This window comes from Rana temporaria, chromosome 3 (assembly GCF_905171775.1).
Source record: "Rana temporaria chromosome 3, aRanTem1.1, whole genome shotgun sequence".
In the NCBI taxonomy this organism is placed as follows: Eukaryota; Metazoa; Chordata; class Amphibia; order Anura; family Ranidae; genus Rana; species Rana temporaria.
The window spans coordinates 211,981,138-212,269,495 of record NC_053491.1 but is presented as its reverse complement, the minus strand read 5'-3'; the positions used below and the strand labels follow the sequence as shown (position 1 = coordinate 212,269,495).

At 43.5% G+C, this 288,358-nt stretch overlaps 1 protein-coding gene and 1 long non-coding RNA gene across 5 annotated transcripts; both read right to left on the bottom strand.

The window, feature by feature from the left end:
- Positions 1-32,694: 32,694 nt before the first annotated feature.
- On the bottom strand, positions 32,695-36,185 carry LOC120932086. The gene is made up of 2 exons (XR_005747924.1): positions 36,039-36,185; positions 32,695-34,474 (listed from the first exon to the last, which is right to left on the bottom strand). It is a non-coding gene; the product is annotated as an uncharacterized LOC120932086 (long non-coding RNA).
- A 33,377-nt stretch (positions 36,186-69,562) lies between these two features.
- Positions 69,563-279,538, bottom strand: MON2 (MON2 homolog, regulator of endosome-to-Golgi trafficking). Of its 4 annotated transcripts, XM_040344211.1 has the most exons (36): positions 279,203-279,538; positions 248,463-248,526; positions 246,751-246,878; positions 244,963-245,094; positions 242,161-242,290; positions 239,598-239,695; positions 222,951-223,076; positions 217,309-217,503; positions 211,086-211,210; positions 208,862-209,001; positions 206,972-207,125; positions 206,196-206,422; positions 201,907-201,988; positions 184,590-184,771; positions 183,204-183,316; positions 182,985-183,089; positions 179,601-179,681; positions 177,514-177,587; positions 176,614-176,704; positions 161,428-161,529; positions 157,076-157,078; positions 155,137-155,247; positions 153,347-153,522; positions 153,102-153,264; positions 149,128-149,421; positions 148,835-149,033; positions 146,265-146,884; positions 139,898-140,041; positions 135,464-135,481; positions 135,059-135,187; positions 123,746-123,936; positions 118,069-118,129; positions 112,624-112,747; positions 95,995-96,202; positions 92,425-92,507; positions 69,563-70,243 (listed from the first exon to the last, which is right to left on the bottom strand). In XM_040344211.1, exons 1-36 carry the CDS (start codon positions 279,314-279,316, stop codon positions 70,080-70,082), a joined length of 5,151 nt encoding a protein of 1,716 aa, XP_040200145.1. In that variant the 5' UTR covers positions 279,317-279,538; the 3' UTR covers positions 69,563-70,079. The 4 variants fall into 4 exon arrangements, with proteins under 4 accessions (XP_040200145.1, XP_040200147.1, XP_040200146.1 ...); XM_040344213.1 differs by lacking the exon at positions 135,464-135,481 and having other exon boundaries at positions 279,203-279,537; XM_040344212.1 differs by lacking the exon at positions 157,076-157,078 and having other exon boundaries at positions 279,203-279,537.
- Positions 279,539-288,358: the final 8,820 nt, after the last annotated feature.

The following is a 288,358-nucleotide window of genomic DNA, read 5'->3' as shown; positions in this document are numbered from 1 at the left end:
ATGGGGCGACAGTGGAGTCCTCCCGACGCGTTTCGTGGTCAAAAGCACATCGTCTGGGGTCAGACGATGTGCTTTTGACCACGAAACGCGTCGGGAGGACTCCACTGTCGCCCCATTTACATGCAAGAGCTCTTTTACTTCCAGCCAAATTATAGCTTCCGGCTTACTCCTGGGGACCTATTCCATATAAGGACCTACCCACCAGTTGGACCTACGCTTCCTGCCAAGGATTGCTGTTTGACAACCGTCATATAAAGCCTTGACTGACCTCTTTTGGCATATGCCACCAGTGGTCAACAAGTTCCGGTAAGCCTGCACTTTTTCCGGTGATGGGATTGTCACGTTAAAGGAGTCACGCTTTTTCTATTTATTCACCTTTTCACTTGAATGACTTGTGGATGTTGATGAACTTTGCTACATACCTCGGATCATCACACTTAGGAGTTTTTGTTGGACTTTGTTTTTATGTTTGATACCACCTTAGGTGTATCAGTTCACGTGCCAGTTGGCACTGTTGTCACCCCTCGCTACAGAGGAATCTCACATGTTTCACAATTTGTGTCTAACATTTATTAATGTTATATGTGTTTTATTTTTTACTATACACATTTTTTGGTATTTTGATATTCATTTATTAATTTTAGCGCTACACATACGTATTTTTTTGGTTGTTTTGCTTTTTTGAATAAGCCGTGTCAGCAGCTACCATTTACGCACACCTGGCAGCGCAGGGTATCCACTCTCCTCCAAGCAAAATATGACTTGGTACTTGGTGGAGAAACCCTTTTTGGCAAGCACTGAGGTAAGACGTTATTTGGTCTGAAGTTGGTTACCAGGTTTGCACACATCTCAGGAGGGATTTTGGTCCAATCTTCTTTCCTGGTGCCTTCATCGCAGCATACATATGGTTGGTTACTCCGCCCCCAACCAATCCACAGGACCAATTTTAACTCTATAAAAGAAAGGGACAGCCCCCCATACGACATTCTTTCTTCTGTCCTCAAACCTACAGGATCATGGATCGCCTGGATACAGCCCTATCGAGATTTCCAATGGAAAAAGAGAGACGGACTTTTTCCATCGGATATTCCTATCGTGTGTAGCCCCATCTGAGTTTTTCATCGAAAATTCTGATGAATTCCAACGGAGTTTAGATATAGAACATGTTCTATATTTGTCCAATGGAATTCCGTCGGAATTCCGATGTGATTTGGCCGGGCAGAAGCCTGATCATGTGTACGCAGCTTTACTATGCCTCTTTGGCTTAACCATTACAGGTTCATGCTCCCCTCCTGTATATGGAGTCCCATAACTTAGGCTGCTTAAGGCGCCAAAAAGTTTGGGAACCCATTTTTTCGGTGGGTCTTTTTTGGGGGTATGGAGTTTAGGCATTATTTCCTCCCCCTTACACTGGGACTATCTCCCACCTGCACCAGTCTCGCTGGGTCTGGATACTCTATCGCTCCTCCTGTTAGTGTTCTTCGGGGAAGCAGGCAGTAGGTATGCTGCAGAGCTGGCCGCATGTCCTCTCACTTCGTTTCTGGCATCTGCGGCACTTCGTGCTTGATTTATCCCTTTTATAGGGAGTCCCGGGTCGCACGAGGATGATGTCATTGGCACATGCACGATAGTCTAGTGAGGCTGTCGGCAGCCATCTTGGTACACCATGGATAGCTGGCTGTATATAAGAGTCTGTGTGCCTTCATTATGGCAGCAGCTCTCATCACAGGAACATCTCCTACAAACTGGGAGAGTGTTTCCCCTTATATCAAGAGACTCGTGCATCCCATTATGGAACCAGCCCAAGGTAGGGCGAATCTTTTTAAAATGTATAAATTTAAAAAAACTATCCAAAGAGTCAATTTCTCCCAGCACAAAAGATTATATACATTGGGGCATTATTCGATACCCCGAAAAGAGCAGTATCTCTCCACCTGCAGAAAGTCCCTTTAATCATAGCCAAAGTAGGGAGCGCTATGGCGAGCAGAACCATGTCAGCAGCAGAGTATCTGAGTCTCCTGGGGTAATTTTCCTCCTGTATACCAATGGTGAAGTGGGCCCGGTGGCATCTCCGCACTTTCCAATGTGGGTTTCTCTCCCAGTGGAGGAGAGGATCCTTATCTCAGGATTCTGATTAAGGGGTAGATCCATGTACAGCGGCGCATTATTGTGCCGGGCGTAGCGTATCTAAGATACACTACGCCGCCGTAACTTACCTTTTTTTTCGAATCCTCAAAGAATTTGCGGCGTAAGTTACAGCGGCATAGTGTATCTTTGGCGGCGTAATGGTGCTGCAGTCAAATCTCTGTGATGGGGGCGTGTTTTATGTTAATACGTTGTGACCCGACGTAAACAACGTTTTTTTTAACTGCGCATGCGCCGTCTGTGGGGGCATCCCAGTGCGCATGCTCGAAATTAACCCGGAACAAGCCAAGGCTTCCGACGGTGACGTCATTCTACGCAAATCCCTATTCACGAACGACTTACGCAAAACAACGTAAAAATTTCTACGCAGGAACAACGGCCATACTTAACATTGAGTACGCCTCATAACAGTAGCTTTAACTATACACCAGAAAAAGCCGAACGCAAACGACGTAAAAAAAATGCGCTGGCCGGACGTACGTTCGTGGATCGCCGTAACTAGCTAATTTGCATACTCGACGCGGAATTCGACGGAAACGCCACCTAGCGGCCGCCGAAAAATTGCATCTTAGATCCGACGGCGTACTAAGATGTACGCCTGTCGGATCGACCCGAGATGCCGTCGTATCTTGTTTTGAAGATACAAAACAAAGATACGATGCAGGAAATTTTAAACTACGCCGGCGTATCAATAGATACGCCGGCGTAATTCTTTTGTGGATCTGCCCCTAAGTGTCCAATGAGATCCAGTCTATGGTGGTGGACAAAACCCCAAAACCTGTTGAATCACTGCCACCTTGGCCCCATCTCCTGGATCTCTCTTACATCAGATGCAAGACATCACGGTTGTTGCGCCCACTTCAAAAATCAGTTGGTTTAGGGGAGGTGACAGTTCAACACGAAAGGCATAGTATCCAACGTTCTAGAGTTGAGAGCGGCTTGGATGGTGATATCTCATCTATAGGGATGAGCTCCGGCGTGTTCGCACAGTCCACGTGCAGAGCCCACCAGGAAGTCTGCGCGGGGCTGCGCTAATCACAGGCAGGGAGACATATTCCCGATGCTCGGCTGTAGAGATCAGGAAATGTCTCCCTGCCTGTGGTTAGGGGCAGCGTTGTGCAGACTTCCTGGCGGGCTCTGCACGTGGACTGTGCAAACACGCCAGAGCTCATCCTCCCTACTCATCTAGCATCCTCTCTGAGAGGCAAGTCCATCCTACTACACATGGACAACAAGTCGGCTGTAGCCTATGTCCAGAACCAAGGAGGGACGCACAGCAGGTCATTGTCCAACAAGGTAGCCCTGATATTACTCTGGGCTAAGGAGAATCTCACCAACCTCAGAGCATCTTACATCCCAGCTCTCAAGAATCACCTGGCAGATCGCCTGTCAAGGGAATTCATCAACAACTACGAATGGTCCTTGAACCCCATTGGATCTGTCACCAATGGGGCAATCCTCAAATAGACCTTTTTGCGATTCCTCTCAATGCCAAAACCCCTTGCTTCTTTACAAGATTTCAAGCCCAGGGTTCGGCGGGAGTGGATGCCCTTGTCCAGCCATGGAGCTTCCAAGTAGGATATGCATTCCCTCCAATCCCTCTGATACTGAGATTTCTTCAACGCCTAATGAAGGAACAAGTAACCATCTTAACCGTAATCCCTTACTGGCTGAGAAGACCCTGGTTCACTCTACTGACAGAATCTTTTCGAAAAGACCAGCGTCTCTTTATAATCCGTAAAGGTACAAGAAGAGGATTAGCAGCATCAAATACAACTTTGGCAAGTTGGATTGTATGTCTCATTCAGAGAACGTATCGAGCTAGTGGCCTTTCAGTTCCAAGATCAATAAATGCTCACTCTGAGAGGAATGGCATCTTCCTGGGCGGCTTTAGCACAAGTCTTTCCAGAAACTATCTGTCGTGCAGCAAGTTGGTCATCTTTCACCACATTCCTGTTTGTTGCTTAGCAACTCAACGTTTTAGCTCCCTCCTTAAATGTTCTATAGGATTAAGGTCTGGAGACTGACTAGGCACTCCATGACCTTAATGCACTTCTTCTTGAGCCACTCCTTTGTTGCCTTGGTAGTATGTTTTGCATCATTGTCATGCTGGAAATCCCATCCACGACCCATCTTCAGTGTTCTGGCTGAGGGAAGAAGGTTCTCATCCAAGATTTTACAAAACATGGCCCCATCCACAATCGGCCTGTACATTAAGCAGAGAAACAGCGCCAAAGCATAATGTTTCCACCTCCGTGCTTGACTGTAGGGATGGTGTTCTTATGCCGCGTACACACGATCATTTTTCGGGTTAAAAAAAACGTTGTTTTTTAAAAATGTCATTTAAAATTATCGTGTGTGGGCTTCAGAGCATTTTTCGGGTTCTGAAAAACGGGCAAATTTTTTTTTCGAACATGCTCTATTTTTTAACAACGTTTTAAACTATGTAGTTTTTCGGGTTGTAAAAAATGATCGGGTGTGGGCTTTAATGATGTGAAAAACCCGCGCATGCTCAGAAGCAAGTTATGTAAAACTACCATTCGTAATGGAGTAAGCACATTCATCACACTGTAACAGACAGAAAAGCGTGAATCGTCTTTTACAAACACGAAATCAGCAAAAGCAGCCCCAAGGGTGGCGTCATACGCATGGAACTTCCCCTTTATAGTGCCATCGTACATGTTGTACGTCACCGCGCTTTGCTAGAGCATTTATTTTTTACTATCGTGTGTAGGCAACGTTGTTTTAATGATGAAGTTGAAAAAAACGTTTTTTCTAGAGGCTGATCACTAGAGACACTGGACATCTATCATTGTCCTTCACTGGATATAAGATCCTACTATCACCTCACCGGACAAGCACTTTTATAATGAGCAGCACTTCAGGTACTATGGAGATATACGGAAGGATGGTTTGGCTGCAGACCCTTTGAGCAAACGTGTGATTATAGACTGGATGGAATAGCTACGATCTCGAGCTATCATTTGACAGCAAACGGTGAGTAAATCTTGTGTTACACTGTTGTGAAACATCGCTGCTAATACTGTCACTTACAACCATCACACCATTTGTCTAATCACTAATTGCCAAACCTGTAAGCTGCAAAAGCAACACAAGGAACCACTTCAAGGACATGCTTGACTAAGCAACCCAATGGACTATATCCACACTTTATGGGAATCAGTTCAGATATCTATCAGTGGTAACATTGTTGCATTCTCATTAAGTGCATCTCAGGTGAAATTGATTGTGAAGAAAAACTATAACTACAGTGCCTCTGCCATCTCTTCAATGTCTCCCTAATAACTTTCAATTAATGAAACCAGATTCACATGGAAGCTACATATGTTTCTAAATGGTGATCTCCATGAGAGACTTTCTCAGCTATTTCAGGCTCACGGTCTCTCTGGTTTTGTTAGTATTGATTACTTTGTCGGTCACTAGTCCTAGTGGAGGGGTATATTACCACTACCATTATACAGGATACTTTTTCATGTCCTTCCTTTGGTTTCCCTCTTTGCTGCGTTCCCTCACATAGATAGTGGTAACTTTTACCTGTCATTTCAGGAAACCACTGTCCTGTGTGGGAACTATTAGGGATATATTGTATTAGCAATTGGGCTTTTTTATGTGGGGGGGGGGGATATCTGTGTATTGTGTGAAGGGTGGGTGTGCTATTTATTTACTCTGACCCTCCTTCGGGAGGATCGAGTATTCCCTCATTCTAGTTACCAGTATATGCCGGTTTCGGGGGGCTTGTCCATTAGGGAATTATCTGGGTAGGTCCACCTATTTTTAGGGGACCCATTTTTTATGCCTGATACATGTGTGTTCTTTTTTATATATTTTTTTCAATAAACTTGTAGTTAACTCTTTAGGGTGTGCAGCAGTCTGTCTCTCTTTTATTTTATTTTTGTTATATTGTACTTTTTGATTGCACCCCCCGATAATATCGGTGAGTACTGCACTATTCTTTATTAGGTGGGATTCCCATATTCTCCCCTTTTTTCCTAAAGGCACCTGGCTGCCATATACAATTCACTCATAAAAGAAAAGCAGAGCAGACTGTGGTGTAGTATAAAAAAAACATTTATTAAAACCAAATAATACACTCATATGGTAGTAGAATGGATATGCATATTGTATAGTCCAAGGCAAATCACCAACAAGATGGCTGCAGTCCTTTAACATGATGATGTTATGTAACTTCACCCTATGCATTTCGTCGTATGGTGCCGTTGTTAGGGGCATGATGTAGAACCTCTATCGATTAACTTCAGTACAACTTGTTTTTATGCGATCATTGCCAGCAGCTATAGCTGCCAGCAGTGGTCATTGTATTCTAATAGGGGGAACCTCCCACTGTCAAAATACAATAGCTCAGTCAGTGTTAATGGGGGATCAAGCAATTTTCATTCTTTAAACCCGTGGTTGAGAGACAGAATATTGCATATTCTAGGGCCTGCCTCAAGCCAGCCATAGATGGATGGAATCTCGGCCAGATCCACCTATGGGCAGGCTGGTTGTACTGAAGTTGATCCATCAATCAATCTTAGTATACCCCCTGTGTCAGATATAGTCACCATTGTGTTCTGCTGGCAATGCAAGTTTCCCATGGCAGAACACAATAGCGCTGCAGGGGATGACTGTTGATGCGAGAATCAAGCAATTGCAAAGACATACTTGGGGGGCACACCCAAAAAATGCTATACATCTAAGATGGTGCTGCTATAAGACAAAAGACAGTAAAAAACAGATTATAGTGCACACATGCAAAAATGACATTTATCCTGCAAGGCTAGTTAAAAATACTTGAACATATTCAAAAATACGGGGGTTTGGTCACTGTAATGGAATGACCCGTGACACCCAAAGACTTTGTGAGGATGGAGGATACTCCTGTGTCAGCGTCACTGATAACTCTTGGGTCTGAGTCCACTCTGTGCCCTTTGGGCATGGAGTGGCAAGTGAATCATAATTCATGTATTACATGAGATTTGACATCACGGACAGTTCATATTGCAGGATCTTGAGAGACTACAAGATGTTGGTTAATTGTGACCCCAACCAGTCAATATTCTATGACTCATTTCTAGTGACATGCTAATTGCGTCAGGGCCTGGGAGACAGTCCATTGTCCTTGTGTAAAGGTGTTGTAGCGGACAGGTGTTAATCCCAGGTCTGCTTCCAGACCTATAATTATGCATGCTACAAACTGTTTATGTGTGATAACCCTGTCTACAGCTTATTGATACTCAGAGGTGTCAAACTGTATGCGGAGACGGAGTGGGTGAAGGTGGTTTGTTGTTATTAATTAAGGAATGTTTAGTAATTAGCCTTAGTGTGTGATGAGGGGGGGACAGTTTGATTGTTCCTGTAAATTCTGTGACCTGTTGTACTATATATATAAGACTGAAAGAAACCATTAAAGTTGTATTACATTTGGAACAAGTACAGAGCTGCGTGTCTCGTCTTGATTCTGGGCAAATGAAATGGGATCGGGTCCTGTCGGTTGGAGTGTCGATAAGCTGTCGTGACTGGGATGGAAGGTCGTAAACGGTGGTGACCGTTACAGTCACAATATATGGTCATATAGTGCTAAGCCCACTTACTGCGACATAGTACCCCAAATTAGTGGGTCCTAACCTGTTAATAGAATTAAAGAGCCTGTGTCTCAACCTTGGGAGATAAACTCCTCTATATGGGAGAACTGAAGGGATTCCTCCTATGCACTGGTGGCCACAAATGTGAGGTAATGAAGAAGGGGAGGGGTGCTCCAGCCCAAGAGACCTGGTCAAGGTCTATATAAAATACAAAGACATACTTGGGGGGCACACCCAAAAAATGCTATACATCTAAGATGGTGTTGCTATAAGACCAAAGACAGTACTAGTTAAAAACAACTGAACATATTCAAAAATACAGGGGTTCTTTCATTCTATTAACAGGTTAGGACCCACTAATTCGGGGTACTTTGCGCAGTAAGTGGGCTTAGCACTATATGACCATATAGTGTGACCAAACCCCCGTATTTTTGAATATGTTAAGGTGTTTTTAACCACCTAACCCCCGGACCATATTGCTGCCCAAAGACCAGAGCACTTTTTGCGATTCGGGACTGCGCCGCTTTAACTGACAATTGCGCGGTCGTGCGACGTGGCTCCCAAACAAAATTGGCGTCCTTTTTTTCCCACAAATAGAGCTTCCTTTTGGTGGTATTTGATCACCTCTGCGGTTTTTATTTTTTGCGCTATAAACAAAAATAGAGCGACAATTTTGAAAAAAAATAATATTTTTTACTTTTTGCTATAATAAATATCCCCCAAAAATATATAAAAAAACATTTTTTTCCTCAGTTTATGCCGATACGTATTCGTCTACATATTTTTCGTAAAAAAAAATCGCAATAAGCGTTTATTGATTGGTTTGCGCAAAAGTTATAGCGTTTACAAAATAGGGGGTATTTTTATGGTATTTTTATTAATATATTTTTTTACTAGTAATGGCGGCGATCAGCGATTTTTTTTCGGTACTGCGACATTATGGCGGACACTTTTGACACATTTTTGGGACCATTGGCATTTTTATAGCGATCCGTGCTATAAAAATGCATTGGATTACTATAAAAATGCCACTGGCAGTGAAGGGGTTAACACTAGGGGGCGGGGAAGGGGTTAAGTATGTCCCTGTGTGTTATCTTACTGTGGGGGGGTGGCCTCACTAGGGGAAACACTGATCCTCTGTTCATACATTGTATGAACAGAAGATCAGCATTTCCCCCGCTGACAGGACCGAGAGCTGTGTGTTTACACACACAGCTCCCGGTCCCCGCTCTGTAACGAGCGATCGCGTGTGCCTTGGCGGCGATCGAGCCCGCCGGGCACACGCACGGGAGTCGGCGGCGCGCGCGCCCCCTAGTGGCGGCTCAAAGAGCCGCCGTATAGCTACGGGCTCTCGCCCAGGAGAGCCGACCTGCCGCCGTATAATGACGGTGCGCGGTCGGCTAGTGGTTAACTAGCCTTAAAGGATAAATGTTATTTTTGCATGTGTGTGCTATAATCTGTTTTGTACTGTCTTTGGTCTTATAGCAGCACCATCTTAGATGTCTAGCATTTTTTGGGTGTGCCCCCCAAGTATGTATTTGTATAGACCCTAACCAGGTCTCTTGGGCTGGAGCACCCCTCCCCTTCTTCATTACCTCACATTAGTGGCCACCAGTGCATAGAAGGAATCCCTTCAGTTCTCCCATCTGGAGGAGTTTACCTCCCAAGGTTGAGACACAGGCTCTTTCATTCTATTAACAGGTTAGGACCCACTAATTTGGGTACTTTGTCGCAGTAAGTGGGCTTAGCACTATATGACCATATAGTGTGACCAAACCCCCGTATTTTTGAATATGTTCAGGTGTTTTTAACTAGCCTTGAAGGATAAATGTCATTTTTGCATGTGTGCGCTATAATCAAGCAATTGCATCGCATAATGTATGGCCTCCTTTAGACATAGTGCCTGATATCAATGTTCTCCCTTGTGTCTACTGGTAACTTTTACTTTGTATGCAGAACTAAAAAAGTAAAAGTAGAGTTTAAGCTTTTTACTGGAAAGCAAATTGCTTACTAACTTCTAAAAGATACATCTCACAAGACAGAGCAGCGATTCGCCCATCAGATGAATTGGAATACAAATGTATTACTTTTCTATAGTTAGTAAATGAGCTCATAAGGTTGATTTATCCTGATAGCTGTTCTCGTAACGCTTGAAGGGATAGTTAAAGTAAGTCATTGTTCAAGATAATGCCATCTGAATACCATTACAGATACCTGCAAATTCCCACCATTGATTTGCTCTTAATCCATTTGGTAGGGGATGAAATATTAAAAATAGTTTTAATAGATTGTAAGGACAAAGAAGCTGTGGGTGAGAGCCTACATAAGATGTTAACTATTATTGTCCCAAAATGCATTGCTTAAATACATTATGCATGTTCTGTTGTAAAAGCACTGATGGGACGCCTATCATTTAGATTGTGTGATCGAGGTTTGACCATTAGTATATAAAAGCAGTAGACAAATTTTTGTTTAGGGTCCATTAAGATGTGCGTATTGCAAGTAATACATGGGTTAATGGAACACATATTGCATGCTTTGTGATGCTATTCATTTGCAATGGAACCTCAATGCACAGTGTGTTGCATTACAAATTGTGTGGTACATCTGATTTTTGTTTTAGCACACTGGTAGTCCATGGATTTATTGCTTTAGGGTGCATTTATACATGCACATACACCCTGTCTGCAAAAATCCCCAGTGAGGGTTCACTCAGTTAGCTGCAAGTAGGCAGCTCCAAAAGTAAAGGGAAGCTGTTGGCTCTCACAGCTAATCATGCCAACTTGCATGTAATCTCTCAAGCAGCGATCATATGCAAGTGATCGGCCCTGGATGCAGGCGATCTTTGTCCAGGACTGATCACTCACATGTGATCACTGCATGAGTGATTACATGCAAGTAGGCAGAATTAGCTGTGAGAAATGGAAGCTTCCCATTGCTTTCAATGGGGCTGCCTACTTGTAGCTAATAGAGAGGAACCCCTGCTGGGGTTCTCACAGCTGATTGTAAACAGTGTGCATTTGCAAGTGTGAATGAAGCCTTAATGCAACACGTGTTATCCCACACAAAAATATAAATGGACCTTAAGCCTGCATTCTGGGCATGAAAATGAAATATATTCTTCTATAGCCACAGAGGTTAGAAATCTACTTTGTGTGCACCAAACATAGCAACTACAGAGAGAACAGCTGTGGGTGCAACCAAGCATCTGGTGCCACTACATCCTGACTGCAAAAAATTACAGGGGGCGGAAGACCCCACACTAGTGCATTAGTGATCAGATTTTATTATAGGAAATTCCTGCTCAGGGGAAAATTGCATGATTAGTTTCCTGCTGGATTACGGTACAGAGCTGAAGAAATTCACAAAGGACATCAAGATTCAAGTAAGAATAAACCTAGCTCTTGTATTTAGACAATTTTTGAAATATGTGAATATAAAGAGGTACGGAATGACTTCTTAACGCTGTAAGAAAGTTCAATAGGAAGGGCCTGCAGCCAGGTTGGGACATGGAGGAGAAAGGAAAAAGAAAACAGGGGCCATATTCACAAAAGAGATACGACGGCGTATCTCCTGGTACGCCGTCGTATCTCTGAGATCCGTCCGTTGTAACTTAGGTTAGGCATAGATCTCCCAAAGATCCGACAGGTGTAATTGACTTACACCGTCGGATCTTAGGCTGCAATTCTAGGCCGGCCGCTAGGTGGCGATTCCATTGCGGTCGGCATAGAATATGCAAATGACTAGTTACGCCGATTCACGAACGTATACTTTGCCCGTCGCTGTAAATTTACGTAGTTTCCGTAGAGATACGCGGCGTAAAACTAAACCTGCCCTCTAGGTGGTCTAGCCAATGTTAAGTATGGCCGTCGTTCCCGCGTCGAAATTTGAAATTTCACGTAGTTTGCGTAAGTCATCCGTGAATGGCGCTGGACGCCATTTACATTAACGTCGAAACCAATGACGTCCTTGCGACGTCATTTAGCACAATGCACGTCGGGACATTTTAGGGACGGAGCATGCGCAGTACGTTCGGCGCGGGAACACGCCTAATTTAAATGGTCCCCGCCCCATTTGAATTAGGTGGGCTTGCACCGGGCGGATTTACGCTACGCCACCGCAACTTTACAGGCAAGTGCTTTGTGAATCAAGCACTTGCTTGTAAAACTTGCGGCGGTGTAACGTAAATGGGATACGTTACGCCGCGGCTAAGTTACGCGGAAATACGTGAATCTGGCCCCAGGAGTTTATGTAGTTGGGCAATGTGGTATGAGCAGCAAGAAATGGTGGAATACTCTCAAGTGTGCTTCCCTTGCAGTGTGAGTGTACAGCAAAGCAGGGACGTGCGGTGAGGTCAGTGGCAGGTGGCTAGTATCAGAGCCAGATATACACAGGTTACATACGCCATGATCGTTGGAGCGAGAACAATAATTCTAGCACTAGATCTCCCCTGCAACTCTAAACATGTAACCTGTAAAAAAAAAATATAAGCGTTGCCTATGGAGATTTTGAAGTACTGACCTTTGGCGCTATTCCACAAGTGTGCGCAATTATAAAGTGTGACATGTTAGGTATCTATTTTCTCAGCATAACATCATGTTTCATAGCATGCAAAAACACAACAAAAATGCAGTTGAAAAATTGCTGCGCAAACACAGTGTAACATAGAAAGTTGGAATGACCACCATTTTATTCCCTAGAGGGTGTCTGCTAGAACAATATATATAATGTTTGGGGGTTCCAAGTAGTTTTATGTTTTCATACACTTGTGATCCCAGACGTTTTTACATGTAGGATACAAGTTTTAGAATTGGCCTGGGTGGCAAGGGGTTAATTACCATAAGTAAGTAATATAAGAATAATTATTATATATTATTTTTAAAGGGGTTGTAAAGGAGCAATTTTATTTTCCTAAATAGCTTCCTTTACCTTAGTGCAGTCCTCCTTCACTTACCTCATCCTTCCATTTTGCTTTTAAATGTCCTTATTTCGTCTGAGAAATCCTCACTTTCTGTTCTTCTGTCTGTGAATCCACACAGTAATGCAAGGCTTTCTCCCTGGTGTGGAGTGTCGTGCTCGCCCCCTCCCTTGGACTACAGGAGAGTCAGGACGCTCTCTACATTGCAGATAGAGAAAGGAGCTGTGTGTTAGTGGACTCTCCTGTAGTCCAATGGAGGGGTCGAGCACGACACTCCACACCAGGGAGAAGGCCTTGCATTACTGTGTGGAGTTACAGACAGAAGAACAGGAAGTGAGGATTTCTCAGAAGAAATAAGGACATTTAAAAGCAAAATGGAAGGATGAGGTAAGTTAAGGAGGACTGCACTAAGGTAAAGGAAGTTATTTAGGAAAATAAAATTGTATCTTTACAACCCCTTTAAGGTCATTTACTATATTTTCAAAAACTGCACTCAAGCAGGTGGCCTAACAGACGCATTACTGAAGTTAATAAATGTATTATTTTATAACATATAGCATAATAATGTAGCGCCCCCCTTACTTTCAGTGCAGGCGCTACACTAAATTTGGTTGGGAATGGAAGGGTTAGTTTTACTCCCATTCGTGATTTATGGAAATATATGTGAAGATAGGGGGCGCTAGATACTAAACACAATTAACAATTAATTAGTGCAAAGTGCCAAACCAAATAATCAGCCGCCTGATTAAAGAATGGATAATAATTATACAAACATATGTGAAAAATATGTAGAAATAAAATTAACTAAAAATATAAATTAAAGTCCCAAAATATTGCAGACAGCGCTGCACATTTAGTGATAAATGTGATTCAATGTGATCAGATATAGAGAGTCTTTATAGTCCCAATAATATAAAGAAAGAAAATTTTCCAAAACTCTTCAGTTAAAGTGATCTTCTTAGAAGGAAAAAAGTGCCACCACCACACTTATAATCTTCAATTCCACCCAAGGGTGCTTTGTATATATTATGCTCTTACCAGAGCTTGTAGACCACTTTAGTGAAAAAGATGGTCACACAAGCTTATGCAGGATTGTGCCTGCGCACATGAGGATATGGAGAAACCGATAATAGATCCAGGAGCTCCAAAAAAAGGGAAACCAGGAAGATGCCAATAGCGTGATAACGTTTTAATTAAAAAATCATTAAAAACATGGAAAACAGCCAAATGGCCTCTTACTTCAAAGGGTGCCCACCCGACACTGAGGCTGTAGACTTGCTACCGCCAATATGCGGTTCAAATTATGGGCTCGAGGGGAGGAAGCTGCCGCCGTCACACCACCTTAGGAACCTCGCTGTGGACACCACAGAGCGGGGGGACGTCACGTGACCAGGACCGCCTCCGACGTACGTTTCGTTGTTAGAACGTCTTCAGGGGGAAACTCAGGCTGCTGCCCACTTCAGAATCGGTCCTGTAGGTCAGTCTGCGCTCCAGGGGTATGTTATCACATAGAGGGGTTCTGACGGATCCACCTTCTCCCAGCAGCCAATCAGAGGAGTTCTTCCCTCTTTGGGCATGCTGGGAGGGGGGTATATCTGGGGCAGCCGTTTTTGGCGGGTTCTATGCGGGGCCCGAGTTCCAGGTGCGGTACCCACCTTCAGGGTACGCGCATCCATGGGCCACGCCATCGCGGCCTGCTTCGCTAAGGTTGTGCACCATGCAGAGCCTCATCCTGACAATGAGAGGGGCCCCAGCGACTTGCTGGGTCCCAACCTTCTGTTGAGAGGATCCTAAGCTGGAGGCTGTGCGATGGGGGATCGGCTCGGGGGAACCTAGAACTAGAGGTTGTCCAGGAGGCCCAGACGAACCATCGGGGATCCGGTCACCACACCATATGACAGGTATGCTCAAGCTGTCAGTGGGTGACACTGATTGAACTAACTGGGAGGATTTGCTCAAATTGATCTTACAAATCCCAAGTTGTCCGGCCTGTGGCAGAGGCCCTGAGTCAGGCCTGTGGCAGAGGTCGGTTTCCTCCCAGTGATCCGCAAGTGACGCTCCGGCTGCCAGGCCTGAGATAACCGCCTGTCCGGGGGCACTTTACCCACCCTGATTGGGGTGGCGACGTATTGAGCTATATCATTGCTGAGAGCAAGCTTGCTCTCTCTTCATATCCAAGGCCTGATACTAAAGTTTTCTCTACGCTCATCAACCTTTCTCTGTCGTGTGCCATGTTGATGTTGGCCGTGTTGGGCCTTGGAATAAAGCATTGAAAACCAAATTGATGTCCGGACACTTGCTCTTTATTCACACTCACAGAAATCACCCCTAGACCAAGTCAAGAAGGTAACTCATTAAGCCGATCCCAAACTAATCAGCGGCTCCTTCGGGGGTGAGCGCTACAATAATATATGATTTAGCTTGTACCTTTTCAACAGCAGCAGATTCTCATACTCCCTCTTAACTGTGTGAGAAAAACATGGGATTATGGGAAAATCTTATGCACATAAACACATAAACACATAAATATATAGTTAAAGTGTTTGTAAAGGTTTGAATTTTTTATTTTTTTTTAAATAACAAACATGTCGTACTTACCTCCACTGTGCAGCTTGTTTTGCACAGAGTGGCCCCAAACTGCGTTTTCTGGGGTCAAACAGCGGCTGTCTCGGCTCCTCCCCGCCTCAGATAACCCCATCTGGGAAGAGCTCTCCCAGGCGAGTACAGGTCATAGGATTTAATTGACAGCAGCGCAAGCCAATGGCTGCACTGCTATCAATCTATAAATCGGTAATCGTAAGTGGTATTTTCACCTTAACCACTTAAGCCCCGAACCATTTTGTTGCTAAAAGACCAGGCCCCTTTTTGCGATTCGACACTGCATCGCTTTAACTGACAATTGTGCAGTCGTGCGACGTCGCTCCCAAACAAAACTGACGTCTTATTTTTTTCACACAAATAGAGCTTTGATCTTTTGGTGGTATTTCATCACCTCTGCGGTTTTTATTTTTTGCACTATAAACAGAAATAGAGCGACAATTTTGAAAAAAATGCAATATGTTTTACTTTTTGCTATAATAAATATCCCCAAAAAATATATAAAAAAAAATGTTTTCCTCAGTTTAGGCCGATACGTATTTTACATATTTTTGGTAACAAAAAAAAATCACAATAAGCGATTGGTTTGCGCAAAAGTTATAGGGGATAGGGGATAGTTTTATGGCATTTTTAATAATAATAATATATATATTTTTTTACTAGTATTGGTGGCGATCAGCGATTTTTATCGTGACTGCGACATTATGGCGGAAACATCGGACACTATTTTGAGACCATTGTCATTTTTACAGCGATCAGTGCTATAAAAATGCACTGATTACTGTGAAAATGACACTGGCAGTGAAGGGGTTAACCTGTAGGTGGTGTTGTGGAAATTTTATGAATATGTATTGTCATAGTGTCACCCATTGTTGGTTCTTCAGCAGCCCGCTCTAAAGAGCGGACTGAGACTGGTTGAGATTAACTTCCTGATTTGGAGAAGGGTGTTTGTGAAGTGGGGATGTCCGCCGGCGGAAGGGCCCCTGTGTCATGCACAGATATGTCTGTGGGATGCGTCCACTCTGCAAACGCATTGTCGGTTTAGCGGATATATGCTCTTGTCATCTTTCGGTGCCTGATCAACACTGTATTGTGACGTGAGCATACATCTTCAGATAAGCTCCCCTCATTAGGAACTGTGTTCATTGGTTATTGAATTATTACTGTATCACTATTGTATCGTATCATGTTGTATTATATTGTATTCATGTATTGTATGTATCTAAATATCCCTGATGGAAGGGTTATCATATATTGTCACATCCATATATGGGCATTTGCTGTGTGGAGCCCCCATCCTGTGTCCTGACTTGCCATGGAGGAGGTCACATGCTGTGACATCACTTCCTATGGTAACACGCTGTGACCTCCTCCAATCAGCTGTGGTTTGTGAAGGCTTTTGTTATAATAAAAGGACACTGTATGGGTGTCGGCAGACCAGTGATGGCTGGGAGCTATGATGGCTGTGATGGCGAACTGAGAACAAGATGGTGATGTTTGGTTATTGAATGAATGGCAGACCGAATGCATGGTGAATGAACCTTTTAGCTTAAAGATGGATTATTTCAATAAGATGAAGTGTGTGCTTAAAGCACAAGGCAAAATGGCTGTGCTCTGCATACAACCAATTTTGCCACGTCGGGGGCGCTGAAGGGGTTACGTGTGACCTAATAAGTGATTCTTACTGTGTGGGGGCGTGGCACATCACTGATCGTCGTTCCCTATGACAGGGAACAGATGATCAGTGACAGTCTGACTAGGAAGCACGGGGAGAGGTTTGTTTACACTTGCCTCTCCCCGTTCTTGAGCTCTGTGACCTGATCGCGGGACACCAGCTGCAATCGGGTCTGTGGGTCCCGCAGGCGCGGTCACGCCTGTGCATATTAAAGGAGACGTACCTGTACACCAATATGCGCAGCCGTGCCATTCTACTGACATACATCGGCGTGCGGCAGTTGGCAAGCGGTTAATGCATAGAATGCATTAAAGTGGAGGTTCACCCTCCAAAAAAATTCTGACATCACATGGAGTCGAGCCATCCTACCGACTGAATGCCTGTGTTTTTTTTTTTTCTCAGCACATACCTCGTTATCACGATTTTCACCCCCTGGCAATCCCGCGGGACTGGGCGTTCCCAAGCACTGCCTGTGATTGACAGGCTTCCGAACGGCGCATACTGCGCGTCACAGGTTGCCGAAAAAACCTGAACGTCGGTGCGGCTCTATACGGCACCTGTGCACCGACGTTCGGGTTCTGTCGGCAACCTGTGACACGCAGTATGCGCCGTTTGAAAGCCTGTCAATTACAGGCAGAGCTTGGGAACGCCCAGTCCCGCGTGATTGCCGGGGGGTGAAAATCGTGATAACGAGGTATGTGCTGAGAAAAAAAAAAAACACCGACATTCTGTCGGTAGGATGGCTCGACTCCATGTGATGTCAGAAATTTTTTTGAGGGTGAACCTCCACTTTAAGGTGAAAAAACATGAACCTTTACAACCCCTTTAAGAGGACTGGGCTGGAAGGGAGTAGTTATCTTTTAGACACATGCCCCCCTTTTATGACACTGCAGTGAGAGGCCAGCCTCCACTGCAGCATTTTTATTAGACAGCTTGTGCCAATGGTACTTAACCATTGGTCAAAGACTCCAAGCTGTCCATTGAGCTCAGTGCCTCTGACAAGAAGTGATGAGAGGCACTGTGAGCTTATACTCTGTCTGTTGGAAACAGTGTGTCAGCATGCATTTAAACTAGCTGCTCTGTATTTAGCTTCTGACAGGCTGCCATGAAGCCCCGTATCTCCGGAACCATAGATGACAGGAGCCCCAAATTTTGACCAGTGGTGGGGTAGGACTTCTCTGTGACCCCTGGTTGCCGAGCTACAACCCTTGAAGTCGATCCTATTCAACAGTCAGCCTAATGGTCGTCTTCTGTTGAACAGGAACAAGGATCAAAATTTTGCCGGTCCCTATTAAAACTAAAATTTTGATCCATCGATGGCCAGCTTTATTTAAACTGTGCATCAGTAAAGAAATACCTTAAAGTGGATGTAAACCCCAAATTTTTTTTGATGTCACAATGTAGAGTATAAGATTTCCTATCATCTGTGCCCAGTCTTGCCACACAGAGTTAATCCAGCTCTGAGCAATCCTTTCTATTGTTCAGTGAAAATAACAGACTTCCAGATAAAACCCTGTCTAAATAAAAAGTCCGTCCCTTTCTCCTTGCTTTGAGTGACAGGTTATTTGAATATCTAGCTTGGACATGTTTATCATATGTTTTGTTATGTTTATCATAATATGAGTTGATCTACAGTATAAAAAGTGAGAAATCCACCCTCCCCCACATAACACATCATGGTAATATACAATGAACTGTGAATAACCTCATATTATGATAAACATAACATAACATATGATAAACATGTCCAAGCTAGATATGTATATAACCTGTCACTCAAAGCAAGGAGAGAGGAACAGACTTTTTATTTATCTGGAAGTCTGTTAATTTTCACTGAACAATAAAAGAGGATTGCTCAGAGCTGAATTAACTCTGTGTGGCAAGACTGGGCACAGATGATAGGAAATATTATACTCTACATTGTGACATCAAATAAAAAAAAATTGGGTTTACATCCACTTTAAGGAAGGAATACATGTTAACAGATATTAAATTGTCCAGGCAGTGGGCATCAGGTAGTCTTGTGTACAGAAAAACAACTCACCAGCTAGTATCTAAACAGTCAAGATAGCCTTTGATTAGAGCCATATGCATAGATAACTAAGTTTTACTGTAATCTCCAAGTCACTTTACAGAGAAAGTGATCATTCTACTTTGCTTTCAGCACTTAAAGTGATTTGCATATATTGATTCCCAGCAAAATGCAGAATCCATTACTTAAATACACTCAGGAAGACTTAGAGGGGGAACTGCATAACGTATCTGATTAATACAAATTGTTATTCTACCCTTTACGATGTCAAAACCATTGTCTGAGAAAAAAAGGTTGGATCGGTGAAATGTTTAAATATATGAATAGTTTATTTATCTACATTTGCACTTTGTTTTGGTATCAGCAACTTATAAAATATTATTTCTCTAAGATTTTATTTCATTCAATATTATTTTAATTTTATTTAGATAGTGCTCGTGGCTGTCTGAATGCCCAAACAGCAGCTGCATCAATGTTTGGCCAACAATTTTGTACCCAGCTCCTTTAATTTATTATTTTTTTAAAGGTGTGTATGGCCAGCCTAAATAACAAAAAAAAACTCCACAGTCCACTAATCTGACATCAGTAAAAAAAAAATAATTCACAACAGTAATTTGTCTCTTTTCTAGAGCAGTAATAAATGACACAGATAAATACATACTTCTCTGTAAATGGTTAAAGCACACCTTGAGACAAAAATAGCCCCCTTCCCAGCCAGCACATTTTTTTAACCTTCTGAAGTCATGTTTTAGTCACCTCAGTTTGCAACCTGGTCCCTTTGCTGGTGCTGTTTCCGGGGGACCAGTGATCCAGCAATGTAGATGTTCCAGTGCCTTCCGGTCCCTGAAGGTTTCCTTTTGCTGGTGTCACCTCTGAGATTCCTTCTGTAGACACTGAGAGGACCCCAACCCTGCACAACCAATAGGAAGTGTCTTGTCAAGCAAGAGCGCCAGCCTTTTTAGCCATACTCCTTCAATGGATCACAAGACTGCAGTTCACTCTGCACTCCTATGACCTGTTTTCAGTTTTAGCCTGCTGTTTCCTAATATCACTTAGCCAGTCCAGGATCAGGAAAGATATCAACAGTCATGGCTCTCTGCTCAGAGCAGAGGGGGAGAAATTAGTGATCAGTGGTGTTTGATCGCGCAGATCTCACTGCAGAGCTGGCAGGAGACAGATGCAGCCTCAGATTGCATCTACCTAGGTAAGAATAATTGTTTTTTTAGACCCCAAATGTGATAGAACAGCTTGGGTACCCCGCATAGGTGCTTCCGTCCGCCAACCAGCACCTCATGCTCTCCAAACCGTTTGGAGCAGATCGAGAACTAATACCAGCCCTTTTTACCTCAAACAGCAGACACAGACAAGATGTGAGGTAAACTCCACTGGTATGTATGGCTTTTATTGAAACTCAAGACACATACTTCAAACCTCACAGTAGGACACCCCCCCTGTAACGGAATGGCCCGTGATACCCAGAGACTTTTGAAGGATGCGGGGTACTCCTGTGCCAGCTTCACTAATGACTCTTGGGTCATCCTATGTCCAATAGGGGCATAGGATGACTGAGAAATGATATCATGAATTACATGAGATGGGACAATAATGATAATTCATGTATTGCAGGATATCTTGAAATATTACAAGTGGTTTATTCTGACCCCAACAGATCAATAGCAGAGGGACTCATTCATGTGGGGACACATAGACTGTTGAGGTGCTAATTAAGTCTACCTGGCTGTAGTGATAAAACCTTGCTGTGTTTGCATTATTTTGTCAAGTCTGGCTCCTAAGATATTTCATTGTGATATGCTAACTAACCCTGCATTGTGTGAAAGTTCTATTGATGATAGATATGTGTTGGCAGTCTGAAAGGTCAGATGTCTGACCTTTCAGGTGTAGTGGATTAGCATATCAATTATGTTTACTAAAGGAATGTGTTTTATGTAGCAGTTGAGAATAACTTATCGCAGAATCAGAACGTCTGGGTAATGAGTAGTAATTAGCTCATCTGAATGTCATTATCTAACGGAATGTGTATTGAAGTTCCTTGTGTCATGTGTGGGTGGAGTTGAGTCATTGTCCAGATTAGGTTTCTAACTGTATATAACCAGCCTGAGTTTACCATTAAAGTGTTCATCCGTTTGGAACCAGAGAACAGAGCTGTGTGTCTCATTATTCTGGGGAATGGAATGGATCATGTCTGCTGGATTGTGGAGTGTCGATAAGCTGTCGTGGGTTGGTGGAATGGAATATCGTAAACGGTGTTGACCCCTGACCGTTACAATTGTTGGCTAGCAGTGGGATGATTCCATCACCAGAAGAACAGCTACAAGGACACAGGACAATGGAGACACAGTATGAACGGCTGAAGCTCTTATCCCTCAAGGACTTGCTGGAGAGCCGGGGCAGACCGGCCAGCAACCGTAAGAAAAGGGACATCATTGCAGAACTTGTCGAAATGGATAGAGCTGAAAGGCCCAGCATAACAGACAAAACACCAGAGGAAGCAAGTTTTGATCCGGCTGTCAAACGAGGACTGGCACAGTATGGTCCTAATCCTCTACCGGAGACCATAGACCTGGTTATAGCGGCTGTGGATGCAACTTGGCTACATCAAAGAGGTGCTGCAGCAGCAGAAGTCACAGCAGCACCAACTGAAGAGAGAGGAGAGGTACATATACCAGTCGCCAGGGAAGAGGAATTCAGAAGGAGGTTACAAGAGATGCACATACAGCACAGAGGACCAGTATCAGCGGAGGTCCTGCTGGGATGGTCAGATTTGATCCGTTGCCAACTCTGGAAGGAAGCGCTAGCTCTTGAGCAGCAACACCAGGAAAAGGTCCTCCCTTCCATCCATGTAAGGTACTGGCCAGAGTATGACGTACGAATGCCGTTGTTGCGGGGAACAACCGAAGCAGGAGTGGACAGCCGAGTTAAGCAGGCTGGTTCAGGCAGAGATGCGGTTGGATGAGAGCTACAGAGCCCTCTGGTGGTATGTAGCCCAAGAGTGCCCGTGGTCAGCGGATGACAACCCCGCGGAAGGCTATGACTATGATGGCCTGGGATTGTTCTGTTGGAGGATGTCCAGTGACCCTGACGTCGGGGATGATCGGGAGTGGCGCTTGGAGGAAATATTGGAGCACAGAGAGCAAAAATTGAATGTCTCGGAAGGGCACTGGTTACAGGAATATTTGGAGTTTCTGGCCATTCAGGAATGGGAGCTGGAGATCGCCTACAGCCAGCTGCTAGACTCTGCTCAGCAGCAGGGTGGGGCTCCCCCTTGCCTGGGACTATGAGGAAATTTCAGATGACAACTGTGAAATCCTGGCTGATGAATCGGCAGTGGAAAATATGGAGATTGCCATCCCTAAAGCCGAAGCGGATGATGTGGAGTACCAGGGAGCCGGGCAGTTGGCCCCTCTCTCCAGCAACAGGCTGAGGTTGTAAAGCTTTTACTCCCAGCTGAATCACTGGCAGCAGGGCAGGATGCTGCTAACCGCTGCAGCTGGAGCTGATATCGGGGAATGGAACTGTGGTCTCCACTCACAGCAACCCAGCAGCAGAGCTGGCAACGGGGCAGAGTGCCACGGGCCTCTGCTCCCAACTAACAGAAGAGGGAGTTCCTGTGGTAGTGGATGGGACTGCGATCTTCACTGACACAACCCCAGAAAATGGTGCGGCACTAAGACAGGAGTATGACAGCTTTGCTTTGCAAGCACTGGGGGATTTTCACCTACCACAAGTGGATGGGACTTCCGTCTCCACTGGTATACCCCAGGGATGGGGGGCAGTTGGCCCAGATCCCCAACGGCATGATGAACTGAGCCCAGTCACCCTGTCTTCTCTCCAGCGGCTGAAAGGACTCCAGGGAAAAGGGCCAGTCCAGGCCTCTCCCCAGCGGCAGGCATGTTCTCTGAGAGGGGCAGAGGTTGGCTGGGTGAGTAACGCTCTGTTTGGAGCAATTTATTTGGGGTACTGTATGGACACCAGCATTGGAGGAATGGAACTATGGACTAACTTCGGAAGTCAACCCGTCTGGGGTCGCCTCCTGTGTTAGTCTCCTACCGAAAGGGGAGAGATGTAATGGAATGGCCTGTGATACCCAGAGACTTTTTGAAGGGTGCATGGTACTCCTGTGCCAGCTTCACTAATGACTCTTGGGTCTAGGGTCATCATATGTCCAATAGGGGCATAGGATGAAATTATATGCAATGGGACAATAATGATAATTCATGTATTGCAAGATATCTTGAAATATTACAAGTGGTTTATTCTGATCCCAACAGGTCAATAGCAGAGTGACTCATTCATGTGGGGACACATAGAGCCAGATTCACGTAGAGCGGCGTATGTTTAAGCGGGCATAGCGCAGCTCATATGCGCTACGCCGACGTAACATAGAGAGGCAAGTACAGTATTCACAAAGCACTTGCTCCCTAAGTTACGGCGGCGTATCGTAAATGGGCCGGCGTAAGCCCGCCTAATTCAAAGTAGGCAGGTAGTGGGCGTGTTGTATTTATGAATCGTGACCCCATGTAAATGAAGCGCCGAACGGCGCATGCTCAGAATCACGTTGAATTTACGCCCTAAGATACGACGGCTCAATGGCAACGATGTGAACGTAACCTACGCCCAGCCCCATTCACTTACGACTTACGTAAAATCCGACGGCTGTTCCGTCGTCCATACCTTTGCATTGGCTGCGCCTCCCATTTGGTGGTTTATCTTTACGCCGGACGTACGCCTTGCGTAAACGGCATATACTCATGCGACGGGCGCAAGTACGTTCGTGAATCGGCGTATCTAGCTCATTTACATAGTCGACACGTAAATCAATGGAAGCGCCCCTAGCGGCCAGCGTAAATATGCACCTAAGATACGACGGCATAGGAGACTTACATCGGTCGTAGGAAGCCAAAATTCAGGCGTATCTTATTTGCTGAATACGGCGCATAGATACGACGGCGCATCCATGGACTTACGCGGCGTATCATTAGATACGCCGGAGTAAGTCTTTCTGAATCCGGCTAATAGACTGTTGAGGTGCTAATTAAGTCTACCTGCCTGTAGTGATAAAAGCTTGCTGTGTTTGCATTCTTTTGTCTATTGTGTTAATTAAGTCTGGCTCCTAAGATATTTCATCGTGCTATGCTAACTAACCCTGCATTGTGTGAAAGTTCTATTGATGATAGATATGTGTTGGCAGTCTGAAAGGTCAGATATCTGACCTTTCAGGTGTAGTGGATTAGCATGTCAATTATGTTTACTAAAGGAATGTGTTTTTATGTAGCAGGTGAGAATAACTTATCATAGAGTCAGAACGTCTGGGTAATTAGTAATTAGCTCATCTGAATGTCATTATCTAACGTAATGTGTATTAAAGTTCCTTGTGTCATGTGTGGGTGGAGTTGAGTCATTGTCCAGATTTGGTTTCTAACTGTATATAACCAGCCTGAGTTTACCATTAAAGTGTTCATCCGTTTGGAACCAGAGAACAGAGCTGTGTGTCTCTATTTCTGGGGAATGGAATGGATCGTGTCTGCTGGATTGTGGAGTGTCGATAAGCAGTCGTGGGTTGGTGGAATGGAATATCGTAAACGGTGTTAACCCCTGACCATTTCACACCCCTCTTCAATCAAATTACCCTCAAATTACCCTAACAATGCAAAGTGTACACAGGAATATAATTATCATAGCTTAACAACCAACATGTACTACAAACATTAAATTAATGAAATAACTAGCCACTTGGACAATGTTGTGATTAATCAGATATCCCCACTTCAGGTCAGACTTTTCGGCCCCAAGCTCACAAGGTACACTACACATTATCATAAGTTCAACATCCCCATAGTACTTTGCTAGACTAGTAGGCAACAGACTAAAGCAGGAGATTTACTTACAGTAAACATTATGACAGGGGACCCCAGTAGTTTGAGCGGATTACATTAACACCTACAGCCATTGCTGGTTTGAGGCATAGAGGCCTCAAATATGGATATGGAACCTCAAGTTCCCAGAGTCTGTGTTTCGAGGTGAACTTGAATCGGAAACAAGACCACCCCATGGATCCCCCAGGAATACAACTCCCAAAGGGTAGCGTTCCCTTAAATGTTAGGAGCCCATAGTCAGTGGTTTGCTCCTTGTCCTCTCCAAAAGCCCCTGTCCCGGTTAGGTCTGTCTCACCAAACTTCTATTTTAAGTACACCTTACTGTAAATTACTGGGGACTGTAGCAGATTCATGGATGTTGCTGTGCAGAATAAGCAATTGCCAAAACAACAATCTTGAAATGTAAGTGCAAGTTTAATGGCACCAAGTTGATAGACCAAGTTTCAGGTCCATTTGTGAAGGGATACAGATGTAAAAACATGCATTAGTTAGATTCCACTTACTATATTCCATATAGTTTAACAAAGTTTGAATATAGTTTTTCCATGCACTGCTTGAAAATAAAACTGGTTGGTGTCTTTTTTTAATAATGCTTTTGCATGTACTCACATCTGGGGATAATGTCAACACACACCACTGAATATGAGTGGCTTATTTACACTGGCAGTGCCAAACCTGCATTTGGAGGACATTTCTAAATGCATATAAATGTGTGTAATGATTATTTGATGGTGCCAGTCGCACTGTTTTTTTACCTACCTTTAAGAGTAGCCAGTTTAACTGCGCTTGGAGAAAATCTAATTCCAGGATCCAGTTAGATACTCCAAAAACGGCTAAACGCATATTTAACCCTTTTGCTGTCAAAGCTGTTTTTGCTCACATGCTTGAAATAACATTTAAAGCGGATCTCCACTCTAAAGTGGAGTCCCGCTGATCGGCACCCTCCCCCCCTCCGGTGTCACATTTGACACCTTTCAGGGGGGAGGGGGGTGCAGATACCTGTCTACAGACAGGTATCTGCACCCACTTCCGGCCCTACGATACGGGCAAAGGACGGGTTTTTTCTCCGCTTCCCGTCGCCCCCCCGTTGTATGCTGGGAACACTCGGCTCCCAGCACACAGCGGGAGCCAATCGGCGGGCGCAGCGCGACTCGCGCATGCGCCGTAGGGAACCGGGCAGTGAAGCCGGAGCGCTTCACTTCCTGGTTCCCTCACCGTGGATGGAGGGGGGAGCAGCAGGGTGACGAGCGATCGGCTCGTCATCTGCTGCGATCACCGCTGGACTCCAGGACAGGTAAGTGTCCTTATATTAAAAGTCAGCAGCTGCAGTATTTGTAGCTGCTTGCTTTTAATATAGTTTTTTAGTGGCACATCCGCTTTAAGCCCTGAGGATTACATAAACCCCCAAAACATAACATTTTTTCCGAAAGCAGACACCCTAAAAAATAAAATAGTGATAGTTCCAATTTTTTATGTCACACGATATTACCGCAAAGTTCTAAAGAAAAGCAACATTTCAGTAAAAATATATATACTAAAGGTCATTTTAGGGCATTCAAACATAATAAATTACCAAATTTTTTGGGTAAATTCTAAACAATGAGGTTGCACAGAGTAAATTGATACCCAACATGTCAAACCATAAATTAGCATGCACCCGTGAAATGGCAACAAAATTTGGTACCCTACAGTGCCTTGCAAAAGTAGTCACACCCTTGGCATTTTTCTTGTTTTGTTGCCTCACAACCTGAAATTAACATGGATTGTTTGAGGATTTGCATAATTTAATTTACAGAACATACCCACAACTTTAACCACTTCAATACAGGGCTTTTATACACCCTTCCTTCCCAGACCAATTTTTAGCTTTCAGCGCTCTCACACTTTGAATGACAATTACTCATGCTACACTGTACCAAAACCACATTTTTATAATTTCCTTCTCATAAACAGAGCTTTCTTTTGGTGGTATTTAATCACCGCCGGGCTTAGTTTTTTGCAATATAAGCGAAAAAAGAGAGAAATTTTGGGGGGAAAAACACTTTTTTTTTAGTTTCTAGTCTAAAATTTTGCAAATAAGTAATGTTTCTTCATACATTTGGGCCAAAATGTATACTGCAACATATCTTTAGTAAAAATAATAAAAAAAAGTGTATATTATTTGGTCTCTGTGAAAGTTATAGAGTCTACAAGCTATGGTGCAAATCATTGAAAAATTATCACATCTGATCACACCTAAAGTACTGACGGCCTATCTCATTTCTTGAGACCCTAACAAGCCAGGAAAGTACAAATACCCCCCAAATTACCCCTTTTTTGAAAGCAGACATTCCAAGGTATTTAGTAAGAGGCATGGTGAATTTTTTGAACGTGTAATTTTTTCACACAATTCTTGGGGGAAAACATTTTATTTATTTTTTTCACAAAACTCATTCTTTTTCTTACACAGCACATGCATACTTGCAATGACACCCCAAAATACATTCTGCTACTCCTCCCGAGTATGGCGATACATGTGTGAGACTTTTACACAGCCTGGCCACATACATTGAAGTAGCACCGTCAGGCGTTCTACAATTACACATCTCATTTCTCAACCAGGTACTGGTTTCTGGCAGGTACTCTGGTGAGGTGGCGGGTACTCTGGTGGCAGCAGGTACTCTTCTGGTGGTGGGTACTCTTCTGGTGGCAGGTACTCTGGTGGTGAGGTGGCGGGTACTCTGGTGGCAAGTGGTGAGGTGGCAGGTACTCTGGTGGTGAGGTGGCAGGTACTCTGGTGGCGGGTACTCTTGTGGCAAGTGGTGAGGTGGCGGGTACTCTGGTGGCGGGTGGTGAGGTTGCAGGTACTCTGGTGGCAGGTGGTGGGTACTCTGGTGGCAAGTGGTGAGGTGGCGGGTACTCTGGCGTGGTGGCAGGTGGTGAGGTGGCGGGTACTCTGGTGGCAAGTGGTGAGGGGGCGGGTACTCTGGTGGTGGGTACTCTGGTGAGGTGGCAGGTACTAGATGACAGGTACTCTTTATTTAGGGGGGGCAATCTGGGCACAGTAGTAAGTTGCATTTGTGTAACTCACTATTAGCCGATTTCCTCCTCGCACTGGATCAGTGTGTGTGGAGAACAGCAATAGTAAGTTACACAGTGTTGTGTTTACATTTAGTGACCGGCTGTGATTGGACACAGCCGGTCACATGGTAAAAAGCCAATTTCATTGGCTCTTTACCCTGATCGGGGCTGGGCTGTATCCAAAGGAAAAGCCTCAGCCCCGATCACCACACTTCGCGCCCCCAGGGGCGCGCGCGCGATTGCCATCCACGCTGCTGCGCCGCTCTGCATCAGATCCGGTAAGCGATACCGGAAAGTTCCGCCGCTGCTACGTTACACCGATCTGGGATCAGCTGTGTACTCGGACACACAGGATCACCGATCGCCATTCTGCGTGCCCGGGCTCCATGCACGCCGCTGCCCAGCTCTGCATAATGCTGGCTGGTCAGCAGCACATGATGCTCCGCCGCTCCATTACCCCTCATCCGAGTGGTGGAAAGTCATTTAGAACAGCTTACCGAGGATGAACAGGAAGTGAGAAATTCAGACCAAAAAAAAAACATTTAGAAGAGAAATGGAAGGAAAGGGTAAGTGAACCAACAATGCACTAGCTTAAAGGAACCTATTTAGAAAATAAAAAACAAACCTTTACAACCCCTTTAAGTCTGACCACAGATTTTATATTGGATTGAGTTCTGGGCTTTGACTAGGCCATTCCAACACATTTACATGTTTCCCCTTAAACCACTCAAGTGTTGCTTTAGCAGTGTGTTTGGGGTCATTGTCCTGCTGGATGGTGAACCTCCGTCCTAGCCTCAAATCACACAGAGTGGTACAGGATTTGCTCAAGAATATCCCTGTATTTAGCACCATCCGTCTTTCCCTCAACCCAGACCAGTTTCGCAGTACAGACTTCTGAAAAAGATCACCACAGCATGATGCTGCTACCATCATGGTGTTCTTTGGGTGATGTGATGGGTTTGCGCCAAACATAGCGTTTTCTTTGATGGCCAAAAAGTTCAATTTTAGTCTTATCAGACCAGAGCACCTTCCTGCATACATTTTGGGAGTCTCCCACATGCCTTTTCGCAAACTCAAAACGTGCCATTTTGTTTTTTGCTGAAAGTAATGGCTTTCTTCTGGCCACTCTGCCCAACTCTATGGAGCAAAGGCTTATTGTCATCCTATGTACAGATATATATAGAAAAGTTCAGCTCACAACTGTAGCACAGTCATGATCCTGGTATAATTACTTGACCTCCAGATTTACCCCCCTTCATGACCAGGCCACTTTTTGCGATACGGCACTTGGTTTCTTTAGCAGACAATTGTGAGGTTATGCAATGCTGTACGTACATTACATTTGTCATTTTTTTCGAATTTCTCCATAAATTTAGGCCAAAATGTATTCTGCTGCATATTTTTGGGGGGAAAAAAAATCCTAGTAAGGTATATATTATTTGGTTTGCGCAGAAATTATAACGTCTAGAAACTATGGTATATACTGGAATTTTTATTTATTTCCATTTATACTACTACTAGAGGCGATTAAGTGACTTATAGCGGGACAGCGATATTGCGTCAAACAGTCTGACACTAATTGACACTTTGTGGGAACCATTGACACTAATACAATATTCAGTGCTAAAAATATGCACTGTCACTGTACTAAAGACACTGGCCAGGAAGGGGTTAAACATTTAGGGCATTCATAGGGTTAAATGTGTGCTTAACCAGTGTTTTTGGGTACACTGTGTGCTGCTTTCACAAAGGGATGTGATCGAGTTTATTCCCTTTGCAGGGAAACAAAATCCATCATATCCCCGTTAGTCAGAGCGCTGCCCAGCCTCTCTCGTCCCCGATCAGCGGGTGCCAGCGGACATCCATTGGCTGGCACTCACTGATCAGCATCTGCTGTGACTAATCACGCCCCCTACCCGGAAGTGCAGTCACGTGTATTTTTATGTGATTTTGCACAGAACAGTCGTCTTGTAGCAGTAAATCTGCTATATGGTGGCCATTAATGGGTTAACCACTTCAACTCCCTGCTGTTTATAAACAATGGACAGGAAGTGGTTAAAGGTGTATAAAGCAACAGCAATGATTTTAACCACTTCCCATCCCAGCCTTAGAGTCCTTTCACACTGGGGCGGACGGGCATTGATGGTAAAACGCCACTAGTTTTAAATGCGTTTTTCAGCTGCTAGCGGGGCGCTTTTAACCCCCACTAAAAAATGGGCTAACTTTACTGTTGTCTTATTTACTAAAAAAAAAAAGTGAATTTTTGCCTCAAAAAAAAAAAAAAAAAAAAAAAGTGTGCGTAATATATATATATCATATATGTTTGGGGACTCCAAGTAATTTTCGAGCAAAAAAATACAATTATTTTAACTTGTAAACAAATCTCAAAAAGAGTCTCGGGGCTATAGTGCTTGTGAACTCTGCAAAACCAAAAAACAACCTGCAAGACAAATGCATTATGAGCTAGTATGCATCTCATAATGAAATACCTACCCTGGAACAATGATGTTTCAGCGGTCCCCGTATGTCACTGCGATGAGCGACATGTCTCTGGAATGCTACTTCTGGGTTTGCAGGCCCCCGGGGCTGTGATTGGTCAGAGACGCGATGATGTCACTCGTATGTGCAAGGGAGCTGCCAGTTATGGCACAGCAGCTGAAGAAACAGCACGCAAGAGCAGTCTCTTCAGTGCACATGTGCCGATGACGTTGAGTCACATTCGTATAGTGAATATCTCTTAAACTGTCCAAGTTTAGGGAAAAATTCATGGTACCTACAGGCAAATGTAGTTGTAAAGGGTTTACAACCACTTTAATGTGACAGTCAGCACTCTCACAAAGATATTTTTAACTAGAAATGAACAGTTCTTTAAAAATGTTGCTTGAAGCTTGTTGTACACATTCCAAAATATGGGCCATGTGTTATTGACCAATTGCTTCCTAAGGTCCCTTTCACATGGTCTACCACCTGTTAGTTTTTCAGGCAGCCCTGATCAGACCCTCCAGTTGTATGGAGGATGTCAGCAGATGCATGACCCGCCACCATCCGATCCTATCCGCCAAAAACCAACAGATAGTGGCCCTATTCCCCAACAGTCCAGCGGATCGGATAGAAACATACATGCAGTTGATTTCCATCCCAATGCCCCATAGAAGAGAGTGGGACTGTGGCCATTCTACATAGCGGAGCGGACACGGACTTGTCATCTGCTTGCACAGCGGGGACCAGCGAAGAGATCCCCCGCAAAGCAATCCACTTCTGCTTAGCAAAGGCATTTGTGTGAAAGGAGCCTCAGAATAAATTGGTCTCCTAGGCCTAGATCATCTTAACCCCTTCACAACTAGAAGTCATTATAGCCTCAGTGCCCAGGCCAAAACATACACATCTGTAACTTAATAAAAATAATGTTGTGAATTTCTTTATTAAAAAAGGACAAAAGACATTTCTATTTGAAAAATTGTTTTAATAGTCAGTTCTTGTTTTTATTATAAGCCAACAAGTGGAAAAAAAATATTTTTGGGTTATTTTATCCATATATTTGATCACATTTAAATAATGATTTCTAAACAATGTACTAAGACTCAGTGTAGGGGTGCAACGGATCGTCACCGATCCGTGATCCGAACGGGCCACCCCGTTCGGATCGGCACACCCCGCGATCCGCGGAGCGCTCCGGAGCCTAGGCCTAGGAAAGTCCCCGGCTTCGGCCTAGCTCCGGAGCGGCGGCCAGTCTGCTTGCCAGAGCCCAGCGTGACACGCCTCCCCGGGGAGGCGTGTCACGCTGTGCACTGGGCTCTGGCAAGCCGACATGGAGAGGGAATATTAGCAGAGAAGCACTAGTGTGAGAGGAGGGGGGGAAGAGCACATTTCAGGGGTGGATTAAAGAGGAAGCAGGTGAGGCTGTTTGGGACTTGTTAAAAGTACAATCTTGATGTTTTTACAGATATATATATATCTGTAAAAACATCAAGATTGTACTTTTAACAAGTCCCAAACAGCCTCACCTGCTTCCTCTTTAATCCACCCCTGAAATGTGTGTGTGTGTGTGTATATATATATATATTAAAATATGACTTGAGTCACAATCATATATATATATATATATATATATATATACATATATACATATATATATATACATATACATATACACACACACACACATATACATTATTATTTTTTGGACCAATGAAAACACCCTTTTTTTTTTTTGCGCTGATCCGAAAATGATCCGATCCGTGACTCCTGATCCGAGGATCGATCCGATCCGTGAGTTTTTTGATCCGTTGCACCCCTAGTGCAGTGCCATCTTGAGGCTGGAGAATGACTTAAAGTGATTACAAAGACTGGCTTGTAAATCAATGCCTAAAACTGTAGACTTTGCCCTGGTCAAAGACAAAATGATCTCAGAAGCATGTACATATTCACGCTCCTAGGTCACATTAATCTACAGGTTGTGGTCAACTGTCCCACTTTCATGTAATCAGTGTTCAGTCTTTTGCTTTTATAATGACCACAAGAAAGGAAAAACAATGTGGCATCAGAAATCCTGCTCCATGTAATGCAGTTGAGGAAAGACAGTTTTTCTTTTCACTAGAGTGCCAACATTGCACCTCCATAGATACAGTACCGTGAGTGTTGTCACCCTAGCACAGAAAGTGCATTACTCACAGGATCACCAAGTGAAGGGGAGGACGTGTAACGAATGCAACCACCACATCTAAGGACCAGTAAACTGTAGCATATTACATTTTGTTTTTGGGTATAGATTAATGTTAATTTGTAAGTATAATACTTACTTCTCACAGATCCCACTGCTCCCCTGACAACACTTTCATTTGCCTTTCTCTCCAGAAGGATGGTGCTGTCTTTGCTCAGGTATCATCTAGAATCAGTATCTACTACTACCTGGACTGAAACGATTCATGAAAATTCTGGTGCATGATTCACAGGTTGCTAACAAATCAGCCCCACAGCATATGACTTTACCTTGTGACCAATGGGAAGAAGAGACAGAGTGCATTCTCCTACACAAAACAGGACTGATATCTCAAACAGGTAAAAGTAACTTTTTCCACTCAAAGAGGAAGTAAATTCTGGGATTTCTCCCCCCCCCCCCCCTGCAAAGTAAAGGCATAATGTGACACTTACCTGCAAACGAAGCATGCGTCATCCCGCTGCAGGCCGCATCCATCTTCTATCCGGGGCTTTGGCTGTGTGACTGGCTAGAGCCGCCGGTCACAGCATACTCTCCCGAAGAAATAGCATGGGCAGCCGTTCCTTCAAATCGCATGCGCCCATTATTATGTGTACAGTATACTCAAAATATCTCCTAAACGACACATGTTTAGAAGATATTTACAGTACCTATAGCTAAGCCTTATTCTGGGCTTACCTATAGGTACGAATCATAAAGGAAGGTATACAAACTACCTGTATTTTGGCAAAGCTAACAAACTAAATCCAGAGCAAAATTTAATATATTGCAGCTTAGCAGACCAGAAATGTGGTGGCTGCATTTACATGCAGGCTAAAAATATTTTTTAGCAGATACATAAAATACACGTCGATCTGGCCAGAAATGCAATGGCCTTTACACTTCCTGTAAAAAGAAGTTAGGAGATAACTTCTAGTGGCATTGTCTTACCCAATTTTCAAATTTGTTGACATACCAGTAAATAGATGTAAACTGTACAACTGCATGTTATAAAAACAGTCAGTCTATTTGCACATTAATTTGCCATCTGCTGCAGAAAAATGTTAGATACAAATGAAATGACAATGCATGCTGTGTGACAAATGTGCACCAAGGAATCACGCCAGTGCATTGTAAATATTTAATGTACCGCATGTCCTGCTTGGCTGATCAACATATTGAAATGCCTGTCTGATAAACAAGAATTACATATGATTAACCACACAAAATACTGAGAAAAAAAAACCACAACTTTACCTAATAGTATTAAAAAAATTCAATTTTGGCTTTGTAATAGCGGTTACTATGCGCAACACCACATTAACAAAAAATGTAATCACACACACACACCACATTAATACTCACATGCAGGCTGCAATAAAAAAGACTTAGTGGCAACCTGATATCATCTTACAAAACCTTTATTGTATTTAATATAAAAGTGAAAGGAACACAGAACAGTAGAAAAAGAATGCATGTTGGGGGAGGGCAATAAAGGTAACGAGGGCCTCATCTCCATGAGCAGCTCATCCCCAGCACTAGCAAGGCAGTAGCTTGCGCAGTTATCTCCACAGCGGGCAGTGTCACAACCCGACCAACAGCACAAACTACTACCTCAGCCAGGACTAGAGTAAACGGTAGCCTCTCTCTGTGAAACAGAACCAAGCAAATGACCAAAGAACAAAAAAAAAAAAAAGGGGGTCTGATTAGTGTCTAGTACAGCCATCAAGAGACAAACATATGCCGCCAGTGACAGCCTTGGTCTTTTATCTAGATCAGCCAGACTTCGCTCTTCGGCTGTGCAACACTGCCCCTCCCTTCTTTTTCTTGCTTCTGCACTTTCCTTGTATGACCTGAAATTGACATGACAGCCATCATAAATAAATGTTAGTGCCTACTGCAACAGACTGTCAATGATCCATACACAATAATAAAACATCAGCCGTTCTCAGCTGGCCAGATAATGCATGTGGTTTATCTTTTAGGCAATTGGTATACCGGATGTCCATTTCATACTACTTTGCACTAGAATAAAAGTTATATATATATATATATATATCTATCCGTCAACTATAGCCGATCCTAAAACCAATGCACTCTTAATGCAGAAGGTTGTATGATCTGGAACACACTGCAGAATGAATGTGGATTAATCGTGAAGAGAAGCAGCCCGCGTGCAACACCCCTTAAAAAAGGGGGGCTTTCAGGGACTGGTTTAACTAATCGAAGGTTATCCCTAGTACAGTAGCATTCTGTTACTCTTAATACTGACAAGTCCTCCAGATGAGAGCAAGGCATGCACAAAGTCTCACCCTAGCACCCTCCACCTCCCCTAGAAGGGCCACGTGCAGTGACGGTGGCCCCACCCCTAGATCCTGCTGACCCCCTCCTCCCCAGGAGAGCAACGTGCGCTCACCCAGAGCCCAGCTTCCACCTATTGCCCTGTGTCAGCAACGCATGCACATGGATTCACACTTACCCTGTGCTTCAAGATCACCACCCCAAAGCCCAGAACAATGTATGAAATGACTGCTGATATCCATCATACCAAAGGACTGATGATCTAAACTGTAACCATGTGAAAGATGACCACTGATCTCCTTTGTAACAATGAAAATACATTACACACACACACTACTGATCTCCATTAAAACAAATGTATAGTGTGCTTCCTCCATATAAGGTGATGATAGCCCTACACTAGAACAAGGTATAAATGCCCACTAATCTCCCATTGTAACAATGTATGAAGTAACGATAGATCTACACTGAAACAATATATAAAATAAATTACAGATCCCCATTGAAAAAAAATGTATAACGTGGTGATAGATCTACACTGAAACAATATATAAAATAAATTACAGATACCCATTGAAAAAATGTATAAACGTGGTGATAGATCTACACTGTATAACATGACCACTAATCTCCCACTGAAATAATGTGATGATAGATCTGTACAGAAAACATGTATAAAATAACTACAGATCCTCATTGAAACAATGTATAAAATGTGATGATAAATCTACAGTGAAGATAGATCCTAGAGTGTAGTCATGTATGAGATGACTCCGGATCCCCCATGCGATATAATGCAGCCCAGTACTCACACACACACACAGTACAGATGGAGGGCGCCCCCCGCCCCATGATAATTCGGTGTATAAAGACCTCTATGCAGTGTACAGGTCTCCCCTGGTACTGTCATAGAAGCCCAGTCCAGCACTGTACAGGCAGACATTCCCCACCCCCCCAAGTCTCTGCTCCAGGTCTGGGGGATTCCAGGCAGACACGTGCGAGGCATGCCCTGCGAACACGGCTCGTCCGCTTCTTTCCCGGTACACACGTCCTTCTTCTCCTCCCTTCCCGTCAGCCGCTGACAAAGGGCGGCCGCCGCCTCCTCCTCCCCCGTACCTGTGCCGCAGTGTATTTGGAGCGCGGAGCTCATTCCCGCCAGCGAGAGTCGTGTCTGCCTCACTCCTCTCCTGCAGTCCGCATGAAATTCGCGGGAAGCGTCAGTGTGGGCGGAACACAGGGAGGGCGAGGGCAAACCCTGCGCCGGGGCATGACGGGAAATGTAGTGCACACCCTCACCACAGCTGTGTGCAGACAAAGAAATGTCCTAATATGTTCTTACTGCACTTGTTCAAGCCAGGAAATGGAAGAGTGAGTAAGAAATAAGTCCAGGATTGCTGCACTTCAAATGTATCAAAGAAATAAAATAATGTACAAAGAAAAATCCCCCAAAAATAGGTAATTTGTTCCATTTAGATCTGCAACATTTTTTTTTTTAGGCTATATTGTGAACACCCTTCCTCAGGACGATACAAGCATGACCGAGAGGATAGGACATTCACAATATGGCACAAAAACCGTTGCGCATATCAATGAATCAAATTTTATATTTTTTGCATAGGTTTCTATATCATTTTATTTCTTTAAAGCGGATCTCCCATGCAATTACGTTTTTTTTTTATAGTCTAGTTACATAGCAAATTGCAGGGCTTAAATAAACGTACTTCTCTCCGCTCTAACGTCCGCTCCGCTGTCTTTGTGTGATGAAAAAACACTTATATTCCTTCCGTTGCCATTTCTAGTGTGGGCATTACAATCTGGCAGGGACTTCCTGGTTGCGGTGATGCTGTGTTCCCAGCATCCACCGCTCGTTCTCGCGCATGCGCACACGCAGCGCGGACCAGCGTCGTCAGCGTCTGTGTTGCCATAGCAATGGTCCCCGAAATCGCGCGATGTTTCGTCTAGGCCAGAATAGGATCACAAGGGAGCTATGACAGAAGCTCCCAGAAGACACTGCGCGGGACAGGAAATAAGAATAACCCGAGGAAAACCCGAAGGCTCCAGCCCGGAAGGCAAACGAAGAACTCTACTCAACTGTACATTTTTATTAAACATAAATATCCATTTCGGCATTGTTTTTTAGTATTAGTATTATTAGAATTGACTTAAAAATCGTGTGGAACTCCGCTTTAGTACATTTAAAGTGGTTGTAAACCCTTACAACCACTTAATGCTACAGGTAAGCCTATAATAAGGCTTATCAGGCTGTAGCTACCCAGGATATCTCCTAAACCTGAATGGTTTAGGAGATATCCCTCGTCATCGGCACATGCGCACTAGAGCAAACTGAAGCAATGGCTCGGGAGCGACGTCATCACGGCTCCGGCCAATCACAGCGCCGGAGCCGTGATACCTGGAAGTAACCCCCGGGAGAGATGTCGCCAGCCGGAGGGGGGTAGGAGGACCACTGCAGGGGCTTCGATGTGAGGTAAGTAATTCATAATGAGCTAGTATGCTATGAATACTAGCTCATTATGCCTTTGTGTTGCAGGTTTTTTTTGATAGGGTTTACAACCACTTTAAGTGCAGCAATCTCGCACTGATTTTTTTTTCTTTATGTGGCTTGTGGGAGGGCCTGATTGTATGCAGTTAAAAAAATTAGTGCTTGTCCTGATATACACACTGGAGATCAAAATTAGAGAACAACATAGAATTTCCAAAATTTCAAGGTCACTGCTTAGTCCTATTTGATATGATCTATACAGGAGTAAAAGCAGTTTTGTTAGGCATATTTCATGAGTTACATATATACTTCTCAACAAAAATTAAAGGAACACTTTTGTATTAGAACTCCTGGGATATTGATCTGGTCAGTTAAAGCGGAGGTTCACCCTCAAATTGAACTTTCTACCTAACCTGTCTCCAGCCTTAGTAAATCACTGCTGCGTTGTCATTTGTTTACACTTACCTGTATTCTTGCTGTCTTCCGGGTCTTCTTCCTTGCGGGGAGTGGGCGTGTCGCTCCTTTTCCCTGACGGGGAGCTCTGCGCAATGTCTCCTGGGAGTGTTGATCCTCCCAGGAGAAGCGCTGTGTGCGTCATGCCTTCCGAAAATAGACGACGTGAGACTCGGCTGTTTACGGCGCCTGCGCCTGCCGTGTAGAGCTGACTGCTCAGGCACCGTAAAAAGCAGAGTCCCACTTCGTGTATTTTTGGAAGGCGTGACGTGCTTTACCAGCACGTCAATCATCTTTGCCTTGTCTTAGGAACGCCTACTCCCCGGGGCAGAGAGAACCCAGAAGTCGGGTGAAAACTACGATTACACCGTAAGCACAGCGGGGGGGGGGGGGGGGAACCCCAGCATACTGCAGATGTCAGCAGTATGCTGGATCTAATAGTATATAGATTTTTTGGGGTGAACCCCCGCTTTAAGTAGCAGTGGGGGAAGTGTGTCTACAGAGGGGGTTGTTCATTTCAATCAACAGCAAAGCAGCTGAAACTGATTAACAACAGGTGCACTAAATGGGCAATGATGAGACAACCTCCAAAACAGGAATGTTTTTTCAGGTGGAGGTGTCTGACATTTTTTCTGACTGTTTTTCACTAGTTTTGCATTTGGCTAGGGTCAGTCTCACTACTGATAGCACAAGATGATACTTGGACCCTATAAAGTTTGCACAGGCAGTCCAACTCCTCCAGGATAGCACATCAATACGCGCCATTGCCAGAAGGTTTGCCGTGTCTCCCAGCACAGTCCCAAGAGCATGGAGGAGATTCCAGGAGACAGGCAGTTACTCTAGGAGAGCTGGACAGAGCCGTACAAGGTCCTTAACCCATCAACAGGACCGGTATCTGCTCCTTTGTGCAAGGAGGAACAGGATGAGCACTGCCAGAGCCCTACAAAATGACCTCCAGCAGAACACTGGTGTGAATGTCTCTGACCAAACAATCAGAAACAGACTTCATGGGGGTGGCCTGAGGGCCCAACGTCCTCTAGTGTGCTCTGTGCTCACTGCCGGACACTGTGGAGCTCGATTGGCATTTTCCATTGAACACCAGAATTGGCAGGTCCACCACTGGTGCCCCATGCTTTTCACAGATGAGAGCAGGTTCACCCTGAGCATATGTGACAGACGTGAAAGGGTCTGGAGAAGCCACAAATAACTTTATGCTGCCTGTAACATCATTCAGCATGACTGGTTTGGTGGTGGGTCAGTGATGGTCTGGGGAGGCATATCCATGGAGGCATGCACAGACCTCTACAGGCTACACAATGGCACCCTGACCGCCATTAAGTATCGGGATGAAATCCTAGGACCCATTGTCAGACCTTAGGCTGGTGCAGTGGGTCCTGGGTTCCTCCTGTTGCACGACAATGCCCGGCCTTGTGGCAATAACATGCAGCCAGTTCCTGGAGGATGAAGAAATTAATACCATTGAATGGCCCCCACACTCACCTGACCAAAATCCAAAAGAACACCTCTGGGACATTATGTTTCGGTCCATCCAGTGCTGCCAGGTTGCACCTCAGTCTGTTTAGGAGCTCAGTGATCCTCTGGTCCAGATCTGGGAAGAAAAAACCCCAGGACACCATCCATCGTCTCATTAGGCGCATGCCCTGATGTTGTCAGGTATGCATACAAGCACTTGGGGGCCATACAAACTACTGAGGACCATTTTGAGTTGTTGCAATGAAATTTCAGTAAAATGGACTAGCTTGCTGCATAATTTTTTCACTTTGATTTTCCGGGTGTCTTTGAATTCAGCCCTCTGTAGGTGGGTAATTTTCATTTCCATCAAAGGATGTGCCATCCTTTCATTCCTAACACATTACCCAGTCCATATTGGTATAGATATCCAGCATGAGATTTTTGCCCGTTGAGATCTGATATGTTTTCAAAGTGTTCCTCAAATTTTTTTGAGCAGTGTATTTTAAAGCACAGAATAAAAACGTCAGGCTGGGTTCACATCTCTGTGCAGAGCGACTCACAGCAGGGGCCCATTTTGGGCTAAATTCAGAGCTGAAACGGACCAGAAGACGCACTGGACTCCTGTGCAATTCGTTCTGCAGCCACCCCAGAAACCATAGAGAGCCGGTCACAATTTCCTTCTGTGCGAATTGGATGCAGTAGAAACCACATCCAATTCGGAATAGTGTGACCCCAGCCTCAATGAGATTTGATGAAAATTAGAGAACACTTTCAGATACCTTCAAATTATTGGTGTTACTTTCTATAATTATCTAACAAACCTTATTTAACCGGCAGCCAGATGGTGAGCCGTTCTAAAGTGACTGAAACCCTCTGGCAGGAGGTTGTCCAGATGGGATGATCATTTCAGCCATAGCAAGAGAAGTTTGTCGTTCCAAACCTGTGATTTCCAGAATATTGCATCTTTACAACATCACAAGCTCATTCAAGTCCCCCAAGTAGGCTGGTCGTCCATGAAGACAAATGCAAGAGAGGACAGGAAAATGCTAAGCAGTGGTGGCTGGAGCTCATCATTTTTGTGGGGGTGTAAACAAACTGAAACATTTCCAGTGATCCCCTGTCCTGGTGCGGGTCTGCACCTCTAGCCGTGAGCCTGGTTGACAATGTTTGGTTTGTTTGGTCACTGTACCCAGCTGCCTAGCTGGCTGTGCTTGTTACTGGGACCAATTATGCCTCCTTCCTTTTTCTGCTTCTACGTTTCTATTAGTTCTTTCTCCTCCCCTTGTCGGGTGTACGTCTGTACCGCCTCCCCTATGCCCTGTGTTGTCCGCTGGATGCACCGGTCACGGGGCATTATGGGGATTGTAGACGCTTGACACGCACGCGCGGCCCATCTCCCCGGCGCGCTCGTGGCGTGATGACGCCATTCATTGGCGTTTCAGTGGGGCTATAAGAAGTCTCCCCCTCAAAGCCTTAGCGCTGTTGGCAGGGACGCTGATGCACCTTGTTTAGACCTCTCGGTAAGCTCCTTCCCTATGAATCTCTCCACACTTTGTGTCATTTACGGCACTACATTTTACCAACTAATTTAATTTAGTTTTTTCTCAAACTTTTTTCCTGTAGAACTGGGCAATTTACTTGCCGACTGCCGCAGTTGCCTTGAATCTATACCTGGGCTTCTCTATGTAGCCATTTCACCAGGAACTACTCTGTAAGTCCCTTCCATTATCTTTCAGCTCTTAATACAAGGTGTGAAGGATGTCAGTGTAAATCTCCCTGCTTTGTTTAAATTGTGGGTTAGATGGATTCATGTGTCACAAGCTATTGACATGTTAATGACCCTTCCTCAGCCAGCTCCCTAGTTCAAATGGTAATTGATTTATTGTGTGTGGGAAGGAGACCGGCCTTACTGTTTACAGTGATTAGAAGTGGCTCATGTTAATTATTCTGATTGCTTCATTGTGGTCAGGCTGTTACACCTAGTAATTAACTCCGCTGATGTCTTTATCTAAAGAAACGTGTCTGCATGGTCGGCTCCGACTTGTCTCCTATAATCTGTATGGGAAACCCCACTGTGTGAGGGGGGCGTTCCTAACAGGCTGTAACCACATATAAGCTGAGTTTTTGTGTCAATAAAGTGTCTTGTTCTAGCAGTAAGCTTGTCTCATGTGTGGCTTTCTGGGCGATTCCAGGGATATCCCTCCTCGTGGAATATTGGGGTGATTGTCGTTATGGGAAGAAGGGAACGTTGACGGGGATATCATACCGATACCGTCACAATTGGTTGGTAGCAGCGGGATCTTCCCTTCTATTCCCCTTCACACCCGGATTCCAAGCAGACACTGGAAGAACTACTGGAAGTTCGTGGAAGGATTGCTAGCAACAAAACCAAGCGGGTCATCATAGCAGAATTAATGGAGCTAGACCAGGAGGACGGGATTGCAGCAACGCCAGCAGTACAAGAGATGGAGACACCAGTGATTCAGGAGGAGTCACCAACCAACAAGCTAATGAGAGAGAAGCTAGCGTGGTTCGGCCCGAACCCAACGCCGGATGTGGTTCTGAAAGTGATGGACCTGTTAGCGGAGGAGGCTAAACAAATAAGGGACACAGAACTACAGAAGGATAAACAAATAAGGGACGCAGAACTACAGGAGGCTAAACAAATAAGGGACGCAGAGCTACAGAAGGCTAAAGAAATAAGGGACGCAGAACTCCAGAAGGCTAAAGAAATAAGGGACGCAGAGCTACAGGAGGCTAAACAAATAAGGGACGCAGAGCTACAGAAGGATAAACAAATAAGGGACGCAGAGCTACAGTTAAAACTGGCAGCAGTCCAACAAGCAGCCGCACCTTCTACGAACAGTGAGTACAGCACAGCAGACGCAAGGAAGATTCCGTTTAGCGCTTTTAAAGCTTTTGATGAAAAGGACTGTGAGATTGATAACTACCTGGCGGATTTTGAGCGACAATGTAACCTGCACCGAATTGCTAGAAGAGAGTGGGTTGCAATATTGTCAGGCAAACTGTCAGGCAAAGCTTCTGATGCTTTCCGGACCGTGCCAGATCAGGATATCCATAGCTACGCCCGGGTTAAAGAAGCGCTCCTGGCTCGTTATGCAGTAACCCCAGAGTCCCACCGACAGAAGTTCAGGGACTCACGCAAAACCACGAAAGACTCTTACGCAGAATGGGCATGCCAGCTGTCCCTGTCGGCCTCTAACTGGGTTAACAGCAGCCAGGCCACCACCGCAGAGGACATTTTGCAACTAATGCTCCTGGAGCAATTTTACAATCACATCCAGACGGATGTCAAAGATTGGGTGAGAGATCGCAGGCCCATGACTCTACCAGAGGCCGCGAAGTTGGCGGATGAATATGCGGATACTCGCAAGACAAACCAGGTCACACCACGGGTACAACCTCCACAACCAACGGCGCCCTCACACCCACCAGCCGCTAGATACCAACCGCCTAACAGACCGATGACATCTAGCCCTCGCTACCCACGCCAGGAGGACAACGAACAACGCTGCTTCCGGTGCAAACAGTTGGGTCACTTCAAGCAGAATTGCCCCATGAACGACAACACCAGGTCAAATTGGTCTCAACCGGGGTACCGCCCACCAGCAGCAGCCCATTGTGTAGACTCGGCTTGGGATCCCCAGGAGCTGGGTCAGGAAGAACCATTGGGCACCCCTTACGAAGCCCTCATGGTACAATCTGTTATTACGGACAACAGGGAACACCATTGTCAGCTGGTCATGGGCGACCGCCATGAGCCGGAGGGGCCTTGGAGGGAGCTGGGCAGAAAGAGGCACCGCCAGCTACCCTCCAAGAAGAAGAGGTCCTGGAAGTCATATAACCAGCGGACCTGGGAGGAGAAGAAGCGACTGGAGGAGATGGAATCGCAGCGGGCGCCCCAGATGCGGGCCGAGATGTTCGCCAAGGGCCCACCGGTGGCCCCTTACACCACCACCCAGTTCTTGATGATGAAGGACCACGTGGAGAGCCTGCAGGACATGAGCAAGCAGGATCTGATCCGTGAGTACATAGAGCTGGAGGAGTGCATAAGCCGCATGGAGGAGGAGAACAACCACCTGAGGTCACAGCGGGCTGACCCCCCCAGGCTCCATGAACTGGAGATGGAGCTGGAGAAGCTCAAAGAGGAGAACCGGCGGCTGCGGAGGGAGCAGGGGGTGGCTGACCTTATGGGGCTCTGAGTCCCCTCTCCCCCCCCCCCGGACTCTGAGCACCAGTGCTACAGCATTTCAACAAATATAACGTTTTCTTTTTATGAATCTCCTGTGATTGTCACTTCAGAGCCATAACCTGCCCCCTCCCATAGCGGGACACCTAGCCGGCGGCGCACAGACCCATTCGCTGTCTTCACACTGACTTCTGGTGACTTTGCAGATCGCACAAAGACTTGGGGACTGACCGGCGTGTGATCTGACGACCCGGTGGCATACCTGAGTCCGAAGCAGTTACCAATGGAGGTCAGTCACGCCAAACGGAGTTAACCTCGGACTAAAAGCTCTGAACCCGTCAACCCTACTGGACCAGGGAAGGTCCAACCGGGTTTGCCGGAGCAGGGAGAAAAAGGGGGGCCATTGTGAAGGATGTCAGTGTAAATCTCCCTGCTTTGTTTAAATTGTGGGTTAGATGGATTCATGTGTCACAAGCTATTGACATGTTAATGACCCTTCCTCAGCCAGCTCCCTAGTTCAAATGGTAATTGATTTATTGTGTGTGGGAAGGAGACCGGCCTTACTGTTTACAATGATTAGAAGTGGCTCATGTTAATTATTCTGATTGCTTCATTGTGGTCAGGCTGTTACACCTAGTAATTAACTCCGCTGATGTCTTTATCTAAAGAAACGTGTCTGCATGGTCGGCTCCGACTTGTCTCCTATAATCTGTATGGGAAACCCCACTGTGTGAGGGGGGCGTTCCTAACAGGCTGTAACCACATATAAGCTGAGTTTTTGTGTCAATAAAGTGTCTTGTTCTAGCAGTAAGCTTGTCTCATGTGTGGCTTTCTGGGCGATTCCAGGGATATCCCTCCTCGTGGAATATTGGGGTGATTGTCGTTATGGGAAGAAGGGAACGTTGACGGGGATATCATACCGATACCGTCACACAAGGGCTCCCTTTTTTGGCCATATACTTGTATTAATAAGTGCCTCACTTACATTCTCATTACATTTATTGAGCTTGATATATTTTTTATTTTATTTCTTATTTTTAGAGATACTATAATTGCAATTAGCGCAGCGTCCCTGCATTTTCCATTTTCCTTTAATTGCCAGTCCCTCAAGGTAGGTCTTTACCAATTATCTGTGTCATGTTATATATTATATTGAATACTATGATTATCAAATATTTTTATGATTATTGGTATGGGGCTTCCCCTTAATGTGACTTTTTTCATTGTCCTCAAACAGCCATGGCTTGGGGTCTCTGGATCCATACCCACCTTCAGGTGATTTCCTGCCTGGTTCGCATGGGGAGCTTAGGGTAGGTTTCCATTACTTTTCTGCCCTACAGGGACCTTAGTGCTAGCTTGCACTACATGTGGGGGTTTCTATTTTGGTAGCTTGGCCATATGTCCTAGCCAAACTATATATGTTTACAAATGATGAATAAAGTATGTATGTGTATTCATTGGATTTGATTCAATTGTTAAATAATTCTTGTTCTATCCCTTCAGAGTCACTCACTGAGACAGTCTTGTCACAAATCCCCTGACGAAGCCAACGATTGGCAAAACTAGTTAGAGATACAGGCCATTGGTCGGGTCTACCCATGTCTTGCTCCCACGTTTCCATTGCTTTTTTTTACATGTTTGAACCAATTTTTATCTTCCTGTAACCAATAAATATTTTTTAATTTTATATATCTACTGTGTTTTGGTTTCTATTTGCTGGCACCGCAATAATCCCCATACCCCTCCATTCCCTTCTTCAATTCTAATTAAGGGATGAGGTGCCGTATCTTTATTAGGACCATCGACCACTAATCACCCACTAAACTTACCTTTCGACTGTCATTGTTTCCTGTTACTTGTCAGTATGTCAATAAAAAGAAAAAAACTTTTACTGTAAAAAATCACCCACTAAACTGAAAAATACTGAAACAAAAACATCAATTGCAGCCACTGTGCCATCAAATGCAGCCAACTGTGCCCATCATATGCAGCCTATGTGCCCAGCAAATGCAGCCAACTGTGCCCCATTAAATGCAGCCTGTATGCCCAGAATATGCAGCCACTGTGCCCACCAATTGCAGCCTCATGCCCATAATATGCAGTCTCTATGCCCAGCAAATGCAGCCAACTGTGCCCCATCAATTGCAGCCTCTGTGCCAATAATATGCAGCTACTGTGCCCCCTCTCGCCTGCCTGCTGTCTGCCTGGCACTTACCCCATTGTGGTGGCAGGACAGGCAGTGAGCTGTGGGACAGATAGTGTGGCGATGGCTCCTGTGTCCTCCGTGCGGGTCTTCTTCCCGCTCTGCTAGATGGCCAATGGGATCGCCTCTGCCTTCAGCCAATCATGTGAACGGTATTACATCCGCGCCTCCTGATTGGCTGAGAGGTGGTTCTGTGTTAGCAAATACCAATACACCTGGGTGGACCTTTTTTGAAGTCTATTAAAACCTACAGCTCTAATCAGGTGCTTCAAACCCCCCCCCCCCCACCACCGCTGTAATTCAGGTGCCCGGCGTCCGAAGAGGGGCCCGACACCTGAATAGGGGTTTGATACAGCGTCCATGGATAGATTAATGCAATGCATGCATGAATCTATCCATACTACGCAGAGGGGGTGGCTGGAGAGAGTGAGCGGCGCCCATGCACCCTTAATGGATGCCCCGCCACTGATGCAGAGAATCTTAATTGGGAATCGGTTCAACGCTACAGCTGTGATTGCTTGCCAGTTCAGCGCTGAACATAGTAAGGATCTGTCTCATCATACAGTGTCTCACCTTTTAGGAGAATGTGGACTGAAAGCTCACTCTGCAGTGACCAAACCTCTCATTGGCAGAAAGAATCAAAAGACTAGTCTAACCTTTGCTGAGGAGCATGTGTGGACAGAGGAGAGCTGGTCCAAAGTTCACTGATGAAAGCAAGTTTAATTTATTTGGGTCCGATGGGAAACATTATGTTCCTCGTCAAACTGGGGAAAGACTGAACCCAAACTGTGTAACAAAGTCAGTGAAAGGTGGAGGGGGCAGTGTCATGGTTTCGGGGATGTTTTCTGCATGAGTTGAGCCCCTTATACAGCTACGTGGCAGAGTGAATGCAAATGATTTCAGAACCTTCTTCGACAACATGTGGCACCTTCCCTGCGTTCATCACCCAATCAGCCAGCAATTTGCACGACAATGCCCCGTCACACAGCAACACAGGTAAAGCCGTTCTTTGAATCTGAAATAATGAAATGGCCTGCCTAGAGTCATGATATAAACCCAATAGAAAACCTCTGGAAAATCCTTGGTGACAAAGGTATGGCCAAGAAACCCACTACAGTAACCAAACTTTGGAAGAGACTGGAAGAAGAGTGGAACAAAATCACACCATAGCAGTGTGAGAGACTAGTGATGTCCTGTGCAAAGCAGATGTGCTGAGTCATTAAAAGCAAGCCCCCCCCCCCCCCACTTCCTACCAATTGTAGTATTTAGGTGCAATTTAATATGGCCCCCATAATGGTTTACTTACAAAAGGTAGGCATTATGCAGGCTCTTCAATAGAGTACACTAAGGGGTCTATCCATCTATTCCTCGTGCGCTGAGCAGCTGTGTGTCTCACGATGTGGGGAAGATAGGAGCTGTAACGGGATGATAGCCACAGAAGCCCTCAAGTGGTTTCCCGGGATCCAGGATGGACCGCAGCTTGGAGAAAATGATGAAGAGGGTGCTGACATCACAGGTCCCAGGATGCTATGCAACGCATTTCAGAGCATGCGCCGTGCTGAGTTGGAGCTACAGTTAGAATGGGGAGCCTAGTATTGATAGACCAGAAGTGAAAGCCATACACGATCAAGTTATATCATTCAACTCGGATTAAGCAGCAATTTAGAAACAGCATTTACAAAAGCAATAGACAATGAATAACGAATAAAAACACTATAATTCTTAAGTGAGTATATGTTAAAATCTATGTATGCACGGGTTCTCATAGTATAAGACATCCTTATACTGTCTGATAGATATTAAAGGTCACAATGAGGATATATATATATATATTTATATATATATATTACACATACATACACACACAAATACAGTTGTGCTGATGTTATCCGATGTTATTATACCCTGGCAGCATTTATAATTTCTTGGCCATTTTGTCTGAGAATATGAATGATAACATAAAAACATTTTTTTCACTCACGTGTTTGACTGAAGCCATTATCAATCAACTGTGTTTATTCTTTTTAAATCATAATGGCAACAGAAACTACCCAAATGACCCTGATCAAAAGTTTACATACCCCAGTTCTTAATACCGTGTGTAACGGCTACCCCCTGGTAGTGAGGGGGTATCAGCCATTGGAGACGTCCTTTTCCCTGGCAAGTTGCGATATGCAGGTACAGCCGGTATATCCAATCCACGAGATCCAGAGAGAGAGAGTCCGGTTCAGCTATAAAATGAGCAGAATAACAATCCCATCGAACGCTCTTTCAAGAACGAGATGGTGCTACGTTTTGAAGGGTCAAGTAGGACTGATTTTTAATGGTTCACTCTGAGATTTTATACAGTCTTCAAGGCACATGAACAATCAAACTGTCCCCACCCACACATCACACCGTGGGGAAGCTTCAATCACATTCTTTGAGCTAATTACTAAACATTCCTTCATTAACAGAACTCAAACAAGACACCATCACACAATGATCTCCTTCCAATCCACATCTCTAGACAGACGTTCTGTCTCCGACAAGTCTATTCCACACATAAACAGTATTTAGCATACACAACATCTTTACACAAGGGATAATGAAATGTCTAGGAGTCTAAGCAATTAACACCCTTCAAAAGAATGTGTCCCCACATTGAATAGCCAACAACTTGTGATATCTCCAGACATCCTGCAAACATGGATTATGATATCTCAAGACATCCTGCAAACATGGATTATGATTCACTTGCCACCCCATCTCCTGGCTCAATCTGTGCCCAAAAGTCACTCTACAATTAACCCTTTGTATGCCTCACTGCATGATGATTATAGATGTCCAGGCAGAATACATAGTTCCATTACACCGTGTATTGCCCCCTTTAACATCAATGACAGCTTGATGTCTTTTGTGGTATCTGTGGATGAGGCTCTTTATCTTCTCAGATGGTAAAGCTGCCCATTTCTCTTGGCAAAAAGCATCCAGTTCCTGTAAATTCTTGGGCTGTCTTGCATGAACTGCATGTTTGAGGTCTCCCCAGAGTGGCTCAATAATATTGAGGTCAGGAGACTGAGATGGCCACTCCAGAACCTTCACTTAATTCTGCTGTAGCCAATGACAGATCAACTTGGCCTTGTGTTTTGGATCATTGTCATGTTTCCTGTGCCTTTGTAGCTCACACATCCCTAAAACATCAGCGATCCACCTCTGTGTTTCATAGTAGGAATGGTGAACCTTTCATCATAGGCCTTGTTGACTCCTCTCCAAATGTAGCATTTATGGTTGTGGCCAAAAAGCTACATTTTGGTCTCTCACTCAGTAGTAATGGCTTTCTTCTGGCGACTCGACCATGCACAGCCCATCTTTCTTCAACTGCCACCTTATTGTGCATCTTGAAACAGCCACACCATGTTTTCAGAGAGTCCTGTATTTCACCTGAAGTTATTTGTGGGTTTTTCTTTGCATCACAAACAATTTTCCTGGCAGTTGTGGCTGAAATTTTAGTTGGTCTACCTGACCGTGGTTTGGTTTCAACAAAACCCCTCATCTTCCACTTCTTGATTAGCAATAGAACACTGATGATGGGCATTCTCAATTACTTAGATATCCTTTTAAATCCCTTTCCTCTTTTATACAGTTCAACTACCTTTTACCGCAGATCCTTTGACAATTCTTTTGCTTTCCTCATGACTCAGAATACAGAAACATCAGTGCAGCACTGGATGAAAGCTGCAAGGGTCTGTCAGGAGTCCAGAAACAAATTGACCTTTTATACACACACACTAATTATAAGCAAACAGATCACAGGTGAGGATGGTTGGTTACCTTTAATAGCCATTCAAACCCCTTTGTGTCAACTTGTGTGCATCATACCAAAATATATAAACTTTTGATCAGGGTCATTTGGGTAGTTTCTGGTGCAATTATGATGTAAAAAGAGTAAACACAGTTGATTGATAATAAATGGCTTCAGTCAAACACTAACCATGAGTGAAAGAAATGTTTTATGTTATTGTTCATATTCTCTTAAAAATGGCCAAGAAATCATAGATTCTGCCAAGGTATGTAAACTTATGAGCACAACTGTATATGCCTCTTTTGCACTTTGAGGTACAAAATGTTCTATTAACCACTTAAGACCCGGACCATTATGCAGGTAAAGGACCTGGCCAGTTTTTGCGATTCAGCACTGCGTCCCTTTAACTGACAATTGCACGGTCGTGCAATGTGGCTCCCAAACAAAATTGGCGTCCTTTTTTTCCCACAGATAAAAAGAGTAAACACAGTTGATTGATAATAAATGGCTTCAGTCAAACACTAACCATGAGTGAAAGAAATGTTTTATGTTATTGTTCATATTCTCTTAAAAATGGCCAAGAAATCATAGATTCTGCCAAGGTATGTAAACTTATGAGCACAACTGTATATGCCTCTTTTGCACTTTGAGGTACAAAATGTTCTATTAACCACTTAAGACCCGGACCTTTAGGCAGCTAAAGGACCCGGCCAGGTTTTGCGATTCGGCACTGCGTCGCTTTAACAGACAATTGCGCGGTCGTGCGAAGTGGCTCCCAAACAAAATTGGCGTCCTTTTTTTCCCACAAATAGAGCTTTCTTTTGGTGGTATTTGATCACCTCTGCGTTTTTTATTTTTTGCGCTATAAATAAAAATAGAGCGACAATTTTGAAAAAAATTCAATATTTTTTACTTTTTGCTATAATAAATATCCCCCAAAAATATATAAAAAAAACAATTTTTTCCTCAGTTTAGGCCGATACATATTCTTCTACCTATTTTTGGTAAAAAAAAATCGCAATAAGCGTTTATCGGTTGGTTTGCGCAAAATGTATAGCGTTTACAAAATAGGGGATAGTTTTATTGCATTTTTATTTAAAAAAATTTTTTTACTACTAATGGCGGCGATCAGCGATTTTTTTCGTGACTGCGACATTATGGCGGACACTTCGGACAATTTTGACACATTTTTGGGACCATTGTCATTTTCACAGCAAAAAATGCATTTAAAATGCATTGATTATTGTGAAAATGATAATTGCAGTTTGGGAGTTAACCACAAGGGGGCGCTGAAGGGGTTATGTATGACCTAATATGTGTTTCTAACTGTAGGGGTGTGTGGCTGTAGGTGTGACGTCATCGATTGTGTATCCCTATTAAAGGGATCACACGATTGATGACGCCGCCACAGTGAAGAACGGGGAGGCTGTGTTTACACACAGCTCTCCCCGTTCTTCAGCTCCGGGGACCGATTGCGGGACTCCAGCGGCGATCGGGTCCGCGGGTCCCGCGGTCCTGGTCACAGAGCTTCGGACTGGGTCGCGGGTGGGCGCGCGCCCGCGACTGGGCACTAGCACAGGATGTACCTGTACGTGTATGTGCCCAGCCGTGCCATTCTGCCGACGTAAATGTGCAGGAGGCGGTCCTTAAGTGGTTAATGTAAATTGCAAAAAGAAGGCTTGATTCATACATGTACAGAACCTTTCATTAGTTTAACCAGCCTTCTTCAACCTTTGTACCTGTTGAGGAATTATTAAATAAACATTCAGGTTTTGGGGAACCCCAGCTAAAAATGATTAAGCCTACAGCTCATAGTACATTAGCATGATTGGTAAATTGTAAAAAAGTTTTAAATACAAGATTAAAAGTATAGGACATTGGGGACATTATTTACTAAAGCTGGAAAGTGCTAAATCAGGCTCACTTCTGCAGAGAAACAAATCAGCTTCCAGGTTTTATAGCCAAAGCCTAATTTAAGAAGCTGAGATTAAAAGCTGATTGGCTACCATGCACAGCTGCACCAGATTCTTAGTGCACCAGCTTTAGTAAATCTACCCCATTGTATATTTGACACCCAGGACTGATCCCTACTTCATATAACAAAAGTATTTTCAGTAATAATGCTGAAATTAATAAAATGTGGTGTGCTCTTACATTAGTGGCCAGTGCGAAACTACCCCTTTGCATTGATGGTCATCATAGAGATCAATTAACCAGTGTTCACTGCTCAAGGAACCCCTAGCAACCTCAAGAAAAACCATAAGGTTCTATGAAACTCTGGTTGAGAAAGGTTGGTATAGACCAGTGTTTCTCAACAAGGGTGTCTTGAGGAGTCCTTTGGGGTACCGTGGCAACAGCCTGATCTGAACAATCCTCAATTAGCTCCTGTGCTACAGGGGGAAAGCACACAGTTAAGTCGTGTGTACAGAGGAAGCAGAGAGCTATGCCCATACCTCCTCCTGCTCTCTGCTCCTCTCTGTACTCTTGCTGGCAAAAGAGAAAGCCGAGCTGGTCATCCGAGCGCATCCTACCCAAACGATGAATGCATTAGTTGCTAAGGACTTGCCAGCAAGAGTACAAAGAAGAGTAGAGAGCAGAGGGGAGACTCAGGCACAGCTCTCTGCCTCCTCTGTACACAGGAGTTAACAGGAGGGAGAGCGCCCGGTTAACAGTAAACAGAGGATTGCTCAGATATGAGGAAGGATAGCAGCTGGGGAAGGGGGAATAGAAAGCACAACCCACACCTCCTCCTGGCTCTCTACCCTCTTGGCTGCTGTCACTACTGTAGGGACAGAATTTGTGCTAGGAAGAGGGGGGATTTGGAGAGTAATTGTGCTACGTGGGGCATTTGGAGAGAAGGTGGGGGGGGGGGGGTCTGTGCTAGGAGGGAGGATCTTGGGGGGCGTAATTGTGCTATGTGGGGGATTTGGGAGCAGGTGGGGGGTTGTGCTAGGGGGGTAGAATTTGTGTGTGTGTGTGGGCGGGGGGGTTGGGTTGTGCTAGAAAGGTGATTCAGGTGGGGGGGCTTATGCTAGAAGGGGGGGGTTTGTTCTGGGAGGATGATTTGGGTGGGGGGGTTGTGCTAGGAGGGGGAATTTGGCAGCATTGTGCTTGGAGGGGAACACAAGATGCACCTCCTGCTGCAAATGAGCCCTCAGACTGGTGTGCCCTGGGATTCTTTGCGATTCTAAGGGGTGCCTTGGCTGAAAAGGGGTTGAAAAACACTGGTATAGACTGTAGAGTGAAGTATTCCACAAGTCATGCTCTATTTGATCCAGAATGATAATAAAACATTTTGCATCTACACCTCATAAGAGCACCTTGCTCAGTATTTTGGGAGATGCTCCAATGTATAACACGCACAGCAGTGTTTGTGATCCTTAGTATTGAATGCATAATGGGATTAGAACTGCATATGTGGTAATTTGTATAAACGGTTGCATATGGACTATTCCACATATAAGGCTTTATTGAACTAAACTGCAAATGGAAAATCTTGCATAACCACCCCATGAGAGTATATTACTCGATGTTATGAGCCGTACTTCAACATATAATACACACAGCAGTATTTATAATCTGGAATTCTGTAATGAATTTTTCCCAAGAATAAAATTATTTTCTGTTCTCCAACAGTTCAACTATAATGTTTTCTTTGTGAAGAATTCTGTAAGTTAAAGGCCAAGTTCATCTTTAAAAAAATTTATAAATGCATGTTTTTGCAGGTAAAAGAATGTGCATTTAATATTTTTCATAGAAGATTGCAGAGCATTGCATACATGATTAGTAAATCACAGTTGCAATCTCAGGTTCCTGTAGACACTGCCTAGAACTTTATACCCTTACCTCTGGATGGCTGTTTCAAAGCTGTAAAGAAGTGTCAATGAACTATGAGAGCACTCTCGCAGTTCATTGAGAACTGAAAGCCATCTGCTGCAATGGCATTTATTCACTCAAATTCCTGAAAATGCATGAAGAAGACCAGTATCATAATTCTTGTCTTAGGGTGGCGACACTCTGTGGAGAAGCAATAAAGCCACCCTTGAACAGCAGCATTGTTAACCTGTGAAGATGGTAGTGTTATGTTAGAGGCACTAGTAAAGTTAGATGGACTTGATTAACAAATTAAAGCCAGACTCCAGCTAACACCCTTTTAAGCAGTTACAGCAACAATTTTTTTCCCTTTTGAAATAAAAGTTCACCCAAAATTCCGAAACACCTAAAGAACTATCACCATGAGATATCAACAGCTGCTTTGATTCTGCCAGAAGAAGGACATCATCCAGATAATAAAACGTTTCTAAACCTTCTAACTGGAGGAAGACAATCACAAATAGATGTTTTGAGAAAGTACATGGAGCAGAACTGAGGCCTAGCGAAAGGCGCACAAACTGGTAATGAGCCTCTAGGATCGCAAACCTAAGAAAACGGAACACTGGATGGATGGGGACATGCATGTATGCCTTGGCCAGGCCTATTAACAGCAACCAACCTAAACGCTGCATGACAGAAATGTCAACAATGATTCCATCCAAAATCTTGCTAGCTTGATTAAAGGGTTTGAAAACTTCAGATCCAACAGTGGTGTGAATTTTCCTGAAGACTTCCTGACCAGAAAAATTGGCGAGTGAACCACCTTGTCCCTTTGTATTTTTCCCTTGAACAGGGTATGTGGGTCTAGGCAAAGTGGTCAATAGGAGAATTCTTAATCCACTCCAGATAATATCCTCTCATTACCACAGAAATAATCCATGGGTCTTGGATTTGCTCCACCTAGACTTCCGAAAGGGGAACAATCTGGTTTTCAGTGGGTTTGGGTCCCTGAGTTGGCTTCGAGTTATGGCCCTTACCAGAGGACTAAGAACACTTCCAGTGCTTCCAAAGATATTACCTTCTTGGCCTATAATATCCGGATTCTCAGATTGATATCTGGCCTTCATTGTTGTTTACACCTGGTCATTGGTGGAAAATCTGGATTAGTTTCACAAAAGAGGAGAAAAGTCTTCTCCAATGTCTTGCCACATTAAACCTTGCTGACTTAGATTACTGAAAATAGCTCTTGTTTTGCATCAGCCATCCATTGTTGAGCCATAGGGCTCATTTGGCTGCAACCAATTCCACCATTATTCTAGCTGACATTTGGATGAAGTGCATTACTGCCTCCACTACGACATCTGTTACTGATTTCAGCTCCCCAATGCTGGTAAGAAGGCCTCCTGCTGATCTTTCACATTTCCCTCAAACTCACTGGACAGAACCCAAGTTCTCATCACTCTGGTCACAAATGTCAAGGTTACTGCAATTGTACAATTTGAGCCAACCACCAGGGTAGAACCTCCAACTCTATCCACCCTCATGTCCATTACATCATCGAAAAAAACATGGAGTCATGCAAGGGCAAAGTTATGCTTGGAATCAGCCTTTAAAAGGACACTTTGACCTCTGGTGCATTATCCCACATCTTGGGGTCCTCAGGAAGAAGGGTGGGGAGGGGGGTACAGCTACATTTTGGAAAGGCTAGCTTTCTTGTCCAGATATGTCCATTCCTCCATCATTCTCCTAATTTCTAACATCAATGGAAAGATGTGAAATATTTCTTCAAGATAGGGAAATATTTTCACACTTTCTGCAGAGGCTGAGAATGATCCTTCTCTCAACCAATAACTTGCTTTACTGCAGTAAAAAAAAAAAAAAAGATACCATGACAAGATTAAAAGGCACCCCACTTGCTCATCTACATTTGAAAAAGAATAATGCACCCTTTTCCCATACACGTTGACACCACCTGGCAGATGTGTCAGCATGCTTGTCTCAAGAAGTTTCTTTAAAGCAACATTCACAGACTAGTTTGAAAGGCATGGCAGGAGATCCAGAAGCCCAGCAAGTGCCCACTGCAGGTTTTGGGGAGGAATGTCTATAAGATCTATAATACTGTCAAGGACAGTGTGAACATTATCTTCTACATTGGTCCAACCTCTAAGATCATGCACGACACGAGGTGGAGTGATTGCCTTACAGCCCCCCCCCCCCCAAGCACACCAAAACCCCACACAGCACGAGAACGCCCTAAAGAGCACGCCCACCACAGTAATGTCAGCTGGTATTTTAAGCTACCATCTTATAGACCCAGGAACTGAGGCACTCCTGGAACAGAGGATTTACCTCTGCACAGGGAGTCTTCCACCTGAAGAGTCTGAACAAGGGTCAGAAGAAAAGGGAGCATCTTCATACATAATAGAGCAGTCCCAGAGTGAGGACGAAAAGTGAATGCTGTGGAGAGGGAGACCTCACAATTTATGTATTTAAAGGGGATTGTGCTTGGGGGTGGAGCTGACCCTAAGGTAGGCTGACTTACTGACCTACTAACCAGATCACAGGGTGAAAATAAAGGGGGACAATATCCTAAAAAGAAAGCAAAGGCAGCCACCACATTAAAGGATTACTAAATTACAATATATTACAATTTTGCTTTTGGGTTTAAATATGCTTCAACCCTCTGCACCCTGGTATAGACCATTACATGTATGGCAAAGTCTTGTATAAAAACAGGGATTTCTTGGTTTGCTTAAATTGCAATACATGTTCACATTAAATAACTGCATCAAAGTGACCTCTCTCTGGCCAGTACCTACTCTACTATACAAAATGTCAAATAGTAATTGCTCACAGGATACATTAATGGACATGTGGGGTTAAAGCGGGAGTTCACCCGAAAAACTATTTTTAACATTAGATTGAGGCTCATTTTGTGAAGCAGAATCGGGTGTTTTTTTTTAAATCGAAGCAGTACTTACCGTTGTAGAGATAGATCTTCTCCGCCGCTTCCGGGTATGGTCTTCGGGACTGGGCGTTCCTATTTGATTGACAGGCTTCCGACAGTCGCATACATCGCGTCACGAGTAGCCGAAAGAAGCCGAACGTCAATGCGGCTCTATACGGCGCCTGCGCACCAACGTTCGGCTACTTTTGGAAAATCGTGACGCGCTGTATGCGACCGTCGGAAGCCTGTCAATCAAATAGGAACGACCCAGTCCCGCAGCCCATACCCGGAAGCGGCGGAGAAGATCTCTCTCTAAAACGGTAAGTACTGCTTCGATTTAAAAAAAAAAACACCTGATTCTGCTTCACAAAATGAGCCTCAATCTAATGTTAAAAATTGAGTTTTTGGGTGAACCTCCACTTTAAGCTGACACAGTTGAAGAAACAAGGAGGGACGGTGTCATAATGCAAACAACATATATGTATATTATATAAATCTCTCAGGAGGGTATGAATCAGAATTCTGAAAGTATGACAGTAACATATCTATGCGTTACTTATCCATAATATCTATCAAGTTAAATGTGTTTTAACCAGCAGTGCAAAATGCATTTAAGGTATTTCCACTTATCCAAACCTTTCATGCTTGTTAGACTTCCTTTCAGAATAAAACAAATTAATCACCAGTGTGGATTGTGACAGTAGAGACATTTCTTTGAAGTGAGAGGCATTCTGCCATCAACACAATGCATTAAAATGGTTTACAATGTTAGAATAATGTAGTACTTAAAGCCATATAAGGTAAAACTAAGCACAATATTAATTCCATTTTCACCACGGTTGTCATCACAGCAGTTTAAAAAACAGTCAATTATTTTTTCATACAATGAGCAGTTAATTTCTGTATGAATAACCTCATTTGTTCTGACTAAATACATATACACAGTTACAGTTCAGTGGCAATCCACATCAGAATGTACATAAACAAAAACAATAGTAATTAAAAATTTGCAGAGCATGAATTGAATTTTTGATTTACATGTAAAAACCCTTTTTCTGTATCATACATTCCAGGACACAGGGAATATTCATATACATTAGGGTAGGGATGTCCTTTAAGTACTGAACATGAGAGGAGAACAACATGGCAGCAAGCCAACAGGACCCAAATGCCCAAACTGAAACAGGTTAGAACCTCACACAGCCGACTGCAGAAATTGTTGACCAAAAGTCACGTCTTCAGGAGCTCAAACATCCACCTGGTAAAACTTTATAAAGTTATGAACTGAAGGCCAGGTAACAGCCTTACAAGTTTGAACTACTGAAGCCTTATCCCGAGTAGCCCTGGAAGTACCAACCCTCCTGGTAGAATGAAACTTTGCCCTTTATACCATAAGCTTGAAAAATAAGTTGATCCATTGAGAAACAGTAAATTTGAAAGATGCACAACCCTTCCTTGGGCCCTCAGAATAAACAGAAAGGACATCAGACTGACCAATTGCAAAAGTCGACTTCAGCTACATTTTAAATACACAAACCACATCCAAGGTATGAAGAGTCTTGTCCCCCAGCGTCTGAGGCTTAGGACAGAAAGAATGGAACACAAATACACAATTAACCTCCCGAGTCAGAAGGACTAAGAGAACATCCCAGAACGGAAAATATCAAATTGAGGTCCCACTGAGTCAAAAGAGTCTTAACCTGTGAATTAATACACATGTCCCCTTATACAAAGCCATGCAACCAAAGAATGCACAGTAATAGGACTTTGAAAGAGAACAGCCAAGGCTGAAATTTCACCCTCGATACTAGCCAAGGCCAATCCCTGGTCGACTCCAGGTTGGAGAAATGCCAGAACACAGTCTACTGCATACTTATGAGGAAGGAGTCCTCTAGTCCAGTGTTTCTCAATTCCAGTCCTCAAGGCGCCCCAACAGGTCATGTTTTCAGGATTTCCCTCAGATGAAACATCTGTGGTAATTAATAAGTCAGTGAAACTGATCAAATCCCCTGTGCAAAATAAGGGAAAGCCTGAAAACATGACCTGTTGGGGCGCCTTGAGGACTGGAGTTGAGAAACACTGCTCTAGTCTCATCCCAAGCAAAATAAGACTTCCAGGTCTTGTGGTAAATATTTCTTGAAGTCGTCGTCCTAGACACACCTGGCTTCAAAAGCCATACTGCTAAAACAAATGACTGTAAAGAACAACTTATGTGACAGGAGGTCAGGTTGATCCAGGAGGGTTCATGGTTTATCCATCAACAAGTTTAAGATGTTGGAATATCCACATTTTTCTGGGACAGGCCAGGGCAATCAGAATCACCAGAATGACTTCCCCCTGAATCCTTCAAAACAGATGAGGTAGGAGCTGCAATGATGAAAAAGCATAAATTAAGGAAAACTTATCTTCTGATGTCACTATTGCATCCACTGCAAACACTCAGGGTTCCCTAGTCCTGGATATGAATCCATCCAGCTTCACACTGAATGTGGATGCATCCACATCCAAGGGTCCCTACCGGTTTCAAAAGTTCCCCAAACACTTCTGTGTGAAGTGCTCCATCCCCCAAAATCAGTTGTTGGTGGATGAGAAAATCAGCCTGCCTATTTTCCACACCAGGAATGTGGAAGGCAGACAGGGCAAAGACATGAAGTTCCCTCCAAAGCAGTATATGGTCCACTTACTCCTGAGCAACTCAGCTTCTCAGGTCTCTCTGATGATTAAGTACACCACCCATGTGGGATTAAACCCTTACAGGAAGGACATTTAGTTGCACTAACCAATGCAGCAGAGCAAAACAATTTGCCCTCATTACTAGGTCGTTGATGGGCAAGGACCTCTAATACAATGAGCATGTCCCCTGGACCAAGAGATTGTCCAGAACTCCTCCCCAGCTCACTGCTGGCATCCATTGTCAGGACTCCCCAGGGCAGAGGTAGGAACAAGTTTCCCATCTCCAGCATTTGCAAAGAGATCTACCAGTCCAGAGATGTCTCATTCTGGGGTGTACATACATTGGTGAGTCCAAGGGCTATGTCCTCCTGTTCCATGTCAACAAGACATTCAGATGAAATGGCCTGGAATAAAACGGGGCAAAGGGAGGCCACCATCTTTTCCAGGACCCAGATGCAAAGATGAATTGAGGGATTTGTCAGAGAAAGGCACTTGTCCTGGGGTAGAATTACTCTTGATTGTACCATATCCAGCACCAGGACTAAAATATTGCAATCTTCAGGTTGGGACAAAAGCCGACTTCTAAAAGTTCAGAACCCATCCAAATCTTTACAGAGATTGCAACATTCAAGTCATATTGATTTCCAGAATCAAAACATTTTGTTCAGGTAACCTATCACAGGAAAACCCCAAGTACATAAGAGCACTGTTTCATTGCAAGGATGACTTGTCACTTGGATTGGAGAGCTGTGGAGTCCAAGACGTATTTCAGAACAGGGATTGGGACTTGGGCTTTGAGCCCAAGTCTGGCACCACTGGTCAGGTGACATTGTGCTACTTTGGCAGTGATCATCTACAATGACTGGTTGCTCTGATATCACTGTATGTCAGTGCCACCAGTCATGGCTTCTGATCACCACCAAAGTAGCACAATGTCACCAGACCAGTGCTGCCATGCCATGACCCTAATCACTGCCGCCTACTCTATGTCCCTGATCACAGCCACACCAGTCAAAGTGTCACCATAAGGACTTGTTCAAAAATGTAATGCTCACTAAGGCACCATCTATGTTTAGATGGCTCTTCAGATTTTTGACAGGCAGTGAGAAGGAATTGCATCACCTCCTCACCACCTGTTTTACTCCATGGAACCAGCACAAGCTCCTCCATTCCTTTGAATGGGTCGGTATTGGTGCGTATACTTGGGGTATAATTCCTGCGACAGCTGTAAAACCAAGCATCACAGCCACTGCCTATGCAGCTAGACGGTAGTGGTTGAGAAGCAGTAAAACTATGACTTAACCTCAAGATTTTACCCTCGCCACTAAGTGTGAAAGAGCCCTATTAGTACAGCCATTCACAATTCTCGAATCACCACCACAGAAGCCACAATGTTGACAGACCAGTGTAGCTGGAATCAGTGTTCCTGATTGCCACTGCACCAGACCAGTGCAGCAAGCAAGTTTTCCTCACCACCACACCACAGTGTCACCAGAACAGTGTATGCCAGCAACAGTGTTCATTATTGCCACACCAGTCCCTGTGTCACCCCACCAGCATAAGTCAGCAACAGTGTCCCTGATTGTCGCAACACCAGTTCCAGTGTAAGCCAGCAACAGTCTAGTGTAGACTCTGCCTGCCACATGTACCATATATGGCCTGTTTATTAACCACCTTTCTGCCTGCTTGCTGACCATGTCCCTGCATGCCGCTTAAACTGACCCATCTGCATGTCTGACTATGTTCCCATGAGACACCAGTCCCAGCTATTCCCTGCAGACAACTGCACTCCACAGGAAATCATTTGTTTTTTTCGTCAGCCTCCTGTACTTCCCGGTCGGTGAACATGGTATTCCTGAAGACAGCCATGTACCAGTAGGCCAGACTTACTTGGCTTATAGAAACTTGGACCAATTTAGGCGACACTATACTAAGCTACATTCCCTGACCATTTGTATAGAGATGACTGTAACGGTCACCACCGTTTATGACCTTCCATCAACCCACGACAGCTTATCGACACTCCAACCAACAGGCAGACCTGATCCATTCCATAAGAATTCCCTCAATAACGAGATTGACAAGCTCTGTTACTGCGTCAAAATATGAACTATCAGTGATGTCCCCCTGTCCTGTAATTTAGGACATAATTTCTCAGTCACCCTATGGCCCTATCGGACATAAGGTGACCCTAGACATAAGACTCCTTGGTGACGCCGGTATAGGAGTACCCCTCATCCTTACAAAGTCTCTGGGTGTCCCGGGTCATTCCGTTACAATGACCTTTACAGTACATAGGTTTTGATGCAATTGGTTGATTTGTGTGATACACAGGATACAATGAATGGCATATAATCAGTCCAAAAAGTCTCACACAAGGTATCTTCATACTCAGAAGTAGAATGTGTTCTGGGTTGTAATTCTAAGTATAGCCATGCTGTGTGTGAGCAATACCTTATTACATTGAAAACTTTGTGTGAAAAAATAATTTTTACCTTTTTCTGCATTTTCAGAAAACTTGAGGCAAAAAATGAAGTCTTCAAGAGACTCACCACACCTCTAAAAAATACTTTGGGGTGTTTACTATCCAAAATTTGTGGGTGTTTCTACTGTCCTGGTCCTCCAGGGCTTTCAACAATGTGATGAAAATTAGATAGTTAGTACAGCGGCTACCCCGGACCTGTCAGTTTTTTCTTATTGCAACCCGCATGGTTGCGCGAAAAAAACAACATGTTAGTGTGTACCCAGCTTTAGGACCTCTGTTAATAGGCTTTTATTTGTTTCAAAGAGATTTTGCATTTCCTACAAAGGGAATGAAAAACGCACTTGAAACAGGTGAAATTCTGAAGGTCAACTGCAGGTCATATGCACCTGTCAATGAATTTTGAAGTATCTCAGAAGTCAGAAACTTGAGCCCTGTTGATACAGGCGCTTCAGTTTAATGCTTACCAAGAACACATGGATGATCCTGAAGTGAAGGACTGAGATGTAACATGATGTACATAGAAATGTTTAAATAACTACCGAACCTGAACTGCACTACCATCCATGGGAAACCCTCTCCACTTTCTGTACCCCTCCAGTCTTTTCCTCCAAGGTCCATCCTATATGTAAGTAAGCCGGAATTAGCTATATCCAAACATACACCTTCCCCATAAGCCAGACTCGATTGCTCTCACCTTTACTATCCCCCCCCCTTTCCTTTCTTCTTCCTTGACCACATTTCTAGTCACTTTCTTAATTACAACCACAACCAGAGAAACCGCCCTTCTCCCTCCCAAAGCTTGTCTTTGGCACTTCTTGTTATGAAATATCTCAACATAGGCAGACTGAACCCCGGCAGATATTTGCTTTTCACAGCTGAGGTCATTTCTGAGCATCGCTCTCCCGTTTAACCACTTGCCACCCAGGCCAATTCTGACATTTCTCTCCTACATGTAAAAATCCAAATTTTTTTGCTAGAAAATTACATAGAACCCCCAAACATTATATGTATGTTTTTTTAGCAAACCCTAGAAAATATAATGGCGCAGCAATTTTTCGAATGTGTTTTTTTGGGGAAAAAACGGTTTTGTGCTTAAAAACAAAAAAACGTTTAGCCCAATGTTTTTGCACAGTATGAAAGATCAAGTTACGCCAAGTAAATAGATACCCAACATGTCACAAAATTGCACACGTTCGTGGAATGGTGCCAAACTTTGGTACTTAAAAATCCCCATGGGCGACACTTAAATAAATAAAAATTTTGATCGCTTTTATTCCTATTACAAGGAATGTAAACATCCCTTGTAATAGGAGTATGCCATGATCGGTCCTCTTTACAGTGAGATATGGGGCCAATAAGACCCCACACCTCACCTCTAGGCTGGAAAGCCTGAAATCCCCTCCCCCCCCTGAAAGATGCCTGTAGCTGCAGGCATCATTCAGATATCCCTGCTCAAAGTCCAGGACATCATATGACAGCCGGCGGGCGGGAAATGGTTACTAAAGGAATTTTTTTTTAGCTAAATAGCTTCCTTTACCTTACTGCAGTCCTGGTTTCATGTCCTCATTGTTAGTTTTTGCTTTGATGTTGCTGTAATTCCTCTCTGTTCTGGACAATTCCTGGTTGTCTGTTTCCTGATCACCACAGTACTGGGAGATTTCTCACTGTGGTGACTACTCAAGAAGGTGTGATTACTGTGTGTCTAAAACTCCTCAGCACCAATCCAGTTTCGTTTTGCAAAACCTTCACTGCCCTCTATTGTAGGGTGACCAGACATCCCTAGTTTCAGGGGACATTCCCCTGATTGAGGACACTGTCCCCGGACCAAGTCTGTCCCTGGTTTGTCCCCAGATTGGATTTAATATTGGGCAGGGGCAATTTCAAAGAAAGTCAGTGCAGAATTAAAATAAAAAAATTTAATTTTCACACCCCCGCTCCGCCGTGCCTACTAGCATAGGGAGGTTGTATTTTTCCCATTATCTGTGCCCCTTTCTGATGATCATATGCTGGTCGGAGCGGAGGGAATATTTCTTCAGTTTCGGGTGCATGCCCATTCAGCTTCACTCGCATGTTATTCTGCCTTGGCTCAAATCCTGGCCAGCCACCTGCCTATCTCCTTTCCTTCCCTGGCAGAGTGATCTTCCTCCACTCCCCATCCAGTTGTAGCCGGGGCCCGAAAAATAAGATTCGAGAGGCTGTGAGGCGGGCGGCGACGGGCAGAGAGTCGCTGATTGTTGCCATTACAAGTAAAGAAAAAATATGTCCCCGGATTTCATTTTAAAAATCTGGTCACCTTACTATTGGCTCTCTGGCTCTGTACATCAGAGAACCAGGAAACAACAGCAAAAACGAAACTAAACTGTAGGCACATTATATGATTGATTTGTATCTATTTTTAATCATTTTTAAAAGGAATCAGTTAACTATTATGTCTCTATACCCTGTAAACAGTCATTTCAGCAAAACATTTTTTTTCCTTTAGTGACCCTTTAAACATTTGTCTCCAATGTTTCATGCATATACATGACTGCTCTTCCACATGTCAATTATTGTATGTAAATGTGACGGTTATTCTGTTAACCTTGTAATTCTCTCTTTGTTTGTGACCAATAAAAAAATTGACAAGAAATGTTTGAATTGTAAAAAAACATTGGATGTCATTTAAACGTATGCACAAGTCAAAGTGGAATACGGTCAATGGTGACCTCCACCTGAAACTGCCATATCTCTGGTTGACACATTGATTTCCCCAGTTTAAGTGGTTGTCTAAGCCACTAATGCGCAACATGTTTATAGTGAGTGAAGTCACAGGGAAGTCATAACTCTTGATCTGTGCCCTTGTTCCAGCTCAGTCAACAGACAGGCAACTAGAATTCTGGAAAGTGGTTTCAGCAATGGCAGACTACACGTTTTTCCTCAGGATAGGTTTCCATTAATCCTTGAACTGCATACAAGGAACATACTGCATCTTACCTATCTAAGGAATCCAATTTTATCCAGCTATTCTGTGTGGCAACAGATTGTCCTGCATAAAGAGAAACTGTAGTGCTTTTTTCTTGCAAATCTATCAATTTATAATAAATGATTATTTTTGTTTACATATGCAAAATCTTTATTTTACAAATACATTTTTTAACACATGGTACTTCCATTCTTCAGTGTGTGCAACGCATGCTAGGCTGTCTAATAAGGGAGCCCAGCACTACCTCTACATTTGTTGATTTCTCTTGCAGACTGACACTGTATTACTAGTACAGAAGGACCCCTTTCACACAAAGGCGTTTTTGGGCTAATAAAAAATAACACCTGTAAAGCGCCTCCACTGCAGTCCCAGTGTGAAAGCCAGAGTGCTTTCCCACTGGGGGATGCACTGGTAGGACGTTAAAAAAAAGGTGGAGGAACACCGCCCCAAAGATGCTCCTTGAAGACCGCTCCTGCCCATTGAAATGAATGGACACCGCTGCCGAAGCGCCTGCAAAGCGGTGCTACATGGGCACATTTAACCCTTTATTTGGCCGCTAGTGGGGGTTAAAAGTGACCCGCTAGTGGCCGAATAGCGCCAGTAAAACGCTGCTAAATCTAGCTGCGTTTTACCATCAACGTCCATCCGCCCCAGTGTGAAAGCAGCCAACAAAAGGGGTTAGATGTTTCAGCTGTGTGTGTGTAATCTGAGATCCTGACATTCTGGCCTACATTCATACTTCTGCAGTAAGACAGTTATCTGAATCCTGGACTACCAGAATAATATTCACCACCTGAAAATGGTTTATATCAAATATTATTATGCAATATTTCATTTTATGTGACCAAAAAATTCAAAAAATAAATTCTGAGCATATGAAACAAATCAAATATATGGAAAAACAAACAATACATTCGCTTAAATATCACATTGCTGACAGAAATCTGCTGTTCTGAGAACACCAGTTGCTAATCGTGCAAATTCTGACATGGTACTCTCAACTGCAACCACTGTAAGCTTATTACTATATCTCATTAAGAAGAAAGTTGCTTAATAAAAAATCTTGTGGGAGGTTTGTAGGAGTTTTGCTTCAATACATAGAACTCAAATTAGGATAAAGGAGATACATAGGGACATTTTTCTGTGCTGGCCTTTGGCTGATATTTTTTCCATAGCACTGAACCTGGGAAAGATGTGACAAACACCCCATTTACAAGTTATGCATTTAAAGGTATGTCATCCGGAAAAAAATGTAGTAAACATCACTTTTGTACATTACAAAAATAAATCTGCCTAAAAGTTAAAGCTGCGATTTCCAGCAGAAATGGAAATGACCAATTTGCTTTTGACCCCTTATGCCGCGTACACACGATTTTTTTTCGCCATGAAAAAAACCAAAGTTTTTAAAAAATGTCATTTAAAATGATCGTGTGTGGGCTTCACATCATTTTTCGGGTTCTGAAAAACTAATATTTTTTTCCCGAACATGCTGCATTTTTTAACAACGTTTTAAACAATGTTGTTTTTCGGGTTGTAAAAAATGATCGTGTGTGGGCTAAAACGACGTTAAAAACCTGTGCATGCTCAGAAGCAAGATATGAGACAGGAGCGCTCGTTCTGATAAAACTACCATGGAGTAAGCACATTCATCACACTGTAACAGACAGAAAAGCGCAAATCGTCTTTTGCCAACAGGAAATCAGCTAAAGCAGCCCCAAGGGTGGCGTCATCCGCATGGAACTTCCCCTTTATAGTGCCGTCGTACGTGTTGTACGTCACCGCGATTTTGCTAGAGCATTTTCTAAAAACGATAGTGTGTGAGCAACGTAGTTTTAATGATGAAGTTGGAAAAAACTAAGTTTTTTCTACATGCTGAAAAACGTAGTTTTTTTTCATGCCGAAAAATGATCGTGTGTACGCGGCATTAGACTTCCAGAATTCACTTGGACCTAAAGTTTTACATATTTCACCACCACCTACTGGTGAAACTGAATACTTTTGCATGATGGTACAGATACAGTGGCCCCTGTAAGATAAACTAAAATATCCACATTTTTTACATACAATGCTCTGGGGAATAGAAGCTATTTAAGTTGGCATACTAGACTTAACCGCTTGCCATACAGCGTATGTTTATACATGCCCTGGACAGAAAGCAGTCGTGCCACGATTATGGCTGTCTGCAGCCATGACCTGGTATGCATTTTCACAGTCAGTGATCGGCTTTCCAGTAAGGCTGGGTTCACACTAGCTGTGGTTTACAGCAGGGGGGTCTGGTGTGTCCCTGTACACCGCTTCACATGTGAATCGGGTCCAAATTTTGGGCTGGATTCGCACCTGAAACTGAGCCAAAGGCCCCGTACACACGACCGAACATGTCTGCTGAAACTGGTCCGCGGACCAGTTTCAGCAGACATGTTCGGTCGTGTGTACGGCCGATCGGACAGGATTCCAGCGTACATTTGCCCGCCAGACCGCTTTCGAGCAGGCAAATGTTTCTAAACTTGCTTAGAAACATGCTCGCTAGAATCCTGTCCGTCGGACATGTTCGGTCGTCTGTACAGACTTACCGTACATGTCCGAGCGGCCGCCATCCCTCGCATGCGTTGAATGACTTTGACGCATGCGTGGAAGCATTGAACTTCCCGGGCCGTGCACGTCGCTGCGTCATCGTCGCGGCGACGGCGCGGCCTCGTCACCGCGTATCGTGTACGCATGGATTTCTGTATGATGGTGTGTACAGCCATCATACAGAAATCTCCGGGCGGGCATGTCCGCTGAAAACGGTCCGGCAGACCGTTTTCATCGTACATGTTTGCCCGTGTGTACGAGGCAAAAGACGCACAGGACCCTTTTCCAGTGCTCTCCGCGGCTGCCCCAGAGGTGTATGACCACCTCAATTGAGAGCCAGTCAGTCTCCTGTCATGTGAATTAGATGCGGGGAAACCCGCATTCCAATTCGCATCAGTGTGAACCCATCCTAAATCTCTCCATAAAGAGTATCTGTTACTGACCAAAGCCATCTCATGAGGTCTTGTTCACCCTCCTGTGATAGCAATACAGTTAAATGAAAAAAATCTAAATCAAAAAGGTGTAAAAAAAATAAATCTTTATATTTAAATAATATTCAGACATTTGTAGGTGCATCTGTCCCCCCTAGCTCATGTGCAAATGTTCATGTAGGTCCAGCATGTATATGGAAACAGTGGTTGCACCACACGTGCGGTATCGCCACAAACATCAGCGTATGAGCAGTAATTCTAGCACCAGAGCTTGTATTTAATTCTAAACTGATAACCTGTAAAAGACTTTTTAAGCGTCACTTATGGACAATTTTAGGTACTGTAGCTTGTCACCATTTCACAGGTGTGTATAATTTTAATTCTTGACAGGTTTGGTATCTATTTACTCAACGAAACATCATCTTTTATATTTTATCAAAACTTGGGTATTGTGTTTATGTGCACTAAACTTCATCTAAATGTATTTTTTAATAAAACAGCTGGGCAAATATCATGCAACATTAAAAAAAAATTATAACAACCTCCATTTTATTCTTTAGGCCATTTCACACTGAGCAGCGTATTTTTAGTGGCGCTTTACCGTCATTTTTGCTGCGCTTTTCGGCCGCTAGCCGGGAGCTTTTAACCCCCGCTAGCAGCTGAAAAAGGGGTTAAAACTGCCTGCATTGCACCACTACATCGGCGCTTTTCTGGAGGTGCCCATTGATATCAATGTGCAGGGGCGCTTTATGAGTTGTGTATACACCGCTAGTACAGAGCTGCAAAGATGTGGCTAGCAGGACTTTTTTTTACCGTCCTGCCAGCGCACCCTCCAGTGTGGAGTGAAAGGAGAGGCTCTTTCAAGACAATTTGCAGGTGCTATTTTTAGCGCTATAGCACCTGTAAAGCGTCTCAGTGTGAAAGCAGCCTTTGGGCATATCTGCTTCCAGAAAAGATCAAATATTTTGGGGTTCCAAGTAATTTTCTAGCAAAAAATAAAAAAGAAGATTTTTAACATGTATGCAAATAGTAGAAGTAGCTAAAGCTATTCTGGCTATACTTCTTCTGGGGATCACAGGAATGCATTTCGTTCTGTACTCCTCTAACCCATTTTCAGCCAACAGTGGGCTAAAGCCCATTGTTGACAGACACCACTGAGCAGGTGACTTTACAGTTGGGATCCAGTCAGATGTCTGGGTCGGCAGCTAGCTCAGCAAGCCTATGGGAGACTGAGCCAGCCGCTCCCTCCCCTACACTGCCTGGTGCTTTAGTGAGCGCTGGAGGGGCAGAGAAGACAGACAGCAGCTGACATTTACCGGTTCTTTGCTCACTGAAGACTAAGAACTGAGTGATCAGCGGTCTTTGATCGCACAGTTCTCATTCTGAAACACAGGGGGGGACAGATGAAGCATTAGATTGATGCTGCCTCCACCTAGGTTAGTGTAAATGTTTTTTTTTTGTAAAGCTATACTTTTCTTTTAAAGCACCTACAGTGGCCGTTAGTCAAAAACGTAATTTACGTGGGGTCAGCCTTCATTACCATACAACACGCCCACTGCATGGATAATTTGAATTCCGCGGGCTTACGCCGGACCACATACGCTACGCCGCCTTAATTTAGGGCGCAAGTTCTTTCTGAATACAGAACTTGCGCCCTAAGTTACGGCGGCGTAATGTATCTGAGATACGTTACGCCCGCCAATAGATACAAAAATGTATCTGAATCCAGGCCTCTGTCATTTAAAATACACCAATTAAATAATACATCATAAAAGACCCTTAATTTCTTTGTAAGTGAGCTAACTTACAAAATCAGCAGGGGATCAAATTATTATTTTCCCCACTGTAAGTCACCTTACATTTACACTGGAAGTTTCCCTTACAGAAATATTCCTGAAACCATTGACTCCATATAGTCCAACGCTTAAAGGCTGAAAATATATGACAATTGGCATTTCATAGATAGCTGCATTGACATCTGCAAAGAATGCAGATATCGGTGTATAATAATGTGTAAACGGGTAAGGATGCCAATACGTCAGTTGAAGCCAGACTTCTTTTTGTGTAAAGTGCTAATATATAGAGATTACTAAATCGATACAAAATTGTGTGCTGAACTCACTGCCAGTACCATAACATTTTAAACAATGTGACAATTTATTACAGAACTGTACCATTTATTTTACACACAAATATGACAGTTCTCTTGGTTTACAAAGTCTAACAAAAAATATGGAATGTTATAGTATTGTCTTGCATAAAGTAAAGTACAAGTTGTACTTTTCCAGGGATCAAACTGCCAATCTAATAAGTTTGACTGATTTGCCATATTGTTTTCTTTAAACCACTGTTACCCAAGTCCTCAACCCCCCTCCCCCCCACCATTTTGAAACAAAAATGATAATTTACTGCACCTAATCAATTTATATTCAGAAGGCTCACACTGCTACTCACACAGGGACATTTATTGAGGAGTAAGCTTGTTTTTCATGAATGGCTGAGCTCATTAGTATTGTCAAGAGGAAGCCATATTTTGGCTGATCAGTTTAGTTCACAAAATGAGTTATTTTTGAAAAATAATTTCACTTAGGAGGAAACATTCATCTGGAGTAGATTCTGTGTCATTTCTTCCATATAAATCATTCCACGTGGTCAAGACTCTCCATTTTGCACTTTTGCTGCTGGTGGATGCATGAAGTCCTTAAATGGAACAAGAGCTTCTTTGAGAGCTGTACATACTTCAGAGGACGAACATGTAATGCATTCCACTAATGTTGGGTACAAAGATATCACCTGCGCCCAAGTGTTACCATCAACTGAAACAAATGAAATAAACTGCATTAGAAAAACAAAATATCTAATACACAAAGTAAATACAACAAAGCTTTCTTGCCAATTACTAGTTCATACACTGGACACAGCAGGCCCAACAACTGAGTGTGGAGTTGGCTTAAGAAAATGTTTCTAACAGCAAATGACTGCAACACTGTGGGCTGTACACCATAATAAGAGGTTCAACCATCGGACTTCACATGGAAATAGCCAACTGAATATCATAAGGCAAAAAAAAGGGTGGAAAAACAGGCACTCACATGGCTAAATCCAGAGAGTTTAGTGGGGTAAGCGTATGGGGCGAGGAGATCCGAGGTCCCAAGATCTTATCAAATTGTTTCATATTGCCTCTAAAACTGCCCATAGATGGTTCAAATCGCAGCCGGTTCAGTAGGAACCAGCCAAGATTCAAATAATCTGATTGTACCCAAGTTGACCGATCTATCAACTTGGGTACAACCAGCCTGTTGGATTTTTCATGCGATTATTGCCAATGGCTATAGCCACTGGCAATCACAGTATGTTCTCCCAGCAGGGATGGCTCCCCCTGCCCCCCCCCTGAGAGGAGAACACAATAGATAGGGGAATCAAATTTATTTTCTGCAACTCATAGTTTACAAAGGGGTAAATTAGTGTTAATCAAGAAAAAAGGGATTTTTAATACAGCTTACTTGTAAAATCCTTTTCTTGGAGTACATCACGGGACACAGAGCGGCATATTCATTACTATGTGGGTTATATGGAGTACCTTCAGGTGATGGACACTGGCAATCTCAAACAGGAAGTGCCCCTCCCTATATAACCCCCTCCCATAGGAGGAGTACCTCAGTTTTGTAGCAAGCAGTATGCCTCCCAAAATGGTCCCCATAAGAGGGGTGGGAGCTCTGTGTCCCGTGATGTACTCCAAGAAAAGGATTTTACAGGTAAGCTGTATTAAAAATCCCTTTTTCTTTCTCGTACATCACGGGACACAGAGCGGCATATTCATTACTATGTGGGATGTCCCAAAGCAATGCTTACAATGAGGGGAGGGAGAACATCTTCCCAAGACAAAAGGATTTAATTTAGAGATATACTCAAATCATAATAAATCCAACTTAGTTGAGAAAAAATTATTTTAAATTTTAAATTTAACTCAAAAGGGAGCCCCCGGAATCCGAGGGTCTCAAACTGCAGCCTGCAGCACTGCCTGCCCAAAGGCTGTATCAGTATTCCTTCTTACGTCCAACTGGTAGAATTTTGTAAACGTGTGGACAGAAGACCAGGTTGCCGCCTTGCAAACTTGAGCCATAGAGATCTGGTGGTGTGCTGCCCAGGAGGCGCCCATGGCCCTAGTAGAATGAGCCTTTAATGATAACGGAGGAGGCAACCCTTTCAAGCCGTAGGCCTGAGTGATTAACTGTTTAATCCATCTCGAGATGGTGGATTTTGCAGCTGCCTGCCCCTTCTTGGGCCCATCCGGTAAAATGAACAACACATCTGTTTTCCGGATCTTCTCTGTAGCTTTAAGATAGGCCTTCATGGCCCTGACAATATCCAAGGTATGCAGCAACACTTCCTTTCTGGAAGTAGGTTTAGGGAAGAAGGATGGTAATACCAAATCCTGGTTTAGATGAAAACTGGATATAACCTTTGGTAGGAAGGAAGGATGAGGGCGGAGAACGACCTTGTCCTTATGTAAAATAAGATATGGTTCCTTACAGGATAAGGCTGCCAGTTCCGAGACTCTTCTGGTGGAAACTATGGCGACCAAAAATACTAACTTCCTTGTTAGTAAAACCAAAGGAATTTCAGCCAACGGCTCAAAAGGTTGTTTCTGTAAACTTGACAGAACAAGATTTAAATCCCACGGACAAAGCGGGGATTTAACTGGAGGATTAATACGTAAGACCCCTTGAAGGAAGGTCTTAACTAGCGAGTGGGTGGCCAGCGGCCGCTGAAACCACACTGACAAAGCTGAAATCTGTCCTTTGATTGTGCTTAATGCCAGTCCTTTATCCACTCCTAGCTGGAGAAAACGTAATACTCTATCGATGGTAAACTTGCGAGAAAGCCATCGCTTGGACTCACACCAGCCTACATAGGCCTTCCAGACCCTGTAATAAATCACCCTAGAGACCGGTTTCCTGGCTCTGATTAGGGTAGAGATTACTTTCTGAGACAGACCTCTACCCCTGAGAATCAGGGATTCAGCTTCCAGGCCGTCAAATTTAGATGCCGTAAGGCAGGGTGGAGGATCGGACCTTGCGATAGCAGGTCTGGCCGTAGAGGAAGAGTCCAAGGGTCTCCCACTACCATCTTCAGGATTAGTGAATACCATGCCCTTCTGGGCCATGCTGGAGCTACCAGGATGACTGGTATGTGCTCCACCCTGATCCAGCGCAGCAGGCGGGGTAGTAACTGGAGCGGGGGAAATGCATAAAGAAGTTTGAACTGATGCCAAGGGCAAACTAACGCATCGGTTCCGCAGGCTCTGGGATCCCTTGTGCGGGACATGAACCTGTCTAGCTTCTTGTTTAGTCTCGATGCCATGATATCCACGTCCGGCACTCCCCACTTCTGGCAGAGTGTCTGAAAGACCTGTGGATGCAGAGACCACTCCCCCAGCAATAGAGTCTGGCGACTTAAGAAGTCCGCCTGTAGGTTGTCCACTCCGGGAATGAATATAGCCGATATGCAGGGCACATGGGCTTCTGCCCACAAGAAAATCAAGCTCACTTCTTTCTGAGCGGCTTGACTCTTGGTTCCCCCTTGTATTCTCACCGGGAACCCCTGCAGTTTGGACGTCCAAGCCCTGAGGGCTAGCCGGGCAGCTCTGAGCTCCAAGATATTGATGGGCAACTGCTTCTCTGCCGCTGCCCAAGTGCCCTGGCGAGTGCAACCATCCAAAATTGTTCCCCAGCCGATCAGGCTGGCGTCTGTGGTTACTATCTTCCAGGTCACAGGACTGAACGTCTTTCCCTTCAGGAGATTCTGAGGGTTTAACCACCAAGATAGACTTTGCCGGACTCTTGGTGAGAGTGGCAAAGGAATCTCCAAGGCCTGAGGCCTCTTGCTCCATGCTGACAGGATGGCTGCCTGCAGGATGCGAGTGTGGCTCTGAGCATACGGTACCGCCTCGAAGGTGGCCACCATCTTGCCTAGTAGCCGCATACATAGGCGAACAGTTGGCTTTCTCTTGCTCAGAACTATTTGTATTAGCTCTTTGATGGCCTTGACCTTTAATAGAGGTAGAAACACCCTCTGTTGTTCTGTATCCAATCTCATGCCGAGATATTCCAGCTGCCTTGTGGGCCGAAATGCTGATTTGTCTCGATTTAGGACCCAGCCGAACCTCTCGAGGTACTGAACCGTGAGGGCGACTGCTCGTTCCAGGCCAGGAAACGAGTGGTCTACGACCAAGAGGTCGTCCAGGTAAGCTAGGACCGTGACCCCTTGGGTCCTTAGATTGGCTAGGATTGGGGCTAGGACCTTCGTGAATACCCGGGGGGCCGTAGCCAACCCGAAGGGGAGCGCCACAAATTGGAAATGACGCTGAGCCACCGAGAAGCGTAGAAATACCTGATGTGGCTGAAAAATTGGCACATGAAGGTAAGCATCCTTTATGTCTATGGACGCCATGAAGTCGTCCTTCTGGAGCACGGCGACAGCTGACCGAATAGTTTCCATCCGGAATGAGCGGACCTTTAGGTACACATTTACTCCCTTTAAGTCCAAAATTGGCCTGACATCGCCGTTGGGCTTTGGGATGATAAACAGGTTGGAGTAGAACCCCAAGCCCTGTTCCTGGACTGGTACTTCTACTATCACCTTCTGGCACAGCAGATGATTCAATGCCGCCATCAACGCGGCTCCCTTCACCGGGTCGCCTGGTACTCTTGACTCCTGGTAATGAGGAGGAGGGAATTCTGAAAATTCTAGTTTGTAGCCCGTGGCCACGGAAGACCGTACCCAGCAGTCGGGACTGCTGGCCTCCCAAACTTCTGCAAAGAGACGTAGCCTTCCCCCCACCATCGTGGGTGGGGGCGCCCCTTCATAAGGCCGACTTGGGGGCTGGCTTCGCAGGCTTGCGGTACCACTGCTTCTTGCCCCCAGTGGCTTGGCCTTGTGGTTTATTGTTAAAGCCTGATCTTGCAGGAGGCCGTCGATACTGTCTGGTATTAGAAGGCCCCTGTCCCGGGGAGGGCTGGCGCTTAAACGCGGGCCCTCGGGCTTTCTTCTTGACTGGCAAGAGAGTGCTTTTGCCGCTTGATATAGTCTGAATATATCTATCCAGATCTTCTCCGAAGAGTCGTCCTCCATGGAAGGGAAACCCTACCAGGAGCTTTTTGCATGGGGGCTCAGCCTCCCAACTCTTCAACCATAAGAGCCTTCTCATATGGATTAGAAATAAGGATAAACGTGATGCCTGCTGGATGGAGTCCTTGATAGCATCCACCGTAAAGCGTATAGCCCTCGGTATACTTGAAAATTCCTCTGCCTGCTGGGCAGGGATAAGTTTAAGCATCTGCTTAGTCTTATCTGATAATGCTTGGGTAATTCCAATAGCAGCCACAGCGGGCTGAACTATCGCCCCTGCTGAAGTAAAGGAGGCTTTCAGTAATGTTTCCAAGCTAAACACCTGTACGTTTTCCACCGGACAAGTTTAAAGATTTGTTCACATAGGAGATGGCTGCGTCCACCGCCGGGGGCGCCCATCTTTTGGAGAATTTCTCCTCCATAGGATATAAAACAGAGAATTTTTTAGGTGGTAAAAAGACTATCTGGCTTAATCCAATCCTGAAACATGACCTCCTCGAGTAGAGGATGGATCGGGAAAACTGCGTTGCTTGGAGGCGTTTTTAAAGAGCCTAAAGCTGAAACCGCCGATACTTGAGGTTCTGGTATGGGTAACTTAAATGCCTCATGGACCATGTCCGTTAAGGCCTGAACCCACAAACTTTCCCCTTGGGAGGCTGAACCAGACCCCTCAGTATCCAGATCCTCGATCTCTGAACCACCCTGGTCCAAAGCGTCAAGTCTATCCAATTCCCCTAGGGAAAGGATTTCTGTGTCTGAGGGTTCTTGCTCGGGTGACGGAGACCTAGTCCGCTTTCTACCCGATATAGCTTTAGCTATCCTTTTTGCCATTCTTTTCTCTAGTTCACCTAAAGAAACATGTAGAAAAATAGTGCAGCGCAAATAATACAATAAATACAATAATAACTCAATAAATAAATTTGGTAAAGTCCATAAAGTGCAAAGTGATAGAAGTGCTCCAAAAAATCAATAGTGATCAAAAGTGCAAAAAATCTTCAACGGATCCGTGACCCACAGGAAAGGGTTAACCTCCACCAAGAGAAAAGGGTGACCTCTCACCTCAATAATTCGACCTGTGGCTAGGTCAAAAGGCAAGAAGCAAAATCTCCAAAGATTGGTAATCAGCTTTACATGGGTTCAATTTCCAAAGAATCCACCAGATGGCACCAGCGGGCAATAAGCAAGGCAACACTCTCCCAAACAGCAATAACATGGACCGAAAAGTAGTAAGAAGGACAATTCTAAGTGCTAACTGCTTAAAACGTTTAATGAAATTTAAAAGCATAAGGTAAAACACTCACATGGTCCTGCACTCATAGACCGAGTGCAGGTATAACAGCAGTTACCGGAACGAACGTCCGGATCAGTGTAAACAGCTTGTTGAATCTCTGTGAGGCAAACGCGGATGACGTCAACGTAGCTCCTCCCCCTCGTACGCGTTACGTCCCAAAGTGGGCGGGACTTCATCAGCGTGGGGCCCCTTATGCTTTTAAATTTCATTAAACGTTTTAAGCAGTTAGCACTTAGAATTGTCCTTCTTACTCCTTTTCGGTCCATGTTATTGCTGTATGGGAGAGTGTTGCCTTGCTTATTGCCCGCTGGTGCCATCTGGTGGATTCTTTGGAAATTGAACCCATGTAAAGCTGATTACCAATCTTTGGAGATTTTGCTTCTTGCCTTTTGACCTAGCCACAGGTCGAATTATTGAGGTGAGAGGCCACCCTTTTCTCTTGGTGGAGGTTAACCCTTTCCTGTGGGTCACGGATCCGTTGAAGATTTTTTGCACTTTTGATCACTATTGATTTTTTGGAGCACTTCTATCACTTTGCACTTTATGGACTTTACCAAATGTATTTATTGAGTTATTATTGTATTTATTGTATTATTTGCGCTGCACTATTTTTCTACATATTCACTTTGAGATATTTTTGAGTTATATCTACAGTGCTGGCTTGCAATTTAGTTTAATTTTATTGATTTTCCAGCGCTGAATCACTTTTATTTATTTTTGCACCTAAAGAAACAGCAAGAACTCTCTCAGTGACAAAGCCGGGGTTGGACTGACCTGGATCAGCCCCAGCACCAGATCCCCCAGGTCCCATCAAGGCGTGCCCTGATATGTCCTGTGGGGAGAGCAGCGGCATAGCCGTGTCTGAGCCCTCGGATTTTGCGGGGGAATCCCCACCCTTTGTACCCTCTGACCCAGAAGGCATAGTACAATACCGAGGTACACCTGCTATCACCCAGCCACAGACATAGCTAAGGGGATCTGTCGGTTTGGGAGCGATAGAGACTAACGCCCAAACTGAGAAGGGAGATCAGCAGTTCTTTCCCTTCTTCTCTTTTTCTTTTTTTTTGAAGAGGAAAAGAAACCACTCTGTCTCCCACTAAGTATTGCCAATAGCCATCTGCTGAAAAAAGGAAAAGAAAACCTATCTGTAGGTTTGACAGTCCTTAGGAAAAACTGCAATTCTTCCTTTCGCCACCGGGTGTCCTCGGCGTGCTCCGCTCTGTGTCCTCCTCGCCTCTAGCTCAGGATGACACTGAGCTCTTGGCAGCTAATGGAAGGACCTCCCCTTCCTTTACTTGTGATTCGCCGCCCACCGGGACGCGCCCCCACCACGGAAACGGCGCGAAAATCGTTTATATCTCGGGCACGTGCGCGCGCCCGTCGGCGGGGGCCATCACACATGGAGGAGGACGGAGCAGCGCAGGCACCCAGGCAGGTAAGCCCTTTAGGTAGGTCACAGACCTCCTTTTAGCATGGGAAAAAGACTCCCCTCTTACAGAGATCCCACACCTAGCGCCAGCAGCCCAGCTAAACAACACTTACCAGGGAGGTCACATATTACTGGGGAAAAAGATTGAATCATCCTGTCTCTGTCATAGACATAGTGATCCCTTGCCAATGCAGAGCATACCCAGGCCTGTCCCCCTGTGCACCCCCTGTAGGGAACCTGCTAAGAACCAAGTTCCGCAAGCTCCCCCAATACTTACCTGCTCCATGCCGCAGGACTTTTGCACAGCAAGAGGTCCAATCTTCCCCCATCTCCGTGGGTGGCGTCTAGACCTTCAGGCCCTGGGTTCCTATGAAGGAGCCACTGTCCTGGGCCCATATAGCACCCTGGCAACAGAAACATTAGGCCCCCAAAGGTTTCTAAGTTCTGGGCCCAGGGTCCAGCTCTCTGAACAGAAAGCATTATGGGCTACACCCCAATGGTTTGGGGTCCGGTTGCTGACCACTTTAGCACTGAGGCCTTTGGACAGAACCGGTTAGCCCACCTTAATCCCAAGGATGTGGAGGTAAGCTAAACCATGACCAACACCTAAGACACTGGCGAAAAAACTGAGGTACTCCTCCTATGGGAGGGGGTTATATAGGGAGGGGCACTTCCTGTTTGAGATTGCCAGTGTCCATCACCTGAAGGTACTCCATATAACCCACATAGTAATGAATATGCCGCTCTGTGTCCCGTGATGTACGAGAAAGAAAAGACATTGATAAAGGGAAGGGGGTATTGTCTTTTCAAGGAGTGTAATTTTTTTGCATAAAAGAGTAGAACCCAGGAGACATTTTTAGTGGGCATAGAGAAAGATAGATCATCCCAATATGCCGAATAGACTTTATGAAAGAGTTGCAATGCCACCAAGGTCATATACGGTATGTCTCTTCAAATTCAGACAAGTCACAATGATCGTCAGATGAGAATATGTTTTCCAAATTTCCTTGGCTTTATGATAAGTTGGGAGTAGGGTAGCATAATAATTTAACAGGAGTTTAGTACTGCCAGGCTAGGAGAAGAGAGTTTCCAGAGTAGTGTGGGCAAGTTTGATTAAAAGCCAAGTCTTTTGAGTGGTTAAAAATACGATCATATAAGACCAACAAATTAGTACATTTAGCCAATTGACTTTACCGACAGGAAAAACTACTCTCTACACATTTAAGAGTTAATATCAGCTTGCTTTTTTACAACATGGTAAATATTTCATTTGCTTTAACCACTCAGAACTCTGACTTGTCTAAAATATCATTGTGTGAACTTATTTGTTTTTATACTTCACAGCAGAAAGGGACAGCACCATTCCTATTTTCTAGTCAGAAGCACTCTGTGAGCAATAATAAACTTCTGTTTAGGCTAAAATGGGAAAATGATTTATCTGTGACAGTCTCTCTTGCTGGCAGCTCTGCTGCATGACCATAAACATAGGAAGCAATGAACCCTTTTACAATTCTGCTCACAGGCCGATACAGATCATTGCAATGGTGGTCTGCATTTAAAGTGCCCCTGCTTGAGATCTCCTTATTTATCCCTAGAGGTGGTATACAAATAATGTTATTTGAGAAAATAGATTCTATCAGGTGTATCCATGGCAATATTTATAAAACGTGACAGCCAATGACAGAATATTTAGGCACTCTTTTAAAAGCCATAACACTTGCCTTGATAAAGATCACAAACTGTACATTTAACTGTTTTTACTTTATATAAACATACAAGCTCCTATTTCATATAAAGATGGTTTGTTTTAGATTCAGCAGCTATACAGTTAAATATGGTACCACAACTAATTTGAAGGAAGACCCCTTTTTAATACAGCCCTGGCCAAAAGATTTGAGAATGACACAGATATTAATTTTCATGTTTTTTATGATGCCAATTTGCATATACTCCAGAATGGTATTAAGAGTGATCAGGTGAATTGCAAAGTCCCTCTTTGCAATGAAAATTAACTTAATCCCTGCCACCAAAGGACCAGCTGATATCATGTCGTAATTTTCTCATTAACACAGGTGCCAATGTCGAGGACAAGGTTGGAAATCACTCTGTAATGCTGATTGAGTTAGAATTATAGACTAGAAGCTTTTAAAGGAGGGTGGTGCTTGAAATCATTGTTCTTCCTTTGCTAAAGTGTTACAAAACCCAGAACCCTGCATTCACTATATCTGGTCTCTCACAGAAATGCAATAATTTTAGCAAATTTAAACGACTAAGAACCCTTTCTCATCAGCAGTTAGAGCAGTCTTGTGACTTCTATCAGTGCCTGGTTGAAGCTTTTAGAAGTTTTTATACTGCAGTGGCTGCCCTATCAGGATCCAGGAACCCCGACCCTGTCTGGACAGCGCTGATTGGCCCTGTGCTGATCACATGCATTTCCCCCCCCAAAAAATGTCTTGCAATACACACCAAACTGAGCATGTGCAGCCTGACTCCAGTAACTGTCTTATCTGGACCTGTTTTGTAGTCAGTGGAAGAGGAGGAGGATCTGTGCATACAGGATCAAACAGCCTTTTTACACGATGCAGACGATGAACCCCTTAGGTACCACAATGAGTATAACAAACATGCTTTACTGCCTATACAAACTGATTTTACTGCTGTGGGTTTAGTAACACTTTAACAATGGTTACATGCAGACAAACATGTGAAGTCATAATTTTTTGCACAAAAAAGGGATTCACAGGGTATTGCTGCTACTAAGATTGCACCTAAATCAAACATTTATCGGATCATTAGGAACTTTAAGGAGAAAGGTTTAATTGTTGTGAAAAATACTTCAGGGCGCCCAAGAAAATCAAGCAAGTGTCAGGACCGTCTCTTACAGTTGATTCAGATACAGGATTGGGGCACAACCAGTGCAGAGCTTGCTCAGGAATGGCAACAGGCAAATGTTAGTGCATGTGCATGCACAGTGAGGCACAGACTTTTGGAGGATGGCCTGGTGTCAAGAAGGGCAGCAAAGAAGACACTTCTTTCCAGGAAAAACATCAGGGACAGACTGATATTCTGCAAAAGGTACAAGAATTGAACTGCTGAAGACTGGGCTAAACCTTGTCCGGGGAAGAAAATGTGAGCGCTACCATTAGTCCTGTGTCATGTCAACAGTAAAGCATCCTGAGACCATGCATGTGTGGGATTGATTCTCAGCCAAGGAAGTGGGCTCACTCACAATTCTGTCTAAGAACACAGCCATGAATAAAGAATGGTGCAAAAACATTATCCGAAAGCAAACAAAACATCAAAATTTTGGGTCCATGGCCAGGAAATGCCCCAGACCCTAATCCCATTGAGAACTTGTAATCAATCCCCACAAATTCTGACAATCTCCAAGCATTGATTACGCAAGAATGGGCTGCCATCAGTCAGGATGTGGCCCAGAAATTGATTAACAGCATGTCAGGGTGAATTACAGAGGTCTAGAAAAAAGAAGGATCAACACTGCAAATATTGGCCCCTTTGCATAAACGTAATGTAATTGTCAATAAAAAGCCTTTGACACTACGAAATGCTTGTAATCATACTTCAGTATACAATAGTAACATCTGACAAAAAGATTTAAAAACACTGGAGCAGCAGATATTGTGAAAATGAATATTTGTGTCATTCTCAAAACTTTTGGCTAGGGCTGTATGCTGTGATATCTCTTGTAGTCCAGGGATGTTTTCTCAATCACCTTCTTTTCCAATGAGAAATATATTTTCCAAGAAAACCTGCCTAACTAATATCTCCGTCATTTGGGTGTAAGACTGCTTTGATTCACACCTATAGCTTGAAACTCAAAAACCCTCAACAACGAATACCACATGTGTTTTAACTGTGCCTGCAAGCTCGACACCTAAAGCTCAAAAAGGTACACAAGCTACTCTTGGAGCAGAATGTGGCATTTTTGGCCTCATAGACTCCCAGTGGGAGTGGCTGCAAATTAGGGTATTTGAACCTAACAGCGAAGCCCTCCAAGTAACTAACTTTTGCTTGCAAAAACAAAAACGCTCAAGCCTGAACACACCTAAAAAAAATTGCAAAAACTCCCCAAAAATGCCTTACACACTTCGGTGTGATTGAAGACAATTAGGTGTTACTGACGCAACATAGTTATTTGCCAATGGCCAGCCCAACATAACCCTGCACAGTTTAGAGAGTAAAGACTTCTAACATTTAATGTTTCCAAGCATTTAAAAATGTTGTACCATTTTATAAATCCAATAGCCTTACATATAAAGACCGGAAACTCCTAAAAGGCTCATGTTGCATACTGCATAGCCCTAAAGGGAAAATCATCCCATACACTAAAATCTCTAAATCTACAAGCATCCACAATCTAAGACTAACCCATTTAGCCCTAAAAAGAAAAAATCGCTATACATACTATTTTTGAAGGCGCTATGGTCTGGTCCCATGCTGAGCTGTCAGCGGCGGCTTTGCTGTGGCGACAGGTGCAGAAGAGGCAGCCAACATGGTAACTCTATGGGTGATGTCACTTCCCATTCATTTCCCAGCCATTGTCAGCTGTCTCCTCTGCACAGCTTCCGCTGCTGGAGACCGGACTAGAGTGGCTTAAAAAAAAGGTATGTATAGCGATTTCTTCTTTACAGGGTTAGATTGTTTAATCCTAGATTGTGAATGCCTATAGATTTAGAGATTTCAGTGTTAGGGTGGACTTCCCCTTTAAGCAACTTTACAATACCTGCTTGCATTGCCAAATGAAGTAAAAGATTAGTGAATGCTGAGATTTTGGCATATTACTCCATTCTTTAATCCTCATTCGACACTGTAGTGTGGGAGTCACACACATGAGTAGCATTTCAAGAATCCATAAAAGCATACATTTGCAGTTACTCATTGCTTTCAAGCTACTGTAATCCAAGTTGAAAAGGCTTGCTGGCATTGTGTAGGTGGATATGAATGATTATCTATCCTGCATTTTTTTATTCATATTTAATTCTGACAACTAATGAAACCATTTGTTTTTCCCAAACACCAGCAAAAATTTAATTTTTTTTCCCCATCTTGTGCATAGAATGGAAAGGTTAGCACCTCTGTCATGTTTTTAGTGTTCTCTGGTTTCCATTTGGGGGAATTTACACCTTATTTTTTGTTCCAAAAATCACTTATGACCAAGACAGGAAGTTAGCATTTCCCAAGAATTTGAAATCTGAAAGTGGATCTGACCTTTTCCTGTTCTGTTGCTGCAGGGTGAAAACGGGCCGGTTCGTATGGGCTCCAAAAAAACAAAAGAGTGCTCCAAATGGTGCAGGTCAAAAAAAACACAGCAGGTTTATTGTAATAAAAAATGGTCATACAAAAATGACACATACAAAAACAGATAAAAGTGACGCGTTTCGGCCCGTTGATGGCTTTCTGAGCAGAAACGCGTCAGGGTTTTGCATCATTGCACCCCATACTGCTTTTATTTTATATACATGATCACTTTTATCTGTTTTTTGTATGTGTCATTTTTGTATGACTATTTTTTATTACAATAAACCTGTTGTGGTTTTTTGACCTGCACCATTTGGAGCACTCTTTTGTTTTTTTGGAGCCCATACGAACCAGCCTGTATTCACCCTGCAGCAGAAAGTTTATTGGTTCATCATTCCAGCCTTCATGAGAAGTCATCCAGATCGTCTGGTCCTCCTGTGAGACCCTGCCGCACTGATTTTAGTCCTTCAGGACCATAAGCACATCTGACCCACTGTTATACAACAGATAAGTCCATCTCACACGGTAAAAGTACCCCATCTATTCTTTGTGTGAAGCAGCCTTGAATTCTCCAGTCAAACCGCTTATTCAGCACCCTACGTGATTTGGAAGAATTTGACTCTGTCTTTACACTGTGTGTTTACCATACATGGACTTTATATCATTGCATTTATTTTTTGGTTTCACTACCATATACTTGATTTATTTTTATTATTTTTGGGTTTAGCGCAGTTTTTTCCTCGTTTTCCATTATAAGAATTACCAGCAGATATGGCTGGATTACAAGATCTTACTTTTTTAAATTGTATTTATTTATAATAAACTGCAAAAAGCTTTTCTACCAAACAGTTTTACCGTTGCTGGGTCAGCCATGTGACCGTACTTTCTCTCCCCCTTCATATTCCTTCTCTATCATGGCTTGCTTCCTAAGCATGTACATACTTAAAAGGTGCTGTAGCAATGCACTATAGGACAATTGTTTTAGGATCAAAACATTTCTATGTGATATACCATATGGAAAAATGTGAGAGGATCATTTGCAAATGGCCAGCATCTTCAGGCCTTGTGCACAAGGAAATACTTAGACGTACATCCATGTGAGGGCACAGGTGTTCATGCATCTACGTGCATACAGTCCCATTCATGCCAAATGGGATGCTGCAGCGGCATGGACACCGCCATTGCCTCCAATCTGACATCCATGTGGGTGCTTGTTCCCAATCTCACACGGTGTGCTTTCAAGGACACACATCTGCACCCTAGTAGATGTCAAATTGAAGGCAGTGGCTGTGTTTAAGTAGTCATTGCGTCCCAATAGACATGAATGGGATTTTGCATGCACACAGATGCATGAAACACTCATGCAGGCAAAGTAAACCAATGTGAACTGAATGCAAGAATCTTCCAGTCTGAAATTATTAGCTGTGCAGGCCAGCTCTTGAAATAAATCATTAAAATGTCTTTACTTCAGCACTTACTGTCTTGCTGCGGAGCTTCACTCAAAAGGGGAAGTTCTGCATTAAGTCCCCCCCCCCGCCCCATTTGGTAGGTCATCTTTATCAGTGGGTTCTTAGGTTCTCACTACCACTTCCGATTGGATCGCCTATGATGAGGGTAGGCAACCTCGGCACTCCAGCTGTGGTGAAACTACAAATCCCATCATGCCTTTAGGAGTCATGCCTGTGATTGTTAGGGTCTTGTTATGTCTCATGGGACTTGTAGTTTCAAAACAGCTGAAGGGCCGAGGTTGCCTACCCCTGGCCTAGGAGATCCAAGCCGAAGTTCTCCTCTCCCTCCCCGCAGTCTTCTGGAACACGTCACAGGTTCCAGAAGACTGCAGGGCCAAACACAAAGTGCAGTCTGGCTTTGGAGCCCCAATCAGCACATCCAGCTGTCCATAGTTAAAATACCGGCGCCGTGAACCCGAAGGCTAGTGAAAAACTATCCCGGGTGAGAACGGCACTGGATCACTGGACAAGTAAGTGTCGTGTTGTTAAAGAGGAAGTAAACCCTCTGGGGGAAGTTACACCTACAGGTAAGACTTTAGGAGATATTTCCCAAAAATAATACACCGATGTCTATGCTACGACGCAGGCGCACTGAGAATGACGGTTTTGTTGAATGGCTAATGCCGGCTTTGAGTGACATATTGGCCACTCCGGCCAATCACAGTGCCGGAGCGGCGATACCCGGAAGTAACCTTCCAGAGACATGTCTGTGGCCGGAGGGGGAGTCGAGGACGGCTTTGATCTAAGGTAAGTAATTCATAATGAGCAATTATGCCTTTGTCTTGCAGGTTTTTTTTATTTTTTTTATTTTTGGGTTTACAACCGCTTTAAAAGTCAGCAGCTACAGAATATATAGCTGATGTTTCACTTTTTTTTCCAGATTGGAGAACGGCTTTAGGGTCCTCACAGGAGAGTGTTACCAGTGGTAAATCTCTGGGCAGTCTGTTTAAGGAGGGGAGTGCTTTGCCATCCTAGGCGTTTCCTTTGATGCACACAGAGTAGAGAAATGCAACTCTAGTCCCATCATGTAGGAACAGGAAATCTGGGGCAGTGATCATGACACCAACTTAGATTGGAACACAGGCAAGAATTAAGAGATAAAAAAGCTGCATATTCAGAAAGTGAATAAATCAGCTACTGAAAGTGCTTTAAAATCCCAGGGATTATTATAAATTTAATGAAACTCCTTCCTTTTATTTATAAGAATAAGACTGTGGTTTTAACTAAACAATAAAATAAAAGACTGCTTGGTCAACTTGCTGTTATTTGATGCAGGCTGGATTTTTGACCGATTGAGATGCTGAACCCTGATGTTTTCATCATGGGTTTCAGCTACAGGTAAATTTGGTATGGAATTCAGGCATTCAAAATATGATCAAGAAAGTTGTGCAAAAACATACGGCAATACTTCACTAAACAAATGCTGTTCAGCTGAGCAAAAACATTTTTTTTTTTTTTTCTAGAAACCATAGTAACATCTTCATAGGCTGATGGGTTATAACGAAAACCAAATGGTGATGAGTATTAATGATTTCCAGAAAAAGAATAGTGGGAGGCAGTGAGTGTAAACCCTGAGGAGGTATGAAGTGGATGGTGCACAGTACAATGACTGTCTGTGTCAGGGAGGCCTGCAAGGTATAGGAATGCCAATAGCTGGCTAGGTGGGTTCATGAAGTCCATTAAGAGATCCGGTAAGGAAAACAGCATGATATGTCATGCACTGTGGTGACCCTGTCATCCATCCCAGGAGGAAAAGACTTGATGAATTCATTGCCTCAGGATGTATGAGTCACCAACCTTGAAGGTCACACAGGCTCCATATTACTGCAGCTAGTTCTTTCAATTAATTTCCTCCCTATCTGCTCGAGTTTTTATGCATTTTATTTTAATAAACTGTTCCACAAGGAGATAAACACTTGACTGGCTTGCTTACACTATTATATTTAACGAATCTTTTGAAAAGGAAACTAGTGTGTTTTTTAATAAACATTTTGAGATGTTATAGTTACCTGAAAGCAGTTTAATATTTGCTGAAAATATATTAACCAGCCAAACAGAGTCTACTGCAATGGTTCTCAACCTGGGGTCGGGACCCCCTTGGGGGTCAAATGAGGATTTGCCAGGGGCCAACAAAGCCCGGGCTGTTCCTGAAGCCTGCGGCCGTCCACTAAGGCTGCATTCACACCTCGGCGTACAAAATCGCGGTGTTTTGTCCCGCGAATTGCAGCGACAAAAAGCGGCGTTTTGTACAGCGATTCGCGGCGACAAAACGCTGCGATTGTGAATGCAGCCTTCACCCCCTCTATGGAGATGGTTCACATCTCCTATGCCGAAAGCCGCCTGAAAAAAAGGTCCGGGACTTTTTTTCAGGCGGCAGGCGTACGGCGTTCGGCGTGGAGATGTGAACCATCTCCATAGAGGTGCATGCTAAATCATCCCTCTGGCGTCTCAGGGGCGGCTGCGGCGTCGCACTACAGGCATATATATACACCTAGGTGTGAACGGGGACTCAGCCTATTCACAGCTGCCCATTCAGTTCACAGGATAGCTGGGGGCAGGGACTAGAGGTCAGCTGACTGGTGAGGAATGTGAAGTGGGAGGGGCTGGAGGAGACCCTATCTGCTTATTTCAGCATAGGTGTCACTGCTACGAGAAATCACAAAGTCGGAGACACAGTGAGTAACACTACCTGTGATTAGAGTTGCCTTTAAAAGTCCCCACTACAGTTCTCAGATCAGAAGATGACCTTGATCAAGAGCACCTAAGTTGGCTGATCCCAACTCCCCACCAGCACTGCCACTGATCCTAACTCCCTGCCAGGGAGTAAGAGAAGGAATAAAAAATGAGAATACATGGAAGGGAGAGGAAAAGAGTGGGAGGAACAAAGAAAAAGGGAGAGAAGGAATAAGAGAAAAACAAGAAAGACGGCTAGAGAGGGATGGGCATAACAAACAATAAATGAGGATATAGAGAGATAAAAGGGAAAGAAAGGAGAACAAAGATAAAGAGTGGTACATCCTAAAATGTACTATAAGGGGTTTTAACACTGTATGAGTGGAAGGGACTCAGGGAGTGCTAAATGTCTGTGGGTTAGGGGTGCAAATTACTTGTCTTACCTTGGGTGCCGACAACCCACGATAGGAAAATAATTTTACTCCACAACTTGGGAAATGTTATCAAGGGGTCACGACACTAGACAGGTTGAGAACCACAGGTCTACTGCACAGACTTGTAGACCAGCACCGGGAGGAACAATCTAAATGCTGCACTGCTGAGCAGGAAGCACAGCCCTGAATATGTAATAAGCATACATTGCTGCTGTTGTGTACATACATAACTACCTATTAGATGCAGAACTAGACAATAACCCATAATTTAAATCGGACTACATTTAAATGCACATAAAAGATTAGAGGCCCTAAACACAAGAGCATAAGTTCACCTTTTTTTTTTTACTCTAAAATTCCAGCTCCCCTATGTACCGCTATACCATTAATGTACCTCTGTTGCAGACAAAAAAAAGCTTTCTTTGATTTTTAGAACAAAACCTTACCTTGGCCCCTGATGTGTTCCATAGAAAAGTTCATGACTTCCTGGTATGTAGATTTGGGACATAAAAACCAGTAAGACCCTAGGAAGCAGTTCACCAGCTACATTTGGCAGCCTACACTGACAAGCCAGGGAAACGCACGCCTGGAGTGATAGATGCAGGGGGTGTATGCACTGAGGTCAGCTGGTGAACTGCTTCCTGTGTCTTACCGGTTTTTACATTCTAAATCTACATACTAGGAAGTCATAAACTTGGAACACACCAGGGGCTACGGTAAGGCCTTGTTCTAAGAATCAAAGTAAGCTTTTACTTTTCTGCAACAGAGGTACATTAATGGTATATTGGGACATAGGGAAGCTGGAATTTAGAGGAAGAAAAAACGTGAACTTAACTTTTAAAACTGAACGCCAGGCAAATAATAAAATAATAAACCCTAAGCAATAAAAGCATTTATGTATTCATTAAGATCTCATTCAAACTGATCCGTACACCCGTGTGAAAGGCCGTCTTCACCTGTGCAGGATGCACAGGTGTTCCATGCAGCTATATGCAGGGAGCCTGTTCAAACAGATGACAGGCCAGACAGCTGCATGGACCTCCAAGTCTATCCCCGACTGCACATTTGTGTGCGACCAATTCATGGATCAAAAAAAGACTTGTAGAATGCTAGGAGTCAGGTGCCCTGCATGGAGATTATTGGTGGGTGCATAAAGATTGGGGGGGGGGGTGACCCCTGCGCCCCTTATGGACAGGCCGCCGCTGGGTACAAGATACATTTTACACCAATATCTACAGTATTTGTTTTTGATGTGGAGCTTTGGAATGCAACAATGCTCTAGCTGATCTCTGTTCAGAGCATGAGATATTCTAAAGGTCGCTCTTTTATGGTGGTATGATACTGTACAGTGACCTTGGTGCAATAAATGTAAGTTGCTTATGCAACCATTGGGAAGCAAAAGAAGAAAGATCTCATAATCCTTAACATACCAGACTGAGGGGGGCTTTTTCTTGAGTGACCAATATCTGCAGGGATATAATCCCTGAGAGGTTTAATAATGGTGTAGACCGATCTATAAATAAAGCCTGTTAATATACATTCAGCAAAGAATACCACAAGGCAAGTCAGTCTGACTATAGTATATGTATTTTTTCTGCTGGCCACAGACAGGCACATCTTCAGCTTATGTAAAAATGATTCAGGCATATTTTATGATATGCTTGCAGGTGTAAATTGTGTACAATTTCAAATAAATGCTTCTATGCAAAAATGTATAGTATCAGTCAAAGTACGCTGTAAAAGCTGTCATTTGAAAGCTAAAGACATAAAAAATGATGTACAAAGGGCAGTCAGCCAAACTGTTGAAGCAATCTTTTCAAGTGTCTGACAGTAAAGGTAGGCGAGTTCTGAATTCTTTACAGTAACACAGCAGAACATTTTATAAGGTCTGCAGCAATAAACAGAAGTCTCTACACGATGCTCAGAAAAAAACAAAATGGTCAGCACCTTTGAGTCGTGGTGCTGGGGTCCTGGGGTACATTCCCACGAAGGTTGAGAACTGCATGAAGTTTGTATATTCAAATTATATCAGTAAGAGTATCTTTGCTTAAACCAAAGCACACAGACTAGGTAAATGGCTTCCACCTAATATTGGATCAGCAATTTTCAGTACTAAGCTCTTGGCACAGAAGAGGAAGGTTTGGTGCTTCATAAGTGTGCCCATTCATGGGCTAAAGTGATATAAACGGCTTTTTATTTTTATAAACAAACATGCTATACTTACCTGCTCTGTGCAGTGGTTTTGCACAGGGCAACAGATCCTCTTTTGGTCAGATCCCTCGGTGGCACTTTTGGCCCCTCCCTCCTGCCGAGTGCCCCCAGAGCAACCAGCTTGCAATGGGGGCACCCAAGCAGGCTCATTCCCGAGCTGTGGCTGTGTGTCCCACACAGAGCCACAGCTTGGCTCTGCCCCCTCTCTCTCCTCACTGGCTGTGATTAACAGCAGCTGGAGCCAAAGACTCTTGTGCACATAGCTGGATCAAGATGGGGCTCAGGTAAGTATTAGGTAGGGCTTCTGACACAGTTTTTTTTTACCTTCATGCATATAATGCATGAAGGTATTAAAAACCTTTAGCCTTCTTTCTGTTAAAAAAACCTTTAGCCTTTACAACCACTTTAATTAGTAATGGGTTTGTGTTAGGCCGCATACACACGATAGGATCGCCAGAGGAGAACGGTCTGAAGGACCGTTTTCATCAGTCCAAACCGATCGTGTGTAGGCCCCATAGGTTCTTTAACCTTCGGCCAAAAAAATGAGAACTTGCTTTAAAATTGAACCGATGGACGCCTAACCGATAAGTCAAAACCGAACGTTAGTATGCAAAAGTATCGGTTAAAAACCCGTGCATGCTCAGAATCGAGTCGATGCATGCTTGGAAGCATTGAACTTCGTTTTTTTTTCAGCACGTCGTGGTGTTTTACTTCACCGCATTCTGACACGATCGTTTTTTTAACCGATGGCGTGTAGGGGCGACGGACCATCAGTCAGGTTTATTCGTTAACCGATGACAACCATCCTTCGGACTGTTCTCATCGGATGGACCGATCGTGTGTACGCGGCCTTAAAGTCTGGGGCTAGGAGGCAATGACTAAATGTTAGTGGTTACCAAGTACTTTCATTTTAAATATGGCATTTAGCTTTAGTGTTGAGATTAAAAGATTATACATTTTGCACAAATTTTCCCCTAAAGTGGATTTTTTCCAGGCTAGAACTAAGCTTAAAACTGCCCACCCCCTTCTAACATCTAGACTAACTACCCTGTAGAAAGAAGATGCATATACTTACCTATACCCAGGGCACATTGGTCCAGTTATATGATCTCCCGAGCTGCCAGCTTTAGGGGAGAGGAGAGAGTGCCGACAATGGATGCAATGCCTGGGTGGTGATGTCTATGGGGCATCCATTGTCAATTGTCCCTCCTCTCACCTGAAGCAGGCCACTGGGAGTTGATCACGTGACCAGACCAAAGTATCCAGAGAATAGGTAAGAATATGCATTTTTCTATTACAGGGTAGTAAGAATGGGTGTTACAAGGGGGGGTGGGAGAAGTTTTAAGCTTAGTTCTAGCCTGGAATTCTACCTAAATGAATGCAGCATTTCTCTCAGATGACAGCAGCCCATCTCATCTGATATTTATCTTCATCCGGCGATCTTCACAGTCTTGCTTCTGAAAATATCCTTGCCAGCTGGCTCAAGCACTGTGGCCCTAATAAATGCTATTGAAAGCTGTACTCATTGCAACCTCCAGTCATCCTGCAAAGTGTGTTTCTTCTCATAGGAATGAATAGGAATGTGGCACATATGCACAGACAGAAGAGGACTTGGTGGGATTATTATCTAAAGGCTGGGTGGCACCCAGCAGACAGAGCTGCAAAATGAGCGCTGAAATAGATAAACTGCAGTCAGCAGGGGAGGGGAATTGCATTAATAAAAGAACATCTTTTACAAAAGGAACAATTGTGCTTTAAGTGTTAAAGCTCTAATTTAAAAGGGTAAGTTCACTTTTACAAAAAAAAATGCACATTTTTGGTAGGCAAAAACATTTTTTTTTCTTGGAGACCTGAAGTTTATTGCACCCACTGATCAGCACATTGTGGGTGTAATGCCACAAGTCCTGCAGACTGTCTGCTCATACCTCTGATAAAGGCAGGCAGTTACACTCTGACAGGAATCTCAGTGAACTACCAAGAGTGATTAACAGCATCCTGGTAGTTCATTGAGAACTACAAGCTGACAGCTGCAAAGGTTGTCAGGACCTGTAGTTTTTTCATTCACAGAATATTGTAAATGAATGATGTGGCCTGGCAGGCAAATAAGTTCCCCCGCTAGCTGTCAAAACGGGGACTCGGTGGGTGTGGGGGCCAGTGCATTTGTAACATGATACATGTTACACCCTGAATATGTTGTGTTAACAGATTACAAAAGGTGAACTTATCCTTTTAAAGCTTAAAGGGGTTCTAAAGGCAGGTTTTTTACCTTAATGGTAAAACAAAAGGGTAAAAAGCCTTCTGCAAGCAGCTCTACCACCCCAGCTCCCCCTTATACTTACCCAATAGTCCAATCTTGATCCAATGATGGGTACGAGAGCAGATGCACTCTCTCTCTCCTTATTGGCATCAGCCAATGGCCTGCTGCTGTCAATCACAACCAGTGAGGAGATAGCAGTGGGGAGGGGGGCTGAGGCCATAAGACACACAGAGGTGGCTCGGGAGCAAAAGGGTAAAAAGCCTTCTGCAAGCAGCTCTACTACCCCAGCTTCCCCTTATACTTACCCAATAGTCCAATCTTGATCCAGTGATGGGTACAAGAGCAGATTCACTCTCTCTCTCTCCTTATTGGCATCAGCCAATGGCCTGCTGCTGTCAATCACAACCAGTGAGGAGATAGCAGTGGGGAGGGGGGCTAAGGCCATAAGACACACAGAGGTGGCCCGGGAGCAAACATGCACGAGTACCCCCACAGCGAGCGGCTTGTTGACATTGAGGTTGATTGTGTATTTTTGCTAGGAAGCCTAGAGAAAAAGGATCACAGCACTTTAACAGTACAGTTATTCTTTATATTGTATGTACTGTAGGTGCGCCCTATAACTCGATAGGTACAATAAACTAATAATATAAATGCGCACTCACGGAATGTATGCAATAAATAAAGAGAAAAATGATATCAGGTCTTTTGTATTGGTTCTGGTACATAGTGAGCCAGGATAAAATAGAAAAGTAAAACCAAATAAAACATAATTTACAAAGCAAAAAGACCACTCCAGGTACTTACCATTTTCAGGGTGAGTTTTCTTAAGAGAATCTATGAGAGTGCTTACAGCTTTTAAAACAAATATGATTTCCGTTACACGTTGCCTGCAAGAATCCAAACATAAAATCACCATTATTCATTATGACTTATGCAAAGCATATTACAGTACATGTACTGTGAAAAGGTTTTCCCTGACAGAGAGGTATTTATAGCTGTGCACTTCATTTTGGCCAATGCAGTCTCAGGTCTACTTCAAATGTTAGAGCAATATATCTCTTTGGAATTCCAAACATTTATTTTGCAATGAATCATAAATTATTACCATTTACCACGAAATTATAAGGTGCTGTTTACACTTTCAAGGAATGTCAAGTGCAAGTGTACAGATACTGGCTACATAGGATTAGAGAGAATACAGTAATCTATGTACTGATACCTAAAATAAAATAAAAAAACAGGATGAAGTAAAAAATCTGTAGGGAGCGGAGTGATATAAAAGCTGCTACTTTATTGTGCAGAAGATAGGATTGCAAAAACATTGTACTGTACAGTGCTACACAGTATATTCCTTTAGTACTATTTTTCTACACATTTATATGCTGACTAAGCTGTCCAGACAAAGTGAATAGTGAAAGGAGTTGGAACAATGCAGTTGCAACAACATTTTTTTACAATGATTTATACCAGTGCAATAAAGGTGACCTTTGTAAGCACTCCTGGAATGGTCATGGTTAAGCTGGCTATATATTACATGAGATTCATCTGGTTCCTGAAGAACCAACAGAAATTTGCTCTGTGGGTGGCCTTGTTGCCAACCTCCCGACACTGAGAAATTGGATGAAGAATTTTCAGACTGAACGTGGCTATATCTAATCAACTGGTGCCGGCTGTCAGAACACGGGGCTGGACATGTGACGTCAGTGATCGTCTTTCCCTATATCAGGGAACAGACGATTACTGACACTGCCACAATGAAGAACGGGGAAGGTGTGTTTACATACACCTTCCCCGTTCTTCAGCTCCTGTGACCGATCGTGGGACACCGGCGGCAATTGGGTCCGTGGGTCCCGTGGCTGCGGTCATGGAGTTCGGACCGGGTTGCAGGCGTGCGACCCACGGCTGGGCACTTAAAGGGGATGTACCCTTACGTGATTGTGCCCAGCCGTGCCATTCTGCCGACGTATATCGGCGTTAGGCGGTCCTTAAGTGGTTAACATATTAATGTCTTGCTGGTTATCTATAGTAACCAGTCATTTTTCATTGCTGGTTTACAGAATGAACTGGAGAGACTGACTGTTTGCTATGGCAGCAGAGATAGGACACTTATGAGGATGTGCATTAAGAGGTCTAGTTTTATTTTGTATATGTAGCATGTGGAGAGAGAAGGGGATAAATTCAGATTAGGTTTTCAGCCTATAACCCAGGGTCTGAATATTCAGCTTGTGACCTGTACTGTACGATTAAGATAGAACCGGTACCTCCTAATACAACTGACTTTCTAATGCCACGTACACACGATCCGAATATTGTACGAAAAATGTCATCCGAGGAAGAATCGTCCCATAATCGGATCGTTAGTACAGGGCTTCCGTGAGCCGATCATGACAGTTCATCTGATATTATTTTATCGGACATGCACGAAAAATTTTCTCGTACGATACCAGATCGTACGATTTTCGTTTGGTCAGTACAGTTGTCGTCCGAAAATACAACACAAATACATTACAACACATGACATGTTGTACGAGAATTTTTGTGACTTTAGCAACCTATTTAACTTCTACTTGCGACTAGTAAGCGGAAAAAGTCGGACGATCTGTCGTCCGATTTTCGAAACGTGTGTAGGTGGCATAAGGCTTCATGTACACTACAGCGTCTAACCTTGAGTTTATGAGCTTTTGACATCTTTTTTGCCAAAGCTCCTAATCTCAACTCCATAAAAGTCTATGTGTCCATATACACAGAGGGGCAGATTCACATAGAATCCGCGGCGGCGTAGTGTAAGCCATTTACACTACGCCGCCACAACTTACTGGAGCAAGTGCCGTATTCTCCAAGCACTTGCTCCGTAATTTGCGGCGGAGTAGTGTAAATGGCCCGGCGTATGGCCGCGTAATTCAAAGGGGACGGCTTGTATTTAAATTAAGCGCGCCCCCGCACCGATCGAACTGCGCATGCGCCAGCCGTAAAAATAGCCCAGTGCGCATGCTCCAGCTCACGACGGAAAACGTCAATGAAGCCGACGTGAGCGTCATTGACGTAAAGTCCTATTCGCGAACGACTTAGTAAAACGACGGAAAAAGACGACGCTGACCCGACGCCATACTTAACATGGCATACGACGGACCTTTGTAAACTTACCCCTCATATAGCAGGGGTAAGTTTACGCTTACGGAAACAACCTAAAAGACGACGAGGCTGGGCAAAATCGTTCGGGAATCGACGTATCAGGCTCATTTGCATAGACAGATGAGAAATCAGGGTAAAAGCCATCTAGAGGCCAGTGTGGAATTACATCTAAGATCCGACGGTGTAAGTGACTTATACCTGTCGGATCTACGCCGTATCTATGCGTAAATGATTCTAGGAATCAGACGCATAGATACCCGGGGCCAAAAACAGAGATACGGCGGTGTAACTTGAGATACACCGTCGTATCTCTTTTGAGAAACTGGCCCATATGCTTTTAGGATTGTTTGGAAAATGCTGTGGTTAGGGGAATGCAGAAGAATCATGTTCAGGAGAGAAATGTTTTGACGGCCGCCCGCAAATCACTGCAAAAATTGCGGCACAATTTTGCTGCATTTTCCCACGACTGGCGCTCATAATAGGCTATGTGTACATGAAGCCTTAAAATATAAATCTAGTACAATAAATAAAGCAAAAAAAATGCTAGATAATTTTCTTTTTTTTAACTTAAACATATTAATATTTAATTTTTCATTGCTGGTTTACAGAATGAACTGGAGAGACTGACTGTTTGCTATGGCAGCAGAGACAGGACACTTCGGAAAATATGCATTAAGAGGTCTAGTTTTATTTTGTATGAAAGTTCAATTAAATGTTCTGAACCATGCACCAAGTCAAGGTTCTTTTATATAGAATAATAATAATCCATGTCTTCAGAATGGAAGTTCTTCTGTAAACATTGTGCACAGTCCTAGCTAGAGGACTCTTGGCTGTGGAATTTAGGGCAGTAACTGAAAAGGGCTCCCAACACAACAGGTTTAATATCCTACTACGATTAATATTAAGCTCTGCAGGGGATCTGTTTTCTTTGCTTCTTGAGACCTTTCAACTGGAAAGTTTATACATAGAGGACGATTCGCCTGCGGACCTAGAAACCTTTACTGCATTGCATATTAAAAGGAAATCCACCACACAGTCTGTGACAGATAGTTCACCCCGATGAAAACATAACACACATTGCTAATGTTTTTCAATATGTGGAATCCTGCATTCTTACATGTATTATTAGATTTCAGGAAGGACACAGAAAAGAAATCAGATAAACATGCCTGCTGCGTAATGTTCTACAAGAGAAGAATCCGGTATAACATACTGTGAATACATGTTAAACCCGATGCATACCTTGGCAGAGGACATTTCCCGCTCAGCCTTTCATCATCTATGTAGCGGTGGAGAATATCTTGGGATCTCTTCAGCAGCACAGATAGTGCCATTCTAGAGATGTATCCTTCCTGTGGGGTTGTCACTTTATTGCTGAATGAGAACTGAAGCAAGGTCTCAAAGCACACTTTTGAAAATTCTTCTCGCATCCTGATGTCAATTTCTGCCTCTGCAAAACAGACTCTAAGGGGTTAGTGACAAACAGAAAATATAATATGTGCCTTACAATTAGAAACAAAAATCAATTACTTTCAGGAGAAGAATAGAAAGTAGAAAGGGAATCACTATCAGATGTACATACAAAAAACTAATCTAAGCTAGAGCACCAGCATCTTAGTAAAAAATGATTCTATCTTAATATTTATAGAAAGGATGTGATGCTTTTTAAAGGGAAGGCAGCATTTTGTTTTTTGCACAGTTGCCTCCTAAGCCCCCCCCCGCCACGGACAGAGATGGATGGGAAGGAGGCGGCGATCAGAGGCCTTACCTTAGGAGCTTGGTTCACCCAGTTCTTGACTGCTGGTCACAGGCAGGGCGGGATTGAGATTATGCAGAGGAAAGAGCTGGGGCTTTCCCCTCCTGGCCAAACAGGAAGTGGGTCCTGAGACTCCCTGGCTAAATCGGGTCTCAGGACCCGCTTTCTGAGTGGCCGAGAGGTGAATATTAATTCGCTATTGACTTACAACTGGGTGGGCTCAGGGCGCAGTGCTCTGTGCAAGGAAAAAACATTGAGCCTTTAGAGCCGCTTTAAGGCTACGGTCTTAAAAATATAATAACCCCACAATAGTATGTAGATCATAAATATTTCTTATGGAATGATTACATTGGGCCAGATTCATCAATAGATCCGCCGGCGGATCTCCTGATCCGCCGTCGTATCTGTGAGACCCGACGGTCGGATCTGTGAGATCCCACGGTCGGAGCTATGCGACTGATTCATAAGAATCAGTTCCGCATAGATCTCCCTTAGATCCGACTGGTGTAAGTGACTTACACCAGTCGAATCTTAGGCTGTAATCTCCCGCCGGCCGCTAGGTGTCGTCGCTTTGTTTTACACGTCGCATATGCAAATGAGGAGAACCGCCGATTCACGTCCGTACGCCCGCCCGTCGCTCTTTTTCAACGTCGTTTGCGTTTGGCTTTTTCCGGCGGAGAGCTACTCCTGCTATATGAGGGGTAGCTAATGTTAAGTATGTCCGCCGTTCCCGCGCCGAGATTCAAAATTTTTACGTCGTTTGCGTAAGTCGATCGGGAATCCCGATGGCCGCAATTGACGTACCCGCCGCTAACAATGACGTCCTAGCGACGTCATTTGGAGCATGCGCACTGGGCTTTTTCGCCGGCGGCGCATGCGCAGTTAAATCGGCGTGGGAACGCGCCTGATTTAAATTGTACACTCCCCCTAGCCGCGGAATTTGCATTCCGCCGGGGGGGAGTTACGATCCAACGGTGCAATTTGCGAGGTAAGTGCTTTATGAATCATGCACTAGCCTCGCTAAATTGCACCGGCGGATCGTAAACCAGGTAGATCTAGCGGATCTAAAGATCCGCTGAGCTACATGAATCTGGCCCACTGGCTTTAAGTTCTTGGTTTAACTACCAAGGTTCTTGGTTTAACTAGGTAGAAAACCCGCTGTCTTTTTTTTTTTTTAAACCTGAAAAGCAAAAGCCATAATGAGCTAGTATGCACTGCATACTAGCTCATTATGAAATACTTACCTCGGAACGAGGTGAGAGGAACTTACTTGGTCCAGGCCGAGGAAGTGTCTTCCGTGTATCGACGCTCCAGCGCTGTGATTGGCTGGAGCGGCGATGTCATCACTCCCGCACATGCGCGCTGGAGACTTCTCCCTGACAAGGTCCGGCGGCTGCCGGGCCTTTAGCCGAGGATCTCCGCTGCGTATGCGCCGCTGCAGTCAGCAGCGCATTCCGGGGGGAATATCTCCTAAACCTTACAGGTTTAGGAGATATTCTTTATACCTACAGGTATGCCTTATTATAGGCTTACCTGTAGGTTAAAGTGGTAGTACAGAGCATACTACCACTTTAAAGAATAACTACAGTTTTAAATGACTTAATCCTAACCGTTTTCCTCCCCATGATAACTATACCTTTTTGTACTTACCTTAGATCAGTGGGTGACCCAGATCAGGAAAGACATTCTATGTTGGGTAGTGCTCCGGCCTTCTTCTCAGCCAAAGCGGAGGCTGCGTATGTGCAACTTATGCTCCACAGAACCTAATGGAAAAGCTGTCCTCTGAAGCCTTTAAAGTAAACATATTTTCCATTAGGACCTTTGGAGAAAAACTATGCATGCGCAGTTAGCTGCCCAGTTGGGTCACACCTCCTGTACTGCTGATTGAAGGGAATTACAAGGGTGTATATGTAGCATGTGGAGAAGGAAGAGGATCGGTTCAGATTAGGTTTAGCCTATAACCCAGGGTCTGAATATGCAGCTTGTGACCTGCACAGTACGGTTAGGATAGAACCGGTACCTCCTAATTCAACCCATTAATAAAACTCTTAAACTTTAAATTGAATAACATTAAAATAACATTAAAACAAATATATAATAATAATAATTGCAATATTATTATATTTTTTAGATAATAGAACATTTACAGATAAAAAAATATATGAATTTACAGTAACATGCAGCATTATGGTCACTAGCTGGGACTGACAATCATACATCATTTTAACAAAACATGGCAATTTTTCGCTGCAGCTTTGCGAAGATATGTAATATTTTTAGACCAATTATTTTTGATAAATTGACCCCCCCCAAATAATAATGTGGCGATACAGGGGTACAGTCGGCTCAGTACACCAATCTTTATCCAGCTATTGCTGTAGTCCACCAACCATTTCACCCACCCCCTTTAAGCTAGTTCGAAATGATAATTTTTGAAACATCTGTCTATATTTGTAACAGTTGATGGTGATAGATTGTGGTCTGTTTTTGAAAAGTTGAAGGAGGTTTAAAATTTTAAACAATTTCTAAATGACTGAAATTCTAAAAGTTAATGTGATCCTCATTAAGAAGGTATTATAATGTGCATGTGCTTTGAAAACTTTGATCTGCAGAACTTTCATGGTCATGAACATTCATTCATTTAAACCGCAGGTCTCCAAATTATGGCCTGTGGGAAACATCCAGTCCGCTGCAAGATTGTAGCTTAGACTGTAGTTTAGAGGCATATCCTCAATGCAATGCTCACAGATTGAGGTTTCAGCTGCCCATCACCTCCTCTCCCTCACCACACAGCCTCTACTCCAGGACTCCCTCTACTGCCCTATCATCATCCCCGTTGTTGGTTGCTAGGACCAAGAAGACCTACCGTATCTCTGTCCAGACCTGCTCTGCCTCCCGACTCCCATCTTGCTTCTACAGTCATACTATAATTCTTAGAGTGATAAGGGGGACACTAATGCAGACCCCAATGTAAGGGGAGACTCGGATGAGGACTCTGGTGTCCATGAAGGACTTGGATGGGAATCCTGATGTAAGGGGAGATTTTGACAGGGACCTTTATTTAAATGGGGGATTCTGGTGGGGATCCTAATGCAAGGGGAGGCTCTGATGGGGATCCCGATGTAAGGGGAGGCTCTGATGGGGATCCCGATGTAAGGGGAGGCTCTGATGGGGATCCCGATGTAAGGGGAGGCTCTGATGGGGATCCCGATGTAAGGGGAGGCTCTGATGGGGATCCCGATGTAAGGGGAGGCTCTGATGGGGATCCCGATGTAAGGAGAGGCTCTGATGGGGATCCCGATGTAAGGAGAGGCTCTGATGGGGATCCCGATGTAAGGGGAGGCTCTGATGGGGATCCCGATGTAAGGAGAGGCTCTGATGGGGATCCCGATGTAAGGAGAGGCTCTGATGGGGATCCAGATGTAAGGGGAGGCTCTGATGGGGATCCCGATGTAAGGAGAGGCTCTGATGGGGATCCCGATGTAAGGGGAGACTCCGATGGGGACCCGATGTAAGGGGAGACTCCGATGGGGACCCCGATGTAAGGGGAGACTCCGATGGGGACCCCGATGTAAGGGGAGACTCCGATGGGGACCCCGATGTAAGGGGAGAGTCCGATGGGGACCCCGATGTAAGGGGAGACTCCGATGGGGACCCCGATGTAAGGGGAGACTCCGATGGGGACCCCGATGTAAGGGGAGACTCCGATGGGGACCCCGATGTAAGGGGAGACTCCGATGGGGACCCCGATGTAAGGGGAGACTCCGATGGGGACCCCGATGTAAGGGGAGACTCCGATGGGGACCCTGATGCAAGGGGGGAGCCATTACTAAAACTGACTACTTATGCAATATACCCATGCATTTAAATCAGCTTAGTGATTTATATTTTGTGGATTTTATTAAGGAATACAAAACAATAAAAACATTTTTTTTATAGCTTTTGAAGGAAGTTTGTAAAGTCAATGATGGCCTGACTGAATGTTCTGATGAATGATTTTTCTGAAATACATACAAACGGTAAGAAAAATCTAATTGTGTTAGCCCCCCTGTCTGTGATGCAGGAAAGCAGAAACACGTTCCTTGGTGTCTCTCATAAAGAAAGCCTTATAATATATATATATATATATATATATATATATATATATATATATATATATATATATATATATATATATATATATACACACACACACACACACACACACACACACACATATATATATATATATATAATTAGTGCCACTAAATCGATTTAAACCTGTTGAAACAGTTGAAAGAAAAAACATCTAAATGAAATAATAATCACAAACCATTATAAGCTTCCTTTTAAGGCAGTACACCAGTTAAACAGATATATAAACCAGATGATACTCATGCTGTTTTTTGTGAAAACAACTTATGTATCCCAGTGGTTCTGTACAGATATCAGAAGCAATAAGGGTGCAATATGGCACCGACGGGGGTCTGCTTCCCCGTGGCTGAGTCTCTTCACTTTTATTAACCCCATGACAGCTTTATTAAAAGGCTTAATTTTTTAAATGTGACTGGGATGTACCTTTCATTTGCACATATAATACTATACATTAAACATCATAAAAAGTGGCTGCAGTAAAGGAAATAACTTAATCCCCACCTAACAGCATGATGCAACAACCATAACTCTTATCGATTGAATCACACAGAAAATATGCATGACGTTGTTTAACTGTCATCAGGTAAGAACAAACTCCTGACACTTTCCTTGGAAATGGGCTTTGACAACCCATGCCCTTAGGAAGCAATGTTTTCAGCTCATACTGTAAGATCTATTAGAGAAACAGTCTGGGATTTTAGCTTCTACCCAAACTTAATTATGAACAAAGTTAATTTTTAATCAAAAAATAAATAAAAAATGCAGTGTGCAAAACCGAGAAGAAAGCAGCCCCAGAGCTAATCATGGTCTCCAGGTTTAAAGCAAATTTATGCTGGCAGACATGCAGAACGAGTAAATGCCGACTTCTCTTTCTGCTTGTTGCCCGGATGCCAAACTGGTCACCTGCAGACCAGAAGCTCGGATTTTTTGTTACTTCAGTTGGTCATTGATTTCTAAATAACTATGGTCTGAAACAGGCACTTAGCATTTTTAGGCAAAGGTCAAAAAAACAAAATAAGCATTATTTTGATTTATGAAACTGACCTTCCTTTCAAAATTACAGCGTGTAAAACAAGTATTGAACACATAGCCATTTTTCTAGGTAAATAGTTTTTTATGAAACATGTCGGTAACAACTCATAAAATTCGAACATACAAAGAAAGAAAAACAGGTTCAGAATTTAAGTTATGTGTAATAAAATGGAATGAAGTATTAAACACATGAAGCAAGGGAGGTGCAAAAAGGCATAGAAAGCCAAGACACTAGCTGATATCCATTAGCAATTAGAAAGTAATCCTGCCCCTTGTCAGTGTAAATTAATATCAGCTGGATCAGTCTCAACTGATGGCCTGAATAGTAAGATGTCACACAAGATCCTCATGCCGAAAGGGTGGGAAAAAGCTCCCGAGTACCTTAAAAGGGTTCTAGGTGGAAGTGGCGGTAAATTGTGCAATTTGGTCACCCACTTGAGACTAATGGCCGGTACACACGATCCGAATATCGTATGACAGATCGTACGACTTTTTCCGCTTAATAGTCATAAGTAGAAATTGAACAGGTTATTAAAGTCACGAAAATTCTCGTACGACAGAAAAAAGAAAATCGGAAGTGATGTCATGTGTTGTAATGTATTTGTATTGTATTTTTGGACGACAACAGTACTGACTAAACGAAAATCGTATGATGTGGCATTATACGAGGAAAATTTTCGTGCTTGTCCGATCGAATAGTATCGGATGAACTGTCGTGATCGGCTCTCGAAAATAGTGTACACACGATCCGAAAACCGTAAGATTCTTCCTCGGACGATCGTTTTCGTCTGATATTCGGATCGTGTGTACGGCCCTGAGTGGTTGAATACTTTTCATGCAAAATTTAAAAAGTTTATACTATAGTGTAAACAACCTAAATATCATCCCAGTGACTACCAGTAATGATCAGATACAAGATTACATTGTCTTAAGTCTGAGCTTAGCCCTTTATGGTGAACATACTCAAACGAAGGAGACGAAGGAGAACCTTGTCTTCTAGTACTGTTGGACCTTAGCGCAGCTTTTGATACGGTAGACCACAAACTATTGCTAACTCGGCTAGCTGAAGTAGCCAAAGTCGCGGAATGTGACTTATCCTGGTTCTCCTCCTTTTTGGAAAACCGGTCACAAGTAGTGAAACTGGGACCGTTCACCTCTGAAAAACGCACAGTGTCATGCGGAGTCCCTCAAGGATCACCTCTGTCGCCTGTGCTGTTTAATATCTATCTTCGCCCTCTTTTTGAAATGATCAGCAGCCAAAAGCTGCTCTACTACTTATGCGGATGACACACAATTGTATTTTCGTATCTGCAACAAAAAGGATCACCATCTCAATCTAGAGAAAGGTCTCTCTTTGATAGAGAACTGGATGACAAAGAGTTATCTCAAACTCAACGGCTCAAAAACAGAACTTCTCCTGTTCCACGCCAATCGGAAGAATCAACTAGCAACAACCTGGACACCCCCGCCCATTCTAGGAAAAATCATCGCCCCCAGCACCAAAGTCAAAAGTCTCTGGGTCTTCTTTGACACCTACATGACAATGGATGCACAAATAGGGTCAGTAGCCAGCGGATCGCACCATCTGCTACGCTTATTACGCAGACTAATTCCATTTATTCCTAAAGAAGACATAGCAGTCATGGTGGGAACAATTGTTAACTCCAGGCTGGACTATGCAAATGCCCTCTACCTCGAACTCCCAAAGTACCAAATCACGCGCCTGCAGGTCGTTCAGAACACGGCCGCGCGTCTGGTGACTGGGAAAAAACCATGGGAATCAATCTCCCCATCACTGAGAAGCCTTCACTGGCTACCAGTGAAAGACAGAATCACTTTCAAAGCACTCTGTCTAACGCATAAATGTATTTGGGGAAATGCCCCCCAATACCTATGCGAAAAAATAAAAGCCTACAACCCCAATCGCGTTCTGCGATCCTCCAACCAAAATTTACTCCAAATCCCTAAAGCCAGATACAAGTCCAAAGGAGAAAGAAGAATTGCTGTCCAAGGCCCTCGACTTTGGAACACTTTACCAACCTCCATTCGGTTGGAGGAGAACCACTTGGCCTTTAGGAGAAAGATCAAAACCCACCCCTTCTAAACTCAAGGGAGAAGTGGTCAAACAAGCGCCCAGAGGCGATTCAGTTCGCATGTGTAGCGCTATATAAGTTTTTCACTCACTCACTCACTCACAAAGGGGTCTTTAGGCACTGGGTTCCATAGGAATGCTCCTTAGGAATGGACCACGACCCAGGATCTGTATAGCAACATGCTGCTGACTACATGAGTAAGTGTCGAGATGAGTTCCCATGCTGATACAAATGCATTGAGTCTATTTGTGGTATTAGAAGAGAGTGAGGATTTGGTTTAGGAAATCAAAAGATAAAAATAATTAACTAAAAAATAAAAGTGGTTTGTCCAACAGTGATTTTCTCTGTGGAGAAGAGGTCAATAATGTTAAGACACTAGCAAATAATGAGGAATCACAGACTGGGGTAGGGTAATTGGTGAGGCACTCAGTGGACGTGTCCCATCTCCTCAAGGTACGGGTCTATAACCAAGGGTCTATGAATACTTTGCCTGTGCCCTGTACAGCACTATTAAAATAAAAACTTCTTGATCACCAAAGGCAACTGCATACTCCCTGGGTTAAAGTGCTACTAAACCCTGAACCCTGCATTCACTATATCTGGTCTCCCACAGGACACGGAAATGCAATAGTTCTAGTCAATTTAAACTACTAAATACCTTTTCTCATCAGCAGTTCGAGCAGTCTTGTGACTTCTATCAGTGTTTGGCTGAGCACTGGTTAAAGCTTGTAGGAGTTTTTATTCTCCTCTGACTGTCCTATGAGGCTGCAGGACCCCTGGCCCTCTGTTTGGACAGTGTTGATTGGCCCTGTGCTGATCACATGCACTTTCCCAAGAAAAAAACAAAAAACTATCTAGCTGTTCTATCAGCAGATAGTTAGGGGACTGTGGACAAAGGGGGAGGATCAGAAAAGACAGAGGGCCAGATTCTCTAAGATTGTGTAATGCAGTCCATTTATACAGTGACAATGCATTTTTTTAAGCACTGATCAATGTATTGGTGTCACTGGTCCTCAAAAAGTGTCATTTAGTGTCATATTTATCCGCCGCAATGTTGCAGTTCTGCTAAAAATCGCTGATCGCCGCCATTACTAGTAAAAACAATAAAAAAAAACATCAACCTTATCCCATAGTTTGTAGACACTATGGGCCAAATCCTCAGCCAGGCGGCGTAACTTAACTTTCAGCAGTTAAGTTACACTGACTTAAAGTTTCTACCTAAGTGCCTGATCCACAAAGCACTTACCTAGAAATTTCAGGCCGTGTAACTTAAGTGCCGCCGTCGCAAGGCGGTCCTCCTCTCCGGGGGGCGTTTAAAATTTAAATGAGGCGCGCTCCCGCGCCGGCCGTACTGCGCATGCGTGTGACGTAATTTTCCCGACGTGGAGCGCGCGAACGTAATTGACGCCGGGCGGCTTTGTGGATTGCGACGGGACACTAAAGTTGCGACGGGTGAAAAAAATATACGCGCCGGGAAAACAAATAATTAAAAAAAAAAATGACAGCGTCGCTCAGCATGCATTCCTGAGAGGGAGAACTCCATGCCAATTTTCAAAGAAAAAACCGGCGTGGGTTCCCCCCCCCAGGAGCATACCAGGCCCTTAGGTCTGGTATGGGTTGTAAGGAGACCCCCCCACGCCGAAAATTCGACGTAGGGGGTCCCCCTACAATCCATACCAGACCCGTATCCAAAGCACGCTACCCGGCCGGTCAGGAAGGGAGTGGGGACGAGCGAGCGCCCCCCCCCTCCTGAGCTGTGCCAGGCCGCATGCCCTCAACATGGGGGGGTTGGGTGCTCTGGGGCAGGGGGGCGCACTGCGGGCCCCCCCACCCCAGAGCACCCTGTCCCCATGTTGATGAGGACAGGACCTCTTCCCGACAACCCTTGCCGTTGGTTGTCGGGGTCTGCGGGCGGGGGCTTATCGGAATCTGGGAGTCCCCTTAAATAAGGGGGCCCCCAGATACCGGCCCCCCACCCTAAGTGAATGGATATGGGGTACATCGTACCCCTACCCATTCACCTGTAGGCAAAAAGTAAAAGTTGGTAAACACACAACACAAGGGTTTTTAAAATAATTTATTATTCTGCTCCGGAGGCCCCCCCTGTCTTCTTTATTAGCTCTATTACCAGGGGGGGCTTCTTCTTCCACTCTCCGGGGGTCTTCTTCCACTCTCCGGGGGGGGTTTCTTCTTCCACTCTCCGGGGGGGAGCTTCTCCGCTCTCCGGGGGGGAGCTTCTCTCTTCGCCGCTCTCCGCTGTTGACTCGGCGAACCCCGGTTCTTCTCCAGCTGTCCGGTGCCTTCTTCTTCAGCGCTGGCTGCCTGCTATCTTTGTGTGTTAGCTCAATTACTAACAGGCAGCCGGCGTGGTCTTCTGTGACGTCAGGTTCTTCTTCTCCCCTCTTCCGATGTTGCCTCGTCGCCTCTTGTCACTGTAATGATGGAAGCGCGCCTTGCATCCCATTTATATAGGCATCACCGTCCCATCATGCTCCGGTAGGTACCCACGTGGTGGGTGCACGTGGGTAGGCACCCACCACGTGGGTACCTGCCAGAGCATGATGGGACGGTGATGCCTATATAAATGGGATGCAAGGCGCGCTTCCATCATTACAGTAACAAGAGGCGACGAGGCAACATCGGAAGAGGGGAGAAGAAGAACCTGACGTCACAGAAGACCGCGCCGGCTGCCTGTTAGTAATTGAGCTAACACACAAAGATAGCAGGCAGCCAGCGCTGAAGAAGAAGGCCCCGGACAGCTGGAGAAGAACCGGGGTTCGCCGAGTCAACAGCGGAGAGCGGCGAAGAGAGAAGAAGACCCCCGGAGAGCGGAGAAGCTCCCCCCCGGAGAGCGGAAGAAGAAACCCCCCCCGGAGAGTGGAAGAAGACCCCCGGAGAGTGGAAGAAGAAGCCCCCCCTGGTAATAGAGCTAATAAAGAAGACAGGGGGGCCTCCGGAGCAGAATAATAAATTATTTTAAAAACCCTTGTGTTGTGTGTTTACTAACTTTTACTTTTTGCCTACAGGTGAATGGGTAGGGGTACGATGTACCCCATATCCATTCACTTAGGGTGGGGGGCCGGTATCTGGGGGCCCCCTTATTTGAGGGGACTCCCAGATTCCGATAAGCCCCCGCCCGCAGACCCCGACAACCAACGGCAAGGGTTGTCGGGAAGAGGTCCTGTCCTCATCAACATGGGGACAGGGTGCTCTGGGGTGGGGGGGCCCGCAGTGCGCCCCCCTGCCCCAGAGCACCCAACCCCCCCATGTTGAGGGCATGCGGCCTGGCATGGCTCAGGAGGGGGGGGGGGCGCTCGCTCGTCCCCACTCCCTTCCTGACCGGCCGGGTAGCGTGCTTTGGATACGGGTCTGGTATGGATTGTAGGGGGACCCCCTACGTCGAATTTTTGGCGTGGGGGGGTCTCCTTACAACCCATAACAGACCTAAGGGCCTGGTATGCTCCTGGGGGGGAACCCATGCCGGTTTTGATTTTACAAATTGCCGTGGAGTTCTCCCTCGGGAATGCATACCAAATGCCGTCGCTTGAATGGGCCTTTACAAGGTGTTACTAACTTTACACTTTGTAAAAGCAGCCCTAGTTTTACACTTGGCAAACTAAAACTTACGCGAAAAAACGAAGCACAAAAGCTTTGTGGATCGCCCTAAGTGCTAATTTGCATACCAGAAGAGGCATTTCGACTCGAAATGCCCCCAGTGGCGGAATGCGGTACTGCATCCTAAGATCTGGCAGTGTAAGTCCCTTACAGATGTCGGATCTTCTGCCTAACTTTGGAAAACTGCTTCTGAGGATCAGTTCCAAAGTTAGAACCAGAGATACGACGGCTTACGCCGGAGTGTCTCTTTTGTGGATTTGGCCCTATATCTTTTGCGGAAACCAATTAATATACGCTTATTGGGGGTTTTACAAAAACATGTAGCAGAATAAAGATTGGCCTAAATTGATGAAGAAATTTTTTTTTTTATTTTATTGGGTATGTTTTATAGCAGAAAGTAAACAATATTTAATTTTTTTTTATTTTTTTGCTGTTTATAACGCAAAAACTAAAAACCACAGAGGTGATCAAATATCATAAAAAAAAAAACTATTTGTGGGTAAAAAAAATCCATACATTTTATTCGAGTACAGTGTCGCATGATCGCGCAATTGTCAGTTAAAGGAAGTGCCGTATTCGCAAAAAATAACCTGGTCAGGTAAAACCTTCCGGAGCCGAGTGGTAAAGTGAACAGGTTTGCTATATGGACCATTTATATATTATTACAAGATAATGAAATCTTCCCTCAAATTGTTCCAAGCATTAAAAAAAAAAAAGAATGCGTTCACTTTCCTCATAACTGTTGTCCTATAGGCCTCTTATTAATTTAGATACCCTTCTTTGAACTCAACATCCTTTTTGTGAACCGGTGCCTTAAATTAAACTACATATTCAAGAAAAGGTCCTACTAATGCTTTGTGTCATCCGTATTAACAATGTTCTTCAGTCCACTACAGATCCCATTTGTGTTTAGAAGCAAAAGCAAAATTGCAAATTATAAATGGCATTTCTTGCCAAAGCTGGTTGCCATTAAGAAAAAAGAAAAGTATATAATAGAAGCATGATCTCCCCATACAAGTCGGTCAATTATTAAACTGTTCAAACGTGTTTGGAGGTATGAAAATTTGGCACTGTAAGACGATATTATCTCTGAGAAGGAATGCAAGGAAGGAAGGTTGAGTCTATCCGTGTGGAAATGTATGTGAAATCTCACAGAGCAGACAGTTTATACCACCGCACACAGAAACATAACTCATAATAAGCACGGAATACAAACATCCTTTTCACCGTCTTGTTTGGGTAACGGGAATTGCACGAACACAGAGCAGGATTCCAGAGAAACCAAACCTTGGAATTGCTTTGCAGATCTTATGTCTGTTTTATTTATGTTTTGTGGTCTTTAACTGATGCAGTGATAGACAAAGCTAAAACTAATTTTACTCAAAGTAAAAAATTAGGCCTCCAACTTTACACAATTTCTTTATATACAAAATTACACTGTCTTTCTTTATGCACAAATTCACTATTCAGCTTCAAAAAAATGCCCCTTTAATTTAATCTTGTAAAAATCTCCCCTGACAAACGTGCTACAGGGCGGGCAGCTCCACACAGGATCACGTGTGTGTGTGTGTGTGTGTATGTATATATACACACACGATTCTGCATTTCTGCCTGCAGGGAATGTGCGCCGCCAGCGGGACAGGGAAGCTGGTCCGAGCTGATGGGAAGATGGATGCAGCCAAAATACAGGGCAATCTTATAAGAAAACCTAATGCAGTGGTTCTCAACCTGGGGGTCATGACCCACTCGGGGGTCGAATGACGATTTGCCAGGGGTCACCGAATCCTGGGCTGTTCCTGAAGCCCGCGCTGCTCTCCTAGCCTTTTCACAGCTGCCCAGCAGGGCTGTTCCTGGAGCCCACACCTGCCCACTCTTCGCAGCCGCACATTCAGTTCACAGCATGGTTGGGGGGCAGAGACTAGAGGTCAGCTGACTGGTGAGGAATGTGAAGTGGGAGGGGCTGGAGGAGACCCTATCTCCTGATTTCGGCATTGGTGTCACTGCTACGAGACACTTGAAGCCGAAGACACAGTGAGTAACACTTAAAGTTGCCAATAAAAGTCCCTACGACAGTTCTCAGATCAGCAGATGATCTTGATCAAGAGCACCTAAGTTGGCTGGTCAGAACTCTCCCCCAGCACTGCCACTCATCCCATTCTCCCCATCAAGAAGTAAGAGAAGGAGTAAAAATAGAAAATATATGGAAGGTAAAGGAAAAGAGGGGGGGAGGAACAAAGAAAAGGGGAGAGAAAAAATAAAGAACAAGAAAGATGGCAAAAAAAAAAGAAATTAGGATAGAGAGAGATAAAAGAAGAAAAAGAGTGGTACATCCTAAAATGTACTATAAGGGGTTTCAATACGGTACAAGTAAAAGGGACTCGGGGAGCGCTAAATGTCCGTGGGTTAGGGGTGCAAATTACTCGTCTTTCCTTGGGTGACAACCCACACTACGATTTTTTTTTTACTTTTGGGGGTCCCCACAACTTGGGAACATTTATCAAGGGGTCACTGCACTAGAGGGTTGAGAACCACTGCTCTAATGCCTTGTACACACGACGCTGAAAGTTTCTCCAACAGAGTTCAAACGCAATTCCGCTTAAGCTGTCTTGCATACACACAGTCACACTAAAATCTGACCGTCAAGAACGCGGTGATGTAAAACACTACCACGAGCCGAGAAAATTAAGTTCGATGTTTCCGAGCAAGCCGTGGTGTTTATTACGTTGGAAAAGCTTACAGACGATCAGAATTTACATTTAAATTTTTTTCCAATGGAAAAATTGAGAACATGTTCTCCATCTAATTCCGTCGGAGCATACACATGGACAGAATATCCGATCAAAAGCTCCGTCGGAAATTCCGCTCATGTGTACAGGGCATTAGAGTCTGCAAAAGACTTGAGATTGGGGCGGAGGTTCACCTTCCAGCAGGACAACGACCCTAAACATACAGACAGAGCTACAATGGAATGGATAAGATCAGGGCTCTTCCAAACAAAGGGCCAGTTAATTGTCCTTCCGACTTTAGGAGGGTTAGATTGTGGCCAGCGGGGGGGGGGGGGGGGGGCAGAAAGTAGTAACCCTATTAGTAGGAGGAATAGTATTCCATCATTGGTATTAGTGGAACAAATAGCACCCTCTTGTTGGTGTCAGTGGGAGAAACAGTGATGCAAGAACAGGATAAAGGCTAGCAAAGGGTCTGGCCCTCGGGCTGCAGTTTGGGGACCCCTGGTTTAGATCAAAAGCATATTCATATGTTAGAATGGACCAGTCAAAGTCCAGACCTGGAACCAATTGAGAATCTGTGGCAAGACTTGAAAATTGCTGTTCACAGACACTCTCAATCCAATCTGACAGCTTGAGCTATTTTGCAGAGAAGAATGGGCAAAAATGTCACCCTCTAGATGTGCAAAGCTGGTAGAGACATTCCCAAAAATACTTGCAGCTGTTATTGCAGGGAAAGGCGGTTCTACGAAGTATTGACTCAGAGGGGCGGAATACAAATGCACGCAACACTTTTCACATATTTGTAAAAAATGTAGAAAACCATTTATCATTCTACCTCACAATTATGTGCCACTTTGTATTGGTCTATCAGATAAAATCCCAATAAAAGACATTTACGTTTTTGGGTGTAACATGACAAAAATGTGGAAAATTTCAAGGGGTATGACTACTTGTTCATGGCACTGTAAGTATCAGCCGTCCAAATGGCTGGATGTTAGAATCATCTATCTTAATCAAAAAAAAAAAAGAGCTCCACTCCAAGATCAGTTACTATAAAATCTAGTTTTAATTGACATCTGATTGCAAACAGTGGACCCAAGCTTATTCTCAGAAGGTCTGTCCAGCACCCTCTCATGCCGCGTACACACGATCATTTTTCGGTATGAAAAAAAAAACGTTGTTTTTAAAAAATGTCATTTAAAATGATCGTGTGTGGGCTTCACATCATTTTTTGGGTTCTGAAAAACGATTTTTTTTTTTTTTCGAACATGCTGCATTTTTTAACAACGTTTTAAACAATGTTGTTTTTCGGGTTGTAAAAAATGATCGTGTGTGGGCTAAAACGACATTAAAAACCCGCGCATGCTCATAAGCAAGTTATGAGACGGGAGCACTCGTTCTGGTAAAACTACCGTTAATAATGGAGCAAGCATATTCATCATGCTGTAACAGACAGAAAAGCGTGAATCGTCTTTTATTAACACGGAATCAGCTAAAGCAGCCCCAAGGGTGGCGTCATCCGCATGGAACTTCCCCTTTATAGTGCCGTCGTAGGTGTTGTACGTCACCGCGCTTTGCTAGAGCATTTTTTAAAAACGATGGTGTGTGAGCAACGTCGTTTTAATGATGAAGTTGGAAAAACTTTTTTTTTATACATGCCGAAAAACATTGTTTTGCCAAAGCCAAAAAAGTAAAGCCTGTTGTTCTCCCCAACCACGGAAACCCCCTCACATTTGCCGGTGATTTACAGCCGTGAAAATGACAGCCAAGAGTTGCTGTGTAAACACTGTTCAGGTGAGATAGATGCAAAGCAGCACTGTTAGTTTTGTATTTACTCTTGTATTAATTTTGCAAATGGGGTGGGCTCCGATCTGCATATGTCAGTTAAAGCAGCCTGACAAAAATAAATAAATGTTCTCCTATTTAACCCCCTTGTACCCCTTATTTGCTCCAATTAACACATTTCATCCCTTCTCTATTATTTTACTAATGATTTTTGTTTATTCTATTTTTCTAAACAGTTATTTAAATCATTTTGTTTTTAAATGTTGCAATAAAAAAAAAAATGAGGGAAATAAAAAACCCACAAAATGTAAATTTGTAATGTCAATTTTCTGCAATGATTCATACCAGAAGCATCAATTTTAAACAGGATAAATTGTAAAAATCGAAATGTACCCTTTTTTTTATAACAGTAACATTTTTCTTTTATCCAACACTGATCAAATAAGTGGCATTATTTTGTCTATAGATTTTTTTAAGCGTACAATTTTTGGAGAAAACGCTTATAAATGTAAATGAGCCTAAATAGGTGTACAATATAATCCATATGGGTCTTTTTTATGCTACTTTTTTCTGACAGAATTCTGGCATTATTTCTGCTGCCCAGTGCATTGACCCTTAATATTCTTGTAGGATATTAGGTGAGGGATATTAGCTGATGTTAACATTGCACTTTTCTCCAGTGAAAATAGTTGTTTTAAGTCTGTATAAGTCACGCCCAATTTAAACTTACCAGTAAATGAAGAAGACTGGGAGTGTATTGAACCTTTATTGAGCATAGTCATAATTTTACCCACAAAGTCCTTGGGAATAAAATTGGCGTAAGGTAATATCTCTGTGCTGATTAACTGGACAACCTGAAAAAAGAAGGCAGTTCTCAGTTATCTTGTAAATACTATAGGTGCAGCATGTTATAACAACCTATATACCCGGACAGTACTCAACTGCAGAAAAGATCCAGCCTTTGTGTATATGGTTTTGACACTAGATGGTCAAAAAGTGCTACAGCCAGATTAAATGTACTCAATAATGTTTATTTATTAATAACTTTTTTCTCACCATGGCACACTCTTAAGAGTGTCGCTGTAAGGCATTAGCTTTTATTACAAGCTTAAATAAAAACAAAAAAAAACACCAACAAAAAATTACTTTAGAACCAAAAAGTGCATTCAAAACTAATGTCTAGGCACAGGTAAACATCTATTCACCAACATATTTATAGGTGAATTTATGAGTTTTCTCCAGTGGATATTTCCATCAACCACCGAGTTGTCTACTCACCCCCAAAATGTGGGTTTCAGAAAAAAATAAAGTTTCAGCAAGTGGTCAGTTTGCAATTGTTATAAACTGGTTTTGGATTAAAGGAAAAGTTCACCTTTTGTAACATGTTACACCCATATTCAGGGTGTAACATGTAACGTGTTACAAATTCACCTCCCTGACTCCCTAATGCAGGCATGTCCAAAGTCCGGCCCTGGGGCCAATTGCGGCCCTCGTTCCAGTTGGATATGGCCCCCCTGGTAATTTGGATATATACTGTATTTATCGGCGCTGCCTCGGAGGGGAAAGGGAGAGGGGGAACGAGTGCTGTTAAATTACATACAGGAGAATCTCCTGTTTACTCAGTGACATCTGTAATAGGAAGTCTCGTCTCCTGGGCTGCCATTGGATGGACTCCTCTGTCTATCATAGGAGGCGGGTGAAATTGTATTAAAGAGGCTGCTGTGTAAACAGGAGATTCTCCTGTATGTAATCTGTTGGTGCGCATCCCGCCCCCCCTCCTTCCCTCCGAGGCTGCAGATGGACGTCGATCAGACTGCAGTCATGGCAATGGAGAGGCTGCATTCATGGCAATGGAGAGGCTGCATTCATGGAAATGGCGAGGCTGCAGATGGGCACTGATTAGGCTGCATTGATGGGCAATGACCCTTATTTTGCTTCACAGTTTATTTACATTTTTTTCCCCCTGAAACTTCCCTCCTAAAGTGAAGGTGTGTGTTATACGCTGATAAATACGGTATATCCAAATAACACACCCAAGCTCATCTCTTCACCACACACAGCCACAAAGGCAAGATAATTTGTGTTGGGCAGTGTATTAGTGCTCGAACGAACACACTTACACCGAATTTTAATGGTTCAAAGTATGTCAGACAAAATGGTCGGCCCTTACGCATGTTCACTTCATCAAATCTGGCCCTCTTTGAAAAAAGTTTGGACACCCCTGCCCTAATGTGACAGGCGGCAGGCAATCTTCTTCTCGGTCGTACTCCGCAAAGAACGTGGCCGACTGGGCCGGCCACATCACTTATTCACAGAGTTCTGTGAATAGAAAACTATAAGGTCTGGCAGCCTTTATGGCTGTTGGCTTGTAGTTGTCAATGAACTACCATGGCGTGATTGAGTGCTGTGGTAGTTCATTGATGCTTCCTGCTAGTTTTTAACTGTTTGGCCATACGATGTACAGGCAGACAGCTTACATTGCAAGAGCCCTGCATTAAAAAAAAAAAGAAAAGAAATGCACAACATTTTGAAGGTAAAAAAATTTGCATTTATTATTTTTTTGTTGACAGCATGGAAAGCAATGCACCCACGATCAACAGATCGTGGGTACAATGCTTTCCATACTGCCAAAAAAATAAAATAAATGCAAATTTTTTTACTTTCACAAAGATGTTCTTATCTTTTTTTTTTTTTTTAAAAGTGAACTTATCCTTTAAGTGCTTTAAGGTAGTCTGAATTTGCATTTTTTTTACGCATTTATACTCAAGTTGAATGTTTTCAAGCACAAGGCACTTAAAAAGAAAAAGAAAACAAAAAACTTCTCAATCAAGACATTAAACATATGGTAAAGAAGCAGATTTAGCATTACCACAAAAACTAGCTAACTATCCTCCTGTTTAGCTCTATCAGTTAACACAGCTATGTGAAATTGTGACACGAGCCAGTGTGTAGAAGCCAGATATTGTAAGACATGTAAGCAGAGCCAGTGTGTATAAGCCTGATGATGGAAGATGGAAGACATGTGATAAGTACCAAGGTGCAAAAGTCCAATATTGTAAGACGTGATCAGCGTCAACATGCAAAGTACGAACCTGATCTAATAAAACACAAGAATTGTAACATATAAAAGTATACTAGCAAAGCTTTAAAAGAAGCTCTTTTGGTCATATTTCTCTTGTAGGTCACAGGAGTGCACGCAATTGTACACTCCTGTGAACCAGAATGAGCCGGAATAGACTGACATCACCCAGCCAATCTAGTTTCGGAATATATCCAGACAATAATTCCAGAGATCCTCCCAGATTCCTAATCAGCAGCTGGCTCAGCCTCTCAGCTTGCCGTTGGGAGCCTGCTAATTAACTTAATTCACTTCTGCAGTCAAATTTGAGAAAACCCCACTCTATGTCTCCCATTCACACAGCAACAGTTTTTCAGGAAGTCGTGTTATGGACTGCAATGTTTTTTGAACAATGTTAAGGTTGGTACACACTGGCCAAATATTAAGGTTGGTACACACTGGCCAAATATTGGCTGGTTGAACAGAAAATATCCAACATTTGGCCAGTGTATACAGCAGCCTGCCAAGCTTCTATTGACCAGATATTCTGGAAAAACAGCAGCCAATCGGCATCCAGGCAGCGCTGACCAGGGTGTTCTGGTTGGAGGGCAGTCCCCACACAATAGCTCATTGGGGAGATCACTGTACTAACATCAAATAATCAGTACAGCAAGCTCCTCAGTTTTATTTTTTCAGCCTGCTGGGTTGATCGTAAAAAAAACAAAAAATAAATAAATAAGTATGCCTGTGCTGAGACTGTCCTCCTTAAAGCCGGACTCCACCCGCAATTTTTTTTTTTTTTTTTAAAAAGTCAGCAGCTACTAACACTGTAGCTGCTGACTTTTAATAAGGACACTTACCTGTCCTACTCGCCCGTGCTGATGGCCCCCCGATGCCGATCCCTCGATTGTTGCAGGTCCCGCGCCGCCATCCACACTAAGGGAAACAGGCAGTGAAGCCTTACTGGTTCACTGCCCGTTTCCTACTGCGCATGCGCGAATCTCGTGCAGACTTCTGAATGGGCGGCTGCTCTCTGGGATTACACACAGTTACCAGAAAGCAGTGCGCCCCATTCACTAGAAGAGGATGCCGAAGAAGACAGACCGCGGTTAAGGAAGAGGCAGATTACGGACTTCCGCATAGCAACAGGTATTTTTGGGTGAGTATAAAAAAAAAAATCTTTTTTTTTTAAGGATTTTTTGTGACATTTTTTTTTCTGGGTGGAACTCCACTTTAACATAAAATGCAAGAAGCCCCGCCTGTACTCAACACTGCTAGGACAGACAATGATCACATTTAGTTACAAATGATAATGAAGATCCGCCTGCACAGTACAATGAAGATCCGCCTGCACAGTACAATGAAGATCCGCCTGCACAGTACAATGAAGATCCGCCTGCACAGTACAATGAAGATCCGCCTGCACAGTACAATGAAGATCCGCCCGCACAGTACAATGAAGATCCGCCCGCACAGTACAATGAAGATCCGCCCGCACAGTACAATGAAGATCCGCCCGCACAGTACAATGAAGATCCGCCCGCACAGTACAATGAAGATCCGCCCGCACAGTACAATGAAGATCCGCCTGCACAGTACAATGAAGATCCGCCTGCACAGTACAATGAAGATTCGCTTGCACAGTGCAATGAAGATCCGCCTGCACAGTGCAATGAAGATCCGCCTGCACAGTACAATGAAGATCCGCCTGCACAGTACAATGAAGATCCGCCCGCACAGTACAATGAAGATCCGCCCGCACAGTACAATGAAGATCCGCCTGCACAGTACAATGAAGATCCGCCCGCACAGTACAATGAAGATCCGCCCGCACAGTACAATGAAGATCCGCCTGCACAGTACAATGAAGATCCGCCCGCACAGTACAATGAAGATCCGCCTGCACAGTACAATGAAGATCCGCCTGCACAGTACAATGAAGATTCGCTTGCACAGTGCAATGAAGATCCGCCTGCACAGTACAATGAAGATCCGCCTGCACAGTACAATGAAGATCCGCCTGCACAGTACAATGAAGATCCGCCTGCACAGTGCAATGAAGATCCGCCTGCACAGTGCAATGAAGATCCGCCTGCACAGTGCAATGAAGATCCGCCTGCACAGTGCAATGAAGATCCGCCTGCACAGTACAATGAAGATCCGCCTGCACAGTACAATGAAGATCCGCCCGCACAATACAATGAAGATCCGCCCGCACAGTACAATGAAGATCCGCCCGCACAGTACAATGAAGATCCGCCTGCACAGTACAATGAAGATCCGCCTGCACAGTACAATGAAGATCCGCCTGCACAGTACAATGAAGATTCGCTTGCACAGTGCAATGAAGATCCGCCCGCACAGTACAATGAAGATCCGCCTGCACAGTACAGACAGGGTTGCCCGTCCCCCAAAATAAGTACCGGTAATTAGAATTATTTCTTGCTGAAGGGTCCATCTAAAAAAGGTAAGCTGCAATTATTTTTATTTCTTTTTTTATCATGTGTGAATAGGGAAATGTAACAAAAATAAAAGTAGATTTTATCCCAATTTAGCTGCAACGGTGGAAATACACCTTAAGGCCAATTAAACTACATTGACTTAAATTATCAATAGGTAAAATCCAAAGGTTACATAACATTCTGAAATAGCCCAACAAAATATATTAATAAAAAAAAGAAAACCCAACAACTTTCCTCCCAAACACACGACTCTGCACTTGTCAAGTGAATGAAAGGGAATTGTTAACATGCAGAATAGCTAAATATATAAAGGTATGTAAAACATACCCTGGATTTGCCTTCAGGTGATTTTGAGCAAGTAAACCATTTGGGAGTATGAACTGTCACTTCCGTGCTTGGTATTTACGCTTTGAACAATGTCGATAATAAATCTGTCTGAACATTTGGTTAGGAGCGGTAACCCACTGCCGATTGGCTTATAGTTATCACAAGTGACAGCTTAATTCACTGAAGATCTATATTTGCTTGTGAATATTTCTATGAGCTTGCTCAAGTTACTAGCAACAGAATATTGACGTTCGCCTCCCCCCACCACCCCACCACCCACCTCACACAGATGGCATTACAAAGAGAGCTCTCTTCTTCCTCCACTCACCTCTACATCAATACTCTCATTTCTTTGAAACTCTTCAATTGAAAGATTATCTGGAGGTGAGCTAGAGAGAAAAAAAAGAAAGAAGAAAAAACAGCATTACTCTGGTGGTAGTTCCAGGAATAAAGTAAAAAACCCTGTGTGTGGAATAACATTTCAAAGTTAAATAAAAAAAAAATTTCTTAGAAAGGAAATCATTACATTTGCATCTGACCCGTTGTGCCAACATCATTTCACACGCCCTAATTTACCTTTTTGGTGGATAACCTTTACCAGTTCGTACACAAAATATTTCCCTCCCTATCACAATTCACAATCAGTGAAAAGGGGGAAGTCCATTAGCAAAGGCTTGCCAACGTATTCCAACCGTTTCAGTTCCTAAGAAATGATCAGGTTCTCCAGAAAGAACACTGAACATCCCACAGAAACACAAAGTTTTACACAATTAAATCGCCAAGTTGTGCATCATGTTTTTTAAGATTCTCTAAAAGCTGCAATCCAGTAGTGTAAAATGCAAGTCCTAAAGCAGCACATTTTCCTACTGCAAAGTATCGTTCTAAATGTGTATCCATATGCCGCAAACATTCAAGTCAAGAAGATCTGCAGACAACCACAGTGGCAGGTTTTATTCCAGAAAACTGAAAATAGTTAACATAAAAGCAATTTGCGCAGTCAAAACTCCCTAATGTGAGTAGCAAGCATATAGTGGTCAGCGATTCCACAAAATCCTTGAATAATAAAGCAGTGGTGCCCTCACACACCATGCATTGACCAAAAGTGAAATAAAAAAAAGACCAAACAAAAAATCTTCTGTTGTGCAATATGCACATAATCTTCTGTGATAATATTGATGATGCCCCCCTCCTTAGATAATAACACACACCTTCACCTTCATCCTTCTTAGGAGGTCAAAACAACTTCATCTAAATAAGGGCACACCATTTAGATCTATCTTCAGTAATGATCCTCTTAGGCCTTGTACACATGACCGAACATGTCCGATGAAAACGGTCCGCGGACCGTTTTCATCGGACATGTCTGCTAGGAGCTTTTGGTCTGATGTGTGTACACACCATCAGACCAAAATCCCCGCGGACAAAGAACGCGGTGACGTAGAAGACACCAACGTTCTCTAACACGGAAGTTCAATGCTTCCACGCATGCGTCAAATCAATTCGACGCATGCACGGGATTTTGGGCCGCTGGTTATACGTCATAACCAGCGGATATGTCCAATGAGTCGTACTAACCATCGGACATGTCCGACGAACAGGTTTCCAGCGGACAAGTTTCTTAGCATGCTAAGAAACTTTTGACCGCTGGAAACATGTCCGCTAGGCCGTACACACGGTCGGACATGTCCGCGGAAACTGGTCCGCGGACCAGTTTCAGCGGACATGTTCGGTCGTGTGTACGAGGCCTTAGGAAGCTTTAGGGCCCTTTCACATGGGCAGAACGTTCAGGTCCACCTGTCAGTTTTTTAGGTGGACCTGAACGGGCACTCCATGCACCTCTATGGAGCCACGGATGTCAGCGGTGACATGCCCGCTGACATCCGAACCACCAAAGTGTGACGGAGGAAAACCCTTAAGCTCCAATACAGAAGAGAGCAGACCCACATATCACTGAAGATTCTGGCACCACACAAGATTTATTGTTTGAACTTTTTTATTATTTACTTTTGCCTATTGCATGGTGTGTGAGAACACTTAAAGAGACGTTCCACATACTACTACTACTACTGTAGCTGCTGACTTTTAATGTTAGGACACTTACCTGTCCCTGAAATCCAGTGAGGTCGGCACCCCAGCCCATATTGCCATTGGCTCTCGGGTCCTACCGCCATTGTTTGTAGTAAAGGAACCCGGAAGTGAAGCCTTACGGCTTCACAGCTGGTTCCCTATTGTGCCTGTGCGCTGCGCTTTCTGAACGGTCCGGTGGTGGGGAAAGGAGGTGGGGTGCCCAACTTCCGCGTGATCTCATAGTGGTGAGATCTCTTGGAAGAGGGTACGGGTACCTGTGCAAAACAGGTAACCAAACCCTCCCCCCGGAAAGGTGCCAAATGTGATTTTTTTTCCTGGACAATGACAGGTTATCAGCCTGAAGATTCCATACTATCTGACAGCCCATAGAACTGTTATGACAAAAGTACTAAATTACTTTTACATAACTAAAAGGTATGTTATTCTTATGCTGTGTACACACGATCAGTCCATCCAATGAGAACGGACCAATGGACCGTTTTCATCGGTTAACTGATGAAGCTGACTGATGGTCAGTCGTGCCTACACACCATCGGTTAAAAAAACAATCGTGTCAGAACGCAGTGACGTAAAACACAACGACGTGCTGAAAAAAACTAAGTTCAATGCTTCCAAGCGACTTGATTCTGAGCATGCATGGATTTTTAACCGATGGTTGTGCCTACTAACGATTGGTTTTGTCCTATCGGTTAGGAATCCATCGGTTAATTTTAAAACAAGTTGTCTTTTTTTTAACCGATGGTTAACTAACCGATGGGGCCCACACACGATCGGTTTTGACCGATGAAAACGGTCCATCAGACCATTCTCATCGGTTGAACCGATCGTGTGTACGCGGCATTAGATGCTAATCCCTAAGGGCAGAAACCTAAAGCGACCACTCAAAATTCACATTTCTGAAGTCAGACCAATATAAGAGGACTTCAGATTAATTGCTATGAGTAACTGCACCTGGAACGCCCAATTATAGGACTGCTTGTGACAAATAGGTTATATTAAATGGATTATTAAAAATATCATTCTTATGTGCACTTGACTGAATATAAAATATATGACAATATCATATTTGGAACTAATCCAACCAAATTAACAAGAATAATGAGCATGATGTATTCTGGCCATACATTTGTATAAAAAATAAATAAATAAAAAAACAACAGTAGTACACATCCAATGATAGTAGATACTCCTCGTGGTCCCTTGGGATGTTGGAAGCAAAACACAGTAACCAGCAGCCACCTACTGATGTCTTGTTTTTATGAGTAGACACGCTCGCCCATCAGGACCACTATAACCCAATTACTGCACAGCTTGTACTTATTACAAATGACAGCTTAATTCACAGACAATCTCTTATTTGCTTGGCAATTTTTTAATCAACTTGCTTAAGTTACCAGCAATAAATATTTGATACTTGTCTCCCCGCCCCCACTTCTCACATATTACACAGAGAGAAAATCTGAAGATCACATTACTGATTTATGACTAGTAAGGGATTAAAGACCGGCATAGAAAAAATGACATGATTTGAACTGGATTCCTACCAAAATGGGGGACATATTTGAGCACTGTTCCATTTGTCTCACTTGCAAGCCTCGATGCCAGAGGCGTTGCTATTTTTGACTTTAAAAAAGAGAATTAAACATTTTTGTGCTGCTATTTAACTAGTTATAAATGCCAGTGTTTTAATGTGTGCTGCAATGAGCCTCGTGCATAAAAGTGTCTGAAGAAGATCTGTTCCTGCTGCTCATAGCAACCAGTCTTGTTGCACATCACACTGGAAACATGAAAGGCAACATCAAAAGTACAATGAACTAGTACAGTAACTTCAAAAAATAAAAGAAGAACGATAGGTAACACTTTATTTTGTCATTTTGGATAGATTAACGGAAGTTCATTGAGAACTACAAGCCGATAGCTGCAAAGGGTTTCAGTAGTTATAGTTGATTCACAGAACTCTGTTCTCCCCGTACTGCTGTTACACAGAGGGCTTGGATCACCGAGTCACTGCGGGAGCAGGAACATATTACATGTTCCACCTGAAAAACGTGTAATATGTTCCCAAAGATGAACTTCTCATTTAAAGGCATACTTCATATATTTAAGGATCCAATTGAAGGCAGAACTTTAAACAGCAAAGTACAATAAATTAAGATAGTCACTTAAAGTGAACCATATGCTGATAAACAAATCCTTTAAAGTGGTGGTAAAGTGTTTTTTTTTTGTAAAATAACAAACATGTTACACTTACTTGCTCTGTGGAATTGTATTGCACAGTGCAGAACTGAACTTCATCTTCTAAGGTCCCTGGCTGGCACTTTAGGATCCTCCTCTCCTTTGTGCATGATCATAGTGAGCTGCTTGTTATGGGGGTGCATGTGTGGGCTCACTCCCAAACCAGACTATGTGCGTCCATAGACACTCATAGCATGGCTCAGCCCAGCCCCTACGTCCTCTCCACAGAATTTGATTGACAGCAACAGGAGCCAATGGCTCCCACTGCTGCCTCTGTGTCCTTGGAGAAGAGAGAAAAAACAGTGCTGCTGCAGACAGACACAGTGCTGGTTCGAGATAGGACTTGTGGGTGAGGGGGCGATACCACCACTGGGACATTTTTTTCTCTAATGCAGGGAATGCATTATGGTAAACACTATTCTGCCTTTAGAACCACTTTAAATGCAATACCTCCAGATAGACTCTACAGGCCGGATTTAGAAAGCACTTACGTCGACGTATCTTCTGATACGCCAACGTGTCTTCTTATACGCCGCGTAAGTGCACGCGTGCGCCGTCGTATCTCTGCGCCTAATTCTTAATACAAGATACGCCTGAATTTTGGCAACATCCGACTGACGCAAGTTTCCTATGCCGTCGTATCTTGGGCGCATATTTACACTGGCTGCAAGGGGCGCTTCCATTGATTCCATTGATTTACGCATCGAATATGTAAATGAGCGAGATACGCCGATTCATGAACGTACTTACGCCCGTCGCAGTAATCTACGCCGTTTACGTAAGGCGTACGTCCGGCGTAAAGTTAAGCCTCATAAAGCAAGTGTAAGTTATGTTAGGGTATGGACCAGCCGTCGTATTTTACGTTGTTTACGTAAGTCGTACGTGAATGGGGCTGGGCGTAGATTTACGTTCACGTCGTAGGCATTGAGCCGTCGTATCTTAGGGAGTATATGTTCGTTCGGCCCTTCATTTACATGGGGTCACGCTTCATTTTAATAGATCACGCCCACTACCTTCCTACTTTGAATTAGGCGGGCTTACGCCGGCGCAACAAAGGGAGCAAGTGCTTTGTGAATACTGTTCTTGCCTCTCTATGTTACATCGGCGTAGCGCATATGAGATGCGCTACGCCGCTCTAAAGATGCGCCGATCTACGTGAATCCCGGCCTACACGTATAATGCGCTTGTCTCATATTGGAAGGATATTATTGAGGACTGGACAAGTAAAACAATCATTTGCTCTCATCAGCTGGATGTAGCTAAACCCAAGAACAAAAATGTAATATATAGCAGATTACCAGTCCTCAGGTGTGTTGGCTACATTAGTTTCCGTTTTTAAGGATTTTTATTCCGTCATTGGCACACATCTTGAAGAAATACCACCACTATCCATTGAGCAACAAAATGACTGGTTGGAACGAGGAGCCAAATTATTGCTAGATGGTAGCTGATCACAAAACATATTTTCTGTGCGCACATTACAATATGAGAGTAGGGTATACATAGAAGGATATCAGAGTACTGAAATCTGACAACAGTGGTTCATTATATATTTAGTATTGTAGCAAAGACAAGGGCACTTTTCACATCCAAAGGGAAGCCTAATGTATTTATTGACTGTGGCACCGATTCATGTAAAGGGAATGGTAATACCGGCGAACAAAACATTCATTTCTACATACCTTTTTGTAAATAAAAAGTCTTCAAAGGTGTTTGCAAGTTCTGGCCACATGCTGTCAAATTTCCCAGAGGAAGCATGCTGGCGTGCGACAGGTAACCCAACTGAGAGCACTTTAAGTAAGGATGATACAGCCAGCTTCCATGTGCTTTCTGAAGGACAGGCATATTTCAGGCTCAATGGCACCCTCAGAGTCTGGGAAAATTACAAAAATACAAACATCACAAATATCAAATTCCGATATTTATGACAATAACAAAGTGCAGATTTCAGATAGGCAGAAGAGTTGCTCCAGCACAACAGTTTAACATTGAACATTAATTGAACAAAGAAACAAGAAAGCGATTTAATGTTCAAAACACATTTTAGCCTCAACTACACAAAAGCTCACTACACTGACTACAGTCAGGCACGCTAAATTGCCTCTAGTGACATCTAGTGGCCAAAAAGCAGAAATAATTTATTTTGTTATGAATACAGTCCTGATTTCTTTTAGACCGGCCTTTCTCAACCTTTTTAACATTGAGGAACCCTTAAAATAACTTTTTTTAATCATTTTACCAGACCATCAATTGCTAGCTTACAAAAACTACTCCATCATCACATTCAAAAATAAATGGAATACCTGGCTATCTCATTCTAGAGCAATCAATTACTCAATTTGTAACTTATCCCTAAGTTTGAAGTTTCCTTAAGCCATGTATGTGTATATTTTTTATGTAGTTTATCGACTTGGACCAGTCTTCTTTTTATACTTCCTATCTTCTTAATTTGATTTGCAAGTTTTGTTTTCTTTTTCCGTTTTATGGATGCAATCTAACCAACATGATGACCTGTCCATGCCTACAGTTTGAACCCATTAGGGGTAGACTGGTACAGGCTATCAAATGTTAACCTCTTGACCACTGGGCACTTAAACCCCCTTCCTAACCAGACCAATTTTCAGCTTTCGTTGCTCTCACAATTTGAACGACAATAACTCAGTCATACAACATTGTGCCCATCTGAAATTTTTGTCCTTTTTTTCCCACAAATAGAGCTTTCTTTTGGTGGTATTTGATCACCTCTGGGTTTTTTATTTTTTGCGCTATAAAAGAAAAAACACTGAAAATTCTTGTTTCTGTCATATTAGCAGGTATTGTGGAGTATTGGGGGTATTGCAGAGTATTGGGGGTATTGCAGAGTATTGGGGGTATTGCAGAGTATTGGGGGTATTGCAGAGTATTGGGGGTATTGCAGAGTATTGGGGGTATTGCAGAGTATTGGGGGTATTGCAGAGTATTGGGGGTATTGCAGAGCATTGGGGGTATTGCAGAGCATTGGGGGTATTGCAGAGCATTGGGGGTATTGCAGAGTGTGGGGGGGTATTGCAGAGTATGGGGGGTATTGCAGAGTATTGCGCAGGGAGGGATGGCTGGATCTGTGACTGCATTTGTCACAGATCCAGCCCACAGCAGCTGCTGCTGCTTCCGCTCTCCCCCCTCTCCTCTCACACTGTACCGATCGGTACAGAGAGGAGAGGGAGGAACCGGCGTCATGACATGACACCGGTTTGTTTACAAGTGATCGCTCCGTCATTTGACGGAGCGATCACGTGGTAAACGGCCGCTATTAGCGGCAATTTACCGCGATCTGTGATCCGCCGGGTCTTCTAGACCCGGCGCTCACAGATGATTCCGGGAGCGCGCCCCAGGGGGCGCGCAAGTGAAGGATTCTGGGAGGACGTCCCAGGGACGTCCTCCCAGAATAACTCCACCGCGCTGTAGACGTCTTTTGTCTATGGCGCGGTGGGGAAGTGGTTAAATACGTACGTAACAACTTTTCTGATTTACTGTAACTATTCTAAATACTAATGACTAAAGTAATTGACAATATGTACTGTTACTTGAAATAACTTCTTGACTTCGGGGAAGCCCTGCTAATATTTTTAATTATACAGGTCACGTTACATTATTGTGATGGTCAGTGGAAAAAATGTTTCTTACATTTGTGGTAGAATGCCCCCTTACAGATAGGTAAAGAGATCACTGGTGTCAGTGGTTACTCATCTTAGAAGCAGAAATCTTTTAAATGCTCAAGGAACTTCTAGCAACTTCTGAAGGAACTCTAGTTGAGAAACCCCGTTTTGGGCTGTGAAAACAATTCAGTGTCATCTACGCACACCAATAGTATTTGATAATCCTTTCTCATACTGCCATTTATACTGCATTTTGACTGAGGAAGAACCAGTATTCTGCTTCTGATCCTTCAGTTCACTCCAACAAAAACACACAAGGACAGACTACCATGCGGTGTCCAGATTGAAGTTGACTACAGTAGGTGTAACCCCAGCGAGAACAATGTTCTCTCTGTTGACAATGACATTCTGGGTTTGGTAAAAAGCCAGCATAATAAAAAAAATTCTCCAGTGGGAAAATCTTTCCCCCAGATCCCAGATTCAGTTGAGCAATCTGGTCCTGATCAAGCAGAAAACATTTAACTTGATCCTGAAAAATGTTCTACAATTATTGTTGTAAATAACAGTTTTTATTGAAGATTTTTCAATACTGTACAAGAAACAGGAAAAAAGGGATTTTTATTAACAGCTTACCTGTAAAATCCTTTTCTTGTAGTACATCACGGGACACAGAGCAGCATAGCCATTACATATGGGTTATATAGTGTACCTTCAGGTGATGGACACTGGCACTCTCCGACAGGAAGTTCCCTCCCTATATAACCCCCACCCATAGTGGGAGTACCTCAGTTTTGTAGCAAGCAATATGCATCCCAAAATTCCCCATAAGAGGGGTGGGAGCTCTGTGTCCCGTGATGTACTACAAGAAAAGGATTTTACAGGTAAGCTGTTAATAAAAATCCCTTTTTCTTTATCGTACATCACGGGACACAGAGCAGCATAGCCATTACATATGGGATGTCCCCAAGCAATGCTCCATGAGGGGAGGGAGACAACCAGAAAAAAACAAACAAGTGGTGCCACCGGACAAGAGGAGATTAAACTGCGGCCCGCAGTACCGCCTGCCCAAAGGCTGAATCAGCGTTCCTCCTAACGTCCATTTGATAAAATTTTGCAAATGTGTGGACAGATGACCAGGTTGCTGCCCTGCAGACCCGAGCCATAGGGACCTGGTGATACGCTGCCCAAGAGGCACTTATAGCTCTAGTGGAATGAGCCTTAACCGATAAGGGTGGACTCTTCCCCTTCAGGCCATAGGCCTGAATAATCGTCTGCCTAATCCACTTAGCAATAGTGGCCTTAGACGATGCCTGGCCCTTCTTGGGCCCTTCCGGCAGAATGAATAAGACGTCCGTCTTACGAATCTGGGCTGTAGCTTCCAAGTAAATCTTTACAGCTCTAACTACATCCAAGGAATGTAGTAACCTCTCTTCCTTAGAAGAAGGCTTTGGAAAAAATGATGGAAGAATCACATCTTGATTAAGGTGAAAATTTGATACCACCTTAGGCAGGAAGGACGGAAGCGGCCGCAAAACGACCCTGTCCTTATGCAATAATAAATAAGGTGCCTTACATGATAAGGCTGCCAACTCCGACACCCTTCTGGCGGATGCCATGGCCACCAGAAACACTAGTTTCCTAGTCAAAAGGACCAAAGGAATCACGGACAAGGGCTCAAAGGGCTGCCTTTGCAAGGCCGATAGAACCAAATTTAGATCCCAAGGATACAGGGGAGCTTTAATCGGGGGATTCACCCGAATAACACCTTGTAAAAAGGATTTCATTAAGGAATGGGCAGCCAACGATCTCTGGAAGAAGACCGACAAGGCAGACACCTGCCCCTTGATTGTGCCGACCGCCAAACCTTTTTCCACTCCCAACTGTAAAAACTCCAGGATTCTCCCAATAGTATATTTGCGGGGATCCCATTTCCTGGTTTCACACCAGGTAATATAGGCCTTCCACACCCTATAGTATATTAACCTGGAAACTGGTTTTCTTGCGTTTATAAGGGTAGAAACGACCTGCCCTGAAAGGCCTCTGTTTCTGAGAATCAGGGACTCAGCCGCCAGGCCGTTAAATTTAGGGCCTGTAAGGCAGGGTGGTAGAATGGCCCTTGTGAGAGGAGGTCCGGACGTAGAGGGAGGACCCAAGGCTCCTCTACGGTCATCCTTTTTATCAAGGAGTACCAAGGTCTTCGGGGCCACGCTGGGGCCACTAGAATCGCTGGCTTGCGTTCCCTTTGAATTCTGTGAAGAAGACGGGGTAGCATCCGTATTGGAGGGAAGGCATAGATTAGCGCAAACTGATGCCAAGGACACACCAAGGCATCTGTCCCGCAGGCCAATGGATCCCTCGTTCGAGAGACAAAGTTTGCTACTTTGGCATTGAATCTGGACGCCATAATGTCCACCTCCGGAGTACCCCACTTCCGGCAAATGACCTGGAACACTTCGGGATGGAGGGACCACTCCCCTGGGGACATCTGTTGGCGGCTGAGGAAGTCCGCTTGCCAATTGTCCACCCTCGGGGATAAAGATAGCTGAGATGCAGGGGACATGGGCTTCTGCCCATGAAAAGATCCGATCTACCTCCCTTTGGGCTGCCTGACTCCTGGTGCCACCCTGGTGGTTTATATAAGCTACGGCAGTGGCATTGTCGGATTGTACCCTTACTGGGGAGCCCTGCAGAACCTCCGTCCAGCCCAAAAGAGCCAACCGAGCTGCTCGGATCTCTAAGACATTTATGGGTAGGGCTGATTCTGCCCTTGACCATTTCCCCTGTAGGGTTAAATCGTCTAGGACTGCACCCCAACCTGATAGGCTGGCGTCCGTGGTTACTATCCTCCATGAGGGGGGATTGAACGATCTTCCTTTCAGAAGATTTTTTGTGACTAGCCACCAACACAGGCTCTGCCTTACCGCATAGGGAAGGGAAATGGGAAGATCCAAGGCCTGGAGTCTTTTGTCCCAGGCCGCGAGAATTGCTCTCTGTAGCCTCCGAGAATGGATCTGGGCATAGGGCACTGCCTCGAAGGTGGCCACTAGCTTTCCCAACAGGCGCATGCAGAGGCGTATAGATGGCCTTGTGCTGCTTAGGACTATGTGGATTAACTCCCTTATCGAGTCCACTCTGGACTGGGGCAGGAAGATCCGTTGTTGTCTTGTATCTAAAATCAGACCTAGATACTCCAACCTTCTTGTGGGCTGTAAAGCCGATTTGTCCCGGTTTAGAACCCAACCCAGGGACTCTAGGCAGTTTACTGCTAGCAACACTGCCCGATTTAGACCGGCCGCTGAGTGGTCGACTACCAGAAGATCGTCTAGGTAGGCCATGATCAGAATGCCCTGTTCCCTTAGGATGGCTAATACGGGGGCCAGTATCTTCGTAAAAACCCGAGAGGCCGTGGCTAGTCCGAACGGAAGAGCCACGAACAGATAATGCCGATAGTTTAGGGCAAAACGCAGATACCTGTAATGGCCTGGGAAAATCGGAACATGCAGGTATGCGTCCTTTATATCGATGGAGGCCAAGAACTCCTTTCCTTGGAGGGCGGCCACCACCGAACGAATGGACTCCATTCGAAAGGACCGGACTCTTAAAAAGCGGTTTAATAACTTTAGGTCCAGAATAGGCCTGACGTCGCCGTTTGGCTTCGGGACAACGAAGAGGTTTGAGTAAAACCCTTGTCCTTGCTCCCCTGCTGGTACTTCCATAATCACTCCTTGAGATAGGAGTCGCTCTAGGGCGGACAGAAGCGATGCCTGTCTCTGAGGGTCGCCTGGAAGTCTTGACATTTGAAAGTGAGGAGGGGGGAACTCCCGAAACTCCAGCTTGTACCCCTGAGTTACTGAGGACAGAACCCATTGGTCGGTAACTTGGGCCCCCCACAACTCCGAGAACAACCGGAGTCTTCCCCCCACTCGAGAGAGTGGGGGCGCCCCTTCACAAGGCTGCCTTAGGGGCAGCCTTAACCGGCTTACGGTTCCACGGTCTCTTGTTCCCTGCAGCTTGCCCCTGGGGCCTGTTTGCAGCTGCGCGTCCAGGAGGCCGTCGATACTGCCTAGAGAATGAGGGCCCTGGAACTGGAGAGGTTGGGCGCTTAAAAGAGGGACCTCGGAACCTTTTCTTAACCGGCAAAAGGGTGCTCTTACCACTAGAGATCTTTTGAATATATTTGTCAAGATCTTCTCCAAACAATCTCTCTCCTTGAAAGGAGAATCCTGTAAGGAGTTTTTTGCAGGGGGTTTCTGCAGACCAGTTCTTTAACCAAAGTAATCTTCTCATGTGGACCAAATACAGGGATAGGCGGGACGCCTGTTGGATTGAATCCTTGATAGCGTCTACCGCGAAACATAAGGCTCTAGGTAGATCGGCTAAGTCCTGAGCCTGTTGAGCCGGGAGGTCCTTTAGGGCCTGCTTGGCCTGGTCTTTTAAAGCCTGGCAGACGCCAATGGCAGCTACAGCTGGCTGGACCACTGCCCCCGCTGTGGAAAAGGATGCCTTTAGTAAGGTCTCAAGCCTTTTATCCACAGGATCTTTGAACATGTGAATATTGTCCACTGGACATGTTAAAGCTTTATTGACACATGATATGGCTGCGTCAACAGTGGGGACAGCCCATTTTTTTGAAAACTCCTCCTCTAAAGGGTACATAACTGCGAACCTTTTAGGAGGCAAAAAAATCCTGTCTGGCTTAACCCAGTCCTGAAATATCAGGTCCTTTAACAAAGGATGGACCGGGAACACCAGGTTGGCTTGGGGCGCTTTTAGGGAGCCCAATGAGGACACAGCGGAGGCCAGAGGCTGAGGCAAAGGCATTTTAAAAGCTGACCGCACCATATCCGTTAAGGACTGAACCCACAATTTTTCTGCGTGAGAAGCTGAAAAAGGTTCTTCTATAGTAGAATCTTCAGAACCCAAATGGTCCAGATGATCCTCAGCCTGGTCTCCTGTATCTTCCAATTCCTCAGTGGAAAGGACATCTTCCTCAGGAGATTCAAACCTGGGAGACGGGGACCTAGCCCGCTTCTTCCCGGATAAAGAGGCCGTAATAAGAGCGGCCATCCTCTTTTCAAATCCACCCAAGGTGGAGGCTAACATCTCTTCCGTGACATAGGAAGGAGTTGGTTGAATAGGGCCCGCCATAGCACCTAGCAACCCCGATGGCTCACCCAGGGCAGCAACCTCCGGATCCTCCGGGGAGGTAGGGGCAGGTGGATTCTGGGAAATATCCTCCGAGCCCGATGGGGAACCCTTCGGCTTTTTAACACCTTTAGCATTTTTAGCGTTCCCTGCACCCTTAGGAGCCATAATAACAAATCTGAGATACTCCGCTAATATACAACTAACTGTAATAGCTGGAGAAAAACACACATTTAAATAAATGAGGAAAAAAATTTAGGCTAGGGTAATGTTAGACAGAAACTAAACTTCCCAAAACCTAACAAGAGATAGCAATATTGAGCCCCAAGGGCTTAATCATATCCTAATATTGCTTCCCTTAATGCTGGGCTAAGAGAGTACCAAATACTAAGTACTCTGACTGCTACTTAGTACACCGGCTTTTCAGAGAAAATATGAGCTTAAACAGCTCTTTAGCAAGGTGTGTACAAAAAAAACGGCCACTAGGTGTCACTGTGTCAGCATAACATAGGCAAACCTATCCTGCTCAGCTCAGCATCGCTGCTCCGTGTCCCTTCACAGCCTTCAGCAAACTGACAGGCTAAATAGAGTTTTTCCCTCTGATGTACAGAGGGGAGGGAACTCCCTGGGCGTCCCCCGCCCCTCCACGCAGCGTCGGCGCCTATAACAGTGCGCGCGCGCACGCGCGCGCGCGCGCGCTCCCGACGCCGCTCTCAGGAAGCAGGAAGCAGAATCCATGTGGGGAGAGGAGCCCGGGAGCTGCTGGAGACACACAGACATCAGGAAGTAAGTAATTTAAACCTGACATGCTCCCTTTTACATTTCATGGAGCAAAACACCTTGTAGCAGCAGCAGCAGTCTATTAGCCCAGCCAGAGGAACAGTATACCTGGGTGTTTGAGCCATCCAGTCATGCAGACTTTGTGGTTTCTCTTTTAGCCCATGCACAGAGGCATAAAAAAGGCTTTTCCCCAGAGTCCCCTGTGGGGAGCCCACTGACAAACCAAGTTCCGTAGGCCCCCCGCTTACCTTTCCACGCCGCAGGGTATTGCTCATGCAAGAGGCCCAATCTTCCCCCTTCACCGTGGGTATGGTCATAGACCTTCAGGGACCGGGGTCCAAGTCAGGAACACCACACACCTGGACCTATACAGCACTACTGGCAGCAGGTATTCATAGGTTAAAAAACCCAGTCCTGGAACCCAGAGTCCAGCCCTCCAAGGAGAGGCATTATAGGCAAAACCCCATCCACGAATTGGGGCCCGGGTACCGTCCACTTTGGCTATGAAGCACCTTGGACGGATCCGGTCGGCTGGCCCTGGTCCCAAGGACAAACTGCAGGCACAACCTTCAACGTGCACCAACACCTAAGACACTGGCGAAAAAACTGAGGTACTCCCACTATGGGTGGGGGTTATATAGGGAGGGAACTTCCTGTCGGAGAGTGCCAGTGTCCATCACCTGAAGGTACACTATATAACCCATATGTAATGGCTATGCTGCTCTGTGTCCCGTGATGTACGATAAAGAAAGGTATATAGCTCACCGTTTAGCAAAGCTCATAGAAGATGCTAATGAGATTTCACAGTCATCCATAGACAAACCAGGCTATGAAGGGTGCTCAAGTCCCAATAATCACTACCACATATGATCTATGCAAATAATAAGCCAAAGTAGCGGCAATTGGGTGTAGAACCTCTAAAGCGCACACAAGATTGTGGAGGATACCTTTACATTAACATAATTGGCTTAAACATCAGTGCAGCTATACAGAGGCCAAAAAAGAATGAAAACAAAATTGAAAGAAAGGTAGGAGAAAAGGAATAACAACAGCAAGAGGAGCAGATCCGCCCATCTCTCAATATCCTAAGCTCGAAAGACTAATACAAGAGTAGGATATCTAGTGAAGCACAAAAAACCTGCTAGGACAAAACTGTTAGCTGATGCCAAACCTCCCAAACTGCATTGTGTCTATCCTCTACGACTACGTTCTGCAAGTGTGCAGTCAGAAGTTCCAACTGTTCTACATCCCACATCCCTGGTTAGACTCTCCAGACATACGGTTTACATACTCTTCCTTGGGCAATACCCAGAAGATGTAAGCCTATATTACCAGCAGTTTTTTCCAAATTTTGTAATGTACAACCAAAAACTTAAATGTATTCTATTGGAATTGTATGTGATGGACCAACACAAAGTGGCACATCATTGTGAAGTGAAAGGAAAATGATAAATGGCATTTTTTTACAAGTAAATATCTGAAAAGTGTGGCATGCAATTGTATTCAGCCCCCCCCTGAGTCAATACTTTGTAGAACCAACTTTCACTCTAATTACAGCTGTAAGTCTTTTTGGGGATGTCTCTACCAGCTTTGCACATCTAGAAGAGTGACATTTTTGCCCATTCATCTTTGCAAAATCGCTTAAGTTCTGTCAGATTGGATGGAGAGCATCTGTGAGCAGCAATTTTCAAGTCTTGCCACAGATTCTCAATTGGATTTAGGTCTGGACTTTGGCCCATTCTAACACATGAATATACTTTGATCTAAACCATTCCATTGTAGCTCTGGCTGTATGTTTAGGGTTGTTGTCCTGCTGGAAGGTTAACCACTGCCCCAGTCTCAAGTCTTTTGCAGACACTAAGGTTGCCCTTTATTTGGCTCCATCCATCTTCCTATCAACTCTGACCAGCTTCCCTGTCCCTGCTGAAGAAAAGAATCCCCTCAACATGATACTGCCACCTCCATGTTTCATGGTGCAGTGTTTGTTTTCTGCCATACCTAGCGTTTTGTTTCACAGAACAGCTGTTTTTATACTGGAATTAAATTACACACAGGTGGGCTCTATTTACTAATAAGGTGACTTTTGAAGGCAATTGGTTCCACTAGATTTTAGTTAGGGGTATCTGAGAAAAAGGGGCCAATGTCACACAAATATGTGGCCCCACTGCACTGGGCTTTTTGCTGTGGTGCCACATATTTGCGTACCTCCCTTTGTGCTGCAAGAATGCAGCACATCGCCCTCCCAGCACAGTGACAGGGGTCACACAGAGAGCTTTGTTCTAATGATCAGGACCCGGGACGTCCAATTCCAGGTCACCTGATCACTGTGATAGCCTCTGATTGGGTACCACAGTGATCAGTTAATGTGAAGCCGTCCGCGTGTTTTCTATCTCTATGAATGGACGAACAAGATACATTGTATCACTCTCTGTCCTTGCAGAAATGGAGAAAAAAATTATAATAATAATTCAAAATACCTAGAACAAGGTGTGATCTTGGTTAGTGTCAGGGTTATTTTTTGGACAGGATTTTTTTGTTGTACAGTATTACTAACACAGGTCAAAATCGATAAATCGATCATTTAGGCCCCTTTATGTGCGGACCGTATGTCCGCATTTTCATCCATCCGTTGCGGATGAAAACCGGACATACATTGGTCCCTATGTGATTGCGGGTGTCAGCGCATGACCCCCGCTGACACCTGTAATCACCCGCCTCCACAAAGCTCCGATTTTGCGGACGGAAGAAAATCCTATTTTTCTTCCGTCTGGCGGATCGGATGAACACGGACATACGGTCAGTGTTCATCCGATCCCCCCATAGGGGAGAGCGGAGGAAAGACAGGGCGGTCCCTACACAGTGTGCGGGGACCGCCCTGTCAGCCGACGTCTCAGCGGGGATTTTACGGAGGATCCCCGCTGAGCTGACGGACCCACGGAGGCGGATCATTACTGATCGGCCCCGTGTGAAAGGGCCCCAAGATTTGTTTTAGGCATGAAAAAGTTAAGAGGGGCATTTTTCCCACAGGCCACCAATTAAAGAACATTCTTCCCACTGATCACCACGCTAATGTGCTCTGAGCTATGACAATAGCAATTATTGCTAGGGGTTCCCTGAGACCGGAAAGTTAGATCAATGGTTCTTCGGTGTTAAAAAAATAAATAAACGCTTCACACTGACATGGAAAAAATTATTTGTTCATTCTATTGCCTTTCAGTTTACATTCTATTGCCCTTCAGTTGACATTATATTGCCTTTCAGTTGACATTCTATTGCCTTTCAGTTTACATTCTATTGCCTTTCAGTTGACATTATATTGCCTTTCAGTTGACATTATATTGCCTTTCAGTTGATTTTCTACAAACAATGATATTACTGTATACATGCTAAACCAGGAACGTTATCTACAGGGCCAATATAATACACTGACTATACCTTAATAACATTTTGCAGAACCTTCTCATTGACTACAGCTTTATGACAAGCCGTTTTCTGGTACAGGTCCACTACAACTTCTAAAGATTTCTCAGCAAAAGGAACATAATTTAAGGCGACCCATTCTGCCTAAAACAAAAAACATAAAAATAAAATCACAATTTATACATGGAATGAGAAGATGAGTTAGAGAAATATAAATGTTCTTGCATGCATAGGGATTCAGTGAAACAAGTGATCATGACATGAAAGGGAAAGCAGAAGCACTTTGCATGCTTATAATAAGAAAGGAAAAATCATCCATATAGGTCAACACTACTGACAGTCTTCCAGTGTACAGGTGCAATGTTACCATTGAATTATTTTTTTTCAGGACAGGGCAATTTTTAAATAAACGTCACTCACCGGTGCAAAAAGTTGAATCTATTTGTAATTCCATTTTTGGTGCAGAATAAACAGAATGAGAGAAGTTAATTCAGATTCACAGACATACACAGGTTAATTGTAGTTGAGAGCTCTGTGTAAACACACTAAATTAAACTGGTACGATTATCATTCATTTGAAATAAAATAAATACCAATAATGAACTGATTTCGTTGTAGGGAATTTCCTATAATTACAAATCAAGCTAATTTGTCAAACAATGGCTGATGTTCAAGTGAGGTTTGATAAGTGCAAATTTTTTCTTTTTTTTACTTGAATGATTGGAAAATCACTTACGAAACAGACTTCAGACATGCATATTACATATGAAAATTAAAGAATAATTCCACTAAACACAGAATTTCCAGCATAAAAACGCCCAATTACCACAGCTCCATTTTGAAAAGAGCAGCAGGCAGTGCATGTTCTCATTTCCTCATATTTTTCATATGATTCAATGGAGATAAAACCTCACACTGGCCCTCATTTGTCAGCATCTTTGATGAGAACTGTTTATGGAGCCCCAAAGTAACTAATCAGATCAAGTCTGCACTGGGGAATGACAGCTGGGAATTTAAAGATGGAATATGACTGTCTACTGAAGCAATTTCACAGCAAGACAGTTGGTACACATGCTATTCCATCAAAGTGAACCTGTCAGCAACTTTAAACGCTTAAATGGCCTGCTTAATGCTCCACAGTCTATTACATTTGTTAGCAAGAAAAGCTACGATTTCTCTGATCCTTCATTTGGTTAATTCAAGGTTAAAATTCACCTACCTGCTATCCTCCTATCCACTAAGACTATGAGTGGCGAATAACCAAAAAGGGCAAATTTCAGTTCTGGAGAGTCTGAATGTGCAAACAAGGGGTACAATTTAAATTAGTGAGTTTGCGTGTGTCCAGGGTCGTTCACTCGCATGTGATCACTGCATGAGTGATTAAATGTGAGTGGCCATGATTAGCTGCGGGAGCCAGCAGCCTCCCATAGCCTTTAAAGGGGTGTTCCAGTCATTTTTTATGTTTATTAAAAGTCAGCAGCTACAAAAAGTGTAGCTGCTGGCTTTTAATAAACATACACTCACCTGCTCCACGTTCCAGCGACGTGCCAGCCGGGGCTCTGCTCCTCTCCCCCCCTCTCCGGCCTTAATTCTAAGTGTGGGCACCCGGCCGTGATAGCTTTCGGCTTTACGGCTGGGCACCCACTGCGCATGAGCGAGCGGCACTGCGCCATCTAATTGGACAGGCGGTCGCCTGGGACCTGTCACGTGTCCCAGGCGATCGCCTACAGGGAGGGGCTGCAGAAAGGCGAATAGTCTAATCGCCTTAGCAGCCCCTCGGCGGAAGGAGGAAGTGGGACAGGAAGTCCCACTCCTCCTGAAGCCCCCACTACCCCCCAAAAAAAATTACATGCCAAATGTGGCATGTAAGGGGGCGAGGAGTGGATTAAGCGGAAGTTCCACTTTTGGGCGGAACTCCGCTTTAATAGGGTTGTCTACAACAGCTAATCCCCAGGAACCCCTGCTGGGGTTCTCGCATGTAATTAGCAACGGGTGCATTCGCAGCTGTGAATGCACCCCTAATGCTCGGTACACACAATGAGATTACTGGACGAAAGATCATCTGTTTTTTTATTGTATGCTAATCTCAGAATCTGAAGAGTTTACTAAAGTCACAAAAATTCTCGTACAACAGAATACAAATTCGGTATTGTATTGTAATGCATTTGTATTGCATTTTCGAATGACAACTGTACTGATTAAACAAAAATCGCATGATCTGGCATTGTACAAACATTTTTTTCCTGCATGTTCGATCAAATAATATCGGATGAACTGTCCGGATTTGCTCTCGAAAGCTCTGTACTAACGATCCGATTATCGTACGAGCGCTTCGAAAGAGGTATTTTTCATACAATTTTATGATCATGTGTAGGGGGGCTTAAGGCTAAGAATACAGGTAGGGCTTGGATAGAGCATTTACTTGCAAACTTTGCTCCAAAAGCTATCATGCTGATGTCCCAAAGCTGAAAGCTACAGCAAATAGACAGTCGAGTGGTGGGTCGGTTGGTCTTAGCCTTGCAATCAAAATGACTGGCATATTCAAAGTACACAGGCACATAGATGGTACAGACACCAGGAATGTTGGCAGTATACTCCTGACCCAAATGTGATGCTGTAAGAACTAAAAATAATTGAAATGTTACTTTCAGAAAATTGTCGTTATGTTTCCTAAATCATATTTATTGATAAGCAATTTTGCTTAGAAACTAAGGACAGTGTCCAATATTATTGGTATTGTGCCTTCCATTAATTTTATAAACACAAATGGACTCTGCATTCTGTTTTTCAGAATGGTGTTCTGCTATAAGTTGCCCCTGTCATTCTCTAGTCACCAATTATGAAATAAACACAGTTCTTAAAGAACATTTTAGTAAATGAGGCTCACTGTGTATAAAGAAATTAGGAGGCATGATGAGACATGATGAGACTGCATGCTGTACAAAAGAATCATGAAGGGCTCGTTTACACTTGCTTCAAACCGTGGCATTGGACACCCTTTTTTTTATGCACCATGAATGCCAATCAAAAGAACCTTTCACTAAATAAAATAGTTACTTTGAAGTCCTGTTTACACTGTTGTGTTTGCTTTGCTTTGCCTCACTTTAAAAAGTATCCCCCATGTTGCTTTTTTGATGCTCCAAAGCATCTCCAAAGCCTTCATAGAAGTCTATGACAACGCTTGATTACAGCACCTGCAGCTTTTAAAGGGCTTTTATTCAGCATTCGTTTTGAATTTATTGCAAGAATGAGTTATCCCAGGATACACTGGGAAACCAAGAAACCAAAGGGAACCAGAAATATGTGATCAGCAGTCACTTCTGGTTCATGTGTAAATATTCTGGTGCAGACATCTGGTGTGCAGCGTGGAGCAGCAGGAAGGTGAGCGGGGTCTGGACAGGAGTGGAGGAACTAGCAGACGGCACACATGGTGTGCAACATTGGTACACTATAGCAGAAGGAAAACAGAATTGGACAGTGAGGACTTAGCTGGGGAACCTGAGCAAGAGAAACTAGCAGATGTCACATATGGTGCATAACGTGGGAGCAAAATAGCAGGTGAGCAGCGAGGGAGAGGAGGATCAGAAGAGCTGGGGGTTAATACTGAGTAGGTGGATCAGCAAAGCAAGGGGTTACTACTGAGTACGGGATCAGCAGAGCTGGGGGTTACTACTGGGCGGGGGGGATCCGTAGAGCTAGGGTTACTACTGAGCAGGCGATAAGCAGAGTTGGGGGTTACTACTGAACGGAGGATAAGCAGACTTGGGGGTCACTACTGAGTGGGGGATTGGCAGAGTGGGGGATCGGCAGAGCTGGGGGTACTACTGAGCAAAGGATCTGCTGAATAAGGATACTTATAAGCGGAGGATCTGCTGAATGAGGGCGCTAATAAAGTTGGGGACCTGCTTAATGGGGACACTAATGAGCTGGAGTTCTACTGGGTCTTATTAAAACAAATAGAAAATCAACACACACACAGGGCATTTGCCAAGCTTCATTAAAGCTTCACAGAAGCCTTAAAAACACATCAGAAAAGCATGTTGAGGAGGTAGGTACTTTAATATGTGTTAAAGTCGAAGAAAGTGTAAATAAGCCCTAAAAGAAAAAAAGCACAGGGGCAACATGGGTCAAGCCACTGACAGTAATCTGAAGAGCACAAGTAAAGGTGTATTGCTTTACCAGATCCTAGTGGTCATGGAATCATTCTTTATTTCTCAGCAATTATTTTATAAGGCAGAATTATTGTTTGTGGCTTCTGGACAGGGCATTAGCTATAAGTAACCAAACCCAACTTCAAGTGTGAGAACAAGAAAGCCATGGTGAAAGTTGAAAGGTGATGAATCAAAGAAAATCAAAGACCATGTGATGGTATTGCCAATTTGTTGAAACAGCTTCAGACCCATCAGCCTTGTACAATGAAAGGTAAGACAGGACAGTGCTCACATCCTATGCACTACCTACAAAGAACAATGTGAAATAACAACATACAAGCCTCCACAAGAACAGACCACCTCCACCATGTTTAAGGCTCTGTTCACACCTAGGTGTTTTGTTTTCAGGCAGAAAGTCGTGCGGTTTCAGCCACGTTTTTGTACAGGTCAAAAAGGTCACCAATGTAAAAAGCAGAAAACGCCTGTAATCTGCCAAAAAAGAAGCTCCTGTGCAGATGACAAAATGCTCACATGTGAACAGGGGCCATTGAAATGAATGAGATTTGTCTTTTGGGCATTTTTAGAGCTGAGGCTTATAGCAGAAAAACGCCTAGATGTGAACGGAGCCTAAACCTGTGTTTGCCAGTAGAGAGAACCACACACATAAAGATAGATACCAATAGAAGTCTGCATGCAGACATACCTGATTGTATTTGGCATTTGCAATGTGCTTTGTTTCTAGTTTTCCATACTGTGGAGGTTTACATGAGAACTGTACAAATGCACATAACTGGTCAAAGATCGCAGGGTACATTATCTGCATGTTTTCAGCTCCCACACAAATGGCCTGCAATGGGAAAAAGTCACATAGAAGACAAGAGTTAAAACAAGCTGAAAAGAAATGGCAATCCCTTCTTAGTAATCACATGATGAAATTATGAATTTCTTGCTTTTATTCATTACCGAAGACAATGTAGACTTCATGTATTCAGGCATCAAACACACACAGCTTGATTCACAGAACATTTATCTATGCTGATGCCTATCAGCAGGTGCTGGATAACTTCTGCTCATCTCTGCACTGAGTGGATGTCATGCGCACACACATACACACACAGGGGGGCAAAAGGAAAAAAGCATGCTGCAGGCAAAATGTCTTGAGGTCAACAGCAACCAATCAGCTTCCAGCTGTCATCTCTGCAGTTTTGATTTGAAGATAAAGCAATGATTCTTACTGAGCAGCAAAAAAAATTTGTGTACACGATTTTCATATATCAGCTCCACCAGGTGCTACTGCCGGGATGAAATTTAGCAAAATCAAACTAAACATATTTTTATTTCAACATAGAACTGCATTGGGTATACAAAACAAATTCAGTTTGCTGTAGCGGTAAATGGGGATTTTTTGATGGTTTCTATACGATTACCATAGGTAAGAAGAATTAGGGGGAAAAAAGGGCCGAAGCACATGATGTGGTGATGCAAAGCATAGTCTGCTTTATTAAAACATCAAATTACTTTATTTCACTGAACAAAATGCATTTTGTGGCTTTAAATTGCCATTTTCTAGTCCAGTATTATCTAGTGGTGTGCTCCAATTGGGAAATATTCGAAATCAGCCACTAGGTAGAGTGCAGAGTTGTGGCAAATGATGTCATTATTGTACATGTACCTAGACACCAATTTTATCACCTTGAACTAGGAAAGAAGTGGCACTTTAAAGCCACGAAACATGTTTTATTTTTGGAAATATAGTAATTGGATATTTTACTAAAGTAGATGGCCCCATACACACGAGAGAATTTATCCGCGGATACGGTCCAGCGGACCGTTTCCACGGATAAATCCTCTCAAAGATTTCCGCAGATTTCTATGCGATGGAGTGTACACACCATCGCATTGAAATCCGCGCGGAAATCCTCTGGCGATGACGTGACGCGACGCTGTCATATAAGGAATTCCACGCATGCGTCAAATCATTACGACGCGTGCGGGGAATCCCTTTGGACGGATGGATCCGGTAAATCTGTACAGACGAGCGGATCCATCCGTTGGAATGGATTCCAGCAGATGGATTTGTTGTGCATGTCAGCAAATATCCGATCTGCTGGAATCCATCCCAGAGGAGATTTCTCCGCGGAAACAGATCCGCTGGCGTGTACACACCATAGGATCTATCCGCAGAAACCTATTTGCTGGGATTTATCTGCGGATGGATTCTATCGTGTGTATGGGGCCGATGACTCAAGCCTATTCTCGGAATAACCACATGAGGTGCCTTTGCCAAACTACCGACATGACTCTTCTTCCGTATTTGTTCATCCACCTGAGAACCCCACAAAGCACCCAGAATAGGAATGCCCATAGAGAGTGACCACACTGGCCCTGTGAGGACAAGTTTTCTCCACCTGCACACCGGGAAGACTTCGAGTGCCCGCCTTGCTGGGTGACCACAGACCCAACAGCTGCCCATTTAGACCTTTTATTGTGGAAGCACTTTTGTTTCTGAATGAATCTACTACACTATAGGGGCTCACCCATCTCCCTCTGTTTTCTTTGGTAGACACTCTAAGCTATACCAAAGACCACTGGTCAGCTCCTCAGGATCCTTCGCTCCGCAATCTACCACTACACCCTAGACCACGGGTCTCCAAACTATGGCCCTCCAGTTGTTCAGGAACTGCAATTCCCATCATGTCTAGTCATGTCTGTAAATGTCCAGAGTTTTACAATGCCTCGTGGGATGTATTGTTCCGCAACAGCTGGAAGGCCGTAGTTTGGAGATCCTGCCCTAGACCAGTGATGGCGAACCTTGGCACCCCAGATGTTTCGGAACTACATTTCCCATGATGCTCCAACTACATTGCAAAGTGCATGAACATCATGGGAAATGTAGTTCCAAACATCTGGGGTGCCAGGGTTCACCACCACAGCCCTAGATCCTATGCAATTATCATGGGCACATTAGATAGTAAGCTTATTTGAGGCAAGGACTGATGAGAATGACTTCATAAGTTCCCTGGGAGGAGCAAAACATATATGGATCAACTGTGGGTATAGGATTGTGTATAAAACATTGAAAAAAAAAAGTCTTTCTTTTTATGGATGGACTTGTGTCTTTTTTCAACCAGACTAACTATATAACATCTGAGTGTAGGACACAAAAATGGGATGTAGGCTCAGATTTAACACTGAATTGTAATAAATAGCTACATAATCCCAAAATTGAATGGGTGGGGTAGCCTTAATTTGTTTATACTCTATACAGCATTGCAGATTTTGCCTGTGCTATATACGTAAATCATTAAAATACATAGTTATTAACATATAAAAATACCATAATACTTCCTGTAATAAGCCTACATAACAAAACATACCATTACTTCTATACCGTGACAGACTATAACAGTAAAATAGCAAAAAGTCTACTTGCTTTTGGTGTATGTTTAGATGCCACCTGTCTAAAAGGTAAAGACCTCTAAAAATAGGACTTTTGTATTCTAAAATCTGTGTACATTGAAGGACTTAAAGCGCGGGTTCACCCAAAAAATATTTTTTTAACATTACATTCAGCCGAGTTGTCAGAATGACAATCGGCTGTTTTTTTTTTTAGTTTATTGCCGTGCATACCGTATTTTCACCGCCGCTTCCGGGTATGTAATCTGCGGGACTGGGCGTTCCTAATTGATTGACATCCTTCCGACCGGCGCATACAGCGCGTCACAAGTTGCCGAAAGAAGCTGAACGACTCGCAGTCCGGCTTCTTTCGGCAACTCGTGACGCGCTGTATGCGCCGGTTGGAAGGATGTCTATCAATTAGGAACGCCCAGTCCCGCAGATTACATACCCGGAAGCGGCGGTGAAAATACAGTATGTACGGCAATACAATAAAAAAAACAGCCGATTGTCATTCTGACAACTCGGCTGAATGTAATGTTAAAACATTTTTTGGGGTGAACCCCCGCATTAACTTGATAAAAGATATTCAACCTAGGGTTATACTGCCGCCTACAGGAGAAGTGGATACTAGACACAAGAACTCTTGAAGCAATAACCCCTTTACGTCCTACATACTCAGTTGTAGGAAACAGTTCAAGGGAAAACAATAGCATACAATGCTTTCATCAAAATAGATTTTACTTTGAGCAAACAAAAAAAAATATCTATGTCCTTCATTGGGGGGACAAAGCTTGAATATAATTAAACAACCTAGGGATGCCCAAAAGCAGTTAGAAAACAAAGGAAATGGGGAAGTGGAGACGGCCGCTTAGAAAACCTTTTGATCAAAACTAACATCAACCTATATAGAACTTAGGGATGAAAGTACAGAAGATCAGGCCATGGCTGCACAGATATGATGATGAAAAAACACAAGCACTCGCGGTCGAGGAAAAGGAGGCCTAAAGTAGAACTATAGGCACATTTTTTTTTTCCCATTTCGGATAGCGCAAAGGAGGGTTATAACCCCTATCAGATTCTTTTTTTCACCAGTGTCCCATTAGGAAGATTTCCCTTCACTTCCTGTCCCATAGCCAAACAGGAAGAGAGGGGAAATCCATGCAAATTAAGGACATTTCTTGAGGACCCCTGGTTACCAGAACAGTCTCCCCATTAGAAGATATCCCCTCTATTGCTTTTTTTGGGGACAACACAAAATTTGGGATTTTCTTTCACTTTTAATAATAATGGTAAACGGGACAAATAGAGAGGGCAAATCTCTATTTCAGAAAGCAATAAAACTGACAGGGGTTCTAATTCATCTCCACTCTATCCAAAACGGAAAAAGAAGTTTTGCGTTCAGTTATACTTTAACCTATTGGCACTGGCCGCACGCAAATATGCGGACTCTCGGCAGATGGGCCTCATATTTGCATGAATTGGTGTGAATACAGATGTGCCGAGAGCGCTCCTGACACAGTTACCTGCGGCTAACAGAAAGCTCACAATCTGGAGTTCACCTGTCAGAAAAAATAAAAATGAAAATCTTTTTGCAGGTTACAAAATGTGCATTTTTTTTTCTTTTTAGGAGCCTATATAAAGCATTGCACCTGTAGTCAGCAGTTAATAAGTGCAATTTTTTAGGCTCCTGCAGATTGTCTGTGGAGCCATTGGGCAGGCAGCATCAATGACCTATCTAGAGCGCTCATCAGCATCCTGGTAGTTCATTGAGAACTGCAATCCTTCAACCTTTAGTTGTAGTTTTCCTATTCACAGAACTCTGTGAATGAATGCTGTGACTACCTGGATGGAGACCCACACAGACAGTCTTTTTAAATTGTGACAGTGGGTGTGGGGAGAAGATCCCCCGGCCCGCTGTCACAATTAAAAGGGGGAGAGGCTGCAAGCTGCAGGAGTAGGTGGAGTGTGTAACATGTTCCCAAAGGTAAACTTATCCTTTAAGTGCATGCTAAACACAGAAAGATTACAACTTTAAAGGCTTCACCTCCTGCTACCAATTTATCCCACAGTTCCTTTATGTGAACTTCCCACTAATGCCTGCTTCACACCTATGCATTATTTAGTGCTTTTTGTAGAAAACGCACTGTAACAGAATGACCCGTGACAAACAGAGACTTTGGAAGGATGAGGGGTACTCCTGTGCCAGCGTCACTAATAACTATTGTGTCTAGGGTCACCCTGTGTCCCTTTTGGGCATAGGGTGACTGAGAAATATCAATTAGAAATTACAGGACAGGGGACATTACTGATGGCTCATATTGCAGGATCTTGAGATATTGCAAAGTGTTGGTTTATTCTGACCCTACCGGTCAATAGAATGACTCTTTCAATGCTTAGCCCAGGCTATTGAGTCGTTAAATGAGGCTGGCTCCTGAAAGGCCTTTCATTGTGTGATAACACTGTTTAGAGCCTATTGATGATCAGGTGTGAATACCTTTCTGTCGGAGACAGACCGTCTGTCTAAATATGTGGATTGAGGGGAAATCATTGTGTGATGGTGTTTTGTTTGAATTCTATTAATAAAGGAATGTGACTTTTCAGGTGTAGTGATTAGGTCATGTTAATTATAGACCGATGCCGAAATGTCTGGAATGTTTAGTAATTAGCCCACCTGAAGGTGTATTGAAGCCCCTCCAGTGTGTGATGTGTGGGTGGAGAGTTTGATTGTTCCTGTGATAACTGAAACATGCCTTGTAAACTGTATATAAACTTGAGAGCTAACCATTAAAACTGGTCATACATTTGAAACCAGAACCCAGAGCTGTGTGTCTCAGTTATTCTGGGAAATGGGATGGATCGGGTCCTGTTGATTTGAGTGTCAGATAAGCTGTCGTGGTTGATGGAAGGTCGTAAACGGTGGTGACTGTTACACGCACTACAGTCCATTTAGCATAATTTACTATGAAACACGTTAACATTTATGCTTTTTTCAGCTGCTTTTTTTTGGAAAGGGTGAGGGACTTTTTTAAATGATTTTTGGTTCAATTGACTCCAATTCTTAAGGCGCCCCAACAGGTCATGTTTTCAGGATTTCCCTCAGATGAAACGGCTGCGGTAAATACTAAGGCATTGAAACTGATCAAATCACCTGTGCAAAATAAGGGAAAACCTGAAAAAATGACCTGCTAGGGCGCCTTGAGGACTGAAGTTGAGAAACACTGTAATAGACGTCAATGGAGAAGCTTCATAAAAGTTATTATGTTGTTTTTGGCTGTGATTTTTCCCACAATTTGCATTTTTAGTCTGCCCAACAACAAATTGGCCATAAAAATGCAAAATTCATCAAAAACCCAGTGAAAAGCACATGTGCAAAAACGCAAAACGCACCACAAACAGATCAAAAGCAACCTGCATAGGTGTAAACCAGGCCTAAAGCAATGTACACTGTAATGTGTTGAAATACTTGTGTCTGCCTATTCTCTTGTTCTGTTTATATTAGTCCACAAAACTTAATTCATAATTTTTGCATGTTTCTTTTCTAGGCATTACAATATTAAATACTACACATAACTTTGTCCTTCAGCTTCAGATAATTTAACATTTTTTGGTGCTATGCCATTTGTAAACGGAAATGCCAAACAAAATGAACGGCAGATGGGTCCAATAGTCACCTTTTGTAGGACATCCAAAGCTGTAAGCACAGTTTCTTGCAGGCTTGTCAACACTGCTTCTGTATAAGAGGGGAGGATGAAAGGCGAGGCATCTGAGCTTATAGGCACTGACACAGTCCCGTGTAATATGACCCCAAGCTTTTGAAGCTCATCCATATTAAAAGCAGTTTTGATGTGATGATAAAGAGCTGGGAAAATCTGAATTAAAGCTGTGAGGAAAGACTGGCTTGGAATGAATGTCAGTTTCTCACATGTAGCTGGTGGCTTTGTACTTTCCGTACCAATCCTATACCAGGTGTTCCAGGCTGCCCACCACAGAGCTGAGTCTTCAATCTCATCCATAGCTATGGGCTGATCAGAGTTAAATCTCGCAAGTCTTTCTCCTGTCGAGTCAGCTCTCATCAATGGTCTTCCTGGTCCAGAAGCGCTAACTGGCCCAATAAGAGCAGGAACCGAGATACAGGAAAGGGGCTCTGGCCTATCCATCTCTCTAGTTGGGCTCACAATCTGTAGGATTTCCTGAAAGCTTTTCAGAGCCGCTACGGAGACTTCATTGTTTTTGCTGAGAGCTGCTGACTGAATGTGATCCAGAAGAACATCCCATGCCTTTGAAAAGTCACCTGCATTATTAAAAAGAAACCAAAGTAGTTTACAAATACAACAACTGTATACGTGACCATTGCCAAGTGCAAGGCTATATTTCTCCAAATTTCCAAGAAGAGGCGTGGGTATGGTTCTGCAAAGACATCTGGAAAACATGATCTGTTAGCGGCTATAGGATGGGGAAACACTGCTAAGAGTATTAAAACTTCCAGTAATCTGCATTTTGCAGAAGTTGTTTATTTGAAGAATTTCACGTTAGACAGAACAAAGGTCCTTATTCACTGAAGTACCTGGTCTTCCAACTCAGATTTTAAATTAGTCAGAGGGGATGGAAAACAATATCTTTGTTAACCACTTTCCTACTGGGCACTTAAACCCCCTTCTTGCCCAGGCCAATTTTCAGCTTTCAGCGCTGTCACACTTTGAATGACTATTGCGCGGTCATGCGACGCTGTACCCATATGAATGTTTTATAATTTTTTCCCCACAAATAGAGCTTTCTTTGGTGGTATTTAATCACTACTGGGGTTTTTAATTTTTGCTAAACAAAAAAAAAGACCAAAATTTTTTTTTCATAGTTTGTTATAACATTTTGCAAATAGGTAATTTTTCTCCTTCATTGATGTGTGCTGATGAGGCTGCACCGATAGGCACTGATACGGCGGCACTGAAAAGCAGCACTGGTGGGCACCGATTTACACTGGTAGGTGGCACAGGTGGGCACAGATGAGGCGGCAATGGGTCTAGCCATTCGGGACCAATATCCCTCTGACAGAAGCCGGCGATTGGCTTGTTTTTTTTTTTTCTAATAGCCGATTACCAGCTCTGTTCACATCATGTGATCAGCTCTCATTGGCTGACAGCTGATCACGTGGTAAGGGGTTGGGATCTTGCTGATCACAGAGCTGGGTGCGCAGGCAGCTCATGCAAGGGGGGACGTACATGGATGCTCTCCAGGCAATTTAGGGCCACGCTGTAGCAGTCTTTCAACTATAGAGCTGGGACGTGAAGAGGTTAAAGAGGCACAGGAAATCTGAACAGGCATCCAACGTATTTGTATAATGTATGGCCAGCCTTAGATTTTCACAATTTTCATATTCAATTTCCTTTCGATTTACCCTCAACTATGTATTGCAAGGGCCTGTCTGATTGCATACACATTGAAAGTGTTTAGGTTTGACCAAATACAGTATATAGTTTTGCTAAATCTAGAGGAAAATTGTACAAGAAAATTGCCTGGTTCACACTAGTAGCTTTATTTAGTTTAACCCAGAAGGCTGAACTAACAGTCCGACGTTAGTACTGCGATCTCCCCAGCTGTGCTATTGTGTTCTGACAGTGGGATGACCTCCCTGCCAGAACACTCTGGTCAACACTCTCAGCCATTGGCTAACTGTATAACTGGTGTGGCAATGATCAGGTACACTGACTGATGACAGTACAAAATATATATATATATATATATATATTTTTTTTTTATTACATTGATTTTAACACACTGTGACCAGATCAATATAATGCTATGCTGGTAAAATGATCAGGATTTCTTTTTCTTTTTTTCACACATTATGTTTGCTTACAGCACTGACTTACAATGCTATAAGCAAGCATTTTACTGATGGAAAATTATTTATTCAGTTTGTTTTGTTGGGACTAGCTGTGATTGGTCAAAGCTAATCACATGGTACAGACAGGGCCAATCACAGCCCTTCTGTACCATAAATCAAATCCACCAATCACAGCTAGCAACACAATTGTACACAATGGAAGCCATTCATTGTGTGACCTGCTGTGATGTGTCCCATGGACAGATAGCAGCACTACATGGCCCCACGGTCGCGCAAGTGGAGCTTCATGACAGGACATCATATGACGTCCAGTCAGGATGGGAAAGTCACCGCCCAGCCGTCATCCTGCTATAGGCTGGGAGGGAAGGTGTTAAATAAGACAGTGACTGAGTATTTTACCTAGAGGCTGCAGCAAGTATCTCCTAGTGTTAAATATTCGGGCAACACCAGCTAGTGTTAGCACCCATGTCTCAGCCCACTGCTTCTCTGCAGTGTCCCTGGAGTGATGAATGAGGATGTTGCCTCCTCCTGACTCAATTTTCTCTTTATCGGCTGTTGTAGAAGATTCTCGTACTTGGTCCAATAAGTTGAACAGTACCTAAAGCAGTAAAAAAAAAAAAAAAACGTAAATTACAATTACATCTTTATTTATTCAAAAACAATATAAGTATGTACAGCACATTTCTTTATACCTTCCAAATGACAGTGTGCCATGTTGGATGCTGCAGCAAAGTTCCGTGTGCCCCTATTGTGGAGAACAGGGTCTGGCCTGCACTCTTCCTGACAGCAGGGCGCACATCAATACACAGCTCCCCTAACTTGGCATAAAGACACAGCCAGAGGCAATCAAATGGTGGTGCTGGGTGGAAAGGCCGGTTCAGAGTCACTCCTTTCTCTTTTGCCTGCATCTGAAGCAAATCTTCTTCTCTGTTCAATTCTTTTTCTATATTTTCTCCTCGTTGGAAGAAGTAATCAGAAATATTCCACTGTTAAAAAAAACAAAAAAAAAAAACACTTGCTTTAAAAAGTAATACTCTTTTGTCAAATACACTAAATGCAATACATATAAGTAATATTAAACACCTATCAACCTATTCCTATACCATATAAAACAATACTAAACAGTAAACGCATAGAAAAAAGCTCACTGAAAACAGAAATCTTGGTCACTATTAAAGCGGTTCTCCACCCTAAAGTGGAGTCCCGCTGATCGGAACCCGCCCCCCCCTCCGGTGTCACATTTGACACCTTTGAGGCTGGGTTCACACTACTACACTACTTTCATCCTACTTTGCTCTGTGTTCAATGTTTCCCTAGGAGAGCGTCTTGTAGTGTCCTACACAAGTCGGTCCTACTTTGAAAATGCTCCCTGTACTACTTTTGGTCCTACATTGATCCTACTTCAGGCCCATTGAATATCATTGAAGTCGGACCAAAGTAGTATCCTGTTCATGAAAGTAGGATGGATGTAGGACCAATGTAGGATAAATGTAGGACCAATGTAGCAGAGCAAAGTAGGATGAAAGTAGTGTAGTAGTGTGAACCCAGCCTCAGGGGGGAGGGGGGTGCAGATACCTGTCTAAAGACAGGTATTTGCACCCACTTCCGGCCACACGCTACGGGCAAAAGACGGGTTTTTCTGACTTCCCGTCTGTCGCCCGTTGTGTGCTGGGAACACTCGGCTCCCAGCACAAAGCGTGTGAGCCAATCGGCGGGCGCAGCGCGACTCGCGCATGCGCCGTAGGGAACCGGGCAGTGAACCCGCAGCGCTTCACTTCCTGGTTCCCTCAGCGTGGATGGCGGGGGGAGCAGCAGAGAGACGAGCGATCGCTCGTGCTCTGCTGCGATCAGCGCTGGACTCCAGGACAGGTAAGTGTCCTAATATTAAAAGTAAGCAGCTGCAGTATTTGTAGCTGCTGGCTTTTAATATTTTTTCCCCATGGCACATCCGCTTTAACTACTAAAATATTTTTTTAAGCAGTCAGGCCTTGATTCTGCAAGAGTCACCTATGTATTATAGCTGACTAAATGAAATCAACCGTGCCGATTTTAAAATGTGACAGCAGGTGTGGGGAGAGTAACCCCTGTCTGCATGTCAAAGGAGAGGTTAAGGGGGGTGTAGAGTGACATGTTACATACCTTTATTTTATTACAGATGTTATATGTTACTAAAGGTGAACCCAGCCTTTAAAAAGTGAACCTGTGGGCTCTAATCTTGCCTTGTAAGAGGCACCAGATATTTACTGTCAGGCAGTGATCACAAGAAAATCCACTGTGCAAGAGAATATGTTCACCACATTTACAGCTGCCAATCGCTAAAGGAAGCACAGTAACTTATATGTGGGCTAAATGTGTCTGCTTACGCGGTTCCGTTTACCACTTTGGAGAACGTAGGCTCTTGATTAAAAACAGGGTCTTTTACAGGCAGGCATAGAGATCTAAGCAAAATAACTCCTGAATAGAAACTGCGCGACAATTTCAAGTGGCGGCATTAGCAAATTGAGCAAGAATTTAGCACTGCTACTGCACCTTTATGTAGTATATAAACTCTAAATTATTAAGCTAAGACAACCAAAAAAAAGACTGGGTCTTGGATTATTTTTGGTTACAAAAAAACACACTAGGGCTTATTTTCAGGGGATCTCTTATTTATTTACAGTATGTACAAAAAAGTTCCTCCCCGCCAGCTCAGGAGTCAGCTTTGTGAAATTCTGTAATCCCAGAATTACAGAAGGAGACACTGCACATTATATCATTTTTACAGAACAGATTACATGATTTTACAAGGACTTTAACTAGGGCTTATTTTCGGGTTAGGGCTTATATTGCAGCTATACCATAAACTCATGCTAGGTCTTATTTTCAGGGTAGGGCTTATTTATTTTCGGGAGAAACCGGGTATTAGCACCAAGATGATGTAAAAAAATGTACATAGTCACAATCCAGACAAAAGGTTAAATTAGAACTATAGGCAAACGTTTTTTTATTTGGATAGGGCAAGGGAGCGATATAACATTCCTGTCAGGGTTGTTTTTTTTTCACCATCCGTGTCCCATTTTTGAGATTTCCTTTCACTTCCTGTCTTATAGCAAAACAAGAAGTGAGAGTACATCCCTGCAAATTAAAGGGAATTTCCTGGGGACCCCCAGGTAACCAAAATTAGTGTCCCATTAGGATGATTTCCCCTTTATTACTTTTCTGGGGACAATCCAAAATGTGGGATTTTCTTTTACTTTCAATGATAATGGTAAACAGGACAATTAGAGAGGGTGAATCTACTTAAAGCGGATTTCCTACTAAAATAAAAATATTAAAAGTCAGCAGCTACAAATACTGCAGCTTCTGACTTTGAATAATCGGACACTCATCTGTCCCAGGGTCCAGTGATGTGGGGAAACAAAGCCCTGCTCGTCTCCCCCTCCTCTCCACGGCATCACTACTGTGGTGCCCAGCTGTGGCTCCACAGCTGGGCACGCACTGTGCGTACCGCGCTGCGCACCGCGATTGGACGAGCAATCTGGGACCTGTGACGTGTCGCAGATGATTGCCGAGAGGAAGGGGGGAAATGTGGCCTTACTTCCGGCGCCGCGGTGCCCAGGGAGGAAGTGAGAGCTGAAACCCTCTAAAAAAGAGGGTTTACGCTCCTCCCCCCAAAAAATGGAAATGCCAAATGTGGCATGTAAGGGGGTCACCTTCCCTTAAAGCGGAAGTTCCATTTTTGGGTAGAACTCTGCTTTAACAGGGGCACAGACCACAAAAAACACTGAAAGGGGTTCTAATCCCTCTCCACTCTATCCAAAAATAAATAAAAAAAAGACTTGCCTAAAGTTATACTTTAAGAAACACAGGTATAAATAATTGTTGGTGTTTTTTAAATGGTCAGTTGGCCCAAAAAAGTATAATTCGAGTTATAGAGAGAGAGAGAGAAACTTGTAAAGCGCAACACATAGGAACTGAATCGCCTCTGGGCGCTGTATCCATTTCATGGGTAAGGAACCCCTTGACCTCAGAAGAGATGGGTTTTAATCTTTCTCCTGAAGGCCAAGTGGTCCGACTCCAATCGGATGGTGGTTGGTAGTGCATTCCACAGGCGAGGTCCCTGGACTGCAAATCTTCGATCTCCTTTGGACTTGTATCTGGCTTTGGGTATCTGGAGGAGGTTTTGATTGGTACAATGGGGCACCTTCCCCCAATCCTATTGGCCCTGTTGCTGCCCACTGCAGAGTGCTGAGTGTTTCACTCTAGCTTTGGGTGAGCCCATTCTATCTGTCGCATTCTTCTTTATATCAAATACTTCAAAAGTCTCACAGGAAGACTGGGACCTACTGGCAATGAACTCAGCAGGCGTGCAGTTCTTGGAGGCTGCAGATGCTGGAACATGTTACCATAAAAAGTTCCAAAAGTGAACTTATCCTTTAAAAGCCATTGTACAATCACACATTTGCATTGGGCAAACATGTAAGTTCTGTTCTATGCAATAGGAAGAGGAGAGCCCTTAAGCATTCGCAGCTAAACTTGGTCAGTAGATATCAAGAAGAACTTCTAGGAAATAAAAAAACATGTCTGCAGCCAGCTTTACTCATAGATGCCACATAGATTGCACCTGTGACCAGACCTGCATGCATCAGAGCATAATATATAAGGATGTAAAAGTACACAGACTCACCAACAAACCAATAGACGTTAAACTAATATTAAGTTCTTGATTCTGAAGTCCGAAGCTTCCAGCCACTTCTACAACTATCTGCAAACAAGTGCAAGGCATTGTGGGAAGAAAGTCTGTCACGACCAATTGAAGGCACTGGAAAGCAGTCCGTATTAAAGACTCCCTACAAAGAGATAAATGTACCACATTACAAATGACAAGGAGGCAGAGTGACCCGACATGAGGGCAATGTTCTCAGCACTCACCCCTGATCATTTCTTATTGCTCCTATAACTCCCAGAACCAGAGGCCAACCCGGTCCTAGACTGTCTCCTTGATTCTGCAGGATCTGTAATACGCACTCCAGTTGTTTGAGGCGGATATCATGGTGAGCTATAGCCGACAGCTCCTTCAACGGATTTAATAACAGCAACTGCAGTCTCTAGAAAACAAAAGCTTAAAGAGTGAGTACTACATAGGAATAAATAGGCCTCATGCATACAGGACATTTGCTTTTCTCCTCTGAACGCCAGAACTCCTGGCAGAAGAAAAGCGGTTAAAAAAATGCATCCAAAGCCGCATATGCCACACGTTTGTGTGCGTCAAGTGTTGAAGTGTTAATGGATTCCATAGGCCAAAATATTACATTTATTGTGTCCACAGAAATGCATTACTGCTTACCTAAATGCATCTAGTGTTTGGACGCGTTTAGGCACATTCAGCATTTTTTCTGCTTTCGGTTCTTCTCCTGAACCCACATGATTTTTTTTTTTTCTAATTGGACTGCCTCCAAAATTTTTGTTTACATTTTCTGTGCACAGGCTTGCATTTACTGCTTCATAAAGAGAACCAGTAACACATCTCCTGTATTACTGACACACATCTGTGGAGGAATGACCATAGGTGGCACAGTAGCATTATCAGTCTGGGCGGGATAGTATTGTTAAATGTATTAGCAGATTTAGATGTACTAACTGAAGCAAACTCCAGCTCACACTTTATAACCAGTTAAAGCAAACAGGTTTTCCTTTTGGCATAAAGGTTTTGAACGAATAAATAAAAGCTGATCATTTTAATCACCACTGCCAGTATTACGTGGTTTGTCTCACCCATGTAAATTGATACAATCTGCTGGAGCGCTTGAGCTTGTGAAAAGCAGCAGACTTTTTTTTCCAGATCACCAAATAAAAATAGAAGCTAAAAAGGAAAACGAATGCAGCCACTGCATTTAAGAATTGGTAAGCTGCAAGGAGGTCACCAACGTGCTTTTTAGCAGCTCTTCCATGCTGGTCAAACGTTCACTCAGTTGGGGTTCAAATCCCAACCATGACACTACCTGCATGAAGTTTGCATGTTCTCCCTGTGCCTGTGTGCGTTTCCTCCGGGTAGTCAGGTTTCCTCTCACACTCCAAAGACATGCTGGTAGGTTAATTGGATCGTGTTTAAATTGGCCCAAGTATGTGTATGAATGAATGAATGAATGAGAGTTAGGGACCTTAGATTGCAAGCTCCTTGAGGTCAAGGACTGATGTGAATGTACAATATACATGTGAAGTGCTGCGTAAACTGACGGCGCTACATAAATACCTGTAATAAATATATTGTATTCTGACATCTGTTTGGCTGACAATTTTCCACTTGGCTCCTCCAACAAAAGTTGATTGAACAATTGACTTTTGCTGAGCTGAGCTGGGTGGAACAATGCAGCAAAAATCGACTGAAATTCGACCAGTATATGGCAGCCTTTAAATTAAGAGATCTAAATAGTTCTGATGTTAGAGGTTATAAAAACATTTAAGAATGGTGTTTTCCTTTATTAGAGAGACTTAACGCAGGAGGCCGATTTATCCTTAAACGTGCCATAAAATAGGTTTTAGAAAACACTTTACAGCTTTTTACAGACTGTCAAACCTAATCTTCAGTAACACTGAGCATAGTTGAAGGCTTCCCTGCCACATTTCAAACAGATTATCCGGAAAGTCCATCTGCCAACAGCTTGAAAAGTTCTGGCCAAAATCTGCAACTGAAACAAGCACATGAAGGTGTAATACAGTACCTGGTTTTGAGAGAGTTCTGGCTCATGTTTAAAAGCCAGGCCTGATTTGATTAGTGATGTCAATGCTTCAGCTCCCCACTCTCTCATCCTGGAGTTTGGATGCTGGCAAACCTAGAAACCAACAAAAGAACATAGACGTGTGTTTTATTTTGGTCCATTTCCTATATTCTCCCACAAACCAAAAGCTCATGAAGCAAGCCTTGTCAGAGCATTTCCATAAAACAGTAATACAGCTGAACTCCATGCAGATATAAAAGGCACAAATTAATGCAGTAATGTATTAAATAAAAAAATTCGTCAAGGGCCAGTTCACATCAAACATCGGTGTGGGAAAGGCACGTTCTGTGTCAGTTTCTTGCACTGCAAGTGAACGTGCTGCCCTTGTCGAAGTGTACGGATGCCAATGGGTTGATAAAGGCACACCAGACGCATCTCCCAAACGCAACGTGTTTGCGGGCACTGAACACCAGCACCATGTTGTTTGGTGCAGTGCGTTCTGAAAAAGTAGTGCTTTCACAACTATTTGTGTTCCAGTGCATTTTGCATCCCATTCAAAAATGACTGCAAAACCGGGCCGCACTGATGTGAACCAACCTTAACCTAATTTTTAAAAGAGCGCAAGTATCTAAATCTGTGTCGAAAAAACCCTCCGGTATGTATTGCAGGGCTCACACTAGCAGCTATTCATTCTCAAGTGCATGACTGTGTTGTCTGGCAGGAGTGGTCAAGGATTAGATTCCCCAGTAATGTTTCAATTGTTCTCTCTGTCCCCAGTGGGGAAGGTTTCTTATCATTTTCAGTCCAGGTGACAGGTGACAATGCAACAGGAAATGAGAGAAAATCTCAAAAACATACTTTCCAATAATGCTATACACACAGGGGTTGGATAAATATATGGAAAGACCAGGGGATTGACAAATAATAAAGTCTTGGATGGTGGATAATGGAATCCGATATGCAAAAATCGTTCCAATTCTCACAGAGATGACAGAGGCAGAAAACAAGCCTGAACCATGTTCTCCAAAATGGATTATAGTGGCTCCATGATGCTGAGGTCCGGCGACTGTGGCACCCAGGAAAGGTGCAAGACTTCATCTGTATGCTCATCAAACCACGATTTGACCACAGCTGTGTGAATCGGAGCATTTTCAGCTTCGTAAATAGCGCTGTCTTCAGGAAACTCTGCACTATGGGGTGCACATAGTATGCCAAAATGTGTACACAGTCATTGGCAGTTACTCTACCTTTCAAGGTGATGATGGGGCTTACAGAATACCAAGATGTGACTGCCCAAACCACGATTGCGCCGCCACCATGCTTTACCGCTGGCACAAAACAGTTCCGATCGTAAGCTCGGAACGGTGTTCGCCACAAGTAAACACGTTGGGTGGTTGGGAACAATGTGAAGTCTGATTCATTGGACTATATTACAGTCTTCCATTGATCAATAGTCTACGATAGTCCAAGAATTATGAGTGTTGCACCACTCCCTCCTCTTCTAAACATTAACATCGGTGAATAGTGGTTTGGCAATTGCAGTTTGCCCGTTAATGTTTTGCCTATGGAGTTTAAACAAAGCTGAGGAAAGGGGGATAGGCCTCCCTTTCTCTCATGGGATGGTGGTGGTAGGAGTTTCAAGCCCCTCATTGATTGATTTTAATAGGGGATTATGTGATGGGTCAAAAAAAGTTAACCGATTGAAAATGTTCTTGAAGTTCTGGGGGGGGGGGGGGGGGCTAGGATAGGTCACTTAAGGTCTCTTTAGCAAATAAATAAGGTTAACTTATCAAGAAAGGTCACAGTTAATAGCAATTAAGGTCATCATAATCTTTTTGTTAAATAAACCCATCATGCAACACTAGTTTATGTCAGATTTATACAACGCATAGATGGAAGAGTCAAAGATGCTGTACATGTGAAGCATGCTGTGCAAACGTACCTTCTGATCAGGGCAAAAGCAAGCACAGGAAAAAGATAGGACAGTTACATGAATACAGATCACAAGAAACATAATGAAGGCATAATGCACAATTCTAACTGCTAACACATTCATTGTGGTCTGAGACACAAGCAGACATTTAAGCTAAATACTGCATTACATTTACTACCTTAACCATTACTGGACTGCACCATAGCAGATTTATTGCTACAGTGTGTATGTATGTATGTATGTATGTATGTATGTATGTATGTATGTATGTATGTATGTATGTATGTGTATATATATATTATATATATATATATATATATATATATATATATATATATATATATATATATATATATATATATATATACATACACACACACACACACACACACATACATACACACAAGATTTTGCACTTCTGCCAAGGGGGCATGTGCGGGGCACTTCTGCTGTGATTACTCACAGAAGAAGCCAGGCAGAGACACAGAACAGAGCTCTGCCTATGTAAACAAGGCAAAGCTCTGTTCTGAAAGGGGGAAGTAATGGATTTTCTTTACCTGTAAAGCAGGGAATAAAATCTATCACTTTCCTTAGTAAAATCAGCACATACAGTACACAGAAACACTGGCTAGGCACACACTTAACCCTTTGATCGCCCTAGATGTTAAACCCCTTCCCAGCCTGTGTCCTTAGTACAGTGACAGTGCATATTTTTAGCAATGATCATTGTATTAGTATCACTGGTTCCCACAAAGTGTCAAAAGTGTAATTTGGTGTCCAACTGTCTGCCGCAATATCAATCCCGCTAATAGTTGCTGATCACCGCCATTACTAGTATGAAAAAATAAATAAAAAAATCTAGTATATATACACACACACCATAGTTTGAAGACACTAACTTTTGCGCAAACCAATCAATATACCAAAAATATGTAATAGAATACATATTGGCATAAATTTTATTGGATATGTTTTATAGAAGAAAGTGAAAAATCGTTCTTGTTGGTATTTTTTTTTGTTTACAGCGCAAAAAAAAAAAATCCAGTGGTGATCATATACCACCAAAAGAAAACTATATATTTGTGGGAAAAAAATTACATACATTTTTATTGGGTACAGCGTTGCACGACTGCGAAATTGTCAGGTAAAGCAACGCAGTGCCGTATCGTAAAAAATTGCCTGGCCATAAAGGGGGTAAATCTTCAGGAGGTCAATATCTACTAAAAGAAGTCTTTCTGGACAAAAATAGTGAGCTGGCATTACTGACTTGCTTACAAAGCATTCCCAAAGGGTGCCATGCTGATCTTTGCTGCACTACGTAGGGCCCTTTCACACAGGTGTTTAGTCTGGATCAGTGAGTTTTTCAGGTGAATACAGGCTGAACCACAATGTATGTCTAATGCTGCGTACACACCATCACTTTATGTGATGAAAAAAAAACGACATTTTCTGTGAAGTAAAAAATGACGTTTTTGAAACTTCAATTTTCAAAGACGAAGTTGCCTACACACCATCGTTTTTCTCACAATGTTCTAGCAAAGCGAGGTTACGTTCTCACCACTTTTTCCATTGAAGCTCGCTTCATAAGTAGCTTCTGGGCATGCGCGGGTGAAAAAACGTTGTTTTAAACAACGTTTTTTACTACACACGGTCAATTTCTGTGAAGTAAAAGTTGACGTTTTGAAAAATGACACATAAAATTGAAGCATGCTTCAATTTTTTTTGGTCGTTTTTTAGAAGACATAAAACGACGTTTTCCCCCACACACGGTCAATTAAAGTGACGTTTTTAAAAACGTCATTTTTTTTCATCACATAAAGTGATGGTGTGTACGCGGCATAAGAGCACGCACATGTAAACAGATGTACAGACGTACCTCCGTTTACATCTGCTTACATACAAGTCGGTTTATTTCCTTGGAAAATAAATGGAAAAGGTTTGCATCCTTTTCTATTTTTGCAGACATGAACTGATGAAAATGGATGTTGTCTGCTTAAGTTCGTTTTAAGGCAAGAAACATTTTTAAATTAATAATTTTGTCCACCTATATTTTTTTTTTAACAACTTAACCATTTGACCCTGGAAGGTTTTACCCCCTTGATGACCAGGGCATTTTTTGATATTCAGCACTGCGCTACTTTAACCACTTAAGGACCGCCCAACGCCGATATACGTCGGCAGAATGGCACGGCTGGGCACAATCACGTACCTGTACGTGATTGTTAAATGCCAAGCCGGCGGTGATCGGGTCCGCGGGTACCGCGGCCACGCGCCCGCGGTACCCACGGACCCAATCACAGCCGGAGTCCCGCTATAGGTCCCCGGAGCTGAAGAACGGGGAGAGGCGTGTGTAAACACACCTTCCCTGTGCTTCACAGTGGCGCTGTCATTGATCGTCTGTTCCCTGATATAGGGAAAGGCGATCAATGACATTGCACGTCAAGCCCCGCCCCCCTACAGTTAGAAACACATATGAGGTCACACTTAACCCCTTCAGCGCCCCCTAGTGGTTAACTCCCAAACTGCAATTTTCACAGTAAACAATGCATTTTTATAGCATTTTTTGCTGTGAAAATGACAATGGTCCCAAAAATGTGTAAAAATTGTCCGATGTGTCCGCCATAATGTCGCAGTCACGAAAAAAAAAATCGCTGATCGCCGCCATTAGTAGTAAAAAAAAAAAAAAATATTAATAAAAATGCAATAAAACTATCCCCTATTTTGTAAACGCTATAAATTTTGCGCAAACCAATCGATGAACGCTTATTTCGATTTTTTTTTACCAAAAATAGGTAGAAGAATACGTATCGGCCTAAACTGAGGAAGAAAACGTTTTTTTTTTATATATTTTGGGGGGATATATATTATAGCAAAAAGTTAAAAATATTGAATTTTTTTCAAAATTGTCACTCTATTTTTGTTTATAGCGCAAAAAATAAAAACCGCAGAGGTGATCAAATACCACCAAAAGAAAGCTCTATTTGTGGGAAAAAAGGACGCAAATTTTGTTTGGGAGCCAAGTCGCACGACCGCGCAATTGTCAGTTAAAGCGATGCAGTGCCAAATTGCAAAAAGGGGCCTGGTCCTTTACCTGCATATTGGTCCGGGTCTTAAGTGGTTAACTGGCAATTGTTCAGTCATGCAACACTGTAACCAAATGCAATTCATATACATTTTTCACACAAATAGAGCTTTCTTTTGGTGGTATTTGATCACTACTGGATTTTGTATTTTCTATTTATATATATATATATATATATATATATATATATATATATATATATATATATATATATATATATATATATATAAAAAATTGAAATATTTTGGAAAAAAGAAAATCAATATTTTCTACTTTCTCCTATAAACCATATCCAATAAAATCCAATGTATTCATAAATTTAGGCCAATGTGTATTCTGCTGCATGTCTTTGGTAAAAAAAAAAAAAAAAAAAAGAAATCCCATATTTAACACGTTTTTAGAGACACTATACTACTTGGGACACTAGTATAGTACTATACTAGTAATGGCGGTGATCAGTGACTCATGCCGCATACATGATCATTTTTCGGCATGAAAAAAAACGTTGTTTTTTAAAAATGTCATTTAAAATGATCATGTGTGGGCTTTACATCATTTTTCAGGTTCTGAAAAACGTAAAAAGAAAATCCGAACATGCTGCATTTTTTAACGTCGTTTTAAACTATGACGTTTTTCGGGTTGTAAAAAAATGATCGTGTGTGGGCTAAAACAACGTAAAAAACCTGCGCATGCTCAGAAGCGAGTTTTGAGACGGGAACGCTCGTTCTGGTAAAATTACCGTTCATAATGGAGTAAGCATATTCATCACGCTGTAACAGACAAAAAAAGCGCGAAACGTCTTTTACTAACACGGAATCAGCTAAAACAGCCCCAAGGCGAATGGAACTTCCCCTTTATAGTGCCGTCATGCTAGATCATTTTTTTAAAACGATGGTGTGTAGGCAACGTCGTTTTAATGATGAAGTTGGGAAAACTTTGTTTTTTCGACATGCTGAAAAACAACGTTTTTTTTTAATGCTGAAAAATGATCGCGTGTACGCGGCATTAGGCCCCGTTCACACACTTTTTATGTATTTTAGAATGTAATTATAATTCATAATGTTGGTACATGTTCAAGTAATTGATTATGAAGAGTGATTTTTATTGAAAGATCCACAGTTCATAATCAATTCCAGGTTTATGACCCATCATATTAAAATGTGCAATGTTTTGTCATATATGATAATTTGTTTAAAGGCGTTGTGAAAGGTAAACATTTAATAAATAGACAAGCATTATTAAAAAGACACTCTACATGTTAAAAGAAAGTATTGTTTACCTCTATTAAATGTCCCGTTAGAGGCCTCCATAGAATTTCGATCCTGTGCATGTTCACTAATCCGGTCTCCAGCAACTTGGCTACAGCAAAGAGGGATGGTTCCTACAATCAAACATCCAGCTCATGAAATGATTCTAGTCAAGCCTTTCTCAAATTTCTTAACACAAAGGAACCATTAAATTACATTTAGATGCCAATAATAATTATATCTGTAGCTCACAAGAAATCAGTGTGAACAGGAAATTGTAGATACAAGAATAAATAAAAGAACAAGGGACGGGGTATACTTGCAGATTTGACACCCAGGGCTTCAATATACTATATAACAATATTCTTTCAGTATTACTAAGAAAATAAGGCAAATAATAATAGTGTCCACAAAAGACCGTAAAAAAATGAATCAAATTTAGGTGAGTTCAGTGGAAAAGTGACTTTTCACATCAGCGAAGAGCCCTAGTAAGAATGCCACTTATGTAGGGTACACACTAGAATTTTTTTTTTCTGTCCAAGCCAGCAAGCTGACCAAAAAAAAAAACCTTGCAGATCTGATTTACTGATTTTAGTGCGGTGATGGTTTTCCAGCATGCTCGTTTGACAGAAGCCAGTTATGAGACCAGCTTCTGTCAGGCGAAGAAAGAGCTGTACCCACAGGCTGAAAGTCGGCCGATTCCTGCTGAACCAACCGTTTTCCAATGATTTAGACCATGTGTACCCAGCTTAACATTTGATAGTAGGTAATGGTTGTTAGTAGGGAGAATGCCCCCACCCCTTACAGATGCCTAATAAGATCACTGAGGCCAAACATTGTTCATTACTCTAGGAACCCCAAGCAACCTCTGAAGCAGGCATGTCCAAAGTCCGGCCCGCGGGCCAATTGCCGCCCTCGTTTCGGTTCAATGTGGCCCCCCTGGTCATTTGGAGAGATTATATATATCTTTTGTGGTCCCCAGGGCCACAAAACATATATACTGTATTTATCGGCGCTGCCTCAGAGGGGACAGGGAGGGGACGGAAAGAGTGCTGTCAGATTACATACAGGAGAATCTTCTGTTTACTCGGCAGCGTCTGTAATAGGAAGTCCCGTCTCCTGGGCTGCCATTGGACGACTGTTCTGTCTATCATAGGAGGTGGGACTTTGTATTAAAGAGGCCCCATACAGGAAATTCTCCTGTATGTATCCTCTTGGCACTCGTCCCACCCCTCTCCCTGTCCCCTCTGAGGCTGCAGATGGGCATTGATCAGGCTGCACTGATGGCAATGGTGAGGCTGCAAAAGGGTACGGATTAGGCTGCATTGATGGGCTCTGACTCTTATTTTGCTTCACATTTATTTATTTTTTTAAATAATTCCTGAAACTTCCCTCTTAAAGTGAAGGCGTGTGTTATACGCTGATACTGTATATCCAAATATCACGCCCGAGCTCATCCTTAGTCCTGAGCGGCACTCAGGGATTCGTTGGGGCTACAAAGATATATATATATATATATCTTATATATATCTTATATATATATATATATATATATATATATATATATATATCCAAATAACACGCCCAAGCTCATTTCTTCACCACACACAGCCACAAAGACAAGACAATTCTTGTTGGGCAGTGTATTAGTTGCTCGGATGAACACACTTAGACCGAATTTTTTTTGTTTTTTGTTTACAAAAGTTTTTTTGGAAGTTTATGTGTACAAAAACAGCATAATATCAGTACTGAGCTTAAGCAATGGTTCACAGAATGGTCGGCCCTCACACATGTTCACTTCATGAAATCTGGCCCTCTATGAAAAAAGTTTGGACACACCCTGCTCTGAAGGAACCCCAGGGGCCTAAAAGGGCCATTCTACTCTGATACTGAGAAGATTAAAAGCACATTAAGCCTAATCAGAATGTATTTCTTACTGATCTGATAACAGTACATTAAAAGCTAGTTAATTTGACCTACTTCAACTCATGATTGCTTTACAACTGCTCAGCTAAATAAGCCAATAAATGAAATATAAATTCAAAGAGGGTGGGGCAGACTCTTGGTCTCCATTATAGACATACGGTAAAAGAGGTCTCTTGTATCCCAAGTGCTGAAAGGAAAACTTACTGTGCACTCAGCAGCAATTCTTCAAAGTGTCCACAACTTTCAAGAATTGTTTTTTGAGCACGCGATTTTCACATCTCATCCCTTTTTCATGCACAAGCACTTTATTATTTGGGACTTATTTTTTTTTTTTTTTATGTAAAATCAGATGAATATCTGCTTTTGATTCAAGGACTCTCTCACTGTTTCGCATATCGCATATTACTGTATATTTTCTTTTTAATTAGGGTTCGTCATTTAATGCGTATTTATCCATTTTTGCTGTTTAGGCTTCTTTACTTAGTGCACTTTATCACTGTTTCACATATCGCATATTACTGCAAGTTTTTTTGTGATTTTTTTATTTTAATTATGGATTCATGCATATTTGTCTATTTTTGCTCCATAGCTTCTTGAATTAGCGCACCATTTTTATTATTTGTGTTAGCCTGTTGGAGTCACTTGCTAATGGTTGTATCTTTTTCATGCCTATTTTTACAGTGATTTATTATTCTCTGGTATTTATTGTGTACACTAGTTTTGGTTGATTGCGAGGTCCATAGCCACACACAAGTACTTCATTTTAATTACATTTACATAGGTTACATCCCCCCCCCCTTCAGTCCATCATGAATGCTGCTGCACCCAACAAATTAAATTAAAAAAACTAACAACAACTTGCAAAACCATCCGCAACAAGCCTAACCTATCACTAACCTAGTTATAAAATACCAACCTAATCATTCTCTTCGTTCCTCCTAATCGTTCTCCTCGTTCCTCCCAAGACCTTCTGTTCTCTAGCTCCCTTGTCAACTCCTCTCATGCTTGCCTCCAGGACTTTTCCTGAGCCTCTCCCATCCTATGGAACTCCCTATCCCAAATCTGTCACTATTTCCTACCCTGTCCACTGTTAAACGATCCCTGAAAACCCTTCTATTCAGAGAAGCCTATTCTGCCCCCACCTAACAATTGTACTTTTATTTTCTCCATCAGATCATCCCCCATAGCTATTAAATTTTGAATCACTGGACCCTACCTCCTAGATTGCAAGCTCTAATGAGCACAGTCCTCCAATCCCTCCTGTATTAAATTGTATTGTAACTGTACTGTCTGCCCTCATGCGTAAGCTGTTGGCGTTATATAAATCCTGTAAAATAATTAATAAGGCAGTCATCAGTCACATCGGTTTTTGGAATACATGCAGTACAGTAGTCTGAGTCAGCGATATATGGTGTCTTGATTTTTGTGAAAAGTCTAGATTCAACCCAACCCTCCTAATGCTGAGCTTTACTCCCATCATTTACCTGTCCAATGATAGAGTCTCTACTGTTCAAACTTCTGACATTTGAGAGCTAAACGATGGTGTTGGTCCTAGTCACATTGCTGACACTTTACAGGGACACATGGGCCAATTTAAGCACCAACAACAAATTTCAGGCACCACTTCACAGGTACCTGTCCCCAGTTTCGAGAGATCACTCGAAGTTCGGCCCCCCTCCTCCTTCCCCCACCGCTGGGCAATTCAGAAAGTGCAGCGTGCTTCGCGCATGCGCAACAGGGAACCGGTTGTGAAAGTGCGAAGCTTCACTGCCGGTTTCCTCTATAGACAATGGCGGTGGTAGCACCAAAGAGCTGATGGAAACATCAGCTAGGGTGCTGACACCACTGTATTCCAAGACAGGTACGTGTCCCAATATTAAAAGTCAGCAGCTACAGTATGTATCAATTTTTGCTGGGGGGGGGGGGGCAGGGATGGTTGGGGTGGTCCTTCGCTTTAAAGGGACATAAAAAAAAATTCTAATTAAAAAAAACTTGACGTAAGGTCATAGGATAAAACTTGAGCAAAATATAGTTTTGGAATGAAATATCAATCAACGCCAAATATCTTCATAGCACAATCTGTGAAGGGTCTTTGTTAGTTGTATACTAGAAAATGCATTTCCTGCAGAAAATGCGTGGGAATGCTGAATAGCTGAAGCTAACTGGATGAATAGCTTAAATCCGTAAGAGAAAGTTGAAGGGAGAATCAGCATTCCCACTAATTAGCATCTTTTTAAAAGTAATTACCTTTTGCAGGAGCTGCCGCATAACATTTTTACCATCAAAACTGCCCCCATCATATTAACACCACCAAACTACCATCAAACCTGCCCCATCCAAAACTGCACCATCAAAATTCCCCCCATCAAAATTGCCCTCATCCTATTGCACCATCAAAAATTGGCCCCATTCTATTGCCATCAAAAACGGCCCCATCCTATTGCCCCATCAAACTGCCCCATCAAAAACCGCACTATCAAAATGGCCCCCATCCTATTGCCCCATCAAAAACTGCCCCATCCTATTGCCCCATCAAAATTGCCCCATCCTATTGCCCCATCAAAAACTGTCCCATCCTATTGCCCCATCAAAACCTGGCCCCATCAAAAAGTGCGCCATCCTATTGCTCCATCAAAAACTGCCCCATCATATTGCCCCATCCTATTGCCCCATCAAAAACGGACACATGCTCTCATTGACTTCAATGTTAAAAAAAGTGTCTAAAAGCTTAATATTTTAAAAAGCATAAATAGTAGGGAAAAAAAGAAGAAGTCCCATCATTGAAAGAGCTGAACATTTTAAACGTTGAATGGTCTTAATAGCTGAAAGTATGCAGAAGTTACGCAGAAAAAGAATAATAAAAAACGAATAACAATACTGGGAATGCCATTGAGCAATCCCACTAATACCAATACTGGGAATGCCATTGAGCAATCCCACTAATACCAATACTGGGAATGCTATACTGGGAGTGCATGGCATTCAGTGATGTTTATGATTACAAGATTCATGTACTTAATAGTTTAATATTCGGTACATAATCCTTGTGTTATCAGAACTTGCATCAATCATAGTACGTCTTCAAAATTTCATAAAACTTTTAGATCAAATATATATTTCAAGATAAAAGGTTATTAGTTGTTATGTGCTGGGAACAGAAACTCAGTTAACAGCTTTGATATCAATACTTATAAAATGACAGCACATGACAACACAAACTAAAGCTTTTAACACAAGCAGCGATTATATTAAGCCTGCTCCTCAGTTTTCTTGCAATGACAATAATCTTCAAGCAGTAAAATGATTCCAAAGAGTGGAGTTTAATAAAAAATAATAAAATGTTGCAGCTTACACAGCAGGGATAGTAAATCTACGGAAAAAAAAAATGTTCCTGTTTATCTGCACATACTGTATTTCAAGCAAGCTGTAGCCAATGTGCAGAAGAACTCTTACTGACAAGGAATAGGACTGTTGCCATGCCCAGCTTGTTTACAGGATCATTGCCAGTCATTTTTGGAACAAGCACTGATATCAGCTGAAATTAATATCAGAACAGTGACGTATGCAAAAAGGTAAAGACGACAAGTTTTAATCATTCCAGCTCAACGCAATTACAATAAAGCAAATCACATATTACAATACTACATTAGCCAGAAAAGTCTGGCCTAATTGGCATTGTTTAATAAGATGCCCAAACCAAACAGGCTTCAGTGGCCACTATCAAATATCAAGATCAGTTTTAATTAGCAGGTTATGAGAAGAAAAAAAGAACCTGGACTGTGAAAGCTATGCTGAAAAAAGCAGAGAGAAAACATGTCACCAGTATTGCCTCTGAGCTCCATCTCGATAGAAGAACAGGGTTTTTCTTCCTCATGTCAGAGCTAACCCCCGATAAGAAGTCACCCCATTACCAGTGGGAGAATATTCAAGAAAAAGCAGGAGAGGTGCAGAAAGTAAAGATCCACACAATGATGAAGCAGAAGCAGGGAGATCCTTGCACTGCAGGTCCTCCTGTACAGCTTTCTCTTCATCAAAGAGCAGTAAAGCAGTTATATTACCAAATCTCACTCCAAATATGGTAAGACTAGCAATCTAAAGGGTGGTCAATATAAGCAGGAGAGAAACCCAGTGTTGCAATAAACCCATCAGCTGAAATATGACATTTCAAAGACCGGCTCCTGTACATTTAAGTCGGCACTTTAAAGATGGATATCTCGGTAACGGCAGCACAACCGAGATATCCATCTTTTCAGCGGCCGGTCCTGTAAACGATAATGGTGGTCTCTGCGGCGTATTCGCCGTGAGATCACCGTTATCGGCGGTGGGATGGGGACCTGTCAGTGGCTGGGTATGGACACGAGTGAGGGCAAGAAGGCCCCTATCCGTCTCCATACCATAGCAGGACGGAAGCAACGTTTTAAAGTCACTTCCGCCCATACGTCTTAAAGGGACATTTTAAGTCCAAATATGAGATCTGAGGTCTTTTTGACCCCCAGATCTCATATTTAAGAGGACCTGTCATGCTTTTTTCTAATAGGAATAGAAGTGAAAACTGTTTTAAAAACAATAAAATAAAGTAAAATAAATAAGAATTTTTTTATTTTATTTTTTTAAAGCACCCCGTCCTGATGAGCGAACGCATACGTGAGAAGCGCCTGCATATGAAAATGGTGTTCAAACCACACATGTGGGGTATCACCGCGATCGTTAGAGGAGGGCAGTAATTCTAGCCCTAGACCTCCTTTGTAACTCAAAATATGCATCCTGTAGAATTTTTTTTTTTTTATTCTTTATTTTCTTCACAAATTTCACATTACATGTTATCGTATTTCATGTCGTTTGCTTATTCCAGCCAATATAGAAAGAAAATTTAATTCTTACTATCTTGTATTTACCCTGTCACCTTAATGTTTCACTTATCCCACCTAATTTCTCTTTTCCTCTTTGGCCTTTCTTTTCATCGTATTACTCCCCATCCTCCACCCTCCCAACCCACACAACATAAAAAAAAAAAAAAAAAAAAAAAACCCTAGCAAGTTACATTCTCCTCTCCTCCTCTCCCCTGCTCCTCCCTATATTTCAGATATGGTGCCCATATCGTCCGGTATCTCCCATCCTGGTCTTTCATTGTCATTGTAAGATTTTCCATTTGTTGGATCTCTGCAATTCTAGTGAACCAATGTGCTCTAGATGGAGGGCTCTCCTTTTTCCACAGGACAGGGATACACGTCCTCGCAGCTATACTGAGGTGTCTTAATGAGTTTTTATATTTTTCTACTGACATTGGGATACCCAGTATTAAAATGGCTGCTGGTCTGTCTTCTAGAGAGATTCCTGTAAATTTTTTAATGGTTTCGATTACCATTTTCCCGCACTCCCAAAAAATATGCAGTAGTGTCCCTTTTGCTACATGGCACCTCCAGCAGATATCGGACGTCTGAGGATATATTCGATGCAATACTGTTGGTGTTCTATACCATCTGGTTAAAATGTTATATCCTTCCTCCTGATATCTGCTTGCTACTAAGGCCTTGTGAGTAAACAACAAAATCCTGTCTTTCTGTTCTTGGGAAAATGTTAATCCCAATTTCCCTCCCATGCCTGAAGGAACATAAGTTCTTGTGGTATCTCTATAATGATTAGCATTGCATAAAAATAAGACAACAAATGTCTCAGAGGTTTTCCCTTTAAGCATATCTGTTTGAATTTTGATAGTGTTCTAACTTCTGTAAATGTCTTAACTTTTGTCCGTAAAAACGCTTCTAATTGCAGCATCCGAAAAAAATCTAATTCTGGGGAGGCCTCTCTTTCAATCTCACTCTTTGTCATTAGTTGAGAGTCTTTTGAGAAGTGAATAATTCTACTAATGCCCCTTTGTATTAGAGCATTTTTGATCTTTTAGCCCTGGTTGAAATGCCTTGGTGCCCAATATCGGAGTCATCGGACTCGGGCACACAGACATATTTGTTTTATCAAAAATCTTTTTAGTTGTTCGTATGGTGGCTCCTATTGTTGGGTGTTTTTTTATCTCTGTTGACATTTCGGCTTCTGGAATCCACACCAGACCTTCCAGAGGTATATTTACCGTTGCTTGCTCCATTTCCGGTTTCTTATTTCTCCCCCACCATTCCACTACTCTAACTAGATGGGATACTTCCTGGTACTTTACTGGGTCCGGGAGCCCAATCCATCCTTCTCCTTTGGGCAATGACAAAATGGTTCTTCGCATCCTCGCCGGTTTTCCGCCCATATGAATTTCAGGAATCTTGATCTCAGATCTCTTAGGCCCCGTACACACAATAGAATCCATCCGCTGAAAAATCTCAGCGGATCGGTTTCAGCGGATAGATTCTATGGTGTGTACATTCCTGCGGATATTTATCCGCGGAAATTTCCCAATTCCAGCAGATAAAAATTTGTAGACATGTCTACAAATCTATCCGCTTGAATTGGCTCCCGCGGATCGATCCGGTGGTCTGTACAGACTCACCGGATCGATCCGTCTGAAGGGATCCCCGCATGCGTCGTAATGATTCGACGCATGCGTGGAATTCCTTTTATGACAGCGTCGCGCACGTCGCCGCGTCATCATCGCGGCGACGGCGCGACACGTCATCGCGAGGGGATTTCGGCGCGGATTTCGATCCGATGGTGAGTACACTCCATCGGATCCAAATCCGTGGAAATCCTCCGGTGGACCGTATCCGCGGATCAATCCTCTCGTGTGTACTAGGCCTCAGAAAACTCTGGGGGATCTTAATTGGTAACGTCTGAATTAAATACAAAAGTCTCGGTAGTACATTCATCTTTATTATGTTTGTCCGCCCAAACCAAGTAAAGATTTCCTTATCCCATCTTCCTAAATCGAGTTTTATTTGTCTTCTCAGGGCTACATAATTAAGTTCAAATTGTTTATTTAAGTTCCTCGTTATCTTAGTTCCTAGATAACTTATATTGGAATCTGTCCATCGGAAATCAAATTGCGTGGTTATCTTCTGTTATTATGCCCTTAATTTTCGGATTTACCCGTATCTTCCTTAGGAAGGGTTCTATTGTGAAGATAAAAATAATAGGCGACATTGGGCAGTCTTGTCTTGTCCCATTTCGAATAAGAAATGGCTCTGAGATTTTATCATCTATTTTAACCCTTGCACTCGGTTCTGAATATAAATTCGAGAACCAGCTCATCATGCCTTCTTTCAGTCCTATGTTCTGTAGTATTGCTTTTAGAAACATCCATTCGACTCGATCGAAGGCTTTTTCTGCATCAGCCGATACTAATATTCATTGGCTTCTTCTGTTTAGAATTTTTTTAAACGTCGCCTATGGAGATTTTTAAGGGTAAAAGTTTGACGCCATTCCACAAGCGGGCGCAATTTTGAAGCGTGACATGTTGGGTATCAATTTACTCGGCATAACATTATCTTGCACAATATTAAAAAAAATTGGGCTAACTTTACGGTTGTCTTATTTTTTTTTCAAAAAATGTGCGCTTGCTAGACTGCTATGCAAATACGTTGTGACAAAAAGTATTGCAATGACCGCCATTTTATTCTCTAGTGTTAGAAAAACAAATGTATAATGTTTGGGGGTTCCAAGTAATTTTCTAGAAAAAAAACTTGTTTATAACTTGTAAACACAGAGTCTGAAAAACGGGCTTAGTCCTTAAGTGGTTAAAAGGACCAATCTTTGCAGTCCATTGTGTTATATTCTTACTTACACTTATATATGTGTACACTGCAATTAAAACTGTATACCTAGCACGTTTTTTTTTTCTCACTGGTTTGCTCCCAACATCTTTTCTCAATACTCTTGCTTTCACATTTCCTACAATTCCCTCCCTCGTAGCATTCTCTTTGGGAGTTATTTACGAAAGGCAAATCCACTTTGCACTACAAGTGCACTCGCTGTAGATCGCTGTTGATCTGAGGGGTATTTCTGAAATAAGGAGAAGCTCTGCTGATTTTATCATCCATTCATGTGCAAGCAAAAATTCTGTTTTTTATTTTCCTTGCATGTCCCCCTCAGATCTACAGCGACTGCACTTGAAATTTCACTTTCAAGTGCACTTGCAGTGTACTTGTAGTGCAAAGTGGATTTGCCTTTCGTAAATAAGCCCCTTTGTCTCTAGTAGTTCAACCACAATTTCCCAATCAGTCCTTCACATATTTATAACGTTGCTATCTCCAGTCCAGTCTAGTCCAGTCCACCCCTTACCCTGTCTCTGTTCACAATTCACAACTTACCACAGTCCATTGCCGATCTCTTGTCACAATGCTTATGTGCCCTTACCAATCAAATCACAACCTACAATCCTTAGTGGTCTTTACCAGTGTTGCTCATCTTCCTTTAAAAAAGTAACTAGTTACAATTACAAGTTACTTGTCCGAAAAAGTAATTGGGTTAGTGACTCAGTTACTTTATTGGCAAAGTAACTAGTTACTCAGCAAAGTAACTGAGATTTTTTTTTTTATATTCTAAAATGCAATTACGGTTAATCATATGCCTTTTTTTTTCTTTGTGTGACTTTTCTACTGCAAGGCATGTTTTTTTAAAATCTATACCAAACCTAGAAATTTAGAAAGGATTTTAAAGGTTGTCCCGACACCACTTTTTTAGGACCGAGTACAAGTACCGATACTTTTTTTCAAGTACTCGCCGATACCGAATACCGATACTTTTTTTTTAAATGTGTCCCCAAATACAGCCATGTCCCCCACAGATGCAGCCATGTCCCCCGCAGATGCAGCCATGTCCCCCGCAGATGCAGCCATGTCCCCCACAGGTGCAGCCATGTCCCCCACAGGTGCAGCCATGTCCCCCACAGGTGCAGCCATGTCCCCCACAGGTGCAGCCATGTCCCCCACAGGTGCAGCCATGTCCCCCACAGATGCAGCCATGTCCCCCACAGATGCAGCCATGTCCCCCACAGATGCAGCCATGTCCCCCACAGATGCAGCCATGTCCCCCCACATACAGTATGCAGCCATATCCCCCCCACATACAGTATGCAGCCATGTCTCCCCATACCTAGATGCCACCGCCGCCTGGTTAATCAGCGTGCGGGGAACATTACAGCTTTCATTTGAATAGCTGTCTGTTTCCCGCCGCGCCGTGTATAGACACTCCCTCTTGCTCGGGATTGGACGGGTGATCTGCACTTTGATAGACAGATTAGAAAGGATTAGATATTGATTAGAAAGGATTTTAAAGGTTGTCCCGACACCACTTTTTTAGGACCGAGTACAAGTACCGATACTTTTTTTCAAGTACTCGCCGATACCGAATACCGATACTTTTTTTTAAAATGTGTCCCCAAATACAGCCATGTCCCCCACAGATGCAGCCATGTCCCCCACAGGTGCAGCCATGTCCCCCACAGGTGCAGCCATGTCCCCCACAGGTGCAGCCATGTCCCCCACAGGTGCAGCCATGTCCCCCACAGGTCCCCCACAGGTGCAGCCATGTCCCCCACAGGTGCAGCCATGTCCCCCACAGATGCAGCCATGTCCCCCACAGATGCAGCCATGTCCCCCACAGATGCAGCCATGTCCCCCACAGATGCAGCCATGTCCCCCCACATACAGTATGCAGCCATGTCTCCCCACATACAGTATGCAGCCATGTCCCCCCACATACAGTATGCAGCCATGTCCCCCCACATACAGTATGCAGCCATGTCCCCCCACATACAGTATGCAGCCATGTCTCCCCATACCTAGATGCCACCGCCGCCTGGTTAATCAGCGTGCGGGGAACATTACAGCTTTCATTTGAATAGCTGTCTGTTTCCCGCCGCGCCGCGTATAGACACTCCCTCTTGCTCGGGATTGGACGGGTGATCTGCACTTTGATAGACAGATCACCCGTCCAATCACGAGCAAGGGGGAGTGTCTATAAGGGGCGCGGCGGGGAACAGACAGCTATTCAAATGAAAGCTGTAATGTTCCCAGCACGCTGATTAACTAGGCGGCGTTGCGGTATGCGGCGACGACGGCGGCGCGGGGGGGGTGGGGAGTATCGGATCTGGCATCGGGGGCATCGATCAGTCTCGGTAATCTCGGTAACGCCGCCCATGTAGTGGGAACAGCGTTGCCGAGAGGGTAAAAGTAATCAGGTAGATTACTAGTTACCCGCAGGAGGCCAATCGTTACGTAACGGCGTTTATTTAAACGCCGTTACTTTCAACACTGGTCTTTACCCTGGCTATGATCCACTCTTCTACTTTGGTCTGTATTCATAGCTGTGCTTGCCCCATTTTACATATTTCTATCTTTTTCCCCATAGTCCAAAGAACTTATCTCCGCATAGAATATCACAGATCTAGTTAACTAAAACTTTATTTACACAATATCTGTGCTCTGAGCTTAAAAGTTATTCCTCCTTTCACTTTAACTTCTAGTCTGCAAAAGAAGAAAGATATGGACAGCCGCACTCCAATTTCTTAAAAAAGACGTGCCCTTTATTGGGTAAAGGAAAAATGCACTACAAGTATCAGCACACAGTGGGAAAAACAGCTGACGCGTTTCGCATTGGATATCAATGCTTAGAAATTGGAGTGCAGCTGTCCATATCTTTCTTCTTTTGCATATCCTGTGCATTGCCGGCACCCATTGGTTCCTGAGTGGACATTGATTGTTCTAGTGTGCTCACCTGGAGCGGCAGCCTTCCTACCTGTTAACTTCTAGTCTCTTTAAAGGAAAAGTACAGCCAAAGCTCATCTGGCTGTACTTCTGTGTATCACAAGAGTGCAGTTTGTTCTGCACTCCTGTGATCTGTTTTCAGCAGACAGAGGGCTGGAGCCAGGGGAGAACCAGAAAGCTGATGACTGGCAGCAGCTCTCTGCTCAGGGAGCCCTGAGAATCAAGCGATCAGCGGTGTTTGATCGCTCGGTTCTCGGTGTTAGAGGCAGTGGGGGACAGATGCAGCATCCAACTAGGTAAGTAAAATTCTACAGAAAACCGAAACCTCATACTTCTCTTTTAATCTAACCAAGTGCTGACAAAGTACCCAAGAAGGAACAAGCCCAAGCTGAGTATGCGTCACACACACACACACAGACATATACACAGTCAATGGGTAAAACAAAGTACCCAAGAAGGAACAAGCCCAAGCTGAGTATGCGTCACACACACACACACAGACATATACACAGTCAATGGGTAAATCTATATGAATGAAGTGGAAAATCAAACATGTCTGCTAAAATTGCCCTTTATTCTGTATAAATGAACTACTTCAATACTGGGCACTTTCACCCTCTTCCTGCCCAGGCCAATTTTCAGCACTGCCGCACTTTAAATGACAATTGTACGGTCAATTAATGCTGAACCCAAATAACATTTTTATAATTTTCTTTCCCCCAAAAATAGAGCTTTCTTTTAGTGGTTTTGATCACCACTGGGTTTTTCTATTTTTTTGCTAAACAAATGAAAAAAAGTTTTTCTCTGTTTCTGTTATAAAATGTTGTAAATAAGTACGTTTTCTCCTTCACTGACTGGCATTGATGAGGCAGCGCCGTTAGGCAGCACTGATGAGGAGGCACTGACCGGCATCTCTGGCTGATTATCAGCACAGACCGACCCCCCCCCCCCCCCCCCGCAGTTAAAGGTAGGGGTGAAACAACTAATCGGTTAATCGACTACTAATCGATTATGAAAATAATCGATTACAATCTCCAGAATCGATTAATCGGCTAGTAACATAATGGGGTTAAAAAAACGAAAATTAGCCCTTTTATATCACAAAAAAGCAAATCGCTACTGTAAATATTACTTTCACAGTAAAAAAATGAACCCCTTACAGTAGCGATTATTTGCTCTTTTTGTACTTATTTTTGTTTTTTTAACTCCCCATTATGTTACTAAACATCTCAGGCCTGGGTCACACCTCTGTGTTTTTTGGTGCTTTTTGCAGAAACACACTACAGTTCATTTACATGTTTTCCTATGGGACACGTTCACATGCATGATTTTTTTTTTCAGCTGCTTCGTATTTGGAAAGGGCAAGGACTTTTTAACGCAAAACGATGTTATTTTGGTTTTTTTTGGTTCAATATACTTCAATGGAGAAGCTGCAGAAAAACATGTAGGGCCAGATTCACGAAGCAGTTACGACGGCGTATCTATTGATACGCCGCGTAACTTATATTTTTCCCCGGCGTATCTTTGTTTTGTATCCACAAAACAAGATACGCCTGAAGCTGGGCTAGATCCGACTGACGTACGTCTTAGTACGCCGTCGGATCTAAGGTGCATATTTACGCTGGCCGCTAGGTGGCGCTTCCGTTGATTTCCGCGTCGAGTATGCAAATTAGCTAGATACGCCAATCCACAAACGTACGTCCGGCTGGCGCATTTTTTTCCGTCGTTTGCGTTTAGCTTTTTCCGGCGTAAAGTTACCCCTGCTATATGAGTTAAGTATGGACGTCGGGCCAGCATCGAATTTTCCGTCGTTTACGTAAAACGTTCGCGAATAGGGCTTTGCGTAGAATTATGTTCACGTCGAAAGCATTGGCTTGTTGCGGGTTAATTTGGAGCATGCGCACTGGGATTACCCCCACGGACGGCGCATGCGCCGCACCAAAAAACGTCATTTACGTGGGGTCAATAGGAATTACCATAAAACACGCCCACATCTTATCCATTTGAATTGCGCGCCCTTACGCCGACACAGTTACACTACACCGCCGTAACTTACGGCGCAAATTCTATGTGGATACGGAAAATACGCTGTAAGTTACGGCGGCGTAGTGTATCTGAGATACACTACGCTGGACTTACAAATGCGCCGCGCTACGTGGATCTGGGCCTTAATGTGTTTTTGCGGCAATTTGTGTTTTTGTAATCTGCCCAACAACAAATTGGCCCCAAAAAAATTTAAAATGAGAATTTTTTTTTTTTAAGGCTATTATCCGATTAATCAATTAATCGAAACAATAAATCAGCCAACTAATCGATTATGAAAATAATCGTTAGTTGCAGCCCTAGTTAAAGGATTATAAAAAAAGCTATTTGCATGGCTTTACCAACTATCCTAAAGTCAGGCATAAACCTCATGTTTTTTGATTATGTATTGAAAGTTCTGACACCTTTTAATGTACGAAGATATACTATAATAAATAAAATGATTGAATTTGTCCTACAACATAATGTCTTTGTTATTTGTTTCACAGAAATTATTGGGAAGAATGCATGTTAACCTTCTGAAAGGTCCAAGAATCGCTCACAATGTTTATACATCAGCAAGTCCAGTAAAGACATAAAAGCAGTAAATATAGTCTTAAGTCTCACCTTGCTATTTCCATATGCCATATCCATAGCCTCCAGAGACAATGAGCACAGGGCATTAATCATATGGTGTAGAGATACATCATCCAGGTATCTAGATGGAATATACAAAGCCAGGTAAAATTTAACTATTTACATTAAATCATTAATATTTAAAGCAGAACTTTACCCATAACAATTTGATTAAAAAAAAGAAAGAAAAAAAGTTCTTTAGCGAGGAACATACATTCAACATTAATAATTATGCTATCAAAATTAGTGTGTGCTGTAAATTGCCTCCAGCATTGCTTCTGTTTCTTCTTGGCAGAGGTTGTCTTTTTACTGAAGCCCGGAGCCCCTGAACAGCAGTAAATCATAAAGCGGAACTAAACCCATCAATTTAAAAAAAGTTACATTTCTGGAATGCCAGAATTGGCAACTGTAACATTTGCTTGTGTCCTCGACCAAACTGTCAAACCATCAAATGGCTGGTGTCATAACTAATGTACAGTACCATGGCAGTTGCAGATCAAACACAAGCAGCTTCCTTGGCTGTAAAGGATAAACAAGTTTAATTCTGCTTTAAAGGTTGTCAGCAGATCGGCCTCTACAAGCTTAGCAGTGCCTTAAAATAGAGAGCAACTGAGCATGTGCAGAGAAGGGCGAAACAGTGTATTACTGGATTCTAAAGAGTACAGGCACTCAGATTAAATGTTTTACATAGCTATACCTGCAAAAGGAGCCAGCCTGAAATGATCTAGTAGGACCTAATTTTCTGACTAAAGTTCCACTTTAAGCCATTAACTCTAAATAATCTTGTATTTGATGTTCAACAGTAGCAAAAACTTTTTTTTTCCCCCAGTTGTGATGAACAAAGTAAACAAATTGTATTGCTGATTCTCCCTAACACAGCAGGTCACTTACTGAGAGCTTTCAAACAGTCGTGAAAGGATAGTAGAGATTACAGGTAAATCGGTCATAACTGCCGTGGTTAAAACCTGAAAAGACATGAGTGGAAATAGAAGCAAAACATAAGACAGTCTTTAGTTAACAAAAAATGGTGGCATAGACGTGGTTTCATTTGAATGATGTGTAATTACGGTACATTAAACCCAAACAGTGAATTAAAAAGGAAAAAATAAATAAAAAATGAGGAGCGTGCTGAAGCCAGGAGTAAGGCAAGCATTATACTTGGCCATGCTTGTTGTGCGTCAATTTAGAGTACACTGGCTAGTTTAAAGCAGAGGTAGGGCCAAAGCTTTTTTTGGCCCAACTTCTTCTGTGGGTCACAGGACAGGTGTGCAGTTAGTTCTGCACTCATGTGACCCGAATTAAATGGACTAAAGTCCACTGTCAGCTGACATCACTCAGCCAATCCAGGCTCTCTAGAGATCCGACTTTATTGTTGGGATCCACCCAGATCCCTGACCGGCTGCTGACTCAGCCTCTCTGTGCACTGCTGAGAGCCTGAGGCAGCCGCTTCCTTTCCCTGTACAGCCTGATGTTCCAGTAGGTGCTGAAGGGAAAGAGCAGAGAGACTGGCAGTCAACGGTATTCTGCTCACTGAAGACTGAGAACCAAGCAATCAGTCACATTTGATAGCTTGGTTCTTGGTATTAGAGGCAGCGGGGGACAGATGCATACACCTGGGTATGTATTTATTTATTTATTTTTAAAAGCTGTGCTTCTCTTTTAAGCATAATAGTGTGTACTGCACATGGATTCACAATTTGGCCCCTTTTCACACAACCGTGCCAATAAGGTCTGCCTGTCAGTTTTCAGACAGACCTGATCAGTCTGTCCATTCACCCCTATGGACCAGAATGTGTAAACAGCCTTGTGTTTGTTTACAGCCGCCTACCTTCGATCCGATCTGCTAAACCAAACGTAATAAGAACTGTCCTTCTCTGTGTATGTGGATCGAAGGTAGCCAAAAAGAGCAGCAGGCTTTGTCAGTATCTGTTCTGCATAAACAAAACTGACACAGACCCGTCATCAGCCTGCTCTGATCAACAGGGGATCAGTGGACAGATCCCTTGCTGATCAGGATGGAGTCTACCCTATGTGAAAGAGGCTTAAAAATCACTCAAAATAATATACTATGTAGTTGATTAACTAAAGGCAAATAGACAGTTTACTTTGCCAGAGAAGTTGCACTTTGCAAGGACATTTTCCCCAGAGCTTTCTAAATGAGATGAAGGACTGCCGACTTCTGTCATACAATTATGTACAAGCAAAAATGCAGGTTTTTTTTTCCTTGTACATGATTGGGTATTCTATGCAAAGTGAAATTGCACCACATTCAATAAGCTTTGGAGAATATTCCCTTGCAACATGAACAGCCTTTTGTCCCCTTTAGTAAATACACACCTATGTGTTGCATTTCCAAAAGTAACGCAAAGTACAAGGTGTGACAATTTAATGCCTGGGATGGGCTATAAAAAAGTTTTTTTTTTAAAAGGTTTGCATGAGCATTGTTGTGGTGGAGAATCCACTTGTTATGTCAAAGTTCTGGCCTTTTCCTCCAAATAGATTCTCGTAACCTTTTCAGAATTTCAAAGTAACAATGTTGGTTGACCATTGTACTATGAACTCGTAATGAACCATCCCCTTGTTAAAAAAAATCATCACGTCCCTCCTTAAACAGCTTATGCCATATGATTTCTTCATGGAATGTTCACCATAAACCTGTTGCAACAGCTAAAGTTTCACTCGCACTTTTGACAATTTTTACGCAAAATGTAATGGTAATCCGCTGCTCCAGATTCCTGTCACTCATTTTCTGCCAACAACGCAAAGCACACACGTTATTTCTTCTACTACTCCAAAGTCAATTGGTCTACGAGCCAGGCAAGTGTAAGTTAGAACACATCAGAATACAATCTAGTGTGGATGACTGTGTGATTCACCACCATAGTGCTACGCCGCGGGTATCCTGGGAATGAAATTTTCACACCTTGTATGTGCAATCCAATCATCAATATGCAGGTGATCCAACAATAAATACTCACTGTGCTAGGACCTTCCACTGCTCTCCCTGGCTTCAATGCCCCACCACTGCTGGGTTTCAATCCTAGGATCCACACCAAGTGCTAAAATAAATAATAATTATTATTTAAAATTGTATATATATATATATATATATATATATATATATATATATATATATATATATATATATATATATATATATATTTTTTTTTCTTTATTCTCATTGTATATTCCTATCTTTATTGGTCAAAGTGTTTTAATAATGTTTTGTAAATCCATTTTCTTCATGCCGCTTCTTTCCCATTTTTGGTCCTTTAAGATTTTGTTTAATGTGCATTTTGTATTTTTTTTTATTTTATTTTTTTACACAAGATGGTGATGTTGGTGACCGGCTTTTATTCTCATTATACATTCTCTTATTTTGAACACATCATGGCACTGTCAGAGCATCTGAGCCTGTACCTGAACCCTCGAACTCTACTCCTTTCAGTCTTTACTATTGGTTGGTTGCCTTACTGGGCAACGCCACTCAGCTGGTGCCATATCGCTCATAATTGGGAGCATGCGCACTTACGCCCTCCTCGATCCGGGTCACTATATATAGCTTGGGTACGTGACACCGCCTCTTGGCTACTCCCCCTAATGACGTTCGCTATGACGAAGTGAGTCGGTCGGGCCAGCGTAGGTGACGTGATCACGCAATCTGGGACCTGGAAGTGGGTGAGTGTGCAGCACTAGGAGAAAGTTTGGATGTTCATTTGATGGAATATTTGATTATGCTCGTTTTAACTTGTTACCCTGCGAGTATTTTTAATCCTTTCATTAAACTGGTTACTTACCTATGAGAGTTTTTATACCTATCTTTGACTTTTCGGTGGATGCATTTTGAGCGATGAATTGAAGGTAATTTGGCGATCTTGTGATTCACCAGCATTGATCATATTAAGAGCGTGCTTTGACCATCTGTCATAGGTGGTCTTGCCATCTGGTAAGGTGGATCTATATACACAAGTGGTGTTCGGGTGAAGCTTTTTCTGCCATTTCTCTTGTTAAAGGAGAAATTGTTTTCTCATTTTCTCAGAGGATTTACCATGTGAGAACCTGGGACAATATATATATATTTATATATATATATATATATATTTTTTTTTTACATATCTGTTGAGGTGGATTGTTTTACACATTTCCTTTATGATTTTGCACAGTGTATGGACTTTTTCATTGGATAGTGATTTTTTTTCTCCATTATATATTTATAAATATAATGCAAATGTAATTAACACTTTTTTTTTTTTTTTTTTTTTTTTTTTAAATCTGCGCTTATTCATAAGCTTTTAAAATAAAATAAACCATTTTAATTACACAATAAAATGCCAGCAACAAAACCAACACACAATTGTATGCCACATATGACTCGAGTCATTACATAGTATTTAAATGTAAAAAAAATGTTCGAGCTTAGTGAAAAATAAACAAACAGCATCTGAACACTATAATTCAGATATTGGGCGCTAAAGCAAAATGTAAAATATAAAGTACAGCGCTAAAAATTAGGCAATTCTAAATTATACAAATGTATGTGTAACATAACATATGATAACTATAAAGTGCAAATGTAGCTGTGACTGTTATACAATAATAGTTTCATGTGTGACCAACACAATGCATAGATACACACGTTATGCTGTAACGTGCAATAACATATAAAAGTGCCAAAATAGTGAAATCATTTAACAGTGCAAATGTGAAAAGTTCATAGATGGCTTGAGTTCAATGAAAAAGATCCCATGATCCCATGCATGCACTGTACTCAGCCTAGCTGTGAAAACCAGCCTGAAAGGAAAGCCATAATTGGAATTGCGGAGATCTCATTCTCCTGGTGTGAAGTGGCGAAATGTTATTAACTGGTTTAAACGATAGACGTATGAAGAACCAAAAGGATATCTGATCATCGCCCGGTGTTTGTGGAGGCTTCTGTAGGGAGATGCTCAGGACATCTGGACATCCTTTCAGTGGATCCTTGATCCAACAAGCGCTTTGTGACCCCCTGAATAAGGATGGTCGCTGGCTTTCTGGATAAGCCTTTTACCTCACTGTGGTGATGGGTATCACGCGGTCAAGTATTTGATCCATGCTCCATATCTCGCATGAGATCTTTTTCATTGAACTCCAGCCATCTATGAACTTTTCAAATTTGCACTGTTAAATGATTTCACTATTTTGCACTTTATATGTTATTGCACTTTAGAGAATAATGTATGTATCTATGCATTGTGTTGGTTACACATGAAACTATTATATAGCAGTCACAGCTACTTTTGCACTTTATAGTTAACAAATATTAATACATCTGTATCATTTTGAATTGCCCAATTTTTTGCGCTGCACTTTATATTTTACATTAAACAGCGTTTATGCCTAAAACCATAATCTAATCTTTCTGTGATATGCTAGCGAGTCAAAAAACAAAACAAAAAAAAACACAAGAAATAGGGCAAGGTGGTATTTTATGCTGTAAAAAAAAAAGGCACTTTCCTTTACAATATTGACATTTAACACACATTTTTGCCAGCAAAAATATGGTTCTAGCGAGGCACAACCTATGGGTATCCAAACATATTATGTATTGAGTTTCTAAATATTTTTTGGTGCATGGCTAATGGCTTTTACAATTTTTTTACCAAAACTATTGTTGTAAATGTTTTTGCCCCTACACCTATTATTTATACCCCCTGTCACATTTCTTTAAATAAGTAACTGCAGCACTAAAACTAAACCCCAACATTAACCTGATCGGGCTAAAACAGTTTTAAGTACTAAAGCGCCAGATCCTTACATTCCTGCAGGTATCTGTGTAAAGCCTCATACACACGACCGGACTTCCATCTGACTTTTCCGTGAATTTACGTCTGAAGGGGGGCGTTGGCCGTGAACTTGGTATGCATACAACATTTTCAGCCAACATTCACCAAATCACGTTTTTTAGCTCTTTACCGCCACCCTTTGGGCAACTTCTGCTATTGTTGTCTGATGTTTAGCATTGGTTCTGAGCATGCATGTTTGTACTTTGGATTTTAGTCCGATGGACTTGTGTACACATGATCCGATGAAACACATTTGTTGTCGGAAAGTTTTATAGCATGCACAGCGAACATTTGTCCGTGGAAATTCAGACAATTGTCCGATGGAGCACACAGATGGTCGGATTGTCCGATAAAACACGTCCGTCGGACCGTTGTTGTCGGAAAGTCAGATCACGTGTATGGGCCTTTATTCTCCTCATCAATCCTTGTGTCCATGTGAAGCCCCCTAAAACATTAGGGGGCTTCACATTTCCTAAAACACGTGGTGAACAAACTTTTGTAAAGCAGTCATGAAACCTTACAACAGCATAACTACATTACCTGAAGTGTTGCAAGTACTAGCTGCCAGGACGTCCCGAGGTATCCACCATGGCAATGAGCTAAGTTAAGTAGTGTCCGCATACACTGGATGTTCTTAGCAGTAAGCTGTAAAGAAACAAAATATAGCAAGAGAGTTCTCCAAAATAAAAACTAATACCTTTTACCACCTGATACTTGCATAACAACAGAACAGAGAAAACTAAATTAAATGTACTCTACCATAACTGTTCCTTGTGGCTGCAGGGCTAGAGGCTGACCAACAGCTACTACTTGCTGATGTGAATCACTAGAGGGACTAATCATCTGTACATTCTGCCCCTGGATTGAATAAGCTATAGAAAATTCCAAAGAAAAAAAAACAAATACAATGAAAATAACATTACTTACAAGAGGTGTACAAAATGAACAGGGATTTGGAACACAATTTTACAGCAGCTCATTGCTATCCATTTTGAGTCTTCCTATAGCCCAAAGACAGAATGCAGTGTATTCTGCCTCTTCTCTCACAGTTACAATTTATTTCTGAAGGCAACAATTATAGCAGTATTTGATAATTAGAGAAAATCTAAGCAAGTCATACGAATACTGGTTCTAATGAGTAAAAAAAAAAAAATTCTCACCATGTTCCTAATTTCTGAAAATTTACGCAAGAATTTTTTATAATTGACCTAAACATAATTAAAGTCCAACTCCAGACATTTTTGTATTTATTTTAACTTTTTAATAGGCTAGGAAAGAATAAATACTATGGTCAAGTTTGTATTTCTACCCTTGAGGAGCTTTTATCTCACTTTCTGTGAAAGCTGGACAATAAATGAGGGTTGCAGTTGTCACCATGACAGAAAGACAGACCGTAATAATCTGACAGAGGTTCTAACCCTTCCCAATTTGTTGCACTCTGTGTGCAGAGACTGCCATCGTGAGTGGTCTTGGCAAGAAACAGAAGAAAATCTCTGCAATGAGGACACAATTTTTACAAGGGTTCTATCCCATTGTTTTCTCTCTGACCGAAACTAAAAATTGACCAACTTGGGTTAGGCTTTAAAATGGAATTCCAGTTAAAGTGGTTGTTAACCCATTAAGACCACTTTAACCTACAGGTAAGCCTAGATTAAGGATTACCTGTAGGTGCAAGAAATATCTCCCAATCCTAAAAGGTTTAGGAGATATTTGCAGAAATAACGGCACCATTGGGAGTAGGCACACTGAGCGTGCCGTTTCTAGTGGCGGCACCTCACCGCATGCAAGGGAGTGACATCATCGAAGCGCCAGCCAGTCACAGCGCCGGAGCAGCGATACCCGGTCGTCACTCTGGGAAAGATGGCGGCGTCAAAGGAGGCAAACGAGGGCCGCTGCGGGGGGGGGGGGGGGGGGGTTCGATCACAGATAAGTAATTTATAATGAGCTAGTATGCTATGCATACTAGCTCATTATGCCTTTGCCTTGCAGGGTGTATTTTTTTTTTCTTTTTTTTAACGAGAGGGTTTACTTCATCTTTAAAATATGTATTTTTTTGGATAATGCTGTTTTTTTCCATCATTTTCTGTCCAGGTTCCAACTGATGTAAACATAAAATAATGAGCTGTGAAATCATAATTTTCTTACATTTGTTGCTTAGAGCAGCCGATGAACTGTTCAGCACAGTGAGGGCATAGTGTGGAGGTAAGGAACCTTTACAAATGGCAGTAATGAAGGCATCCCTTGGTGTTACAAGCCCCAACTTTCCACAAAGAGCTGCCATGGTCATTTCAGCTTTCAAGATGTTTTCAGTGGCCGCTTCATCCGTGCTGCAGCAAAAGAAATTGATTCAGTGTTTAGTCAGTGCAAGCAGAGAGTCTACTTCTACACTTAATCTAAACATGTTAGCACAAAAATGTAAAATAAATATGTAAAACATTTTTCTTGTAGACAACTGAGGGACACAGAAATTCTATTACAGTTTTACTGACAGCCACAGGAGGTTGGGACAGTGGCAAACAGAAATGTAGTAAACCCCTCCTCAACCCAGCATGCCTCAGTTTTGTGAGAAAGCTATATATATTATATATATATATATATATTGTATTTATTGGCGTATAACACTCACTTTTTTACCCTGAAAATAGAGGGTAAACTGTGCCTGCGTGTTATACGCAGGGGGCTGTGGAAAGTTTTTTTCTAACACGCACCCTAACTTTAAGAAAAAAGTTTCAAGAAAAAAAACTTTCCACAGCCCCCTGCGTATAATACGCAGGCACAGTTTATCCTCTATTTTTAGGGTAAAAAAGTGAGTGTTATACGCCAATATATATATATATATATATATATATATATATATATATATATATATATATATACACACACACACACACACACACACACACAGTACAGACCAAAAGTTTCGACACACCTTCTCATTCAAAGCAAAGAGTTTTCTTAATTTTCATGAGTATGAAAATTGTAGATTCACACTGAAGGCATCAAAACTATGAATTAACACATGTGGAATTATACATAACAAAAAAGTGTGAAACAACTGAAAATAAATTTCATATTCTAGGTTCTTCAAAGTAGTCACCTTTTGCAGCAGACACATCTCTAGAACTGGTAAGAGGAGACTGTGTGAATCAGGCCTTCATGGTAGAATATCTGCTAGAAAACCACTGCTAAAGAAAGGTAACAAGCAGAAGAGACTTGTTTGGGCTAAAGAACACAAGGAATGGACATTAGACCAGTGGAAATCTGTGCTTTGGTCTGATGAGTCCAAACTTGAGATCTTTGGTTCCAACCCCTGTGTCTTTGTGCGACGCAGAAAAGGTGAACGGATGGACTCTACATGCCTGGTTCCCACCGTGAGGCATGGAGGAGGAGGTGTGATGGTGTGGGGGTGCTTTGCTGGTGACACTGTTGGGGATTTATTCAAAATTGAAGGCATACTGAACCAGCATGGCTACCACAGCATCTTGCAGCGGCATGCTATTCCATCCGGTTTGCGTTTAGTTGGACATCATTTATTTTTCCACAGGACAATGACCCCAAACACACCTCCAGGCTGTGTAAGGGCTATTTGACCAAGTGGAGAGTGATGGGGTGCTGCGACAGGTGACTACCTCTTGAAGCTCATCAAGAGAATGCTAAGAGTGTGCCAAGCAGTAATCAAAGCAAAAGGTGGCTACTTTGAAGAACCTAGAATATGAAATATATTTTCAGTTGTTTCACGCTTTTTTGTTATATATAATTTCCACATGTGTTAATTCATAGTTTTGATGCCTTCAGTGTGAATCTACAATTTTCATAGTCATGAAAATAAAGAAAACTCTTTGAATGAGAAGGTGTGTCCAAACTTTTGGTCTGCAGCAGCGGGATTATGGTTCCTCAAGGCTGAATGGCGGAACAGTGTAGATCACACGAGAGGTGCACTCTACTCAAAAAATGATCTCAGCACTCGATCTCTCAACCTTAACCCTTATCGTGGCAAACTGGCAGTGGTGAGAAATTTAAAGAAACACCCATTGGTGGAACAGTGGTAGTTTACTATGCTACAGTCCAACCACCCCTACTTACAAAGTGAGTCTTCAGTGACAAGATGACACCTGGGACTGTGCCACAGTTCAGGACTCCGACAGCGATCAATGCCTAATAAACCAGTACGTACACACAGAAGTGAAAAGCACCAAATGCAGAGTCTAGTGCCTGAGCACCATATTCCAGGCTAGTCTCGCACTTATTTACTGGAATCCAGTACTTGATGAAGTAATGGATCTTTATTTTGACTTCAAAAGCCCATACAACTCTACTGATCTGTATAATGTTACTTGAAATAAATTATATATATATATATATATATATATATATATATATATATATATATATATATATATATATATATATATATATATATATATACATATACACACACACACACACACACACTGTATATTCTTCAACGGTGCCCAAAACAAAAAAAAAACATCATAGTGTTTTCTGTAACTACATTTATTCAAGTATAAAAACATTTGGTAATGTGCACTATATCAGGTTTGCACTGTCCCCTTAAAGGGGTTGTAAAGGTACAATTTATTTTCCCTAAATAGCTTCCTTTACCTTAGTGCAGTTCTCCTTCACTTACCTCATCCTTCGATTTTGTTTTTTAAATGTCCTTATTTCTGCTGAGAAATGCTCACTTCCTGTTCTTCTGTCTGTAACTCCACACTAAGGGTCGGTTCCCACTGGCGCAATGTCGGACATCGGGTGTGATTCACACCGCACTGCAGTGCAAAGCGATTTCAGCCATACAAATGGTATGGCCGAATTCACATCGCATTCGGACCAAACTCGCACAGGACTCTTTTTTTTGGTCCGCAGAAAAATCTGATCGCATGGGTGTTCACACCCATGCGATCCGATTCCTGCCCGAATATGCAGTTCGCACTGCGATATGCGAATGGATTTGGGGGCGTCATTAACTTTCAATTGGCACTCCCAGCAGTTTGCATAGGGCAGTGTGAACTGCTGCCAGGAGACATACGATGGGGGAACCCGCAGTAGATTTGCAGGGTTCCCGCATTGCTGCAGTGTGAACTGAGCCTAATTCTGGAAGATATCTAGTAAATATAAACATAACTTTACTAGTGGTAAGCAGGAAACTACCGGTATACACAATAATTAAATAAAAAAACAAAAAAAACGGACATCTGTTAAATACACAATTTGTGATGATAAAGTGGATGTACATGGAGCAGCCATATTTGCTATGATTTACAGCTTGTGTAAAGGTCAGTTTGCTATACAATAGACTCCCCTGTGTGGGTAATATATTTTCTCAACGGTTGTTAAATCTGAACTCCAGGAATTCAGCCACATTATAAAATGTTCGGTTAAGTCCAACAAGGTGCACGTAACTTTGTGAATGTATCTCTTTTATTCACAATACTTCTGATGCTCCAAAGTTAGACCTTCTGGTCTAAGCTCCTATAGCTGCAGAGTCACATGTAGCAACTGTGCCCAGCCCTTCCCTTTTCCTACCCAATCACAGAGTACTTTGTAATATTTGAAGTCATCGCAAAAAAAACAGTGGAGGGGAGGAGCAGGCAGAGATGCGGCCTGTGAAAAGGCAGCATCTCTCCTGTCAGGAAAATGGGAGTATAGTGACAGTTGAACTCCTAGAGCTCCATAAAAAACTGTCAGATAATAATGAAATAAGTTCAGGAGATGGCATACACTTTGTTGGACTTAATTCATTGTATGGCAGCACATTTTCCAAAGTGGCTGAATTCATGTAGTTCAGCTTAAAAGTGGAACTTTACCCCAAATAACTTGATAAAAAAGAATGTTCATTAGCAAGGAACATACATTCCACACTATTAATTATGCTACCAAAATTAGTGTGCACTGTAAATTGCCTCCAGCATTGCTTCTGTTTCTTCTTGCTGGAGGCTGCCATTTTGCTGAAGCCCAAAGCCCCTAAAAAGCAGCATTAAGTGGAACTAAACCCATTGATTTAACAGTTTCAAAAAACCGGTTACATTCCTGGAAAGCTGGGGTTGCCAACTGTCACATTTGCTTGTGTCCTCAACCAAACTGTCAAACTATCAAATGGCTGGTGTCAGATCAAACAGAAGCAGCTTTAACAGGGAAGTTTCAGGAGAAAAACTTTCCACAGCCCCCTGCGTATAACACTCAGGCACAGTTTACCCTCTATTTTCAGAGTAAAAAAAGTGAGTGTTATAAACCAATAAATATAGTATTTTACTCAAAAAGGCGTCGTTCACACGGCCGCAAAAAACGTTACTGATGCCATTACACGTGCCCAGGAGAAAAGTTCCTGCGTAACGATCAGTAAAAAACTTGCGTATAGCTATGTTTAAAAGGTGAATAAATGTGTATATAAATTTTATAATTATGTATTTTTCCCCTTTGTTGATATAAGCACTTATAAGGCTGTCAGCAGATTGGCCTCTACAAATTTAGCAGTGCTTAAAAATAGAGAGCAACTGAGCATGTGCAGAGCAGGGAGAGACAGTGTATTTGTGGGTTTTAAACAGTATAGGCACTTGTTTTTTTAAGTTTTACATATTTATACCTGCAAAAGGGGGCAGCCTGAAGTGATCTAGCAAGACTTACGGTAATTTTCTGACTAAAGTTCCACTTTAAGCAGGGGATAGTGGCTAATCTAGCCAGCCTCTACTGGCCAATGTACACATTTAACACTTATACACTGGGTATTGTAAACTCTTTGTGAAAGTACTGTGCTTCATTTAAAGTGGGCTGTCTTTACCACAGGTGGAATCCCCCTAAAGCAGGGACTATACACAGAGTTTGATAAACTGTATAGGGAAAATAGTAGAACTGTGCTCAATTTGAAGTGGGCTCTCTTAACCACCGCTGAAATGTAGCACTTCGGGAATTTTTACACAAGGTTTGATAAACTCTATGGGGAAAGTATTGTGCCAGTGCTTCATTTGAAGTGGGTTCTACTTACCATCGCTGGAATGTAGTAAAGCAGGAACTATACACAGGGTTCACTAAACTCTATGGGGAATGTAAAGGGCAGTAAACATAAACCTTTAAAGTAAATTCTAAACTGAATGCAGCTGGATATGTGGTATTACCATCTATTCACGGCCCTTTGAAACATTTTCTTTGAATGCTTGTGTTATTCACCCAGCACATTCTCCTCAAGAGCCAGTAATCCTATAATGTACTGCCAGTTTGTCCAAGTTCAACCTGAGGGGAAGAGAACACCCACATACACAATGCTTCTCAGCAGTGCCTTACCAAATGAAGCATGAATGGCCTATTATGCCAGGTGTGACCTGCAGTAAGGATATATGAAGAATATATCTAATAGTAAGGCAAGCAAACAGAAGATCCCTTTTAGGTGGTGCTCACAATTAACATATCATATCCTTTCAGAAACCAAGTAGGGGTAGCTTTGAGGTGACTTTGCATGAATTTCCATTTATTCATGGGGATGAATATATATCATCAGGTAGGGGCTCTATTGGTATACTTAACAAGTTCACCTAGGATCGTTAGAATTCTAACAATCAGGCAGATGTCTAAAAATAGCAGCAGTTAGGATGTATGTCCCTGCTACTGTCGAATCTCTCTTTTTTTGTTGTTTTATAAAAGGTTTAACCACTTCGCCACCAGCCGCCGTCTGGAAACGGCGGCAAGGTGGTTGCTTAACTGGGGGTCGCCGTTCTGAAACGGCGCCCCGCAGAAGCAGCAATGCGCGCCGCCTCGGGCGCGCACACAGAAATTTCTGTGCGCGCCGGGTCTATGAGACCCGGCGCTACACAGATCTAGGTAAATGACCAGCAACAACGGTCATTTACCTTGTGATCGCGCCGTCCAATGACGGCGCGATCACAATGTAAACACAGGAGGTCAGGGAAAGTTTACCTCCTCTCCTCTCCTCACACAGTATCAGCGGGAGAGAAGAGGAGATAAACTGTGAGTTTTCTATTGCCCATAGTGTCACATCAGTGCCCAATCTGTGCCCTAAAGTGCCCAATCTGTGCCATAAAGTGCCCAATCTGTGCCCTAAAGTGCCCAATCTGTGCCTAAATTGCCCAATCTGTGCCTAAAGTGCCCAATCTGTGCCCATCAGTGCCACATCTGTGCCCAACAGTGCCACATCTGTGCCCAACAGTGCCACATCTGTGCCCAGTAGTGCCACATCTGTGCCGCATCAGTGTCACCAGAGCCGCACCAGTGTCACCAGAGCCGCACCAGTCACCAGAGTCCTATAATATTGCCACAACAGTGCCGTACCAGTGCCGCCTGCGCCCACCAGTGCCGCCTGCGCCCACCAGTGCCGCCTGCGCCCACCAGTGCCGTCTGCGCCCGCCAGTGCCGTCTGCGCCCGCCAGTGCCGTCTGCGCCCGCCAGTGCCACCACGGCCACCTGTGCCCTCCAGTGCCGCCTGTGCCCACCAGTGCTGCCTGTGCCCACCAGTGCTGCCTGTGTCCACCAGTGCTGCTAATCGGTGCACACCAGAGCCACCTGTGCCCACCAGAGCCACCTGTGCCGCCTGTGCCCACCAGTGCCGCCTGTGCCCACCAGAGCCACACCCGTGCCACTACAGTGCACATAAGTGCCGCCTGTGCCCACCTGTGTCCACCAGTGCCACCACAGTACTCTGCAGTACAGCCTCACCAGCCACCAGTATGGCAAAAAAATTCTTTACCGGCGAGCAGGCCGTACATCTTCTGCTTGCCATGAGCGATGAGAGCAGCGAGGAGTCTCTGTCCGATTCTGATTCGGCCTATGAACCCGTTATAGACAGTGGGTCCGATTCAGAGTCTGAAGAAGAACATGTGCCCAGGAAAAAAAGGGGTGCTGGCGTGGAGAAGCGGCCTACTCCCAGACGCGCAGGGCCGTCCACCTCAAGCGCTGTGCCTACAACCCCAAGCGATGTGCCGTCCACCCCAAGCGCTGTGCCGTCCACTCCAAGCGCTGTGCCGTCCACTCCAAGCGCTGTGCCGTCCACCCCAAGCGATGTGCCGTCCACCCCAAGAGCTGTGCCGTCCACCTCAAGAGCTGTGCCGTCCACCTCAAGAGCTGTGCCGTCCACCTCAAGAGCTGTGCCGTCCACCTCAAGCGATGTGCCACTGCAACAAAGCCCAGGCACCAGTAGGGTGTCATCTCAGCCCCAAAGGGATAGGGGCCATGCCAGCCTTCCCTATGGCCTTCAAAACCCCCTGTGGCTTCCCCCCAATTCCGGAGCAGCAAATATCCCCCCCTTCACTGCCCAGCCAGGTGTCCAGGTGAACACAGAAAACTTTTCTATGATAATTTTTTTTAATTTAGTTTTCACCGAAGATTTCCTTTCCTCCATTGTGGCCCAGTGCAATCTCTACGCACAACAGTACGTAAGAAGTAACCCTGGTTCCAGATATGCCCGCCCCTTTGAGTGGAGAGAACTAACCGTGGACGAATTTAAAATGTTCTTAGGCCTAACCTTTACTATGGCACTTTCAAAAAAAAAACAATTGTACTCCTACTGGTCCACCAAACCCATTCACCACATGCCACTCTTCTCCTCCCTTATGCCAAGATCCCGATATTTAATAATTATGCGGTTCCTCCACTTTAACGACAACGCCCAGTGCCCTCCCCGAAATGACCCTGCTTTTGACAAGCTATATAAAATTCGGCCACTTCTAAATTTTTTCGCTCAACAATTTCCCCAATTATATACCCCTGACCAGAACATATCTGTGGACGAGTCCCTTGTCAAATTCTCAGGCAGGCTGGGCATCAAGCAGTTCATCCCCAGCAAAAGGGCCCGATATGGGGTCAAAATGTACAAGCTTTGCGACAGAGCCACAGGGTACCTCTACTCATTCATGGTGTATGAAGGAAAGGACTCCCAACTGCATCCCCCTGAATGTCCAGAGTATATGGGAGTCAGCGGAAAAGTGGTCTGGGATCTGATGTATCCACTCTTTGGAAAGGGATACCACCTTTATGTGGATAATTTCTACACCAGCTTGCCCCTGTTTCGCTGTCTTTACCTTCAGAATACCCCAGCATGTGGCACAATAAGACCCAACAGGAAAGGCTTCCCGCAAAAACTGGTGGATCAAAAGCTCAGACGAGGGGAGTCTGCAGCATTGAGGAACCAGGAGATATTGGCTGTCAGGTGGAGGGACAAACGGAACGTCCACATGCTTTCATCAATCCACAATGACACCCACGTGGAAGTCCCCAAAAGAACCGGCCCAATCCAAAAACCAAAATGCATATATGATTATAATTTGTTCATGGGGGGAGTGGACTTCAACGACCAGATGTTAGAACCCTACCTGCCCACAAGAAAATCCCGCCACTGGTACAAGAAAGTGTCCATTTATTTTTTTAGTTTGGCCTTCTACAATTCCTATGTAATTTACAAAAAATCATCCGAGAACCCCGTATCATATCTGGACTATCAAGAAGAAGTCATCACCGCCCTTTTGTACCCTGAAAACCCACCGGAAAATATTCGCTCTGATTCTGTGAGCAGACTGCACGAGCGTCACTTTCCTGAGCAAACCCCCTCCCGTGAAACAGGCAACAGACATCAGAAGAGGTGCCGGGTGTGCTCCAGAAGAGGAATTCGAAAAGACACCACATATTACTGTCCCGATTGTACTTCCCAACCAGGCCTCTGTATTGGAACATGTTTCCGCCGTTACCATACGTTTCTTCATTATTAGGGACGTATGGTAAACGCAATTCTAATTTCCTGTACTTTCCCCCCCCCCACACCCCTTATGCCACTGCACTCATACCTCTGCCTTCTCCGGAACCGACCATGGCCTGTTATACAACCACTCTTTTGCCTAACCCTAAACATACTTCTGCCTTCTCCGGAACCGACCATGGCCTGTTATACGACCACTCTTTTGCCTAACCCTAAACATACCTCTGCCTTCTCTGGAACTGACCCTGGCTTGTTATACGACCACTCTTTTGCCTAACCCTAAACTGTACCTACCTCTGCCTGCTCTGGAACTGACCCTGGACTGTTTGACCACGTTTTTTGCCTGCCCCTTGGATTGATCTTTTACCCTGCTATACTAGTGGGAACACAGGGGTCTCACATATGTGAGGGGCTCCAGAATTGTTTTTCTGGATGAAAAAACTAATTTTTTAGTTTTCTCATTCCCGGATTAGGGTCTGGTTGCCCGGAGGCTTCAAAGAGATTTGGGTGGGAGAAGCCTCTACCCCTGTCCCCATTCCCCTACCCATGGCCCGCTACTTGGACCATGTTCCTACCAGGACAAATATTTTGCCACTGCTGGCACTGTACTGACTATGGACAATATTCCTGCCTGCTGCCTGCTGCCTGGACAATTCCATTCACTGTCGCTGACCAGTGACCACGTCCCTGCCTGCTGCCTGGATCGGGGCTCTCCTTCTGTGGACAATTGCACTACTAAAACCACAGGTAATCTTTTTTTTTTACCCATTACTCAGCAGAATGTATTTTAGGGTGTAATTCTTGGTATGTACATGCTGTGTTAGAAATATGAAGGCCCTTCAAAAATGTGATAGATTGTAAGGAAATTGGATGTGTAATTTATGTCCCTAGAACACCTGATGGTGCTTCTTGGATGTTGGGCCTCTGTATGTGGCCACGCTGTGTAAAAGTCTCACACATGTGGTATCGCCATACTCAGGAGGAGCAGCAGAATATATTTTGGGGTGTAATTTTTTCTATGTACATGCTATGTGTTGGAAATATCCTATAAATGGACAACTTTCTGTAAAAAAAATGCGTTTTTATTTTTTTCCACATTTTCCAAGAACATCTGGAAAAAAATGAACTGTTCAAAAGACTCATTATGCCTCATAGATTATACGTTGGGGTGTTAGCTTTCCAAAATGGGGTCACTTTGTGGGCGTTTCCATTGTCCTGGTGCTCCAGGGCCTTCAAAAGTGTAATAGGTGGTTGAGAGATTAGATGTGTAATTTATGCTCCTAGAATGCTTGAAGTTGCTACTTCGGTGTTGGGCCTCTGTATGTGGCCACGCTGTGTAAAAGTCTCACACATGTGGTATCGCCATACTCAGGAGGAGCAGCAGAATATATTTTGGGGTGTAATTTTTTCTATGTACATGCTATGTGTTGGAAATATCCTATAAATGGACAACTTTCTGTAAAAAAAAAATGCGTTTTTATTTTTTTCCACATTTTCCAAGAACATCTGGAAAAAAATGAACTGTTCAAAAGACTCATTATGCCTCATAGATTATACGTTGGGGTGTTAGCTTTCCAAAATGGGGTCACTTTGTGGGCGTTTCCATTGTCCTGGTGCTCCAGGGCCTTCAAAAGTGTAATAGGTGGTTGAGAGATTAGATGTGTAATTTATGCTCCTAGAATGCTTGAAGTTGCTACTTCGGTGTTGGGCCTCTGTATGTGGCCACGCTGTGTAAAAGTCTCACACATGTGGTATCGCCATACTCAGGAGGAGCAGCAGAATATATTTTGGGGTGTAATTTTTTCTATGTACATGCTATGTGTTGGAAATATCCTATAAATGGACAACTTTCTGTAAAAAAAAATGCGTTTTTATTTTTTTCCACATTTTCCAAGAACATCTGGAAAAAAATGAACTGTTCAAAAGACTCATTATGCCTCATAGATTATACGTTGGGGTGTTAGCTTTCCAAAATGGGGTCACTTTGTGGGCGTTTCCATTGTCCTGGTGCTCCAGGGCCTTCAAAAGTGTAATAGGTGGGTGAGAGATTAGATGTGTAATTTATGCTCCTAGAATGCTTGAAGTTGCTACTTCGGTGTTGGGCCTCTGTATGTGGCCACGCTGTGTAAAAGTCTCACGCATGTGGTATCGCCATACTCAGGAGGAGCAGCAGAATATATTTTGGGGTGTCATTTGTGGAATATACATGCCATGTGAGAGAAATAACCTGTTATAATGACAATATTGGTATGAAAAAAAAAAAAAAAAAAAAAAAAAAAATCTTCATTTTGCAAAGAATTGTGGGAACAAATGACAACTTCAAAAAACTAACTATGACTCTTACTAACTACCTTGGAATGTCTACTTTCCAAAAAGGGGTCATTTGGGGGGTATTTGTACTTTATTGGCTTGTTAGGGTCTCAAGAAATGAGAGAAGCTGTCAGTAATTCAGGTGTGATCAAATTGTTCAATTTTCAGAAATTGGTACCATAGCTTGTAGACCCTATAACTTTCACCCAGACTAAATAATATCCAAATTTTTTTTTTTTTTTTTACCAAAAATATGTAGCAGTATGCATTTTAGGCCAAATGTATGAGGAAAAATTACTTTTTTACAAAATGATATGATAGAAATGAAGAAAAAATCATTTTTTTACAAAATTTTCGTTCTTTTTTCATTAATAGCGAAAAAAATAAAAACCGCAGAGGTGATCAAATACCACCAAAAGAAAGCTCTATTTGTGGGAAAAAAAGGACAAAAATTTCATTTGGTTACAATGTTGTATGACTGAGTTATTGTCATTCAAAACGTGAGAGCACCAAAAGCTGAAAATTGGTCTGGTTATTAAGGGTGTTTAAGTGCCCAGTTGTCAAGTGGTTAAAATTGCTGTATATATCCATACATACACTAAATTAGCCCCTTAGTTCCAGTGAAGGGAACTCTTAAGGCGTCAGCATACCAAAACATTTTGGACAATTTCATGCTCCCAACTTTGTGGGAACAGTTTGGGGATGGCCCCTTCCCGTTCCAACTTGACTGCACCCCAGTGCAAAGAGCAAGGTCCATAAAGACATAAATGAGCAAGTTTGGAGTGAAGTCACTTGACTGGCCTGCACACAAGTCCTGACCTCAATCAGATAGAAAACTTTTGGGATAAATTAGAGCAGAGACTGCAAGCCAGGCCTTCTCGTCAACATCAGTGCCTGACCTCACAAATGCGCTTCTGGAAGAATGGTCAAACATTCCCGTAGACCAGGGGTGCCCAACCAGTGGTCCGCGGAGCCCTTTGATATAGCCCTTGACCTCCTGCTCTGGGATGGCAGGTTGGCAAGCTAAGATCGTGGGTTGCCGACCCGTCATCCCAAAGCATCAGTGTTGTGAATGAAGCTGGCGGTAGAGGAAGCAAGCAACTGTGGAGCAGAGCAGCATAAGCTGATGCTTCCTGTATAGCACCGGCTCCTGTGACAGGCGGAGTGATACCTAATGCACTCTGCCTGGGACAGCAACAGACTTGAGGCACTTTCACACGATCGGTTCAACCCAATCGGACCTTCCATTCTCCTCTATGGAGCGGCAGATGTAGACAGACTTGTGTCCATTTACACCCGCATACCTCCAATTCCCTAAAAAAAAAAAAAAGGGGGATCCACCTCTTTCCATCTGGGCGGATCGTATAAGAGGGCCCATTCAGTACAGTAGGCTGTGTTTGTGTCTGCTCTGCATATGTAGAGCGCACACGAACCAGACATCTGCCCGCTCCGCTCATTGTGGCCCACGACCAGTTATTAAGTCGCTTAAGTGGCCCTTGCCCTTCAAAAGGTTGGGCACCCCCTGCCATAGACACACTCCTAAACCTTGTGGACAGCCTTCCCAGAAGAGTTGAAGCTGTTATAGCTGCAAAGGGTGGGCCAACTCAATATTGAGCCCTACGGACTAAAACTCGGATGCCATTAAAGTTCATGTGCGCGTAAAGGCAAGTGTCCCAATACATTTGGTAATATAGTTTATAAGTAAATACAGAATAATGATACACAGATCAACATTTCATAGTAACATATTTACTATACATGGCATTGAGGAAACGGTTAGTGCATATGTAGTACAATAGCATGGTAATATCTACCCAACCCTCATTCACTGTTCTTTAAATGGGGATAGAGAATGAGAAGATACAGTAGGTTATAACGTGAAAATAATAAGGAACTCAGAAAGAAATAAAGCAGTTAGCTCTATGGAGCGCAGTGGCCATAAACATGACCAGAAGCTATTCCTGTGTGTTCAATTTTCTGCTTGTATTCTGCCTATTTACTTTGACTGGATTGTTATTTTGCTTCTTGAATAACTGCTGTACAGACAGTAGTCTCAACTCCTGAACCAAGTTAATTATGAATAAATATCTCCTGTCTCACTCAGAACTGTTATTGTATCCTTTGACTCTACCCATCAAAACTGTATGTTTTCAACATTTTGGGGCATTCTCTAGCTATACAAATCAGTTTGTATATTGGTATAACTTTGTATATCCATTCTTCCAGTGTATTAGGCTGACAGGATCTGTATATATCCATTTTATCACAATCATTTTTCATGCATTACCGGCTTGCAAACATTTGGAAACCAAAAGCGAACTGCAATTAAATTTGTCACTTTCAACCAAAAAGGCTTAGCCCCTCCACACTCCTACACCATAGGGGGGAAAGTCCCTTTAGTCATATGGCACATACAATGGATTGGATTTACTCTCTTCGTCATCTTATATAGTCTGATGGGAGTGCAGTATATTATGCTTGGTGGACATACCTTATTTGTATAACTTTATCTTTGGAAAATATGACAGTATCCAAAATATGTAATTAGAACTTTTGACCCAACCTCCTTAGATAGCTTAGGTATACGAGCATGCCTTCTACCAACAATAGTGTATTACTTTTGCAGATTGCCCTTTTCCTTCTAAAAGCTCCCTTTCAGTAGCCAGGCCGTCACCTCTGGATGATTTACTGTCCCTTGATGCAAGAGATCTGGCCTGCAACAAAGTCTCCAGGGATCCTCTGTGTTTTAGTAGCCTTGAGAACCATGCTCTCCTTGGCCAGAAAGAAGCGACTAAAACGACCTTTGCTCTTGAGAATATTATTTTACGGATGATCTTCAGTAAAAGGTGCAAACAGTGGAAATGTGTATACCAGGTTTGCTTCCCAAGATTGGGATAGGGCATCTAGACCCAAACTGGAGGGGTCCCTCTGGAGAGAGAAGAATTGGTTCCCCTTCCTGTTCTCTCTTGTAGCAAAAAGGTATATTTGGAGAACTCCCCATTTTGCCACCACTCTGTTTGGGACAGAGTCTCCCTGCTTAGAGCATCTGCCAGGGAGTATAATTCCCCTTTTATATGTACAAAAGATAGGGGTAGCATATTTACTTATGCCCACCCTAGAATGTCATCTGCTATACTCAAAAGGCATGCCACTCTTGTACCTACCTGTTCGTTAATATAACTTACAGAAGTGATATTGCTCGAAAGGAATTGTACATGCTTTAATATCAGGGCAGGGTCAAAAGCTTTGAAGGCCATTTGAACAGCTTTCAATTCTCTTGCATTGGAACGAAATCGAGCTGTTTGCTTGTTCCAGACTCCCTGGACCATCTGTTCTTCCGAGTGGGCTCCCCACCTCCGACCACTCGCATCCGTAGTGATCATTACTGGATGGTGTTGTGACCAAAGATGCCCTGCTGAGAGGTTTTCAACCACCACTTGATTGATAATATTTTTTTTCTCTGGGATCTTAGCCCAGTTTGGGAGAGAATCCTTCTTCCAATCCCTGATCGAGAGCATGAAAGACTGGAGTGCTCTTATGTGAAATTGGGCCAAATGAACCCCTGGGATAGCTGCCGTCATTAATCCGAGAATCCTCATTATGTTCGATTGAGGTCTCTGGATTTGTACAGAGGTTGCCCACCTCTGAAATTAACAATCACTATTTTTTCTTCCATCAGAAATGTTTTGGTAAAGTTGAATTTATTATGTATCCCAAGAATACAATTTTTTGAGTAGAGATGAGTTGGGACTTTTGACCCCTTTCTGGAATGTACAGAATCTTAGGGTATTTAGTAAGAGGCATGAAAAGTTTTTTGAAGTTGTAGATTTTTTGCCAAAAACTTTCTGGAAAATTAAGAAATGGAAAAAAAAATTATATATACCGTATTTATCGGCGTATAACACACACAGGCGTATAACACGCACCCTAACTTTAAGAGGGAAGTTTAATGAAAAAAAACTTTCCACAGCCCCCTGCGTATAACACGCAGGCACAGTTTACCCTCTATTTTCTGGGAAAAAATATGAGTGTTATACACCAATAAATACAGTATATATTTATTTTTACATACTGTCACCAGTGCAGTACAGCATCATCATATAACTGGTGTGGCAGTGATCAGAGACACTGATTGGTGGCAGTACGAAAAAAATGATATATTTTATTTTTAAACACACTTTGACCAGAGCAATATAATGTTACCATAGTAACATTGTACTACTCTGGGGAAGTAAGTGATCAGTATTTTTTTTCAATACTGAAGCATTTTACTAAATGAAATTGATTGTTTTGTTGTGATTAGCTGTGATTGGCCACAGCTGTTTACATGGGCCAGATGGGCTGTAATTGGCACTGTCTGTACCATGTGGTCACTGTGACCAATCACAGCTAGCAACATAATTGTACACAATGGATGGCTTGAAAGGAAGCCATCCATTGTGTACAACTGTCATGTGACCAGCTGTGATTAATTACAGCAGCCACATGGTACCGGCAGTGGGCCAGTACAGCGAACAGTCATCAGTTGTGTCCGATGCACACTGCTGTTGACAGATCGATCTGCAGCATAGCCACGATCCAGAAGGACGCCATATGATGCCCACCCGGATCGATGAGAGCCCTGCTGTCATTTTGCTATAGGCTGGGCGGGAGGTGGTTGCTATAGTATAATAAATATAATTTCTTTTTTCCATATTTGGCCCATCTAAAGCTGTCCGCCAACATAGAAAATCCTCCAAGTACAGATTAAATCATAAATGAGTACTGGGAGATCAGTGGGGTGCCTGAGATAGGTTAAAACAGATAAAAGTTTTTTGGGGGAGCAAATGAAAGACGAACTTCCTCCTCTCTCAGTGAGGATATTCAGCCTATAGAGGTTTATAAAGATTTCTTAAAAAGTAGCAATTAGTTGCCTTTGTTGTTGCGGAAGTATCAAAATGATGGATATATTGGTTGGGATGCCAATAGTATACCCTTAAATCTGGCAGTGCTACTCCTATGATCCTAGGTGTTTGGTAGCTGCAATGAATCAAGTGAAAGTCTCAATTTAAAGTTTGGTAAAATAAAGGGTTTGAGAGTAGATAAAAAATTTGGCCAAAAATATAATTTGGCCCATCAAAGCCAAGGGGAGATATTTTCATTTCAGTGTAAGTTTTAAATGCTTGAACAACTCGTTTCAAGTTGTTATTTATGTATGTAGACAAGGTAAATGGTATATTTATACCTAGATATTTGAACAGAGATTTAGCAGAGATTGTCCTGGGATAAATCGAGGGAAAATCTATCCTTCTCTTATAATCAGTGGGGAAAATAGCCAGATGTTTTTACTCACATTTCTCATTTTTTTTCTCATTTTGGACTACACGATTTTATTAAAATTTTAATTTTTCTGCTTTCAAATATTGTTTGTACACCTAATGTTGATTATGTTTTAACAGCGCTACTGATAGAGTGGTGAATTTTGCACGGAGATAAGATTTATACTTTGATATACATATATTTTGTGAAGTCCCAGATGTCGTTTTGACAGCTGGAAATTTCCGATATCGGCAGTGGGGAAGCACAGGCAGGAGAATGGGACAGGGTGTGTTATGTATGCCTGTGTACTTCAATTTAATTTATCAGGGCATACGCAGCATGCCTAATGCCCACATTACGTTAAACACAATAGACATGCTTCGACATTTTTATTTGCATTTAAGCAGAACTCAAAGTAGATAACAGATCAAATTTAAGGAAGGTAAAGCTGACAAGTTAATACCTTTTTAATTGTATATTGTTCATGGCTTCTTTATCCTACAGAGATTATAGCCCTCCAGCTAAGGGCAGCAAACTGGTAGTCCTCTTTTTCCCTGTAATTCTGCCAATCACAGGAAAAACAATGAAAATATCCTTGGATCCAGAGTAGTTTAAGATGGGAAAATATTACAATGAAACGTAATGAAATGGAAACATGGCTAGATTTAATGTCAACCTCGAATAAATTGTGGAAATATTTTCTGGAAAATACAATTTTTTTTATATAATTCAGGGGGACTGAATACTAGCAGAAAACTATGAAGGGAGATAGGCCACACAGAAGGAAGGAGGAGGGTAACAACAAATGAGGACACGGTGCATGTTTTCTTTTACTGCAAAACCTAGTATTTTTATTTTTTAGATTTTACTACTTACAGTTGAGTTTACTGTAAGGTTTCAGTTCTGCTCTAAGCTCACATTCACCAATACACAGTAAACACATTACAAGACAACATGCACATCTTCTATCATATTAGAGAACCAGGTCCAACACTGTTAATCTTATGCTGAGAAGTCTATCTTGGATTTTATCTGCAATGCAAAGCAATGACAGTGCCTTGAAATAACCTCTCACTACATTGCCTTCTATGTTTTTAATCTGATAGAAAATTTGTGCTGGTGCATAGTTTTACAACTTACCTTGCATCTAGAAGCAGAGAGAGAGCAGCGAGAAGGCCGCACCAGCAGGCGTTAATCATTTCTTCCCAAACAGTTCTACCAACTAAACAAGAATGACAATAAAGAGAATTATACTAACAGATTTGAAAATACACACTACTATTTATGGCTTCTGGACCGCTCCACTGACATTTACTCTGGCAGGGCAGTCCGGGTGCACGAAAACGCGTAACTGTACGTGATTTTGTGCACACGGTTTAGGGGGCATGCCACTACCTGCCGATCGTTCTGTGGAGAGATGGATCAGCGGTGTGCTGGTGTACACGAAGCACACCGCTGATCTGTTAGGGAGGAAAAGTGAGAGATCATGTTTGAGCTTAACCAAAATCAAGATCTCGCTTTTCCTCCAGTGTCGCCCCCTAGAGTTAACCCCTTCCCGTGCCATTTATACAGTGATCAGTGCATTTTCATATAACTGATTTCCGTATTGGTGTCACTGGTCACCAAAAAGTGTCACTTGAGGTCAGATTTGTCTGCCGCATTGTCACAATCCCAGTAAAAATTGCAGATTGCTGCCATTACAAGAAAAAATAAACTAATGTCCCTAAATCTATCCCGTAGTTTGTAGACGCTAGAACTTTTGCGCAAACCAATCAATATACGCTTATATGGCTTTTTTTTTTTTATATATTAAAGCTTGTAGAGGTACAAAATAGTTATTTTTTTTTCAAAATTGTTGGTCTTTTTTTGTTTATGGCGCAAAAAATAAAAACCAAAGTGGTGATCAAGTACCACCAAAAGAAAGCTCTATTTGTGGGGAAAAATTGGATTTTTGTACTCACCGTAAAATCAATTCCTCTGAGTTCGAAAGACACAGCGTCTCCTTAATCTTGACCCATGCGCCGTCATCAGTCAGTATATAACCCCCTCCCTGCTCTAGGTATTCAGCTTAGTAGCAAGCAGTGATAGAAGTATCAAAACTCCATAGAGGGGTGGGTGCTGTGTCCGTCGATGAACTCGGAAGAAATGGATTTTACAGTGTGTACAAAAATCCAATTTTCTCCTTCATTCATTGACGGACACAGCGCCTCCTAGGTAATAGCCACTAACAATGCCACCTTCTGGTACAATGTAGGTAAGGGAATCTCCCGAATATTCTTGAATGGAAGTTTCTGGAGAACCGATAGTGCCAAGTTTAAAATTCCATGGTGGCAAAATAAACTGTACAGGTGGAGCCACGTGCCAGACTCCTTGAATGAAGGTACGAACTAAAGAGTGAGTGGCTAGGGGTCACTGAAAGAAGATTGCTAAGGCAGACACCTGGCCCTTGATGGTACTCAAGGCCAACCTTTGCTCAACACCCTGTTACAGGAAGGGCAAGATCAGACTAACAGAAAAGGAGCGAGGGTGAACGCCAATCATTTCACACCAAGAAATGTACGCTTCCATGTTTGATGGTATATCTTACTAGAAGTCGACTTCCTCGACTTCAACATAGTAGGGGTCACTGATCCCGACAAACCTCTATCTCTCAGTACCTGGCTTTCAATGGCTAGGCCATTAAAACCGGCAACTGTAAAGCAGGGTGGTAAATCAGACCTTGGAACAACTGATCCTCTCTGAGAGGTAGCTCCCAAAAGACGTTTATGGTCACGAGAATGACCAGAAGACTTTTGCCCTCGGTCCTTCGCAGGCACCGCAGAAGAGGAAGGTGTTGGCCCTGCAGTGGCACTAGGACCACTGCAGCATCTACCAAAGGAACCCACAAGATTGTCATGAGTCTTGGTAACTTCCTGTTGAACTGAACCTGCTGAAGGGGCCAAAGTTTGGGTAGGAAAACTACTAATCTGGTCAGCATTATCTCCATAGTCAGACCTAGGTAATTTAACTTTCTGGACAGGGATAGAGGGGACTTTGGGTAGTTCAGACGTCACTCAAACCTTTTCAGGAACAAACTCCTAAAAGGTTCCATTCATGGACCCCCTTGATGCTCACAAAGGAGGTCCACGAAGCTGTAGACCAGCAAAAATGTCCCCCCACCCCAGTAATGGATGAGGGCAGACCTTCATGCTGAAAGAGTTTTGTCAGGGGATGCGGAGAAGCCAGCTCTAGGCTTACCAGACCATCATTGCTTGGAACTTCCCGGGCAGTCTTGAGAGATCCGTTTCCATTATCTGCAGTCTCGGGAGCCCAAAATAATTTCCTATGGACGGAGAAGGAAGGCCCCCATCTGCGACAAGGCTTCTCTTGCCTAGATTGTGGCAGGAAGGTACTCTTTTTTCCCCCTGTGACACCCTCAATGATGTCATCCAAGGTAGCCCCAAACAGGCGATCGCCTTGAAAGGGCAGATCAATAAGAGCTTTCTTAGGGGCTTGGTCTCCTTAAGCTACAGCACACATCTAATCACCCTTGCTGAAACAGAAAGCTTTAACAGCACAGGAGCTGCACCCAAGGCTGCATTCCAAATAAACTGCAGCCCATGGACCAATTGGTCCACTAAATCAACATAATCGGCGGGAACCTTCTTACTACTCAGAGCCTGGTCCAGAAGCTTGCCCATTCAGTTAGGGTCTGCGACAACAGGGCCCCTCGGCCCAAGACTGGACGCATTGCCAAACCAGCCATAATAAAAATGCTGCATGCCACAGCCTCTGCTTTCCTTAAAGGATTGGGATTCCTCTACTGGCATCATGATTGCTTTATTCAACCTGGAGGCAGAAGGGTCTACCACGGTTGGAGTACTCCACTTTTTTCAAAGTGATTCCTCAAAGGAATAACATACTAAGAAACGTTTGGGGATCACAAAGGGTGACTTTAGTTGTCCCCATTCCTTATGGGAAGCTGGGGTTCCGAGGGACCTGCCACCTCCATGAGAAGGTCAATGGGGTAGATGTGCCCCCGAGGCTCTATAGGGAAAAGGAAGACCCTGCAGTACAAAAAGATTTTTGGCACCACTAAAGGATCCCCCAATGCTCAAGGTACCTATCAGGAGAATGAGAAGTATACAGGGACCCACAAAGACTCAATCCTACCAGCCGGAGGAGCGCTGCAATTCGGACCCAGCAACACCATGGACGCCATCTAATTCATATATCCCAGGACAGGAAGAGAGGAAGAGGATAAGAAGGGAGGAAGAGGCCCAGCCCAGCTCAACTGAGGGACTTTAAGTATAGGAGGAAGGAAACCCGCAGACAGGCACGACCATCCCTGGAGGGTACCCGTGTCCACCCCAAACCGCACAAAGGGGGAGAGGGGGGACTGTATTTACCGATCCATGGTGTGGCTGACTCTCCAGACAGAACTCAGTGGAGGCGCTGTCAGCCAAATGGCCGCTGCGACTTGGACCAGAGCCCGGTCGTATACCCTGCTAGACGTTTAACTTGCAGGCCACCCTCCGTTCGTTGAGGCCATGTCATGGCCATCTTGGCATGTAGCCGTGGTCTGCACGTGCTCGCTGGCTGGGCAGACCACTAGATCTATATTATTCAGCCCAGAAGTTGATTTTAGATCTTCCAAGAGAAAATGCAAAATTTGCTAGGGCCACAAGATCCCAGCAAGGAGCAAGGTCCTTACTCCTGACTAGACAGAAATAAACTGAATACCTAGAGCAGGGAGGAAGTTACAGACTAAGGACGGCCCATGAAGCGTAGCCAAGTTCTATGTTCTGCCTAGTCCTACTCCTGCAGTGGCAATATAACCCAATGGTCAAGATTAAGGAGGCGCTGTGTCCGTTGATGAACGAAGGAGAAAAAAGGACTTACATTTTACTTGGGTACAGTGTCACACGATCTCGCAATTGTCTGTTAAATAAACGCAGTGTCGTATCACAAAAAATGGCCTGGTCAGGAAGAGGGTAAAACCTTCTGGGGCTGAAGTGGTTAAAAAAGATAGACAACAAGGTGATGTAGAATACATATATAGTGTTATACAAGTCAAAAAATATATAGACCTTGGAAATTTAAGTGAAAAAAAAAAAAAAAACACATGCAGTCTAATAGGGAAGTCTCCCCTTAGAATTTGAGACAAAAAAACATGTTACCTAACAGGGAAGTCTCTCCTTTAGAGGCTGAGGCAAAAAAAAAAAAAACACGTGCCCTAACAGAGGAGTCTACCCATAATCAAAAAAAGAAAAAAATCTGACAAACGTCCAGCTGTCGATCAATCAAGGAGCTCTCTGTTGCGTTTTGCAGAAACAACTCGCAATGGCCCATTTTGCCACTACCCATTATAAAACAGACCCTCAGAAAAGTTGAAAGATACATTGTATTTAATGCATTAGTCCTATAAAAACAAATCATCACATAATAACCTGGTTCTTGCTCCGGTGGGTCAGACACAGTTCTTAGGTCTTTTTGATCACTAGTTTGTGATGGAGTCTCTTCCGCTGAAATCTGGGAGTCTGTTTCAGCCTGGCCAATTTCTCCTTCAATCATGGTGGTGATGCCCCGCACAAGATCTAACAGGCAGTGAAATGCCACTGACATGGCATATCCCTCTGGGATGGTAGGTGGCTCAACCTTATCCAGCATTTCAAGACTAAAAAGAATAAGTGAATTTGTTTAGTTGGATTACTGTAAAATGTAATGCATATTTATAATTCAAGGTACCTGTACGCCAAACATTCCCTTTAAATCATTATAAGTAACACGAAAATCCTCATTGAAGAAAAGGACATTTCAGGCTAAAGTCCAATACACTGAAAAATCATACTACGTTTTCCGTTTTTCTTTCCAGATTAAGCAATAAAGTTGACTGGTTGAAAGCAAAGTGCTAGCCGCCCATTCACAACAATACTATCATTTATGAATGTTCAAACCAGGGAACTATATAAACTAGGACTGATTAGGATTTACAGCAAAGAGTGTCAGGGTGATGAACCTAAAATCAATTGGTTTTGTCACTGGAGATCCGGAGGCATGCAAAAGATTGTGCCTAAAAAGTGTTGAACACATCTAAAATTGTATTTTTCATCAAAAATCTAAATGTAGAGAAAAATAATTAAAATGCACTGAAATGCCCTGTCCCGATGCAAAAATATTTAAAAGACTAACTGGCTGAAACCATATTTTAATTGTCTCAACTTACTAAGTTGCCTTGGCGCTGCCTTGAATAGAAATGGTCATTATAGGGATCCAGGTACCTCTGTACTCAAAGGCAGGAAGTACACTTGCATTGCCAGCAGCTACTACCATCCCTGGAGTGCTTTGATTAGCAGCAGGACCACTGGAGATGGAACCAGCTGTTGTTAAGAAGAAAAGGAAAAAAAAAAAGAAAAAAACATTTATAAAGTAAAATATGCTAAACAAATTCTAATCATAAGAGCTACATACTATTTCTATGTAAAGATGGTTTCCCCGAGCACTGCTTGCATCTAAATTGGTAAACATAAGCAATATAGATACACTGGAACAAATGTTATTGCTAAGCTGTTCCCATGCCTTAATCTGTCATCCAAACTTTGAGACACTAAGGGCCAGATTCTCAGTGGAGATACGACGGCGTATCTCCAGATACGCCGTCGTATCTCTGAGTTGCGCCGTCGTATCTATGCGCCTGATTCATAGAATCAGTTACGCATAGATTTCCCTTAGATCCGACAGGCGTAAGTCTCTTACGCCGTCGGATCGTAACTGCATATTTACGCTGGCCGCTAGGGGCGTGTACGCTGATTTACGCATCAAAATATGTAAATCAGCTAGATACGCGAATTCACGAACGTACGCCCGGCCAACACAGTATATTTATGCCGTTTACGTTAGGCTTTTCCCGGCGTATAGTTACCCCTGCTATATGGTGGCGTAAGTGCGGCGTACCAATGTTAAGTATGGCCGTCGTTCCCGCGTCGAAATTTGAAAAAGTTACGTCGTTTGCGTAAGTCGTCCGTGAATGGGGCTGGACGTCATTTACGTTCACGTCGAAACCAATGACTTCCTTGCGGCATATTAGGAGCAATGCACACTGGGAAATTCCACGGACGGCGCATGCTCCGTTTGGGGAAAAACATCAATCACATCGGGTCACAGAACATTAACATAAAACATGCCGCCCCCTGTCCCACATTTGAATTAGGTGGGCTTACGTCGGCCGATTTACGCTACGCCGCCGCAACTTTCGGAGCAAGTGCTTTGAGAATACAGCACTTGCCCGTCTAAGTTGCGGAGGCGTAACGTAAATCGGATACGTTACGCCGCCGCAAAGATATGCGGATCTACGTGAATCTACCCCTAGAACTTTAGCCTTAAGACAAGGCATTCATCCTGCCAAACCTGTCACTGCTGATGATGTATGAACTAGAGAAAGACATCAGCTCCTAAAACTCAATAGAAGAGTCACAACATTTTCTGTCACTCTGCATTATGTAAAGGAGGGATGTACAGAGACACAATTGCTTCTAGGCTGCTAGATAAGGAATTGCATATCTATCCCCTTCTCGCTGCTTGGAAAAATAAATACATATGACTATAAAAATATGTTTAAGGGCCATACACACAGCAGGATATCGAGAATCATTGTCCGGTTCAATAGAAACCAGCCAACATTCAGCCTGTGTGTACAGCAGCTGGTGCGACAGAAGCAGGCAGTTCGACTGGCTTCTGTCAAAGGGGCATGACAGAAAAAGGTCTGCTGATCGGCATCTGACATCAGACATTGTTAGTACAGCGACTCCTCTGGAGCTCTTGAGTTTTTTTTGTTCACCCGGCTGGTGTGTATGCTACTGTGTTCTGACAGGGGGTCTGCCCTGACTCACAAGAAGCCATCCATGAGACTCACAGAAGCTGTCCATGAAATTGGCTTCTGTCAAACAAGGACCCGTACACACGGGCCGAAGGTTGGCTGGTATCTACTGTACCGGCTGATTTCAGCCGATATTTGGCCGAGGCTGTCATTTTCAAAAACATTCCATTTGATTAGTTCTTTCGTTTTAACCAAAACATACAAAATTATAGAAACATTCCACAAAAAGGAAAAGAATACCATTTGGGTTGGATGTGTTTGATGAATTTCCAGAACTTGGAATAAGGAAAAGTGACTGAATAAAGGATCCCAGAGCATTGACAATATCCCGGAAAACTTTAGTGGAGTGTTGCTTCATGTCATAGGACTGGCAGAAAGACCTGGGTGTGGAAAAAGTATTCTTGTTATGATTTCTGCATTGATATAAAACCAGTATTTTCAGAACATACAAGGGCTTTAACAATACCAATGTAAAATACACAAATACATAAAAATACTTTGAGGACTCTGCTAAAGTAAGGGGAGATCTTAAAGCAATAGATTTGAAAAATCAGAAGTGTTATATATTGAGGTTCCAAGTCTTTCAGAAAGGTCGGGTTCTATGCATGGATTTAAAGGAGAAGTGTGGAAAATAAAAAAAATACACATATAGGTACAGACTCACATAAATTGCTGCAGCATCAGTCCAATGCTGCAGTCTTTCAGAAAGGTCGGGTTCTATGCATGGATTTAAAGGAGAAGTGTGGAAAATAAAAAAAATACACATATAGGTACAGACTCACATAAATTGCTGCAGAATCAGTCCAATGCTGCGGCGGTCCCCCTCTGGCTCCAAGACCAGGAACTAAGCGATAACATGACCAATGATTGCTCAGTTCTCAGTCTGCTCTGAGCAGAGATAGGTAACTTTCAGTCACAGCTCACTGCTCTGTCCCTCCAGCACTCACTGGAGAGCCAGGCTGTGGAGGGAGCAGGAGCAGCTGACTCAGTCTTTCAGCGGCGTGCTGAGAGGCTGAGCCAGCTGCTGGTCAGGCATCTGGGTGGATCCTGACACTATTGTCAAGATCCTTCCAGAGCCTGTACCAGCTCTGTGACATCAGCCAACAATGGGCCGTTGCCTGCTGTCAGCTGATTCTGGGTCAAAAGAGTGCAAAAGTAAGTGCACTCCTGTGACCAAGAAGACAAGTATGGCCATAAAAACTTTGACCATACCTCTTTTAAATACTTAGAGGGAGGGTGAATGTTTTAATGAATGCAAAGAATAGTTTCACAGTAAGGAAGCAGCACAAAAAAATTATCGAAAGTTTAAGGGCTCTTTCACACGGGCGGACCATTCAGGTCCGCCTGCCAGTTTTTTAGGCAGACCTGAACAGGCGCTCCGTGCTCCTCTATGGATCCACAAATGTCAGCGGTGACATGCCAGCCGACATCCGCCCCGCTCCGATCCGCCAAAAGTGTGACGGAGGAAAACACTATTTTCCATCCGTCTGGCGGATCAGATCGGGTGACAACGGACTCTACGGTCCGTCGTCATCCGATCCCCCATAGGGGAGAGCGGTGCTCCGACAGGTCGGTCCCTGCACAGTGTGCAGAGACAGACCTGTCATCTGCCGGCTCAGCGGGGATCGCTCCGTCGAGCAAAGCGGAGCCTGAAAACGGTCTGCCCCATGTGAAAGAGCCCTAAGACAAACGTGTGAAAAGTTGTTTATAAGCAGAGAAAAGTTTGTAAAGGAGTTCATATCCAAACAGCCTAAAAGGAAGACAACAAAAAGAAGCGAATTGCTAAAGCCTTTGTACAGTAGGCAAGAATGAGAATTTTCTATTGTATCCTGTAGGAAATTGGTAAATTAAAAAAAACTGTAGTTTTTACAGCAGACTGGATTAAAGCTAGTCTGTTAAAGATAAAACATAAGTAATGAAGCATGCTGGCTGATCCTACGCCAGGTGTAAAACACATGAATTAATTTTCTTTTATTGATTTTCGTTATTTGATTAGGGTCCATGCTGTAACATAAAAGTTCTAAAGCTTAGGGGTTTAAAAGACCACTGTTATCACCTGCTGGTGACACATGGAATTACAAGACTACCATAAAATACGCATGGGAACAATTTCACTGGGTGAAATCTGGTAACAACAACAGAGATGGCAAAAAAATAAATTGGAAGGCTTGGGGCTTCACAATATTACTACATAGAGCGGTTCGAACCAAACCAAGATTTGTTGATGAAAAATGTATTTAAAATCCAAATCCAAACCATAGGGTTAACATGATCCAACCACTGAAATTGGATTTTCTAAATCTGTCTATACGCCTAGATTGTAAGCTCTAATGAGCAAGGCCCCATATTGAACTGTATTGTAATTGTACTGTCAGCCCTCATGTCGTAAAGCAATGCGCAAACTGTTGGCACTATATAAATCCTGATAGCCATCGGATATAGCTTTGAGATGTAAATCATTTACCTGAGAAGCTGAGGCTGGACACAAAGCCTATGTATGGACTCTACAGCTACAGCTCGGAGCCACTGTGGTTTATCAGCATCCAGGAATTTCACTAGCAGCGATAAAAATATTTCACACTCTGTCACCTAAAAGAGTTCAGGTTAAATAGGTTAATTTAGCACAATTTGAAAGAAAATTACCATTTGTGTTAAACCAAATAGGAATCTTTAAAACCACAAGTAATAATATTGTATCACGCACTGTTGTGTTTTGGTGCAGTTTTCGAGTTTTTGTTTCACAGGTACAAAATGCAGCAGAAGCAAAACAGAAGCACAGTAAAAATGCATACAGTAGGTGTTTGCGATATTGTGTTTTTAGCATGACAGCATCGCGCTGATTCTCGGCGACATGGTGCCGAGAGCTTGCCGACATCTCGCACTCACTGGAATAGTGACAGCACATTCCAACGTGCGCGTCATAGAAGCGACGGGAGATCCGACTTGGATTCCCGCCAATTCTACACGTGTGCGGCGTTTGTTATGAATCCTGAGGGGGAAGTCCCCGCCGGATTTTAAATAAAAATTCGGCATGGGTTCCCCCCTCTGGAGCATACCGGGCCCTTAGGTCTGTTATGGGTTGTAAGGAGAGCCCCCCTACGCTGAAAAAAACGGCGTAGGGGGTCCCCCTACAATCCATACCAGACCCGTATCCAAAGCACGCTACCCAGCCGGTCAGGAAAGGAGTGGGGACGAGCGAGCGGGCCCCCCCCTCCTAGGGGTACATCGTACCCCTACCCATTCACCTGGAGGAAAAGTGGTAAAAACACAAATAAAAAACACAGGGTATTAAAATATTTTATTAGTCTGCTCCGGAGGCTCCCCCTGTCTTCTTTAGCTCTGTTTACCAGGGGGGGGGGATTCTTCTTTCACGTCTTCGGGTGGGGGACGCTCTTCGCCGCCGTCCGGTTCTCTTCCACCGCCGGGGGGGGTCGATTTTATAAAAGCGCCCACTCCTCGGCGGGTTTCCTCCGACGTCTTCGGCGGGGGGTGGTGTGCTTCTTCTTCCGCTATCCGGGGGGGGTCTTCTTCGGCTATCCGGGGGTCTTCTTCACTCTCCGGGGGTCTTCTGCTATGTTCGCCGCTCTCCGCTGTTGACTCGGCGCACCCCGGTTCTTCCTCCAGCTGTCCGGTGCCTTCTCCTTCAGCGCTGAACGTCTATCTTCTTCTTCCGTGCTGTGAGGTATTCTTCTTCTTCCGGGCTGTGACGTCATCTTCTTCTCTTCTCCAGATGTTGACACGCCGGCTCTTCTCGCTGAAATGACAGGTGCGCTGCTTTCATCGGACCTATATAGGCCTCACAGTCCCATCATGCTCTGTACCTACCCATGTGATACCTACCCTACGCTCGTCCCCACTCCCTTCCTGGCCGGCCGGGTAGCGTGCTTTGGATACGGGTCTGGTATGGATTGTAGGGGGACCCCCTACGCCGTTTTTTTCTCTCCTTACAACCCATAACAGACCTAAGGGCCCGGTATGCTCCTGAGGGGGGAACCCATGCCGGATTTTTATTTAAAATACGGCGGGGACTTCCCCCTCAGGATTCATAACAAACGCCGCACACGTGTAGAATTGGCAGGAATCCAAGTCGGATCTCCCGTCGCTTCTATGACTGCTCTGTCTCCATCGCGGCAAGCCAGCTCGGCGCTGGCTCCCGCGATGGGGCTCGTAGGTGCTCAATCTCGCTGAGAAAGGGAGCGAGATTGACACAATATCGCGTTCACCTACTGTATGTGTTTTAAACGTGCTTTTGCAACAGAGCAGTGTGAAAGTAGCCTAATGCCGCGTACACACAGTCGGCTCCATCTGACTTTTTCTGGTTCTTAATTTTTTACTACAAGAAAAGTTCTTGTCGGAAATTTCCGATCATCTGTTTGCAATTCCGACGCGCCCAAAAAAAACACACAAGCTCGGAATCAAGTCAACGCATGCTCGGAAGCATTGAACTTAATTTTTCTCAGCTCGTTGTGGTGTTGTACGTCACCGCGTACTTGACGGTCGGAATTTTGTGTGACCGTGTCTATGCAACACAAGTTCGAGCCAAAATTCCGTTGGAAAAAAAACCACGTACTTGACGGTCGTAATCTCCGACCGTGTGCCAGTCTTTATACAGATTATATACACAGATATGACTAATGCTGGCCATACACTCTACGAAAAGTCGTCTAAACAAACTTTCAAAAAACGAACGTTCGGCCGTGAGCGCAAACCATAGTGCCATCATGTAATGACCGATAAATCGTCCAGTGGACATAAATATACATATACTTAGTGCAGAAAGTTAGGACGGAAAACACATTAACCTTCCGATTTATTGTTCGTTCGGCAGAAAATTTCCAAATGTGTCCTTCGTTTTTTCGGCTCAAAAACGTCCCAACGATTATCGATTTTGTGCCCATTAACTGTTCAAAAAAACGAAAGAACTGTCTGAACGACCGAATTTCGGTCGAATTTTCGTATAGTGTATGGCCAGTGTAGTAAACAGCCTGCTAGAGAGAACGACACCCTTCCTTCACAATCTATACAACTTCAAAGGCTAAGGTAAGTCTGTCATAATGTGCTAGCATGCAATTATGGCTTAAACTGTCCAGGGTCCCCCCCCCCTTTTTTTTTTATGCAGTTTACTACCGCTTCAAGGAGAATCACCCTTCTCTGTTTGTCCTGTTTACCATTATGAATGAAAGTAAAAGAAAATGCCACATTTTGGGTTGTCCCCAGGAAAGTATAGAGGAGGAAGTCTTCCAATGGGGACACTAGTTTTGGGGAACCGAGGGGACCCAAAGGGATTATCCTAAATTTGGAGGGCTTTCTTCTCACTTTCTGATTCGCTAAGGGACAGGAAGTCAAAGTAAATCTCCGTAGGGACACAGATGGCGAAAATCTCACAGGGATTAGAACCCTCCCTTACTCTATCCAAAATGCAAAAAAATGGTTTTGCCCATAGTTCTACTTTAAGGCAAATACCTTTAGCCTTTACAACCACTTGAAAGTAAAAAGGCAAGTTCAGAATAAAATCTGAATTTTAACCCACATAACATGGCAAGTCAGATGAGTTTCTTCTGAAGCAAACACCAGTACAAAACTGAGGAAACCTCAACCCACCATAATCTCACAAGGAATTCAAAACGTTAGGAACAGAGACAGGGACAGGAAAGCTGCCTCAGCTCTAAAATAATAACTATCTAAGGAATCGCCATATACTGGCAAGACTTGAATAGCAGGGTCATGTGTAAAATAAACACAGAAGGGTAGTCATTGCTGACTGTAGCACTGTCACATCAGAATAGATAATGAACAGGGAAACTGCGTTCCTTGGCTGACTGGACAGGATTTTTTATATCTGGCCTGAATCTATCAGCAGATGTAGATGACTAAGTGACTTCAAAAAACATAGTGCTGTCACACAAGAATCATCAGTATTAACTGGAAACCCTGCACTCAATGGCCGACTTGGAAGACATCCTGAATTCCAAAAAAACAGGTCCACTCATGTGAGGACACTAGCAAAAACCGAGACATGATGGCTGTGGGTGGGGTTATCCTGCTGACCAACTTTTCTTTTATTGCCAGTGTCCATTTCTCCTGTGAGTAACAGATATCCAACAGCCTAGAAATTCCCATGTTTCTCAATGGAAAAGAAAAAATAAATAAAATTACTCTTTTTTTTTTTCTATGAAACCTTCCCTTCTTTGGGGAGAGCCAGTAACGTCACTTCCAGGTTCAGTGGAAACCGTAAGTGTGGTAAGAAACGCCATCTGAAGATTGGGAACACTGCCTTTTATGGTTTTATTTTATTTAAATGCATAACGTGTAGTATTTAAAGCTTTTTAATATACATACACGGGGTTGTGCTATGAAATGTGGCCCTTTCTTTTGAGCGATATATCTGCAGTGGAGATGGAGAGGAGTAGTCTCTTAAAAAAGACTCCATGAGAAATATGGCCACTAATACCGTGTTTCCCCGAAAATAAGACCGGGTCTTATATTAATTTTGGCTACAAAAAACACACTAGGGCTTATTTTCAGGGAATGTCTTATTTATTTATGGTATGTACAAAAAAGTTTCCCCCCCTGTCAGCTCTGGAGTCAGCATTGTGAAATTCTGTAATCCCAAAAATAAACCTTTGTTTAAAGACCCTATAAAATGATGTAATCCGTTATGTAAAAAGATAATATGTGCAGTGTGTCTCCTTGTGTAACATTATTGTGGAAAATACCTTACTTACAGTGCCGCTTACGTGAGCCGCTGGAGCTCTTCTTCCCTACTCCAAATACTGCAGAGGGAGGGGCCAAGATCCCCAATGACGTCAGCCCCACTCTTAAATACTGCAGTGGGAGGGGCTTGATAACGTTTTATTGGGGAAAAAAACAGCTGACATCAGCCGGGAGGAAAGGAGAAGAGCTCCGGCGGGTCACGTGAGCGCCCAGCAGTGCTGTAAATAAGGTATTTTCCACAATAAAGTTACAAAAGGGAGACACACTGCACATTATATAATCTTTTTACAGAACGGATTACATGTTTTTACAAGGACTTTAACTAGGGCTTATTTTTGGGGTAGGGCTTATATTGCAACCATCCCAGAAACTCACGCTAGGTCTTATTTTCGGGGTAGGGCTTATTTTCGGAGAAACAGGGTAGCTGGAGGTGGAGTCACACCAGTACTTTGACCAAGTGTAAGTAACCCAACGTAGGTCAAAGATTAAGAGGAGGCATGGCACATAGTGGATTGTAACTTTTGCCATGCAAGCACTTTTAAAAAGCACTCTACGGAAGATTTATTGTCTTAAGTCGCGCAATAAGCACATTCAATAGGACTTTTATTAAGCCAATTTAAGGACTTGAATTATGTACTTTTGATGCAATTTGGATTTTATGTCACGTAGGACTGTTTAAAGTTGTTTAATGTTTATGATCAATTGCTACTATTTTTGAATAGGTTGATTTAAATGAACAGTGCACCATTATTTTTGGTTTGCCATATGGGAGTGTGTGAGTACACTGCATTAATGGGAGCAGCGGTTCCTGTAACGCATAATTTTATCAGTCAGTGTTATTTCATGATTAGAGTTTTATTCATTTATTTCCTTTTTCTAGTACATAGTAGTGCACATGTACACATATCACATTAAAGTGGATGTAAACCCGATTTTTTTTTTTTTTTGCTGTCACAATGTAGAGCAGTTGTCTCCAAACTGTGGCCCTTTGCTTGCCTGAATCCGGCCCTTGGAGCACTATTCCTCCCACTATTCTTCCAATTGACATCAACAATGGGGCACCATTTCTCCCACTGACATTAACAATGGGGCACGTTTCCGCCCAATGATACCAACCATAGGGCACTATTCCTCCTTCTGATACCAAATGGAGCGATGTTTGCTCCCACCGATGCCAGAAAAATTTCCTCTCCTGCTGGCCACAGTCCGGCCCACCTCAAGTCTAAAGGACAATAAACTGGCCCTTTGTTTAGAAAGTTTGGAGACCCCTGATGTAGAGTATACGATTTACTATCCATCTGTGCCCAGTCTTGCCACACAGAGTTAATCTAGCTCTGAGAAATCCTCTTTTATTGTTCAGTGAAATAAAACGGACTTACAGAGAAAAACCTTATTCCGTTCCGCCCCCTTGCTGTGAGTGACAGGTTATTTACATATCTCATGCACTAGCCTGAAAACAGGCATTCTTTTTTAATTCCCACCCCCACTCCTTTTCTGAAGTCATGTGGTTACTTTTCTGAATTTTGACTGGATCTTAGTGATCATAGCAGAATTTAGTGTAAGGAATACACAGGAGAAAATGCATATTGACAAGGCGAGTGTAGAGGTGGGCGCGAAGTCTACTGACATCACGACTCCACCCACCGAGCTCCAGACAACAGAGCCACCCACAGAATCTGCAGTTTTTCAGTTCTTATAACAGAAAGAGGGGAGACATTTGACAGGTAAGGATACATGCAGGAGGCATGTACAGTATATCCTTATAGATCAGCACTATAGGGAGAGGGTTTACATCCACTTTAAGGGGGGGGGGGAAACGATTTTTCTTCTAGTTGCAGATATATCGATACCCCTACATACTTCATTTGTTAGTATTATTTGTTATATATTTGTAGTATATGCCAAAACGGCAACAAATTATGTTGTGTATTGCAACAATTACAGAAAAAAAAAAACACATCAAGTTAGCTTACCAGAAGGCCGTAAAAATGTTTGATGAGGACCGAAACAACTCGGAGCAATCTCATACAAATAGGAAAATAAGGTTTTTCAACTGGAGCAGGTGAAGAATTACTACTAGAGCCTTGCCGGAACTTAATATTTGGAGAAAACAGCTTAATCACAAGTGGGCACACTCTTTCTTTCAGGAGGAAGCTAAATTCTTGATGCTGTAAAAACAAGAGATATCAAGTAAACACAATACGGAAACCGCACAGAAGGAAAAAAAAAATTAGACAAGGTAGCCTGCAGATAATAACAAAAAAGCCAGTAAAGACATATGTTTTTTTTTCAATACCATTTTTATGCAGAAAGGGGCAGGAAATGTAAAAAAATGACTTAATGTGAAAATATGGGGTTGATTTACTAAAACTGGAGAGTGAAAAATCTGGTGCAGCTCTGCATAGAAACCAATCAGCATCCAGGTTTTTTTTGTGAAAGCTTAATTGGGTAAACAGAAGTTAGAAACTACCATGCACAGCTGCACCAAATCTTGCATTTTGTCCACCAAGACCACAGTAAGATCCCGTTCACACCTGTGCGATGCGATTTGACAGTTCCAAAATCGCATAACAAGTCACCCTCCATTGCCGCCAATGGAACCATTTATATCATTGCGACTCATGTCACAGTGATTATAAAAAAGTCTGATGGACTAGTCTGTACACACGATCAGACTTTGCTTCATCACAGGAGATGACCTCGCAATCTGACAGATTTTAAGTGTTTCTGCAAAGAAGAGTGGGCAAATATTGCCAAGTCAAGATGTGCCATGCTGATAGACTCATAGCTAAAAAGACCGAGTACTGTAATAAAATCGAGAGGTGCTTCAATAAAGTGTTAGTTTAAGGGTATGCACACTTATGCAACAATATTATTTTTACTTCTCTTTTTTTTTTTTTTTATCCAGGTTCTTACCAGGGATTTGGGATACACCTACACCTACGTCACTACGGTGTCCTGAGTACGGGGAGAGGAAATTACCATTAACCTGCCATTAATGATGCCAATTGTGGAAATTGTATTCCTTTTTTTTTTCTTTTTTTTTCCAATTATTCTTTATTTTTTATTTTTTTTAACCCAAAATACAGTGTTTACAGGATTACTCACTTTTGTGACATTAAAGTGCGTAGTTCATGCAGCAAAATACATAATCATCGTCAACCATGATTGTGATATAAATACTGTACAATGAGTTGTCTTAACCCTTCCCGCCCTCTCCATTGTCTTTCACCCTCCTCCCTCCCCCGACCCCTCTATCCCCCTTCTCCCACCTCCCACCCCCCATCCCCCCCTTCTCCTACCCCCTCTCTGCTCCCCCCAATATAACTCTAACAATGCATCTCTGATATCCTCTTAACGGACCAACCGAGGTGGGAGAGGGAAGTTGCCTCTTTCGAAGCTGCAACTCGTAGTCTTTATTTCTTTTTTTTCTCTTTTTCCTTTCCCCTTTCTTCCTTCTTTTAGACCCTTCCCTTTTCCTTTCTCTTGAGAGGGTTTTATGATATTTATCTTGGTTTTTGGTTGTTGGAAATTTGTAATTGGGGGAGATTTCTAACGGTGATAGTCTTTTATCTCTACGGAGGGAGACCTGTGTGTCTCAACCAGGGACCCCACACTTTTTCTACCTTTTTATAATTGCCTTGTTTGATGAAGACCACTCTCTCGCTCTCAATCAACATATTAATAGTTCCAATCCAGTTCCTAACTGATGGAGGGTCGTGTGCTTGCCAACGTAACGCAATTAATTTGCGTGCCTGACATATGAGCAAGATCTCCTGTATCCTTACATCTGGGTCACTCGTCTCTCGTTTTCCAACCTAATTGGAACTTTTTTTTTGGCGTATAATAGGCCCGGTGCAATAAAAACAGGTGAGACATTCTTTGTGCTGGGGCAATGGATACTAGAGTCCCTCTATTTAGGATCCTATTCCATCGCTCCTGCGTTATCGGTCCCAAATCCCGTTCCCATCTCTCCTTATTTTTAAGCAAACCAGATTGGTTTATAGTTCTGGTCCCCAATTTATTGTACATCTCTGAGATAAACCCTTTCATTGAGTCTCTTTGGGCTATTTTGTTAAGAATAGGGGTCTGGATCTTATCTAACGATTGAGACTTAAACTGAGCCTGAATGGCATGTCTGACCTGAAGGAATTTAAAAAAGGTTTTATTTGGGATATTAAATTCTTGTCTCAGATCTGAGAAAGATTTCAATATATTTCCCACATATAGCTGGGCGAGGCGCGTGATTCCCTGTCTCTCCCAGATATTGCATTTTCCCACTCCCTCGATTTCTGAAAAGTTTTTATTGTTCCAAAGGGGGGCTAGCTCGGTCACTCCAAGGTATCCCAATAGAGCCTTTGTTGTCCTCCATACCTTATTTAATAGATTTATGGTCGGGCACTTATAGGCAAATGAATTTGCCTCCAGAACTTCAACTAGTGTTTTATGCGGGGCTCCTGTTGTCACCAGTCTAAAGCGGTCTTTTCTTTGGTCTAATATTCCGCAACCTGCAATGTGCTGTAGCTGGGACGCCAAGAAGTAAATTCTCGGTTGTGGTACCGCCATCCCTCCCTCCCGACCGAGAGCTGCATGGTCCGCAGCCCAATTCTGATTAAACTGCATCTCCCGGCCGCGGAGAGAGGGAGGCGGCCTCAAATGTCCTTCTTTTGCCTCAGCTTTAGTAATAAGGGGGCCAGGTTTGTAGCGATGTATTCATTGATATCCCGGGAAATCCATATCCCCAAATATTTAAGTGTGGTCAGGATTTTTAACTGGGGCATATCAGCCAGTGGCGTAAATTGCATCGTATCCATTGGAAGCAGAGCCGACTTGTCCCAGTTAATAGTTAATCCTGACAACCTACCGAACTCCCTAACCATTTGAACTACTGGGACCAGTGAGTTATTGGTGTCACCTATAAAAAAAAGGATATCGTCTGCAAACAGCGATATCCTATCTTCATCTGGGCCCCTTTTAAATCCCAAAGTGCCTTCCTTAAGCCTGGCTTTCATAGCTAAGGGTTCCATAGCCAATGCGAATAGGAGTGGGGACAGAGGACAGCCTTGTCTTGTTCCCCTCTCCAATTCGAATAGGTCCGACACTTCACCATTTATCTTAACTTTTGCGCATGGTTTGTTGTATAGGAGCTTGACCAACCTAGTAAAAGGTTGGACCGAACCCAAAGCCTTCTAATACCCGCCACAAATACATCCACTCAAGGCTATCAAACGCTTTAGCAGCGTCTAACGCCAACAGTGCCCTGGGGCCCTCATTATCGGTGGGAACCTGCATATTTAGAAAAACCCGTCTTATATTTAGGCTTGTCGACCTATTAGGAATAAATCCAGACTGGTCGGGGTGGATAAGGCTCTCGATACACCCAATCGTGTTGCTAATACCTTTGCCAGAATTTTTACATCCGTGCAAAGTAGTGATATTGGACGATATGAAGAGGGATCAAGTTGGTCTTTTCCCTCTTTATGGATTATAATGATTGTTGCCTCCATCATGGAGGGAGGGAGATGTCCTTTAGAGAAAGCATAGTTCAAAGTGTGTAGTAGCTCTGGCAGCAATATGTCCCCATATTGCTTAAAGATTTCAATTGGAAGCCCGTCTGGGCCTGGCGATTTGTGGTTAGCCATTTCCGCCACAGCACACTGCAGTTCTTCCAGCGTGATCGGGGATTCCAGTTTCCTTTTCTCCCTGTCTGGCAGATTTGGGAACAGTAACCCCTGAAAGAAGGCCTCCATATTTACATTCTCGCCTTTTGATTTATATAGGAGTTTATAGTACTCATGAAACACGTACCTTATCCCCCTACCTTCTGTTATAATTTCACCAGCAGGGCCCCTAATAGCCCCAATATTAGAAGAAGGGGTATTGGTCGGTACCAAGAGTGACAGAGCACGCCTCGCCTTTTCTCGTTCTCCAAATTGAAGTTGTTTTTGAAAAATTTGGCGGTTCTCAACCTTTCTCCTGATTATTGTTTTGTAGACCTGCTGTTTTTCCAGCCATGCGCCTTGTGTACTTTGGGATGGATTTTCTATGCAACACTGTTCTGCTAGTACCACTTCGGTCCTGGCCTCTTCTTCCCAATCTCTAGACTCCCTTTGCATTCTTGCTACCTTTTGTATCAACAGACCACTCAAGTACGCCTTCAAGGAGTCCCAGACCACCCCAGCCTCTGCCGTGCCCGCATTAATGTGGATATATTCCCTCAGACTATCTGATAGTACTTGTGATTTACCGATCAACTCTACACCTAAAAGATTTCATATATTTCAGTTTGTTGTTCAATGGAGTTGTACAGTTTATAGGTCACATTAAAGGTGGAAAAGGTTCTGAAATGATTGATCTTTGTATTTTTTTTACATCACGGAACCCTGTAATTTTAATAGGGGGTGTGAAGACTTTTTATATCCACTGTAAAAACAAATCAGCAATTTCAATTTCCATATATCTATTTCATCAGGTTTATCCAAACCTAGTAAAAAAAAAAAAACTGAACGATGTGTGTGGCCAGATCAAGGACAATAAACTGTATTTGAGTAAAGACATTTGTTAATGGTATTCGTACAAAATGTTGAATTTTGAATCCTCGCATTAAAATGATAGGTTGTGTATTTGAGTTAAGGAGCTAAAAGTTAGAAAAAGATTATGCCTAAAACGTACAGTGTTTTTTCCAGCAGATTGGAGGAAAAAACAAAGTCTAGATTTCTCAGATTTTGAAAAGGGGATCTTTAAAGGGGTTGTAAAGGTTTGTTTTTATTTTCTAAATGGGTTCCTTTAAGCTAGTTCATTTCCCTTCTAAATGTTTTTTTTCTTTGTCTGAATTTCTCACTCCCTGTTTCTCCTCAGTAAGCGGTTCTGGCTGACTAACCCCCAGCCAGAACGGCTCGGATGATGGTGGAAAGCTTACCGAGGAAAAACAGGAAGTAAGAAATTCAGACAAAGAAAAAAAACATTTAGAAGGGAAATCGAAGGAAAAGGTAGGTGAACCAACAATGCACTAGCTTAAAAGGAACCTATTTAGAAAAAAAAAACCTTTACAACCCCTTTAAGCACCATGATATGCATGTTCCATTAAAGCAATTATTTTTGCCATTAGAAGGTACCTACGTGTTTATGTTAAAGCAACCAAATTTGTTCCCATACCTATTCATTTATAATGTTCACAAGCGTGTACTGATATTCATTTAAGTTTTCCTAGAGTGGTCTACCCCATACATTTGCATTTTGTAAGCTTTGGGGACAGACCACCAAAAGTGTAGCCTGTCAAATTGTGAAATGGCAACATTCTCCAAGCATGTAGCTGTAAAATTCCGATGGCATATTTTTGTACATAATTTAAAACATTTCCATTAGTGTTTAGGATGGGTTAACATCTGTTTTGGGCTACACAGCCATTGATAACCAAGGCTAGCATGCTAAGAGATGCAAAAAGTAGTAAACTACTTTAAGCTTTTAAAGGGCAAAGAAGATTAGGTCAGTAAACAGTCAGCTGAAATAGTGCATTCTGTTATCACATACTGACTTTAAAAATTACGGTCGTTTTACTTTTTTTTAAACAAATGTTACCTCTGAACTTTGCATGTTTTAAACACTCCAGCCTTACCTGTAAGAAAACCTGTGGAAAATCATTAAGGACCGATTCCAAAAGTTCCAGGCCAAATGTCCGTGTCATTTCGGTCATTCCCACCAGCCAATAGGGAGCATCGGCATTTACCAGCTGACATAGATCCTAAAAAAATAACAAAAACAACATGTAGTTTGCATACAAGAAGATGTATCATTAAAAAAAAAAAGTTCAATTATCCTATGAGAATGTATAATTCAAATCAGCCAGATACGAATCAAAAACCAAAATGCAAATTGTCAATCATCAAATCGTTCTCTTTTGCATCATTAGTTTGCCAGCTGCGAAACACAATTTATGTGAAGCAATCGAAAGTGCCTGATCCAACTTGCTGGATTTTGTGTACAAAAACAAAACAAATGATGGCACAATTGTATGCGCAGCGGCGGCTTCAGTGTGTGTGTGAGAGTGTTCAGGAGAGGAAGCAGACAACGGAAGTCCCATATTAAGTATGGGTGATGTCACTTGCCAGGCATTCCACAGCCAATGTAGGATTTCTCTCTCTACACAGCATCAGCCGCTGGAGACCTGGACCGGACCGGCTTCAGAAAAGGTAAGTATAGCATTTTTTTCTTTACAGGGCTAGACAGATTAGGCTTATGCCGCGTACACACGATAATTTTTCGGGTTCTAAAAAATTACGTTTTTTTTTTTAATGTCATTAAAAACGATCGTGTGTGGGCTTCAGAGAATTTTCCGGGTTCTAAAAAATGGGCAAAAAAATAATTTGAACATGCTCTATTTTTTCACGACATTTTTAACGTTGTCGTTTTCAGGTTGTAAAAAATGGTCGTGTGTGGGCTTTAATGACGTGAAAAATCTGCGCATGCTCAGAAGTTATGAGACGGGAGTGCTCGTTCTGGTAAAACTAGCGTTCGTAATGGAGTAAGCACATTCATCACGCTGTAACAGACAGAAAAGCGCAAATCGTCTTTTACTAACACAAAATCAGCTAAAGCAGACCTAAGGGTGGCGTCATCCGAATGGAACTTCCCCTTTATAGTGCCGTCGTACGTGTTGTACGTCACCGCACTTTGCTAGAGCATTTTTTTCACGATCGTGTGTGGGCAACGTCGTTTTAATGATCAAGTTGAAAAAAAAAGAGATTTTTAATACAGCTTACCTGTAAAATCTTTTTCTTGGAGTACATCACGGGACACAGAGCGGCATTCATTACTATATGGGTTATATGGAGTACCTTCAGGTGTAGACACTGGCAATCTCAAACAGGAAATGCCCCTCCCTATATAACCCCCTCCCATAGGAGGAGTACCTCAGTTTTGTAGCAAGCAGTATGCCTCCCAAAATGGTCCTCAAAAAAGAGGGGTGGGAGCTCTGTGTCCCGTGATGTACTCCAAGAAAAAGATTTTACAGGTAAGCTGTATTAAAAATCTCTTTTTCTTTATCGTACATCACGGGACACAGAGCGGCATTCATTACTATATGGGATGTCCCAAAGCAATGCTTACAATGAGGGGAGGGAGAACATCTCCAAGACAAAAGGATTTAATTTAGAGATATACTCAAATCATAATAAATCCAACTTAGTTGAGAAAAATAATTTTTAAATTTTAAATTTAACTCAAAAAAGAGGAGCCCCCGGAATCCGAGGGTCTCAAACTGCAGCCTGCAGCACTGCCTGCCCGAAGGCAGTATCAGTATTCCTTCTTACGTCCAACTTGTAGAATTTTGTAAACGTGTGGACAGAAGACCAGGTTGCCGCCTTGCAAACTTGAGCCATAGAGATCTGGTGGTGTGCTGCCCAGGAGGCGCCCATGGCTCTAGTAGAATGAGCCTTTAATGATACTGGAGGAGGCAACCCTTTCAAGCCGTAGGCCTGAGTGATTAATTGCTTAATCCACCTAGAAATGGTGGACTTTGCAGCTGCCTGCCCCTTCTTGGGCCCATCCGGTAGAATGAACAGCACATCTGTTTTCCGGATCTTCTTTGTAGCTTTAAGATAGGCCTTCATGGCCCTGACGATATCCAAGGTATGCAGCAACCCTTCCTTTCTGGAAGTAGGTTTAGGGAAGAAGGATGGTAATACCAAATCCTGGTTCAAATGAAAACTGGATATGACCTTCGGTAGGAAGGAAGGATGAGGGCGGAGAACGACCCTGTCCTTATGAAAAACAAGATATGGTTCCTTACAGGATAAGGCCGCCAGCTCCGAAACTCTTCTTGCGGAAACTATGGCAACCAAAAATACTAACTTCCTTGTCAGTAGAACCAAAGGAATATCAGCCAACGGCTCAAACGGTTGTTTCTGTAAACTTGACAGAACAAGATTTAAATCCCACGGACAAAGCGGGGATTTAACTGGAGGTCTAATACGTAAGACCCCTTGAAGGAAGGTCTTAACCAGCGAGTGGGTGGCCAGCGGCCGCTGAAACCACACTGACAGAGCAGAAATCTGTCCTTTGATTGTGCTTAATGCCAATCCTTTATCCACTCCTAGCTGGAGAAAACTTAATACTCTATCGATGGTAAATTTGCGAGAAAGCCATCGCTTGGACTCACACCAGCCTACATAGGCCTTCCAGACCCTGTAATAAATCACCCTAGAGACCGGTTTCCTGGCTCTGATTAGGGTAGAGATTACTTTCTGAGACAGACCTCTACCCCTGAGAATCAGGGATTCAGCTTCCAGGCCGTCAAATTTAGATGCCGTAAGGCAGGGTGGAGGATCGGACCTTGCGATAGCAGGTCTGGCCGTAGAGGAAGAGTCCAAGGGTCTCCCACTACCATCCTTAAGATTAGTGAGTACCATGCCCTTCTGGGCCATGCTGGAGCTACCAGGATGACTGGTATGTGCTCCACCCGGATCCTGCGCAGCAGGCGGGGTAGTAACTGGAGCGGGGGAAACGCATAAAGAAGTTTGAACTGATGCCAAGGGCAAACCAACGCATCGGTTCCGCAGGCCATCGGATCCCTTGAGCGGGATATGAACCTGTCTAGTTTCTTGTTGAGTCTCGATGCCATGATATCCACGTCCGGCACTCCCCATCTTTGGCAGAGTGCTTGAAAGACTTGTGGATGCAGAGACCATTCCCCCGGCCATAGAGTCTGGCGGCTTAAGAAGTCCGCCTGAAAGTTGTCCACTCCTGGAATGAATATTGCCGATATGCAGGGCACATGAGCCTCTGCCCATAGGAGAATCAAGCTCACCTCTCTCTGAGCGGCTTGACTCCTGGTTCCCCCTTGGTGATTTATGTATGCCACGGCCGTGGCATTGTCTGATTGAATTCTCACCGGGAACCCCTGCAATTTTGACGTCCAAGCCCTGAGGGCTAGTCGAGCAGCTCTGAGCTCCAAGATGTTGATGGGCAACTGCTTCTCTGGCTTTGCCCAAGTACCTTGGCGAGTGCAACCATCCAAAATTGCTCCCCAGCCCGTCAGGCTGGCGTCTGTGGTCACTATCTTCCAAGCCACTGGGCTGAAAGACTTCCCTTTCAGTAGATTCTGAGGGTCTAACCACCAACACAGACTTTGTCGGACTCTTGATGAGAGCGGCAACGGGATATCCAAGGCCTGTGGCCTTCTGCTCCATGCTGACAGGATGGCTGCCTGTAGGATGCGAGTGTGGCTCTGGGCGTATGGTACCGCCTCGAATGTGGCCACCAGCTTGCCTAGTAACCTCATACATAGGCGAATAGTCGGTTCTTTCTTGCTTAGAACCAGTAGGATTAATTCCTTGATGGCTTTTACCTTCCTCAGAGGTAGGAACACTCCTTGTTGTTCTGTGTCTAATCTCATGCCGAGATATTCCAACTGCCTTGTGGGCTGGAAAGCTGACTTTTCTCGATTTAGGACCCAGCCGAACCTCTCGAGGTATTGGACCGTGAGGGCCACTGCTCGCTCCAAGCCGGGAGACGAGTGGTCTATGACTAGGAGGTCGTCCAGGTATGCTAGGATCGTGACCCCTTGGATCCTTAGCTTGGCTAGGATCGGAGCTAGGACCTTCGTGAACACCCGGGGGGCCGTAGCCAACCCGAAGGGAAGCGCCACGAATTGGAAGTGACGCGAAGCCACCATGAAGCGTAGATATCTTTGATGTGGCTGATAAATTGGAACATGAAGGTAGGCATCCTTTATGTCTATGGACGCCATGAAGTCGTCCTTCTGGAGTGTGGCAGCTGCTGACCGCACGGATTCCATCCGAAATGAGCGGATCTTTAGATATGCATTTACCATCTTTAGGTCCAAAATTGGCCTGACATCTCCATTGGGGATGATGAATAGGTTGGAGTAGAAACCCAGCCCCTGTTCCAGGCTGGCCGGAATCCGAGGCGGATCGTTTGGAATCCTCGACTCCTGGAAATGAGGAGGAGGAAACCTTAGGAAATCTAATTTGTAGCCTGTGGCCACGGAAGACCGTACCCACTCGTCGGGAATGCTGGCTTCCCAAATCTCTGAAAAGAGTCGCAGCCTTCCCCCCACCTTCGTGGGTGGGGGCGCCCCTTCATAAGGTTGGCTTGGGGGCTGGTTTTGCTGGTTTGCGAAACCACTGCCTTTTGCCTCTAACAGCCTGTCCTTGTGATTTGCTGTTGAAGCCGAAGTTTGCTTTTGCAGGAGGCCGTCGATACTGCTTGGCATTAGAGGGCCCCTGCCCAGGGGAATACTGTCGTTTAAACGCAGGCCCCTGAACCTTCTTCTTAGTTGGCAAGAGAGTACTCTTGCCGTTTGAAATGGTCTGAATGTATTTATCTAGGTCTTCTCCGAAGAGTCGTCCTCCATGGAAGGGGAACCCTACCAGGAGCTTCTTGCATGGGGGCTCAGCCTCCCAGCTTTTTAACCATAAGAGTCTTCTCATATGGATAAGGGATAACGATAAACGTGACGCTTGCTGGATAGAATCCTTGATTGCGTCTACCGTAAAACATATGGCCTTAGGGACATCCGAAAATTCTTCTGCCTGCTGGGCAGGAATAAGTTTAAGCATCTGCTTAAATTGATCCGATAATGCTTGAGCGACCCCAATCGCAGCCACAGCTGGCTGTACTACTGCCCCTGCAGTAGTGAAGGAGTTCTTAAGTAGTGCTTCCAAGCGCTTATCAACTGGATCCTTGAACACCTGTATGTTTTCTACAGGGCATGTTAACGATTTGTTAACACATGAGATGGCTGCGTCCACTGCAGGAGTAGCCCATCTTTTGGAAAATTTTTCTTCCATAGGATATAGGACAGAGAACTTCTTAGGTGGTAAGAAGATCTTATCTGGCTTGTTCCAATCTTGGAACAAAACTCCCTCTAATAGAGGATGGATCGGAAACACAGCATTGCTTTGAGGCGCCCTCAGTGAACCCAAAGCTGAAACCGTCGATACCTGGAGATCTGGTACTGGCAAGTTGAATGCCCTATGGACCAAGTCCGACAATCCTTGAATCCACCAGCTCTCCCTCAGGGAGACTGCCCCAGACTCCTCTGTATCCGGATCTTCGATCCCTGAACCTACTTGGTCCTTGTCCAAGAGGTCGTCCAATTCCCCTGAGGAAAGGACCTCCTCTTCTGAGGGTCCGCGCTCGGGTGACGGAGATCTATTCCGCTTACTGCCCCGCATAGCTGCGGCTATCATTTTACCCATGCTTTTCTGCATCTCTTTTAAAGAGGTGAGTAATACCTCCTCCGTGACCATCTTAGGGTTGGACTGACCCGCGTCAGCTCCAGCCCCAGATCCCGATGGCCCCAAGGCTCCCTGTGGGGAAAGCAGCGGCATAGCATTGTCCGAGACCTCAGACTCTCTGGGGGAATCCCCACCTCTTGTACCCTTGTTTTTTGATGCCATGGTACAATACCGAGGTACACCTGCTACTTATTGGTAACTGGGACTTATAAATAGTTAAATGCCCAAACACCTGTTTGGGGGATAAAAAATGCTTCCTCTCCCCTAGATGACACTTCTCTTTTTTTTTTTTTTTTTTTTCAAAAAAAAATCTTTTTTTTTTTTTTTTTTTTCAAATCTAGGAAAGAAAAAACATTCTGTCCCCCTGAGTAGTATTGCAAGAAAAACTATGAGATGGAAAAGAAACAGCCTATTCCTAGGCTTGAAAACAGTCTTTCTGAAGACTGCAATATTCTTTCTGGCCACTGTGTGTCCTCGGCGCCCCGTGCTTGCCGTTCTGGTCTTTCCTCCTCAGTTCCAAAGTATTGAATGAGCTATATGGAACAAACAAGGAAGGGCCGCCCCTTCCTTAAGCCACTGACCCGCCCTTCCCCCCCAGCAATCTCAAACAGGAAATGCCCCTCCCGACAGGGGGGGGGTGGGGTTGGGAGGAAGGGACCTCTCTGCTCCAGCAAACTGCAGCCATGAGGAGGTCAGCGTTTTGCCTGCTTTGCAGGCCGTGAGGAGGAAGACTGAATGGAGCATCGCCTGGAGGCTTGCAGGTAAGCACAGCTCTCTGACACACACATATATTTTTATATAACACAGGCCCCACTCAATGCTTTTCCAACACTACAAGGGAGGTCACATCTTATGGGGAATAATACATATAGAGCCATCCTATCTTTATGATATGTGACTAGTTTGCCAGATGCAGTGCATAACTTTAGGCATGTCCCCTGTGACCCCCCAGAAAAAACCTGCTAAGAACCAAGTTCCGCAAGTTTTCCCCTCACTTACCTGCTCCATGCCGCAGGACTTTGCCAAGCAAGAGGCCCAATCTTCCCCCATCTCGGTGGGGATGTCTAGACCTTCAGGCCCTGGGTTCCTATGAAGGATCCACTGTCCTGGGCCCATATAGCACTCTGGCAACAGAAACATTAGGCACCCAAAGGTTTCTAAGTTCTGGGCCCAGGGTCCAGCTCTCTAAAAAGAAAAGCATTATGGGCTATACCCCAAGGGTTTGGGGTCCGGTTACTGACCACTTTAGCGCTGAGGCTTTTTTGGACAGAACCGGTTAGCTCACCTAATCCCAAGGATGTGGAGGCAAGCTAAACCATGACTAACACCTAAGACACTGGCGGAAAAACTGAGGTACTCCTCCTATGGGAGGGGGTTATATAGGGAGGGGCATTTCCTGTTTGAGATTGCCAGTGTCTACACCTGAAGGTACTCCATATAACCCATATAGTAATGAATGCCGCTCTGTGTCCCGTGATGTACGATAAAGAAACTTTGTTTTTTCTAGAGTCTGAAAAACTTCGTTATTTTACAACCCGAAAAATGATCGTGTGTACGCGGCATTAGATTATGGCAGAGAGTATTATTAAGGCCTGATGGTCGAAACACATTGGCATTTTTTACTTCCGTTAACCTGCAACAAGAGTACAATGTTTTAGCCGACTTTCATGGCACAAGCCATTCTCCCTTTTATGCATGGCAGTGCGTAGGTTTGGCATTCGATTTTGGCTGAAATTCCACTTTAAGAGCCAGTTCGCACCATAGAAACACAACCTGGATGCGTTCCGGATGCATTTCTGCATGCATGTTTTTGCAATGCAATTATGATGCATTTTGGTGCTTTCCAGTGCTTTTTTTTCCTCTTTTTCTCCTTCACCTTAAGTGGGGACATGTGCATTTTTTGCGTGTTTCAGTGCGTTTTACCACGTTCCAGTACAGTTCGGTGCAGAAAAACGCAGCATGTTCTACTTTTTTTTCTGGAACTGACTGCACTGGTGTGAACTATGCCATTGGAAACCATATAACCTACCATCCATGAGTTTCTGATGCAGGAAAAAAAATGCATTGGACTGCATGTGGTGTGAACTGGCCCCGATGGTAGATGTGATCTTAATTATAATTTTAAATATATAAAATTAAATACAATATCAGTTATGTATGAATTATTATTCACACATTTTTTATGAGCTACAGAATGGTTCTTTGTGGGCACACAGTTTAGCCAATAACATATAAATAGAACATAGTTCTGAGTCAGAATCTGTTACATGCTGGCACTTCTAAAGGGGTACATTGGAAAAATCACATGCCAACCTCAGATAATTTTCTGCATTGCATTTATTAGACATGGGGGGTTATTTACGAAAGGCAAATCCACTTTGCACTACAAGTGCAAAATAAAAGTGCATATGAAATTGCACTGAAAGTGCACTTGGAAGTGCAGTCGCTGTAAATCTGAGGCGGTAGATCTGAAAGGAAGCTCTGCTGATTTTATTATCCAATCATGTGCAAGCTAAGATGCAGTTTTTTATTTTCCTTGCATGTCCCCCTCGGATCTACAGTGCCTGCACTTCCAAGTGTACTTTCAGTGCAATTTAATTTCTAATTTGCCTTTAGTAAATAACCCCCATGGCGTCTAATTATTAGCAAATCTCCAATACTGGATTAAATGAAAGTCTCAAGTTTCTAAAGCTGCTTACAAACAGCAGATGGCAGTGTATGCGCAGCTTGGTTGCCGAACAATCTTTCTAATAGAGGATCTTCATACAAACATGAAAGTTCTCACTAGGTGAACCTGCATGCCTTTGCCTATAAAGAAAAGGGATGGGGGCGCCAGTCTGTCTTTGTGGAAACAATAGTGAACGGATAGGAAAATCCATCCTGGCCTATTGACTTTCCCTGAAGCAGGCCTGGGCAGTGAGAATCAGCTAGAGCTGTGGAAATGCCTAAAAAACATACAAACCTTCCTCAATCTGACTGCAACCATCTGCAATGGGGAAATGTTTTTTTATGTGTTTAGGTACCATAAGAAAAATCCAGACAAACCTGTGCTTAGTTTGATAAACAGGAACTGATTACAGGCAAAAAATAATAGCTAGAGAATAATGCACACACTTAATTCCAGTGGAATATTATACTTTGTATGTGCTGTACCAGAGCATACCTGTGTTGGAACAGCTTTTTGCCAGTGCATCGTATTTAATAGCAACCACAAGTATAATACAAGTTCACCTAAGGCAGGCATGTCCAAAGTCAGGCCCGGGGGCCAAATGCGGCCCCCCTGTTGATTTAATATGGCCCCCCTGGGGATTTGGATGTATATATTGTTTGTGGCCCCCAGGGCCACAAAAGATATATACTGTATTTATTGGCGCAGCCTTGGAGGGGACAGGGAGGGGGCAGGACGAGCGCCGTCAGATTACATGAAGAGAATCTCCTGTTTACTCAGCAGCGTCTGTATTGTAAGTCCCGTCTGCTGGGATGCCATTGGACGACTGTTCTGTCTATTAAAGAGGCCACAGGATAAACAAGGCATTCTCCTGTTTGTAATCTGTTGGCACTCGTCCCGCCCCCTCCCTCTGCCCTCCGAGGCTGCAGATGGGCATCGTTCAGGCTGCACTGATGGCAATGGTAAGGCTTCATTTATGGCACATATGAGGCTGCATTTATGGCACATGTGAGGCTGCATTGGTTGCAATGGTAAGGCTGCATTGGTTGCAATGGTAAGGCTGCATTCATGGTAATTGTAAGGCTGCATTCATGGCAATGGTGAGGCTGCATACATGGATATGGTAAGCCTGTGAGTGTTATACGCCGATAAATACGGTATATCCAAATAACACGCCCAAGCTCATCCTTAGTCCTAAGCAGCGCTCTGGGATTCGTTGGGGCCACAAATAAAATATATACAGTAGATCCAAATAACACGCCCGAGCTCATCTCTTCACCACACACAGCCACAAAGGCAAGAGAATTCTTGTTGGGCCGTGTATTAGTGCTCAGACGAACACACTTAGGCAGAATTTTAATGGTTCAAAGAATGTCAGGCAAAATAGTCGGCCATTCACGCATTTTCATTTAATCAAATCTGGCCCTCTTTGAAAAAAGTTTGGACACCCCTGACCTAAGGGCTCTTTCACATGGACGGGCTCGGTCATTGGATCTGGTGGATGAAAGGTCCTTGTCTGCTCCGCTTATACAGAGCTGACACAGACAGCCCGGTTTCCTCTATGGGCGGATGAAAAAGGGCCACCTGTTTTTTTACATTCGACTGTCATCTGATGCAATCCGCCAGATGAATGGGGAACGGGAGCCCAATCCAACAGTTTTTAGAGGATCGGATTGGATAACAGCAGGTATAAACGGACACATGTCCATTTACATCTGCCGCTTCATAGAGAGCAATGGATGGTCCACCTGTGTGAAAGAGCCCTAAACAATTGCAGGTTTCTGCTTTTAAAAAATGCCTACAAATAGGTTAAATTTTAGTTACAATGCAAACCTTTTTTTCGGTTACAATAACTTGACAGTCCAAAAGACAAACTTTTGGAATAATTATAAAAACATGCATACACTGATCTGATAACTGCTGCTGCTTTGCTTTCTAATCTGGAAAAAAAACAAAATTATTTTGATAGTGCTTTGTTTTCTTAAATTGTTTTAAGCTGAGATTCACACTGAGGGGGGGAATAAAAGCGTGCAAGTTCAGCTGAACTCGCACGCTTTCATTCCCGCTTGTCAGTCCCGATTTCAGCGACATCTGTGAAGGTTTCTGCACAGATGTCAATGGAAATCGCACCACGAAATCGCCAAAAGTAGTACAGAAACTACTTTTGGAAATTGTGCACCAATGTGAACCAGTGCGAAGGGTCAAATGTCTGACAGCCTATAAATGCCTGCTAACCACTAGTCAGATTCGACCCTACATCCTTACCATTGTTGGTCAAGCTGGAATCTGATTGGCTGCTATGAGGCAGCACAAACTGTTGCATACAGTTTTTTCATAAGACACTGACAAATAATGGCCATACTTGATAAGGGACTACAGTTCTTTTAAAAAATATGTAGGAGATCAGCCCAATAAAAAATATTTTATTAATGTGTGTTATATGTCTGAAAGAGGGAGAATAATAATGTGATTTGGTAGTACAGTGTACTAGAAATAATTTCCTAGTTAGGTCTTATGCACAAGGACTCTTACAGGCATTTTATATGCTTAGAGTAAAATTCCTGGAGCTTTCCTGTACCTGGGGAGCCACAGCTGGTGTGTACAGCCTGCCATACAAGTGAATGGCTGTACATGACCGTAGTTGTGTAACTACTGATGAGTCAGCGGTTTTACCCGCGTATGCAGGTATGACATATTTCCTGAACGCCAGTGTTCATTTTGGTCGACCAAAATATTCAGTGATGAAAACTGAACAAAAATAAAAATAAAATTTTCAGTTTAACCACTTAAAGCGGAGGTTCACCCTAAAACAATGATATACCATTCCATCCAGCATACTGCCGATATGTACATTATGCTGTTTTTTTTTCACTGTACATACCGTTTTATACTTCTTTTTCTTTTCTGACTCCCGCGGGGAATAGGCGTTCCTATGAAGAGGCGTAGATGATTGACGTGCAGATTAGGGGCGCCACGTGTTCAGAAAATAGCCGGACTGGGACTCGGCTCTATGCGGCCCCTGCGCACAGACTAGGAGCCGTGTAGAGCTGACTGCGCAGGCGTCGCATAGAGCCGAGTCCCAGTTCGGCTATTTTCGGAAAGCGTGACGCGCCTTATCCGCATGTCAATCATCTACGCCTCTTCATAGGAACGTCTATTCCCCGTGGGAGTCAAAAAAGAAAAAGAAGTATAAAACGGTATGTACAGCGGGAAAAAACAGCATACTGTACATGTCGGCAGTATGCTGGATGGAATGGTATATAACTGTTTTAGGGTGAACCTCCGCTTTAAGGACCAGGCCAATTTTTAAAACTTGTTGTTTTTTTTTTTAATTTCTTAGAACCCCTCTAGGTTGTTTTTAAGACACCCTAGAGAATAAAATGGCGACCATTGCAATACTTTATGTCACAACGTATTTGCGCAGTGATCTTACAAACTATTTTTTTTTTTGTGAAAAAACACACTTTTTTTAATAAAATAAGAAAACCGTAAAGTCAGCCCAATTTTTTTCTTTATATTGTGAAAGATAATGATGTTACGCTGAGTAAATCAATACCCAACATGTCATACTTCAAAATTGCACCAGCTCGTGGAACGGCGACAAACTTTGACACTATAAAATCTCCATAGGTGATGTTTAAAAATGTCTAGAGGTTACCAATTTTGAGTTACAGAGGAGGTCTACTGTTAGAATTATTGCTCTCACTCTAACAATCGCGGCGATACCTCACATGTATGGTTTGAACACCGTTTACATGTGCGGGCGCAACTTACATATGTGTTGGATTTACGGGGGACAGGGCGCTTTAAAAAATATATATATATTATTATTTATTTTACTTTTTATTTTTACACTGTCCCCTTTAAAAAAAAAAAAAAATGTGGATCACTTTTATTCCTATTACAAGGAATGTAAACATCCCTTGTAACAGAAAAAAAAGCATGACCTCTGTAATGTGAGATCTGGGGTCAAAAAGACCTCAGATCTCATATTTACACTTAAATGCAATACATTTTTTTTTTTTTAAAGTCTTTTTTTTTTTTTTCAAAGAAAATGTCCCTTTAAAGCGGTAGTTCCCCCTTTAAAAAAAAAAAATGTTACCCTTAGGCCCCATGCACACGAGACGCTGCTAAACTCGAGTTCAGAGGCATTTGGGCATTTTTTTCAACTGCCCCTGAACACATTTAATGTTATCCTATGTGTCCATGCACACAATCACGTTTTTTGGCGTTTCAAAGCAGTTGGGTTTAGGGCCGTTTTTCCAAACCCAAAATTTTGGGTTCAGAAGCTTTCAGCTTTTGCGTTTTAGACGCAAATCGCGGCAAATCGCGGTACCGGCGTTTTGCCGCGATTTCGTTTATAGGCGTTTTTAAAGGTGACCTATTTTTTTACATTAGAAATCTCAAAAATGATGGCAAATGATGAAAAACCATAAAAAAAACATAAAAAATGTAATTGCTTGCATTGCATTGTGGACAATCCACAACTTGTGGCAGGTGACGTGGCCAGTGGACAATCCACAACTTGTGGCAGGTGACATGGCCAGGTGACGTGGCAAGTGGACAACCCACAACTTGTTGTAGGTGACGTGGCCAGGTGATGTGGCAGGTGACGTGGCCAGGTCACGTGGCCAGTGGACAATCCACAACTTGTGGCAGGTAACATGGCCAGGTGACGTGGCAAGTGTACAATCCACAACTTGTGGTAGGTGACGTGGCCAGGTGACGTGGCAGGTGATGTGGCCAGGTGACGTGGCAGGTGACGTAGCCAGGTGACATGGCAAGTGGACAATCCACAACTTGTGGCAGGTAACGTGGCCAGGTGACATGGCAGGTGACGTGGCTTGGTAACGTGGCCAGTGGACAATCCACAACTTGTGGCAGGTGACATGGCGAGTTGATGTGGCAGGTGACGTGGCCAGTGGACAATCCACAACTTGTGGCAGGTGACGTGGCCAGGTGATGTGGCAGGTGACGTGGCCAGGTGACATGGCAAGTGGACAATCCACAACTTGCGGCAGGTGACGTGGCCAGGTGACGTAGCCAGGTGACATGGCAAGTGGACAATCCACAACTTGTGGCAGGTAACGTGGCCAGGTGACGTGGCAGGTGACGTGGCCAGGTGACGTGGCCAGTGGACAATCCACAACTTGTGGCAGGTGACGTGGCCAGTTGATGTGGCAGGTGACGTGGCCAGTGGACAATCCACAACTTGTGGCAGGTGACGTGGCCAGGTGATGTGGCAAGTGGACAATCCACAACTTGCGGCAGGTGACGTGGCCAGGTGATGTAGCCAGGTGACATGGCAAGTGGACAATCCACAACTTGTGGCAGGTAACGTGGCCAGGTGACATGGCAGGTGACGTGGCTTGGTGACGTGGCCAGTGGACAATCCACAACTTGTGGCAGGTGACGTGGCCAGTTGATGTGGCAGGTGAAGTGGCCAGTGGACAATCCACAACTTGTGGCAGGTGACGTGGCCAGGTGATGTGGCAGGTGACATGGCCAGGTGACATGGCAAGTGGACAATCCACAACTTGCGGCAGGTGACGTGGCCAGGTGACGTGGCCAGTGGACAATCCACAACTTGTGGCAGGTGACGTGGCCAGTTGACGTGGCAGGTGGCGTGGCCAGTGGACAATCCACAACTTGTGGCAGGTGACATGGCCAGGTGACGTGGCCAGGTGACGTGGCAGGTGACATAGCCAGGTGACATGATCAGTGGACAATCCACAGCTTGTGGCAGGTGGCGTGGCCAGGTGACGTGGCAAGTGGACAATTCACAACTTGGCAGGTGACGTGGCCAGTTGATGTGGCAGGTGACGTGGACAATCCACAACTTGTGGCAGGTGACGTGGCCAGGTGACGTGGCAGGTGATGTGGCCAGGTGACGTGGCCAGGTGACATGGCAAGTGGACAATCCACAACTTGTGGCAGGTGACGTGGCCAGGTGACGTGGCCAGGTGACGTGGCAGGTGACATAGCCAGGTGACGTGGACAATCCACAACTTGTGGCAGGTGGCGTGGCCAGGTGATGTGGCAAGTGGACAATTCACAACTTGGCAGGTGACGTGGCCAGTTGATGTGGCAGGTGACGTGGCCAGTGGACAATCCACAACTTGTGGCAGGTGACGTGGCCAGGTGACGTGGCAGGTGATGTGGCCAGGTGACGTGGCAGGTGACGTGGCCAGGTGACGTGGCAAGTGACACGCTAAATACACGTACACTGCTGCTCTCTCAGCTGCTCTGGTCTCACAAAATAGCTGAAATGGTTAAATAATATTGTTTTTTGAGCTTAGGGAGGGTCTTATGATGTTTCTTAACCAAATGCTTATAAACGCAAACGCGGTAAAACGCGGTAAATCGCGGTAAAACGCCGCGAAATTCGCGGCAAAAACGGGTGTTTTAAACGCCGGTTTTTGCGTTTGAAAACTTGTGTTTAGATGAGTTTGCATTTGCTTCTCGTGTGCATGGGGCCTTAGATTGATGCTCATTTTGTCTAGGGGAATCGGCTAGTTGTTTTAAAATCGAAGCTGTACTTACCGTTGGAGAGAGCGATATTCTACGCTGCTTCCGGGTATGGTCTTCAGGACTGGGCGTTCCTATTTTGATTGACAGTCTTCAGACAGGCTTCCGACGGTCGCATCCATCGCGTCACGAGTAGCCGAAAGAAGCCGAACGTCGGCGCGGCTCTATAGGGCGCCTGCGCACCGATGTTCGGCTACTTTCGGAAAATCGTGACGCGATAGATGCGACCGTCGGAAGCCTGTCAATCAAGAAGGAACACCCAGACCCGAAGACCATACTTGGAAGCGGCAGAGAAGATCGCTCTCTACAACGGTAAGTACAGCTTCGATTTTAAAACAACTAGCGGATTCCCCTAGACAAAATGAGCATCAATCTAAGGGTAACAATTTTTTTGAGGGGGAACTACCGCTTTAAGCCAGTTGGGCCGAAGTGACGTTTAATGTCGCTTCCGTCATCCAACGTCATTGAGTCAAGTGGGGGTCATCATTCCATCACTCGACTTAGTGCCTCTGAGGGGAAAGGATCAGATTGTCTCTGTCGCTACTGACGGCTCTGGTAAGCGGAGACGACTGGAACGCGGCGGTAGGGGGGTGGGGGAACTTTCCCGCCGCCGATAAAAGTGATCCTATGGCGAATCCACCGGCAGTGACCACTTTTATCGTAAAGCGGACCGACCTCCGTTTAAGAAAATACAGAGGTTATGGCAGATATCTGCTGCCATAACAACGGTATTCAACATCAAAGTACCAATGTATAACGACGGCAGGCGGTCCGGAAGTGGTAAATTCAAAATACTAAAATACGACCAAAACTAAAATAGCATTTTGGTCAAAAGACTGACTAAAACTAAATCGAAGTTTGACGTAAATAATTAACACTGCTGCATGCACAGGTTTCGGGATCCCCAGGAATTTGACCCTAGGCATATAAAATGCCTTCAAATGTCTGTGAGCATTAGACCTAATGCCGCGTACACACGATCATTTTTCGGCATGAATAAAAAGTTGTTTTTAAAAAATATGTAATTTAAAATGATCGTGTGTGGGCTTCACATCATTTTTCGGGTTCTGAAAAACTACAAAAAAAAAATTCTAACATGCTGCATTTTTTAACGACATTTTAAACAATGTCGTTTTTCGGGTTGTAAAAAAACAGCGCATGCTCAGAAGCAAGTTATGAGACGGGAGCGCTCGTTCTGGTAAAACTACCGTTCGTAATGGAGTAAGCACATTCATCACGCTGTAACAGACAGAAAAGCGCAAATCGCCTTTTACTAACACGGAATCAGCTAAAGCAGCCCCAAGGGTGGCGTCATCTGCATGGAACTTCCCCTTTATAGTGTCGTCGTACGTGTTGTACGTCACCGCGCTTTGCTAGAGCATTTTTTTAAAACGATGGTGTGTGGGCAACGTCGTTTTAAAGATGAAGTTGGAAAAACTTTATTTTTCTACATGCCGAAAAACATATTTTTTTTCATGCTGAAAAATGATCGTGTGTATGCGGCATAAGAAGTAAAAGCCATCAACTGTTCCAAGAAGCATCTTCTCAGTCAAAAAGAGAGCAAACAAGGCAATACATTTTATGTACACGTCTACTTACACAACTGGACCCTCAACAAACAGGCATTTGTGTGATTCCCAGCAGTACAGTAAAGGCTCCATACTAAACAGGCACAATGATATATACTATAATGTGTTTGCATCTTTATATTAGAGCAAGGCCAACAGAGCTGGCAAAGGATCATAAATACAAGTCGACTATTGCAGCAGGTCATCATAGAAACACAGCAATCTAAATATTCCTATACCTGAAAGAGCATGTATGCATCTTTAGCACATGGCTTAAGAGTGCTGACAGATCTCCTATTACTGTTTCCAGTGACAGGCACGGGTTGCTCCACAGCATCTGCATACAATAAAGAGACAGAATTAAATCTTTCACACACACTAACAAATTACCCTCATGTTTTACCAGAATATCTACATTCATTTCAGCAAATTACCAAAATACATAGGTCACATTTGGCTTTTATTACACAGAAATGATGAACAGGACCCCTTAACACATAATCGTAAAAGATAACGTCCTAAACTCCCACTACGAGCTGAGCGCCTGGCCTTGTGGGTCAAGTATTGTATAATTCATGATGTGGGCAAATTCATGGGAGGTCCTGAGAAATTGACAGCACAGCAAAAAAAATAAAAAATTCACATCAAAGTATATCTAAACCAAAACAAAAAACAATTTAGCATACTACACCTTTCCAGTATCCAGTAAACAAACTTATTTGTATGCACTTGCTTGCATTTGGAAAAAGGTCTGCGAATCTTTAGGGCCTTTAGGTTTTTATTGACTTTAGAATTGCTTTTCTCCCTGTACAAATCTATGGGATTTCTAAATTAGCTGAGCAGTGGCTCTCTCTCCCCCCCCCCTTCTCGCAGGGCAGACTGATAGCAGCGGGAGCCATCAGCTCCTGCTGCTGCCAATCAAATTCTGTGACAAGGGAGTAGGAGCGAGACACACTTTTTGTGTCTACAGACGCAGGCAGTGTGGTTCAGGATCAAGCCCACACAGGAATCAGCTTCCCATGGGGAAACTTGCAGAAGGAGGAGCCAGGAATGCAAGCGGAGGAACCCAAAAGAAGAGGATCAGGATCAAACCATTGCACAGAGCAGATAAGTGTGACATGTCATGTAAAAAATGTTGACAATCACAATAAAATATAGATATATGGACAACCTTCTGCATCTCTGTACTGTCCTTCAGCAGTGGTGTCAACCTTCTACCTTAGTGTAATAGAATTCTGCTAAGCTAAGCTCCATCAGTATGAGTACAAAATACAGGACTAGTAGGACAGTGATTTTTAACTTGTGGTTTACAAGCAGGTTCCAAGTGGGCAATAATTATCTATCTTCCTCAATTACTATTGTAGCTTCCTAACAGACTTTCCAGCACTAAAGATGCACAAATCAAAAAACAGCCGACACACGAATGCAGCAATAACAAGACAAATGCTGGAAAAAACTGAATTAAGAAGAAGCATTTGTGTGTCGGGTGTTTTTTGATTTGTGGAACTGTTGTGGACTTTCCAGCCTGAACTCTGCATTTATCTTATCCTACCATGGAGCTTGGGTAAACTATAGTGTTTTCCAGCACTTAGACCCCTTTCACACTGAGGCAGTTTTCAGGCGTTTTAATGCTAGAAATACCGCCTAAAAACCGCCTCCCATTCATTTCGGTGTGACCTTTCACACTGGGGCGGGGGGTTTGCGGACGTTAGGAAAAGTCCTGCAAGCAGCATCTTTGGGGTGGTTTAGAGGTGCTGTATACAGCGCTCCCAAAACGTCCTGCCCATTGAAATGATTGAGCAGCACTTCCAAAGTGCCTGAAAAGCACTGAAGCGCCGGAAAACTGGCATTTTTAACCCCTTCTTCATGGTTAAAAGCCCCCCGCTGTTGGCTGAAAGGTGATGTAATAAAGCGATAAAGCGCAGCTAAAACGAGAGGCGCTTTATCGCTACCGAACAGCACTCATAGCGTGAAAGGAGTCTAAATATGATGCACACTATGGAAAAACCCTGGTAGTTTTAGGGTCAGTTCACACCATATGCAGTCCAGGTCGTTTTTTTTCTGCATCAAAAGCACATGAAAAGTAGGTTATATGTTTACAGAGCCATAGTTCACACCAGTGCTTGCAGTTCCAGAAAAAAAATAAGTAGAAACATGTTGCATTTTACCTGCAATAAACTTTATGCTGTAAAATGCATCAAAAATGCACTAAAATGCACTAAAAACGCACTGGAACACACGTCCTTATTTAAGGTTTAAAAAAAATAAAAAATAAAAAAAAAAAAAAAAGAAGAGGGATAAAAGCACTGTACTACATCAAAAACATGCAAAAAGTATCTAGAACGCATCCGGACTGCGTTTCTATGGTGTGAACTGGCCCTTAAAGGTTAAGAAAAAAAGAAGAGGGGGGGGGAAGATGCACTGGATTGCATCAAAAACGCGCATGCAGAAAAGCATCTGGAATGCATCCAGACTGCGTTTCTATGGTGATACCTGGCCCTTAGTTTAAAAAAGGTGCCATTTCCTAACCATCAATTCTGGGAAAATAAAATCTCACTATGATAAAAAGGCCCGGTCACTGGCATTCATTTTTATATTAAAACCCTGCAAGAGCATAATACATACAGGACTGATCATGGAGACCTGGGTGCCATAATATCCACTTACAGGTAATAGGATAAACCTCCACATTGTAGCAGAATCCTCCAGTGAGAACAAGAAAGTGTAATAGCATTTTATAATATCTAGAATTATTGTTTTTTATTTGACAGTTTGGCACGTCACTTTTTTTTCTACCTTTACCTTTATGCCTTTCATCTTCTGCCACCATCCTCTCAAATACCACAGTAACTACTTGTCGTACGGTTGCTGCCGCTGTGTTATTTGTTATGCTGTCTTTTGTGAAGTGCAGTCTAAAGCAAAGAACAATTGCCTGAAAAAAAAAATTGGGAATGTTACTAAGGTTTGAAAAAGACAAACAGTGTAGAATCTTTGGCTAGCTTCATCAGTCTACATTCAATTTATATTGCTTAACCTGAATTGCTGACTCTCTCTTATGAACACCATAGGATTCTATATCGGAGCCAATTCATATTTCGTAATTCACAGATATACAGAATGGGGCAGATCCACATAGATCTGCACCCGCGCAGCGTATCAGAGATATGCTACACCGCCGTACCTTCCCTGGCGTTCTTTCAAATCCTCAAAGATTTTGCGCCGTAAGTTACGTCAGCGTAGTGTATTTCTGGCGGCGGAATTCAAATCGGCGATTAGGTGGCGTGTTTCATTTAAATGAAGCGCGTCCCCGCGCCAAATGAACTGCGCATGCTCCGCTTTGAAATTTCCCACCGTGCATTGCGCGAAAATGACGTCGCAAGGACGTCATTTTTTAAACTTAGACGTGACTTACGTCCATCCCGATTCACGGACGACTTACGAAAAAAAAAGAAAAAATTTAAATTTCGACGCGGGAACGACGGCCATACTTAACATGGCAAATCTAACTATACGCCGCAAAAAAGCAGCTTTAACTATACGCCGGTAAAAGCCGACTAGAGACGACGTAAGTGAATGCGACGGCCGCGCGTACGTTCGTGGATCGTCGGAAATAGCCAATTTGTATACCCGACGCGGAAAAAACGACGCGGACGCCGAAGTATTGCATCTACGATCCGAAGGCGTACGAAGCCGCACGCCTGTCGGATCAAACCCAGATGCCGTCATATCTTGGTTTAAGGATTCAAACTAAAGATACGACGTGGGAAATTTGAAAGTACGCCGGCGTATCAGTAGATACGCCGGCGTACTCTCACTGTGGATCTGGCCCTATATCTTTACTTTCAAGGCAAAGCTGTGTGTAAAGGCATTATAAACCTTCTTGCCTGCACCTTGTGTCTTTCACCTATATAAGATGTGCACGGACTGTGTAGTGTCATCATGTCATTTGTTGGTCTGGAACAGTCTATAGCAGAGTAAATCTTCACATTCCTTTATCATTAATTTCAGTTTGTGTACAAACTTGCTGCATGGTACTGCACGGGTTATTGACTTGTCTGAAAACCAACACTTCATGTGAAGAAACTACATAAGCCACAATCTGTGGGTCTTTCAGTCTATTGCTCTGCAGGTGAGAGCTACAGAGCAACTAAATCTGACACAGACACGCACAGGCAGAACAACTTACAGAGTTCAAGTGATATGAAATATTTCATAGTGGGCTCTAACATTTGTGATGCAGAAGGAAACATTTGTGATGCAGGAAATGGAAAACCACGAACTGGATGCTGAGTGACTCAGAACAGAAAGTTTATTCGTCCTTTTACTGGATAGGGACAGGCTAACTGCAGCATGGAATTTATCAGACACTAAAAACAGCAGCTAGATAATGTAAACCCATCATTACAATGTAAAAACAAACAGGGAATATAATTATACTAAAGCTATTTTTTTTTCTATTCTGTGGGTTGTACTGGATGGACCGGTGTCTTTTTATAACCAGATTAACAAGGTTGTAAACTCTTTAAAAAAAAAAAAACTGCAAGACAAAAAGGCATAATGAGCTAGTAGTAGCTTGTAAATACTTACCTTAAAACAAAGCTCTCTCAGAGGCGCCCGCACACCGCTGACATTTTCCCCCGAAGTTTCTTCCAAGTTCACCGGCTCCAGCGATGTGATTGGCCTGAGATGCGATGATGTCACTGTGGCATATGCGCGCGGGAGCCGACTTTCACAGCACAGGACTCTGAAGGAATGGCCATGGGTCGCTGGTGATGTCACTGACTGCATGCAATGTAAATATCTCCTAAACGGTACATGTTTAGGAGATATTTTCACTACCTATAGGTAAGCCTTGTTATAGGCTTACTTATAGGTTATAGGCATACTTATAGGTAAATGTCTGCAGAGGAAGTTTACTTAAAGCGGAGTTCCGGCCACAATTTCACTTTTTAAATATAAATACCCCTGTAATACACAAGCTTAATGTATTCTAGTAAAGTTAGTCAGTAAACTAAGGCCCGTTTTGTTAGGTTGTTACAGCATTTAGACACTTTATAAAATAGAAATTGACTGGGGCCATCTTAAGTGTGGGCATCATGAAGCCAGACTGTATGACTTCCTGGATTTCAGCCTTGCAGATCTCGCACATGCTCAGTGCTGCACAAGCAGTGTAATAGGTTTCAGATCAGGTTTCAGCACCTGTACTGTCCAAGTCACATTCTTCGAGACTGGGGAGTGCACAGACTCCTGGAAAGTTACACCCACTACATTCCCAGGAGTCTGTGCGGTGTAGGTTAGGAAGCTTAAGCACCTAGGTGCAGGAAGTGGGAAGATTAACTGTTCTGCCTAGCAACAACACTTTGAAGGCATCTAAAAAAAAAACTTTTTTCTTAAAGGACTAATGCCATTTTTTTTTTAAACTACTGATGTAATGTTATATTTATGTGTGGAACTCCACTTTAATCTTTAACTATGCAAATAAAACGAACATGAAAGTGTACAATGCCTCCAAGAATAAATATAGAAAGATGATAGGACATGGAAAACAGAAAATATGAGCATCACTGAAGAAAACACAAAATATGCTAACTGAATAATTATTACCTTTGACAGAGCATCGTCATGGACCACTGTATTAGTTGTCAGAAGTACCAAAACCGTCTGTAGCAGCTTCAGTTCCTCTAAACAATTCTCCATGAGCTGCCATAACATGTTGATGATGTTTCCAGCAGCAGCCTTAAAACATACATAAAAATCTTAAATAGAAATCTGCATGATTGGTTCCTATTAATAACTGTGGTCAGGCAAAAATAAAATATGTTGCATTAAAACTGACTAAGGTGTCGCAGGTAACATGCTGAGTGGCTAAAATGTTTCATCCTCTGCAGTTGGTCACTTGTTAACGTCAAAAAATATATATTTAATTATTTCAAGTAATTGTATAGCGCCAATAATTTATGCAGCACTTTACATACATTAGATGTGTGTGTGTGTGTGTGTGTGTGTGTGTGTGTGTGTGTGTGTGTGTATATATATATATAGATAGATAGATAGATAGATAGATAGATAGATAGATAGATAGATAGATAGATAGATAGATAGATAGATAGATAGATAGATAGAGATATCTCTCCATCTCACACACACACACTGTACTTTCACATTAGTAAACCAATTAACCTACCAGCATGTCTTTGGAGTGTGAGAGGAAACCGGAACACCCAGAGGAAACCCATGCAGGCACAGGGAGAACATGCAAACTCCAGGCAGGTAGCGGCGTGGTTGGGATTTGAACCGACTACTCTGATGCTGCCGGGCAAAAATGCCAACTACTGCCCAATCTAGTAACATTTTCTTATAAACAACCCTGAAGCAAAGCTTATGGATATATATGCCAGTATGTTCCCCTTATCCAATACCATCATATCTCACCAACATACACACCAGAGCATGAAAGGGGGTTACTCAGCAAAAAATCAACCAACAGGAGGCTCCAGCTCTGTTCCGTGAGAAACTTGCTAAATCTGAATCTTTGAGTGTCGAGTTTGAATCCAAAGCTGACCATATACCATATATTTTTAACAGATTCCTCCATCCACACAAACCAGGTGGATGGAGAATGTCACCCCCCCCCCCCCACACTGATTAGTGACTGCAGCCACCGATTGAGAATTTTTTTTTTGCATGTTCCTTAGACAGATGTTGATAAAATGGCTGACTTCTGTCGAGCAGGGACAGCCACACACTGATCAAAAATCATCCTGTTCTTGCTAAAACTGCAAAACTCAATTTAAACTTTTACAGAGAGCTGCTGAATGATAGTCAGCAGCTCTTTGAGAACCGAGCGATCAGCACTGTTAAATTGCCTGGTTTCAAGTCTTAGGCTGGGTTCACACTACGGTTTTCCCGTCCGTCAGCCGCATACGATTTATATGAAAAACCGTATGCGGCTGAAACGGACGGGAACGTATGGAACCGCACATATGTGCGTTTTCCATTGACATTAATGTTAAAAGGAAAACGTATGCGTTTGCCATACTGTTTTAAAAACGACCGCAAAACCGTGGTTGAACACGGTTTTGCGTACGTTTAAAAAACATTTTGCCAGCAAATCGTACGCACCCGGATGCATCTGAGTGCATACGATTTGCAATGCATTGTCTATCTATACGTTTTCCCGTCCGGGCCCGTACGTTTTCAATACTGAAATCGTATGCGGCTGATGGACGGGAAAACCGTAGTGTGAACCCAGCCTTAGAGGCGACCTGGGACAGAGGCAGCATCAGACCCATGCTGCATCCACCTAGGCAAGTATGCCTAACAAAAAAAAAAAAAAATATATACTTCTGTTTTAAGGCAAATATGCACAATGAAGATGTTTAATCCCCATACCTCAGATACCACTTCATGTGACATGAGCCTCTGGATAGCAGCAAGGCAAAGCTGAGTGATTTTCGGTTCTTTTGTTCCGCAACCCATAAGAAAGGGTTGAACTACTTCAGAACTATTCTCCTTCAAAGCTTCGGGAAGGATGAGAAAAGATACAATAATCATGATTAAAATACACTTACTTGTCTGTGTTAGAAATATTAAACAGCCAGAAGGAGACAATATCGTTACGCCACAAAAGTGTGCTCTTTTTAACAAAAATTCTTATGTAAAAGGACTAAAATTACCTGGTGATCCTATTTACAAGCCTCTTGCCACATGTACCGTTTAGGAGATATTTACTAACTCACCGACAACGCTATACAGCCACAATACAAATGGCTTCTCCCCTCAGCATTGCCAGGAGCCGTAAGCTACTGCGTCTGATTATCTATGCAAGAGAGCGCTGTTTGCGTGGATCCACTTTGCATATGCTGGAATTATCAGACTGACCTCCAGGACTGCTCATGTAGTGTCTATGTGTGATGCCACGTACACACGGTCGTTTTTTGTCTTGTAAGAAAACGTTGTTTTTTCTCATAAAAAAACGACGTTGCCTACACACCATCGTTTTTTCAAAATGCTCTAGCAAAAGGTGGTTACGTACAACACGTACGACGGCACTCTGTTCCATTCAAGCCCGCGCCATAACTTGCTTCTGAGCATGCGCGGGGTTAAAAACGTTGTTTTAAACGTCCTTTTAGCCCACACACGATCATTTTTGATGACACAAAAAACGACGTTTTGAAAAACGACATAAAAAATTGAAGCATGTTTGAAAAAAAAAAATTTCGTTTTTCAGAAGACATAAAAACGACGGTATGCCCCACACACGATCATTTTAAATGACGTTTTTAAAAATGTTGTTTTTTTTCATCACAAAAAACGACCGTGTGTACGCGGCATAAGGCTAATGCCACGTACACGAGATCGGAAATTCCGACAAGAAAAACGTGGATTTTTCCTGACAGAATGTTGGCTCAAACTTGTGTTGCATACACACCGTCACACAAATTTTGCCGAAAATTACGACCGTCAAGAACGCAGTGACGTACGACGAGCCGAGGCCAAGTTCAATAGGTAGTATGACTCTTCTGCGTGATTCTGAGCATGCATGTTTTTTTGCGCATCGGAATTGCATACATGACGAGTGGATTTTCTGATAGGAACTTGTTCCGTCGGAAAAAATAGAGAACCAGCACTCAATCTTTTGTTGGCGGAAATTCTGACAGCAAAAGTCCGATGGAGAATACTCACTGTCGGAATTTCCATCCAAAAGCTCACATCGGACTTTTCTCGTCGTAATTTCCGATGTGTACGTGGCATTATTAGTGCAAATGTAGACATATTTGCTGAAAATATATTAAAAAGATGAGAATATTGGCCTGAAAATATTTTTAGCAGACCTAAAAAATATAAAGATAAAGCCCTGCTCCCTTCTGACACTAAGCTCTGCCCTCTTTATTCAAACAAATGTCTTGTATTGAGCACTTGAAAAAAAAGAAGAAAAAAAAACATGGGGCTCATCCCCATTCAGAAATATGAAAAAGAGAATCTGTTTGTAAACAGTAATAGAATACAATACACTCATAGGTGTGTAATTTATTATACAATTCCTGTACATATATGAAATCAAGCATCTTAGCTAGAGAAGTAAACACCATAATAATAATAACCTGTCAGTATGTCAGCGTTCCGTGCAGCTATATTCTTCACCTTCACTATGCCGGATTCCGCAGCCTGGAAGACATAATACATGTGATCAAGTACAAAGCAGTAAAATGATGGTCTTTGATGACATAATATGAGGAAAACGCTTTGAATACGATCAAAAAGCTATTCTTGTTCGCAGTCTCTTTATATTTCTGGATCATCGTATGCATTATTCAGACTTTTCTGTATTAGTACATTAAGTTTTCAGATTATGCACATATTTCTCTACAAAACCTATTTGTAAATATGTTTTTATGGTAGAGAAAAAAAGTAATCTGCACTAGAGAAGTAGCAAACGGACTCCGTGAACAGTTATGCGGCGTACACACGATTGGAAATTCCGACAAGAAAACCATGTTTTTTTTCTGACGCAATGTTGGCTCAAACTTATTTATTTATTTATTAAAATGCGTATTGGGAGCGCAGTCATTACCAGAAGGCCTCAATGCGCTCAAACTTGTGTTGCATACACACGGTCACACAAATCTTGTCGGAAATTCCGACCCTCAAGAACGCGGTGACGTACAAGACGTATGACGAGCCGAGATCAATGAAGTTCAATAGGCAGTTCGGCTCTTATGCTTGATTCGGAGCATGCATGTTTTTTTGCGCGTTGGAATTGCATACAGACGAGTGGATTTTCCGATACAAATTTTTTCTGTCGGAAAAATAGAGAACCAGCTCTCAATCTTTTGTTGGTGGAAATTCTGACAGCAAAAGTTCGATGGAGCATACACACGGTCGGAATTTCCGACCAATAGCTCACATTGGACTTTTCTTGTCGGAATTCCTGATCGTGTGTACGCAGCATTACAGTTTTAGGTAATATTTTCTTCTATTCCTTCTACAGACCTTTCCCTGTCCTCCTCATATAGTAGTCAACCCAAAGCCTACAGCCCATAGGTGTGCATCGCAAAGCTCCACTCACTTACTCGCCCGCTCACTCCGGAAAGTATTCACAGAAAGTATTCACAGCGCTTCATGTTTTTCCACATTTTGTTATGTTACAGCTAGGGTTGTCCCGATACCACTTTTTTAGGACTGAGTACAAGTACCGATACTTTTTTTCAAGTACTCGCCGATACCGAATACCGATACTTTTTTTTAAATGTGTCCCCAAATGCAGCCATGTCCCCCCACAAATGCAGCCATGTCCCCCCCATATATGCAGCCATGTCCCCCCCATATATGCAGCCATGTCCCCCCCATATATGCAGCCATGTCCCGAATACCGATACTTTTTTTTAAATGTGTCCCCAAATGCAGCCATGTCCCCCCACAAATGCAGCCATGTCCCCCCCATATATGCAGCCATGTCCCCCCCATATATGCAGCCATGTCCCCCCCATATATGCAGCCATGTCCCCCCCATATATGCAGCCATGTCCCCCCCATATATGCAGCCATGTCCCCCCCATATATGCAGCCATGTCCCCCCCATATCCAGCCATGTCCCCCCCATATCCAGCCATGTCCCCCCCATATCCAGCCATGTCCCCCCCATATCCAGCCATGATCCAGCCATGTCCCCCCCATATGCAGCCATGTCCCCCCCATATATGCAGCCATGTCCCCCTTACCGTACATGCTGCCGCGCCGCTGCTTGGTTAATACGGGCGGGGAAAATTACAGCTTTCATTTGAATAGCTGTAGTCTTTCGCGCCGCGCTGCGTATAGATGCTCCCCCTTGCTTGGGATTGGACAGTTCACCCGAGCAAGGGGGAGTGTCTATACGCGGCACGGCGGGAAACACTACAGCTATTCAAATGAAAGCTGTAATGTTCCCCGCCCGTATTAACCAAGCAGGGATGCGGCGGGGGGGAAGTATTCTATTTCGGTATCAGGGGTATTTGCGGGAGTACGAGTACTCCCGCAAATACTCGGAATCGGTCCCGATACCGATACTAGTATCGGTATCGGGACAACCCTAGTTACAGCCTTATTCCAAAATGAATTAAATTCATTATTTTCCTCAAAATTCCACAAACAATACCCCATAATGACAACACGAAAGAAGTTGGTTTCAAATCTTTGCAAATGTATTAAAAAAATAAAAATCCCATGTACATAAGTATTTACAGCCTTTGCTCAATACTTTGTTGAAGCACCTTTGGCACCAATTACAGCCTCAGGACTTTTTGAGTATGATGGTACAAGCTTGGCACACCTATTTTTGGGCAGTTTCTCCCATTCTGCTTTGCAGGGCCTCTCAAGCTCCATCAGGTTGGATGGGGAGCATTGGTGTACAGACGTTTTCAGATCTTTACAAAGACGTTCAATCCGGTTTAAGTCTGGGCTCTGACTCGATCAACTTTAGGACATTCACAGAGTTGTCCCATAGCCACTCCTTTGTAATTTTGGCTGTGTGCTTAGGGTCGTTGCCCTGTTGGAAAATGATCCTTCGCCCCAGTCTGAGGTCCAGAGCGGTCTCGGGGGAAGGTTTTCATCAAGGATGTCTCTGGACATTGCTGCTTTTATCTTTTCCTCGATCCCGACGCTGAAAAACATCCCCACAGCATGATGCTGCCACCACAATGCTACACTGTAGAGATGGTATTGGCCGGGTGATGAGCGGTGCCTGGTTTCCTCCAGACATGACACTCGCCATTCAGGCCAAACAGTTTAATCCTTTTTTCATCCGCATAGGGCGATTAGGGTGTTCCCAGGCACACCCTGTGTGCATGCTTATAGGGGAACCAAAGATTTGCACCATACTCAATTTTTGGGATGACATCAGCCATCATATTCTGGTCTTTGATTTCCTGGTTCAAAGGCAATTCCACATGCTAGGTAGGATATCCTTGTATTTTGGCACCAGCAACTGCTACTCCATATTAACATGCCTTGTGCAGGATAGTAGCTCCTGTACAAGGAATATCAGACAAGGAAGAGATCTCAGAACATATCCAGACCAGGAAATGTGGCAGGCTTACATCTCCCAGCTGGCCTGGATTTATCTCCAGAAAGAGATGGTGGTCATGACCAGGCAAATTAAAGATCCGTACTGACCGATTCTGCCTCTCTCCCCTGAAACCCATACGCAGTTTGAAATGATAATGGACCTTTTATCTAATGTTTTAATTGAGACATTGAGCCCAATCCAAACAGCCGAAGATGAGGAACCTGGAAGAAAACTGGCCAAAGATGTCATTGGCCAGAGAGGGAGCTCCAGGACACCGCATTGCTGGAGTGGAGTGGATTATATAAGAAATAATGAGCCACTCACAGCAAAACATTGGTGAGGATCACAAGGAATCTTTTAAGAAGTGAAAACCTTAAAGTAGCTGTCATTCCCTGACTCCAAGGCTGTAGAAAAGGAGGAACCTGCTCAGTCTCACTACATGGTACAGGTACTATGCAGTATGGGAAACACAAAATCAATAGCTTCAATTCGATTTTTCTCAGGAAATATATATTATATATATATATATATATATATATATATATATATATATATATTTTTTTTTTAATTTTTTCCTTAGAAGAATCAAATTGAAACTATTGATTTTGTGATATATATATATATATTTTTATTATTATTTACACACATATACATACACACACTGTATATATACAGTGCCTTGAAAAAGTATTCATACCCATTGAAATTTTCCACATTTTGTCATGTTACACCCAAAAACGTAAATGTGTTTTATTGGAATTTTATGTGATAGACCAACACAAAGTGGCACATAATTGTCAAGTGGAAGGAAAATGATAAATGGTTTTCAAATCTTTTTACAAATAAATATTTGAAAAGTGTGGCATGCATTTGAATTCAGCCCCCCTCCTGGGTCAATACTTTGTAGAACCAACTTTAGCTGCAATTACAGCTGTAAGTCTTTTTTGGGATGTCTCTACCAGCTTTGCACATCTAGAGAGTGACATTTTTGCCCATTCTACTTTGCAAAATAGCTCAAGCTCCGTCAGATTGGATGGAGAGTGTCTGAACAGAAATTTTCAAGTCTTGCCACAGATTCTCAATTGGATTTTGACTGGGCCATTCTAACACATGAATTTGCTTTAATCTCCATTGTAGCTCTGGCTGTATGTTTAGGGTCATTGTCCTGTTGGAAAGTGAACCTCCGTCCCAGTCTCAAGTCTTTTGCAGACTCTAACAGGGTTTTCTTCTAAGATTGCCCTGTATTTGGCTCCATCCATCTTCCCATCAACTCTGCCCAGATTTCCTGTCCTTCCTGAAGAAATGCACCCCCACAAAATGATGCTGCCACCACCATGTTTCACGGTGAGGATGGTGTATTCAGGATGATGTGCAGTGTTAGATTTCTGCCCCACAAGTTCAGTTTTGGTCTCATCTGACCAAAGCACCATCTTCCACATGTTTGCTGTGTCCCCATCATGGCTTCTCACAAACTGCAAATGGGACTTATGGCTTTATTTCAACAATGGTTTTCTTCTTGCCACTCTTCCATAAAGGCCAAATTTGTGGAGTGCTTGACTAATAGTTGTCCTGTGGACAGATTCTCCCACCTGAGCTGTGGATCTCTGCAGCTCCTTCAGATTTACCATGGGACGCTTTGCTGCTTCTCTGATTAATGCTCTCCTTGCCTGGCCTGTCAGTTTAGGTGGACAGCAATGTCTTGGTAGGTTTGCAGTTGTGCCATATTCTTTCCATATTCAGATGATAGATTGAACAGAGCTCTGTGAGATGTTCAAAGCTTGGGATATTGTTTTATAACCTAACCCTACTTTAAACTTTATCCCCGACCTGTCTGTTGTGTTCCTTGGCATGCATGATGCAGTTTGTTCACTAAGGTTCTCTAAAAAATCTCTGAGGGCTTCACAGAACAGCTGTATATATACTGAGATTAAATTACACACAGGTGGACTCTATTAACTAATTAGGTGACTTCTGAAGGCAATTGGTTCCACTAGATTTTAGTTAGGGGTATCAGAGTAAGGGCCAGGTTAACACTGGTGCGATGTCTGAGATCGGATGTGATTCACACCACACTGCAGTGCAAATCACATGCAATCTCTGTACGATGCGATTTCAGCCATTTGCATCGCATTCAGACCAAACACGCACAGGACACTTTTTTTTTGTCCACAGCAGAATCGGATTGCATGGGTGTTCACACCCATACGATCCGATTCCTGTCCGAATTTTCAGTTCACACCGCGATATGCAAATTGATTTGAGGGTGTCATTAACTTTTAATTGACACTCTCAGCAGTTCGCATAGGGCAGTGTGAACTGTCACCGGGAAACATGCGATGCGGGAAGTGGATTTGCAGGGTTCCCGCATCAATGCAGTGAGAACCGTCCCTTAAGAGGAATAAATACAAATGCATGCCACACTTTTCAGATTTTTTCTGTAAAAAAATAAATTAAAAACCATTTAGCATTTTCCTTCCGCTTCACAATTCTGTGCCACTTTGTGTTGGTCTATATCACATAAAATGGTGGTATGAATACTTTTTCATGTGTGTGTTTTATCAGTGCATTTCTATAATAGTAGAAAACAGGGAGACATAGCAATGTATAAAACAATGTCGTTTTCCCAAGCTCCTAAAGAGGTTGATTCAAGCAAGACATATTACACACTTTCCATGGCAACAGACTTTAACTACAAACATGGGAGTTCCTTGTTTGTGGCCTGTACAGATGAATTTGAATATTTCCCCTTATTCAATGGCGCAGAGCGGTGCCAACAGTTATAAGAAGCTTTCCTTGTTCGTACCAGCCTCTCGAAGCAGGCATCGCCAGCCAGCACAACCACCAAAGGAATGAGCTCACAGCTTTTATGACAGAACGGGAAGTTAGATACATATTATCAGATCAGTTACGGCCTTTCATATAATGTTACCATGCAATAATAGTACACATCTGAGCACAATCTACTCAAAGCAAATGCTACATATGGAAGAGCAAACATGCTTTAGTCCAATAAACACATGTTGCATGACGTCTATCAAGATCAACAAGATAAATCTGCAGCGATCACATGGGGAAAATACTAATTATTCCAGAACAAATCTGTTCCCATAATAATTAAATCACAAGAGAGAAAGGGGATAACAGACTTTTGAAATGCCCAAAAATTACACATAATATGAATACCGTATATAAAAAAAAAAAAAAAAAAAAAAAAAGGAAAAGTAGATAAAAAAAAAAAAAAAAAAAAAAAAAAAAGAAAGATAAAAAAAAATAAAAAAAAAAAAAAAAAAAAAAATCTCAATCATGCATAACGTTCTATTCTGCACCTTCTAGCAGTTATGTTACTTTGTTAAATCCACTCTCACAAGGGATTACATATATTATCGTCTAGTTACGTGGTGAACTAGGGATCTATGAACAGAGCTTCTTCTTTGGAGTATTTAAAGGACCATTCTAGGTTGAGTAATTGCAGAAGGCATAGTCACTAAACTGTCCCTGTATGTAGTGGAATAAGGAAATCTAAGGCTGCAATTATCCCCAAAAATACATGTAAACATAGCAAGAGCCTCTGTGTGTGGGGACTTTAAGACCCCTTTCACACTGGGGCTTTTTTTCAGGCGCTTTAGCGCTAAAAATAGTGCCTGTAAAGCGCTCTCGTTATTTCTGCCTGAAAACTCCCCTCCATGTTAGCCAATGTGTTCTTGCACACTATTAGGTAGATTCAGGTACATAGGATTAACTTTAGGGCGGCCTAGCCTAGCCTGTTTAGGCTACACCGCCGTAAATTAGTTAGGCTAGTAGTGATTTTCAATCTACTTACCTGCTAATCTATGGCGGCGTAGCCTCAAACGAGCAGGCGTAAGGGCGCCTAATTCAAATTGGTTGGAGGGGGGCGTGCTGTATGGAAATAAGGCTTGACCTCACGTTTTTTGCTACTGCGCATGCGCTGGGCGCCTACATCTCCCAGTGCGCATTGCGGCTAAGTACGCCGTACGGGCCTATTGATTTCGACGTGGACGTAAACGACGTAACTCTCGATTCGCGGACGACTTACGCAATCGACGTAAAAAATTCGAACCTCGCGGCGGGAACGGCGGCCATACTTTAACATTGTTATTCCACCTCATAGGTGGAATAACTTTAGGCCGCCTAAGGCCTTACGGAAACAACGTAATTCGACTGCGGCGGGCTGGCGTACGTTCGGGAATCGGCGTACAAGCTCATTTACATAATGTACGCCGTCCACAATGGAAGCGCCACCTAGCGGCCATCCGAAAAATTGCAATCTAAGATAGGACGGCTTGCGCCGGCCTATCTTAGCTTTGTTTAAGCGTATCTCTGTTTGAGCATATGCTTAAACATACGGCGGCGTAGATTCGGAGTTAGGTCGGCTTATCTACTGATAAGCCGGCCTAACTCTTTGTGAATCTACCTATATGCCCTTACAGGCAGAAAAAAAAATCCAATCAAATTTGTGTTTGCTTTTGCGTTAAATAGCATGACAAAGCTCAAAAAAGCTCAAAGAAGCTCAAAAACACACCCAAATTTTTTTTTAAAAAATAGCAATAATGAGCTGGGGGGAAGGTTGTGAAAAAACGGTTATGTTAAAAAAAAAGCTCAATAAATTGCTTATTCAAGTTGAAATAAAAGCACCTTTTTTTTTTTTTGAGATGCCATGTGCATGAGCCCTTACGGATAAACAAAGCAGGGCTCGGGAGCAAGCACACAAGAGTGCTCCCATAGCAAGCCGCTTGTTATGGGGGCACTCTGTGGGGGAGGAGCCAGGAGCATCGGCAGGGGACCCAACAAGAGGAAGATCAGGGCTGCTCTGTGCAACACCATTGTGCAGGGCAGGTAAGTATGACATGTTTGTTATTTAAAAATAAGCTTTACAATCACTTTCACCTTTGGGAACAGGTTCCACCCCCTTTTCAGGGTTGAACACGTAACATGTTCCCAATGCTACATTTATTTATTTATTTTGTAAAGTGAACTTTAAGTGCATGCACATTTGGCCAGTGCTGCCACGGCCACTCCAACCTGCTGCCATACTCTTCATGCTGGCCAGTTTTGGAGTCAATCACACCTTATAGATAACATGGAAACAGAAGGGTGGAGCACGGCATGACCATGTGTGCATACACACAAAGTAATGCTTTTCAAGGTACCAAGGTTCTCAGAAATAAACCACACCTCTGTGCAGGAAACTAGTTATACCTACATCATAATGATCATTTTTTTAATGTGCCATGAAACCTATAGGCCATTACCTAGAGCAGTGTTCCCCAACCCCCGGTCCGCGGCCCACTACCGGGCCGCGGCACTTCTGCAGCCGGGCCGCCAGCAGGCGGCATGAGAGAGTCCCACATGCGGACCGCGGCACTATGCCATTCGGACCGCAAGGAGACTTTTCTTCCTCCTGCGTCGCTCATAGAGCCGACAACGGGAGGCGGAACAATTCTGGGTGGAGGGCGGAGCTGCCCGAGGTTATCAAACAGGCGATTGGCTGCTACGACTGTCCTTCATCCTAGCAGCCAATCACCTGTTTGTTACCTCGGCCCTCCATCCAGAACTGATCCGCCTCCCTCCCTGCAACTTTTCTCCTCATGCTGTGCCTCCCTCCGATCTGTCCCTAAGTGTGGGGGACGGAACCGAGGACTGTAATGTGTGGGGGACGGAACCGAGGACTGTAATGTGTGGGGGACGGAACCGAGGACTGTAATGTGTGGGGGGGGAAGGCTGAGGACTGTAATGTGTGTGGGGGGGGAGGCTGAGGACTGTAATGTGTGTGGGGGGGGGGGAAGGCTGAGGACTGTAATGTGTGTGGGGGGGGAGGCTGAGGACTGTAATGTGTGTGGGGGGGAGGCTGAGGACTGTAATGTGTGTGGGGGGAGGCTGAGGACTGTAATGTGTGTGGGGGGGAGGCTGAGGACTGTAATGTGTGGGGGGGAAGGCTGAGGACTGTAATGTGTGGGGGGGTAGGCTGAGGACTGTAATGTGTGGGGGGGAAGGCTGAGGACTGTAATGTGTGGGGGGGAAGGCTGAGGACTGTAATGTGTGGGGGGGAGGCTGAGGACTGTAATGTGTGGGGGGGAGGCTGAGGACTGTAATGTGTGGGGGGGAAGGCTGAGGACTGTAATGTGGGGTTATGATATAAATAGGGGCAGATGACAGTACTGTTAATGGGGGAGCCCAGAGTATGACAATACTACCAGTGACAGGGTGAGTGTGAGCAGGGCCTAGTGGGGGCACTAGCTTCATCTGTTGGGGCCTTACCACATCTGGTGGCAGGCAGCATGGCAAGTGACAATCCGCATCTGGTGGCAGGCAGCGTGGCAAGTGACAATCCGCATCTGGTGGCAGGCAGCGTGGTAAGTGGCACACTCAAAGCTCCCACTGATTCTGCATTATGGTGGGTTTAACTTTATTTTTTACTACAATGTAATAAATAGAAATAATGCGCTGACAAATTGATTGCGAAAAATCGCTTACCCCCCGCATGCCACCCCCCACACGCCCCCCCCCCCCCCAACCGGGCCTTGGAAAATTTTCTTCCATGCAGCCGGTCCCCGGTGCCAAAAAGGTTGGGGACCACTGACCTAGAGCACAGGTGTCAAAACACAAGGCCCGCGGGCTGAATCTGGCCCTCCAGGCCATTTCATGTGGCCCTCGCACCTCTCCTGCAGCTGCAAGAAAGCTCCAGCCCTCCTCTGGTCCTCCTCCAGACCCTTAATTTCTGCTTTCAAGCAATGCATCCAGCTTCTTCCCAGCAGCAGTACAATGAAAGGGGGTGCACCGTGATGTAAGGGAGAGTGGGGGACTCAACTTCTGATGGTGGGTTGGCTCTTAACATCAAATCTTACAGATACAATCAATCGGCCCTTTTGAGGGCAATCATAATGCTGATGTGGCCCACAATGAAATTGAGTTTGACACCCCTGCCCTATAGGATTCAAAAATTTTCTTAAGCTGTAGATTTTTGAATGAACATTTGGAAAAAATATCCACAAGAACATTTCCTATTGAAAATTATTTTCAATTGGTGGACAAATTTCGTTTGAAAATACTTCAAAATTCTGTTTGCCTTTAACCACTTAAAGTGGAGGTTCACCCGGAAATGTAAATTTTTAACCTTAGATTAATGCTCATTTTGTGAAGGGGAATCGGCTAGTTTTTTTTAAATCGAAGCAGTACTTACCGTTTTAGAGAGCGATCTTCTCCGCCGCTTCCGGGTATGGGCTGCGGGACTTGGCGTTCCTATTTGATTGACAGTCTTCCGACAGGCTTCCGACGGTCGCATACATCACGTCACGATTTTCCGAAAGTAGCCGAACGTCGGTGCGCAGGAGCCTTATAGAGCCGCACCGACGTTCGGCTTCTTTCGGCTACTTGTGACGCGATGGATGCGACCGTCGGAAGCCTGTCAATCAAATAGGAATGCCCGCTCCCGAAGACCTTACCCGGAAGCGCCGGAGAAGATCGCTCTCTAAAACGGTAAGTACTGCTTCGATTTTAAAAAAACTAGCCGATTCCCCTTGACAATATGCGCATCAATCTAAGGTTAAAAAAAAAAATTTCGGGTGAACTACCGCTTTGAGGACTGCCTCCTGAACATATACGTCGGCAGAATGGCACAGCTGGGCACAAGCATGTACCTGTACGTCGCCTTTAAGAGCCCAGCCGTGGGTCGCGGCTCCGTGACCGATCGCAGGCCCCGCGGACCCGATCGCCACCGCCGGTATCCCGCGATCGGTCACAGGAGCTGAAGAACGGGGAGAGGTGTGTGTAAACACACCTTCCCCGTTCTTCACAGTGGCACTGTCATTGATCGTCTGTTCCTGTTCTAACCGCCCCCCTACAGTTAGAAACACATATGAGGTCACACTTAACCCCTACAGCGCCCCCTAGTGGTTAACTCCTAAACTGCAATTGTCATTTTCACAGTAATCTGTGCATTTTTATAGCACTTTTTGCTGTGAAAATGACAATGGTCCCAAAAATGTGTCAAAATTGTCCGATGTGTCCGCCATAATGTCGCAGTTATGAAAAAAAACGCTGATCGCCGCCATTAGTAGTAAAAAAAAAAAAAAAATTATTAATAAAAATGCAATAAAACTATCCCCTATTTTATAAACCCTATAAATTTTGCGCAAACCAATCGTTAAACGTTTTTGTTTTTTATATCTATATTTATTATAGCAAAAAGTAAAAAATATAGCATTTTTTTTAAAAAAATTCGCTCTATTTTTGTTTATAGCGCAAAAAATAAAAACCGCAGAGGTGATCAAATACCACCAAAAGAAAAGATCTATTTGTGGGGAAAAAAAAGGACGCCAATTTTGTTTGGGAGCCACGTCGCATGACCGCGCAATTGTCAGTTAAAGCGACGCAGTGCCGAATTGCAAAAAGGGGCAAGGTCCTTAGCCTGCATATTGGTCCGGGTCTTCAGTGGTTAACATTCAGTTTTGGAAGGAATGCAATTTCCCGAACGAAAACCTCAAAACGCTGGTAGAAATGTTTTCATTTGAGAACAAATTTCCATCCTGCTCCTTCAAGTTTACTCACCACTGTGGTCGAAGAGGAACATTGATTTTACCCACTAATGGAAAATCAAACAAACGTTCTTGAAACGAATCATTTTAAATGAAAGTATATTCGTTTTAAAGGCAGCTTTAGGGCCTGTATACACATCCATACCCATCTACAGTATGAGGAACACACATGGATAACAACCAGTTGTACCAGTTGAGTCATGAGGCTGCAGATCTATCCTGCAAGAGAGATAATTACACTTCATACTCACTAACAAAAGGGAACATAAAGGGCACAATGATCATATTACTTCACCCACATTACATAAACTTCACCTAATACACATCATTCAGAATTACACAATCTACCTGAACATACATCCACAATACAACGTCTTCTTAACCAGGCCATACATCAGCCACTTATAGGAATAATTACACTTTATGAAGAAACACATACATAAAAAAGCCAAGATCTTAGGGCCAGATTCATATAGAATTGCCCTGGCGCAGCGTATCAGAGATACGCTACGCCGCCGTATCTTACCTGGCTCTAAGTCGAATCCAGGAAGATTTTGCGCCGTAAGTTACGGCGGCGTAGTGTATCTCTTGGCGTGTATTTCAAATTGGGCGGGTAGGGGGCGTGATTCATTTAAATTAAGCGCGTCCCCGTGCCGATTGAACTGCGCATGCTCCGTTTTGAAATTTCCCGCCGTGCTTTGCGCGAAATGACGTCGCACCGACGTCATTTTTTTAACTTAGACGTGAGTCACGTCCTTTCCTATTCACGGACGACTTATGCAAAAAAAAAAAAAAAATTTTTCAATTTGACGCAGGAACGACGGCCATACTTTAACCACTTGACAACTGGGCACTTAAACCCACTTAATAACCAGACCAATTTTCAGCTTTCGGTGCTCTCACATTTTGAATGACAATAACTCAGTCATACAACACTGTAACCAAATGAAATTTTTGTCCTTTTTTTTCCCACAAATAGAGCTTTCTTTTGGTGGTATTTGATCACCTCTGCGGTTTTTATTTTTTTCGCTATAAATGAAAAAAGAACGAAAATTTTGTAAAAAAAATAATTTTTCTTAATTTCTATTATAAAATTTTGCAAAAAATGAATTTTTCTTCATAAATTTGGCCTAAAATGTATACTGCTACATATCTTTGGTTAAAAAAAAAAAATTGGGTTATTATTTAGTCTGGGTGAAAGTTATAGGGTCTACAAGCTATGGTACCAATTACTGAAAATTGATCAATTTGATCACATCTGAAGTACTGACGGCCTATCTCATTTCTTGAGACCCTAACATGCCAGAAAAGTACAAATACCCCCTAAATGACCCCTTTTTGGAAAGAAGACATTCCAAGGTATTTAGAAAGAGGCATGGTGAGTTTTTTGAAGTTGTAATTTTTTCACACAATTCTTTGCAAAATCAAGGTTTTTTTTATTTTTATTTTTTTTCCCACAAAAGTTTCATATTAGCAGGTTATTTCTCACACACAGCATATGCATACCACAAATTACACCCCAAAACACATTCTGCTATTCCTCCTGAGTATGGCGATACCACGTGTGAGACTTTTACACAGCGTGGCCACATACAGAGGCCCAACATGCAGGGAGCACCATCAGGCGTTCTGGAGCACCCAGACCAGTTCTGACATTTCTCTCCTACATGTAAAAATCATCATTTATTTGCTAGAAAATTACATAGAACCCCAAAACATTATATATGCTTTTTTAGCAAGGACCCTAGAGAATACAATGGCGGTCGTTGCAACTTTTTATCGCGCATGGTATTTGCACAGCAATTTTTCGAACGCATTTTTTTGGGAAATAAAACAGTTTTGTGCTTTTTTTTAAAAAAAAACATTAAAGTTAGCCCAATGTTTTTGCATAATATGAAAGATGAAGTTACGCCGAGTAAATAGATACCCAACATGTCACCCTTCAATATTGCACACGCTTGTGGAATGGCGCCAAACTTCGCTACTTAAAAATCCCCATAGGTGACGTTTTAAATGTTTTTACTGGTTACATGTTTTTAGTTACAGAGGAGGTCTGGGGCCAAAATTATTGCTCACGCTCTAACGTTCGCAGCGATACCCCACATGTGTGGTTTGAACACCGTTTTCATATGTGGGCGGGACTTACGTACACATTCGCTTCTGTATACGAGCACGCGGGAACAGGGGCGCTTTAAATATTTATTTTTTATTTTTATTGTTCATTTTACTTTATTTATTTTAGTTTGACACGTTTTTCCCCAAAAATAAATGTTTTGATCACTTTTATTCCAATTACAAGGAATGGAAACATCCCTTGTAATAGGAATATAGCATGACAGGTCCTCTTTACAGTGAGATATGGGGTCAATAAGACCCCACATCTCACCTCTAGGCTGGGAAGCCTGAAAAAAAACAAGAAAAAAAAAACGATCCTGGCTTCGATCGCAGCGGTGAGTCAGAAGAAGCACCGGAGGGCGAAGGGAGTGGGGACGTCCCTTTTTGCCTCCCGTAAGAACGATCAAGAGGCGGAACAGCCGTCATGATCGTTCTTATGGTGTAGAGAATCGCCGGCTGAAAAAAATGATATCTGAATGATGCCTGTAGCTGCAGGCATCATTTAGATATCCCTGCACAAAGTCAAGGACCTCATATGACGTGGACGGGAAGTGGTTAAAACACATTTTTTTCCCCAGAGTATTTTCTGGGTATTGCAGAGTATTGGCCGTGGTATTGCAAAGTATTGGTCGGGGTATTGCAAAGTATTGGTGCGGGGGTATTGCAGAGTATGGTGCGGGGGTATTGCAGAGTATTGGTGCGGGGGTATTGCAGAGTATTGGTGCGGGGGTATTGCAGAGTATTGTGTGGGGGGTATTGCAGAGTATTGTGTGGGGGGTATTGCAGAGTATTGTGTGGGGGGTATTGCAGAGTATTGTGTGGGGGGTATTGCAGAGTATTGTGTGGGGGGTATTGCAGAGTATTGTGCGGGGGGTATTGCAGAGTATTGTGCGGGGGGTATTGCAGAGTATTGTGCGGGGGGTATTGCAGAGTATTGTGCGGGGGGTATTGCAGAGTATTGTTGCGGGGGGTATTGCAGAGTATTGTGCGGGGGGTATTGCAGAGTATTGTGCGGGGGGTATTGCAGAGTATTGTGCGGGGGGTATTGCAGAGTATTGTGCGGGGGGTATTGCAGAGTATTGGTGCGGGGGTATTGCAGAGTATTGGTGCGGGGGTATTGCAGAGTATTGGTGCGGGGGTATTGCAGAGTATTGGTGCGGGGGTATTGCAGAGTATTGGTGCGGGGGTATTGCAGAGTATTGGTGCGGGGGTATTGCAGAGTATTGTGTGGGGGGTATTGCAGAGTATGGTGCGGGGGTATTGCAGAGTATTGTGCGGGGGGTATTGCAGAGTATTGTGCGGGGGGTATTGCAGAGTATTGTGCGGGGGGTATTGCAGAGTATTGTGCGGGGGGTATTGCAGAGTATTGTGCGGGGGGTATTGCAGAGTATTGTGCGGGGGGTATTGCAGAGTATTGTGCGGGGGGTATTGCAGAGTATTGCGCGGGGGTTTTGCAGAGTATTGCGCGGGGGTTTTGCAGAGTATTGCGCAGGGGGTATTGCAGAGTAATTGCGCAGGGAAGGCAGAGCATTGCAGAGTATTGCGCAGGGAATGCAGAGTATTGCAGGGGTTAATGCAGGGATGGCTGAGCAGGGATGGATGGATCTGTGACTGCAATAGTCACAGATCCATCCCACACTGCTGCTGCCATCCGCGCTCTCCTCTCACACTGTACCGATCGGTACAGCGAGAGGAGGGAGGAACCGGCGTCATCAAATGACGCCGGTTTGTTTACCTGTGATCGCGCCGGCGCGATCACATGGTAAAAGACCGCTGTTGTCGGTCAGTTACCGAGATCTGTGTAGCGCCGGGTCTCATAGACCCGGCGCGCACAGAATTTTCTGTGTGCGCGCCCGAGGCGACGCGCATCACTGCTTCTGCTGGGCGCCGTTTCAGAACGGCGACCCCCAGTTAAGCAACCACCTTGCCGCCGTTTTTGGACGGCGGCTGGTGGTTAACTGGTTAACATGGCAAGTCTATCTATACACCGCAAAATAGCAGTCTATCTATACGCCGGGAAAAGCCGACTAGCGACGACGCAAGAGAATGCGACGGCCGCGCGTACCTTCGTGGATCGACGGAAAAAGCTAATTTGCATACCCGACGCGGAAAACGACGCAAACTCCACCCAGCGGGCGCCGAAGTATTGCACCTACGATCCGAGGCTTCGTACGCCTGTCGGATCGAAGCCAGAAGCCGTCGTATCTTTGTTTGAGGATTCAAACTAAAGATACGACGTGGGAAATTTGAAAGTACGCCGGTGTATCAGTAAATACGCCGGCGTACTTGCTCTGTGAATCTGGCCCTTAGAGTCCATAATAAATGAATTCAGATGAAAAGATCTGTGATCCTTCCAGGCCTGATTACATCATTCTCCATGGATCTACATTTTTTTATGGAGCAGATAAAATGATCATATAGAATGTCCAAATATGCACGATAAATTAAAATTCTGTATTTATATATTTTTTTGATTTTATATGATATAGCTGGACAAATTCCAGGAAGCAGCTAACCAATACCACTAAAAAATGATAGCGAATCTCCGACTTTAGATTTATTGATGACATAATATGTTCCTTGGCATGTCAACATCTATTATTTAAGTAAAACAAATATTTTAAATCTATTTCTGTTATATACAAGGCATGGGTAAAATAACAGAAACACCTAACAATATAATAATTCAACGATTTAAAGCAGAACTCCAATCAAAATAACAAGATAAACATATTTAGCCAATTAAAAGAAAAAAAATTAAACCAGCATATATTGCAATATCAGCCTAAACCAGGAACAGTTTCCCGCAGTACTTTTTTTCTGCCGCTAGATATTCTCAGTCTGATGGGCAGCATAATTCAAGCCATTTCCTCTGAGCCCAGGTCATCCCACACCCACCCCAGCGAGTAAAAGAAGCACAATGATGAGCTCATGTCTGATTTGCACCACTCTGCTTTCTCTTCTTAGCACATGATTGGCTCCCTGTGCTGCTTCGTCCTTGTACACACAAGCTGCGCTGTACATAGACTGCAATAGCCTTAAAACCAGTCATGCCGGTACCGCGGCTCACTGGGGTTTATTTACTAAAGGCAAATAGAGCGACTGCACTTGGAAATGCAGTCGCTGTAGATCTGAGGGGGACATGCAAGGAGAATAAAAAACAAAATTTTTGCTTGCACGTAATTGGATGATAAAATCAACAGAGCTTCCCCTCAGATCTACAGCGACTACACTTACAAGTGCACTTGTAGTGCAGAGTGGATTTTCCTTTGGTAAATCAACCCCACTGTATCCAACGCCAATGTAAGGTAAATAAAAGACAGGCTTCAGCTCAGCTCCCAAGCCCGTCGGCCACACCCCTCTGACATGTTTCACCCACACTAGGCTTAAAGGGGTTGTAAAGGAAATTTATTTTTTTCATAATAAGCATCCTTTACCTGCAGACATTCCTCTTTTCACTTCCTCATTGTTCATTTTTGCTCAGAAGTTGCTCTATTTCTTCTCTGTTCTGTTCACTTCCTGCTTGTCTGATTTTACTCACCACCGTGATGGGAGGCTTTACTGCGGTGGTCAGTGACGTGCTCGCCCCCTCCTGGGAACTACATCTGTGCGGCAGGACGCTCTCTACGTGTTAGAGACTTCAAGGAGGTGTGAATTACTGGGCGTGCCGCAATGCACACTGGGAAATTTAGTTCTTACATGAACGAGCGATGCAAACCAGGAAGTGAAAGAGAACAGAAACTAAAATGCCGGAGGTGATATAGATGAAGGAATATAATAGGTATTTACTCGTTTTTTTAACAGAATCATTACACTATTCTGTCTGTCTACCTTGCAGACATAAATTTTAGGAAAAATTATTTTTTCCTTTAGTGACCCTTTAATCGTAGAGGCTTGGCCTGGGATCTGAACTGAAGCCGGTCTTTTACCATACATTGGAAATGAATACAGCGTGCGGCGGTATCTGTATGCCATAAGTTTTGGAGTGAGATGTACGCCATCCCTGCCAGCACCTGAACACAATGTAAACCTGGGAGACCGACACCACAGGCTTGGAGCGGCGCCGATCTGTTATGGTATTTGAAAACCTTAAAACCAGGTCAGATCTAGGTACTTACACTGCTTGCATTTACAAAACACATTTAACATTGTATTAGTGATTACAAAGCAAAATAAATTTTGCCTTCAAAATCTTAACTTTAATAAAACTAGGAAAGCTATTAGCAAATTGAACAGCTTTTTCAGACTTTTGTACCCCCTCCAAACCATTTCCCTTCTGCTGCGCCATAAAAATGTGCAAAGATTACAAAACGCTCTATCAAATTTTCTATGGCACAGACGTCGCCCCCTTTCATTTCCTAAACTCTTCCTCCTGAGGAGCGAGGGGGGAGCTAATCTCCCTAATATAAGGGTATACAATTTGTCATGTTTACTGAGGGTATGCTTGGATTGGATATCCCAAAGCTCTAAATATTCCAACTTTGGAGTCCCAAATGGTAAGCCCATACAACCTGCCGGCCTTGATGCATTGTAAGCTGCATTCCCTGCCACTACACCTTAAGCCAGGGATCCTCAAACTACGGCCCTCCAGTTGTTGTATAACTACACGTCCCATGAGGCATTGTAACACACTGACATTCGCAGACATGACTAGGCATGATGGGAATTGTAGTTCCTGAACAACTGGAGGGCCGTAGTTTGAAGACCAATGCCTTAAGCAATACCTTCCGATACTGGATACGCTGGTAGCCTGGCATGAGACCAGAAGCAAACTAAATCTCTCTTCCTGGGTTTCCTGACATCTACCAAATCATGGGAACCCATCCTTCCTTAATACTCAACTTCACGCTGGCTATGTTGTATAGGCCTCCCATGACCTCTCTCAATGTACAATTGTTTGATTTGACTACTGGTTCTGCCCTACCAATTTCTCGAATCCTGTCCCGCTTCAATCTACCGAAGCACCACTACATTGGTGTCCATCAGACAGTGCATCATACTTCGAGCCTATGTCCAAACATACTCCAAAGATTTCATTCCACTATCCTGGACACTTTACTGGAAAGACAACAATTTAAACATTTTGGACATCTATAAGCCACTACCCTTCCATCTAAGCAAAACACTGAAGTCTACCTCTAGTGTCTTTAAACTAGGAGGCAGTGGACTGGATACTGGCTGGTTACAACTCCAAATGTGCTTTTGTATGTAAATGAGTTCTGGCGTGAACAACAGTTCAAGATAATGCACCAAGCCTACATACCACACTTGACCATAGCGAAACAACCACTCAAACATCAATGCCCCCTTCGTGTCCAGAATAGACCGACACTGCTCCATAGGCTTGGTCATACTCTCAAATTTCTATCTTCTGGTACCAAGTCAAAAAAAACGTAGCTGCTACAGTCAGGCCGCTTTCCAAAAAAATAAATTTTCCCATAGCTCTTCGGTTACCTGGAAGCCACCTCCCCAGGCCATTCGAAAGCTCAAGCAGCAGCCACCCAACGTAATAAAGCCTGGTTTTCAACATGCTTTATGTCTGCTAGACGTGCCAACCTCAGAAAGTGGTCCTCCACCAACCATCCCACAATTACAGATGTCAAACAGGATCTTTTGAGCCTACTATGCAAAGAGAAACTCGAAACAGACCTTTCTACCCATGGAACACTGACTCCCTTTCAGAATAAATGGGCATAACATATCACAAAAATCCTGCCAGTAAGTGACCAACCAAAATTCCTATCTCTCCTCAACTGACCCCCTTTGCAACATCACTCCTCCTGATGGATCCACTGTCGGCTCAAATCAGCTTTTTGACTGGACCTATGGTACACAACCAGGAATTACTCTTTCAGATGCTACTACAATATTTCTGGTGTCACCCTTGAAACACTACTTCTGGACATAAGTATATTTCTGGTTCCCCCCTCTACCCATGTGTAGATTACTACTAGAGACCCCCCCAATTGTATAAATGTTTGATACTAGCATTTTATGGACCACTTCCAGCATCTCCTTCCCCCTAACTTTCAATGATCAGAAACACATACTGTTTTCTTCAGCCGGTTCCCTACTGTGCATGCGCAAAGCACGCTGGACATTGTGATTGGGCCAGCTGCGGGGGGGGGGGGGACCTCCAGGTGAGTTTGAAGTGGGAGCGGGTAACTTTCAAAACCAGGTACCCACTCCCCCACAAAAGGTGCCATATGTGGCACCACGGGGGCGGGGGGGGTGTAAGGAAGACAAGTGGAGCTTCCCCTTTTGGGTGGCATTCTGCTTTATGTTTATATAGTCTTTACAGATACAACCAGCACTTTGAAGGCAACCATAATGCTGATGTGGCCCGCAATGAAACTGAGCTCGACACGCCTGCTCTGGAACTTTACATAAAGGTTTAATGATTGTAATGGTCACTCCTTTCAGGGGTAGGGAATTAGCATGTCAATTATGTCTAGTAAAGGAATGTGTTTTGTGTAACAGGTGAGGGGAACTTGTCGGAGACAGAACGTCTGGGGGATAATTAACTCACCTGAATGTCATTATCTAAGAGAATGTGATTGAAGCCCCATTGTGTGATGTGTGGGTGGAGTGTGTCTTTGTTCCTTTGATTACTGTAACATATTTGTACTGTATATAAGAAAGCTAAGGAACCATTAAAAGTGTTCATTCATACTTTTTGAAACCAGTAACAGAGCTTGTCGGTCTCGTTATTCTGGGGAATGGAATGGATCGGGTCCTGTCGGCTGGATTGTCGGATAAGCTGTCGTGGCTGATGGAATGGGAATATCGTAAACGGTGGTGACCGTTACAATAATGTTGACTTCTGTAACTGGGGAGGCCATGCAAAGTATCTGACTTCATCCTGATGTTCCAGAAACCCTTTCCAGGGTAGCAAATGAGGCGCAGAACACTAGAGGAACATCAATGGCTTATTATTTCTGGAGAGAGAAAAGTGAAAAAATGTAATCTAGAAATGTGAAAAGCAATCACCGAGTCTACATGTACCGTTAGGCCCCATTCACACGAGGCGGACTCCGTCGCTACGGAGTCCGCCTGCTCCCACCAGCTCAGCGGGAGATCAGTCCGCAGATCTCCGCTGAGCTGGCGGAAGACAAGCTCTTCTCTGCTCACTGAGCGGGGAGGGGCTTGAGCAGCGCCGCTGATTCTTATGGAGCGATCTGATCAAAACGGACAGCATGTCCGTTTTCATCAGATCTCACGCGATCCGATATGGATGGATATGGACGTATCACCATACGTCTGATTTTGGCGGATCGGATTGGGTCGGATGTCAGCGGACAGGTCTCCGCTGACATCCAACGCTCCCATAGGACTGCATGGAGCGGCCGTCCAGGTCCACCGTCAAAACTGACAGGCGGACCTGAACGGTCCGTCCGTGTGAATGGGGCCTTAGGACCCACTAAAAGGCCAGGTTTGCAAGATAACTGAAATACATCACAGGTGATATAATTTGCTGCTCAGTGAATGCAGTATTCTAGTCTGCATCTCCCCAAGATAATACTTAAAATCTGGCCTGTTAGTGGGTCAGGAGTTGAGAACCACTGCTCTAGGGTTAACACACACTATGCTGAACTGCTACAATCACCATTTCAGTCAATCATTCTCCTGTGCAATGTGGCTCGACAATGCTATATATTGCATTTAAATAGTTTGAATAGTTAATAGCTTCTCCAGTACATTAGAACTACTTATGGTTTCAGACAGCAGAGCGCATGATTTACAAGTCACACTTTTAAGTAAACTCTATTTCTAAAACAATTACTCTGTGTCCATAATTTTAAATGCACATTTGATTTTGTATCCGTCAGCTGCCAGAAGGATACCACAGCAAACAAAGCTCAGACAAATTCATTACACACCGATAAACACAACAGAGTGGCAGAATCAACACAATGCAACAATGTGGACTGTGTTAGCTTTGGCTCATCGAGCACCAGGTAGTACTCAGCATTACAATGAACTAAAATCATTCAATATTGTTTTTGGGCAGTTTCTAAAAAAAGTTTTTTAACACTGGCTAAATAGGTCCTACTTAGGGGCCTTTCACATGAGTGGTGTCCATACTGATCAGCAGGGACCCCTGATCAAGAATCAGAGCAGAACGAAGGTCACTTTTGTGATATTTGTGTCCATTTAGATTTTACCTCATGTCTGGGTGCACTTTAGGTCTATGGGATGTAAACAGGCGTGCATTTGTTTACATCCTTTGACCAAAAAAAAGGGAAAGTGGCACATCTTTTTTTTGGCCCTAGACAGAGGTAGTTGGATGTCAATAGACACGCATCTGTTTACATCCAACCGCCTTTAGACCAACATTGAGCTTCCAGTGATATCTGCCCGAAAAACTGTCAGGCGACCTGACTGGAACATCTAACAAACAGTAAAAAAAAGGGGAGAGAAACTAATGAAAGTCCCAAAGCCCAGTATGATACTGTACCACCGTTTGAAAGCCCTCTATATGTTACACATAGGATCTGACTGGAACACTCGTCTGAAAGGACCACAAGGCACCAGTCACACTAGCGTGACTGAAAAGTGGTGTGTTTTTGAGTGCCACTTTGATGTGGCTTTCCACTGTCTCGCACTCAAGTCACAAGAAAGTTGAATTAAAGTTTGCAGGAACCTTTTTTTAAGTGTCATAGAATTGAACAGGCATTGAAATCAATGGGCTGCAACATGTTATGCATCTTTATGTGTCCAAAGTCACATTACAAGTCACACAAGTGTGAATGGAGCATAAATGAGAAGTCCGATTCCCCAGGATCCAAAAGCAGAGTGGATAAAAATCTATGTTTTTTTTTGTTGTTTTTTTTAAATAAATCCCCCTCCAAAAAAAACCTTGAGTGTGCCTTCTTCCTGTGCTGCAATGCATTCAACATGATTGCAAGGCAGCTGTGCCATGGCCCCTGCCAAACATGAGAAGGAGGATCATTTCTGTCAGGGCTGCAAGGCATCTGGCCACATGGCATATGTACACCCCTGTTTTGATTCAATCACCTGTTTTTACCATTCAAATTCCCCCTCTCCCTCTTTCAATGCTAATGCTAATGAGCGCTTAAAGTAGTTCTAAAGGCTGAAGGTTTGTTACCATCATGCATTCTATGCACAAAGGTAAAAAAGTGTGAACTTCAGTGTGCAGCCGCCCCCCACCCCCATAATCTCCTGAACCTGATCTCAACCCAGCAATGTGCACAAGAGCAGCAGCCCTCCGAGGTCTCTGCCTCCTCATCGGCTGAGACGCTGGCTGTCAATCACAGCCAGTGGGGTGGGGGTGGGGGCAAGCTGCACCCTATGTGTCCCATAGACAAACAGAGGCAGCTCGGGAGCAAGCAGCTTACTATGGGGACACTCAGCAAGAGGGAGGGGCAGGGAGCACCAGTGGGGGACCCAAAAAGAGGAGGATTGGGACTGCTCTGTGAAAAAACACTGCACAGAGCAGGTAAGTATAACATGGTTGTTAATTAAAAGAAAAAAAAGAAAAAACACAGGAGTCTTTACAAACCCTTAAGAAACTGGGATCAGTAGGGCTCCTCTCCCTAGACCCCCGATGCACAAGCTGTAGCTCTTTGGTACTTAAAGTGGATGTAAACCCAAAAATTTGCCACACAGAGTTAATCCAGTGCTGAGCAATCCTCTTTTTATTGTACAAGATATGTAAATAACCTGTCACTCAAGCAAGGACTTTGGTCTTTATCTGGAAGTCTGTTTTATTTCACTGAACAATAAAAAGAGGATTGCTCAGAGCTGGATTTACTCTGTGTGGCAAGACTGGGCACAGATGATAGGAAATCGTATTCTCTACATTGAGACATCAAAAAAAAAATTGGGTTTACATCCACTTTATTGTGTAGGCCCCAGCAGCCAATGTTTTCCTTGCGCGGGTCTATAAACAGCTGGCTTCTAGTTATGAGACTAGGTTTATTTCTTTAACGCTAGCTATCCATTCCATTATAAGTTCTTATGTATTTGTTTTATAATGGATTTGCAGAGAGGACTGTCAGATGTGGTGTTAGTAATGGTAATGGGGCTGGCTACAAAGGGTGCAAAATGAGAGCACAGATCTTTAAAAGGATCACAATAACAGTGATCTCTAACATTGTCTGGGTCTGTCCATTTCATGTAGCTAGTAAAATGTATAAAAGGGTGTTTGTTGAAGAGAAACCGCACTCCTGAAGTTGTGCCCAAGAAAGGAATGCAGAAGACAAATGACTGGTCCACAGTATTGCCCGTAGTCTCCAAGCTGCTGATCTTTTCCCATCTATGACTTATTGTGCCCTTCTCTACACTGTTTCTCTGTGTGGAGCTGGCTATCTTGGCCATCAGAGCCTTTGCTTCCCTACATCAGAGCCTCCGGCAAGAACAACAGTAAGCAGCACAGTGGTGACATCACCAAATCTTCCAATACTAAGTCAGAGGAGGCAGTGCTTTAAACAGAAGTATGGGAATGTTTTTTTTTTTCAGAATCATACTTACCTAGCTGAATGTAGCATCGGTCTGATGCTGCATCTGTCCCCTGCCAGCTCTAAAACTGAGAACTGAGTGATCGGCAGTGTTTGATCGCTCTGTTCTCAGTGAGCAGAAAGCTGGTGACTGTAAGGCATACCGTATATACTCGAGTATAAGCCGAGTTTTTCAGCACATCTTTTGGTGCTGAAAATGCCCCCCTCGGCTTATACTCGAGTCACCTTTTTGCGCCTGATCTCCCGGAATTTGGGGACACGGTACCGGCCGGCCCCACTCTTCCTCTACAAGTGTGCAAAGTTTGTTGTCCGGGGGACCTATGGACGGGGAGCATCGATTTTTTCAAAGTCGGGCACCACTTCTATATACTCCCATGTTAAACGTAAGTCTAGGCATGGACACAGTGAGGCATGGGCACAGTGGGGCATGGACACAGTGGGGCATGGACACAGTGGGGCATGGACACAGTGGGGCATGGACACAGTGAGGCATGGACACAGTGAGGCATGGACACAGTGAGTAGGGGTGCAACGGATCAAAAAAACTCACGGATCGGATCATTTTCGGGTCAGCAAAAAAAAAAAAAAGACAAATCTTGTTACACCCACCAGAGTTTTAGATTTCACAGTTATTCTCAACACAAAACGGAGCTTATGTGCTTAAAAACAGTGTTTGGAAATCCGACGGACTGTTTATTGCTAATGTGACAGAACACCTCTGATTTTCACATTAAATGTAACATTTAAACAGTCCGTCGGATTTACAAATACTGTATTTAAGCGTATAAGCTCTGTTTTGTGATGAAAATAACTGAATCTAAAACTCTGTTGGGTGTAATGAAAGATGTCCACTTGCCCCCTAATCACTATCATTACTCTGGTGTCACCCCCTCCTCTGGTGTACAGACAGCAAATTCAGTATTCTTTGAATATTACATACCAGCTCTCCTCTTGTTTTAAATGTTGCATGTCCTCCCATTACAGATGCAGCTGTTAGGGGGCCTCTCCACAAATACCTCTGGCCCCTCATCTCCCTCTGCCTTGCTATTTTCAGGTGCAACGCATCTCCTACCTGCAGGTGCAGAGCTCACAGATGCTGTCTCCACATGTCTGCAGTCCCGGGTCTGTAGTGAGCGCGCTGAGGCAGGGAGGCGTGTCACGCTGTGCACTGGGCTCTGGCAAGCACACAGGGTGGAGCAAGATGGCCGCCGCTCTGGAGCTAGTCCAAAGCCGGGGACTTTCCTACGGCCGAGGCTCCGGAGCGCTCCGCGGATCGCGTGGTGTGCCGATCCGAACGGGGTGACCCGTTCGGATCACGGATCGGTGACGATCCGTTGCACCCCTAACAGTGAGGCATGGACACAGTGAGGCATGGACACAGTGAGGCATGGACACAGTGAGGCATGGACACAGTGAGGCATGGACACAGTAAGGCATGCGCATGGACACAGTAAGGCATGCGCATGGACACAGTAAGGCATGCGCATGGACACAGTAAGGCATGCGCATGGACACAGTAAGGCATGCGCATGGACACAGTAAGGCATGCGCATGGACACAGTAAGGCATGCGCATGGACACAGTAAGGCATGCGCATGGACACAGTGAGGCATGCACATGGACACCCAAGGCTTAGGTGCCTCGGCTTATACTCGAGTAAATACGGTAATTGTTTAAAAAGGCTACTCTGATATCTCAGGCTGGGTGAAAATGAACATCTAAGACGCATCAATGACATCTCCACAGTCAATAGTACTGTACATGTCAAGCGTGAGCTAACATTTTTAAAGAAAGCAGCATGTGAATGAAAGCATCCATGACCTGTACAGGGAGACACACCTCACAAGCTGTAACTATATGAAACAATGCTTGAAACTGGAAAGACAAGAGGGACTGCCACTGGAAGACAATAAACATATCATGGAAACCTGTACACTGGAGACAATTAGGTAGATTCAAGTACATCTGCCTAAACTTGCGGCGGCGTAGCTTAGCCTGTTTAGGCTACGCCGCCGTAAATTAGCTAGGCTAGTAATGATTCTCAATATACTTGCCTGCTAATATACGGCGGCGTAGCCTAAAGCGGGCGGGCGTAAGGGCGCCAAATTCAAATGTGTTGGAGGGGGGCGTGTTTGATGGTAATGAGGCTTGACCTCAAGTTTTTTACGTTTTTTCTTAACTGCGCATGCGCCGGGCGCCTACATTTCTCAGTGTGCATTGCGGCTACGTACGCCGCACGGGCCTATTGATTTTCGATGTGGACGTAAACTACGTAAATCCCGATTCGCGGACGACTTACGCAAACGACGTAAAAAAATTGAATCTCGCGGCGGGAACGGCGGCCATACTTTAACATTGTTATTCCACCTAATAGATGGAATAACTTTAGGCCTGCTAATGCCTTACGGATACGGCGTAAATCGACTGCGGCGGCCGGGCGTACGTTCGTGAATCGGCGTATCCCCTCATTTACATATTCTACGCCGACCGCAATGGAAGCGCCACCTAGCGGCCATCCAAAATATTGCAATCTAAGATAGGACGGCGCAAGCCGTCGTATCTTAGATATGTTTAAGCGTATCTCTGTTTGAGCCTACGCTTAAACATAGGTCGGCGTAGATTCTGAGTTAGGTCGGCTTATCTACTGATAAGCCGGCCTAACTCTACCTGAATCTACCTAAATTGCTATGTCCATATTTTTTGTACATCCTTGCTGCTATTTTTGGATTAATTACTTTACGGTGCAATATCCTACTGGACATGGCAGAGATTTGCAGCTCCAGCCATCAATGTTTTTCTACATTACAATTTTACAAGCACCCAATCAATGTGGGATGACTCTTGCCCTACAGCCGCCACCATCCTGGTATTGGGTGTTGCGGTAAGAACCCACCTTTACTCTAATTAGGTGCAACAGGGGATCCATCCTCCTTCACGGACTCAAATGACTTTGAAACTCCTCTGATCCTTAAAAAATGTTTGTAAAGTCTTGTTTTTTAAATAAAAAAATAAATAAAATAACGAACATGTTATACTTACCTGCCTTGTTGCAGTGGTTTTGCACAGAGCAGCCTGGATCCTCCTCTTCTCGGGTCCTGAGTGCTTTCACACTGGAGCAGTGCGCTTGCAGGACAGGGAAAAAAAAAGTCATGCCAGCAGCATATTTGGGACGGTGTGGGAGCAGTCTATTTAGAGCTCCTAAACTGCCCCTGCCATCAAAATGGATGGCCATCGCTTTGCGGGCGCTTTTAACCCTTTTTTCGGGCGCCAGCGGGGGAAAAAATCGCCCCGCCAAAATTAGTGACACTTTACTTCTAGCGTGGTCAGTGCCTCAGTGTGAAAGTGCCCTAATAGAAGCACACAGCATGGAGGATTTCCCCCATCTACCTCGAATGTGTGAATGGAGAAATGGTGTGGTTGCACGAAATAATGTAGTAATGTATGGCTAGCTTTAAAGGGATTTTTCCATAATAAGCATCCTTTACCTGCAGACATTCCTCTTTTCACTTCCTCATTGTTCATTTTTGCTCAGAAGTTGCTATATTTCTTCTCTGTTCACTTCCTGCTTGTCTGATTGGGACTCAACACTGTGAAGGGAGGCTTTACTGCGGTGGTCAGTAACGTGCTCGCCCCCTCCTGGGAACTACATCTGTGCGGCAGGACGCTCTCTACGTGTTAGAGACTTCAAGGAGGTGTGAATTACTGGACGTGCCGCAATGCATACTGGGAAATGTAGTTCTTACATAAACGAGCGCCACAAACCAGGAAGTGAATGAGAGAACAGAAATTGGGGGAGTCCAGGCTGCTATGATGGAGGACATGTACGACAGACATGAAGCTGTCAGATCTCGTGGGGTTATACATGGTACCATCAAACACAGGCTGCTACGATGAAGGACATGTATGACAGAAATTAAGCCGTCAGATCTCCCGAGGTCATGCACAGTACCATCACACACAGGCGACTATGATGAGGCCATGAATGACATAGACATGGATCTGTCAGATCTCCTGAGGCCATACATGATACCATCACATACAGGCTGCTATAATGGAGGACATGTATGACCAGAGCTTTTTTTCTCAGAAAATAGGTGCAGGAACTCAACCACGACCCCGTTCAGATTTCACAAACATTAGAAGGGTCTTAACCACTTCCTTACTGGGCACTTAAACCCCTTCCTGACCAGAGGACTTTTTGCGATTCGGCACTGCGTCGCTTTAACTGACAATTGCGCGGTCGTGCGACGTGGCTCGAAAACAAAATTAACGTCCTTTTTTCCCCACAAATAGAGCTTTCTTTTGGTGGTATTTGATCACCTCTGCGGTTTTTATTTTTTGCGCTATAAACAAAAATAGAGCGACAATTTTGAAAAAAAAAAAAATATTTTTACTTGTTGCTATAATAAATAGCTCAATTTTTTTTTTTTACGTTTTTTTTTATCCTCAGTCTAGGCCGATACGTATTCTACATATTTTTAGTAAAAAAAAAATAAAAAAAAATCGCAATAAGCGACTGGTTTGCGCAAAAGTTATAGCGCCTACAAAATAAGGGACAGAATTATTATTATTATTTTTTTTTTTTTACTAGAAATGGCGGCGATCTGCGATTTTTATTGGGACTGCGACGTTATGGCGGACACATCGGACACTTTTGACACGTTTTTGGCGCCATTCACATTTATACTGCAATCAGTGCTATAAATATGCACTAATTACTGTATAAAAAAATTTTTTTACTAGAAATGGCGGCGATCTGCGATTTTTATTGGGACTGCGACGTTATGGCGGACACATCGGACACTTTTGACACATTTTTGGCGCCATTCACATTTATACTGCAATCAGTGCTATAAATATGCACTAATTACTGTATAAATGTGACTGGCAGGGAAGGGGTTAACACTAGGGGTGAGGAAGGGGTTAAATGTGTATCCTAATTAGTGTTCTAACTGTGGGGGAGGGGGGGTGACTGGGGGAGGTGACCGATCTGTGTCCCTATGTACAAGAGACACAGATCCGTCTCCTCTCTCCCCTGACAGCACCGCTGTCTGCGAGAGCCGGGAATGAGAGATGATCTCATATGTAAACATATGAGATCATCTCTCATTGGCCGCACAGATCGCCTAGGAAACGGCCGCTCCGATTGGCCGTTCACGGCGATCTGTGACTGGCTGTGTCCAAGGGACACGGCCAGCACAGCAGTTCCCCGCTGCGCGCTCGGGAGCGCGCGCGGGGAACGCGAAAAGGGGCGGCCGTAAAAACACGGCCTCCCAGAGAAGTAGAGCCACCCGGCGGCCGTATATAGTCGTACGGCCGTCGGGAAGTGGTTAAAGGGGCATTAAATACCAGAATTGCATTACATACAGAGTGCAGAGTTCAGGGGGTTACAAAGCTGTCACTTGTAAACACAGAAACCAGACTTCTGTGTTTACAAGTGATTGTGGTGAGCAGGCACCAAAGGGTCTGAGCCAGAGGTGGTGGAACTGAGTTCCCCCAAGTTCCCCCTGAAAAAAAGCCCTGTGTATGACACAGACATGGAGCTGTCAGATCTCCGGAGGTCATACATGATACCATTACACACATGGTGCTATGATGGAGGACATGTATGACAGACATGGATATGTCAGATCTCCTGAGGCCATACATGATACCATCACACACAGGCTGCTATGATGGGGCCATGAATGACACAGACATGGAGCTGTCAGATCTCCTTGGCCATACATGATCCCATCACACACTGATAGAATCCAGGTTGCTATGATGGAGGGTATGTATGACACAGACATGGAGCTGTCAGATCTCCTTGGCCATACATGGACCATCACACACTGATAGAATCCAGGTTGCTATGATGGAGGACATGTATGACACAGACATGGAGCTGTCAGATCTCCTGAGGCCATACATGATACCATCACACACAGGCTGCTATGATGGAGGACATGTGTGACACAGACATGGAGCTGTCAGATCTCCTTGGTCATACATGATCCCATCACACACAGGTTGCTATGATGGAGGACATGTATGACACAGACATGAAGCTGTCAGATCTCCTTGGTCATACATGATACCATCACATACAGGCTTCTATGATGGAGGACATGTATGACACAGACATGTAGCTGTCAGATCTCCTTGGTCATACATGGACCATCACACACTGATAGAATCCAGGTTGCTATGATGGGGGACATGTATGACACAGACATGGAGCTGTCAGATCTCCTTGGTCATACATGATACCATCACACACAGGCTGCTATGATGGAGGACATGTATGACAGACATAGAGCTGTCAGATCTCCTTGGTCATACATGATACCATCACACACATGCTGCTATGATGGGGGACATGTATGACACAGACATGGAACTGTCAGATCTCCTTGGCCATGCATGATACCATCACACACTGATAGAATCCAGGTTGCTATGATGGAGGACATATATGACACAGACATGGATCTGTCAGATCTCCTTGGTCATACATGATACCATCACACACATGCTGCTATGATGGGGGACATGTATGACACAGACATGGAACTGTCAGATCTCCTTGGCCATGCATGATACCATCACACACTGATAGAATCCAGGTTGCTATGATGGGGGACATGTAGTAGACTGTACACACACATTACCTCTTTGACAGGAGGGAACTTCTTCTTGCACTCCATGGACAGGCCCCTTAGGTCGCTCTGCATGTTCTCCAGCAGCTTCTTGATGGCCTCGGGGCTGCTGGTGTTGGAAGCCATGTCTCCGGCTCACGATGTCCGGCCTCCACCCGAAGACAAGAGAAGTGAAACTACGAGGTGCAGCAGATAGAGAGCAGGCCTCTGCTCAGCCCTCCCGTCCTCCTATAACATGGCCCTGGCTCGGTACAGAGCTGTCAGCCCCTCGACTCGGCCATCAGTCCGACTCCCACAATTCCCTGCTCTCCGCACTGACACGTAACAGCCGCTTCCGTAAACACAGGAGGTGAGCCGGGCTGAGCATGCGCACATTAGCCGGGTGACATGGCTAGAGAAGAGCTGCCTGTCATCCGGATAGGAGAGGAATGCCAGCACTGGGTGCCTCATACTACATACTATAGAGCTGGTGTTACAGAAACATTACAGCCTATCACGGGAAGGAGTCTAAAACTTTCCATCATTTTATTCCTAATTCCCTGGGAAGATGTCCCCTCACTTCCTGTGACACCAGGACCAGAAATGGAGGAGTGCTTGTCACAGACATGAAGAAAAGGAAGGGATTGCATATCCCTGTCTGATAGACAGGGTTGCTCTTGATAGGATCAGTAATATTTTATGTATTTGTATTATTTTCCTATGTCCATTGTTCACTACATTATGTAACCGTCTATCGGTATTCCTGTTAATGTTGGCTAACTTGCTAATAAAGCTTTGTAAAAGAAGAAAAGGAAGTTTTAGGACCCAGTCATACCAATGTGCTATGTTGATGGGCACTGATAAAAGTAGGACAGCACTTATTGTTCCGCAGCTCGTTGTTCCGCACTACACTATATTACAATGTAGTGCATGTAGTTGAATAAAGAGTCATTTTGTGACATTGCAATAAAGTAACAATGTACTGCACCGTCCCTATACAGTAGGGTGACCAGACATCCCCGGTTTCAGGGGACAGTACCCAGATTGAGGACACTGTCCCCGGTCCAAGACTGTCCCCGGTTTTGTCCCCAGATTGCAGGGGCGGACTTAGGGTTAATGTAGAGTTTCAAAAAGGGATGGACAGCCGCACTCCAAGGAAACTTCAAAAGTTGTCTTTATTGGTAAAAATGGGCATGCATCACAAAACACAGCAAGAGGAAGGGACAGCCGACGCGTTTCACACTATTTCAGTGCTTAGTCATGGCTGATTTGTAATTAAAACAAACTAAAATTTATATGATTCCAATAAAACACATGTGACCACTGTTGCCCAATGGCGGGTGAAGAGCCTATTAGTGAAAGGCACACCCAACTCTAGATAGGCAACTAAGATCACCTGTACACACAAAAGAATCTAGAAACCCACATATATGAAGGAAAATACTTTCAAAAAGATTTGCAATTTCACAAACGAAAATACATATATATATACTTTCAAATTAAAATTAGTTTGGAAGAAAAATACCGCAAACTAACATGATGCATGAGTCCACATGAAAAAACTAGACGATGCAAAAACATACATATTTACACAATAATATGTGTGTGGGTATACAACTAGAGATCATATGGATATATGAAAATACCTGAGTGAATAAAAATGTGTGGACATAGGATCTTTCCGATAGTGGTAGCTGATAAGGTAAACAGAGACACTCGTGTGTGTAGGCACGTGATGTATACTATAGAATGTGGAATATGTGGCCAAAGGATAAATATGATGACCACAACGGGTGTTGCATGAATACATCTACACCAAGCTTGAAGTGTAGTGTCTCTTGTTATAGTGTACCAAAAAGAAAGAAAACCAAAATATGAATAAAGGATATGATATCCATTATAATAGTGTATTGTGCAAAAAGATGTATGTGTTAATGAATACCAGAAATATATATGACTCTGGTCAAGTAACCAAAAAATGTGCAAAAAATGAAAATAATGTATTGAAAATATATTATATGAAGAGTGTAGCTGCATTACACTCATGGGCCCAGATTCTCAAAGGGCTTACGACGGCGCAGCGCCATGTACGCCGTCGTAAGTCCTAATCTGGGCCGTCGTATCTATGCGACTGATTCTTAGAATCAGTTACGCATAGATAACCATTAGATCCGACAGGCGTAAGTCTCTTACGCAGTCGGATCTTAAATGCAATTTTTTTTTTGTCGCTTCCGTCGTTTTCCCCGTCGAGTATGCAAATTAGCTAGATACGCAAATTCCCTAACGCACGCGTGGCCGACGCAGTAAAGTTACGACGTTTACGTTAGGCTTGTCCCGGCGTAAAGTTGCCCCTGGGTATATGAGGCGCAACCAATGTTAAATATGGCCGTCGTTCCCGCGTCGAAATTGATAAATTTACGTCGTTTGCGTAAGTCGTCCGTGAATGGTGCTGGACGTAATTTACGTCCACGTCAAAACCAATGACGTCCTTGCGACGTCATTTAGAGCAATGCACGCCGGGATATTTTAGGGACGGCGCATGCGCAGTTTGTTCATCGCGGGGACGCGCTTCATTTAAATGAAACACGCCCCCTACCCGCCAAATTTGAATTCCGCCGGGTGATTTACGTTACGCCGCCGCAACTTTACACGCAAGTGCTTTGTGAATAAAGCACTTGCCTGAAAAACTTGCGGCGGCGTAACGTAAATCAGATACGTTACGCCCGCCCAGTTTTACGCCATTCTACGAGAATCTGGGCCTTCGTATTTAATGTGAATTGGGTTGGATAAAATTGCTGAAGTGCATGCCTGAAATACAAATATGAATCTCGTGTATAGTGATGGTGTGGTGTCCAATGTATCCACATATATGTAAAATGTATGTAGAAACATATATATGTAAAAACATATTTTATAGTTTAATTGTGGCATATACATAAAAAAAAGGACAACTTTTGAAGTTTCCTTGGAGTGCGGCTGTCCATCCCTTTTTGAAACTCTAAATTTGCCTCGTGCATTGCCAGCATCTTGGTTTCCTGAGAGGTGCCTAAATTGCATACAAGATCCACCTGGAGCGGTGACTCCCTTTCTGCGGACTTAGGGTTACCGCCTGTCTGTTTTTTGAGACGTGTCTGTGTCTCTGCCTGCCTCTAACCAGACAGTGCCTCACCCGACCCACTTGTGGCTCACTGTGCCGCCATGTCTGCAGTGATATCTGCTTCTGCCGGCCAAACTTTTTCCCTCCCCATCTACCCCCTGCACTCGGCACCTCCATCCACTCAGTGTGCTACAGGTGGGACACGGAGGTGGAGCCTCCATCTTGCTTTGGGCTCTTGCTAGCTGCAGGAGGCATACAGAAGTGGGGTTTCAGGTAGAACCTCCATATTACCTGCTGCTCTCTTGAAAACTGTGCGGAGATCATAGGCGTGCGCAGCCTATTGCATTAGGGTGTGCACCCCAAAGCTCAAACACACGTGTGTGTGTGTATATATATTTATATATATATATATTTATATATATTGTCAACATAGGGACAATGTGCTTTGTGGGGGGGTACACCCCTGCCCCAAAGAACCCCCCATGATGAGGGCATGGTATTGTTCAGGATTTGCTGGCCTGCCAGGCTGCATGCTTGGATAAGGGTCTGGTATGGAATTTGGGGGCCCCCACACCATTTTACCTTAAATTGGGGGGTTCCCCTTAAAATCCATACCAGAGGGTCTGGTATGGATTGGAGGGGTGGTGCTGTTTTTTTTTTTTTTTAAAGCTGGTATTGTTTACATTCTGCTGTCGGCAGGGAATCCCACTGATAGCAGATGAGTCATGGTTGTTAAGGACGTGGCGGCCGTCCGCTCCTTAACCACTTGCCGCCCGCCAATGACGAATTGACGTCGGCAAAGTGGTTGTAGAATCCTGACTGGACGTCATATGACGTCCTCAGGATTTTAAACCGCTGCGCGCCCCCGGGAGCGCGCATCGCGGCGATCGTTGTTTCAGGGTGTCAGTCTGACACCCCGCAAACACAGATCAAGGTAAACAGTCTCTCACGGAGACTCTTTACCACATGATCAGCCGTGTCCAATCACGGCTGATCACGATGTAAACAGGAAAAGCCGGTAATCGGCTTTTCCTCACTCGCGTCTGTCAGACGCGAGTAGAGGAGAGCCGATCGGCTGCTCCTCTGACAGGGGGGGTTTGTGCTGATCGATTATCAGCACAGCCCCCCAGAGGATGCCCACTGGACCACCAGGGATGCCCACTGGACCACCAGAGATGCCCACTAGACCACCAGGGATTTAAAAAAAAGGTATGCCACCCTAGACCACCAGGGATGAGAAGGACACAAAAAATGGATGCCAATCAGTGCCGCAATGGATGCCAATCAGTGCCCACAATGGGCATCACTGATTGGCAGGCATTGTTTGGCACTGATTGGCATCCATTAGTACAACACATACGATAGTGCCCATCTATGCCCATCCGTGCCACCTATCAGTGCCCATCCATGCCACCTATCAGTGCCCATCCATGCCGCCTATCAGTGCCCAGCCGTGCCGCCTATCTGTGCCCATCTGTGCCACCTATCTGTGCCCATCCGTGCCGCCTATCCAAGCCCATCCATGCCGCCTATCAGTGCCCATCAGTGCCGCATATTAGTGCCCATCAATGCCACCACATCAGTGCCACCTCATCGGTGCCCATCAGTGCCGCCTTTTCAGTGCCCGTCAGTGCAGTACCATCAGTGCCCATCAGTGAAGAGAAAACTTACTTATTTACAATGTTTTATAACAGAAACAAAAAAACCTTTTTTTTTCTAAATTTTTGGTAATTTTTTTTTTTTTTTTGCAGAAAATAAATATCCCAGAGGTGATCAAATACCACCAAAAGAAATCTCTATTTGTGGGTACAAAATGATAAAAAATTAGTTTGGGTACAGTGTAGCATGACCGCGCAATTATCAAAGTGCAACAGCGCTGAAAGCTAAAAATTGGTCTGGGCGGGAAGGTGTTTAAGTGCCCTGTATGGAAGTGGTTAATAACAACCAGCAATTCTTCATTTCTAGGGTCCTACTACAACCTCAAATCCAGAAAAAGTTGGAATGCTTCGTCAAATCTACAGAAAAACAGAATGCAATGATTTGCAAATCTCATACACCCATATTTTATTTACAATGAAAAACATCAAATGTACCATTTTAAGAAAGAAAGAAAAAAAGGTAACTTTGAAATTAATGGAAGCAATCTGAGTATCTGAGCACCACAAATGCTGTTTAATTCATTTTTTATATTCAAAAACAAATTCCCCCATCCCCCCATGTCTCTATGCTTTATTTTTCTGAGAAATCACATTGAATAACACCCCCTAGCATTTCTGGCTGTGGAAATCTTGCAAAAGGGTATGTAGTGTCCCCCTTGCTTTCAGCATGGGCACTACGCTAAAGTTAGTGGGAATGGGAGAGTTATTTTGCTCCCATTCGTGGTTTGTCTAAATTTGGGACTTCTGTCAACCCAGAAATGTCCACTGGGTCAGTCTGTGGTCAAGGGGTGCAATACCACCCCTTGACGGCAGTTGGCGCCAGAGGGGTTCTGGCAGAGCAAGTTTTCCCCAGCAGCCAATTAGAGGAATTTTCCCTCGCGGGGCATGCTGGGGGAGAGTATATCTGTGACAGGGGTCATGTGTTGAGAAATCTTTGCGGGGTCCCCGTTCCAGGTGCGATATCCACCTTCAGGGTACGCACATCTATGGACCCCGCCAGGGGGCCCACCTGGCCAAAGCTGAAAACTGCATCGAACCTCATCCTGAGGAGAAAAGGGACCCCAGTGTTTCGCTGGGTTCCATGACCTGTTGAGAGAATCCCAGTCTGGGATCGGGCGTCCGGACCACTGACAGGTATGCTTGCTGTCATCCAGGGGCCTATATAGGAAAAGTCAACTGGGAGGATTTGCTCTCTTTATTCACCTAAGTCCTTTATTGAAATTGGCCTGTGGCAGAGGCCCTAGAGCCGGGTCTGTGAGAGAGACCTGTTCCTCCCAGCTAGTTCAGAGTGACGCTTCAGCTGCCAGGCCCATTATAGGGGTCTGTAGAGTGGCGACGAGTTACAAAATTGGTACTATACAGAGCAGTGTTGACTGCTCCATTTAATATCCAAGCCTGATACCGCAATGTTCTCTTCTCTTTCCTTCATCAACCTTGACCTTCCCAATACATGTTGATGTTGGCCGTGTTTGGCCTGGACAATAAAGCATTGAAAACCCTTTCATGGGCTGTCTGGACCTTCGCTCTCTATTGCTGTTCTCACAACTACACCCCTAGACACCGCCAGGGAAACTTAGTAGGCCCATCCCAAAATCAACCAGCGGCTCCTTCGGGGGTGAGCGCTACAGGTAGATAATAAATGTAGAATTTATATCCTGAAATCCATTTGTATAACACACATAGTGAGGAGGCGGTGCTTAGCTGAGAAAACTCCTCCTCCTTCCTGAAGACTCCTGGGATGTATGACATCATTTGCCTAGGCCTAGAAACCAGATAGTAACTTAGAATACCATTAAAAAAAATCAAAATAAGTGAATATAATATATGGTCCTATCTATTTGGTAGCAAAAGGATTAAAAATAGAGGTGCAACGAAATGGAAATTTCAGAACTGAAACGACTTTTCTTTTTTTCCCCTATTTCAATTTTTTTTAAATAATTGTATGTATTACATGAGACATTTTAATTAGCTTCATTGATTTAAAATAACCAGAATTGAAAAGCTCCAAGTCAATATAATAAAATAAATAGGGTTGTCCCGATACCAAGCATTTGCCCAAGTACTTGTAGTACCCTCCATGTCCCCCGCCGTGTTTCTCTCTCTCTCTCTGTGCCCCACGTGTTTCTCTCTCCCTCCGTGTATCCCTCCGTGTATCCCGCCGTGTATCCCTCCATGTATCCCGCCGTGTATATCGCCGTGTATCCTGCCGTGCTCTCTCCCCTTCCGTGCTCCTCCTCCACCCCCTGGAATTGTCAGGATGGAGAGCGGGGTAGGAGCCGGTAAATCCGGCTCCTTACTGCTCCAAATGGACAGAGTCAGTAAACACTGACTCTGTCCATTCACATAACTGAAACATCGTAACCTGTGTTTACAATGTTTCAGTTTATGAATGAAGAGAAGACATTTTCAGCGCAGCTGATGCTGCTGAGAAAGGGACTGGGGAACATGTGTCCCTAGTCCCTTTCCCTGTCTCAAAGGGGAGATGTCAGAGGTCTGTTAAGACCCCTGATATCTCACCAAAGCCCCCCAACAGGGCTGAAAAAATAAATAAAAAAAATAAAGAATAAAAAAACAAAAGAATAAAAAAAATTATTGTAGAAAATAAAATAAAAAACACACTGACACGGTCCACCCCCCCCCCTTAAAAATAGAAAGCATTATAAATAAAAAAAATTGTAAAAAAAAAAAATTATAAAAAATTAAAAACAAATTGTTCAAGATAAAAAAATGTGCCGCTGTCACATGAGATTAAAAAAAGTATCGGTATTCGGTATCGGCGAGTACTTGAAAAAAAGTACCGGTACTTGTACTCGGTCTTAAAAAAGTGGTATCGGGACAACCCTAAAAAAAAAAAAAACTTTTATTTAAAAATTGGACAAAAAAACATAGTATATTAAACTGCCCATCCAATGCAGCCTCACCAGTGCCCATCCAATGCAGCCTCACCAATGTCCATCAATGCAGCCTCACCAGTGTGTATAAATGCAGCCTCACTAGTGTCCATAAATGCAGCCTGACCAGTGCCAATCAATGCAGCCTCACCAGTGGCCATAAATGCAGCTTCACCGCGCCCATCATTGCCGCCTTACCATGCCCTCATTGCAGCCTCACTGTGCCCTCATTGCAGCCTCACTGTGCCCTCATTGCCGCCTCACTGTGCCCATCATTGCAGCCATACTGTGACCATCATTGCCGCCTTACAGTACCCTCATTGCCGTCTCACTGTGCCCATCATTGCCGCCTTACTGTGCCCTTATTGTCGCATTACTGTACCCTTATTGCCACCTTACTGTGCCCTTATTGCCACCTTACTGTGCCCTATTGCCATCTTTCTGTGTCCTCATTGCAGCCTCATCATCATCATTGTAAATCACCATAATCACACTTACTTTGCCAGTCAGTGCGTGGACTACGCATCTCCCGCAGCTCTCACACAACGCTGTCTGTCGGCCGCGTTGTGATGGAAGTCCCGCTCTCCTCCTAGACCAGCTTGTGTGATAGACGCAGTGTTCCATCCATCACACGAGCTGGTCTAGGAGGAGGGCGGGACCTTTTGCACGGTGCGGCCGAAAATTTCACAGTCCAGCCAGCCCCCAGGCTGAGCCAGTCACAGGATGCGTCCCCTGCCATGCCCTGCTTCTGCCTGCCTCCGAGACGCCTGGCAGTTGTAGTTTGCTGCAGTTCCACCCATCGCCACCAGGAACGATGCAGCAGTGCAGACTACAACTCCCACAATGCAGCAGCCAGCCAGCCAATCGGTGTTATGACCCTGAAAATGATAAGACTCTACTTAATGTTTAGACCGCAGGTGTAGAGGCTTATCAGAAATCAACCACCACTTCACTCTCACAGAACAATAAGAGTTTGGGGTATTATCATCATATCCTCTAATGAAGGTAACACATAAAAGTAGTAGCTTAATTCCTCTTAAGCTTAATTGATAGACACAACCCAGATACTATAAGCGTAAATCTAATTTAGGTATTTGCATCAAATAAAGGTAGTAGAAATTACTGGTATTATAGTATCTCACCACACACATATGAATAGTATGAAGTACTCTGCTGTATCTGGTGCTAGTATATAGTAATAAGTATAGAGTCTAGGATATAGTTCAGGCATATACTAGCAATCACTATTAGCAACAAGCTGGTATTACATATACTTGCGGTTTAGGAGGTGGTCTGTACCAGGAAAGTCCGCACAGGTGTTGATGGTACCTTATACAGCAGTAATGTGGTTTAGATATACTTGCGGTTTAGGAGGTGGTTTGTACCAGGAAAGTCCGCACAGGTGGTGGTGGTATCTAGCCTGTAGTGAGCAATGGTGGTGAATCTCCAGCAGAAGGTAGTGATGTCTTGGGTCTCTGAACAGGTGCGCTGTGAAGAGAGGTGCTACAGGGACTCTGTAGCTCGTTCTGGGTTCCCAGGTGGC

Excerpts from the sequence above, each read along its gene's own strand:
- MON2 (XM_040344211.1), bottom strand. The coding sequence starts at position 279,316 with ATGGCTTCCAACACCAGCAGCCCCGAGGCCATCAAGAAGCTGCTGGAG. Across the intron at positions 211,211-217,308 it reads AACATTTTTACGGCCTTCTG|GTGACAGAGTGTGAAATATT; the intron begins GTAAGCTAACTT and ends GAACTCTTTTAG. Across the intron at positions 153,265-153,346 it reads GCAATAAGAAATGATCAGGG|GGAGTCTTTAATACGGACTG; the intron begins GTGAGTGCTGAG and ends ATCTCTTTGTAG.